Source organism: Pseudorasbora parva, chromosome 11, assembly GCF_024679245.1.
Source record: "Pseudorasbora parva isolate DD20220531a chromosome 11, ASM2467924v1, whole genome shotgun sequence".
Classification (NCBI taxonomy): domain Eukaryota; kingdom Metazoa; phylum Chordata; class Actinopteri; order Cypriniformes; family Gobionidae; genus Pseudorasbora; species Pseudorasbora parva.
In genome coordinates this window covers 42,772,152-43,060,509 of record NC_090182.1, presented here as the reverse complement: position 1 = coordinate 43,060,509, position 288,358 = coordinate 42,772,152, and the positions used below count along the sequence as shown (strand labels likewise).

The following is a 288,358-nucleotide window of genomic DNA, read 5'->3' as shown; positions in this document are numbered from 1 at the left end:
CCGACTCCTGAGATACCCTCACCTGATCAATTTTTGAAGGCGGCATACATGAATCCTTCACTGCCTTTGATATCCCACAATCCTGTGCTTTGCATTCAGTGACAGTTGAGCTCGGTAAAAAAGATGGCATCTGAAAGATGCGTTTTCTGGTCAGTTTGTTTGTAAAATAAATTTGTTTTTTGACTAATATTTTCCGCTTCTGATGTAATTTCTGAAAAATTACTAATGTAGTAATTAAATAATTGTTTAGTTCTCACCAAAGCTCGGCCTATTTTGCTGTAGATCATTGAACTGTTACACTGCCTTAGAGAAGTGTGTCCGAAATTAGTTTTGTGAGGTGCCTTCATGCACAAACGCTGCCTTACAATCCATTGTCTCATAAGGCAGCGAGGCAACGAGTCAGCTGTCTAGGTTTTCGGATGCAGCCAGTGATGATACGAAGCCTGGATTTCAAGTGATCAAGGGCTTAGGTAGTAGTGGGAACTCATGCAACGTAAGCAATGATGCACATCCGAGTGAAAGAGACAGGGCGAAGTTAGCGAGTGAAGGGCATAACAAAAGCTAACCGGAACGCAGCACAGGCCTACACAGATCCACACTTCGAAAATCTCTCGGAAATAGACCATCTGAGGAATTTTGAAATACTATGCTCTTAGACACACTTCGACTCCCTAATCTTACATAATTAGGATGGATGGTATGGACATTGAAACGCAGGGAAAGTGTTAATGACAGACTGGTAAAATAGGTAAAACCATGAAAGCATGAAAACCAAGACCTTGTAAATGGGCATAATAGATCCTCTTTAAGAAAAACAGTACACAAAAATGGAAAAATCATGTGAAAAAATCATGCTGACACTGCTGTGCAATGATTGGAATAATAGTTTTTCTTCCGTTTTTCACTGTTTCACCTGTGTTATCAACATTTTAAATACAGAGTAAAAACACAAAACAACTTGAAATGTTGGTCATTTTCTGACTGTTTATTAGACTGTTTCTGGAAACAATAAGTAGCAAAGTGGAGCAAATTTCATAGTACAATTCAAAAAAGATGTCTTAAGATAAAGACATAATTTTTTGTTATTTTGACATATGTTTCCCATAAGAGTAATACTCACAAACCTGGATCACAGGCAATGAGATGCATCATTACTTCCCTGCAGCAGCCGTCTCCAAACAAAACCATCATACCAGCCTACACCAAGCAGTGAGGTCACTCAAACTGACCGGCCTGTTTTATGAGTGTTGAAAAATAATCTAACGTCAGAATTATGACTTCATACTCTAAACTTTTCCAGTCCAGTCCTGCTGCACTGGGCCTGCCAGGATAAGTCAGAACATTTCTGCCACCGCACTCGTAAAGATCATGTTTACCGCAACACTCCACACAAGTAAGTGTACAGTTCATTAATTATACGAACACACATGCCCGCCGCTTAAGCATCCACAGAAGTAAATGTGTAAAAATGGAAAAGACAAAAATAACGACCCACTGAAATATTTGCTCAGGGTTGGCTGTATTTTGTAAGCAGCGGTCTAAAAGATCATAGCAGAGAGTTTGGATTAGATTCATAGCTGTGCTGTTCGCCAGTCACACCCATCAAGCTGGTACAATGCATTTATGTGAGAAAAGAAAGCTTTACACAAACACTATTCCTGCGACAAGGTGACAAACTATGTGTAGCATTAACGCAAACTACCATTTGTCATTTGATTTCCAGCCTGATGGTTTCTCTCGGTGGAGGGAACCTGAATTTAAAGTTAGAGAAAAAAGCACAGACTCTTTGCTCCATATGCGTCCCATGTTGCGTTTGGTTCGCCTACCTGTAAATCATCTGTCAGAATCTATACTTATCAACAGTGTGTCCAGCATGAAAAATGTATTAAGTTTGAGCATAGCAAAAGCATTCCACACTGATGTCGTTTCCATGAATTATAAAGCATACCAATTTAATGTGCTTTATTTTCCTACATGCCTTACTGTGCTGATTTAAAGCCCTCTCGTTTTTGCGCCCCTTTACGTGAGATTACTTCCCTCATGTTTTAATCTTTTATGGGCTAATTTCTGCAAAGAGCCGCAGTGCATAATATTCACTCTCTCACCTGGAATTATAAATGTCTAAACCTTTGGCTAGGTGGTTACCTCAGCCAGTATTGTTGCACATAAACTTACCACAGGCCACAGGATGGAGTGTGTGTTTTTTGTTTGTTTGACCATATCTCTAACACCCTGGTTTTTCCTGACAACAGATATGAGACAAAAGAGCTTTTTGCAATGGAGCACTAAAGACTTGTTCCTCCGTTGAAGGCGTATGGCTGTGCAGACTGCAGCGAGGCACGTTTCCTCTATCACCAAAGATAATCGGGGAGGGAAGGTGACTATCATCGCCAGTGTTCCAGCTCTTTCCTCTTCCTTTCCCTTTTCAGGATGTCAGCCCAGTTCCCCCTGGATGAACTACACAGGACTCGGCGTGACGGGGCCCGATCTCGATCCCGCCTCTGGATAACGCACTCGTTTGCGGTCAGATCTCCAGCACTGACAGGAGACGAGTCAACAAAAGGGCATTTCTTTGCGCAACACCTCTCACAATGATGGCTTTTCTCAATGACGACTGTTGCTAAAGCACATGCAGGAAAACACGCCTTTGAAGTGCTTGCAGGTGATGAGTGTAATCTACCTGCTTATGGAGGAGATTCACAGAAGAAGGGAAGATAAGTTCTGGGAGAGCCCCGCGACCAGCTGATAACACGCTCGGCTGTATGTTTTCTGGTGTTGCCATGCGTTCTCCTCTTTGATCCGCCATGGCCATTCATCTATGTTGTCGCTGCTGTTTACCCTGTTGCTATTGCTGCCAGTGTTGTTGTTGTGGCATTGGCACTGCATTTTAAGAGCTCTATAATGAGAAAGAGGGAATGCTTTGTAAGATTTTTCAAAGATTACCAGTTCTGGCATGAATCACTGCAGCATTTTATACTATATTCACAGAATCTAGGCCCCATTATGAGAGGTGTGAGGTCTTTGTTTTCTGTTATGGGGATAATAATACCTCCCTCCAAAATAATGAGGGAGTGCAATGCTAAGTCAAATGCCAGTGGGACAAGGTTTGGCTGGTTAGCGGGGTCCAATTAGGACTGCTGGTACTGGTAAATGTCATAACTACACTATTTGGTCATTCAAAATGTTTGTGTTTTCTGACTTTTTTTGCAAGTAGCATATTGCAGTGTTGATAAAAATAAAAAGGCGAAGTAATTGTTTATTTATGTTCTATCCACTATATTTTGAACATAAGTGTGTGTGCGGCCTTTTACAACTTTAAGGTGTGGGGCTTTCGGTGTCATCCAAAAACAGTCTATTATGCTACTTAATACACATACATACTTTTTTTTACATACAGGTGTTGGCCATATAATTAGAATATCATCAAAAAGTTGATTTATTTCTCTAATTCCATTCAAAAAGTGAAACTTGTATATTATATTCATTCATTACAATGATTACATTAGACTGATATATGTCAAATGTTTATTTCTTTTAATTTTGATTATTATAACAACTAAGGAAAATTGCAAATTCAGGATCTCACTTCTGACTTGACAGTTGTCCAAAAGACGACCATTGACACCTTGCACAAGGAAGGCAAGATACAAAAGGTCATTGCAAAAGAGGCTGGCTGTTCACAGAGCTCTATGTCCAAGCACACTAATAGAGAGGCAAAGGGAAGGAAAAGATGTGGTAGAAGTGTACACGCAATAGGAATAACCGCACCCTAGAGAGGATTGTGAAACAAAACCCATTCAAAAATGTGGTGCAGATTTACAAAGAGTGGACTGCAGGTGGAGTCAGTGCTTCAAGAATCACTACGCACAGACGCATGCAAGACATGGGTTTCAGCTGTCGCATTTCTTGTGTCAAGCTACTATTGAACCATCAGAAGTGTCTCGCCTGGGCTAAAGACAAAAAGACTGGACTTCTACTGAGTGGTCCAAAGTTATGTTCTCTGATGAAAGTAAATTTTGCAATCAAGATCCCAAAGTCTGGAGGAAGAGAGGAGAGGCACACAATCCACATTGTTGAGGTCCAGTGTAAAGTTTCCACAGTCAGTGATGGTTTGGGGTGCCATGTCATCTGCTGGTGTCGATCCACAGGGTTTTCTGAGGTCCAAGGTCAACGCAGCCATATGCCAGGAAGTTTTAGAGCAATTCATGCTTCCTGGTGCTGACCAACTTTATAGAGATACAGATTTAATTTTCCAACAGGACCTGGCACCTGCACACAGTGCCAAAGCAACCAGTACCTGGTTTAAAGACCATGGTATCCCTGTTCTTAATTGTCCAGCAAACTCACCTGACCTTAACCTCATAGAAAATCTATGGGGTATTGTGAAGAGGAAGATGCGATATGCTTTATGATAATATTCTAATTATATGACCAGTACCTGTACTATAGGGACGTGTGCATATTCATATACAGCAATGTATTAATAGCAGTGCGACATACTCATTGCGAAATCAACTCACAAATTACTAATTTGTAGTTGTCTGCATATTAAGCTGTAAGGAAAAATGTTTAAACATTCCAAAAATTACGCACTTCAGCTTTAATAAAAAGACCTCAGTATCTTTATTAGCCTGTTTTTTCAGATGTGCTTCTGAGGATCATAATGTTCAGCAGATGTACTCTGCTCATTTCTCCATTATATGGTCCAGCCCTCTGTGTTGTCTGATTTCTTATCTGTCTGAACCACCATCAGTCCTCTCAAGAAAAACACAACTCCTTCTCTCCCTAATTTAGATGTTTTCCAGACAACCTCGTAATGCTTTAGCACTAAATGCCTCCATCTCACCCAAGACCTCGATTTATTTAGACCAGCTAGTGACAGATGTGTGCAATCAAGCTGTTCAATATGATTTAAACAAAGTAAAAAAATTGAATGAAATAATGAAATAATGAAAAATAATGTGCGTGTTAAAGGGAAGGCAATTTTTTTCAAAAACTGATAGCAATCAATATAGAAGTTGTGTGTGTGTGTGTGTGTGTGTGTGTGTGTGTGTGTGTGTGTGTGTGTGTGTGTGTGTGTGTGTGTGTGTGTGTGTGTGTGTGTGTATATACAGTCTTGTTCAAAATAATAGCAGTGCAATGTGACTAACCAGAATAATCAAGGTTTTTCGTACATTTTTTTATTGCTACGTGGCAAACAAGTTACCAGTAGGTTCAGTAGATTCTCAGAAAACAAACAAGACCCAGCATTCATGATATGCACGCTCTTAAGGCTGTGCAATTGGGCAATTAGTTGAATTAGTTGAAAGGGGTGTGTTCAAAAAAATAGCAGTGTGGCATTCAATCACTGAGGTCATCAATTTTGTGAAGAAACAGGTGTGAATCAGGTGGCCCCTATTTAAGGATGAAGCCAACACTTGTTGAACATGCATTTGAAAGCTGAGGAAAATGGGTCGTTGAAGACATTGTTCAGAAGAACAGCGTACTTTGATTAAAAAGTTGATTAGAGAGGGGAAAACCTATAAAGAGGTGCAAAAAATGATAGGCTGTTCAGCTAAAATGATCTCCAATGCCTTAAAATGGAGAGCAAAACCAGAGAGACGTGGAAGAAAACGGAAGACAACCATCAAAATGGATAGAAGAATAACCAGAATGGCAAAGGCTCAGCCAATGATCACCTCCAGGATGATCAAAGACAGTCTGGAGTTACCTGTAAGTACTGTGACAGTTAGAAGACGTCTGTGTGAAGCTAATCTATTTTCAAGAATCCCCTCTGTTAAAAAAAAGGCATGTGCAGAAGAGGTTACAATTTGCCAAAGAACACATCAACTGGCCTAAAGAGAAATGGAGGAACATTTTGTGGACTGATGAGAGTAAAATTGTTCTTTTTGGGTCCAAGGGCCACAGGCAGTTTGTGAGACGACCCCCAAACTCTGAATTCAAGCCACAGTACACAGTGAAGACAGTGAAGCATGGAGGTGCAAGCATCATGATATGGGCATGTTTCTCCTACTATGGTGTTGGGCCTATTTATCGCATACCAGGGATCATGGATCAGTTTGCATATGTTAAAATACTTGAAGAGGTCATGTTGCCCTATGCTGAAGAGGACATGCCCTTGAAATGGTTGTTTCAACAAGACAATGACCCAAAACACACTAGTAAACGGGCAATGTCTTGGTTCCAAACCAACAAAATTAATGTTATGGAGTGGCCAGCCCAATCTCCAGACCTTAATCCAATTGAGAACTTGTGGGGTGATATCAAAAATGCTGTTTCTGAAGCAAAACCAAGAAATGTGAATGAATTGTGGAATGTTGTTAAAGAATCATGGAGTGGAATAACAGCTGAGAGGTGCCACAAGTTGGTTGACTCCATGCCACACAGATGTCAAGCAGTTTAAAAAAACTGTGGTCATACAACGTCTCAGGTTACGTATGTAACCCTAGTTCCCTGAGGGAACGAGACGCTGCGTCGAAACGCTGTGAGAACGCCTCTGCGTTAATGCGTCGTGAAGCGCCTGTAGAACCATTCCATCGGAAAAAAGATCGATCGTCGGCGTGATGACGTCATCGACCGGAAGCTATAAAACGTCCGTGAAAACAAACAGGAACTAACTTCTGATAAAGCCTGAAGTAAGTGATCACGGACACGCCGGGAGTATGGCAGAGCGACGCAGCGTCTCGTTCCCTCAGGGAACTAGGGTTACATACGTAACCTGAGACGTTCCCTTTCGGGGAACTCGAGCTGCGTCGAAACGCTGTGAGAACGCTTATACCCACATCGCCATAGGACCAAGTGTCTCGTATGTGTGAAACCGAAGCGCACACGGTTACGAGAGAACCTGTGCCCCTACTGTAGATGCCAGGTCTAGCTCGTAGAACCTGACGAAGGTAGAAGGAGACGACCATCCGGCCGCGTTACATATATCATGGAGGGAAGCCCCCGACAAAAGTGCTTTAGAAGCAGCCATACCCCTGGTAGAATGTGCCCGGACAGCCAAAGGAGATGGCTGCCCGGCAGCTTCATAAGCAAGTGAAATGGCCTCGGCCACCCACTTGCTCATCCTCTGCTTGGATACAGGAGCCCCCTTCTTAGGGGGTCCGAAGCAAACAAACAATTGTTCAGTTTTTCTCCACAGGGCAGCTCTGTGGACATAAGTATCCAGTGCCCTCACCGGACACAGCAGATTTAATCTTTCCTGGTCTGACGTCAAGAATGGAGGAGGACAGAAGGCTTGTAGAGTGATGGGGCCCCGTGGGCTCGTAGGAACCTTGGGGACATAACCCGGCCTGGGATGCAGAAATGCTTTCACCATCCCAGGCGCGAACTCTAGACATGAGGGCCCTACTGACAGGGACTGAATATCTCCTATCCTTTTAAGGGATGAAATGGCCAAAAGGAAAATAGTTTTCAGGGTGAGGAACTTATCCGAAACCTCCTCCAAAGGTTCGAACGGAGGTCCGGACAAGCCCCTCAAAACAATGGCCAAGTCCCATGCCGGGACCCTCGAGTGCATAACTGGCCTCAACCTTAATGTGCCACGAAGGAAGCGTGTAATTAGAGGGTGTCTTCCCAAAGACACTCCACTGCAAGGGACGTGGACAGCGCCCAAGGCCGCCACGTACACCTTAAGTGTGGAGGGGGTCAACCCTGCAGAGAACCTTTCCTGCAGGAACTCCAGCACTGTACCAACCGGGCAGTTAACTGGATCCCACTGGCGTTCTCTGCACCAAGCTGAGAAAAGTCTCCATTTCAAAGCGTACAGCTTCCTCGTGGACGGAGCTCTGGAGTGTAGGATGGTCTCTACGACCTCGGCCGAGAGACCCTCCTCTATGAGCCTAGCCCCCTCAGAGGCCAGGCCCACAGTTTCCACATCTCCGGGCGTGGGTGCAGGAATCTCCCGCCCGCCTGAGAGAGTAGATCCCTCCTGGTCGGAATCTCCATCGGAGAGCCTTCCAGGAGAGATATCAGGTCCGAAAACCACACTCGGGTCGGCCAGTTCGGGGCCACTAGGAGTACCTGGGCCCCGTCCCGGCGTACCCTCTCCAGAACTCCTGGAAGCAGAACAATCGGGGGGAAGGCGTACAGAGGCAGCCTCGGCCACTCCTGTACCATGGCATCCAGCCCCAGCGGAGCCGGGTGGGTCAGAGAAAACCACCGCGGGCAGTGAGAGTTCTCCGCCGAAGCGAACAGGTCTATCTCTGCTTTCCCATAAACCTTCCATAGGAGCTCCACCACCTCTGGGTGGAGTCTCCATTCCCCGGGCCTCGGCCCCTGTCTCGACAGGTTGTCTGCTTCCTGGTTTAGGGCCCCCGGGATATATACTGCCTTGATTGACAGCAATTTCCCTTGGGCCCACAGGAGGATCCGATGTGCCAATTTGTCCAACGGACGAGACCTCAGACCCCCCTGGTGATTTATATAGGCCACCACGGACGTGTTGTCTGTTCTGACTAGTACGTGGTGGCCCCTGAGGTCGGGCAGGAACTGTTTCAATGCAAGAAACACTGCGAGCATCTCTAGCCGATTTATGTGCCAGTGCCGCTGATGTTCCTGCCATAGACCCTGGGATGAGCGACCACTCATGGTCGCCCCCCAGCCCGTGAGGGAGGCGTCTGTCGTTAGCGCTACGCGACGAACATGAGCCCCCAACACGGGACCCTGAGATAAAAACCCCGGGTTTTTCCACATGACCAGAGCACGTAGGCATCGCCGCGTGACTTTGATCGTGCGGAGCGGATTTCCCCTCGGGGAGAACCCTTGTGTTTTGAGCCACCACTGCAGTGGCCTCATGTACAGTAGGCCAAGAGGTATCACGTTGGACGCTGCTGCCATGAGACCTAACAGTTTCTGGAACTGTTTCACAGTGACGGCTCGGCCTAGCTTCTGTTCTTTGGCGGCTGCCAGGATCGACGCTATGCGTGTTGGCGATAATTGCGCCCGCATAATTATCGAGTCCCAGTTCACACCTAGAAAAGTGGTTCTCTGAGCCGGAGAAAGCACACTCTTCTTGGCGTTCAGCCTCAACCCCAGCTTCGACATATGGGCGAGAACAGCATCTCGATGCTGAACCGCCATCTGCTCTGTATTCGCTAGAATCAGCCAGTCGTCGATGTAGTTCAGTATGCGGATGCCCTGAAGACGCAGCGGCGCCAGAGCTGCATCCACACACTTGGTGAACGTGCGGGGTGACAGTGCTAGACCGAAGGGAAGTACACGATATTGGTATGCCTCTCCCCCGAAGGCAAACCTCAGGAACTTCCTGTGATGTGGACGGATGGAGACATGAAAATACGCATCTTTGAGGTCTATGGTGACAAACCAATCCTCCGATCTGACCTGCGCTACAATCTGTCTGAGTGTAAGCATCTTGAATTTGAGCTTGGCCACCGAGCGATTCAATAGCCGCAGATCTAATATCGGGCGTAAGCCCCCATCCTTCTTCGGCACGATGAAGTAACGGCTGTAAAAGCCAGACTCCCTGCTGGGAGGGGAAACCCTCTCTATAGCCCCTTTTTGCAGGAGTGTCTCTACTTCCTGTGCCATTACCAGAGCCTGCTCCGGGCCCACCACTGTAGGTAGGACACCGCAGAAAGGAGGTGGCCGACTTCTGAATTGAATGGCATACCCCTTTTCTACTATCTGCAGGACCCACTGAGATATATTTGATAGACGTTTCCATTCGTCTAGAAAATCTACTAAGGGAACCAGCCTCTCGAGGCTGGCCTCTGGTGTATTTTGAGCAACAAGCACAGTGCCCTGAAGCGGCGGACCGGCAGGGAACAACTGACTTGACTGCTCGGGGACCCCCCGAAGGGGGTGCGGACCACCCTCGGGTGGCCCGCGGAGACCGACTGCGCCCCGGCATTGCGGCAGGGTTGGCAGCGCGGCCCCCCGAGGGTGCCGTAGGGAAACGGGTACCGTAGGCAGGGGTAAGCACCGTTTCCCCACGGGGGGAACCACCCTCAGCGTCCTGACGCTTCTGGCGTCAGGAACGCTTCGACGAAGCCTTCTTGGCGATCAGGACTGTCCGCAGATCAGCCCTGCCCCTCGAAGGCTTCGTCTGAGAGCGCCGCCCCTGGTCCCCGCGCTGAGGGGGAGCCCGAGCGGCGACGCTCTGCTTTTGTTGTGCCCTGTGAGCTGAGCTCGTACTCGGCTTGGGCTGCCTGATGTCAGCGGCAGCCCCAGGGACCTGGACTCGGAGAGGGAGAAACTGCTTCAGCGCCGCAGCTTGTTTCTTTGACTCCTGGAACCTCTCGGTGACAGTGTGTACTGCGTCACCGAAGAGGCCACCAGGAGACAGCGGCGCGTCGAGCAGAAAGCTCTTCTCCCTCTCTTTGATTTCGGTGGGGTTGAGCCATAAATGTCTCTCCGTAGCCACCAATGCTGCCATCGAGCGGCCAACACATCTGGCCGTCTCTTTGGTGGCCCGGAGAGTTATATCAGCTGCTGTTCTAAGCTCATTTATGACATCACCCCCCACTTCATCGCGTCCATCTAGGTCCCTAAGCAGGTCAGCCTGATAAGCCTGCATAATTGCCATGGTGTGAAGGCATGCAGCAGCCTGACCTGCCGCCGAGTACGCTTTGCCCACAAGCGCCGACGTTGTTTTCAATGGTCTGGTGGGCAAAGTCGGGGCCTTTAGGGACGATGCCGAGGAAGGCGAGAGATGGCTCGCAAGCGTCTCTTCTACCTTTGGCATCGCCCCATAACCGTAGTGTTTCAGCCCAATGATGTTACTATAGACCGTAGTCTGAGGGCTGAACACACGGTAAGATGCCGGTCTCCTCCATGATGTTGCCACCTCGGTGTGCAAATCATGAAAGAATGGCAGGCCCCGCCGCTGAGGTTCTGAAGCGCGAGCGGGCAGGAATCTTTCGTCTAATTTACTAGAACGTCTTTTTCCTGCCTCAGATCTTTCTACGGGCCAGTCGATGTTTAATCTGGCCACGGCTCGCGTTAGAACCTCAACGAGCTCATCACTCGCAGGGGACTGAAGTGGCGAATCTTCAGTCGCGATGCTCTCAACGTCCACCTCCTCGGAGCTGGATAGTTGGAGCACCGGCGGCTCTCTCGGGGGGGAAGAAACCGCAATGCGTGCTTCCAAGCCCCGAGAAGAACCGCTGGATGGAGCGGGTGAGGGCAGAGATAAGGCAGCGCCCGTCTCAAACCCCTCCGCAACATCCAATTGTGAACCCCACGACTGCAGCCTCCGCTCTGCCTCGGCAGCAGCGGGACCAGAGCCGCGGGGAACACGAGCCGAGGCACCCTCCTCGAAGAGTGCCCGGCGGGAGCGCAGCGTTCTCAGTGGCATACGCTCACAGTGCTCGCAAGCAGCCCCCTCGAGGGCTGCCTGGGCATGCTGCGCTCCCAAGCAGGCAACACAAAGAGAGTGTGTATCCCCACTCGTGATGTAGCGTGGGCAGGGATGAACACACCTCTTAAAGTTACTGCTTTCGCTCGCCATTTCTCTATCTATTTTATTTTCTCTTTTTTGTGAAATATATATGGAATATTTAACAAAGGGTGGAAAAACTCTTTCAATAGACAGACAAAAACACCAAATAGACAGACAGGTTCACACAGATCGCTTACTGAAGGCACAGAAGCTAGTTCCTGTTTGTTTTCACGGACGTTTTATAGCTTCCGGTCGATGACGTCATCACGCCGACGATCGATCTTTTTTCCGATGGAATGGTTCTACAGGCGCTTCACGACGCATTAACGCAGAGGCGTTCTCACAGCGTTTCGACGCAGCTCGAGTTCCCCGAAAGGGAACTAAATATTAGTTTAGTGATTCACAGGATTGCTAAATCCCAGAAAAAAAAAATGTTTGTACAAAATAGTTTTGAGTTTGTACAGTCAAAGGTAGACACTGCTATTTTTTTGAACACACCCCTTTCAACTAATTGCCCAATTGCACAGCCTTAAGAGCGTGCATATCATGAATGCTGGGTCTCATTTGTTTTCTGACAATCTACTGAACCTACTGGTAACTTGTTTGCCACGTAGCAATAAAAAATATACTAAAAACCTTGATTATTCTGGTTAGTCACATTGTACTGCTATTATTTTGAACAAGACTGTATATATATATATATATATATATATATATATATATATATATATATATATATATATATACATACATTTTTTTTTTTTTTTTTTTTTTTTTTTTCCTGTGGTAATCTCAGGACAAAATTGTTTTGATCCAATCATTGCATTCTTTTCAAATAAGTCCTACCTCCCTGTCAACATATATATTTTCATACCTCTGCACACTGCTCACACAGACATCACATGTAAACGTTTCTGCACGTTTCATGCGTTCATGCAATGCCATAACCGTAAGGGCAACCAGTTCTTCACGGAGCTCTTCTCGTCCTTAGACTCAGATTTATGTGTGTCTGTGTCAACACTATCAACTGCGAAATCTACCTGCAGCAGTCAGGTGGTACAAGAGCTCTGTAATTTGTTTATGTTCATTATTATTGTAATGCCATGTGCTTTAAGACATGAGGTTTTTTTAATGCCGTCTCTCATGACACTTTGAAGACTCTGCTATATGCGGTCATGTGTTTTGGAAGAGGCGTGGGTTTGGAGACACTGTAGGGAGGGTGGGTTCTCATGCTTTCAAAACTAGCCTCTCTGAAATTGCTACCCTACTGTATACCTCAAAGAAGGTTGTTGCGCTCTTCATAGAAAAGATTCTTTTTCTTTCAGGTGCGTAGAGCCAGAGAAGGATTTTACCTCATAGAAGAGGCGGAGATAGAGACAAGAAATTGCTGCAAAGGGAGGCGTTTTTGATTTTTGAACTTAAATCTTTATTTCCTGATGGCATGAATGAAGAACTTGAACTTTCTTGTTTCTTGTGATCCTCTACATTTAATGTTGTTTTCATCTCTTTGAATGTATATTTCATGTAGTCTGTGGTGGACATTGCTTTTCAGACTCTTCTATTGTGACACCTATGATTATTGATTGTGACCGGTGTTAATTGATGATTGTGATAATTGGATTAACCTGATGGCTTCTAATTGCCTTTTCCTTCTAGAAAAGGAGTGATTGTCTGTTGCATTTTGAGCACTGAGGATAGCAATCTGCTGAAACGTTTGCTCATGCTCCTCTGTTTTTAACGCACTTGCACTTTGCACGTTATCGCACTATGCAATTGAAAAAATAAAAATGATATAGTTTCTTAGACTTTTTAGTCTTTTTTGGATTCAGTGTGCGGTCAGCCATCTCTTCTGTTTTGCTTAAGTCTACCCTACTGTATACCAAATAAATTTAAATAATAAATGGATCCCATTCACAAGTCTGTGAGCTTCTATTTATGCTCCAATGCACAAGAAGTCATTCACACAAACTTTTTTTTACCATAAAAAGTGGTTTGTAGTAGTACCTTAAGTTACATATTTGTACTCTAAGGTACTAATATGCACATTTTAGGAGTACAAAGATGTCATTTTAAGGGCACTGCCCCAGTGACAAGCTGTTGTATCCCTAAAGGTACAATTTTAATACTTTTTTTCTCTGTGTGTAGCCAAATATAAAGTAGCGTTTTGCTAAATGTAATTAGGAAGCTACATAACTGAAAAAAATTTGGAGTGACATTTACTTTAAAAAAGCAAGGCAACTTTTTCCACAAAGAAAGTGCTTGTAATTTTTACTCAGCTATTTCTAAGTAATATTTACTTACTAGAACCACTTATTTTTTTTGTAAAATACACAAGTAAATTGCACTGGCAATACTCATCTATAGATAGTAACTTTGACTCAGATTACCATTGTATCCAATTATGTCACCATTGTTGAGATTCTTAGGCTGAATCTTGATATCTGTGTGTGAGTAAAGCTTGCAGGAGTTCAAAGTGCTTAGTGTACAATCTGTTATAAAATGTATTCAACTTTTCTGGTTAAAACTGTGCTGGATCTTTTCTAGAATAAAACAAGGTTAATAGTATATTGCTCATACTCAGTTATAAGTTCGGTGAATTAAGCCACTACACAATGATCATATTCTGATCATCAAGCGGCCAAAAGCATCTGATCGTGTTTTCTCTGCTTTTCTTGGCATAGCAAACTCAGTCTCAGCAGTGAGAGAAACACTAACATTAAAAAGTCATCAAACTGCCCAACTAAAGAAAACACTAATCACCATAATGGTGACATAAAAATACTCTATTAATTCTCAATAAGAGCTTATGTAGCTTTAGCTACCGTTATTGTGATTAAAACTTACGTTCAGTTAAAAGTCAAAACTTATTGAGAATAAGTCAGCCACAGAAAAGCACCATCCCAAAATGACCGTCTCGGCCACCAATGAACAAGTGGGATCTTTTTGTAAAAAAAAAACACCTGTGCGCATTTTAAAATGCACTTTGCTTTTTAGATTAAAATGTACTTAATATTTTTAGGTGAATGTGCTGTGACTATAAAACATTAAATATTATTTGTGAATATATGATAAAATTTACTCTTTTTTTTCTTAGTTAAGTTATTACATGAATAGACTGTGTAAATTTTAGTTAAGATATATAGTTCGAACTTAATCTTCATTTTACAATGTAATAATTACTTGAATTAATGTAATAGATTTTATCATACCACAAAGTCATTTTTTTCAGTGATCTGCTGTTGATCTTACATCATATCTGCCATATATTACTTGTCTGGCTATCACCAGACCAAGCTCAAGTTCAGAACACTGGTCTGGGGAGTCTGCTCTGTATTTTCTACGGCATAAGTGGTGTGATCAACCAGCATTATTCAAATGACTCTGTATGCAATTGGATAGTCCTTCAACCAATCAGACCAAGAGGCAACGACCCATCGCTTCTCTCTCTGTCATCATCTCTCTTCATCTCTCTGGTGGATAATCCAGTCTGTGATTGGTTTCCGCAAAAGTGTAATGTACACTTGAATGTACAGGTTTCCAGACTGAGTTGCAGGGCGAAATCAAATCTCCGGCAGATCAGGCTGGGTTTACCCAGTCTAATATATTACTTTAGTTTAAGGTATCTGCAGTTTAATATCACAAACATAATAATTCACTGTTGCGCTTACTTAAAGTTATGTTTTACCTGATCTAGCTGTTAAAAAATGATTATCAGAATGATTTTAAATTCATCTTATTTTGCCTGTATAAACATTACTAGTTCATAATCTTGTTCCAAGCTAGTGTCGGGCTTTTTAATCAACAGGCTATATGAAGTGTAATTTCTCAACCTGGTTTCCTCCGCAGTCAAATGAAAACTAGAATGATTTTTTTTCGAAACAGTTTGCAAATATTATGACAAGCACATAATGTTCCACCTTTAATTCCTAAAATATTCAGTAATCGGCTTTTGCTGCTATAACAATTGGTTTGAGTTTCATGCTTGAGTACGTGCCAAATGTAAATTTTGCTCTGGCATCCACAGAAATGATATGGCAATTATTTTTCCCACTCAGGAATCTTGGTAGTTATTCTAGCCATGGAATAGGAATCTCTGAGAAATGTAGCCACACAGGAAGATATGTTTCACGTCATATAAACTTCAGAAACATGTTATATTTTAACTTGATCAATCTCAGGAAAAGACTAAATGTTTAGAGGGGCTGCATTCCATAAAGTTCTCAAAAACCATTGAGAAACGATTATAGCCATAACAGCTTTCCGGTTTTTCTAACTGAGAAATATTCTGGTAATAAGCAATTCTTTAATAGCCGAGACTATTGCTGCCAGAAAAATAGCTTGCATTCTTTGAGTTATGCCAATCAATCATGTTTTATGTTTCAAGTCATTAATTAAATCCAGTCAATGTCCTCATTTAATCTGACAGATGTAATGATATCATAGAATGTAATTCTCTAGCCAACAAAAATCTCAGAGACAAACTCAAACCATGCTCTTATTGGAATTCCTGATGCGTTTTATTGCTTGATTAATTCTGATTGATTTATATCTATGTGTGACAAGTAATAACACATGCAATAAATCAAACCAAAATTTATACAGGAGTGGTGGAATTACGCAAAACCAAAATAGCTTTGTCGAGCTCCTTAACAAACCAAGGCTCCATTCCAGAGTGGTGTGAGAGATTGATGACCACGCTTTGGATGGGGGGTGTGTGGAGTTGGGGGCTTCAGAATGCTCAGAATTATTGGACTGCTGGGAAGGTGCTGAGGAAACAGATTGTGGCCCAATGGCAGACTCCGGGAGTCCGTGGCCTATAAAAGTGCTGACACGTCACTTTTTTCCACAGTGAAGTGAGCGAGGAGGAGCAGGGGGCTGGGTAAGGTGACATCCTGGTCTTCATGCATCCCTCCTGCAGTCTAGATTACTGCTTCCACAGTCTTTATCTTCATTTCACTTCTGCCCATTGTGATTTAAGGGAAGCACTTTCAGCAGAACTGAGCTGCCTTAACAAAACAGCTATATGGGAAATGGCAAGTGTCTGGGCATGACAGTGAAAGTGTTCTAGACTGTGGTGCCCCATGAGGTTGTGATTTATCCCTGAGCAAACAATGTTAGCGTCTGACTGCGTGCCTCAAAAATATCTGCTTGGTTGCCAGATTAGATGCCATAGGTAAATATCATTATTACAGTCCACAAGGGGGCAGCGTGCTCAAAAATACACACCAGTGATGCCAACATAGAGCGAATGAATAAATCTTTTTTTCAATGCCTTGGCTCAAATGGGGGTAATGTGTAAAGAGTTTCTGTACTGATTTTAGAATTATTTTAAAATAAGACAGACAGACAGACGATAAATGGATAGACTGATTGATAGATAGATGATGGATTGACAGACAGACAGACAGATGATAAATGGATAGATTGATATATAGATAGACAGACAGATATATAGATAGGCAGACAGACAGACAGATGATAAATGGATAGATTGATATATAGATAGACAGACAGATATATAGATAGGCAGACAGACAGACAGATGGATAAATATACAGAGAGAATGATAGACAGGCATACAGATAGATAGACAGATGAGACTGATTTTTACTGATAATTTGACCGTTTTCCCTGATTACCACTCTCTGCATTAAACATGAAACATGATGAGGCCATGGGACAGCATCGTAGAATACGGTAATAGGTAACATTTTAAATGTTACAATGAGACTGTTTCATGTTCTGGACAGTTTTCAGTGTTTATTTTACATTACAAGCATTGCCTTTGATGCATATAGCCCTTAACAACATGATTCTCTTGTTTATAACAAAGATCCATCTACACATTATGCCCATATTATAAGAATGCGGTGAGTAAAAATACAAGTAGTATAACGAAGTTAAAGTATGCTTTAATCACAGAGTTTCTACAGACTAAGGGTTCTTCTGAAATTCAAGCCCTGAAACATGAACAACGGCAAACAAATCACGGCCAAGGGATCACACACTAAGACAAATAAGCACTGTTTAGAAAATAGCAATTTGATCCAAAGATATTTGGAGGATCCAAAAATGACAAAATCATGTCAGCTACTCTTTAAGTGAATTTATAGCAATGGCTTTCATTGCAAGTCATGCTATATCATTATGTGGTTAGTGGTTACATTTATGCCTCCAAGCAACTGCGCAAACCCCATTCTGTTTAAACAAAAGCCTAATTTTCTCAGAATCTGCAGCTCTAGACCTGCTGCTTCCCTGAGATGAGCAACAGAAGAGGCCGCGGTTCAGGGGAGCAAAGTCTGAACAATGAAATTGTGTCTTACTGAGAGCCCTTAACATAAGCCACATTTCTTTGTCAATTCATCTCAGCGATGGCCGGTTCAGCACCTCCTGATTTTGGGATGAGGATCTTGGCACAGCTGTACAAAACAACAGCCTTAGGGTAACCCTGAATGACATGTTTTTCATATAAACTATTGAAACCTTTTTGGTTCCTCTCCACCTATTTTTTTTTTTTTGTCCAACACTAATCTCTCAGCTTTTGACAAGGTCCAGATGTTGCCTTTCAAGGTGCTGGAGTGAGATTCACTTTCTCTCTGCCTAATGAAATGTCTGATATCTGTTGAACAGGTCAGTGTGTCTCCATTGATTGTTTATTGCGAAAGGTTTCCACACATCACTGAAAGAAAACTAGCCATGCGTATATATATATATATATATATATATATATATATATATATATATATATATATATATATATATATATATATATATTTATATAACGCGCCGCGCTGCGTTCATGGACAGGCTCCATCTTGGAAAACAGTCTCGACGAATCGATCTACGAGCGCTCTGCTAAGTGAGATGGTCGATAGGAATTAAGTTTGTGAAATGAAATAACATGGACATTTTTATCTTTATTTATTTATTTTCTCTGTCACATTCAGTGCTTTCCTCCGAAAACAACGGACCATATGAGATTCATGTGATTCAAGTCACAGTTCATCACTTAGCAGGTCGCTCGTGGCTCGACTAGTCAAGACTGTTTTCCAAGATGGCTTCTGTCCATGAACGCGTAATGCACTGTGTTTATAAAGTATCTTCTTATTAAACAGTTTATACACATACAAAGTTCTCAATGCTTCGGTTTGCATGTAGGGACCCTCATTATGCTACTGTGTTAGTGTGAGGCTATTTTGAGCCTTGTTAGTGGTATTAACTAGCAATTTAATTTCACTACCCTGTGCCCCATAGACTAGTGTTATAAGCTAATCTGTTTTTAGAGATAAAACTCTTTACATTTGATTTTCATGAAAACGCATCCCAGAGAACGATCTACTCGGTAAACCATCTGTTAATTACCCCTAGGGTCATTACTCACTGGAGTTGTCCTTTAATTAGCCTACAAACTCGCCTGACCTTAACCCCATAGATTTTTGTGAAGAGGAAGTTGCGATATGCCAGATCCAACAATGCAGAAGAGCTGAAGGCCACTATCAAAGTAACCTTGACTCTCATAACACCTGAGCAGTGCCACAGACTGATCGACTCCATGCCACGCCGCATTGCTGCAGTAATTCAGGCAAAAGGAGCCCCAACTAAGTTTTGAGTGCTGTACATGCTTATACGTTTCATCATACTTTTCAGTTGGCCAACATTTCTAAAAATCGAGACCCATCGAGGCATCGAATCTACTAGACCCCTGAAGGTGTGCTGTGGTATCTGGCGCCAAGATGTTAGCAGCAGATTCTTTAAGTCATGTAAGATTTGAGGTGGGGTCTCCATGGATCGGACTTGTTTGCACAAAACACAGAAGCTCGATTGGATTAAGATCTGGGGAATTTGGAGCCCAAGTCAACACTTCAAACTCATTGTGCTCCTCAAACCATTCCTGAATAATTTTTCTTTGTGGCAGGGTGCATTATCCTGCTGAAAGAGCCACAGCCACCAGGGAATACCGTTTCCATGAAAGGGTGCACATGGTCTGCAATATGGCTTAGGTTGGTTGAGCTCACCCAGCATTTTATTTCAACCTAAAAGTCAGTTGCAGTAAGAGTTGTTAGCTATATATATGATTTTGGATGGAAGTGACAGCAACTGTAATTTATTATTTTGTGACATGTGTATACATCAGAGTCATAAGGCCAGTTCAGAACTTTATTTTGAACTTGCACATAAAAACCATGAAAGATCGGTAGTAACCTTGGTTAGTTTTTGTGTCAAGAGCCAAAAGATATGATGTCTACTTCATAAATAGTTTGACATGTATGGAAATGAATGGTTCAACTCACTCAGCACACTTTTGGAAATGTCCTGGGGGCTTAGGTCTTATCTTAAGATATGATAAGTTAATGTAGGATTTGTCACAATTTCGTATTACAGAAGCCAATCTTAACTTGATTTAGGATTCTTATCCTATCTTACAAAATCTCATTTTATATGTAGTTAGGAAATCTTAAACAGCTCAATCGAGTTTGGTAATCAACTCTCAGGTCTGTTACCAAGCAACCAACAACTCGCAAACTGCTTCTGAGGTAAACCTAAAATAAAAAAGGATGGCGTGCTTTTAATTCCAATGCGGAGGAAATTTATATTTTGATAATTTTGAAAAGTTAAAGTCTGTTTTATAAAACGCCTTTGAAAAAAAAAAAAAAGACAAGAAAACCTTCGATATTCGCAAATGTACTGTCTCTAAAGTTGCATCTGACATTGGTAAGTTATACACATTTCTTACTTGAATAGCATTTGAACGGAATGACGGTATCAAAACCAACTGTAAAGTGTTCGTCTATGTGTGAGCTATGATGCACACCTTTTACATAGTCCGTTCAAACGCTATTAAAGTAAGAAAATGTGTAGTATACCAATGTCGTATGTAACTTTAGAGACGGTCCTTAAATTTGTGAATACCAACGTCCAGCGACTTTATGCCACAGTGGACTGGTAGGCTAATGCTCCGTGATGGCTCATTAATGTTGGTCGCAATTTGTCAACCAACTGCAAAATCATGTGTCGTGGGAGTCTGTATAATATTTAACGTTACAATAATTTTATCATCAAAGCACAGCGCTAGCTGGGTCTTCCAAAAGTATCTCCACCATCACCTTGACGCGGATGGGCTACAACAGCAGAAGACCCCACCGGGTACCACTCATCTCCACTACAAATAGGAAAAAGATGCTACAATTTGCTCACCAAAATTGTACAGTTGAAGACTCAAATGTTGCCTGGTCTGATGAGTCTCGATTTCTGTTGAGACATTCAGATGGTAGAGTCAGAGTTTGGCGTAAACAGAATGAGAACATGGATCCATCATGCCTTGTTACCGCTGTGCAGGCTGGTGGTGGTGGTGTAATGGTGTGGGGGGATGTTTTCTTGGCACACTTTAGGCCCCTTAGTGCCAATTGGGTATCGTTTAAATGCCACGGCCTACCTGAGCATTGTTTCTGACCATGTCCATCCCTTTATGCCCACCATGTACCCATCCTCTGATGGCTACTTCCAGCAGGATAATGCAGCATGTCACAAAGCTCCCTGGATGTGCATTCCACAAATCTCTGTCAACTGCAAGATGCTATGCTATCAATATGTGCCAAAATTTGTAAAGAATGCTTTCAGCACCTTGTTGAATCAATGCCACGTAGAATTAAGGCAGTTCTGAAGGCGAAAGAGGGTCAAACACAGTATTAGTATGGTGCTCCTAATAATCCTTTAGGTGAGTGTGTGTATATATATAGTATTTATAAACGCAACTGTGTATTCCCTATTTGCTGGGAACATTGTTTTTCAGACATAATTACTGACTTGTATTAAGTTTTGCATTTGGATATATATTTAGACATCAAACTGTTTGTCAACGTTGAGACTGTTTCTTTAAAATAGCTTATTCATTTAAATGAAATAGCTTATTAATAGCTTATTAACGTGGCGCCCTGAACTTGACATAATTTTGAAAATCCTGCTTTTAGTTGATCATGATAACTGCCCATTGTCACAGCTGTAAACAAAACTGATTTATTTTTCCAAGATGGGTTTGGCATCATTGGCATCTTTGTTTCCAGGTTGACCAGAAATCTTGTAGAATTCAATAAAATGACGACTTTGAAACTCCCAATTGTTTCCCATTTTCTGTGCCTTATACATCAGAAATTTAGCCAATGGTTCTGCCGAGGCTGAGACTAGTTATCCGTTGACTTACACTGTAAACATACCTGGGAATGACTATGATGAATAAACAGCTTTCCCAGATAGAAATGTTGGGTGTACGGTTCAAAGTATGGCCCACTGGCTTGGTGTCTAAGGAAGAATATTAAAAAGGAAAAATAGAAGCAATAAAGTCTTAATAACTTTTGTAGAAAAATTATACAAATACATTGCAAATTAAACTGTATGGCAACAAAATAAACATTACTTAATTTATAAATATGACTATTACTGTATCATGGTACTTTTTTTACCCCTAACTTGTCTGTCTGTCGATCATTATTATTTTATTTCGTCAAATCGTCATATATTATTTATAAACTTAGAAAATGAAAAGAAAAATGTTATGTGAAATTTGGCTTAAAGCATGCAGCTATTTGCTGACTACAAGGAACTCATAAATTGGTGCATTCTTTTAATATCAAAATTAGCAAAAGGTCACTGGAGAAGAGAAACATTTCTCTGTGCTCTTGGCCATAAGCGTTGTGGCCTGTTTAATTGCGCGAGGAAGCAGCATGGGTTTGTTTTTAACGTTGCTACTTCCTAACTCAAACCAGTCCAGATCCATTGCCAAAAAGCCTTTTTGTTGGGTTGGTTATTGTCCTTTGGACCCAAAGAGCTGGCACTTCTGCATAGTAGAGGAAGGGAAGTCTTAAATGGTCCTCAGGAGCATCTTAAAAACATTTTATTGTCATTTTAGAGTGTGTGTTTTGCACTGCCAAATGTGTTTTGGCAAACTGTTTTCCTGCAACACTATTTGGCAGTAAAATGTGCAAAGGAATTATTTTTGGGCTGCTGTGAGTGCAAACAGCTAGGCGGGAGTTGTAGAGGAGAGAATATCGACTGCTTGAATTCTTGTTAAATAACAGTTAACAAATAAACCTGAACCCAAAGTAGCTTCTATTCTGAGCTCTTTTTAATTGTGAACAATTTCTTCAAAGGGCCCGGCAGATTAAAAGCCTGTTACTTAATGTATGCTTGTTAAATAATCGTTAAAAAAATGCATCCAATAGGAATGCTTGGATTTATCAGAAGCTGAAATTGCTTCCAGTCTCACTTGAAAACTGACTATTAGATTTAATGCTGGCCCCATGCGGAGGGGCTTTTGGGAAAGCTCAGCAGGTGTGTTGCTGATTATTATCTGACACCCCAGTTTTGGATAACAAGAATCATATACCATACACCGCTAGCTGTTTCAGCTAACACACTGCAAATACACATTTACTTTACAGATCTGCAATATGAAGCAGTTTAACATGGTTTTAGTCACAGATATTTGGCCTCTTAGTGGTTTGATATTTATCTGCACTGTAAACCCGAATAAGTTCAATAAGCTCAAATGTTTTAAGTTAAAAAATTGAAATTTGAAGTGCTCTGAACTTGAAATATCTAAGTAAGCTAATTCATATTTAACTTAAAAATATCATGCAATCGCAGTTTATCATAACAGAAATTATTCTAAGCTAGCATAACATTAAACATTACAAAATCTCCCACTTAACGTTAATCTTGAAAAAAACAAAAAAAACAAAACTGTAATATAACACTTATTTTTGGCATTTACTTTCCCTTCTTAGTGTAAGATAGAAATAGAAATCCCAGTCCACTTTTGTTAAAATTTAAGTTAGTCTAAATAAAACAAAATAAAAAAGTTCATTAAACTCAAAATAATGAAACAATTAATATTACTTAAAGGTGCAGTGTGAAGAATTTGTAAGGATCTATTGATAGCAATGCAATACAATATACCTATGTTTTCAGTGATATATAATGAACCGTTATGTTTTTATTTCCTTACAGTGAGTCATTTCTAGCTACATAAGTCTTGTTCAAAATAATAGCAGTACAATGTGACTAACCAGAATAATCAAGGTTTTTAGTATATTTTTTTATGCTACGTGGCAAACAAGTTACCAGTAGGTTCAGTAGATTCTCAGAAAACAAATGAGACCCAGCATTCATGATATGCACGCTCTTAAGGCTGTGCAATTGGGCAATTAGTTGAATTAGTTGAAAGGGGTGTGTTCAAAAAAATAGCAGTGTGGCATTCAATCACTGAGGTCATCAATTTTGTGAAGAAACAGGTGTGAATCAGGTGGCCCCTATTTAAGGATGAAGCCAACACTTGTTGAACATGCATTTGAAAGCTGAGGAAAATGGGTCGTTCAAGACATTGTTCAGAAGAACAGCGTACTTTGATTAAAAAGTTGATTAGAGAGGGGAAAACCTATAAAGAGGTGCAAAAAATGATAGGCTGTTCAGCTAAAATGATCTCCAATGCCTTAAAATGGAGAGCAAAACCAGAGAGACGTGGAAGAAAACGGAAGACAACCATCAAAATGGATAGAAGAATAACCAGAATGGCAAAGGCTCAGCCAATGATCACCTCCAGGATGATCAAAGACAGTCTGGAGTTACCTGTAAGTACTGTGACAGTTAGAAGACGTCTGTGTGAAGCTAATCTATTTTCAAGAATCCCCCGCAAAGTCCCTCTGTTAAAAAAAAGGCATGTGCAGAAGAGGTTACAATTTGCCAAAGAACACATCAACTCGCCTAAAGAGAAATGGAGGAACATTTTGTGGATGGATGAGAGTAAAATTGTTCTTTTTGGGTCCAAGGGCCACAGGCAGTTTGTGAGACGACCCCCAAACTCTGAATTCAAGCCACAGTACACAGTGAAGACAGTGAAGCATGGAGGTGCAAGCATCATGATATGGGCATGTTTCTCCTACTATGGTGTTGGGCCTATTTATCGCATACCAGGGATCATGGATCAGTTTGCATATGTTAAAATACTTGAAGAGGTCATGTTGCCCTATGCTGAAGAGGACATGCCCTTGAAACGGTTGTTTCAACAAGACAATGACCCAAAACACACTAGTAAACGGGCAAAGTCTTGGTTCCAAACCAACAAAATTAATGTTGTTACCACAAGTTGGTTGACTCCATGCCACACAGATGTCAAGCAGTTTTAAAAAACTGTGGTCATACAACTAAATATTAGTTTAGTGATTCACAGGATTGCTAAATCCCAGAAAAAAAAAATGTTTGTACAAAATAGTTTTGAGTTTGTACAGTCAAAGGTAGACACTGCTATTTTTTTGAACACACCCCTTTCAACTAATTCAACTAATTGCCCAATTGCACAGCCTTAAGAGCGTGCATATCATGAATGCTGGGTCTCATTTGTTTTCTGAGAATCTACTGAACCTACTGGTAACTTGTTTGCCACGTAGCAATAAAAAATATACTAAAAACCTTGATTATTCTGGTTAGTCACATTGTACTGCTATTATTTTGAACAAGACTGTACATGCGGGTCCCCTTACATTGAAAACGTTATTTTGTGCCATCATGTTTCTACAGTAGCCCTAAACGGACAAACTGCTCTACAGAGCACTTTAGCTACTCTCTACTCTCTCTGACAATGACATTTTTGTCCTGTGTCGGCTCCTGTAGCTTCTCTATTTGCTTGGATAGGGAGTGGTGAGAGGTGGGTGATTTGCATTTCACAACCTCACCACTAGATGCCGCTAAAATTCACACACTGCACCTTCAAAATGTGTCAGTTTTGAGATTTCAAAAGAAAAAGAAAGAATACTCATGCAGGTTAATTTGTTTGAATTAATTTGTATCTACTCATACAAATTTGGCTCTACTTAAACCAATGAATTATTTTGAGTGTGTGTTATATCTTTTTTTATAAAAAAGATTACTCATATTTAACTGTCAGACTGAGATCTGTCAACCACCACAACCGCACCAGCTGTTTTTATTTCTCTGTTGTCAATCTTTGGATAAGTTTAGCAGTAACACACAGTCAACTGCAACATGGTAGCAGCCTTTCATCCACAATGTAGTTTTTCTCACTTTGATATCTGGAAAAGAGTAGCGCAAGATGGATATCTCATCTCTGCGTGAGTGGTGGTGGTGGGGGGGGGGTCACGATGAGATATCATTCTTTTAGTTTTCTTTAGTTTGATGTCAGTGGGTTTCAGACTCTCACATCAATTGCACTGCCACTGAATGACTGTTTACAGATAGCAACAAACAAGATATTATCCTGCTCCCCACCCCCCGTGGATCCATCAGTAATAAAGTGGGTAGAATAGCCCTAAATGTACTTTATCTGTAACGCAGACCAGATGAATGAGGCGAAGCACTGTGCAGGGTTTAGTCTGATGGCTTTGGGACTAGTGATAAAGCCTGCTGTTTGAAGAAATGCTGAAATCAAATCCGTACCTCTTATCTGCAGTTCTCATTGCCTCTTTGATCAGACAGAAGGAGCAGTGGGACTGAATGCAAAGGTCTTCTCCCCAGGACCAATGTGTTCACATTCTCTAGCCCTCGGTATGGCTCTTGTACCCGGGCACTCCGAAGAGCGCTCGCCCGGTCCTAAACCACGTTAGGTACACTGGCATCCCCCTCTCTCAAACCCGATATTCACATCTGAAAGCAATTCTAGGCCTGTGTGTGGGGGCTGCCGGATTCCAGCAGGACCCCCTCACCGGCAGAAAGGAGGGAGGTAAAGCATTGGGAAAAACAGAGATGGCAATTAAACAATCGCTGGCCTTTTGATGGAATTCCCGGCGGAGTTAGTCAAAGCGGGATTAATCACGGGACTGATCCTGGTTATCCCACCACATATCTTTTTTACAAGCTTGTGCCATTTCCTTATTATTATTATTATCATGGGAAAGGAAATCTATGACAGGTCATGAAAATGGAAACATTATGAAGGTATAAATGGGTTTTTAACATCCCCATGTGTTAAAACTGAAGACATACAGTACCACTCGGATTATGATTTGATTAACTGGTTTGAAATGACTGTGCAAAGCATCCTAATTAAAATCTTAAAATGTTGTATAAAACTAGTATTAAAAGGCACCACAGAAAAACTCGCTGCTTAGCTTCAGTTATCAGCTTATGTCAAGCATTGTATTACAACTAGCAATTTACTTTACATTCTACCCAAGCTACTCTATAATTACATAGATTTATATTCAAAATGACTACTTTGCCTTTGTTAAATCAAGATAAATGCATTTTCTCTCTCTGTATCACACAAATTTTGCTAACTGTACATTTTAACATATAATTTTACCCCAACAGTTCCCTACTTAATGTAACTTCAGTGTGATCTTATAAACTTGGTCAAAGTTTCCTATTCTTCAAGTGCAGCATCATTTATCAACCTTTTAAGGTGGCGTGTGTATAATTGTCGGATGCGTTTTCGCTAACACGCAGACAGACATATGGCTGTGATCACGTGTGTGTGTGTGTTTCCTCCATGGCCTTATGCGGCTATGAGTCAGACAACAGCATTGATGTTTTATGGTACAGCTCACCCAGCCTTGGCAGGAGTAGAGACAGAGCGATACGCAGGATGAATGTTTTACATCATGTGTTTTACGGCCTCATTTGGAGACAACAGCTTGTACTGTGACCTCAAGAAAAACACCACTCCAGAGGCACCCCATCTTTAGAGAGCAGGAGGGAGAGAACATTTGAGAGAGAAGAAAGGAGGAGGCCCCAATAAAAGAACATCACACCTGGAGCTGAGACACCCGACACTAGCCTCGGTTTCCCCTGCCGGCAAGTTTGAGGTCCTCTCAGTGGCTAGACGTCTGCAGTAACTTGAAGCAGGTGGTGAGATGCAGTAGCCCAGCACTGGGACTCTTCACTGTCACGGAAAGAGACGGTTTCATTTGATAAAAGGGGCTGGAGATTAAAGGGACCTGAATGGACATCCTCCAATGGCAGGCCTTGATTTATGATGCCAGCAGGCGGAGGTGGCAGCATGACAAATAACCTGCAGAGGAATTGGAATGTCATTTCTCTTCTCGAGTCTGGATGCATTCAAAATAAGACGATATGCTCTCATATGTAAGACTGCAGAGATTGCTGCAAAGTTCACCTGCTCAACTTGTATTTTGTGCTTCATCCACAAAGAACCTGTGTGCATGCATGTGTGGATGTCTGAAGGTGTAAAAGACATTTAGGACATGGGATGAGTTAGTTGAGCGAGAGACATGGGAGGAGCGAGTCCTCTCATGAGGGAGCTCGGAGGCATATAAGGACGAGCGACACCAGTGAAGGACGTGAGAAGACCAGGCCTGGACTTTATGTTGTGTTTTGTTTATGTTTTGTCATGTGTATGCGGGCAGTTGTTCTTGAGGGGCTGTACTTTAGTTTTGTTTATTTATTAATTTAATTTATTTAAACGTTCCCTGGTTCCCGCCTCTCTCCTTCTTCTACAAACTGTGTTACATTGATGCCGAAGCCCGGAAGGAAGGAGGGACATGCTGTCGGAGAGCCCTTGCTGCTGAGGGAGATTGCGGTGCTAATGAGTCTTCTCTCATCCGCGCTGCTTGAGGTGATGGTTCTGGAACGAGTGAAGACCAGTGGGAGAGAGCCTGCTACCATCCTCCATGATGGGGAGGAGCAGGGAGCGCGGGACTTGCTGCCGACTGCCCTCAACTGGAGAAGCCACCGCTGGCCGCCAAGGGGCGGAGGAGGATCGAGCCATCCACCGAGCGTCCAGTCTCATCACATGGCATCGCAATGAAGAGCCTCACGGCTGGCTGAGGAATGAGCTGCAGTGTGTCCAGGACCCACTCCCTAGTCCTGTCGCTCTCTGTGTCTCTGTAGATCGGGCCCCTGGGGGGTAGGCGCTGTCTCGGGTGTGGCGAAACAGTCTAGCGAGAGATGTGGGAGGAGCGAGCCAGCCCGGTATGTGATTGAAGATGAGTGTCAGCTGCGAGGCACACCGGTTAGTCCTCTCCTGAGGCATATAAGGACGAATGACACTAGTGAAGGATGAGAGAGGACCAGGCCTGGACTTTATGTTTTGTTTACATTTTATTATGTGTGTGCGTGGCAGTCGTCCATTTTGTTTGATTGAAGTCTTTTAAATGTTTGCCGGTTCCAGCCTCCTTTTTCCCTTATCTACAAACTGTGTTAAAGGACATATTTCTATTATTCAAATCAGTTAAATGATTGTTAGGCTGCATTAACTAGGACAATGGGGACACTTCCTATAAAACCTGATGCACTTGTTTTCATCATAAGAATAATGGCATCTACTCTAATATTAGTCTTTCTGTTTATCCTGAGGTTAACTGTAGTCAGCCAGATCCTAGTCTCATGTAGCCAGACCTTCAGACTGATGGCAACCTGCATAGGACAAGGATGTTTGACTGACATGTAATGCAACCAGTCACAGTTCGTTTTGTTCTGCAACAATTTTAGGGGTTTGAAAATGTAAAGTCTAGAGTGACCCAACGTTCTGTTTTCAAGTCCTGTCCTGGCCATCCTGCCTGTTTGTTTAAAGTGATGAAAATGTCCTGTTTTTCATAATTTTCCATTGGGCCATGAAATCGACCGACAGTCGAATAGTAGTTGCAGCGTCGGTGCTCCTACCATGCGCATGATGCATTGGACTTGTGTTAGTGTGCAGACTCTATTGTCAGGTGTTTAGACAGAAGGATGCCATCAAACAAACAGTGAAAAACCCGCCCACCTACCCACCCACTAGTAATGCACTTATAGAAAGGAACGAAGAAGAGGCTGCGCACCGCAGAAAAAAAGGCAGAGATTGTGTATTTTTGGCAGAGTATAATTGGCAGAGATTTTTTTCTAGGCAGAACATTAAAGGACCCAACACACAAGGTTTGTGGACATCCTAGAATTCAACCAGATGACCAATTCTAAAATCCTGAAGTGTTTCCAGATAAGTGTGCCTTATGCATCAGACGTTCGGCTAACGGTCCGTGGGTGTGACGTCTAAAGGCTGAGACTAGCCGGATCTGGGCAGGATCCAGATCAGATGGTGGACCTGCGCATAGACACGACCACAACACTTCCCTGACGTGTCAGCAGAGATTGTGTATAGGCTCCCCCCTGTGAAGTCCTCATCGACACCACAGCCAGTGGAACAGATACTCAACAAATCATCTCTGGTGTGATGACTGAACTGGAACTGGACAAATATTCAGAATATTCCGATCCAATCTGACGTCTGACCTAAAATATTGCCTGAATCATAATCATACACTGTATGTTCACTATACAGAGAAGAACTGGCTTCCGACTGGCTCCATTTTGTCACCTGATGGAGTTTTTGTTCATTGCCACCATCAACTCTGTTGCCTTTGGCTTTTGGCTTACTTAGGGGACCCTAAATATTCAACTATATCACTGATCTGTCTGCATTGATACCATTGTATGAAAATTGAGCTGAGCTGGACAATGACGTCATTGTTTTCTCCAAAACAGCTGCACAGCCGAAACAAATTGTGTTGCATTATTTTATATTTTTATATTTCACTGTTATAATTGTAATGCTGTTTTAAAACAACATGTATTGTAAAAAACACTATTTAAATAAAGGTGCCTTGATGGGGCCAAGATTATTGCAGGTGCAGCACACTCTATCCCACCCAACATCACATGTTCAATATCAGTCCAGTCAGTTAAGTGTTTATCTTAAAGCTTACTTGACCGAATGCATTTGAGTCAGCTGAGCAGTCCACATGCAGATCTAATCATTCCCTGCAGTCTTGAATTTGGGACAAGGTCCCATTTGATGGTTTGATTTACTTGAGTTTCTGTATCACTCAAATATTTGTAATAGCTCCTTGAGCATGTGTATTAGGGGCCTCCTAACTCTTATGGGCTACAGCAAGACATCTGGCGGGTTGTGCCAGTTACATTCTTTCCAATCTGATAGAGGCTGTTATCGGCCTGAGATGGAGGTGCTGAGTAGGAGATGCGTGTTGGGCTTTACAGTAACATCAACACATTCCTGCTCACATTCCTCACGGCCAGTGAAAACACTGCCGGTCCGATAACAGAAAGGGCAATCAAAACAGCGATAAATCGTGCCGGATATAAAGAGCAGCAAACCAAAACGTAGAGGCTTCAAACAAATACTTTCCCTGGCAGCGCTAAATGCCTGTAATACCCTCGACTGGGACCATTTCAGCTTCACTGACTGTGTTTTTTTGTGTCTTTGTCTGTGCTCCCCAGATCGACCTGTTTCCAAACCCCAGATGTAAATGAGAAGACAGTACCTTATGTCTAAATTACTGATCAAGGAGTCAGGGTTTGACATTAGCACACACCAAATGCATGTGTATTTCAGCAGTGGCATGTAACACAGTCACTCCTACTTGGCACTTTGGTGGGTTGAATTTAATATGTAATGTATAATTTTTTTTCAATTCTAGTCTTTTAAAAAGACATCTGAAATAATAAACTAAGTGCAATGTATTATTGATTGTTGTCAAAATGTCGATACTGACATATCTGTAATGCTTCCAATATTAATTTCCTGCAGAATAGAGATACATGATACCAGCTAAACTTTCTCGCTCTCTCATCTATCCGACAGCGGGTTGACACACACACCTGCCTCCCCTCACTCAATTCAAATCAGATAGCTTTATACATTTTGTATAGCCAAAGAATTAAAACAACATTGAAAATGGTTTAGACCATCTGAACATGAATGACTCATAGCCCATCACTCATGCGTTTCTTTTGCTCTGGATAAATATTATTGGTATTACAGGGCTTGAATTTCTGTGTGGGATTGAGTGGAGTTTGGATTCTCTGCCCAAGCCCGAGCTCGGACCTGTCCCGAACCGACCCACGGGCCGGGCCGGGTCAGGCCGAGATTTTTCTGTCACTATCATTAGGCCAGGTTGGGCCGGGCCCTTGATCAAGCCTTAGTGGGTTTTTTTATCATTAATTTACTAGTCTAATTGGGTGGGCAGAAATATATGCTATAATCAGAAATGATATATATTTTTAGCAAAGTAAGAACTAATACTACATCTAAGAAACAAATGTGTAGGCTACAAAGTTGCACTAGTCAGGATTAATTTAAAAATGCGCGTTTAACTCACAGCTCGTGCAATGATGAAGCGCAGTATTCTGAACAGAAACGCATGAGCTGCTAGCGTGAACACTGCACTTTGCTTAAAGCTACACTGTGAAGCTTTTTTAGTTTATTCTTAGCTAAAACACTTAATTCTTTCAAATATATATGTGCTCATTAATGTATATTTACTTCTTTCAAGTAATAAAGTATTCTCGTAAGTTTATAATATGCCATTGAAAATACGGGGTTCGAATACCGGTCGCCATGTTGCCCCTCCAATTTGAAATTAGCCAAAGAGGGACATACCCGTATATTCAAGCTTCGCCTTTCGTGTTTTAACACTCGATGGCACCATGTCGAATGTGAAGAGAGGGATTGCTTGAGACTGCTATATGAAAACCTGAAAGCCTTTTTGAAAGTCTGGTGCTGATGGAGGATCGCACTTATTCTCAAGGATATGTATCAGAGTCGCCAAGAAAGCGGAAAAAAGAATTAAGACGGCAACGCAACAGGCAAATCAACAAGACAAAAGTGAATATTGGAGTGGTGCTCATGAGGAGCAACGATTTTAAAAAGGACGCCGACATTGCCTGGTTTCTTCTCGACAGGTAATCGGCCACCGTGAGGAGTTAAAACGAGATCGGAATTGAGAGGAACAGAAACTAATATTCACTGGATGGAACATTGCTTTTCTCGACTCCTCTCATCACTTCTGAGCATTTTTTTAAAGTTATATTTGTATTGCATAACAAGAACAACATACACATACAGAGGACAGTGTATTATTATCTATTATATTCATAATAGCATCAAAAGGAAACAAACGAAAGAAGAAAAAAAAACTATACAGGGGAAAACTTACAAACCATTCCAAAATGAAAAGGATTCAACAATTCAATGTAATTTCTTTAATTTTATTGGTGAGACAGTATTTACTGGGTAAACTCCAGACCTCTTTCCATTCAATCTAATTATACATTGAGGTGCAAAAAGTTTGCATTTTAGCAATAATAAGGTTCTACATAATTCTTTAATATAAAAGCTATAAAATTTTGTATCTACAATTTTTCACACCATTAATACTTAATTGATTAGTAGTATATACGGGGATAGACGGAAGATATTTAGGAGTTACAGGGATCTTATAATAATTAAGGAATTCGCAGTAAATAAAAAGACGCCTATTATTCTTAAATAACTGTCTGACCAAAATAATACCATTGTTGTACAAGTTTCTATAAAATAAAGATTTATTTTTAAACATAATATATTTGTTGTTCCAAATTACAGATGTGTGTGGAGAAAAGTTATGCTTGAAGATGAGCATCCATAAAAAAACTGTTTATTAAACGAAGAAAGCTTTATCAGAACATTGTTTACATCAGAATTACACCTAAACAAATTCTACCCCCCCCCCCCCCCCCCAGCTTATCAAACATGAACTCAGGGATGAGTTCCAAATTTTGCCTTTAGAGTTCATATAATTATTTATCCATTTGTTCTTAAATACACAATTAGCATTATTAAAGGCAAGTACATTTAGACCACCATCTTCAAATGGATTTAATAGAACTGTTTTTTGTTTTTGTTTTTTTGTGTGTAAATGTGGTCTGTTCTTCCAAATAAAAAAGAAATTGAACAAAACAGTATCCACCTCATTTATGACGTTGTGGAACGTCTAATGCAAGAGCTGATACACCAAGCGTGACAACCCTCTTCAGTTTTGAATAAAAATATTCTTCCTTGTGATGATAGATCTCTCATTAACCATGAGTTCAGTTTTTGTTTAATTTTCCTAAGAATTGGTGTAAAATTTTTGATCTTTAGAGATCTTTGATCTCTTTTAGACAAATCTTAATACCTAAATAATCTACCATTTCCTTTACTGGAAAAGTATGTCATTATGATAAAATGTTTTCAAAAGGAATCTTTTTTTTTTAAAATGTTAAAACATAAACCAGATGAAAAAATATGAAAGCATCCAATAGCTTTTTTTATTTCAGTGTCTTCCGCTAACTAAGAGTATTTTAACTCTTTCTCCAAAAGTCTAATATAACGAAATGTATCCCCTTTAATATGTATGGCCATGGTTTGGGTTACAAGTAAAAAAAAAAAACAGTGAAATGGGACAGCCTTGTCGTATACCTCTACTGATTTTAAACCTAAATGACGTTCCATATGCCATCTTAAAGGGGGGGGGGACACTCAGTTTCAGTCAATCTCATGTCAATCTCGAGTACCTATAGAGTAGTATTGCATCCTTCATATCTCCGAAAAGTCTTTAGTTTTATTATATTTATAAAAGAAATATGGGCTGTACCGAGTCTTTCCGGGAAAAAACGAGCGCCTGGAGGCGTATCGTGTGGGCGGAGCTTAAGAATGATGAGCGCACACAAAGCGGTGACGTCCTCAAGCGTGGAGGAACCCATGGCTATCGATCTCAGCTAATACAGATAATGATCCAGAATCATTCGGAGGCTGAAATAAATTGAACAGGAGAAATGGCAACAGCAGGACGTCCGTCTGTGGTTTGGACTGTATTTAGTGGCCTGTCAACATTTGTGTGTGTTTACTCGCAGTTTATGAGGACATGATTCGGTTTGTGGACTATTGTATGCGACTAAACCTTAGCAGTAGCAAGCAAAACGGTTTTGCACATCAGACTAGTGTAACGTTATACAGAGAACCAGTGCCGTTTCTAGGCATAGGCAAACTAGGCGGTCGCCTAGGGCGCCAACAGCTGGGGGGTGAGCCCCCGCCCCAACATGATTTTTTAGTTATTTCATATATATTTTATTATTAATATTTCGTACCTTTGCTATTTCGAGGCATTATGATTAGTTGCGATTATTGGAGTGAAGTCGCCATGGTGATAGTGGCGCTGCTATAATGAAATGAGATCATGTAGACTCTCGAGTCTGTGTTTCTCTCACTGTTTACGTGAATCACAGCATAGTTCGGCGCACACACACAAAATACCGGCAGTTCAATGGGGAACGCGCATAGCTTAAAGGGGCCACACTATATTCCTATTCCTACTCCTCCAGGTATGGTGTGGTAGCTAAACTAAGCATTTCATATTTGGCAGCTGTTTTAGGATTAAAATGTTAAACTACCGATAAAAATAATCAGGCAAACTAATAAACTTTTGTTTAATTTATAATGTGATTTAATGTGGTAATTAACTATACTGTCAATGTGAGAGGACAAGAAACATTAATGAATATGTTTTCTTCAGATAAAAAAATATTCTAACTATAAATTTATCCTATGTTTTTTTTGAATGCATTAGGAGGGGAAGAGACAGGGCAAAATAAAGAGTGATGGAGATGAGGAGAGAGCAGGAATTGACAAATAATTTACTGCCCACTGACTTAGTTTTAAAGCTATTTCTCATCATTTTTTTGGCTTTCAAATGTCTTAGAATGCTCATATGTAGATCAGAAAATTAAAAAAAAATATTGGGGGAGCATGCCCCCGAACCCCCCTAACTCTATGCTGTATATATATATTTACAACTGAAATGTTGATTTTTTTATTATATACAGAGGATATTTGTATTTAGTTATTGCTATTAAAAATGTGATGTTTAAGGAAAATAAGGTGGTGGGGGTGCTTGACAGGTATCAAACATTAGAAAGGGGTGCGTTTGTCAATAGTAAGCCCTGTTTCGACAGACTGGCACGCGTTTGGTCCAGCCATCCTTCTGTCAGACTAGCAGCACTCTGTATAAGCAACCTAGCATAACTCCTCAGAAATATAGTGCAATACTGTTTAGCATTGTTTACCAAACGTCTGGTTAGGACATACAAAATTACGGAAACCACTGACTCATTAAGAGTGGTAATAGTGTAGGGGTAAGACGCATATCAGAACATTTTGACGCAAATCGAGGTTTGAATCCGCATTTTGCCAAACTTGCTCTTCTCCCTTTTCCCATCACATATCAAATCGGAAAGGCATTTAATTTCAATAAAAAATAAGAAAATGTTAGAAAAGTGAAAATAAAGTATCTAACGTGTTTTCATAATAAGTGTCAGTTAGGGGTAGATGAAAAGACATGTAACTCATACACACATCTCAATTTTGAAATTTGGGTCATTGTGACTCATTTTGCTGGATCATGTCAGATATTAAAATTATCTAAATGACAGTTTTTCCCCATGTTATTGATGTCAAAATTGTGGCCATGAAGTGAAAATGCAGAATGGCTAGAAACTTTGGAAACCACTAGCCACAGTGGCTAGTGAGCAAAAAATAATGTCAAGCCCTGCAAGGAACTGTCCATGTGAATGGCCTTTACAGAACCACGTTGCCATAGAATCTAGAGCAGGAATGTTGGCTTCCTTGAGCACCAGTACCGAACTCGCTCAACCTCTTGAACTTTTTTTGAGATCTTTCACATGGTTACCATGCCTGCTGCTTTATTCATAATTAAGGGACCAATTTGTCATTGTTCAACAGATGCATTTTCATTCTGTGCAGACTTTCTATCCATTATCATGGAGAGGTCTTAAAGGAAAGCAGCAGGGCCATGTTTGAGCCCCCCTTCCCCTCCGCCCCATACTGGGCCACACCAGTAATGGGGATCATTGGGAATAGGTTCATGGAAGAAGAACGGAGGCTTATCATTGATCCACCGTCTACTCTCTCGTGCCACTCCCACTTCAAAGCCACATAATGAGAATCACCTGTGCTAGCCGGCCGGGAAGTCTTCAGTAAGATGTGTAGATTGAGATAAAGGAGAGGAAATACAGAGAAGCAGGAGCTTTAAATGAGCTCAGCTGTGATCAAGAAGCTTGTGAGATGCACAGTGAAAGCGCAGGAAGAGCAGGAAGACTCATTGGCTCAGTGGAGGTCTGGCTGAGACCTTGCAGAAAGCCCCCCTCACATTATATCAGCTTAGTTCAGACTCTCACTGAGTCCCTCTCGTTGGCCCCCTGCTCAGCCCCAGTCAGGGGTGTTTGCTATTAGCCATTGACCTCTATCCATTCACTCTTGCCGAGTCTCTGCTCCTGCCTTTAGATCTGCCACACTAATCAAAAGAAACTTGGCCTCTTAATCCCAGCGTTTTCTTTTCTTCAGACGTGTATTATGAGGTAGACCCTAAATAATGTGGGGGGTTTTAGGAAATTTATTGTAATAATAATACTAATATAATAATAGCACATGCATTCAATAGGATAAAAGTCACAGACATTCCTAACCTCAATTCAAAATATCAATAAACACCTAAGCTGATGGGAAATGGGGATTTACTTATGGACTTACATTTTTTTATTTGACATTCTAGAGGGAAAGAACATATGAATGTGAAAGAGAACCTTTCAGTACACGTCCTGTGTTGGGGCAAACTTTTCAAGCAGAGGTTGATCCTCATTCATCACTCAAATTGTTTGATTTTATTTTCCCTTTAATATTGATATTGAAGGTAATAAAATCTTTAAATTAATACAAATTATAATTCAAAGTTGTTGTACCTGGGAGTAGGTTGTAGACCCAGCCAAAAAATGTGGTGTTGTTTGTCTTTTAATGGCCATAATTTAGCCATAACTTTCCAGTCATCCTTTGAAGTATGTTTATTAATATAAATGTTACATTTATTACATTTCTGATAAGCTTAATACGCTATTATCTTGCTTATTACTTATAAAGCACTAAATGGTTTAGCTCCCCAGTAATAAAGCAAGTTCTCTTTCCATGCCTCCATAATTTTATTTATTTTTTTAAGTTCTTGGGGGTAAAATCTGTGTTTTTTTTTGTTTTGTTGTTTTTTTGGGGGTTCCCCTGCTAAAATTCACATTCCTGGGGCCAAATATGATATAATTGCAGTTGTTTCAACACAGGACATAAAAACAGCCCGCAGTTAGAGTGTAAAAGTAGCACAATTCCACAGGAAAACGGTGGACTTGGCAACACTAGATCACTTGTTTCTGCATTTTCTTCACATGTGTTTTAATCCAGAGATTATCTTATCTTTCAGAATATGCATATTAGTGCCCCCTACTGTATAACAGTGAAAACACAGAAAGATGCAACATTTCCCTCCATTCTGTCACTTGGAGCACCTTGCCACTTTCACCTCTGGCTTACTTAACAAAATTATTGATCTGAACTGAGCTGAACAATGACACCAGATTTCACCAGGGCTACTGTATAAATAAATTAACTAAATAAACGAATAAATTATTATTTTTACAACCCGAAATGAATCAATACTGAACTTAAGCTTGACAATGACACTATTTTCTTTGAGAGCAGCTGTACAGCTGAAACAAACTTTGTTGTATTATTTTCCTGTTATAAATGTGATACTGATTTAGAGAAAAAAAATCTGCATTGTAAAAAGCGATGTATAAATAAAGGTGACTTGACTACATACACATATACATTATATGTGATGCGACAAAGCATTTTTTCCCCCCATAAAAATGAATTGCCTGTGCTGTAAATGGTGCGATATCTGTACTGGCCTGTACATTCATTGCTTAAAATTTTGAAGTCAAACATATAATGAAGTCAAGAATTTTCCCAAAGTCATACAGTATAAAGCCACAAACATCCAATTCAACTCTGGCCATCTGACACGTTGCCACACCTTTTCTGTACAGCACCTATCAAAACTACTTCTACTAAACTTACACATAAACAGAGACTTTGCATAGTTGAGAAAATAAATTGATGGTTCACAATTAACCTCAAATATTTGAAGATCATTAGTCATCATGTCATTTTGTGGCAAGACTTTTTTTCAGAATTTTTATTCAAAATTTGTAAGTACGTTCTCTTGCTGTGCAGCTGTCTCTGGGTTTGTCACTGATTTATCATTTACAGGATTTGGAGTGATGGTGGACCCCAGAAATAGTCATTGCCTCTGACTCTATTTTATGAATTTATGGGCAGTATCGCATTTACAGACCACACTCACAGTGGTTGGGCCAAGTGCAATTAACATGACTGTAACCTTGACCAGGCTGCAACACTAAATCACTGATGTCATCATGTGGGGGATCCGGTATGTAATAGAAGATTGAGCTGTGATGGCCACGAGCTCCTGAGCAGTTAAAGAGTCATAAAATGTATTGTAGTTCTCTACAGTGTAAAAATATGTTGTTAGTTTTTACAGAAACATGTTAAAAGTAAGTTATATTATAATGTTGATAAAACTGTAAATGGTTTTACAACACATCATACATACATTTACTGTAAAATACTGTAAAATGAGTTTTTTTGCAAGAATAAACAGCAAAAATTGTAAAAGGTAATTTCTATAGAAGTCAATTCATGCCTTAAATATATGGTTCTCTGAGGTGTTTTATGTTTGGCTGTCTTAAATGGAGGAATAACAGTAGTGTGAGTGGTATATTCTTCTAAGCAAAATTCATGGCAATCATGCGTCCATCCTCAGAGTGCAGAGAGCAACGAATCAGGTAACTGAGCAGGTCCGTTTTACTTTAAGAAACTTACAACAATATAAATTCAATAATTAATATGTTAAATAAAAAAGGTGCAGTAATAACAAAGAAGATAAATTGAACAGATATCCAGACTGCAATCCCTGTGAGTGCAAGTTAACCACAGGGAACAAAACTAGAGGCCAGGATTCATTAAAAAATAGGTGGAGCTGTGGATGGTGGAGGGTGATAAAATATCTTGTAGACATGCAAAGAAAGGCAGTTAGGAGAATGAGGACATTAAAACATCTTTTATGTGTTTGTATTGTGCTGATAGATGTCTTAAACAGCCGTGTCTCCGATTATATTGCTAGGAAATCGACATCTTATATCTTTTAACTTGATATAAGACGTTATGTCATTGAATTCTAATGTCAGTATCTTATGGTTTACCTGCTATAAAGACAATCTTAGACCAGAATGAATTTCCATGCTGGTTTTATGCTGCTTGGCGTTGGTCACATTGGAGTACCAGTACAGCTGGTATAATTTCCCGTTTCTCAATATCCTTTTTTTGTATTCTTGAGGACAGTACTGCCCAAGTACAGTTCCAATTCAATGTTCACATCTAACCAAGTACAGTTCAAATCCCTGGATGTGTTCTTGATTTGCTCCTTTTATCGAGGATGCATCGAGAGGTGACTTGTGCAGACTTAAGACAACCAGGAATCCCAGAATGCATCTTGCACCAACCAGCAATCATCATGGCGTTTTGGCTGAGGGCAAAGTGAAGTTTATATATTTATTCATGTAACTTTACCGTTGTAGCCTACTAGAGTGCTGACTTTGTACATTTGACTGAATTGTTTGCTTTATTTCTTATTGTATAGCTTCTAATAAATTTTACTTTTACTTTTATAATGGCTATTGGTAATTAAAACTGACATTTAACAAAAAGAGACATGGTTGGGTTTTATGTCATATTTAATTTAAAGTGAAGATAATCAGAGTACATATGCACTTATTGCCTGAACCACACATTAATATGTTTCATATTTTACAAATGTAAATTAAAAGAGGCAGAGTTGTGTTTTATATTTCATTTTGTTATAAATATACATGCAGTGAAGATAATCAATGTACACGTTGCCTAAACCACATTTGCGAGGCTATTAATATGTTTACATATGTTACATATGTTTAAATGAGAACTAAAAGAGGCAGAGTGGTGTTTTATAACATATTTAATTTTTATTGTTGCCTAAAATATCCATACAGAGATAACCAGAGTATGTCAATGAGTGATGCTGAATTACTGGATTTGCGTCCTCCCATCCTTGGGAGTTTGTTCTCCTGAGCTGAATTTGGCAAGTCCAACCTGATCTCATGACACTTCATATGTATTTTACGAGGTGGCTTATTTGTACGAATTTGTATGACCTCAATCGAACGAATTTGTGAGATTTTTGCAAAATCATACCTATTTTACGATTGCCCGATTTCGTATGAACTTGTATGAATGACCTCATCCTAACCTCGCCCCTAAAACCTACCTGTACTGGGTTTTAGACAAATTGTACAAATTTGTACAAATTTCCACCTCTGAAAATATGAACTGGTCATGAGATAGCGTTGGCACGTCAGAACTACCAAGGACACAAGTCTGAACTTTGTGTAGCCTACATGGTATCACTACGCCTCAAGTTTGCTTGTTAAGCTTGTTAAGCACTAGCATTCAAACCACAAAACATGCTCGTTCACCATCCATATACATCAATGATACACTATCCTACTGTAGTTTGTCCTAGACAAGGAGCCGATCTGTCATTGATCACCACTGCTAACTGACCTGTTTGTGGTGCCTGTGTTTCTGTGGCCTCCCTAATAAGTGCGGTAGTCTAATTGCTGTGGTTTGTCAACAACTGAGAGTAGGCGGGCTAGTTTCACTCTTTAATATGTGTGTTATAGCTGTAGTCCTACACTCCTTCACTGACCCACTACACAGGCTAGCATAGCAGGTTCAGAGCAAAGTGCTTGGCAACATAGAGCCTTGCAATAGCAACTCCTGGAATTGTTTTCTATCCTGCATTTGAGGTCAATATGCAGCTGTGACTCTTTAGTATTACATGACCATGGACTTGAAACACTGTACTCGTCTAGTCAACACTTTGACCCGGACTATTGGAAGCATAACAACTCTGTCTGTCATAGTTTTCACTCATTTTTGTTGGAGCTTTTACATAATTGTGAGAACTTTTTTTTTTCATGTGCATGGCCGTAATCTACACAAATTATTTCTCCTCTCTTTGGAGTTTGCATTCAGTGAACATCCAACATCCAGTCACATTCATTACTCAAAGCCATGCTTTTGGGGATAGCTTAGTTATTAGAGCCACTTTGCAGAGAAGGTAGGACATTGTTATTTCAGTGTGACAGGTGGGCTTTACTCAAGGGGCTCTGGTCTCTGGAAGCTCCATATCCCTCTGTGGTTCTCCCATCAGTCTACAGAGAACCTGAGTGGAACTGGCAGTTCAAACAAGAAGAGAACAATTTTGTGCTGGCCCCTCTTTCAACTTGGACAAAGTGACATGTGGAAATGTGTTTGTAAGGCCTCCGTTTTTACTGTGACTATTTCCCTCTCTACTTTGAAAAAGGGATCAAAGACCACTGGAAGTTGGAAGTTAGTGCCCATGCTCCGACACATTGATCTGTAGTGCTTATACAGGTGCTGCTTGTTCAGACCTGGCCTGCAATATTTCCTGATCCCATTTCTTCCTTTCCCCCTATCATTCCCTGTCGTCACTTTATGCTAAATAGATGTGGCAGAAAGCTAGACAGACAGATGATAGGACATGCAGTTCATGGTTGTCATGTTTAAGATCTGGCCCTTCAAACCTAAGCCTGTTCCTAGCATCACTTGCCAATCCAAGTTAAACAAGACCAGTCCAAGAATTTTAAGATAATTTATTTTTATTATGAATCATCCCATCAGTTCCTAGTTGTTATTTATAGTCTCGCCTGGGGCAGGCATGGTAAGGCAGGGAGGATCCCCTCTCAAAGTGATGATACAAAGTGGTGATATAGTTCAAATCCAGCTATAATACATCCTGACAAGCTGAGGCTGCCGTTGATAATCACTTCCTTCACCTCACCGCCACATCCAGAATCCACACAACAAGTCCTCACTCGAGAAAGAAAAAGGCGGGGAGAGAGAGAGAGACCAAACCATTGCATTGGACCAAAGCAGTAGCAGCACACAGCTTACTGCACATATTCAGGCAGGTGGCATAAATTAATGAAATCAGTCCTGTAGATCACACCAACAATAATCAAAAGCATATAGCCCTTTCAGACCAATGGGGCTCCTTTTATAAGCCACACTTAAAGCACCAACAGCGAATTGGCACATTTAACATCCTATGAAATCCCGTCAAATTCCTGTTTCCACATATGCCTTGCAACACTAGTGCCATTGTTAAAGCGCTGCATTTGGTGGTAATCGCTGTCGAAGTTTCCACAGAAAGTTGCAAAAGCACTGTTCTCCTCATACAGTGTCCTGGAGTAGGCCAACTGATCTGGTTCAATCAGCTTCGAGACTCTTGCTTCAGTGGCGCACAATTGCGGTTTTATGGACTGGAGTCCTTGTCTAGTCATTTTAGTCGCCACACAGTGTTGCGTTTGCTCAGCTCAGCCCTTTTCTCTCATCTGTTTTCTCTCCCTTTGTACATTGGAGCCGCTGTAAACATAATATCAGGCTGATATAGCCAGAGCCTCTGTGCCCATGTGAGACGGCGGCCTGCTTGCTTGCTGAGGGATTGAGTTCCCACTGCCAGTTCAGTTCTAAACATTGTTTTCTTTGGGCCCGGTCCACTCAAGGCATTTCCAGCCAATTCAAAGTAAACAGCAACACAGCTGCTAAACTCTCCTGTCAATGAAAAAGTGGTTGGCATTCGACCTCCTCCTTCCAGGGTTCTCCTAATAATGCACGGCATTTCTAATTTTCTCATGTTGACAAAAGTCTGAGTGAGAAAAGGAGGTCATTGTTCAGCCTTGTTGAGTCTTTGTGTGACTTCACCCTCTCTTAACTGTGAGGCTTTCTTAACCAACCTCTCACTGCTACCAACAGAGACCCCTCAGCCCTCAGCCCTCAGCCCTGTAACCATTCTCTCACGAACAAAAATCACTTTTTCAAGTCGGGTTAATTAAAATGCTTTGCTGGGGATTTCAAATCTTGCTTTTTTTTCAATGGCTTGTCCTACACACCGCTTTTCTGTTCCCCCCAAAACTTTGTTTCTTTGATTTAAATTTGTGAAACCCCCTTGTGTTGCATTTGGCATCATTTTGGTTCCCTGAAAAACGAAACAAAAAAAGCCAGTGGGGGAAAAACCATGGGGCCAGCCAAGCAGGAAAGTGATAGTCTTAGCAAAAGGTTTGATAATTAATAACAATTTCTGGTCGGACGGAATTTCAAGGGAGAATAAAAAACAGACCATCAGACAATCATAGTGCTGTGAGAGATGGACGCTGGCCAGCAGAAGGTCCGATCTGTCGACCGCAGTCACATAAAGACCTAAGGCTGCAGTGTCTACAGTCCTGGCTGTGATGTCTACAAATAGCTCTCGGATGGCCAATCAGTAACGGTTGCTCCTAGCTAAAAAGTACAAGTTCAGTCCAAAATGTCCTAACGCCTCCCTACAGAGAGTCTGATGAATGCTGGTAGGACGTCACTATGTAAACAGCTCTTGAGTAGCAGGCTGGAGGAGGTGGAGGTCAGTGCATGTGGCCCACATATGCTGGACTCAATCAGGACGCTGATCTCAGAGGTTGGTGTTAATTACTGATTATTACTGAACCACAAATGCAGACCGGCCAGGACTGTTTGGCCGGGGAGAATCTTAATAATGAGTGACGGCTTTGCAGTATGTTTGAGACTGTCTATGAGGTCACAGTTGGAGATGTTAAGGTGAAAATTTGATTTTTGTTTTTTATGGGTGTTGCTTTTGGTTTCTGGTTTGATTAGATTAAAGGATGCTGAGATGAGTGAGAACATTAGACTCTTGCTAAGACGTCTACGCGAGTAGCCTATAATCATCCAGTCACAAAAAACCTTATGCCTCTGGATGGATATTGGTCTAGCCCCTGAGCGAGTCTCTGGGAACGGTCACGGGAGGAGTGTAAAGTTTATCAACTGCTCTGAGAGACTTGCATCTGACCACATGAACATTACTTCTCCATCTCCCTGTATGCAGATGAAATTCCGGCCGAAGGAAAAATCGAGGCAGAAGAGCCAGCAGCTGGCCGCTTCTCTCAGCTCTTTTGAGTATTCTGGTCCATGATAACTCCCTAGTAATTTGGATCATCAATCTTCCAGTCATACAGATGGAAAAAGTCTTACATTGTAGCGTCAGGGTTAGCCCCGCATATGGAACTGTTTATAGCCTAATCCTGATAGAGGCACGAGGAGCGGAAGGGCACCAGATAGATCCCACCTCCCACCCATCCAGTCCTCATCCCATTCTCTGAAAAAGATCAACCATATCAACCACTTCCACATTATAAAACCCTTCTTATTTTAGAACTTAGCCAATCTTAATTGTGCACTTCCTACCCCTGGAAAGAAAACACGTGGATGTTGTTGTTGGAGTTTCTCCATTCACTTTCATTCCCATTGTTTCTGGTCCATAATGAGTGGCATTACGTAGGGAGCACGTAGCTCTAACCATCGTTTTGCCTGCTAGGCGTGAGTAATTGAAAAGGAGAGTGAGAAATTCTGTAGGAATGTTTGTGTCCCAGGGCTCGACATCAAATGTTGCAAATTCTGACATCAGAGCCAGGTCAAAGATCAACTCGGTTTAAAAAAACACCTCAGGTTCGGCATAACCAATGATGTCTGCGGGGCTTTAGCAGTTCACATGGAATGTGAGCTTTTAGAATTACAAACAAATCATTCTACACACACTGTGGCGACATCTGGCCATAGTTTTCCCCATGTGTTTGTTTGCTGAAAACTGAAGGACCAAAAAAATCAAAAAGAGTGTATACACCACTAAAGCTCTTTTACCGTTCTGTGGATTAGCACACAACAAAGCTGAACATTTCTGGCTGCCTGTAACTCATGGGGGCCTAGGTCCTGACAGCGTGTGTGTCCGGGGGACCCCAGGCAGTTGTTCCTGGCAGGCCCCTGTCACAACTCTCCACCTCCTGATACTCTCCCCTCTCCGCCTCCCACGGCCCGCCTGCCCCTGTTCATACGAGCTAGGACAATGTGCATGTAATTAGCAGTTCTATGTGGCAGAAGCCGATGTCTTGCTGCCTCATGGGCACACGCAGAGTTGGCTCTGGAGGCTCGCACGCAGGAAGCTTAGGCCTCTGGTTGAAACGGCCACCGTACAGACAGCAGGATGCTACAGAGGGAGGCTGTCTTTCCAATTATCACCCAGCAGCAGTTCACAGAGGTGCCAGACAACAATGCAAACTGATGCTTGAGAGAAATAAGCAACTTCCCATTCGTGTTCCGTCTGCCAGTCACTTGTAGGAAGGAATTAAGATCCATAATATGGGTTAACGGTTGTTGGCTTGGATACAAACGGGACAAAAGTGGAAATCTGTGAGCCGTAAAGTACTTTTTGCTGCGGAATTAAATGTTTGACTGTTTTTCAGACATGTGTGAGCTAAAGGAAGGAAATTTCCACCCAGATGAGAAGATGAGATATCCTTCACTGCTCTTCTCGGTTACAAAGCTACAGAACAGGATGACAATGTAAAATGCATACAAACTGACAAAGAAAGAGTGAGAGAAAATCTACAGTATATGAGCTTTTCCCATTACCCCTCCCCCTCACCCAAGGCAAACAGATAGGCTGAGAGATTTACGTAATTGCTGAAAAGTTTGGATTTCTTTTTATGTTCAAGTGTTCCATTTAAAAGCAGTCTCATGTCTCATGGTATGCTAATGGCTTTTTTCCTCAGACAGGTCTTTGGCTAGCCCTTTCCCTTCCCTGCCAGAAGTGCTGGTCTACACCATCCATGCCAAGATTTTCCATAATCTGGCCACTCACTTTCCATTGGGTGCAATACATAAAATGGAAAGGTCAGTTTAATGTCAACTGTCCGGCCTTAACTCGCAAAACTTGTATCATTTTACAAATAAGATCCTTTGTTTTGACATTTATAGTGCATTTTTCATTGCTGTGTGTAGTTCAATGAAAACGCAGGTCAATTCAATTTGATGACTAACCTTTTAACTTGAACTTTTTTTTTCAGCGCAGCCAAGCAATGATTAAAATATAAGTCACAATCTATTTTCTTATTCACTTTGTCTTATTTGTAATGTCATGCGCTCCATTTTTGAAATGCATTACGACTGCGTATGTTTTTCTGAACATGTTCAGCCTAAGGGCAGCTGTTATTTTTCTCAAGCTCTCAAAGAGCACAAGCATCCAGTTCCTCACTCATGACCGCAGAGAATTAGAAAGAAAATGACATAATACTCTTCCTTAATGAAGACATACACGTAAGACAGAAATGCTTCTGCTGCCGCGTAGTCTGATCGTGCTCAAGTGTGCAACACGGCTGTTTGGGGGTCACTGTGTGGGTAAGAGTTTTTTACTCGTAGGTCTGACCCTAGAAGAGCTGATAGACAGCTCAGACACATGTAGAGTATTGCTCTCCATATCACGCTCATTCTCCACACTATTCCACAGGTGGAATCTCTCTGGACATTCCTCACTCCTGACGTGAACAAGCGAATAGAATAAAGCAGTCTGTAAATCTGGCACATCACCCTTATTGACACAAATCATAGATTTATGGACTCACGGCCATGTGTGTGTGCATTAAAGGAAGTGCAAAGCACATGTTTTGCAGCTTAACTTCACACAAGTACCTGCAGCCTTCCAGCAAACGCTTAAAGCTTCACTCAGTAATGTAATCCTTTAAATGCGGTGTCCAGAGTATTTGTTAAAAGTACTTGTATAAAGAATACTTGTTTAACACACAAATCAACTCGCATATGCCAGATTCATTTACCTAAATGAGTCCTCCTGAAAGCAAAGTGAGGTGCATTAACCGATCAAGACATCTGTCTTTTACTGACTGGAGGGAAATCTTTCTGTCTAGCATTCCTACTTTAATCTGTTATTAAAAGTACCGGTTACACTTTATTTTAAGGTGTTATTGTTACAGTGTAATTATATATAATTAATACTGAGTGATATTTATTAACAACATGCACTTGAATATAGGGTTAGGGTTTGGTTGAGAGTTAGTTGCATGCAATTATGCATAATTTAATAATAAGTACATGTAACTCATCTCAAATGAATGATAAACCATCCTTGAGCCAAAATAATCTCCATAACAATACTAAACTTCTCAATATGGTAAAACCAGTTTCTCATAGAGTGAGGAAGGAATTTAGATTTAGTAAGATGAAGTTTCTCACCAGATGGGGGCACTACGACTGCAAAATGGGCACCAAAATTCATGAAAAAAAGTCATGTAAAACTATCTCAAGAGTGACAGGACTCAAATTATCTGTATAAAAATCGATAAATTGTTGCATCTGAATATTTGCACGGCAGAGTTGAATACAGTGCAATTATTACCATTTTCTCAGTTAAAACAATTGTTTATTGGTTATGTATTTCCTAATTCATTATTATGTTATTTAATAATCACTTTACTAATGACTGTCCAGTAACGTTCCTGGGGGTGAATAGCCTACAGCCTTTTCGCAAAATAAAATCACATCTAGTTTTCATGTCATGATGTTTTGTGACGATTCCTCGCTTTGTCATTTCAGAATGTGGCTGAAAAGAGTTTCTTCTCTTGTCGAACCGCGTTTGCTTATTCATAACTTTGCGTTCTCCCCTCAAAGTTACCGAGCATTCGGTTTGGGCTGAGTTATTTGAAGCAGTCCCAACAACTTCTCGAGTCGAGACCCCAAATATCCCTGAATGACATCACGTAGATTAGCCAGTAGGGGTGTGGAGCGCAGAGTTTGGGGGCTGGAAATCAAATAGGTACGAGCTCCGCTGAAGTTCCTCAATCACTATCAATGAGGATTTGCATGCTGGACCTAAACAAAGCGGAATTGGTGAAGAACGAGAAGGAATCGCTTTGGACATTCTGAATGATTTTGCAGGCTTTTGATGGGCTTTTTCTAGTCAGCGATGTGCTCCTCTAACTTTTGATGCGCATCTGTATGTAGGCTATCAATGGTGTGGAGAGACAGATGCAACTTTACGTTTGAATGAGGAACGCTTTTTCTGATGTATTTCGAGAAGTTTTTAAAGTTGGAAGTGGAACTATAGTTCATCGTTGAGGTTTTCCCTTGTTTGTTATTTCTTTTTCTCGCGGGACTTAATTGCATGTGGACAAGACGCGGATACATTTTTTTTGTTGCATTGTTTTTGTTTTTTCATTTAGCCTACGCATTATTTTGTTTGCGTAGTTTTATAGTTTTTGTAATTTCCCCCTGTTGTTATTAAGCTGCTATCAGCCTCAGAGGATATATATGATGCGGTGGGTGAAGTATTGGGGGACAGTGGCTGTGCTGTGCGGGCTGCTGTGCTGTGCTGTCAATGGATGCCCGCATAAGTGCAGTTGTTCGGGCTCTCACGTGGATTGTCAGGGTCAAGGCTTCAGGACGGTGCCCAAGGGAATCCCGAGGAATGCCGAGAGGCTGTAAGTACGCCTGTTATCGCGTTATTTGAACACTGATAAAATAATGACAGCGGTGCGTATCTCTCTTCATAGATAAGTGATATTACTGTGAGCGGGAGATGTTTATTTTTATTTTTATACAGCTATTGTTGACTTGTAACATAGCCTATATAGTGTCCATTTTATATTGAATGTTTGACTAAAGACAATGTAGTATTTAACAAGCAAAAATTGCACGTTTTAAGCTATAGGTAAACCTACTTGACTTTAAGACCAGAAACAAACCTTTTACTAAACTGTTTCATTATTTCCTGATCAATTGTAACCAGTGCTCTAAAAAACAAATACATTTTTCAAGTTGCAAATAACATTTCATATGAAACTACTATATGAGTCTTTCACTTGCCGTTTCTTTGTAGCCTAGTTAATTGTGAAATTTATCAATTTCTGAGTGAAAGTTGTTTCTACACCAATTTTTTATTCATTTACGATGCTTTTTTAAAGCAACTGTGCAGACAAGGAATGTTAATTCAAGAATAAATGCATATATTATTTGTACTAGTTTTAAATATACAATTCAATAATTAATTAGTCCAGTTTAATAATAGGCCCTATTAGACATCATCTCTCAGAAGGACACACTGGAATGAAACGGCTCTGGTCATGTGACTTTCCACCAGCCATGACAAAAATTGCTCACATGAAATTAAGACAGTCTAAACTGTATTTATACTTGACAAATCAAACACATCAGTGACTCAACAGATCCTTAAGTTAATTACAGATAAAAGTTACCAGTATAGGATTTAATACACTGTATTTTGTGTAATATGGGGTCTATTATAAAATGTTTTTCTTTATAAGATGTGTGAAATTGATAAAACAAAATAACATGATACTTTTTATGCTATCTTTGCTCAGTTGCTCAGGCAGTTGGTATCTCTTTAAACACTGTTATTACAGTACAGTAGTCAAATAAGGTCCGTTTAGTTCTTAGAGTCGAGTTTATATTCAAAGCAGGGTCACATTTTTAGAAATATTTATTTTTAATATCAGTATAGCAATAATAGTATAACAGTATAATATCAGTATGGTATATAGGTACTTGGTGTCATGCCTTTTTTGTAGAGGATCTATGTCAATTTTAAGTACTGCTTTGTTTAAAATTTGCAATAATTTAATATGTCTTATAAATTGTCAAATGCATGAGTTCAGGGCTATGTTATGTATTGAGTTTGGAGTCGAGTAAAACTAATTTCATTAATTTGATTCAGATTGTTATAAATGAGGGTTGAGATATTAACTGCTCTTCATATGTGTCCACATCTGAATGTTGAACAGCACTGCAGCTGATTCTTTCATCCAGTATAATGAGTTTACACAAACATTAACATGATTAATGGCCATATGGTGCGAGTGTGTGTATGTATCTTGGCTGTATTAGTTAGGGGAAGTTGAGGAACCACAAGTCCATTGTGGGGCGCACTGCAGCTGAAGACCGACTCTCTTATGTGTTTAGATTACTTCTAACCACTGGCGATTTTCACTGTGAAAATATCTTTAATTTCCCTGTTTCCACCTGCTGCACTTCTGTCGTGATAAGCCATGACAGTTCTTTAAATATCATAACCGTCTGTTATAAAATCATTTTTTTCCTTCTGGATTTAGTAGGAAAGGGATCCAGTGTGTTCACTGGCCAGAGGTCTGGTTGAACCTCCCAACCTTTAACCTCTAAAGGGCTTTTCAGTGGAATTTTTCATGTGGAGAGAAAAATAAATAAGTGTCATGACCTGCGTTATATTGGATTTGTTTTAAAATATACCGTGTCAGGTTGAGTCTTGCTTAAACTAGAGACAGATGCAAGTCATTCATGGTGGGGAAAGTATTTGTTTAACGACTTTGCATATTCGTAAAGCACTGATTATTAATCAAACCCTGCCTGCATTAAGCTGTGGCATCTGTAACATAGCAGTTTTCAGCACTGCTCCGAGTCCAGGAGGACACGTCTCCTCGTCTACATGTCTCCTGGGTACGATTAACACGCCACCAGGTTTCCCAGAGCACCCCAGAGTGTTGATTTAACTGTAATGACTGCACCTCTGCCCTAAGCAATGCCTAGTTACCCACAATTCCAGAGGTCAGGCACATTTCCCTCTAATAAATGTGCATTTATTTGAGAGGCTTTTCTTTCTTTGACAGCTCGTATGATTTTGCACTCATTAGTAGCTCCTGTCGCAACTGTAATATCCCCTTTCAGTCACTCACGCACACTCTCTCTCACTCTTTCATCTCGCTTGCTTTAATTTGCACCAGTTACGCATACACTTTGTAGCATTTAATAGCAAATTCTCTCCGCTTGAGTCTTAGGCCCTCTCGCAGTTAACACTTCAGGAACAATGTGGCACTTTGTGGCTGGCGTATAGCGTGTTCGGTCTGCTGGATCAGGAGAGAGAATGGCAGCATTCCTTTCCTTTCCTCTCATCACACTCTGGGTCTCTTAACGAAGTTTCGGTGTGAAACCGCCAACTCCTGCTTTCCCAACTGGAAGCTCCACCCTAGATCGCATATCCGTTTATCAGCACTTGCTCATGCTGCATGTCAGTTTTCTATTATCGCAGAGAGTCAGTCAGCGGGATAGTGTGTGTGTTTGTTGTGTTGGTGTTGGAGCGAGTCAGGAGGTGGGTTTGTGGTCTCCGGTGCCCTGCTGACCTCAGTGGGCATATGAGGAGCATATGTGAAGTCTCTCGCTCAGTGAGCGTTCACACACTGCAGCCTGCCAGACAGCTGCTGGCACTGAATGTGGGCAAAGACTTCAGGGAACGATTCGCCACCCAACCTTCATGTTTTCATGTACGGAAAATATTTAATGTGCCTCGTTTCAGGCAGCGCATCAAAGCTTAACGCTGTCTTTGGTGAGTCTGGGAGCCAGCGGACCTCTTGTCACAAACGTCTCGAAGAGGTCACTCCGCATGTCAGGGACCCAGAAGTCTGTGAATCTTCCAAGCTTGTGTCATGGAAGGCTGGAGCTGATAATGTGCACGCCTCCGGGCCATTTCAGGTTTACGAGGGCTCTTGTTTTGTGGGCTTTGTCACCAAAGCAACACATCAAGGGCTTCGTTATTCTCATCAGCACATCTTGTTAGTTATGGCTTAGTGTAGCTAGAAGTGACAGTGTTTATCCTAAGCTAACAAATATGAATAAAACCGTGTGTGGTTTTATGATTTCGTTACTGTGATGCAAGTATCACAGACTCAAACATTGGGTTGCAGCTAGCAACCGGTAAACAAAAGAATCAAACCAGAATTTCTAAATGATTTGATCAGGATTTTACTAGGCTTTTAGTACGCAGAAAGAAAGCGGATGCGACTCTAATGAAGTGTTGGGGAGTAAAAGTAGTTATGCCATTAACTGGATTTTCAGAAGTGTGACAACTTTTGTAGTAATAAGCTCAGACAAATAGTGATGTAGTGTGACAAAACATTTTTTTTTTGTCGTCACATTGTGTTTTTCAGCTGTAATCAAATGTGCTGTGTTGTGTCTTAAAGTCTCCATAAAATCAAAATTGAACTTTTGTGGCTTTTAGTATAAATATGTTAGCCTTACTGTTAAGATAGTGCGCTCAAAAACAACGACAAAATTTGCATTTAGAAGATATAAGCTTTCAAAACGTACACTCTCACATCCGCCAATATGGATCAATAATTTTGATGACATCACTGCACTTCAGCTTCTCTTCAGATTTCCTGTCCAATCAAATGCTCTCTGGAATGAAAAGTGCCTTGTCCCTACATTATAAACAGACGCTGAATAGTAGTGGGAAGTTCAGATCAGTTTATGGACTCGGATCTTTGAATCTCGTTCAGCAAAATGAAATATTCTTTTTTTCAAGTCATTTAGTTCATTTCAGCAGAGTATAATTCAAATGTGATGTTAAATTCCCCAACACATCTAGTACTTATGCAAACAATGATCACATTTGGAATAAAACATAAATGATAAGTTAATGCAGCCATGGCCAAACTTTAAGAAATGATTCATTAATTGCTTAGCTGGGTGGTCAGGCTATGCAGTCTGTTAGTTCACCTCACCTCTGAAACCGAGTCCTTCTTTCTTTTGTCCTCTCACATTTAATCACGTCTGTTCCCTGGAAAGATTAGTAACGTTACACCTCTCCTGTCTATGGGTTTGAGTCGTCAGTTCTGTCATCAGTGTCTGATCTGGGCCGTGACAGCCCTCATAAGAAGTGTGTACAGTCCCGATAATCGAATTAATTAGTTCACGTCTCGAGTCTTCGACACGAGTCATCCGTTCACCGACTCACAGCCCTATAGTCTGAATGCAGAAGATCCGAAGCGATGGCTACCGGTGGCCTGTAGCGCATGCACGGTCAACACAAAATGAACGAATCGCTCTCTGAGACAACTCGCTGTTCCCGAGTCATATTTAAGATTAGTTCAAAAAGAACAAATCGTTCATTAAACGCATCAAAAACGCTAAAGCTGAGCTGAAATCAGTCACTTGTTCACACATTTACCTCATATTGGCTATATGATGAATGGCATAGTGCACTAAATAGGGTATAGGGAAAGTGTAAGTATGCTTTCCATTGGAGTGAAGTCTGGTTTCACGTTAGTGTCATGGCTCTAGAGACAAGATAGCACAAAGCGGTAGCCTGACAAGCCAGACCCACATCAAGATGTTTGGTCTGGAAACTCAACATAGACAGGGCTCAATCTGATGGGCGGGATAAATGGTTGTCTTTCAAACTCCCTCTGCACGCGATAGGATAGCGCTATACCAACCAGAGCAACGAAGGTGAAGCAGAGCTCGCTGACTGATTAAACATTCGCCGTATCCAGTCGGCTAAACTCTGAACACATCTTCCCTTTTTAAGAATGACTTCAGTGCCGTTCTTTGTTCTTTTCTCAGAGAAAAGCTTAACTGCAAGTCTTCCAGAGTCGCGGTCAAAGCTGATTCGAAAGACCGCCGTTCGCCAGTTTCTGTGTTTACTAGAAGCACGCAAACGCAACTCGGCCGTTGTCATTATGGCCCCGCCCGCCGACTCTATACACGACGTGATTGGGCCGTCCAGATTTTGAGGAACACAGCTCAGATGGGTATTGAGAGTTCCTAGACGACACTTGCGGGCAAATTAAATTTGCTGCCGCTAGGGTGCGTCTAGATTTCTAGGCTAACAAAGCGGATCATTATAAGGATATAAGTCGGCACAGACAAGAAAATTAACCAGATTCATTTTTAATTCTGCACAGAATGCTATATTTTAAAGCGAAATGGAGGATATTATGAGGATAAACGGTTAGAGGTTAGGTGGCTTTACTGAGCTATAGATTTCCGGAGGTCACGTGACCCAATCTGTTTATGACGCCATTTTGGCAGGCAGGAACAGCCGGAGCCAGCATGAGTTTCAAGGAACAGAGTTCACTGCACACTTTAATTCAAAACACATAGACTTGTACATAGCAAAACTTAGTGAATTAAACCTAACAGATCTCTATAAATCATCCGGGGTGCTTTTCACGTGTATCGATAAAGAAACGGTGTGGCGAGGTAGTCGAGTTGAGCGTGAGACGTGGAGGCAGCGAGTGAGATTGAGAATCAGTGTTACCTGCGAGGCACACCGGTCTCGAGTCTTATCATGTGGGAGCTCGGAGGCATATAAGGGCGAGCGACAGCAGTATAGGACGAGAGAAGACCAGGCCTGGACTTTATGTTTAATCATGTGTGTGGGTCGTCCGTGAGGGACTGCGCGTTACTTTCGTTTTGTTTATTTATTTGATTAAAGTTTTTTAAATGTTCACGCTTACATTTTAATAGAGAAACCATGTGAATAGATTAACATATGTTAGTAGTTAACACGAACCCGTCCAAAACAGAGCGCCACTGTGTGCATCTGTTCCATAGGTCCACGTTGTGCATGCCAAATAAAACCAGTCAGAACAATAAATGTCATTTCTTATTTTTTTTTGTTTCAGTATTTATTGATTGATTCTTAATTTAGTTTTAAATAGGCTTTCTGGATGTTATTTATATATAAAAGCACTTATGTTTTTAATTATTAAGTAGCCTATTGTATTTAATGGGAACTTATTTTTAACTCAAAATTTTCTCATTTGCTTTCCCCTGTCTGTTCTGACATCCTGGCGCACATTAGCTGTCCATCATGTTGAAATAGTAAGGTTTAAACAGTCTGGTTTTAAATTATTTTATAGATACCAATGCTACAGCCGCTCCGATTGCCTGCCAAAATGGCAGCGTACAGGCTGCGTGACATCAACTAGAGCTCTATACTTGGCTTTGGCCGAGCTGTGATGTGTGATATATGTCCAAAAGATATTCACACTCACAGTAGTTTGCTATATTTCATTTGTAGCTTGTAGTGTAGCTAACTAGCTTGACTGAAATTAAGCTATTTTAGCTTAGGAAGTAACGACTTCAAAGTAAATAGTCCCCTGCTTAGCATCAGTTACATTAGAAGAAAAACAGCAACCTTTTTCAGAGAAATTTATACAGGAAAAACCACTGAGCCAAATAAAGCCAAATAAATAAACCCATGGTGGCCTGGCACAGATACTTTTGTTCAATATGGGGACACTCGTTTTTGACTGCTCTTCCTGGCAATGACGTCTTTAGAAAGATGGTGGGTTGGGTGTGTGTGTGTGTGTGTGTGGGGGGGGGGGGTATCCTTGGTTACCCCTCGAGTCCAAGATGAGATTTGTGTTATTGATGACCCTTTTGTAGCCTGGCTGTCATATTGACTTTCACACAGAAGTGTTGAAGATGCCCTTGTCACCTCTCAGCCAAGCGTTACTCTAGTAATTTAAGAAGTCAGATACTGTGCAAAAACCCCAGGCCGTCTGCACTATTAGCTGTCAGTGTTTGAAAGTAAACCATTAAGGGGTAAACGCTCAAATAAGAAATATGAAATAATTCATTTTTGTCCGCTCTGCTTAGTGTGAAGTGAGAGTCCTTCAGTGGAGAAAGCATCCAGACATGGCCGTAATGAAAATATTTACTAAATGAAACTCTCCCTGAGATGGAAACTGTCAACGTTGCTCATAAACAACGAAAGACGCATTGGCTCCTATAGTTTCTCTGTCTTCATCCTGAAACTCCCGTGATGAGTTACAAAGCCAGTCTAACTCCCATCCAAATCCAGTCTGCCCTAACAATTAAACCAGACAGTTTTCAGTTTTTATCTCAAATGTCTTTTACCAAAGACAAGAAACAATCATCACTAGCCATGCTAGGTTATCACGAATGAGAGCTGACATTTTTCTTTGTGGTTTTGGTTAATAACATGCAGATATTTGCCAGTAAAAGAAAGCTGTATATGGAACCCTGTGACGATTTCAAGGAATATGGAGTTGTTCAGAGCTTTTGAGGTGGTAGTAATGTGTCAGGAGGTGCACTTTAGGAATTCTGGGACAGGACTACATGTGTCCAGGGGAGATGTTTGGTAGACACATGGCTGCTGACTGCATGGCTCATGGGATATGAAAGAGCGGCAATGCCCCATTTTATCTCGCAGAAGTGCAAACGGACAAGCGTTTTGCAGAACAACTTCCAGAGAAACTGGGAAAAGGAAAGGGCTCTGATATGGGAGAGTGAGGAGGAGGCAATGAGGCATCTATCTGTTTGAAATGCACAAAAATAATTACACGGTTACATGAAAGTTATTAAAATCTCCCTATCTAGCCTTTAGCATCTGCTTTATAATTTTTAGTGACACATGGATGCCTTAGTGAATTACCTCAGTGAAGGAGAAATGTTAATTAATACAGTCATTTAATGAAGAGATAATAGGTGGCAGAAATTACAGTGTTCTTCCATTGACAGTTATGACAGCAAACTTGATCATTCATATGCACAGGGCAAGCATAATCTCATGTCGTGCTTTATCTGTGCTTATCTCAGAGGCGTTTAGTTGTAATTAATCAATAGACATGAGAAACATCATTTGTCCTTATTGATGTATCGTCTATCTGTTCTGATTATAATAACTTGTGTATCTTATGAGGAGAATATTAATGTGTTAGTATTGTAAAGTTGGACTCAAGTAAATGAAAAAACAGCCATCTAAGGCTTCCAAACCAGAGGGTCCAAAAGGAAAAACTCATTTAAGATTCCAAACAGCGATGAGAAGCAGCTTTCAAGAGGAAATGGAGCATACCTATCAGCTTTTGAGGACTAGACTAGCGTGGCTTTGAGGAAAATAGCGGAAGATTACGACAGGAAACGCATTGAGAGGCAGGGTGTCGTATGGGAACGGAAAAAAACACACCAAAAAAACCTTTGTTTTCATGCACATTTCTCTGAAAGTCTTAGATGTCTTGGTCGTCTGATGTGTTGCAATTGCAGCAAGACACAGTCAAAATAACCTCCAGCCGAAATCGCAAAGATTCTTCTCTTTTTTTTTTCGGTGTCATTCTGAAAAGCAGAGTGGTCTGCCGGCTTATGACCGGACGAGTTGGGGTGAGTGGTCTAACGGCGTGTGTGGGTGGGGTTGGCCCCCGAGGGGCCGCATTGTTAGCGCAGAACACCTGCCGTTTGAATGGGCACCTTATCCCCTCAACAAATTAAAACAAACAATAGCCAGCAGGGGGCTGCCATATCTGTGAACTCCACCTTGTCAGTGTAACCGGAGGTTTGATTGAGTTTCTAGAGGAAGTAGGACTTTGTTAGCTCCCCAGGCTGTTAGCACATACTGTAAAAAAACTGACACGGTGAGGATTGAAGTGAAGGATAGAGAGAGGAGGAAATGTTATTAGTGAGTGGGATTACATTGCAAGCAGGTGAGAGGATATGAGATGAGAAAACTACAGAAGGGAGATTAGGACATGTGAATACAGAACGAGACTGGGAGAGTGGGAATTTGTGGGAACACTGTATGTATAGAATTATTGGGATTTTCATTAAGATTTTGGAGTTCAACTCGGAAACTTTGCATTATGTACAGACCATTAGGCAATTAAAAGGAATGGGGACTGTTCAAGCTTCATAAAGGCTGTTCACAAGCAGATAAAAACATCTGCCAAATGCGTACATGTATTATTTAGTGATAGTTTAGTCAAACATTATTCTTCCTGATGGAGTTTGTTATGCTTATTTTGTTTTGAGCAATTATGTGTTTTGTTTACACTTTAACAAAAGCCATAGGTCAGTGCAGTTAAAAATCCAAGTCAAACTGCCCAACTAAACACTGATCACCATAATGGTGACCAAACTTTTTCAATAAAACATCAAAATCTAAACCTGTTAATTCTCAATAAGAGCTTCTATAGATATCTTTCAGGTTTGGAACCAAACTCTGCAGGACTCAGCGGCTCACTAGGACCGAACTGAGGAAAACAATGGTATAGTTGAACCCTAAGGACCAATTGTGTACCTTTAAAGGTACAGTTATATGTTTTGTTCCCTAAGGAACAAAATTGTACCTCCACTGTACCTTTTTTTCTGAGAATGTACAACAAGGTTTCATTAGTTAAAGGGATAGTTCACCCAAAAATGAAAATGTGATGTTTATCTGCTTATCGCCAGGGTATCCAAGATGTAGGTGTGTTTGTTTCTTCAGTAGAACACAAATGAAGATTTTTAACTCCAGCCGTTGCTCGTATAATGCATGTCAATGGGGTGTATTTCTATGAGAGTAAAAAACACACAGACAGACATTTGAATCCATATTAAACACAGCGGCTCGTGGTGACACAGTGATGTCTTAAGACACGAAACGATCGGTTTGTGTGAGAAACCCAACAGTGTTTGTTATTTTTAACCTCATAGCAGGCGAATCTCATCTAGTATTCCCAACACCATGACTTTGCCAAAGAATGGTTTTGCCGCATGAAACCATTCTAATATTCTGATTTGATGCTAAATAAAGATTTCTTATTAGTATCAATGTTAAAACCTTCTCAGATTATTTAATGAATACAAAGTTCAGAAGAACAGCCTTTATCTGAAAAATAAATCTTTTGTAACATTATAAATGCATAAACGGTGATGTTTGCTCAATTCAGTATGTCCTTGCTGAATAAATATTAATCACTTTAAGAAAAGGAAAATCATACGGAAACTCTACCTAAAAAAATGATGACAATCATCAACCTTGTGAAGTGAAATAAGCTCTTTAGTCTACCACAGAACAAAAAATGATAAAAACAACAACAGGATTAAAAGTCTGCAAAGGGTAAAGCAATAATCTAACAGTAATCACATCATTTATTCATGCTGAAGTGCATGCTGGGAACTCTCAAACTCTTAACATGCTTAATTAGCAGTCGTTTAAACATCTCTAGGCCAGTATGGGAATATGTTTCTTTAACATTTTTGTTTGGTTTGATTCAGATCGTTCACATTTCTTTATGCTGAAAAGTGGGTGTGAAAGATTCAGTCACATTTGTTTTTTAAAGCGCCGAGGGCCTTGTTTCTGTGAGCTGCCTACCTAGACAGAATCATTTTTATATACACATTTGATGCCGCCATCTAGAAGAGGATCATGTTATGGAATCCAGGGTCTGTAAACGGCCGGTCCCCTGTAATATGTTTCCTATATGGCTCATATTAGTCTGCTTGATGTGCGTTTTGCGGTTCTGGGGAAATCTTTTGAAATCCAATATGCCTTTAAATCAGATTTATAAATGTTTATGTATATTACGAGAAACACACTGAGACGGCCTGATGTTAGTGTGTAAGTGTATGCGTGTGTCATTATATGTCACTGTATATTTCTCAACGTTAATCTTTTCAGCGTGGCGGAGCTCCAGTAAACAGCGCCCGCAGAGGAAGTCAGTTCATAGGCATGCATACTCATTTCAGGGAATGTATACAATTTTAGACGCGCTTGAAACAACTGATAAAATAACAGTCTGGGAAAAGTATAAGATATTGAGTAGAGTGGAAAAATACTTAGTTTGGTAATATATAATTCACTCAGATGCAAGAAGAGACGTTTTCCAAACAAAAATGTTTCCATGCAATCTGTCTCTCTCAAGCAGTTTATTCCCACATTTCACTCGCTTTGCTCACATGCAGAAAATATCATTCCTCTGCCGTTTATTTGAGCCTTTAGCTGGCTTTTTTGTATGGAAAGGAGAAAGAAGATGAATGTGTTGAAAGAAAAGAATTGCATTGTGTACAGTTATTGTACAGACGGAACAGAAAAGGGCAGGTGTGTACGGGAACGTGTATAGTCGAGGCGGTTCAACAGCAGCGTGCTGAAAGCGAGGGAATGCGAGGCGGAGTGGCAGAGCTGAAGTCGGTCTTTCAGACTCAGTAACCCGCAGCATGGCACTAATGCTCGCTGGCAGACGGCAGCTTTGAACAGCATCGCCCCGCGGGCATCTGCTGCGAGTCGGGCCGCCGAGGCACTGCCAGGGAGCCTCCGTATTTAAATTCTCTGCTTACTGAGACTAGAAAAAATGTGTTTGAAAAGCATAAGTGAAATGAAAAGCTTTTAACTTTTTTTCTCCATCCCCTCTCCCTTTCTTTTTTTCTCTTTCCAGGGATCTGGACAGGAATAACATCACCCGGATCACCAAAGTGGACTTCTCTGGCCTCAAGAACCTACGCGTGTTGTAAGATGTCACTCTGTATCTCTCGCTCTTACGCTTAATCCTTCCTTTAACTCCCAAGTGCCCCTCCTCTTCCGTGTTGTCTTTACAGTCGAAGCCATCAAAGGGTTCGAGGCTGAAAGCCGGGAGGATTACGGCACAAGTCATAATAAAACAAACTGACATTTAAGCTGAGTAAATCCGACACATTTAACATGACCCTTCGACTGAACCTCGCATGAAGTCATTGCCTTAGATGCGGTCAATCTTTAAACTTGTTCTTGAGTTGTGACTACGTATTCCATACCAGAAAGTGAACTTTTAACATAAAAAAATTGACGGACGGCTGCTTGGAGAGGCGCAGGGCAGTCGTGATCTAGCGATTTGGGTTCCTCTGGAGAAAGTGTTCTTGCAGCTTAATGACTGTAATCATGCATTTCTCCGTGCTGTTTTCTTCCTGAATGAGAGCCTGTAAGAAGAGAGGAATGGAGATAAAAATAAACAAGTGAAAAAAAGAGGAGTAAAATAAACGCCCAAGAGAGCAGTCATAAGCAGAAGCAGTGGCTGGCGGTTTAAGGTGGTTTGTGATTAACGGTCATTGCATGCACCGAGAGCAGCCTCTCCCTGGAGCTCAGCAGTGGCACCCCCTTGACTGTGACCCCCTCCGTCTGATGGCACGGGACAAGCCTCCAATCTCACCTGTGCACTCTCAATCTCACTCTTTTTCCCATGTGAAAGTGTTACTTAGTGCTATTATTTTCAAAAAAAGATTTTAAATGTACAGTACTGTGCAAAAGTCTTAGGCATGTTAGTATTTTCACCAACACAGTACACTGAAAAAAAAAAGGTTTTACTGCTTGTTCAAATTGCTTAATTAAAATGAGCTAAAGCAACACAGTTTTCTAAATATTTTGTCCTAAGCTAATTTGATTGTGTTAAATCCACTTAAATATAAATCAAATTGAAGTTTACTTAATCCGTTTGTGTTGTGTTACATGAATGATTTGTGTTGCATTAACTGAAACTGGGCGGTACTTGTTAGTGCCCAGCATGCTTTGCATATGGCTAAATCAAGAGAGAGTAAATGTTGTTATTTTATGCGTAAAAGTATTTTTTGAGCAAGATAAGAAAGTGGAGACTTGACTGTGTTTAATAGAGTTTAGAGTATTTAATTATGTTGGAATTATTAGAACAATTTAAATAACAGTGGGTTACCATTGTGGAGAATAGTGGAGCATTGCTGTGGACTAAAACACTAATGTCATTAAGGCTTCGCTGAAAGAGCTTTTAATGCTTAGCATTTAAGATGCTAAAGTGCGCTATTGCTAGCTAAACATTTGTCAACTAGTTAGTGCAGTATTGTAATTCAGATGTTTAACATTACAGTATATCAAATTGAAGTGGATGAATGACTATATGAAATTGAATGTGAATCACGACAGGGAGCCATATAAAAATAACTATTTAATTGAGTCACTTAAAATTTATTTATTCCATGATTTTGAAGTTACATGAACAAATTATGATTGACACAATTGATTCATATGGGACCGATGTACACAATTAAATCATGTAAATCCAACATACTTTTTTTTACTGTACAGTAAAAGATATAAATAACTTGCTTAAAACCTTCTTCTTCTTTTTGTGTGTGTGTGAAAATGCTAATGTGCCTAAGACTTTTGCACAATAATGTATTTTTCAAGATGATTTAAAGGAGTCATGAACGTTTTCTTTTTTTTTTAATACTGTTGCCTGTTCACCTTGTTTTCCTGCTGCTGTTCCCTTGTTAGTTACCATGGACACTTATTGGACACACTCTTGTTACCTCGTTACCTGGTTAAACTTGTTTGGTCCTGTGTATAAGTAGTTCTTGTGTCTGGCTTGTGTTTGTCAGTCATTGACTGCATTTCTGTTCATATATCTCTGGGTTTTCCCACCTTGTGTTTGCGGCTACCTGTGTTTTTGTCTAGTGGATTACTTTTTCATTAAACAAACACTGCTTTTGGATCCTCAGTCTTTCTGAGCAGTATGTGACAGAATGAATGACAAACACAAGTGAGACACAAGAACTACTTATACACAGGACCAAACAAGCTTAACCAGGGCTGCTTTCAGCCCCGGCAAAACGTTGCAAAATGTTTTTCAAACAGAAACGGTGCTGCGTTGAACACCCTGTTCTGAGGATGCAAGAGTTGCAACTATGGCAACTGAGAAGGCCATTATTTGTGTTCTTTTTGAAGAATTTCAAATCGGTATGCATGTTATCTTTTTTTTAATCTCCAGGTAATCAATTACACTTTTAATTATTTTATTTCTAGTTCTTACAATTTTTTTAATACCTTATATTCTTTCTCATTTTTATGTAAAACAATTATCATTTGTGTGAAATTTAGTATATAAATAAACTTGCCTCGCAATGAAGCTAAAAATATAAACAACTACAAAACTCATACAGCAAACATGTCTTCTAATATTTTCAATCGTTTGGTATACCAAGCTCCAGCGGACGCATTCGTAAATGACTTTATATATACCCATTTTGGACTCTATAATACCGCATGGTTTATATACATATTGCTGCTAAGTGGGCTGACATTTTTGACACAACCACCCAACACCACATATCATTTGAATGTTGTCTTTTGGTCTAAAAAGTCAAGTCGCCCCATCATGACCTTCATTTAGCCCAAAAATAGATGTTGAAAGTTGAGCTCTGTTTGGTCCGTCTGATTTTGTCCAAATTTAGCTCAAAAATAGATGTTGAATGTCAGAGGTGGACAGTAACTAAGCACATTTACTTGAGTACAGTACTTAAGTACACTTTTTGAGTATCTGTACTTTACTGGAGTATTATTTTTTCTGGAAACTTATGACTTTTACTTCACTACATTTGAAAGACAAATACCGTACTTTTTACTCCGCTACATTTCTATCTAGGTCATAAGTCGTTTCTGTTGCAGCTCTGAAAGTCGGTGGATGATTTTTTCCTTCTTTAAAAAGTTTTTTGTTGTGGTTGTTTCAGACAGTCTGTCAGGAATCACTCTTATAGTCATATACATTTCCCCAACTTTTTTTGAACACTGATCAGTTCATAGCAAAATAGAAGAAGACGGTTCTTAGGCTCAAGTGTGTGCACCCATAGCCATACTTTGAAAGTATGTTTCAGTTTAAAAAAAAAAAAATCAAGATTAGTTTAGTTGGGATACACTTGGTGCATTTCTTATAAAATATTAAAAATATAAACGTCTGGAAGAAAGAGAATGGTAAAGTTGTGAGAATATCAGATGTGTATCAGTGTATTGGATCCGTGCATTCGGCCTTAAAGTGACAGCAGCTTTGTAAAGAGCTTTGTAACTTATATACAAGTATTTAAATGAGTTTAAGTTAGTCGTATGGTAGTATGTCTGATGGAGCATCACTGAATGGCTTAAACCATGATGGCATAATGTGCATTTATACAAAAATAATAAAATAATGTGTTGGCATAAAAAAGAACATTTACTTTTGATACTTAAGTACTTTTGAAAACAAATACTTCTGTACTTTTACTTAAGTAAAAATCTGTTTTTACAACTTTCACTTGTAACGGAGTAATATTTGACCAGTAGTACTTTTACTTTTACTCAAGTAATAGAGTCGTGTACTTTGTCCACCTCTGTTGAATGTTGAGCATCCAAGAAGTGTCTATGGAAACTAACAAGGGAACAGCAGCAGGAAAACAAAAGGTGAACACGCAACAATGGAGACACAGACAGGGATCATGACAGTACTAAAACAAACATCACTTCTTTTTCTTCATCACACTACTTCTTACCAGTTTCTTGATTCTTTAATATACAACGGCGTGTCAAGGATAAATGTCTCAAACAATTGACTTCTTGAACAAGAAAATATGTAGGGAGGGACTTGAATTTGTCCATTATAGATAGTTGGATGGATGGATGGATGGATGGATGGATGGATGGATGGATGGATGGATGGATGGATGGATGGATGGATGGATGGATGGATGGATGGATGGATAGATAGATAGATAGATAGATAGATAGATAGATAGATAGATAGATAGATAGATAGATAGATAGATAGATAGATAGATAGATAGATAATTAAGTACTAAAATAAAAGATTGACCTTATCTTGAGTCAGATCGTTTCCATTGTAAAGTCCTCAGGGAAGCGCCATCTGCACTGACCTGGGTCCTGCCTACAAACCAGCGCTCAAGGCAAGAATAACAAAGACTATTTTCCAGCAATACCATGTGTCTTGCTTCACCCTTTCAATTGAGAGGTCTTTACTCTCCTTGTCAGCCCCTGTGAAAGCATAGGTGTTTTCCTGTGTCCCATATGTTTCTATGCAAAACTTCAAAACATTTCTATAAAGATGAGAAAGACAAAGAACAGAAAGAGGGAGAGATGCTGAAAAATGAAGAAAAAGAACTGTTATTATTCTTCAGCACACACCAAAACCCATCTGGTCAGGATCGAAAGGGATTACGTTTAATGCGAATACATAAACCACGGTGGGGTTGATCCCCCATTTGTAAGAATGAGCCAGATAGTTACTCAGACTTAGATTTATTTTAGACGCAGTCTATATGATATGTTTGTTTTCAGCGAATTCAATTATTACGAAGAAATCAATTTAGGCTTGCTTGTGTTTTTGGCCTCATCATGCTGGATCGTGCCTTAAAGCTGCGGTATTCATAAAAAGGCCTTTGCATAGCCAAGTGTCTCATCTCTTCCTGACAGAATGATATGACAAAACATGGATTATGGCTGTAAAAACAGTTGCGTGTCTAAACATTTGCTTTAAAAACATCATTCATAACCCCAGAAAGCGGAAGTCCACTTTAGAAGCACTTTAGGGTGTCTTTTGCTTCAGGATTGTCTCTCTTTTTGGAGGATTGCTTGTTTTATCCGGTGCCGAATATAATTTAGTGGCTGTGTGCGTTTCTATGCGTGTGCCTGCGCGTTCGTTCTAATTCAAAGAGACTTAAATATAAACAAGAAAAAGCCATGGAGATATGCTGTCTTTGTAATGCATCTGGAAAATTTTAAGGGCCCTGAAATATGACAAAGGCTTTAGAGTAGAGGACAGCTCTGAAAATACCCTCCGAAACGTCGTCACAAGCATGCTGGACACGAATGCAACCGCACACTTCATAAAATCAGAGACAAATCTGTTGTGGTTTTCATGAGAAAAAGCTTATCAGTCACTATTGTGACAAAGCGAAGTCATGAGGTCCTCTAGTCCTCTTTCAACTGTCATTTCAATCACTCAGGGAGGCTGATCAATGTCAGTTGAGGTTGAATCGCTGGACTTGATTGGATAATGAAGTTCTTTTTTTTTCCACAGACATCTGGAGAACAATCAAATAAGTGTGATCGAAAGAGGAGCATTTCAGGAACTCAGACAGCTTGAGAGAATGTAAGTAAAAAAATAGATGATTGAAGTCGCATGCTGTCATGATGCATATCCCACATGTTTCTGTGTGTGTGTTTTGGACAAAAGAATTTGTAGCTGTTTATGAGCAACACATTGACCTTGTCCGTTTTAATCTGAAACATCTTCACCAAAGCGAAAGGAACTTTGAGAATTTGGAGGTGACCTCCATAACTTTCCTTTTTAAGTCCAGTGGGTTTACGTGCCTGTTTGCCCCCTGACATCTGGAGCGCAGCCATTTGCTCTTTTCTGGTGAGAATCTTAACACTTCCCAGTGAAATTGACCATTGGGTCAGACCAAACATGCTAGCTATTACTGCAGTTGGACAAGGTCAAAGAATGTCTGGACTGCGGTTTGCCTGTGTTAGCATCCTTGAGTTTGTTTATGTGTGAATGTCTCAGTGCGTTTCATTCCTTGTAAATGTTTGCACGGTTCTGTCGTTGTTTAACCGAGTCTGTTGGCAGTTTCCGCCACGTGTTAGTTATGAACGTACATCAAAATCAGCAGCCATCACGAAGAGAACCCAAGTTTGTCACTCTGTTTACCACCTCTGAGGAATCTGTCTCAGGGGTGGTTTTGTGAGTCTGGTTTATCTTGGTCTTAAGATCTACATTCCTCAATGTATCACTCGTATTTGGAATTTCACAGCATTTAACTCAATGACCCACTCTCGGCGGCGAGACAGCCAGTGTGTCCACATGCATTCCCTCCATCTGACACTCTAGTGTGACTTTTTGTTTTTGTTGTTGTAACCCAGCAGACATATAAATAGCTTGACCCCCTAAACGAGAGCAAGTGCTTTGGAACTAATGATACAGAAACAGAAAGAAAAGAAAGCTTTCCATGTAGCATGTTGGGACTTTACATGGTGCTGGTTGAACAAGGGTCAAGTTTTGAAGTTACTCCTCCCCTTGTTCCCTCAAACCCACAGATCAAAGCATATGAACTAAGGTCAATGAACAATAAGAATATCCACACATCATTCGAAACACAAACCCCGATCGCTGGCCGACACGCTAACAAGGATGCTAAACATTCTCTAGTCTATAGTGTCACTTGCTGGCCTCTGCTACTCGTGCAATGCTACACTCTTATAAGAAAAGTTTCTATATAGAACCTTAAAAGGTTCTATCGGCACTACGTATTTGGAACCCATAAAAGATTCTATATAGAACCCTTTTTAAGTGCCAAAAGGGTTCTTTCTTGACATTATAGAACCTTTTTAGCATAAAAGGTTCTTTGGAGTTCAGTACACTTCATTAGGTTCATTGGGGGTCTATATACAACTTTTGAGGCAACGTGGGGGAGAGGACGCTGGCGTTGTCTGTTCGCCGCTTCTCCACCCACAACAAATCATGTTAATGTACTATTAGATTTACATTTTATTTTATTTCCTTATGTTTGTGACTAGTCTAACAGTCAGAGCTACAATTGGGACTGTTGCTGATTGCTGGCAGCCACTGAGAGGTCGTTGAGAGGTCGTTGTTCGTCGTTTCGCCGTTTTTAACCGCTTCTCTAATGTTTACGTTTGAATTGCTGCGGTTGGTTTCTGGTTTGGAGGAAATTTGATGTTTCTCGCCGCGGTGGTCTCCCTTGGGCTTGGGCTGCATGGTGGCTGAAATTTGCACCGGGCTAGCGTCATCCGGGCTCTCGTCGTCGGCGTCCGGCATGATGTTGGGATGTTCCGCTTCTCGGCTGCGCCGCTGTTCCGTCCTACATTGCGACCGTGGAGCGGCTTGGACATCTGCGCCGGCCCCGGTGTGTCCACAGAAGTGCCCGGAGGAATGTTCTGCCTCCTGCATGGTGCTGCAGCGATCCCCATCGTTTGAATCATCATGAAGAAGACCCATCATCTGGTTTTCAGCTGTCGTGCCTCGGCGATGTCATCGGGACACTGCCGCTGGGAGAAATCTGAAACATGGAGTGGACCACAGTGTGCTGCGGAGCTAACAGAGACTTCCACCATCAGCTGTTTTCTGTTCACCATCAGCTCTGTTTCTGTTCACCATCAGCTCTGTTTCTGTTCACCATCAGCTCTGTTTCTGTTCACCATCAGCTCTGTTTCTGTTCACCATCAGCTCTGTTTCTGTTCACCATCAGCTCTGTTTCTGTTCACCATCAGCTCTGTTTCTGTTCTGTTTTCTGTGTTGGTTGACTGTTTGTAGTATTCTATATTTTTACTTGTTATTCATTTTTTGTTGTTATTTCTCCCCCCCCCCCCCCTTTGTTGCACTTTGAGATTCTTCGGAATGAAAAGTGCATTATAGATAAAATCTATTATTATTATTATTATTATTATTATATACAACCATAGGGTTCTTTACTCAACTCCAAAGAATGTTTTATGCTCTTATGCACTTAAAGGGTTAGTTCACCCAAAAATGAAAATTATTTCATTAATTACTCACCCTCATGTCGTTGGAAACCCATAACACCTTTGTTCATCTTCGGAACACAAATGAAGATATTTTTGTTGAAGCTGATGGCTGAGAAAGGCTTCAGAAAGGCCTCCATTGGCATTTGGTATATTTCCACTGACCCATTTACAAGACCCATAAAATGGGTATTAGTGAGGCCAGCAGGGGGCACTCAGCCTGTGGTCTGTGTGGGTCCTAATGCCCCAGTATAGTGATGGGGACACTATACTGTCAATGAGCACCATCCTTCAGATGAGACGTTAAACCGAGGTCCCGAATCTCTGTGGATGTTAAAAGTCCCAGGATGTCCTTTGATAAAGAGTAGGGGTGTAACCCCGGCATCCTGGCCAAATGTGCCCATTGGCCCCTGTCCATCATGGCCTCCTAATGATCCCCATATCCTGATTGGCTTAATCACTCCTCTCCACCAATCAGCTGGTGTGCGGTGGGTGTTATGGCGCAAAATGGCTGCCGCCGCATCATCCAGGTGGTGCTGCACATTGGTGGTGGCTGAGGAGATTCCCCCCTTCTATATAAAGCGCTATATAAATGTAATTAATTATTATTATTATTATTATAAACGGCACTAAAGACGTCGTTACAAAGTCCATCTCACTACAGTGGCTGTACAATAATTTTTTATTGGGTAAAATAAACCCTTTTATGGGTTCTAAATACATAGCGCTTTTAAGTTCTATATAGAACCTTTTCTTCTAAGAGTGTAGAGTGGATGTCTGTTTATCATAGCAGATGCAAGACAATGCTTCATGAAAAATAATGACGATGAACGAACAACAAAGAAGAACAAAAAAGAACAAGCAAGAATTGGTTGTTAGTCGCCAGCAGCTCCAGACAAACAATGACACTCAACCCTTACGCAACAAAAATATATTTCTCAATATATTAGTTGACAATATATTTCTCAATATATTAGTTGACAATATATTTCATGTGTCTCCATATATTGTGAAATTTACATGGTAATATATCATATGATATATTATATAATAATATATTATATATGCAAGTCATATATTGCAATATATGGGACAATACTGCAATTATTGCCGTTTTCATATATTGATTAAATACATATCATTATACTATTCAATATATTGCTATGTATATTGAAATATATCCTACAATATATGAAATTATATATTGGAAGAGTCATTGTATATATATGTAAATATATATGTAAAAATATATGAGATAATATACCTCAATGTACTGGATAATATAATCAGATTTATATGGGAACATATGTCTTAAATATATTGATTTATATTACATAGTATATAATTATCATATATATTGTATACATGGTAAATATGAAATAATCTAATGTACACTGTCTGTCATATATTTTAAAATATAACAGATTAAAATATAATATAGAAATTAGGGCCGCGACTCGATTAAAAAACTTAATCTAATTAATTAGAGGCTTTGTAATTAATTAATCGCATTTTAATTGCATATAAATATTGGACCTGAGAACAATGAGAAGTAATTTTTCACATGTATTTTTAGTATACCATTGAATAATGACTGAATACATAAGCTTAATCAACAAAATATTGTTTATTTATTTCAGTCCAGCAGCAGTGCATGTTTGCCAGTTTAGCAAAAGCATTTTTGTGATATTTGAGGCTCAATGTGCTGCGGTGATACGCGAATTCCTTGTTGTATAGCTTGCTCACAACCATGCTCTTGACGACGCTTCCATTCTTTCGTTTTTTAAAACAAAATTTCCCATCCACGGGGCCAAGCAAAGCAGTCTCATCAGCTTCTTCGTTCCATAGCTTCGTTCATGTTCACATGGTTTGTTGTTGTCGTGACTCCGGAGCGCTAGTTGGTGTTCCAGTATAATTGGTCCGTCGAAACTCATTCATTGAAAAACGTTCCGCGGTGCAAAAATAAGTGTGGTAAAAAAATTTTTTTTTTTTTTTGCGTAATTAATTAACGCGTTAAAGTCACGTAATTAACGCGTTAAAGTCACGTAATTAATTAATCTTAATTAACGCGTTAAAGTCCCTGCCCTAATAGAAATATTTTCTAAATATAGAAAATATATTGAATGTCATGCACCATCATATTTTCTAAATATAGAAAATATATTGAATGTCATGGACCATCTGATTTGGGCTATTGTTAATCAACCTCTGTAAACATATGCAGGAGCTTGCTTAACTCACAAAAAATACTTTGTTTCAATAAACATACATGAAATAATTCAGTTTGTTTGTATATCAATGTATTTTAATATATGAATCAATATATAGCAATAGGTTGTCCATCCATATATTGCTATATATTTTTATATATATGAGGAAGTTTCTGATACATTGAAATATATTTTCTAATGTATTGCAATATAAATTCTAGTATATTGCAATATATTTTTGTTTCGTAAGGGAAAACACCCAAAAGGACTTACCGCGTAACACTTTTCTAATAAAGGTGGGGTCTAAAGCTCTTGCCTGGTCATAACCACTGATTTTCCAGTGATAATCCTCGAAGATTTTTCTTTTTTAATGTCTCTCAGCCATCTTTCTTTCTACAGTCTTTCTTTAAATCTTTCTCTTGCTCACTCTCTCTCCTCCCATATCATATGCCCCCTAATGCTGATTGGCTACACATTTGTTGTGGTGCTCGGTCCGACCAACTTTTCAACAGTGTTTTTGAAAATGTGCTTACTGTACCTTTAACTACATGTAGTTACTATAGAGTTACAGTTAGTGTTTGGTTTAGGTTTAGTTAAATAAAACAACATTGCAGTTTTAATGTATTTTAAAATAAATTAATAGACTTCCACTCCCAAATTTGTGTAGAACAATTGCAAAATTTCCATAAACGTCAAGCAGAATGGTGGTCATAGTGAATTTGTCTGTTTAGACCTTACTAAGTAAAAGCCAACTCTTCCCTTGTTCTTCTCGTCTACTTGAAGGCCACAGTAAGGAACCAAGTCACAGGTTGTAGTCGATTATCAAAAAAGTAATGTTCCTCCTCCACATACCTTTGGTTTGCTCCATGACCCTGCATCCTATCATCAAAACCCATACTCCCATGATAAGGGTCATCCTACCAAATCCCACAGTCCGTCTGGCCAGGCTCATGTGAGTGATAATAGCCTTTAAAGAGCACTACTGGAGATAACCTAGGCCATCTTCAGAGGAAGTATATTTTATTTCCCATCAGCTCCTGCACAGATGTGACTCCTGACCCCAGGATGTAGCTATTGGCCTGTCCTGATGTTGCTGATCCTGATAGCACTGCTGACCCCGCTTGTTTCTTTATTCAGAAAGATGGATTGGTCTGTCCGTGCGTCGTTTGTGTTTGCCTTGTTGTCTCATCCATCTAGGTATTCAGATGGCTGCATGTCGATGTGCAAGTCAAACAACCTTTCCATCTTTGTTCCCCTAGTTTTTTTTTTGCTCTCGGATAATCTAACTACACAAACACATACCAACTGATCTGTGCTGTGCATAAGGTCACTCTCACGGTGTCTAACGTTTCGTTTCTTCCCTCCTGATGTTTTGACCACACTAACTCTTGCCCTTCCCCTGTCCTCTCTTCCTCACAGCCGGCTGAACCGGAACCGGCTGCAGGTCCTGCCGGAGCTGCTGTTCCAATCCACACCCAAGTTGGGCCGCCTGTAAGTCATCGCTTCCCTTTGATATCCATGCCTGGAAAAGCTTGCGGTCAAACTTCCCACTGTTTGAATTTTGATCATTGTACTGGAAAGGATCTTGCTTAAATATTTGACTTTCCCAAACACTGTTTAAAGGATGCTGTCAGTGCAGGGATATTCTGTGTTATTCCTTCAGCCCATCCAGATGTGATTCTTTTAGATGGACCAGGGATCTGAGCCAAGCTTAATGTGACACAACCTCTCCCCGTGCTCTTGATGGAGAGGAGAAGGTGTGCTGGAGGGAATATTTTCCTTGGATAAACGACATTCTTTTTCTGAATATTTTCCTGGTCTGCTTTGAATCAGGGACATTTTTTGGCTTAGCATTCGAGGAATACTTCATTTACGAATTTACAATCGTCAATGAAACTAGAGCGATCAGGTCAGGTCCTTGCTGAAGCAAAGGTTAAGCTTTACAAGTGTTATTTTGAAGCCGATTGTGACACGGTAGTCACTCCAGAGCACCATTTAGTTCTGCGAGCAGCTTTGTGTTTCTAAAATGTTTCCATGAGGCAGCGAAGATTAGATTGGTTGGCCCTGATGCTGGCATTTGTTGCTTTTTATGTCATAGTTTCCCTGGTTTGAAATATAACTATACATGAGTGTCTTTGCTCGTCATTCACAAGCTACTACAATTTGTGATATACTGTATGACACATGGTTGGTCACAGCTGTCGGGAGTGCAAATCTTTTTTACAGCCAGGAACTCACAGAACATGCGTTTTATAGCTTGATATCAAATGCATTACGGGGAATAGCATCGGAAATTACAGTCTCATGTAAGAATGTGCCGTATTAATATTCTGAGTGACACCGACAAACTACCGGTAACTATTATTTTATAATCAATAATGGCTGATAACAATATTAAAATAAAGTTTTTCTACATAACAGTAAAATGTTTAAAATCTAAAATCAATAAATGGTACAAATGGCTTTAGGCATTACAACATTATAATGTACAGCATGAAAATTGATATTCATTTTGAAATTTAACAGGGCTATTATTACATTATTTTTAATGATTAACTGTAAGTGAACTTTAGATGACAACGTAAAAAATAGCAATGTACATAAAAATAGTACAAAATAGAGGAAATGAGCATTCATGAAAACATTAATGCATTAATGATATTACAAATGATCGTTTATTGATTTATTGTCAATATTTTTATCCACTGAGGAACTGTCAGTGGACTGAGGACATGTTCTTCTCCATTTTAAAGTACAGCATGTTTCTTCCTTCTTGTTTTAACATTTGCTAAATGTAAACTGGAGTACGCCTAATGAAGGTTGTCCAGGGCGGAGTGGTTTATGGCAGGGCTTGTAACCTTGCCTTGTCAGAGTTCGTTACGCTGGTTGACGTTAGTGCGATATGAACGGCCTCACCCGTAACCTTCCCATTAAAAACCTCAAGCCCGGCCAGCTGGGGAAAGCAAGCCGACCGTGTCGCACGCGGGAAGGGTTAGGCGGAGCGAGGCTGGGGCCGACCGTGGCCAGCGGGACTGGAAACACTGACAGGGGTCAGGGAAAGGTAAGGAGCAAGTTTTACCGCTGAGTAAGACTGAGGATGGAGTGGAATGAAATGGGAGCAGAGGGTGTTGCAAATAATGAATAATAAAGGAAAAAGAAAGGATGGTAAGCGTTGGCCGACTGAGACAGAGAGAGACCGGTTTGTGGGTCGTGGCGGAAAAGCCCTGCAGAGACGTGTGCGGTAACGACTGCCGGAGGCCATTTGTGGTCAGCACTCTCTGCAGCCTGGAAAGAAAAGCACCTCGTACTCCATGCAAACGTACTTACGCACTCTTTATCCGGGGGTTTGGTCAGGTTTCTAGATGTTCTCCCACCCTTGCCCTGTTCTTAGAAACGCTAGATCGTTCTGTCTAGCCGTTGAAACCGAATAATGAAAAGCAAATGACGAATTAGAAGGCAGTCCTGAACATGCCTGCTCCTATTTATTAACTGTGCAACTAAATGGGCCCCTATATTAACTTCAGTTCCTGTTCGGAGACGGGCCTCTGCGCTGGTAATGTAGGATATTTCGGTCAGTGATACCCATGAGACTCAGTCACTCCCTGCCATTACCCCAAGCTCAGGTTGCATGTGATTGGTGTATTAAGAGGAAAAGGAAAGCAGAATGCATCATCTTGTCTTATGTCCCCTTCCCCTCAGCCAATTTTAAACTTTCCCTCTTTAATCTTCCGGGTGCAATTATCCCGGCAGAGGGAGCAGGTAGTCAGCATGAAATGACCAATGAACAGCGGCGATGGCCTTTCATAACTACATTGATTGCTTGAGTCTCGAGTTTGCCTGATTGGAGTGTCGAGGTTGGATTTTACCCTCCCTAGTTTTTGCGTCACGAAGTACGTCTTTTGTTTCTCCCCTTTCCCTGACAAGTTTATGTTCCTTTTGAGCGTTTGTTTTCTTTTATTTATCAGAAACAAATTGCTCTCCCACACATTAAGTTTTCTCTCTGCCTGTTCAGCCCCAGTCCTGTTGGCCCGAAGCAGTGAAGTTCAGTGCAACAGATTGGGGGTGTAGGGGGTTAGGGGTTGGCCTTCTCAGCCTTATAAACACAAACCATCTTTCAGCTCCAGACTGATTCTCAAACATGACTCCAGAAGTCTGCAGCCTCTCTGAAGCCATTTAGCTCATCGGTCCCCTTAATGAGCTCTCCATAGCGCTGCAGAGTGTACTATGCTTGTAAAGTCTCGGCAGAGTTAAGTGATTGGTTGATGACTTATTTACCCTTGACTTTGCAGCTTTACTTTGGAATACCATTCTAAACCTATATTTTCTTGCTTTTGTGGATCACAAAAGGATCATTTTTAGTGCATGACTGCACTTTATAAAAAATGACGACTGATGTTTTTAAACCATTAAAAGTCAGTGAAACAGCATAAAGGTATTATAAAAGCAATTAATACTACAGATGCGCTCTATTCAAACTTGTGCAATTGAAATTCATTCACTAAAAATCTTCCTTTCCAGTGGGCTGTTAACTGTTAAGATCCAAAACGATTTTTTTCAAACTTGACTGAATGATCCAGATTTTTTTCAAGATCTGTAGAAAAAAGGTGTTCTTAAACCACTATTTGTCTAATGAACTAGGATGGAGAGCTTCATAATGTTCCTCCTCATAACTATTGTATATCTTCAGATGACTGGGAATATTGTGCATGATTCATATGAACTACTTTTACTATGCTCTTTTATCATTGTGGTGTTTGACAGTCGCAGCCATCCTTCATTATAATGACTGGCCAGGACGGACATGAGGGTGTGTAAATAATGACAGAATTTTCACTTTTGGGTGAACTATTCCTTGGAATATTTGGGGAAAAGCTATAATATAGACAAACAGTTGGGTTTTGCTGCTGTATAAATGGTGATTATCAAGTAATAATTTGGATAATGCTGTAACTATATGTCATTATATTGCTTTGTAAAGCAATGCAAGGTTTGTCTACCCACAATAGCTGGCTAATAATTCAACATGCCCCAAGCACGTAAACCATAGAGCTCTGGCTCAGAGCTTTCAGAAGTGGCCTACTGATTGTTTTCAGAGAAATGAACCCTCTCTGAATCCAGCCAAGCGTCTTCCAAAATAGGGCTGCGCTCAGCCGGTTTCAAAAAGCTAGACAGCTTTGTGATTTACTCCAAAGACATATTTAGATAAATACAAGCTACAAAGACTTTGGAGTCCTGACAGAAAGCCAACTATATACAGAAAGCTCAACGAAAAGCTTTTTTTTTTCTTCTTGAATTGTGCTGGCTTCTCAGGGTCGTGAGCTGATTGATGTACTGGGGGAAATTCACAGCTTGGACCTGGTAGTGGGATATGGGTGAGCTAACCCCCCAAAGGCAGATCAATCAGAGGAAGCTAATATTCTCCACTAAGTTCCTACCAGAGAAATGTTAATGACCTGCTGTGCTGTTCTTAGATGGAGCCCGTGACATTTGCCGGTAGCTTCTTAACCTTGTCAGCCTCGAGGAAAACACGTACATGTGGGTCAGACAAAAACCAAAGCGGACTTCATCCAGAGTCACTGCCCACGCAGCACTTTCTTTTCTGCTGACTGGAGGAATGAATAAATAAAGCTGTTTACACTGTTTTGCTGAAGGAATTAAGTTGCGTAGCCTAGTTTCGTAAAAATTCTACAGGAACTGAGAGAATGCCAGGTATTGAAAAAGTGAAATAAACAGTTAGACCAGGGGTCTCCAAACTCAATCCTGGAAGGCCGCTATCCTGCAGAGTTTTGCTCCAGGTCCAGTTAAACACACTTGAACCAGCTAATCAGTGTCTAACTAGGGCCTTGTAAGACACCGATTAGCTGGTTCAGGTGGGTTGATTTGGGATTGGAGGTAAACTCTCCGGTGGCCTGTTGCACAAAGCTGGTTACAGTTGTTACCCAGGTTAGTTCAAGATTAGTTTGAGCAAACTCTGTTTTTTTGGGCTCAAGAAGGTGGATTGGTTTTTATATGTGTTCATCACCATGGTAACTAGGACTGTCAAAATTGCTCAAAAATGACGTTCGAATATTCCCTCTAAAACAAACAACGAATATTCAAACTATTCGAACATCTGGTTGCCCATTTTGTCAATGGAATTACGTCAATAACAGGACAAATAATACAAAGAGACATAACTACTTGTATAGGTAGTCTATTTAAGTGTAGACATATTTGACAACATACTTACACAAAAAACAAGTAAATTAACTAATGGCCAAGAGCGCAGATCTCTCTCGCTCTCGCTCTCTCTCTCTCTCTCTCTCTCTCTCTCTCTCTCTCTCTCTCTCTCTCTCTCTCTCTCTCTCTCTCGCTCTCTCTCTCGCTCTCTCTCTCGCTCTCTCTCTCGCTCTCTCTCTCGCTCTCTCTCTCGCTCTCTCTCTCTCTCTCGCTCTCTCTCTCTCGCTCTCTCTCTCTCTCTCTCTCTCTCTCTCTCTCTCTCTCTCTCTCTCTCTCTCTCTCTCTCTCTCTCTCTCCCTCCCTCCCTCACGCTCTCTGCGGATAACGGTTTTCTGCAAGCAATTTAAGGTCGCGAGACTTGCGACTCTTGTCCCAAATATAGCAGGCTTCATTCAGTGATTGAAACAAATATTATTAATATTAATTGAAGTTTTACAGCATATTGAACGCTCCGAACGCGCTGTGCTGTGCTAAACATGGAGCTTTTCCTTGACATGAAACGGTAAATAATCAAACCAGTGAAAGCAGTGCATTTATCCTTTATTCATGCAATATCTCTTCAGTCAGTACAGTAGCCTATACTTTAGTGTTTCTGTTTAATGTTAAATAAAATGAGGCATGGTATGCTGACTGTATCTTGCATAGCTGGCATACAACTTCATCTCGCGGCTCAACAATTTTACCTCCTACCGACCAAAATCCAAAGTACTTCCAGACATGGCTTTTTAGATTTTGGAGTTAAAATCGTTTTCTCTCCTGCAGTCGAGTTGGGCTCTGCACTTTCTGCTATCTTCACTGCAAGACGAGTCAACTTTCAGCAGCGACTCCTGTGACCCGTCCCTGAACCCCCATTCGCGCACCCGCTCGCAAAGCAGACAGCCACACCTCTACTACCACAGTGTTTTTTTTCCCCGTTTTTTTTTTTTTTTTTTTTTTTTTTTTTTGAATATAAATTTTTACCTTTGAAATTTGTTTTTTAAAAACTATTCGAATTTAGAATATTCGTTGACAGCCCTAATGGTAACTGACACTACACAGCTAACCTGCTCTAGAGCAGGTTTTATTCTGGGTTAGAGATTGCAAACCCAAACTGGACCAATCAGCTGCAAGTAAAGATGCTATAATGCCACACCCCCTATATCTATCATTCGGAATTCAAGAAGTTTATAATGAGAGAACTTTCGAAATGAAATTGTGCATCTTTTGGTGCTAATTATTTATTGTATCACTTTGAATTCATATGTTCATATCAATTATATATTAATTGACAATTAGCCAAATAATAATATAAATATAATACATGCATTCATAATTCTTTTAAACAATGCGTATTCATTTGAGCTCTTTGTAAACCTATATTTATTAGGGATATTTCTGATATAGTCAGATATTCTTTCAGCTGCCTTCTCAAACTCTCGCCGCAGCAGCAGTGTTTATTCCTGCCTTGTAAACGCATTCATGGTCATTTTCAAAAGATCTCTCAATCATCAGAAGAGAAGTGAATAAAACGGACACTATGATTGGCTGTTTGCCGAACGTGTTACACTTTCAGGTGCACGCACTTCAGAGTTGATCGCTAACTCTGAATTAAACCTGGTTTGACAGAGAAAGTTTATACCGAGCTTTGAGAAATGGCTGAACTTGATCTAAACCAGGTTGGATTTATCTGGATTTGTCAACTTTAAACCTACTCTGAAACTCAGAGTTTGTTCAGCTAGCTTCATGCAACAGACCTCTGGACCAAGTTTGGAGACCCCTGATTTAGACGATTATTTAATTATTAAAGCTGACAAAAAGAAAAACCAACCTAAGCTAGTTTTCTAGTATTGGCTGGTTTAACAGGTCTCCCAGCCTGACCGGCGCTTGTAGTTCGGATCCACTTGGTTTGTTTGGTCCAGACCAAAAGATACAGAACCTAAAGACATTTGAGACTTATTGAACATCCAAAACAATGCTGTGTGCTGGGATAAATGAGCTTGTTGTGTGAGCTTAGCCTGTAAATGATGCTATTTTGACCAGCTGAGAACTCGTGACGAGCTCATATTGTGTAAAGGAGTCAAAGCAGGGGCAGGAATCCCTTCGTCATCGTCACACACACAAATGAAGATCTGTTGTGAGGAGAGGCATCTGTGATGGGCAACATCGTGGCTATAATGAGAAACCTGATACGCCTAAGCATTCTGCCCTTTTTTTGTCTTTGGTCTGTGTTTGTTCATATAACATTAAAACCACACCAGAGTTCTTTCGGAAGCGGACTGAGACTTATCTTTTCAGAGGTCTCAGTCCACTTGTTTGGTGAGTACCAGTGTTCAGATGGCAGCGCTCACACACGTTCAGCACTATAAGAGCTGGGTTCGCTTTAATTGTACCAAACATGCCAAGTGTAAAACATCCTAAAACAAGCCAGCAAAGTGGTCTGACCAGGCTGGGACCTGCTTAGGCTAGTTTAAGATGTTGTTCTCATCAGAAATGTGATTTGCATTTAAATTTAGCTCAGAAATGTGCCCTGTTACTGACATGAAAGATGTAACTGTCCAAATATGAAAGCACACAACTTCAGGATCAAATACATACCTGCCTATAAATTGCTACCAGTAAGTCAACTTTTTTTGAACTATTGAAAGATGTGAGCATGAATATCTTCTGTATGCAGATGTTCAGGTTCAGTCAGCAGACAGATTCTCTCCTACACCACAATGTGTAGTTTGCAGCTGTAGGCAAAATCTAAAAATCTGCTGGCAATATATTTTATTGGACAAGAGGTTTATATGTTTGTTGTGTGCACCGAAATATCCCATTACACGTGTAAGCAATTTAGCATCCAAATAAAGGAAAATATGCACGATGGGGGGAATGGTTAGTTAGTAAATTTAGATACAATTAAGGCCTCCGTTTTACATTGTTGGCACAAGATTATGTGAAATAAGTTTGTTTAGTTCCTCTGTGGTTTATAAAAAGTACAATCTGTGAAGACCATGCAAAATCCAGCGGCAGTTGTGAAACCGTAGAAATTTATGGTCAGATTGCTGAATCCGAGATGTAAAAAAGTCATTGCGTTTTCACCGAAGGCTTTTGAATTATAGTCTCGTTAGACATTTCCCACTTTCACAGCATGTTGTGGAATCAGATCCTCTCCCTGGACGCTGTTTGTGGATCTGGTGCTCTGGATGACAGGTTGACTCAGAGAAATAGTGGCCTGTGGGAACACAGTTTGCTGTATTTATGGGGGAGATGGGGCAGGTTTGTAGTGTGAGTAAATCTCCGGCGTGGTGTGGGGCCCACAGAGCCACCCAGTGTTCCTAAAGCTGCACTGCTGTGACTGTTGGCCTGATTCTGCTGTAGCGGAGAGCAGCCGTGTCACTCACACACGCCTCCATAGAGAGAATCACAGGTCACTATTGATTCATTTCGTTTTAGAAAAGCCCGATTGTTAAAAATTAACATATGTGCTGTTTCCTAATAGAAGTACCAGATGTTTTCAATATTGAGTATGATAAGATAAATTTGCTCTGCAGATTAGGTTTTGTATCGCTGTGCTCGTGTTCTAACTTCTTCGCTCTTCTCTGCAGTTTCATTGATTATCTGAGGCTGGATTCTCATAACTCTATTAATAAGCTTAGCTAGAGGCAGGGTTATTTATTATCATTATTTCGTTATTGATTTCACGTTACCCTGCGTAAATGATGTTGATAAAATGTCTTACATGGCCGCTGATGAAAGTAAGAGAAAATCCGCTGGGAAATTGTAATGACGATTGATTTAAAGCTCAGTAACATCTCAAATGCTCAGAGATAAATTAAAGTCAACATGAAATCACATTGTTTTTCATTTCCTTTCATTTTTTAATACATGCTCCTGATCTTTTAATCCTTAAATGCATTCATGTTTTCACCAGTCATTATTACAGTTCTGGCTCTGTGGTAAATCACTGAGCCATTTCAAGTTTGTCTGATGATTCTTTGTCTGAGTTTTCTTAGTGAAACATCAGTTCAGCATTGTGGAATAAAGGTGAATAACACTCATCAAAGATTTAAGCATTGTTGTGCAGTACACACCTCAGGTCGTAGCAACCCTATATAATAATAATAATAATAATAATTAGTTTGATTTATGTAGTGCTTTTCAAGGCACTCAAAGCACTTTATATTGAAGGGGGGAATCTTCTCAAACCACCACCAATGTGCAGCACCACCTGGATGATGCGACGGCAGCCATATTGCGCCAGACCGCTCACCACACACACCAGCTTATTGATGGAGACAGAGTGATGAAGCCAATCAGGAGAGGGGGATGATAAGGAGGCCATGATGGACAGAGGCCAATGGGCAAATATGGCCAGGATGCCGGGGTTACACCCCTACTCTTTATCGAAGGACATCCTGGGATTTTTAACGACCACAGAGAGTCAGGACCTCGGTTTAACGTCTCATCCGAAGGACGATGCTCTTTTGTCAGTATAATGTCACCATAACTATACTGGGGCGTTAGGACCCACACAGACCACAGGGTGAGCGCCCCCTGCTGGCCTCACTAACACCTCTACCAGCAGACAGCTGGTTTTCCCAGTTGGTCTCCCATCCAGGTACTGACCAGGCTCAGCCCTGCTTAGCTTCAGTAGGAAACCAGTCTTGGGGTACAGGGTGATATGGCAATATATAGTGTTTACAAAAAAGGAATTGGAAAGCATTCTTTTATAATCTGATATTTTTTGCTATATTGTTTATAATGAATTGTTTGACGAATACTTAGAAGGTCGATGTCTAACTTTGGAAAATGAATGAGGAGGAGGATGGTGAATGACGTCCCGGGTCACTCAAGTTCTGAGATAAACATTTAAAGGTTAATGCAGCTCTCATTGGTATGCTGTAAGTTAATTCAGCATTTAATTCAACGATATCTGATCTGGGCCACATCTGAAAGGAATTTCGTTTTCGGCTGACTTCACCAAGTCATCTTATTTTTTAACATAGCATTTCTGGTAGAGTTAAACTGCCAAGTAGAGGACTTATTCCAACATTTTCCAAATAATAGAGCAAAATGATTTGTTAATATAATTTCATGTTGACTTTATAAAATAGCTGCAGGCCAAAGTCCTTTCACATGCCGCTTTAAGATATTTTGCGACTCTTATGGAAATGGCAAAGGAAGAAATTCTGTTAAAATTCTCAATCTATGTTTTAGTTCACAAGGCCTATAATCGCTAACATGCAAAAAGTGAAATGCGTGCATCTTCTTGACGGTGATCTGCATTCTGGACTCAGCCAAGATGTGTCTCAGGAGAAAGAGTATCCTGCTCTACAGAAGCAGAGAGAGGGGAAAAGGCCTAATTCGTTGTGTTGATTGAGGGCGCCTATAATTTGGGAAATAGTTTGGGGCCATTATGTGTCGGGGTGTTTATCACAGGTGGTTCCCATGACGACCGGTTGAGACCGTAATTGGATTTAAATGGGCAGAACTGCTTGCACATGTTTGAAAGAGCATGAACGAATGCACTGCAGTGACCACACAATCCGAAGTTTCCTTCTTTAGCAGTGCAGCCTCCAAATGAACCTTCCTGGGTTTGAACCTAGCCTCTCCCTGAGTTTGAAAAATGAAAGAGCTGCTGCTCTATCATCGCTATAGTCCCATTAACATCACCCTGATGCAAACCAGCACACTTTGACTGTGTAGATGTAATCTGTTTGGTAAAGATCATAATGATACACCACATATTAAGAGCCCAGGGTTAGAGCTACATGATTGTGTGTGTGCGTGTGCGTGTGCGTGTGCGTGTGCGTGTGGGTGTGCGTGTGGGTGTGCGTGCGTGTGCGTGTGCGTGCGCGGGCGCGTGCGTGTGCGCGTGCGTGTGCGTGTGCGTGCGTGTGTGTGTGTGGGCATGTTTTTGTAACATATGAGGACACAAATATGTATAATGACATAGGTATGATACAGGTATTACAAGAAGAGGGTGAAATATGAGGACATTATTATTATTTTTATTATTACATTGGCCATGTCCCCACTTTTCAAAATGCGTATAAATCATACAGGATGAGTTTTTTAAAAATGCAGAATGTTTCCTGTGATGGCTAGGTTTAGGCGCAGGGGCAGTGTAAGGGGATAGAAAATACGGTTTGTACGGTATAAAAACCATTACGCCTATGGAATGTCCCCATATGTCACAAAAACAAACGTGTGTGTGTGTGTGTGTGTGTGTGCCAGTAACCATTTATACAGACCTAACACTTGCATGTGCTTGTTGAAAACTTTAAATGGTGTATATAACATTTTAATGTTTTAAAAATGTCTCAATATTGCATTTATTTGATTAAATTAGTAATATTGTGTAATAAAAATAAAAATAATTGTTTTCTCTTTAATTATACTATATAATATTATTGTAAAATATAGTTTATACCTGTGATGTAAAAGTTGAATTTTCAGCATCGTCACAGTCTTCAGTGTCACATGATCCTTCAGAAATCTTTCTAATATGCTGATTTCATGCTTAAGAAATGATCCCTTTTTTTTAAAGTTGTGCTCGTTCATTTTTTTGTGGAAATGTCGATACGTTTCTTTTAGCATTCTTTGATGAATAGAAAGTTCCCTAGTGAAAAAAAACAAATAGCAAAATGTAGTTAAAATGCACTAAGTATACTACAAATCTATTAACATATTTATTGACATATCACTTGAGACTTACTGATATTAATTTTTATTTTATTGCAAATTTCTTAATATTATGCCTAGCATTTGTTTTAATATCACTATTAGTAAGGATATTATGATCACTGTATAATATCAGTCTTTAAATGCAAGATATTTAAAGTGTTCCTAAAGTATACTCGCAATAGTGCAATTTTAGCACAATCAAATATGCTTATATTTGGACCTCAGCACTATTTCTGGTTAACTAAAGTTCATTAAGTACAAAATTAGTTGTTTAGCAGACTTCAAGTATATAATTTTAGTATACCAAAAGTACAAATGAAGGGTATTAGCATGAAACAAATGTATTTTTTCACTAGAGTTCAAAAGAACATCAATATTTATTTGATTTTTGTGGCAATAATTTAGATGTTTTTACTGTCACTTTTGATCGGTTTGATCGCATCTTGGTCAATCCATTATCAGAGCCATTAATTGTGTACATTAGACGTCATGGTTTTATTTAGGTTTAGAGTTTCCTCAGGGTTGTTAAACTGTTGAACCCATCTTGATACCCTTGTTATTGGAAGTATTAACCATGCCGCTTGTTTTTGCAAGTGTGAACATAGCACAAAACGAGTCCAAGGAATGTTTTCCGTACAGAAGTGTACATCTCAGAAATGAGTAAAACAACAAACAAAGCCCCATTAATGCAGCAGAGCTCATCCTGACTCGATTCCTCCCACTGGCAACAGTGCTGTTGCCCTTCACAAAAGGCAAGGCAAGAATTCTGACAGGCCAGCACTTTTTTTGCACCGCACTGCTGTGTTTACAAGAACATCTGAATCAACAGCAAGTCAAGCCTAGCTTCTGTGCTTGGTGCTTGCATAGAAGCACTTGTCTTGAGGATGTCAAGATGTTCGAAATCCCAACGAAATCGCTCTGGTCAAATGTCAGAGCTTTTTTTTTTTTTTTTGACATGCCTGAGATGGCACAAAACGGCACAGTCAGCATGGCAGATGTGCTAGTAGAAACTGAGCAGGGAGAACAACGATCCAGGGCAAGTTAGTCACCGTCTCGGCCATCCAGAACTGGATGTACGGCTTGCCCACACACACACACACGCAGACTCCGGGGCCGTTTTACAGTGAGAACGGCGTGCTAAACAAAACGCTCTGGTCAGTTTATGAGAGTGAAAGAAAGCTAACAGTTCGGGTTGACTTCCAGGCTGCCCTTCTTTTATTACGGACTCAATTGTCACTTAGCTAATTACAGCTTCTTTTTATGATCTGAGGCCACGCTCGCAGCCAGCCTCCTTCAGGCAACAATGGGAAGGTTTGTGGCGCACGGAGGACCTAAGTGAAAACAGACGCTTCTCCTCAACTTTCTCGTTATTGTTTTTCTCTTTTATCTTCCTGTGCGACTCCGCAAAGCGAGTTCAGATATTCAAACCTCCATTAGTCATTCTGGCCACCGCATTGTGAGGAGTTACTTGGCTGAACTTGAACGCCGAGCGGTTGGTCATTACGCACCCAAAACGCACACTTAGGCAGGCCGCTAGCTGAATATTCATGCCTCATTGCTATAGATACAACATACTTGGGAACTCTGCAACAGCATGTTTGGACATCAACTCTGGGAAATATGCTCAGATAAATTGTTACATTATGTTGTTTTTTCCCCCCCGCTCTGTCTCTGTTGGCTCAGTTTTACTCGGCACGCCAACATAAACTGGGCCCCAGAAGGAGTTCATCTTAGATTGCTGCGTGTATGCATTTGCATGTGCAGTTTGCTTTGTGTTGTTTCTGGCACAGGTTTGGATGATGCTTTTGAATGGGTGTGTATGAGATGAGCTGTAATGTTTATTCATAGCTTGACAGGTACTTGTCTAATAAAGAGAAGTGGCGAAGAGGGGAACTCCAGGATATGGAGGGGCCAGCAGTGTTGAATTGTGCCACCATTTATGATCTTAGACTGTATATTGTACCATGGCGATGATTTGAAGGAAAAGGGGAGGCTTGAAAAGTAAAATGTCCCCTACGAAGAAGTGTTAAGGTGCGGTCTCCTTAGTAAAATGTACATTAAATTTCATAGGCAAAATGGCCCATTGTCTATTGACTGTAGTGTAGCAATGCATGAAGCACAAGAAACGTTGTGTTGGTTATCATCATGCAGATTGTGAACGTGATGCAAAAGTTATGTTACACACTGTAAAAAAATTTGGTTGTTTTTTGTTGGTTTAACTTAAAAAAGTAAGTAACCTGGTTGCCTTAAAAGTTTGAGTTTATTGAAATTAAAAATTTGAGTTGATACAATGAAGGAAATTTGTTTAATAAATAGAAACTCAAAATATTTTTGTATCTGAACCACATAAAAAATGCGATAAATCATGAAAATAGCACTATTTGGCATGCTTCACTGCGTCATCAGAAATAAAACACACAATACCCAATATGCTTACAAAATCTTTTAATAATATTTTAATAAAGGTTGTCGAATCTCAAAAAATTGTCATTGTATTAACTCAAAATTTTAATTTCAATGAACTCAAAATTTTAAGGCAACCAGGTAACTTTTTTTCTAAATAATTTTTTACAGTGTAGGAAATCTTTTGCGCACATGTGAAATTATTGATCACATGGATTTTTAAAACATTACTGGATTTGGTTTGAGAAAAAATTGACAGCAAGACAAAGTAAATGCATCTTTTCAGACTGAAATGTCTGAATGAAGACGGAAAAAAACAACATATATATAAATAACATAAATGTAGTATTATAACAGTATCTGGACAAACTTACGCCAATGCACAAACGAATCTAAACAAAGTTATGTTCTAATCAGAATGTTTATCCGTAATCAAAGTTGTTCTGGAATCTTCTCCATCTGGTTACACCCAAAACCACTTTGCCAAATTAATATTCTGAACCTTTTTTGAGTTTGTATGTTTTTCCCATTAGCCCTTTATGATGAAGCCATTTTTTGGTCTGTATAAGTAATACATAAAATGTTTGAATATTTGATTTAAGTTCTCTCCAAATAAAATGCTGTTTTTGACAACTTAAATGAAATGCCCTTTGATCGATATATTTTCAGCCCTATGCCTACCCCTTCCCCTTGCCCCTTTAAACGGAGTGGTAAGGCGTAGGGCTGAATATATTCCCCTAAGAAATGGGACACCACTATTATACCCCGTTTCTTTTATTAGTGTTTTGTACCTGTTCCAGTATGAACAGCAGTGAAGTGCGTAGGCTATATTTAACAGAAATCAGGGCGAGAACATTTAACAAATGACAACCCTAACGTTTTTTTTCTGCTGGACTTTAGAAAACGGCGGTCATTTTCAGTTCAAAAACGTATGAGCTATTGAGCTATTTTCAGGCCTATGCCTTACCACTCCGTTTCAAGGGGCAAGAGGAAGGGGTAGGCATAGGGGTAGAGGTTGGGAATGGGCCTTAGTGTCCAAATCAGTCAAATCATGTAACGCCACTGTCATAAAATGCTGTCCACTGCGACATGATTTATTTTAAAAATAGTTATAAAAAGGGCATTAACCCGTAAAAGAGATTGAGCACCACTTTCTGTGTGCGTGCTGTGAGACAGAGTGGAATACAAATGAGCAAAGTATACATGGGGTTTCAGGTGTGTACCTAAATGGTCAAATATACACAAAATACGTCAAAATGTCCGTCTTGGCGAGTATTTACATAAAGAGAGTCAGTTATGTTAAGTGAATAAACAGTTGGGAAAGAGTCCATATGCACGTCATTATATTTGATCCATGCATTCGATCTTAAAGCCTAATGCAAATACCTGCTGCTCTCTGTCATTAATGTTAAACAAAAGACAAAAACAAAATCCCTCACTGCTATAACTGAATAACTTTAGTACACTGGAAAAAAGTGTGTTGGATTTACATGATTTAATTGTGTACATCGGTCCCACATGAATCAATTAAGATAATCAAAACTAATTTGTTCATGTAACTTCAACATCATGGAATTAATATAATTAACGCGATCCATTGAAGTAGTTTCAAATGGATTTTTTTTTTTTTGTGTGTGGCTCCCTGTCATGATTCAGGCATTTATAATCATATATTCATTCACCCACTTCAGTTTCATATATTTTAATGTTAAACATCTGAATTATAATACTGCACTAGCTAGTTGACAAACTTTTAGCTAGCAATAGCGCACATTAGCATGGTAAAGCATTAAAGCACTTTCAGTAAAGCCTTAATGACATTAGTGTTTTAGTCCAGAGGCTAAGCAAATGCTCCTCTCTTCTCCACAATGGTAATCCACTGTAATTTAATTTGTGGGCTAAATAATTAAATATGAAACTCTATTGAACACAATCAAGTCTCCCCCTTTCTCATCTTGCTCAAAAATACATAAAATGAAACTTTTACAAATAAAATAACAACATTTAGTCTCTCTTGATTTAGCCATATGCAAAGCATGCTGGGAACTAACAAGCCCCACCCAGTTTCAGTTAATGCAACACAAATCATTCATGTAACTTCAATTTGACTTATATTTAAGTGGATTTAACACAATCAAATTAAGTTAGGACAAAATTAATAGAAATTGTGTTGCTTTAGCTCATTTTAACTAAGCAATTTGAACAAGCAGTAAAAAAAAAAATTTCAGTGTAGTTTTAATAAGAATCAATGCATATTTAATTCATACAGGGAAGACTACGCAGTGTTTTAAAGTTTAACTCAGGGTTAAATGATCAACTGCTTGTTTAATGCAATACTGTTGTGCAAACAGATAAGTCCATAGGCTTGTTCCATTCTCGATGGTACATGTCAAAATTGCTAAGATGCGATTCAGATCGTCAACCGTGATAGTTTTTTATAAGATTGTGATATTTTGGGAGGATCGTCGACCCGTGATTCAATAATCAAATTATTACTGTAAAGTAACACCAAAGGCGTGCGAGAGAATGAGCTGTCCACCCAGCCTTCTCTAGTGACCTTCAGCAACACTGCAGATGTTGCCTAGAAAAACAAAACAGGAGTTTTTCTTCCTATGATCAGGACTCTGGAGGGAGATGTGTGTGATTCACTGCCTTCCTACACACTTTGGCTTACATACAATGCAAGACACACTATGAAGTGACAGCCACGTGCCCCAAGAGGGTCCGTAATCATAAGTAGATCATTATGCCATGTGTCACAGAAATGGCTAACTTTGCTTTGGAAGATGGAAATAACAGAGCCGGATAAGCCTGGGTCCCCATTAGCCTTGGGAATCTTTATCAACAGTGGCTTAGAGCAATATACAAACAACCTGAACAAGAAACACACAAATGTAATGAAAATAAATAGAGGCTGCATTGAAGTTGCCTTTTCCCACTGCTTCACCGGAAAAAAAAGAAAGAAGGAAGATTATGTTTCTTACAAAGACATTTATGTGAGCGTGCAGCATTGAGAAAAGATGACAGTGGTTTCCTCATGGAGCTGGAGAGAGAGATGCATGTGAAACACGACACACTGTGATCAGCGCCAGCGCCACGTCCAATAAACTATATGTCTTATTTACAAAGAGCATAAAAATGGCTTCATCCTGAAGTGGTAATGGGAAAAACACAAACACATGTTACAGAGGCGATTCTTTTGCACCCAAAGGGTGTGCTGGGGCGAGGGGATTTCGGAGTAACCAATGGGAGATGATGCCAGATTAACATGTATCTTGTTTGACTTGGGCACACACAACCACTTTACTTTCCCTTATTCTGTTTTCTCAATTTCATAACAAAATCTATTTACTTGCACGTATTAATCATGGAGAATGAAGCGTAATGCTAAGTGAAAACTGAGATCCCCAATTCCCAGAGTCTCGATGACAGTGTTGCAATGTTGTAAACCATAGAAAATAAAAGTAAGCGTTTTTTTCCCTTTTTTTCCGGCTGCAAACCACAGAAAAGTATCTGACTGTGGGCAGATTTTACACTTCTTTTTTAAGGACGATGTGTAGTCGTCATGTGACTTTACACTGAAGGTCAGCCGTCACTGTCCATTATTAAAGTGACTTGGAGAGAGGGACAGCATCAGAGTCTGGTTAGTTATGGACAATTCTCAGAAAAAAACTCATTTCATTTCAGGCTTCAAGTTAACAGTTATGATTATTCTGTTTTGGAACATGAAATTGGAAGTTCGAAATCATTGTAATCCGTAAAATCAAGATTTTTGGAGCATGTCTGTTTCATTACCACAATACGCAAAACTTCGGCCCAAAATCGGAGAATCTTCTAAAAAGCGAAGGACTTTTTAATAAAGAATTTCAGCATATTAGTAGAGGCTCTAAAACGAATTATAATTACTATTACAATATTTGATAATGCATGAAATAAATTAAATCAATGTTGTGGTAACAAACAAAAAGGTTTTATTTTCCAACTACTAATAGTCCAAATTTGAAACCTGAAGTTTTGAGGTAATAGCAAATTATTGGAAATTGTAATATTTATCTTTTACTTTTATCATACGCTTCCATTCAAAATGTTGTGATTTGTTGTTGTTTTTGAAAGAAGTTAATACTTTTTTTCCCAACAAGAACGCATTAAATTCATGAAAAGTTACAAAGTGCAGTTCTCTTGAACTTTCTATTCATCAAAGAATCCTGAAAATAACACAGTTTTCCACCAAAAAAATAAAAATAAATAATAATTATATATTTTCATCTTGATATGAAATCGCCATGCTCATTTCCATGATAATTATCCCAACAGTCAAGAATTTTCTCAAGGGCTCATTAAAAGAAAAGGGGCAAGCAAAACAAGAGTGACAAGTTGTGAATTGAGAAATTGTAGTATACGCCACAGATTACAGCCGCGTCGATCTTATCTCCCTGTTAAGACCCTCCCCACCCTGAGGAGTACATATGTCAGGCTTTTATTAGGTGTGTCCAAATGTTGATTAGCTGTTGGCTGAGGAGGCATTTGGGAGTTTTAGTGGGGCTGCTCTGTTGATAGGGTGTCCTTTGACTTAACATCATGTGTGTCACTAGGCTGATCCACCTACATATTTACAATGTGAGACAAGGAGGTAAATCTTAATGCTGTTAGTTCTTGACACCTCTATCTAAAAGCGCTAGCTATGGACGTGCCTTGAGTGCTTTGCAGTCATCTGGTGCAAGCGTGATGACCTCAGTGAGCATATTTTGCATTTTTCCCATTTTTTCCAAGTGATACATCAGCTCTTCACATTTAAACCCACGTGAGATTGATGAAGTTCCTTTTGTGGCCCTGACAGCAACTGAACACGAGGTGCTGCAGAGTCTCCAGGCGTCAAACCCTCATATGGTCATACTGTTTTATAAAAAGGTGTCTGGGCACTGTCATGTTGGTGGATGTGTGTGTGCGTGCGTGCGTGAAGACTTCTCCGAAAAATAAGGAGCCAGGAGAGCACCGTCCATGTGGCGTTAATGGTCCTTAGAGAGGGAACATGTCTAGGCCACAGGCTCAGTAATCACCACTGACCCTGACCGGCAAAGTGTTTTTCTTCATGTGGTTCAGCTGACCTCTTCTATCTGTACAGAAACAAATCTCAACGTCTCATTAGGCTTCATGAGTTTGTTTCTGTAAGGCTTTGTAATTGCGGGCGATTAGCACAAGCCGCGAGCCATTTGTGGATGTTCTGTGCTTCTAGACTAGGCCGGGCCTCGATGGAGCTTATCTCAACGCACGGCCGCGTAGTCTTCGCCATTTCCTGTGGCCCCGACAATTAACCCCCAAGATTCTCCACACGCTAATTGAGGCCATGTTCCACCTATAACGCTCTTTTAACAAAGCCTAATCAAGGCGCCTGAGAGACGGCGCTAATGCACGTACGTCTGATTCGCTTCCAGACTGGCTGGCCCACTTTTTAATATGACAGGAGAGAGTTATGGCTTCCAAAAGGAGGCCAGCGTGAAGTGGCAGACACTTTTTTTTATGACGTGTCAACGGAGCAGTTGACAGACCTGTGGTTTGAGGCTTCCATTCTCTCCCTTGAAAGTCAGACGTACATTTCTAATCCTGGATTACTTAATCCTGCTTATTTTCTATCTGTATTCCTGAGGGAAGTGTGCAGATAGGTCCGGTTTAGGGCTGCCAAAGCCACACTCGATGATCCCATCTCCTTCGCAGTGGCAGCCTCCTCCCGGAGGAACGCTGAATAGCAGGAATAACGAAGGGAGAAGCGAGGAGGGGGAAGAGCGTAATGTGGCATTGTGATAGCACGGCAGCGACAGCCACAGAGGCAGGAGGCATCCCTCTCCGTTGACTCACTGCAGTGGAAGCGACTATGGGCAGCTGCCAGGCGTCCTCGGGATAAACAAGTCAAATTACATGGTGTAATGCCTGGGTCTGTGAACATCTCTGAGCAAAGGCTCTCTGATTCTAATTATGACATTCATTAACGCCAGGATTCCTGGAACAAGGGCTTTAATCCTAACACAGCCCCCCAAAGCTGCTTTAATTCTGTGGGCTGGTCTGGAATGGGGAGCCCAGTCTTGGTAGACTTGTGTGGTTCCTGCAGAATCATTACTCTGTCAGTGACTTTGGTCATTAAATTACATTTAGAGACCTATAGAGAGATCTATATCTATATCTATACCTATATCTATATCTTCTCGGCCTGAATTGTATTGCTTATAGCAGTTTGAAATTGTGCTTTACAAAATGATGTTGTAGTGTTTTGCTAGTATGTAACATTTAAAAAGGATGTATTATTGTATTAAAAAGATTTTTTTTTATTACAGGAATTATTGTTCATTAGTTACCTTTACAAATAAACAACTTAAAATGTAAAATAAGCGATTTTCATGTATAATGAAAATTGCACTTTCACTTTACTTATAGCCATTAATGATGCATTTATAGAGGTTAGTAACTGTATTATTACTCACAATAAGCCTTTATAAGAACCCAACGCGACTATTAATAACAATATATTCACTCATTTGACAGAAATCTGAATAACTAAAGTCATTGTAACTTTAATATAATAACATTATAGAAATGATGGCTGCATCTTTATAAATACATTCATAGAACTATAGGACTGTATAATGAGCATATGCATTGAAAAGCTAATTCATGACTTATAAGTAATTATTAAAAACAATTGAACTATAACTGTTCTTATAATGCAGTATAGGTCTTATTGAGTCTTTATTAATCTATTTATAGAAAATAGTAATACTTCAAAATAAGTAAATAAATAGGGCTATAAGCATGGGCTTCATAGAAAGTGTAACCATTTTCCCTTGTGACTGACTGTATGCAATAAACAGTGAATTCAGTAACTAACAAGGGTTGTAAGTAGTGCTCTGAACAGTATGTCTTGTTCCCGCGTCTGTTTTTGAGTTAGTTGAATTAACTGTTCTAAATTTTCACAGACATTTTGCTCTTTAACAACCCTCATGTAATTACCCCCAATGTTCTGTGAATAAACCATTGTCTGGAACAAAAACAAAAACAGTTTCATAAATCTCGAGAGGATTTTTTTTTTCTATCACACCAAACTCAATCCCCTAAGAACCTCCCTTGGCTCCAGGATTGTCCCAAAGACAGTTGCTAAGGAAACACTGCTGAATGCTTGACATTGGCTCTGGTGGCAAATCTGTCACCTTGTTTTTTTGATGATTCACATGTTTGATGATTTGCTGTAACATTCCACTAGCAGACACGCGGCTCCAGGAAGATTCAGTGTGTGGCATTTGTTACCATCAGTAATGCACCATCTTTAAAGGAATGTTTTATAAATGGACTTGGGAAAAGAAAAAATTATGCAAATTTATTTCACCCTCATTTAATTTCAAATGTATGACTTCCATTCATGTTTCTGTGGAATGCAAAAAGAGGATTTTTGAAAAACACTGGTCTACTTTATATATATATATATATATATATATATATATATATATATATATATATATATATATATATATATATATAAATACTGAGTCTTTTTTATTCAGTTACAATGAAATCTGAAGTCTGAATGAAGTCTGAAGCTTACATGCTTCAGAGAGGACAAACATTCATCATAAAAGTGTCTTCAGAGTGGCATATAGATCTTCTGAAGCCTCCTGATTACTTTGTGTGAGGAGCAGACCAAACTACTACTACTGCATTGAGTCAGTGAACTGAGAACCAAGTAAGTATGATTCATGAACAAAGTATTCAGACAGTTTTGTGTGCTGCAACATCCGATTCATTGAAAAGATTTGCCTGAACGATTCACAAACATCTTAAATGTTGGTCTGTTCTATTCATAAAGCTTCAGGTGTATAGTACAGGACTACTATTATGATATTTGTGAACCATGCTGGAAAAATGTGTCACAATGAGCAAATAAAAAAAAAAGAGTTATTGTTATTTTCAAATTGTCTATTAAAAACCCTTCAAAATTATGTATGGCTTGTTTGAATCGGACAAAAAGCCGATAGAGTCGAAATAGTTAGCAAAGTTTTCTGAAGGTTCCAAAACATAATCACCTACCAACCATACCTAACACAAAATTTGGCACACTCCAAGTCCACACCAAATATCTATAGGAAAAATATATATTCCACTTTTTTCCATGAAACCACAATTGTTTGATTAACAATAATGAGACAGACAGACAATATATTAAGACCTGCTGTCCTGCATGGATCTAAAATAATGTTACACATCAGATGTTTTTCCCCAACAGTAAATCGAACGTTCACTTAAGACATAACGGATAATGCTTGCGTGAATACTTGCCAAGACAGATAATTTGAAGTAATGTAATTCTGTGTGTGTGTGTGTGTATATTGGGGTCGCGCTGTCTGAGGCGTCTGCGTCGAGTCTGTCAGTCAGCGCAAGTAAGACAAAGGACAAAGGAAAGGTACTCCTCCCAGAAAACATACAAATTAAAAAACTTTTAGATGTTTAATTGCTATTTAGAGCACTGGGGTCGCTAGATGAGGGCTTAATGAATACATTTTTGAGAGAACCTCAAAATCAAAATGTTTCACTTGTTTTGCCTGTCGCTCGAAATTATCCCGTGCACATTCCGACTCCTTCTGCCAGCACGGATCACATTTGTTACGTCACTTTGGATCTTGACAACTCTAGTCCTCATTCACATGTGTTATTAAATAATGTCCAGGTTATTCCTAAAACTTTCTCTACCATTGGGTCAGGAGGATATGTAGCACAGTTTTCATATTTGAGAAGCTTCAACATTTAGAACCAGTATTAGTTTATCTAGTCTGAAGTATTATTCTGTCATTTGTTTGAATGATTTAATACTTAGGGTGCGAAAGTTCAAGGAGTCTGTGCTCTGTTATTGTTACTTTGGATGTTTTCACAGCTTTGAAGGGAATACTTTACATATTGTCCCTAGAGGGTGTCCTGATAACGAGATAAAGCATGCCGCACAGCCGTTTGATTGGCATGCCTGTTTTCTCGATGTAAACGGTTAGCTCTTTAACTTAGCGCCGCCTGTTTTTGAAGTGGCAACCCTCCTTGCAGGCTGCACAGCCTCATTGCTATCAATTAGCCTTGAGAGTGTCCTGACCTGCAGTGTCCTCTCACACAAGACAGCATTTCACTTAAACACAATCCCATCAGAGCAGGAACAATTTCTCACTTTCAGAGCGCATTAGCTCACATAGACTGACTACAGCTATAAGTACTTATATCCGAGAATTATATTCTCTGATGCAGTAATTTGCTCACACGCACACACACACACACACACGCACACACACGCACACACACACACACACACACACACACATTAATCACCCGAAAAAATGCCCTGAGCTCCAGTAATAACCCAACGCCATCCTTAAGTAGCACAGCCCCGCTTCTCAATAAATGAGCCCGCTCAGTCCGGAAGAGCCTTTGACTGTGGAGATGAAAGGCTCTTTGGGGAGCCCGTATTAATGAAATTTGCTGAGTGAAAACTGAGCCGCCTGGCTGGGCCCCGCCAGACCCTCACCTGGTTACACTCGCTCCTGGCCCAAGGTCACGGAACTGGAGCCCTGACAACACTTCCTCCCATCCTCAGAGAAACAGCGCACACACATTCATGAACCCGTAATCCAGTGCCTGCCTTTCAATTAGACTGAAAAAAAAAAACTCTGACAAATGTTTTTTTATCTACTGTTTGATCTGATATTTTGGGCCTGAAATTATTCTTAAAGGTAGGCAACTGCAGAGAGGGTAACGATGGCAATTTAGCTTTGAAAGCATGAGATCCCATCATCCCTTAAGAGCGTTTTCAAAGCCTCGCCTCTTCCAAAACACATGAACGCACACAGCAGAGTCTGCGAAGCGGCATGAGAATATTTATTTCAAATATTATGGCTGACCAACCCCCACCCCCCACCCCACCCCGCATGAGTTTTTCAAGACGACCATTATTTAGAACATATCACTTTATTGTTTCCATGGTGACACATCATGGCCACAATAATGGCATATGACCGATAATCTGCACCCCCCCCCCCCCCTTATTAAAAATATTCTTAACATTTATTCACTATAGAATTAAATATTTGATATTCTTATTGTCAAATATGGGCAAGTGGATGTGTTTTGTTGTTTAAATAACTTTATAAAGATCACATTAGTTCAGCTATATGCGTGATTTTGTGCCGCATTTCAGAGAATCGGATCTGTTGGATTTACAACACATGAATTCATCCAGTTCTCCTGAAATACATGAAAGTGAGTGGCCGGTGAACTGAATAGACTGAACTTAGACTTAAAGTTACTTACACAATGTGATTCTGAATCAAAATTGAAAGGATTACGTTCCAGGCAGGTTTTTGAGCCCGTAAGTTAAGACTTTAAACCCCGACTCACGACTTTATAGCGTTCAGTCAAAGTCACGCCAAACTGCCTGAGCGCCAGGAATTGCGGTCGCTAGATGTAAACAAAGCATGCCGGACCGTACAGGGCTTAATGTTCATTTACAATCATTTCTGTCGCTAAAGGTGCTTACTCTTTGCTTATTTGAGGGAAACGGTGGATTAAAAAAGGCAAGAGAAGCTGTATACCTTTTATTTTACATTATTTGTATATTTGGACATGTATTTGGTATTAATTTATTCTTGCACTCAATTGACTGAAAATTAGCTAACACTAGAAAAGCTGCTGATAATGCCTAACATTTGCTGATAAATAAAGTTAAAGTAATAACATATTTTAATACACGATTTGGTTTTTAGTGTATGACTTCCATAAACAGCACATCTGTAGGGGCTGCCATTGTTGTTTTGGGCTATGTGGATGTCAGAACTCGTAACTGGGAGCACATCGATCTAGTACGAGTTCACGGGTCGGAAGTCACGGGTTTGACGGACGTTCCAGTGCACTTTCATGGTTGAAAAAACACGGGTTGCGGGTTACCTGGAACGCAGAATACTATTGCCGCTTGCATAAATCTGTATTTTACAAACTCTAAATGTATCGTTTTGCTGGTACTTATATGTATTTAAACTAAAATAAATATTATGCGATTGAAAACACTGAATAGTTGTTGTATATGACAAGCGGTGAGTGCGTCAGTCTCTGGAACAGCGATTTATTTCACCGTTTATATCGTTAACATTGAAACGTACAAGTCTGAGTATGTGAATAGCTCCAGGTAGAGCAGGTTACCATTACGATTACATGGCATGAACGCAGCATACGCTCATTGTTTTGGTTCAGAAGGAACTGTAAATGGCAGCTGGTGTTTATTTGTGGCACTCTGTGACTGTCTGTCTGCAACTCTGCATAGCCTTACAGATCGGGCTAATGACGTGTGATGTCTGAACGAGAGGAGTGTGCGGAGGTATGGAAATACACACTGTATGTTGATAGGCAAGTAGGACATCGATCTGAATGCAATGATTGGACAAAAATTTGGTCTTGATTCTTCCACAGAAGATATATGTACATGTTTTACTATTTAGACCACTTTTATTATTGATTGAAGTGTTTCTGAAACAAAATGCCTTCCCGATCTTTAGCATGCCACTCTTGAGTACTTGATTCTGAGTCAATCACAGCATTCTGGAGTCAAATATTTGTTCATGATTTACCAGCATTACTCTACATAGACCAAAAGCCTCGGCTTGGTTTAAGATGTCTCCCAGTCTGTCCAGTTTGTTGTATAGCTGGTTAGGTTTAGGTGTCCAGGTGGTATCCCTGCCTGAACAGCCCGACCAGGCTGAGAGACCAGATAAGACAAGCAGACCAGCTTGAGCTGGTGAAAGTTGTTTTTTTCTTCCTGGATAATAAATTAATATCAACTCAATTCAATATTTCACATCCATTTATTTATTAATTTAAGTATGTTTCTGTGTAGGCTAATAAGCAAGATAATGTACAGTTCACTGATCACAAAACAAACCCCTTCAGATGAAGGTCAGAGTTATATATTATGCTTTCATTACACATACTGTACATATTTTTTAGCTGGCTGATATTGCGCATCATGAACAAACGCTACATGTGAGTCTCACTCCGCAGTAGCAGTGTGATGCTGTAAAGGCAGTCATTGCATTTGGTTATAAATAAATCCTATAATCAGAAAGGCAGATTACCCTGGAAACCTAATTATCCAAATCACAGTTTGTTGTCGTGACAGTTGCTACAGTCGTTAAGCGGCGTACGGGACCAACTGCTGCAATGCTAATTTTGTTTATTTATTATTTATTCATTTAATGAGAGACGCAAAATACCCTGATCTGTTTTGAAACTCAGGCGGCTCCCTCTTCGTGCCATGCACAATTCATGAACGCTTTTTTCTACACTGAGACTCTAATGTGAGAGTTTTACCAAAAAGGTCAACGTACGCTTAGCATGTCCTCGTGCCGCTTGGCAGGGACTATTCTCAGTAGACCAGCAGTGCCTAATGTCATACAAATGTGTGCGAAATAATACACACTCCAAAGAGACTGCCAGGAAGGAAACTCGCTGCAGACTGTAGCAGTATGAGGTTAACTCTCACCCTTTGGTTGCTCTGAAGCACTACGTGTTAATAACTGTCAGCTGAGATCACAACACTGTTAGTGGTTTGTACCTCAAAAATCGGATTAGGTCACTAATACAGCACACATCCTGATAAGAGCTGCGTAGGTTTCTGAATGGCTAAATGGAAATTGTAAATAATTTAACGATTAGGATTCAGAATCCTCTTAATGATTCTGTTCTTGAATTATTCCATCAACAAATCTTTTAGTACTTTAGATGAAGAAAAATCTGATATGCAGAAATGCAGTTTTTATTAACATCCCTCAGTGATCTGTTGCCAAATGTTGAGATCAGTTATCATATCAGTTAGAAAATCAGAAATGTAATTTAATTCTTACAAATATGTTTACACATACGTTTTAGAGGTGTCAAACAGTTTGTTCTATAATTGGAACTGTACATTCAATCATTTATCCAGGAATCAAATTACAATTTTACTTTATTCTCTACTCACTAAAAAGAACCATCTCATGTGGGACATTCTTCAGGAATTGTACTACACTGGTTTTTGATTCACTAATAAGAATCGATTCATAATGGAGTGGTCACATTAGTGTAATTTGTGCACATTTTCACTGGCAAAGTTTTTTAAATGAGACTATTTAATTGACTATTGTCAATAGTGTAGAAATATATGAATAGCTGACACTAGAGGTTGTGTTACACTTTTTTACTGTCCGTCATTTAAAACCCCCCACAAAAATCATATTTTAATGACAATCAGAATTTAATTTGCTTTTGTTTTCCGTCAAATTTTCATTTTTAATCATGAACCTAAAGGACGAGCGTAAGGGCAAGATTATGAATTTGTTTATTTAGGAAGAGTATCGCTTTTCATGTTCAACAGCACAGAAAGGAAATTTATTTTTTTTGTCCGCAGTGACTGTGTCATCAAACTAATCAAGGGAGACTGATGCAGAGGCAGTTGTCATTAGATTTTGTGTCTTTGCCTTGGACAGACGGCTGCTGCGTCTGGAAAATGCTGCCTTCGGAGGACACATTTTAAAGTAGGAAGGCATCAAGGCACGTCTAAATCCAATGTTCGCTTTGCTTCCTGCCTCCTGAGAGACCTTCCTCTGATTGATTTTTGAAGGCAGCATAGATGTATCCCACAATCCTATGCATTCCATTCGGTGAGAGATGAGCTAGAAAAAGAAAGATGCCATCTGAAAGTTGTGGTTGCTGGTCAGTTCCAGAGGTGGACAAAGTACACAACTTCATTACTTGAGTAAAAATAACAGTACTATTGGTCAAATATTACTCTGTTATAAGTAAAAGTAAAAGTACAGAAGTCTTTGTTTTCAAGTACTTAAATAGTAAAAGTAAATTTCCTTTTTTATGTCAACGCATTAGTTTATTATCCTTATATAAATGCACATTATGCCATCATAGTTTAAGCCACTCAGTGATGCTCCATCTGACGTACTAGCATACGACTAACTTAAACTCATTTAAATATTTGTATATAAGTTACAAAGCTCTTTACAAAGCTGCTGTCACTTTAAGGCCGAATGCACAGATCCAATACACTGATACACATCTGATATTCTCCAACTGTTTACCTTCACTTAAGACATAATCAACTTTGTTTATGTGAATACTTGCCAAAATGAACATTTTGACATCCGTTTTCTTACATTTTGCTATAAACTATAAATCAATGTTCAAAAAATGCAGGGAAATCATTGAACTTCATGTGACCCTACAGAGTAATTCCTGAAAGGCTTTCTGCCACAACCCAAACACCTTTTAAAGAAGAAAAAAAAATGTAAGAAGAAAAGAAAAAACTGCTAAAAAAAATTCAGTCAACGATGGAAAATAGTCAGTAAACGTGAAAACTGGCTCACACAGAAGTCACTTTCAAACCAAGTTTCTTTTGGTCAACATGTCGAATTCGCATGACCGACTTAAAACCTTTGCAAAAATGTCCAATCGTGTGGATTCCTATTGAAATGACGGGATTTTGCCCATGAAAATTTTCCAAAGAACGATAAATGTGAAGGCCCCTTATGCGTAAATCCATACACTGGTTTTGCAAATCACGTTGAGTTTCTGCCTCAAAGTATACAAACCACATAATGTGCTTTATGTAGTCAGCAATTTAACCTAAAATGCATTAAGCGGTTTCTCTGGGTATGTTACTCAACACAGGGATGACAAAACATCTCTTCCTCCTCTCACTAGAAGCATGACCGTTCCGCCAAACTGCCTGACAAGCTGGCAGCGTTGAAAGCCAAGGGGGTCCCGGGAAATAGAAAACCAGGTGACAAACTCTGAGTCTCCTTTACCTCTCAGAGGTCCTTTGCTCAAAAGTAACAAAAAAAGTTTTTGAAACAGTGCAAGGAGGTGGATTTTTTCTAGGAGAGCGAGGCCCTGCGGGTCAGCCATGCGGAAAGGCTTGAGTGCTGTTTTAGGAGCGAGGTCAAGCACGGCTGGTGGGGGATTTGACAGGAAGTAAAATAGGAGCCCCATCAAGCTCTCTGCCTGATGTGACCTGTGGAGACATTTGTCTGCGAGTGTTAAGTAGAAAAAGAGGCTACCTGTGGGTGTATGTGAAAGAAGCCGCTTATTTTTGACTGCTTTATTCTAGGGCTCAGTGTAGTTTGGATGATGAGTCTTAATGTTGTGTGCTTATTGGGATAATACGTTAATTTCCCGTTAAACACCTCACAGAGGTGCGTCTAACAAAGGCATGGACACATTTCTTTCAGATAGTGTCTCGGGGTCCAAGAGAACCCAACCTATTCCCTGCAAGCCCATCTCCCCTGACATTTGTTTCCAATCAAAACTCCAATTCCCCTTTTTTCCAGTTCAAAAACCTGCAATAATAGAGTTAACCTTTGAGCCGTACTCCCCTCACTCTGAGGCAGTGGCTTAAAGCTGAACCATAGCCAACACCAGCCTCTGGTAACCAATTTACTCAGCTCTGAGTTATTGCTGTTGAAGGGCATTCCTCTGGTCTTCTGCTTTGCTTTGTACATATCTTTAACAGGTGACATTATTGTCCTCCAATTACACCTTATGAAACCAGAAACACAATTCCAGAGGTGTCACATAGACGGATGTGCTTTGTTAGATTTGGGCTACAGTTTCTGATTGAAGTTGATTTGAGTTCTTTTGAACTAATCGTTCTGGGAATTTCTTTTGCCTGGTACCACTTTGACACTTTCATTGTCAATTGATATAAAATGGGTCACAGAGAAATATATCTTTACGAGTGTGTTCACACTTGACATGTTTGGTTTGATTAAAACTTGCTCAGTTAGTGCGTTTCACTTGAACTTGTGTACGCTGCCACCTGAACCCTGGTGCGCACCAAACAAGCGGACTGAGACTCGATCCATTTCCAAACAAACTCTGGTGCGGTTTGAATGATATATGAACGCAACACAGAAAACAAAGATATGTAAACAGACCAAAAACAAAAGCATGAGACCCTAAAAAGGAGAGGATGCTCAAGCATATTGTTTTTTCTCTCTCTCGCCATAGTCATGATGTTGCCTTCACAGTGCGGTACAGGCATCAGAACCTCACAGAAGATCTTCATTTGTGTGTGTGACGGAGGGATTCCTGCCCCTGTTTTGACTCTTTTACACATTTTATGAGCTCGTCACAAGTTCTCAGCTGGTCAACATACCATCATTTGCAGGCTACGCACACTCAGCGAGCTCATTTATCCCAGCACGTCTCCCTATGCCTTTAGGTTCCGTGATAAACACGCCAATCTGAACACTAAGCTGACCAGGACAACATTTTTTTTTGGGTCCAAACCAAACAAACCAAATGAACTAAACTACAGGTGTGAACTTAAACACCCTAAGTTTTTTTTTCCCAACTAATCAGAACTTGATGCATGATTTAACTTGAGTGCAAATTCAATCAAGTGAAATCTAACATATTCGATTTCTCCTGGTAGATTTTCTCCAGGACTATAACTCCTTAATCTGATTCTCCATGGAGATGTTGTAAGCCAAAATTATATATTTTGTTGCTTCCAAATGCTGAAAAACTGAACATCACAGGACAAAGTGCCACAGCTTGTTTTCACAAATGCGTCTCCGCCAGAAAGGCCAGTCTTTCTTGAAAGAGCCGAATCTCATGTCGATTGTGTCCTTGTTTTGTTATTGAGCCTGAAGAACAGGGTCTTGTTTTGTTTTTGGCCTCTGAGGGCATGAGGTGGCAGCGGTCCAGAGAAGGACAAAGACCTGAGGCGCTAAACAAGGCTTGGTAGGAGGCCTGCCTCTCTCCTCCCCATTTCACAATCAGCGTGTGGGCTTCAGGGTGGCTGACAGCCCAGTAAGCTCTAGCCGCTGAAATATGGAGCCTTGTGGCTTTGAAGAGAGACAAAGTCCCCTGTCTGGAAGCTCCAGACAAGAACGCTGCGTGTTTACCACTAAGACACCACCGTCTGTCCTTGTTTGGCCCTTCTTGTGTGCACTTGAACCCTAAATTGCATATGAAACCGTGCAAATGGATTAAACCACGATTCATAGAAAGAACGCGAGTAGATTGGGTACTATATTACACCGACTACATGGCCATTATTTATTTAATCTCAGAGAACATGTATGTGAGTGGTGTGTGTACGTGTGCTGGCTGCTCCACTGGCCCACATAGAGAGTGTTAGTTAACCCGCTGCAGTCTGGGCTCTCCTCTCAGGCTTTAAACAGCTGTCTGTGTTTGCCAGCACATCCTCCTTGGCTCATTGCTGCTCCCCCGCTCTTGCTGTAATCACAGCTCTGCGCAGGGCTAAATGGAAGGGTTGGGAGAGAGCACGCAAGCCTGTGGTCCCTCGCTGGACTCCTCAGCTGGCCTTGTAATGCTCACTTAGTCCTGCAAGCTCCATATGCATCTAAACACAAACACAAGACCTGGCAGAGACACATTGTTAACCACACACACACACACACACACACACACACACACACACACACACACACACACACACACACACACACACACACACACACACACACACACACACACACACACACACACACTGAGAGTTCACAAGCACACATGGATTATTAAGTAAAATAAACATGATGTGTGTTTTGGATATAAATGTAATATTAATACATATGCATACCAAATCATATAGAGTTGACTTCATAACAATGACAAGGCTCCATAATTCATTACTGTATTTATTTGCAAAAATACACAGTAATAATGTGAAACATTATTAACATTTTAAATAATACTATATATATATATATATATATATATATACACTGTAAAAAAAATACCCGTAAAAAAACGGAAATATTCCGGCAGCTGGGGCGCCAGAAAAAAACTGTAAAATAACAGAAAATAACCAACACGTAAAAAAACGGAAATATTCCGGCAGCTGGGGCGCCAGAAAAAAACTGTAAAATAACAGAAAATAACCAACCCGTAAAAAAACGGAAATATTCCGGCAGCTGGGGCGCCAGAAAAAAACTGTAAAATAACAGAAAATAACCAACCCGTAAAAAAACGGAAATATTCCGGCAGCTGGGGCGCCAGAAAAAAACTGTAAAATAACAGAAAATAACCAACCCGTAAAAAAACGGAAATATTCCGGCAGCTGGGGCGCCAGAAAAAAACTGTAAAATAACAGAAAATAACCAACCCGTAAAAAAACGGAAATATTCCGGCAGCTGGGGCGCCAGAAAAAAACTGTAAAATAACAGAAAATAACCAACCCGTAAAAAAACGGAAATATTCCGGCAGCTGGGGCGCCAGAAAAAAACTGTAAAATAACAGAAAATAACCAACACGTAAAAAAACGGAAATATTCCGGCAGTTGGGGCGCCAGAAAAAAACTGTAAAATAAACAACACGTAAAATTACAGTAATTTTCCATAGTTCAAAATACAGGTTTTATCTGTCATTTATATGAGTTTCTATATTTAAACAAGAAAATTATGTAAAAAAAATAAGGATTACAAATTGTGGAAAATTATGTAAAAACTATGAAATTACCAATTAGATTGAACATTGCTACAACTCAAATAACCACCCTAGAGTGCAAAAGATTGTTTTTGTAGTTTTTATTTAAAAAATTGAACTTTAAAGTTGTTTTAAAATAGTAATGTGATCACAATATAGTTTGTTCATAATGACCACAATATACCTATATAAAAAGTTATATCATAACTGCAAAAATATAAAAAAAAACAAAGCAGCATACCAATAATAAAATTAGTTCATGACTTCAACACTTTAACAATATAACAATTAGTTCATAACTACAACAATACAATTTTTTTTATAATAACTGCAACAATGTAAGATATTGTACGATAGCAATTTGTTATACACATATATGGTGAAAAAGTGGATTTGTCTCATCAACAGATGAGTCATGAAAATAAAATAATTAAATCACGAAAACAAAGTCTGTAACACTCAAGAATTTCTCTATGGTAATAAAGAGAGATTTGACACGCTTACGAAAGTTTTTACTCCATCCATCCATAATCCACAATTTTGCTCATCAACGAAAGAACCTTTAGACTGACTGCCAGTTCCTTTCTTGACGTGTTCTTCTATCTCGACTTTTGATCCCGTCTCGGGGTTTATCTTGAAAAGGCATCTGTAAGAGAGAAAAGAAACCTCAGTAATAAATCATTGAGTGTATGTGAGGATGCGCGAGTCTAAGTGAGGATGCGCATGTGAGTGTATGTGAGGATGCGCGAGTCTAAGTGAGGATGCGCATGTGAGTGTATGTGAGGATGCGGGTGAGTGTATGTGAGGATGAGGGTGAGTGTATGTGAGGATGCGGGTGAGTGTATGTGAGGATGCGGGTGAGTGTATGTGAGGATGCGGGTGAGTGTATGTGAGGATGCGCATGAGTGTAAGTGAGGATGCGCGTGAGTGTAAGTGAGGATGCGCGTGAGTGTAAGTGAGGATGCGCGTGAGTGTAAGTGAGGATGCGCGAGTCTAAGTGAGGATGCGCGTGAGTCTAAGTGAGGATGCGCGTGAGTCTAAGTGAGGATGCGCGTGTGAGTCTAAGTGAGGATGCGCGTGTGAGTCTAAGTGAGGATGCGCGTGAGTGTAAGTGAGGATGCGCATGTGAGTGTGTGTGAGGATGCGCGTGAGTGTAAGTGAGGATGCGCGTGAGTGTAAGTGAGGATGCGCGTGAGTGTAAGTGAGGATGCGCGTGAGTCTAAGTGAGGATGCGCGTGAGTCTAAGTGAGGATGCGCGTGAGTCTAAGTGAGGATGCGCGCGTGAGTCTAAGTGAGGATGCGCGTGTGAGTCTAAGTGAGGATGCGCGTGTGAGTCTAAGTGAGGATGCGCGTGAGTCTAAGTGAGGATGCGCGTGAGTCTAAGTGAGGATGCGCGTGAGTCTAAGTGAGGATGCGCGTGAGTCTAAGTGAGGATGCGCGTGAGTCTAAGTGAGGATGCGCGTGTGAGTCTAAGTGAGGATGCGCGTGAGTCTAAGTGAGGACGCGCGTGAGTCTAAGTGAGGACGCGCGTGAGTCTAAGTGAGGATGCGCGTGTGAGTCTAAGTGAGGATGCGCGTGTGAGTCTAAGTGAGGATGCGCGTGTGAGTCTAAGTGAGGATGCGCGTGCGAGTCTAAGTGAGGATGCGCGTGCGAGTCTAAGTGAGAATGCGCGTGCGAGTCTAAGTGAGGATGCGCGTGAGTGTAAGTGAGGATGCGCGTGAGTGTAAGTGAGGATGCGCGTGAGTAAGTGAGGATGCGTATGAGTGTAAGTGAGGATGTGCGAGTCTAAGTGAGGATGCGCATGTAAGTGTTTGTGAGGATGCGCGAGTCTAAATGAGGATGCGCATGTGAGTGTATGTGAGGATGCGCGTGAGTGTAAGTGAGGATACGCGTGAGTGTAAGTGAGGATGCGCGTGAGTAAGTGAGGATGCGTATGAGTGTAAGTGAGGATGCGCGAGTCTAAGTGAGGATGCGCATGTGAGTGTATGTGAGGATGCGCGTATGAGTGTATGTGAGGATGCGTGAGTCTAAGTGAGGATGCGCATGTGAGTGTATGTGAGGATGCGGGTGAGTGTAAGTGAGGATGCGCGAGTCTAAGTGAGGATGCGCGTGAGTGTATGTGAGGATGCGCGAGTCTAAGTGAGGATGCGCATGTGAGTGTATGTGAGGATGCGGGTGAGTGTATGTGAGGATGCGCGTGAGTGTAAGTGAGGATGCGCGTGAGTTTAAGTGAGGATGCGCGTGAGTTTAAGTGAGGATGCGCGTGAGTGTAAGTGAGGATGCGTATGAGTGTAAGTGAGGATGCGCGAGTCTAAGTGAGGATGCGCATGTGAGTGTATGTGAAGATGCGCGAGTCTAAGTGAGGATGTTCGTGTGAGTGTATGTGAGGATGCACGTGAGTGTAAGTGAGGATGCGTATGAGTGTAAGTGAGGATGCGTATGAGTGTAAGTGAGGATGCGCGAATCTAAGTGAGGATGCGCGTGTGAGTGTATGTGAGGATGCGCGAGTCTAAGTGAGGATGCGCATGTGAGTATGTGAGGATGCGCGTGTGAGTGTATGTGAGGATGCGCTTGAGTGTAAGTGAGGATGCGCACGTGAGTCTAAGTGAGGATGCGCACGTGAGTCTAAGTGAGGATGCGCACGTGAGTCTAAGTGAGGATGCGCACGTGAGTCTAAGTGAGGATGCGCATGCGAGTCTAAGTGAGGATGCGCGTGAGTGTAAGTGAGGATGCGCGTGTGAGTGTAAGTGAGGATGCGCATGAGTGTAAGTGAGGATGCGCGTGAGTAAGTGAGGATGCGCGTGTGAGTGTATGTGAGGATGCGCGTGTGAGTGTATGTGAGGATGCGTATGAGTGTAAGTGAGGATGCGCGAGTCTAAGTGAGGATGGGCGTGTGAGTGTATGTGAGGATGCGCGTGTGAGTGTATGTGAGGATGCGTGTGAGTGTATGTGAGGATGCGTATGAGTGTAAGTGAGGATGCGCGAGTCTAAGTGAGGATGGGCGTGTGAGTGTATGTGAGGATGCGCGTGTGAGTGTATGTGAGGATGCGTGTGAGTGTATGTGAGGATGCGTATGAGTGTAAGTGAGGATGCGCGAGTGTAAGTGAGGATGCGCATGTGAGTGTATGTGAGGATGTGCGTGTGAGTGTATGTGAGGATGCGCGAGTCTAAGTGAGGATGCGCATGTGAGTCTAAGTGAGGATGCGCGTGAGTGTAAGTGAGGATGCGCGTGAGTAAGTGAGGATGCGCGTGTGAGTGTATGTGAGGATGCGCGTGTGAGTGTATGTGAGGATGCGTATGAGTGTAAGTGAGGATGCGCGAGTCTAAGTGAGGATGCGCGTGTGAGTGTATGTGAAGATGCGCGTGTGAGTGTATGTGAGGATGCGTATGAGTGTAAGTGAGGATGCGTATGAGTGTAAGTGAGGATGCGCGAGTCTAAGTGAGGATGCGCATGTGAGTCTAAGTGAGGATGCGCGTGAGTGTAAGCGGGGATGCGCGTGTGAGTGTATGTGAGGATGTGCGAGTCTAAGTGAGGATGCGCGTGTGAGTGTATATGAGGATGCGCGTGTGAGTGTAAGTGAGGATGCGCGAGTCTAAGTGAGGATGCGCGTGTGAGTGTATGTGAGGATGCGCGAGTCTAAGTGAGGATGCGCATGTGAGTGTATGTGAGGATGCGCGTGTGAGTGTATGTGAGGATGCGCTTGAGTGTATGTGAGGATGCGCTTGAGTGTATGTGAGGATGCGCGTGTGAGTGTATGTGAGGATGCGCTTGAGTGTAAGTGAGGATGCGCACGTGAGTCTAAGTGAGGATGCGCACGTGAGTCTAAGTGAGGATGCGCACGTGAGTCTAAGTGAGGATGCGCACGCGAGTCTAAGTGAGGATGCGCACGCGAGTCTAAGTGAGGATGCGCGTGAGTGTAAGTGAGGATGCGCACGCGAGTCTAAGTGAGGATGCGCACGCGAGTCTAAGTGAGGATGCGTATGAGTGTAAGTGAGGATGCGCGAGTGTAAGTGAGGATGCGCATGTGAGTGTATGTGAGGATGTGCGTGTGAGTGTATGTGAGGATGCGCGAGTCTAAGTGAGGATGCGCATGTGAGTCTAAGTGAGGATGCGCGTGAGTGTAAGTGAGGATGCGCGTGAGTAAGTGAGGATGCGCGTGAGTAAGTGAGGATGCGCGTGTGAGTGTATGTGAGGATGCGCGTGTGAGTGTATGTGAGGATGCGTATGAGTGTAAGTGAGGATGCGCGAGTCTAAGTGAGGATGCGCATGTGAGTGTATGTGAGGATGCGCGTGTGAGTGTATGTGAGGATGCGCGTAAGTGAGGATGCGCGTGAGTAAGTGAGGATGCGCGTGTGAGTGTATGTGAGGATGCGTATGAGTGTAAGTGAGGATGCGCGAGTCTAAGTGAGGATGCGCGCGTGAGTGTATGTGAAGATGCGCGTGTGAGTGTATGTGAGGATGCGTATGAGTGTAAGTGAGGATGCGCGAGTCTAAGTGAGGATGCGCATGTGAGTGTATGTGAGGATGCGCGAGTCTAAGTGAGGATGCGCGTGAGTGTAAGCGGGGATGCGCGTGAGTGTAAGTGAGGATGCGTGTAAGTGAGGATGCGCGTGAGTAAGTGAGGATGCGTATGAGTGTAAGTGAGGATGCGCGAGTCTAAGTGAGGATGCGCGTGTGAGTGTATATGAGGATGCGCGTGTGAGTGTATGTGAGGATGCGCGTGTGAGTGTTTGTGAGGATGCGCGTGTGAGTGTATGTGAGGATGCGCGTGTGAGTGTATGTGAGGATGCGCGTGTGAGTGTATGTGAGGATGCGCGTGTGAGTGTTTGTGAGGATGCGCGTGAGTGTATGTGAGGATGCGCGTGTGAGTGTATGTGAGGATGCGCGTGAGTGTAAGTGAGGATGCGCGTGAGTAAGTGAGGATGCGCGTGTGAGTGTATGTGAGGATGCGCGTGTGAGTGTATGTGAGGATGCGTATGAGTGTAAGTGAGGATGCGCGAGTCTAAGTGAGGATGCGCGTGTGAGTGTAAGTGAGGATGCGCGAGTCTAAGTGAGGATGCGCATGTGAGTGTATGTGAGGATGCGCGTGAGTGTAAGCGAGGATGCGCGTGAGTGTAAGTGAGGATGCGCGTAAGTGAGGATGCGCGTGAGTAAGTGAGGATGCGTATGAGTGTAAGTGAGGATGCGCGAGTCTAAGTGAGGATGCGCGTGTGAGTGTATATGAGGATGCGCGTGAGTGTAAGCGAGGATGCGCGTGAGTGTAAGTGAGGATGCGCGTGAGTAAGTGAGGATGCGCGTGAGTAAGTGAGGATGCGTATGAGTGTAAGTGAGGATGCGTGAGTGTAAGTGAGGATGCGCGTGTGAGTGTAAGTGAGGATGCGCGTGTGAGTGTATATGAGGATGCGCGTGTGAGTGTATGTGAGGATGCACGAGTGAGTGTATGTGAGGATGCGCGTGTGAGTGTTTGTGAGGATGCGCGTGAGTGTATGTGAGGATGCGCGTGTGAGTGTATGTGAGGATGCGCGTGTAAGTGTTTGTGAGGATGCGCGTGTGAGTGTATGTGAGGATGCGCGTGTGAGTGTATATGAGGGTACGCGTGTGAGTGTATGTGAGGATGCGCGTGAGTGTATATGAGGATGCGCGTGTGAGTGTTTGTGAGGATGCGCGTGTGAGTGTATGTGAGGATGCGCGTGTGAGTGTATTTGAGGATGCGCGTGTGAGTGTTTGTGAGGATGCGCGTGTGAGTGTATGTGAGGATACACGTGTGAGTGTATGTGAGGATGCGCGTGTGAGTGTATGTGAGGATGCGCGTGTGAGTGTATGTGAGGATGCGCGTGTGAGTGTATTTGAGGATGCGCGTGTGAGTGTTTGTGAGGATGCGCGTGTGAGTGTATATGAGGATACACGTGTGAGTGTATGTGAGGATGCGCGTGTGAGTGTATGTGAGGATGCGCGTGTGAGTGTATGTGAGGATGCGCGTGAGTGTATGTGAGGATGCGCGTGTGAGTGTTTGTGAGGATGCGCGTGTGAGTGTATGTGAGGATGCGCATGTGAGTGTTTGTGAGGATGCGCGTGTGAGTGTATGTGAGGATACGCGTGTGAGTGTATGTGAGGATGCGCGTGAGAGTGTATGTGAGGATGCGCGTGAGTGTATGTGAGGATGGGCGTGTGAGTGTATGTGAGGATACGCGTGTGAGTGTTTGTCAGGATGTGCGTGTTTGTGAGGATGCGCGTGTGAGTGTTTGTGAGGATACGCGTGTGAGTGTTTGTCAGGATGCGCGTGTTTGTGAGGATGCACGTGTGAGTGTAAGTGAGGATGCGGACCCTACAAATTCTTTACATATAAATGCAATGAATGTAAATTGTATAAATTAATACAATAAATGTATTATGACATCATAATTTCCCAAAAATTACTATATAGTACACCATGTACTCACCAGAAAGGGACATTCTATCAAGAATGCCACAGGCTGCATTTGAGTTGCTTGAAGGGCTATCAGACATCACTTAGACCTTAATAAAGCACATAATACAAGACTCATGTTGAGTAATATATTTTGCAAGAGTAATACACATCCGGTAAAATCATATAAACTAAGAATTGATTGCTTAATTGATTGCTTATTTTCTTATTAAGGGTTAGTTAATACAAAAATTCAGTCATTAATTATTCCTGAACACAAAGGAAGATATTTTAAGAATATTTGTAACCAAGCAGATCCATGCAGCCATAGTATTTTTTCAGAGACTTATTGATGAAGATGACTGCCTACGCGCTGTAATTTCTGAAGCATGACATGCAACATGCATATAAGTTAGGTAATGTGGCTCATTTCTGTGTAAGTGCTTGATGTTAACGTTACATAACCTTTTAGAGTTTTCACTGAAACACTACAACTTTTACAAGTGTAACGTTAATCTGCAAACATATTTACATGGTGCAACAACGATCACCTTTCTTCCTGATCTTGACTCTGGCAGCTCTCAACTTATCTGCAGGGAGAGACAAAAACAAGCGTGTAACGTTAAGTGTATGGGACATGTCGACGAAACAGCGAGATTTTTTCCGTTGACCGCTTTTTGTCAAATAATTTTTCCCTTAGGTGAAAAACTGCATTTTTGAGCTTAGACGACGTCTACAACTGACTACTTGTAAGTTATATAGTCGGATGTATGCGTCGTCTAAGCTTAAAAAATGCCGTTTTTCACCTGAGGTAAACTTATTGCCAAACAGCCGTCGACGGAAAAAAAAAAAAAAAATCGCCCTATTTCGTCGACGGCATTTTTGAGCTTTTAGACGACGGAAAAATAGCATTTGGTAACAAAATGCAACAGAAAGCTAAAACTAAAACTATAAAGTAAGTTAAGATACAAAAATAACGTTACACGGTACCATCACCTGAAGCCTTAACATTATAAAGTTTAAACATTATAAAGAATTTAAATCATTACGTTAACGGGCTGAGCCCAAGTTTAATATAAACACAGTCAACACGATTCAAAGCGGTAAAACATTTTTTTTTAAAATTAAAATACATGCACTTTACCTGTTTATTTGCGCCTCACATCATCCAAGATTGACGGGCCACGGCAAAGCTGAAGGTCAAGTGAATCCTGTCGCACGCGCAGTTGCCCCACTGTGTGCTTAGAAGGGAATGTATCCTTGCGCCAAGGCGGGAATTCCTTCGGTTCGAATATTTAAAATCTTTATGACTGTCATTTAAATATCATCGTACTTAAAGTAAGAAAGTGTTATTATATTATTTTATTTTACGATATTATGAAAATAAATGCGTAATAAAACACCAAACGCAGCAGACATAGGCTTACTTTTGACAAGCGGAACAAGATGTGATCAGTTGCAGTAGTGATGGAAGTCTGTTAACTTCAAAGACTGATTTACCCGATTTACCAGCTCTTTTACGCAAACACGAAATGACGTGCATACACACATTATTATATTATTAAATACTCTTATAATTATTTAAAAAGCAAATAATTAAACTAAAAGACAAATTCCATAAACCTTTTTTTTTCATTTCTATAAAAGGTAGGCTACATATATACTCATCTATTAATTAATGTTATGTAAATATACATTATTTTTGAATGTATTAAAATGTGTTTTATTAATTATAAAATATTATACAAATATTAAACTATATAATATAAAAATATTATTTCTGAAGTGTTGATACATTTGCATATGTAGGCCAATTCCAGTGTTTATGTGAAAAACTAAATATATAATTATATATATATATATATATATATATATATATATATATATATATATATATATATATATATATATATATATATTTCTATACATTAATTTCCTTTTTTCTATTTTTACAGAAAAAAATCTGTAAAATATAAATCAAACTTATGTAAAATACAGAAATTTCCTCTTAAAAAACGGAAATTTGATGTAATACCAAAATACAAGCAATTTCCGTAAATTTAATAGTCAAAATATAAATTACAGCAAATATCTGTAAAACAACAGGCATTTCACTGTATGAAAAAACAGGAAAATTCTGTAAAAAAAACAGACTATTACTGTAAAATTACGTTTTTTTACAGTATACATTAATTTCCTTTTTTCTATTTTTACAGAAAAAATCTGTAAAATATTAATCAAACTTATGTAAAAATACAGAAATGTCCTCTTAAAAAACGGAAATTTGATGTAATACCAAAATACAAGGAATTCCCGTAAATTTAATAGTCAGAATATAAATTACAGCAAATATCTGTAAAACAACAGGCATTTCAGTGTATAATGAAAAAACAGGAAAATTCTGTAAAAAAAAATACAGACTATTACCGTAAAATTACGTTTTTTTTTACAGTATACATTAATTTCCTGTTTTCTATTTTTACAGAAAAAATCTGTAAAATATTAATCAAACTTATGTAAAAATACAGAAATTTCCTCTTAAAAAACGGAAATTTGATGTAATACCAAAATACAAGGAATTCCCGTAAATTTAATAGTCAAAATATAGATTACAGCAAATATCTGTAAAACAACAGGCATTTCACTGTATAATGAAAAAACAGGAAAATTCTGTAAAAAAATACAGACTATTACCGTAAAATTACGTGTTTTTTTTACAGTGTATATATATATATATATATATATATATATATATATATATATATATATATATATATATATATATATATATATATATATATATATATATATATATATATATATATACATACATATACATATACATATACATATACATATACATATCCCAGACTGGTCTAATTTGGATAGATACTAAAATGTACAATATGGACATATCGGCAACATTTAAACATAGCATTATTATGTTTTAACGGCTACATTTTATATATTTACAAATCTTTCATATCATAAAGATATCTGTATAATTTCCCTTTTACCATTTTCTAGATAACTGTAAGATCCCTTAACCCTACTCCTAAATGTAAACATACCCATTTCATACAGAATATAAAAATAAATAAAAGTAATGATCAGAGATATGTAGGACCCACTTTATATTAGGTGGCCTGAATACATTTTCAAGTTAGTTATAATTAAACTGTTGACACTTCCCTTACACCTAACCCTACCGTTAAACTGACCCACACCACCACACCTGACCCTAACTCTACCCTTAAACAGACCCAGACCACCACACCTGACCCTAACTCTACCCTTAAACAGACCCAGACCACCACACCTGACCCTAACTCTACCCTTAAACTGACCCACACCACCACACCTGACCCTAACTCTACCCTTAAACTGACCCACACCACCACACCTGACCCTAACTCTACCCTTAAACTGACCCACACCACCACACCTGACCCTAACTCTACCCTTAAACTGACCCACACCACCACACCTGACCCTAACTCTACCGTTAAACTGACCCACACCACCACACCTGACCCTAACTCTACCCTTAAACAGACCCAGACCACCACACCTGACCCTAACTCTACCCTTAAACAGAACCAGACCACCACACCTGACCCTAACTCTACCCTTAAACTGACCCACACCACCACACCTGACCCTAACTCTACCCTTAAACTGACCCACACCACCACACCTGACCCTAACTCTACCCTTAAACTGACCCACACCACCACACCTGACCCTAACTCTACCCTTAAACTGACCCACACCACCACACCTGACCCTAACTCTACCCTTAAACAGAACCAGACCACCACACCTGACCCTAACTCTGCCCTTAAACTGACCCACACAACCACACCTGACCCTAACTCTACCCTTAAACTGACCCATACCACCACACCTGACCCTAACTCTACCCTTAAACTGACCCACACCACCACACCTGACCCTAACTCTACCCTTAAACTTGTCCACACCACCACACCTGACCCTAACTCTACCCTTAAACTGACCCACACCACCACACCTGACCCTAACTCTACCCTTAAACTGACCCACACCACCACACCTGTCCCTAACTCTACCCTTAAACTGACCCACACCACCACACCTGTCCATAACTCTACCCTTAATCTGACCCACAACACCACACCTGACCCTAACTCTACCCTTAAACTTGTCCACACCACCACCCCTGTCCCTAACTCTACCCTTAAACTTGTCCACACCACCACACCTGTCCCTAACTCTACCCTTAAACTGACCCACACCACCACACCGGACCCTTACTCTACCCTTAAACTGACCCACACCACCACACCTGACCCTAACTCTACCCTTAAACTGACCCACACCACCACACCTGACCCTAACTCTACCCTTAAACTGACCCACACCACCACACCTGTCCCTAACTCTACCCTTAAACTGACCCACACCACCACACCTGTCCATAACTCTACCCTTAATCTGACCCACAACACCACACCTGACCCTAACTCTACCCTTAAACAGACCCAGACCACCACACCTGACCCTAAATCTACCCTTAAACAGACCAAGACCACCACACCTGACCCGAACTCTACCCTTAAACTGACCCACACCACCACACCTGACCCTAACTCTACCCTAAAACTGACCCACACCACCACACCTGACCCTAACTCTACCCTTAAACTGACCCACACCACCACACCTGACCCTAACTCTACCCTTAAACTGACCCACACCACCACACCTGACCCTAACTCTACCCTTAAACTGACCCACACCACGACACCTGTCCCTAACTCTACCCTTAAACTTGTCCACACCACCACACCTGTCCCTAACTTTACCCTTAAACTGACCCACACCACCACACCTGACCCTAACTCTACCCTTAAACTTGTCCACACCACCACACCTGTCCCTAACTCTACCCTTAAACTTGTCCACACCACCACACCTGTCCCTAACTCTACCCTTAAACTGACCCACACCACCACACCTGACCCTAACTCTACCCTTAAACTGACCCAGACCACCACACCTGACCCTAACTCTACCCTTAAACTGACCCACACCACTACACCTGACCCTAACTCTACCCTTAAACTGACCCACACCACCACACCTGTCCCTAACTCTACCCTTAAACTGAGCCACACCACCACACCTGACCCTAACTCTACCCTTAAACTGACCCACACCACCACACCTGACCCTAACTCTACCCTTAAACTGAACCACACCACCACACCTGACCCTAACTCTACCCTTAAACTGACCCACACCACCACACCTGACCCTAACTCTACCCTTAAACTGACCCACACCACCACACCTGACCCTAACTCTACCCTTAAACTGACCCACACCACCACACCTGACCCTAACTCTACCCTTAAATTGACCCACACCACCACACCTGACCCTAACTCTACCCTTAAACTGACCCACACCACCACACCTGACCTTAACTCTACCCTTAAACTGACCCGCACCACCACACCTGACCCTAACTCTACCCTTAAACTGACCCGCACCAGCACACCTGACCCTAACTCTACCCTTAAACTGACCCACACCACCACACCTGACCCTAACTCTACCCTTAAACTGACCCACACCACCACATCTGACCCTAACTCTACCCTTAAACTGACCCACACCACCACACCTGACCCTAACTCTACCCTTAAACTGACCCACACCACCACAACTGTCCCTAACTCTACCCTTAAACTGACCCACACCACCACACCTGTCCCTAACTCTACCCTTAAACTGACCCACACCACCACACCTGACCCTAACTCTACCCTTAAACTGACCCACACCACCACACCTGTCCCTAACTCTACCCTTAAACTGACCCACACCACCACACCTGACCCTAACTCTACCCTTAAACTGACCCACACCACCACACCTGTCCCTAACTCTACCCTTAAACTGACCAACACCACCACACCTGTCCCTAACTCTACCCTTAAACTGACCCACACCACCACACCTGTCCCTAACTTTACCCTTAAACTGACCCACACCACCACACCTGACCCTAACTCTACCCTTAAACTGACCCACACCACCACACCTGTCCCTAACTCTTCCCCTAAACTGACCCACACCACCACACCTGACCCTAACTCTACCCTTAAACTGACCCACACCACCACACCTGTCCCTAACTCTACCCTTAATCTGACCCACACCACCACACCTGTCCCTAACTCTACCCTTAAACTGACCCACACCACCACACCTGACCCTAACTCTACCCTTAAACTGACCCACACCACCACACCTGACCCTAACTCTACCCTTAAACTGACCCACACCACCACACCTGTCCCTAACTCTACCCTTAAACTGACCCACACCACCACACCTGACCCTAACTCTATCCTTAAACTGACCCACACCACCACACCTGTCCCTAACTCTACCCTTAATCTGACCCACACCACCACACCTGACCCTAACTCTACCTTTAAACTGACCCACACCACCACACCTGACCCTGACTCTACCCTTAAACTGACCCACACCACCACACCTGACCCTAACTCTACCCTTAAACTGACCCACACCACCACACCTGACCCTAACTCTACCCTTAAACTGACCCACACCACCACACCTGACCCTAACCCTAACCCTAACCCTAACCCTAACCCACACCTGACCCTAACTTTACCCTTAAACTGACCCACACCACCACACCTGACCCTAACTCTACCCTTAAACTGACCCACACCACCACACCTGACCCTAACTCTACCCTTAAACTGACCCACACCACCACACCTGAGGTACAGTACAGAATTTAAGTTATTAATCCATGAAAATGTTAATCTTTTAATTGAGTTTCCCAATTTGTACATGATGCAATCTCTGAGGAAGCAGAGAAGAGCCAACGAGAGTTTAATATCACTGCCGTAAAACATGTTATAACAGTTTTTGAGGACACACATTTGGGAATTTTGATTCATAATAACAACTGCGGGATTTGATGTTTATGGTCGCTGCTGAGAATGGGGATGAAATCACAGCTAAAGGGCTGAATTTGGATCTAGTATATAGGAGTATAAAAAAAACAGTATAGGATAAAATTTCTTTTCTGTCACACAGCAAGCAAACTAAATATTACAAAATTGTTACGAAATTCATGTTAAGATTTAAGTGTCTTTTAACATTATGGAATCCTCCGAAATGAGTTTACAGCAAGTTATGAACAGTGAAATGCTATTATTTCTTATTAAGTAAACTGCATTTAATAAATGTGATTTATATGACAATTAAGTACAATAGAGTCAAAACATTAAAGCCATGTGTAACGCAGTTCGTAGATGGGAAGGAAGGAGGCGGGAACCGGCGAACGTTCAACATTTATTCAAAAGAAATAAACAAAACGAAAGTAAAACCGCGGGCAGCCCCTCACGGACGACTGCCCACAAACACATAAACAAAACATAACATAAAATCCAGGCCTGGTCCTCTCTCGTCTTCCGCAGCCCTTGTTCCTCCTTTTATGCTCCCGTCACATGGCCGCGAGAGACCGGTGTGCCACGCAGCTGGCCCTCGTCAACATTAATCACCGGCCCGCTCTCGCGGTCCCTCGCCCCGCTGCCTGTCACACCACACCATGATTTTAATATTCATGAATGCCTACAAATTTGTGTGTCTGTAAAGATTTTCATACGTAAATAATTTACATTAGTGTTGTCGTTTCAGTGTGTAAATAAATAAATGCACCTGTAGTAGAATTATACTTTATGTAAAAATACACATGTATTCTCGTGAGATGAATAGACAGTTTTAAAGTATTATTTAAAGTATAAATATTTTGTAACCCTATAAATGTATTTAGATTTACTTTTGCTCAGTTTAATGCATTATTGGTGAATGAAAGGATTGATTTCTTTAAAAAAACATTTTAATATTTGTCTTGATATATGTAGGCTATACATGCATATATGTGTACGTGTGTTTATTATTATCCTCTCTGTCTGCTCATTTCGAAGTAATTTCTTCGGATAGCTACTAGTGAAGGGGTTTGTGCAATATCTTCTCTTTGGTATATCTTTCTGACAGAGAGAGAAAACAGACAACAACCAAACAAGAGGAAAAAATGTAGTCAGAGTGATTGCTGAGTAGGTCTTAACTCGAAATCAATCCTTCCAGACATTAGTGATTACCAGAAAACACAGAGCGTTTATATAAAGGCACTTTGTGAGAGCAGAAATTGGTATAAATGAGTACATTACAGTGCATTACTCTGAAATCATCGCTAATGCACATTAACTGAATAGCGTAGTGTGTCAGAATGTGTTTGTGTGGAGAATGAGGTCTCTTGATTTTACTTAAGGAGCAGCAATCTAATTCTGTCTCTTTTTATGTGTCCATTTGGAAGAGACAAAGCGGTACCGGACTGTCACGTGTGCGCCATGAGCTGCCATGGTAACTTGGACAGGTTTGCTTGTGATTCACCCAGCTGGGTTTTAAATTGGTCAGTATGACTGCATCACCACCACCTGGTCCCAATCAGTGAAAACTATTAGCGAGTGGCCATCTGATGTCTTAGATAGTGCACGGCCATGGGATTTTAACAGATGCACTCATCCTACATGAGACAAAAATGGAAAACAATCCACTCCAGAGAATGGAAAGTGAGACGGTTTTGTTTTGGGATTTGATGAGGGTTATAAAACCAGCAGTTCTTACTTCCAAGCCCATTTCAGGAATGTTAATACCCATTTGGGTTTTACCTGGGTCCTACAGATCGTATGCTATGCTAAAGAGCATGAGAGATCAGCATGCGAGCACCTTTCATGCTGCGAGGGAGAGTTATTGGATCCTTACAAAGGCGTTCAATTTAACTTTGCCCTTAAAACCCTTTTGTTTGAACCCCTCCCATGCCAGTAGGGCGCTAGATACACAGCTTGAGAACAAATCCACACACAACAGCACAGCCCGCACATCTTTGCAGCTGTGTCCGCACTAAGAGCTGATTGGGACTTCTGTCTCCTCTACAGAGGGAAAACAAACTGCTTGTCCAACGACTGAGTGGCTTTTTTCTTTTTTCTTTTTCTTTTCTTGCTGCTTGTTTGTTTTTGGGCTCTGGGGCTGCAGAGGCCCTGGCAGGGCTGTTTGAGTTTTCCCAACTCTAATGAGTAGGAAAGGAGGCTGTTTCTGTGTAGAAGGAGATTTGTTCACCTTGCTGCTCAACCCCTGCTAAAATGTCCATTGTTCCTGTTTGCTCTGAAAGCACGGCACTCTCAATGGCTGGCGCTTTTCAATATGTGAGCAAACTTCCTCCAGCAAATGATTTTCCAGGGGCGGGAAAGAGTGACAGAGAGATCACGCACCCTTGTTTGCTGGGCCACCAAACTGTTAAGCCTCATTTGGTTGGGCATGTTTCAACAGTGGTTGTCATAAATAGTGATTGTTTTGGACCGGGGCAGCCCAGGTGCGTTCATTGTGCCGGTAGCCTTTGCGGTAAGAGCCTATTGTTCTGCACTATCGTTTTGCTTTCCACAAAAACATGTTGCTCAGTGCGGTTAGGTCACAAAAACGGAGCGGCTTGTGTTAGAGACTGTCACGAAGAGCTCATCTGACACATGATCTGTTCAGCTTGTAGTGCATTACTGTGCACTACACCCTCACTTTTATAGGTCCTAATGTGGGAAGGAAAATAAGGGCAGCCATCTTCAAGTTTCAGCAGTCATTTACTTTCACTCAGGTAGTCGCGTAACATGGAGGTCTTTAACAAGGTATTTAAGGATCTTTGCTGTGAACTGTTAAAAGCAGAGGTTGGTAGCCTTAGACAAGGGTAGGCATCGGCACAAGTGAAAATACCAGGTGAATATTGTGATTACAGTTTCACTTGTTCAAATTGTTTAAATTAGATATGTTTTAGTCAGGGTCCAAAATTTTGCAACTTAGGTTGCCCGCAGCACTGTTGCGCTATACACTGATCAGGCATAACATTATGTGTCCTAATTTTATGTTGGATTGCCCCTTTTGATGCAAATCAGTCCTGACCCGTCGAAGCATGGGCTCCACTAGACCCCTTAAGGTGTGCTGGTACCAAGATGTTAGCAGCAGATCCTTTAAGTCCTGTAATTTATGAGGTGGAGCCTCCATGGATCGGACTTGTTTGTTCAGCACATCCCACAGATGCTCGATTGGATTGAGATCTGGGGAATTTGGAGGCCAAGTCAACACCTCATACTTGTTTTTGAGCTCCACAAACAATTACTGAACCATTTTTGTTGCTGTGTATTCTGATACTTTTCTATCAGAACCAGCATTGACTTCTTGAGCCATTTGAGCTACAGTAGCTCGTCTGTTTTATCGGACCACACGGGCCAGCCTTCGTTCCCCACATGCATCACTGAGCCCTGGCCACCCATGACCAAGGTCTTGCTCCCTAATATATCCCCATGTTATTCAGTTCAACTGTCAGTGGTCATAATGTTATGCCGGATCAGTGTATGTCGAATGCTGCATAAAGTTATTTTTCTTACGCATCAAATCAGCATATTAGCATGATTACAAATAGATCATGTTACACATATAAGTAATAAATAATGAAAATATAGCCCATTAGGTCCAAACAACACATATACTGTATATTGATGATTCTTTATGTTAAGCCACTAAAGTAAAAACATGTGGGGAAAAAATCACTGTGGATCAGATAGATCCAGTTGGTTGTACTTAGTGGTTCGGTTGAGAAGCACAGTCTCACGACATTGCTGCAGCGGTGACGCACTTCTACAGTCCGCTTTTTACTGTTAAAACAGCACTTCGTAAAGAATACGTTATTTTAATATAGTACGGCACATAGATTTCCAAAAGAAATTAAAAATGGCACTTCATATCAGAAAGGTTGCCGACCCCTGGATTAAAGTTTTGTGTGAGTATTATATGTCTTAAAGACCAGATGAGAAAACCTGACAATGCGGTTTCTCTGTCCTGTAGCACATTGGATCATATTGAGCATATGCACCGTTGTGGAAAAAAGACTAAGCCAGGTCATGAGTAATGATCCAGGTTAACTAGCTGGTGCACCCCAGCCTACAAAGGCTAACAGTGGTTACTTAAAGGGATAGTTCACTTTGAAATTAAATTTTGATATGTTTTAGCTTACCTCATGGGTATCTGAGATGTAGGAGTATTTGTTTCCCCAGTAGTTTCAATTTTGATCATTTTAGGTCAAACCGTTCTTGTCTGTGCCTCACATAATGCAGGTCTATGGTCACCACCTCAAAGAGCATACACAGAGAAGTCCAAATGAAACAATCCCCCATCGTAAGTACACACTGATGGCCTAAGACACGAAACCAGCGATTTGTGTTAGGGCGAGGGCGCGCGTGCGTGTTTCCCGTGGTGTACAAGAGGTAAAAACGATATAAATACTGTTCGTTTTCTCACACAAACCGCTGGTTTCGTGTCTTAGGCCATCAGTGTGTATTTACGATGGGGGATTGTTTAATTTGGACTTCTCTGTGTATGCTCTTTGAGGTGGTGACCATAGACCTGCATTATGTGAGGCACAGACAAGAATGGTTTGACCTAAAATGATCAAAATTGAAACTACTGGGGAAACAAATACTCCTACATCTCAGATGCCCATGAGGTAAGCTAAAACATATCAAAATTTAATTTCAAAGTGAACTATCCCTTTAAAGCCATAAAGGGTTTAACGAAATGTAGTTAGATATTGATCTGGTCAGCATTTCTACATGACAAAGTTAAATTTGAAATGCATATCTTGGATTTAGAACAGGAATAGCTTTCAATATATACAGTATGTATGATCTTATTGATTGATAACTTGACTGTATATGGAGTCCAGACACCAAGAAGTTCCAAACTCATTCTGACAGACTTTCATGCTGTCGTGAGTCTGATAGACTTTGGGATCAATGGAGCTGGAGGATTTGGAGGTAGAGCTTGTGTCGACCCCAGTTCCTGTGTCCAGTGATGCATGGTGAAGGCAGCTGACCCCAGGTGCCCTGCAGGTGTGCTGGGGATGAGTTGACTGGAATGTGGCCTCACGCTGAGAGATTCCCATCAGCCCAGCATTCCTGAGACGGGGAGGGGACAAAGGGGCTCCTCTGTGATGGCAGACCTCGCTGAAGCCCCCGACTCACCTTGACTGACTGTAGATTATTGGCCTGTGTGCTGGAAGATACGTTTCAAGATGTTTCCAAAACAAATCAAGTGGAAACAGGTGTAGGTTTTCAGCGTGCAGTGTGTCATCTATGTCCAAATAGATTTTGCTATTTTGGAAGGAAGTTATGGTGCAAGAGAAAATGATTATATCTAAGGGGAGTGGAAACCTAATTTCTCAGCAAAGCTTTTGGTGCCGCAACTCTTCTAAAGAAACCATTTTAAACCAAATTCTTAAAGGCCCAGTGAAGGGGCCGAAATGCGCAGAATTATTCAATGTGTTGCCGTAAGTTCCACTGAAAGGAAGACAAGGCAGGACTTATTGAAAAAGCAAAACAGTGATCATCATGATGCTGAGGATGTGTAGTTTGAAAAGCATGTGATTTATGTTGGAGCATGGCACCGGTGTTATCTCTTCTACACATCATGAGCTGTTTCTAATGCAGGGTCTATCTAACCTTTCTCCTCCTAATCTCCTCCATATCGCTTTCAAATGTAGCACTTTGTGTAGAATTCAAAAGGGAGTGGATACAATTAAGGCTAACATATTCATACTAAAAGATGAAGATTTGTTTTTTATTTCATGGGAAATTTAAGGTAAATTTAAAAGGGGGTTTATGCCCAGTATAATTCTTGTAAATTCTCAAATATTTTCTTAAAAGAACTGGTGCGTCCTTATGATAAGTGTATTCTTATCAGTAGAAAGTATTTTTGAATGTATGTGTGTGAGATGTGCTTTAAAATGTATTTACTTGTAACATTTTAGGTAGCTTATATGGTAAGGTACTAGGAAATATATTAGTTGGAATATGTGCTGTAGTATTATAATGTAATAATATTAACTTTAAATGAAATAAATATTTAGCAACCCGGATCTATATCTAACACGGATGGGTCTCTGCCTGCCGCGATGATATAAAACTCTCCTAATATTAAAATAACGATTACAAAAGAACAAAATAAAGCATATTTTGTTTCATTTTGGAGCTTGGAAGGGTTCAGTTTGAGCAGATGTTTTATTCCATCATCGCTGTCCTCATCAGAGATCATTTCCCAGGACATTCAGCATCTGGCTTATAGTCATGATCTTAAACATATTCTCAAAACTATCATTTTCAACATCTTCAAAATCAATATTTTGATCTTTGACAGCTTCTCTGCCAGATCCACCATCAAGTGACAGTGACAGAGTAATATCTGACTGCATTCAGCACTTGCTCTTCAGTAAATATATGAGCCATTTTAAGTTTGGCAAGTTTGATAATACATCCTATTCTTTTGTTTTCTGTCAAACAGACATTTGGATCATGTGGATGTGGATCAGACATGGCCACCTTATTGAATAAAGGTCAATCACACTTCACACATCAAAGATTCCATTATTGTTGTGCCGAAAAAAAAAAAAAAAAATACTTACACTGTTACACACCTCGGGTCATTAGTGACCCTACACAATTTTTAGAAAAGACGGGGGGAAAAAAACAGGCATTATTTCATAATTTTATAATTTTTTTCTTGTTATATTGTTTATAATGAATTGATTGAGGAATATTTAGAAGGTTGATGTCTAGTTTTAAAAAATGTACAAGGAGGATGGTGGTGAATGACGTATGTGTTTAAGGTTTAAAATCATTCCACTCAAATGATTTTTGTTTTATTTATTTTTAAATAATTAAAAAAAGATAGTAGTAAAAAAGAGTTTTATTCTTAAGAATGTGTCGTGGATCCATCATCTGATAATAAGGTCAGTAGGTCATGAACCCATTTGATTTATGTATTAGTCTGTCCAGGTGTCCTCTTGCGCCTCTTGTGAATTATTGGCTGCAATGTTTCCAAAGAGAACATTTTCCCTCAAGAACATTCACTCTTCTCCTGAACCTTATGAGGCATATTAGATTAACTGCCACAATATCTCTGGCGTTGGATTAGCCTGTGACCTAATCTTCCACGGCCATTTTTCACTTCCTCTACTCCGTTCCCTCAAAGGTCAGAAGTCTTCAGCCCAGGGTTGAGCTTATCCGTGGGTGATCTGGTGCAGATCTGCATTGTAAATCCCTACTTCTACAAGTCTGATTTGCCAATAACAGAACAGAAATGATTCGAATGCTATTAGAATAAAGGTCACGTCTGTAACAGTGGCATATTTGCACTTGACTATTTCAGTTTGAATGGTTTGACTTCCAGTTGAACCGTGCTGTCCCTCATCTCTTTGTCTCGTACTTAAGCGCTGATGTATTGGAGGAAGCCTTGTAAAAATTAGCCCCGAGCAGTTAGATTACCTGCTGTGACACCAAAACTCCTCACCTCGAACAACAAAAGAGCTCAAAGGAATGCCAGCAATGTGGGTTATGCCACACTTTACAGCCTCTCTGCCTCAATTCCCCATTGTTGTGGAAAAAGCAGTGATGTAGTTGAAAGGAACGAAAACATCCACACATTCATTAAGTTAATGAATAAACCATCACATATTTGTGAAACACATTCACGATCATGAAGACGACCATAAATAATAAATAGACCTCATTCGGTCTCTCAAAGCAGATGTGGCGTCGTAAAACTGACAGTTTGACTGTGTAAAATATTTTTTTTTGCCTTCAGCAAGGGGGGCTGACAGATCAGTCACGAGAAACCGCACGGATTTCATTGCCAGATCGTCTTGTTTTGGTGGAAATCTAAACATTTACAATGAGAATGTATTTGTGTGAGGTATGTAAGAGATAACCGCATGATGTACATCCCTGCTTATTTCTCTGAGGAATTCATTTAAATATTAGCTTTGGGCAAAAACAAATAGGATTGTGGAGAGATAGGCCCCCTGTTGACTGCAGAGATGGGCGGCTCTGCAAAGACACAAATATTTTCGCCGATGGTTTATTTTCCTGTGAGAAAACAAACACTGTGTGGTGTTGCTACGGTGAATGGTTCTGAGTAAAGAGCGTTGGCACTCGAAGGAAACGGAACAAAAATGCGGCGAGTTTTTCATTACTTCAGGGGTGGGAGGACGAGCATGAGACTTGAATGGATCACTGCGTGAGCTTTTATGAATGTAACAGAAACACATAAATGTGTTGTAGAATTTTGTATTTGTAACGATAATATATATTTTTTAATTTTATTTTTAATTTATATCATACGCTGGTGTCACTGGGATTTGACTGTGCTCACAGTGGGGATATGGTTTGAACCTGTTACTTTAAACTTGTAAAATTGTCCAATTTTCTCTCTTATAATAATAATAATAATAATATGTATGTGTGTGTGTGTGTGTGTGTGTGTGTGTGTGTGTGTGTGTGTGTGTGTGTGTGTATATATATATATATATATATATATATATATAAACAATTTTTTTTTTTTATTAGATTTTTTTTACACAGAAAATGCAATCTGTAATAAAAATATGCCATCTGATTATAAAAAAAATCCTTCTTGTGAAATGTTTGAGTTTCAGCAAGAACCAATGAGGTTCATTCTCGTGTTACGCAGCACGTTTGAGCTTCAGCGAGAACCAATGAGGTTCATTCTCGTGTTACGCAGCACGTTTGAGTTTCAGCGAGAACCAATGAGATTCATTCTTGTGTTACGCAGCACGTTTGAGCTTCAGCGAGAACCAATGAGGTTCATTCTCGTGTTACGCAGCACGTTTGAGCTTCAGCGAGAACCAATGAGGTTCATTCTCGTGTTACACAGCACGTTTGAGTTTCAGCAAGAACCAATGAGGTTCATTCTCGTGTTACGCAGTAAGTTTGAGCTTCAGCGAGAACCAATGAGGTTCATTCTCGTGTTACGCAGCACGTTTGAGTTTCAGCGAGAACCAATGAGATTCATTCTTGTGTTACGCAGCACGTTTGAGCTTCAGCGAGAACCAATGAGGATCATTCTCGTGTTACGCAGTAAGTTTGAGCTTCAGCGAGAACCAATGAGGTTCATTCTCGTGTTACGCAGCACGCTTGAGCTTCAGCGAGAACCAATGAGATTCATTCTCGTGTTACGCAGCACGTTTGAGCTTCAGCGAGAACCAATGAGGTTCATTCTCGTGTTACGCAGCACGTTTGACCTTCAGCGAGAACCAATGAGGTTCATTCTCGTGTTACGCAGCACGTTTGAGTTTCAGCGAGAACCAATGAGGTTCATTCTCGTGTTACGCAGCACGTTTGAGTTTCAGCGAGAACCAATGAGGTTCATTCTCGTGTTACGCAGCACGTTTGAGCTTCAGTGAGAACCAATGAGATTCATTCTCGTGTTACGCAGCACGTTTGAGCTTCAGCGAGAACCAATGAGGTTCATTCTCGTGTTACGCAGCACGCTTGAGCTTCAGCGAGAACCAATGAGGTTCATTCTCGTGTTACGCAGCACGTTTGAGCTTCAGTGAGAACCAATGAGATTCATTCTCGTGTTACGCAGCACGTTTGAGCTTCAGCGAGAACCAATGAGGTTCATTCTCGTGTTACGCAGCACGTTTGAGCTTCAGTGAGAACCAATGAGATTCATTCTCGTGTTACGCAGCACGTTTGAGCTTCAGCAAGAACCAATGAGGTTCATTCTCGTGTTACGCAGCACGTTTGAGCTTCAGCAAGAACCAATGAGGTTCATTCTCGTGTTACGCAGCACGTTTGAGCTTCAGTGAGAACCAATGAGATTCATTCTCGTGTTACGCAGCACGTTTGAGCTTCAGCGAGAACCAATGAGGTTCATTCTCGTGTTACGCAGCACGTTTGAGCTTCAGCGAGAACCAATGAGGTTCATTCTCGTGTTACACAGCACGTTTGAGTTTCAGCAAGAACCAATGAGGTTCATTCTCGTGTTACGCAGTAAGTTTGAGCTTCAGCGAGAACCAATGAGGTTCATTCTCGTGTTACGCAGCACGTTTGAGTTTCAGCGAGAACCAATGAGATTCATTCTTGTGTTACGCAGCACGTTTGAGCTTCAGCGAGAACCAATGAGGTTCATTCTCGTGTTACGCAGCACGCTTGAGCTTCAGCGAGAACCAATGAGATTCATTCTCGTGTTACGCAGCACGTTTGAGCTTCAGCGAGAACCAATGAGGTTCATTCTCGTGTTACGCAGCACGTTTGACCTTCAGCGAGAACCAATGAGGTTCATTCTCGTGTTACGCAGCACGTTTGAGTTTCAGCGAGAACCAATGAGGTTCATTCTCGTGTTACGCAGCACGTTTGAGTTTCAGCGAGAACCAATGAGGTTCATTCTCGTGTTACGCAGCACGTTTGAGCTTCAGTGAGAACCAATGAGATTCATTCTCGTGTTAGGCAGCACGTTTGAGCTTCAGCGAGAACCAATGAGGTTCATTCTCGTGTTACGCAGCACGCTTGAGCTTCAGCGAGAACCAATGAGGTTCATTCTCGTGTTACGCAGCACGTTTGAGCTTCAGTGAGAACCAATGAGATTCATTCTCGTGTTACGCAGCACGTTTGAGCTTCAGCGAGAACCAATGAGGTTCATTCTCGTGTTACGCAGCACGTTTGAGCTTCAGTGAGAACCAATGAGATTCATTCTCGTGTTACGCAGCACGTTTGAGCTTCAGCAAGAACCAATGAGGTTCATTCTCGTGTTACGCAGCACGCTTGAGCTTCAGCGAGAACCAATGAGGTTCATTCTCGAGTTACGCAGCACGTTTGAGCTTCAGCGAGAACCAATGAGGTTCATTCTCGTGTTACGCAGCACGTTTGAGTTTCAGCGAGAACCAATGAGGTTCATTCTCGTGTTACGCAGCACGTTTGAGTTTCAGCGAGAACCAATGAGGTTCATTCTCGTGTTACGCAGCACGTTTGAGCTTCAGTGAGAACCAATGAGATTCATTCTCGTGTTACGCAGTACGTTTGAGCTTCAGTGAGAACCAATGAGATTCATTCTCAAGTTACGCAGCAAATTTCATCAAAAAGATCTTAATTTGTTTTCCAAAGACAAAAAAGTCTTATGGGTTTGGAACAACATGAGGGTGCAAATTTAATTTTTGGGTGTATTAAACCTTTAAATTTCTGCAAAAACCAGACGTCACGATAAATGCCTGACTATCATCAGTATTTGTTGTTACTCACCCTCGTTGTCTAGAATTGAATATTATATTTATTTTCTTGGTTAGTCTCAGATTTCTGCTGTAATGAGGTAGCAGTTGGGTGTCTGTGCTGGAAGGTTTTTCTCCGCTCTTGATGATCCTAGATGCACAGATGTAACTCCTTCACAGAAGTATGCTGGGCCATGGTCAAGTGGTCATATTTACTCCAAATCTGGAGAGAGCCAGAGTGAGTCACATCAAAAGCCTGGCATTATTGTCTATTCCAAATGTGCTTCCCTCTCTCAGGACACGAGCTGCAGGGTTTTCTACGGTCTCTTTCACAAACACAAGTGTGTATTCACATTGTATGTCTCAACAGATTGTCTTTTTCACGTGTTGGGCATGTTCCCACTGTACTTTAGTCATGGACGGACACACTACAAATACGTCACTTAATTACACCAGAGCTCTAAATCAGAGAGATGTGATAATATCTCCATCTGGAATAAATAAGTGATAAATACATGTGATAAATGTTTGATTTGCCCGGAATGACCTTTAAAGGGAGCCAATACGATGAGAAAAACACTGAGGAACTTCCACTTGTTGTTCTTCTGGAGGTTTGGTTTTAGGAGATGTTGAATTCCTGCTGTTACCCAGGGTTAGCAGTCAATCATTAGCTCGCTGTATTATCTTTGGGCTTTATTAAGGACATAAAGCATGTATGTGAGTGTCTGTCTTTTGAACTTCCCAATAGAGTGCAGATGTTCCTCAGATCTGTATGAATCGACTGCTATCTTCAGAGATAATATCTAAAGTTCTCGTAGGGATGCTGTAAAAGCCTCGAGTGTAAAACTTGGCTGATGCAAATACTTTTATTGTTTCCAGCATACTTTATTACTAGTAAAAGACAGCTGATTCAGTCAAAGGAGAATGCCAGAGGTTGTGTAGTTTGACAGCAGGCTGTGTTTTCCAGACAATGCATGTCTTCAAGCATTTAGTAAAGCTTTTTGATAGAATGATGTCTCCCAGGCTCATGCTGTATGGTTTTGTATAATCTAGTTTCCCTGTGATCTCCAGAGGCTTTGTGTGCACAAATGCATGTGTGTGAAGGATTGCTGGGATTGTTCTTTGTTTAGGTGTCAGCAAGCATACACTAGATCCTTTCCTATCAACACCTAGCTGATAACTTCTTTTCCACACCGATTACACTGACAGACCGGATGTGTTGGCCTTGATCCAGGGTCAGGAAATATAAGATATTGAATACCTCCATAGCCTCAAGCAAGCAATTTTAAGTTTAAAAGACGACTGATAGCCGTCCAAACACAGCCCTGACGTCTAGGCTAAATCAAGGCAAAATTTGGGCTGTCAATGAACATTTAATATACGTCTAACCGTAGCCCAAGAATAGACTAGTCATCTAGAACATGAACATGTCAAAGAAATGACACCACCTTGTAATCACTGTTGACTTTGCTAACATGATGGAATATCATACATCTCACAAGTTATTTTGGCAAAAACAACCACACTGGCTAGAAGTGTGTTACTCATAGCCAAAGTATATCGGGTCTATAGTTACCAGAGACTGTGAAATGACGAATATTGCTTGTTGGGTAGGAAAACGAAAAAAGATCAATTCAGCGCATAAGCATCAGTGCTATATGTTTAACATCACAGATTTGAAGAATGTGTGAGATTTATAATATATGAGTTTGGAATATTAATGTTTGTGCTGAGTTAATCTTTAAAGGTCCCATTCTTTGCGTGTTTTCGAAGCTTTGATTATGTATACAGTGTGCGATATAACATGAGTCCATGTTTCGCGTGTAAAAAAACACAGTATTTTTCACACAATTTACTAAAACGGCCTGATGATTTCCTTGTTCTATGAAGTCCCTCCTTCAGAAATACGTAACGAGTTCTGATTGGGCCAGCGCTTCCCGTGTTGTGATTGGACAGCAGCTTAGTGCACTTTGCCCGGAAAGGTCCTGCCTCTTACCATAACGGGGAGATGCAAGCGCTGAATGCGCGCTCTTCTCCACGTGGGAGAGCAACAAGACCACGCCCCCTATTTTGCGTGTTCTTGTGGGCGGAGGGTTAGTCAACAAACGGTTCTAGTGACGTCATTCCTGAAGGAAGTGCAGGGGTGTAGTCCAAACCGGTCGTTCGCTGTAGGCTTTGAAAGGGAACTTCTGTTAAATAAAATATCTCGCCTGGCATTGAACTTTGAGCTTTATAATTTTACAGGTATTATATATGCTCTAACAGCAACATTACACACTAACTAAAGTTTGAAAGACGGAATCGTGAAGAACAGGACCTTTAAGCAAATTTTAATCTTTAAGTAAATTTCAGGTCAAAATGAAAAGAGAGAAACAGGAAATGTTATTTATATATATATATATATAATATATTACTTCTGCTGTAGTAAAATCATTATGTATATTTTTATGTATTATAATATTTTATTATTAATCACATTTCACCCCATCATTTTGTTTTGGGGTGGACAGGGTAAAATGTAATTTAATGTATTATAAATGTATTATTATTATATGTATTATAATTTAAATATAAACAAAGTGTATTAAATATAAGAATACACAATAATATTTTGTATAATATTAGTTTTTTTGCTGTAATTTTGCTGATTTAATACAAATTTTATTTGATTTATATTAATTTATTTTATTTTTTGGTTTGAAATTGAATATGAACGTTTTCATGTTCATTCTATAATAACACTTGCATCAGTTCACAATGATCTGACATTGATTCTGGAGTTTCCTTTTGTTTTTCCAGCAGGTTCGTGTCTGTGTTAGAGCTCCGAGCATGAGATCAGGCTATAAGCAGAGATTAATTGGTTTCTCTGTTTTGATATCAGGTGTAAATCAGCTTCTTGGCTTAATGAGAACTGTTGAAACTGACACTTGACTGAAACAGGGAGATAATAGGGCAGGAGGAGCTTTGAAGCTGTGCTGACGGCTGCCTGACGAGCGCCTGTGAGTGAGCTGAGTGACCTTTGACCCCTCAGCCTAAACGCAGGCATAGCTGAGCGTCACCGGGCGACCTGTCGCTAGCGACCCCCTCTGGTATTTGCACCCATGAGAACATAGTTGGATACTAGAACAGTTTATTCTGATCAAACATTATGTAGCTGTAAATATTTTGTATAATGGCTTCTAAACTATACAATAGATCAACAAAAGAAGTCTATTTCTGCTGTAGTTTGTTCAGTGTGACGGAAAAGGCCATTTTAAAGCTCTGTTGCGAACTGCTTATCTGGCTGTTTTAGCTTTAGCATTACAGCTTTATGGGCTGATAAATTGTGTTCGTGCTGTCATCTGCCTCTGACACTCTTTCAGGCAGACAGATTATGAGATGTGTTGAAATTGTTTGACATTGCGGTGACACATACAGCTTTGATAGTTTGTGGATTCCGCCGCATACCAGCTGCCGACTGGCTGACAGTTAACAGCCATATCCCATCAGCGACCTCGGTTACATCCGTTCTCCTCATTTTGCCTCTGGAACAACAATTTACTACCATCCTCGTCAGTTTCTGCCGCTTACTTCTCCATGCGCCCGCCTCTTAGATGTTTGAGCGGACTTACAGCCAACTCGATTACAGCAGCAGAGGTTCTGTCCGTATCTGTGTGTCCGTGCGCCTCAGGGGTTTGGTGATCCCCCGTGTTTGAAAAGCAAACATGTTTTCAATGACAGCTAGGTTTAAATAATCAGGTTTCCAGATGCAGGGCAATGGGAAGTGCTTTTTTTCAAGGTTGTCTTCCCCCGTGCCGCCCAACACACCGCAGCTTAGTGTAGCCATCAAAACATGTCGTCATGTGTGGCTACATTTCCCTCTTAATTAGAATTGTAATGACCTTAATCAGTTGTTCTTGGAAGTATGTGGTTCCCTTGCTCTTCTCGGCTCCCATTAAATCCCTTCTAATCACTCCGGCCCAGCCTCTACATGGCTAATGCTTCCTGCATCTTTTATCTCCTAATAAGAAGATAAGAAATGGAAATTGATTCATCTCCTTTCACTGTGTGGAGTATTAAGCAGATTATTATTGCTGTGATAATTACTTGGCCGTGCCACTTGCCACTTTTATTCTGCATGGTGAGAGGGGTTTTAATAGATCGGTACCCGCTTTTTACCCCAGGCAGGCTTTAATGAGACTGAGACGAATCCCAAGAGCAATTTAATAAAAGATACTAGCAAATTTATTTTCCAGGTGTTTGTACAAGAAAAAAAGCTCTTTCCTCTGTTTTCTTAAAAAAAAAAAAGTATTTATTTGTAATTAAACACATTGGGCCCTATCTTGCACCCAGCGCAATTGACTTTGTACGCCGACGCATGTGTCATTCCTAATTTGCACCCGCGCAAAGCGCGCTTTTCCCTCCACAGAAGCACGTCGCTAAACTAGTGAATGAACTTGCGCTCCCTGGGCGGTTCAGCGCAAAAAAGGAGGCGTGTTCCGGCGCAAACGATCCCTGGTGCTATTTTGCTGTTGCATTAAACATTTGCGCCACTGACCAGAAAAAACCTAGTCTAAAGTCAGTGGCGCATAATGTATAGCGTGCACAACGCGCACACACTTTGCTCATGTAATCTACACAGATGCCCCATAACGAAACAAAAATATATTGCAATATATTACAGGAATATATAATATGTATAATACCACCAATATATTATTCAATGTATTTACAATATATTATAATATATTTTGATGTAATATATTGGTAAATATATTTTCCTTTCATAAGGGGCAACAGTTATTTTTGCAAATCATAAATTGTTACACTAAAAAAAATATTTTTTCTGCCACGAAGATGTGAAAAAATAGGCATAAATCTACCTTACAAATTATTCAGGCTAATTGTAGTAATTAAGGATCAGACCTGTTTGCCCAATAGTGGCAAGACATATATGTATATAAGGACATCTGACAAATTAATTTGTCCGTCAAGAACCAGGAAAAAAAAACGACTGAAAAACTGTTTAACCGACGCTATTTCTCCCATCCCCATACAACACAACTTCTCTGTCTTTCACTCCCTTACGAAAGGAAAATATATTTACCAATATATTACTTGAAATATATTTTAATATATTGTACATATATGGAATAATATATTGATGGTATTATAAAATGTATTATATATTCATGTAATATATTGCAAAATATACAAATGATTGCCGCTTTCAATATATTGCAATATATTGAAAAATATAAAAATTAATTCCCATATATGTGAATATATTGCCTAATGTATTGCATGAAAGTTTCTAATATACTGCAATATATTTTTGTTTCGTAAGGGCTGCTCTTACAAGAACGTGCGCCTGGTAAATACGCCATAATAATAGCGATCCATAATGGAACTTGCGCACCTGCTTTTAAAGGGAATGTTGGATGACGCTCTGATTGGTTTATTCCCGTTACGCCCAAACCACACCTATGAATAATGAAGCTACTTCAGACCAACCCATTTTAGATTTGCGCCGGACGCAAGAGCCATTTATCCCGCCGGGAAAATAGCAACAGCGCCGAGACCCGCCCACAAAGTTACTTCTGCTTCGCGCTTTGACACTTGCGTTTCAGATCGTTAAAATAGGGCCCAATGATCTTTAAAAAAAGGTCATTCATGAGAAAGGAAAAACACAAGCACGGCCTAAAATTCTTTTCACTTTCTCCCTGCTGCACTTACCATGGAAAGATATTGCAAAAATGAACAAAATCTGTGACCTGTTTTGACACATAAACTATGGTTGCTCAATTATGCGGTGTTTATTTCCATTGCTATAAACATTCCTGCTGTTTTGTGTGTATATGTGTGTGTGTGTGTGGTGGTGGGTGGGTGGGGGGGGGGTCAATCCCTCAAACCAGATTGAACATTTATATGTCTGCAAAGTTCATTTGTATCATACATATCAAATGGAGACAGTGTCCACCTTACTCAAAGTCCTGAAATCCCCTTTCAGCGAAGGGGAACGGAAGCACGTGGCTTAGCGTTTCATTCAGAGCAGTTGTGTGTGCAAGTAGGTGACGTGGAGTCCTAAACACCTTGTCCAGAAGCTCCCAGCATCACTCACATCGCAGCAGCTGCCGCTTGTTCACGCCGTGCTGTGGCTGAGTGTCTGACCTCCCTAAATCCTGCCCACGACGCCACATCTGAACAGCGGTCAGAAGAGATCTGGGATAAACCTCCAAGAGCGCTTGATTTGTTAGGTGTGAGAGCAAAGACAGAGACAGCCCATTTCCGTGAGCGATACAGAGCCCCATTCTCTGCTTTCACAGTACGGCTGGCCAGAAACGGTGCTGGCCTGAATGGCCCTCCGGTAAGCCTAGCGGGACCACTTTTTGTAAAATGAATATGTAATTCAAAATGTTCAACGGATGGTTCCATTTTTCTTTCTTTCAGTTTTTTTTCACTGCTTTGTTTTGTGAGGTTTTCTCTGGTTTGCTGACATTAGTCACTGTTCCAGGTCTGTTGCAAAACGTGCCAGGTTCGTGATGAAATATTTGTGTTGGGACTTTTTTTAATGTTGAAATGCGCTTGAGTGTGTATCAACGAATGAGAAACATATGGCCCCTAAAACGTAGTCGAAAACAAATGTTCGCTTTCAGCTGTCACTGGGTACCTACTTTTATGGGGTAATAATTTACAAAATAGTGGGAGCTGGGTGCTAATATCTGGCATTTCTTACTAAAATAACTCACCGTAGCACCTGAGGCAACAACGATGGAATTTAGGTGAAGTAGAAGACCACCCAGAGGTCACTCCCCACCTGTATGAAGGTAGTTTTGCTGGTCAGATCGCAGAGTACAGATCGGAGCCACTTTGTCTAGTCAAACACCTCCTCTGACCCCCTTTAATCGATCCGGACACAAACCCCACCGTGTTTCCTGCAATCCCATGCCACCTAATTCCATCCAGACAGGCTTGATTGAACGTGCCAAAGCAAGACTCCCGCAAACGGAGACTGCCGTTGATTGCTTCAAAGTGCGGTTGACCCTTGACCTCGAGGGTGAAGGTTTTAGATGCTCTTCCAGGAGGCATCTCATTCCCAGATCGGATTGATGAGCCACTTGTCAGTGTAGATGGGTCAGTCCTGAGCGCTCAGGGTTAAGGAAACTCACAGCTGCTCTGTTGTGGCCTTTGATCTGAAAGTGTTGCGTTAAAAGCCTGGCCTCGTCCGGGATCCTCTCTTATTCACACAACAGTAGGAGCTGTGGGAGGCCAGGGAGCTTCAGCCTCTTTGAATTTTATTAGCGCCTGTTTCAATGTTGCCATCAAGTCTGGGTGACGACATATGAAAGAAGGCACAAAAATATGAAAAATATGAGTGATGTTTACGACACTATTTGACGCATATGGTGGTGTTTACCGTCTGCATCTGTGTGGCGGACATCAAAAGCATAAGTATTACTTTGATTTTACGATTTTGGAATTGCCATAAAAGAGCTGTTCTTCCAAGCAGCTTGACTATCCAGAAAGGCTCAGATTATCTGCTCTCGTTCGTTTTTCTGGTTAAATTTATCATTTTCTCATTCAGTGAAATCTTTGACTCCCATTACTGAGAAGGTTAATCCAAAGGAAAGGACTTAATGCTTAACCAAACGCTTAGGTGTTGATTTTATGGGAAGCAGCTGCATTAGGATGTGTTGAAAGAAACCATACATACTATTTCTGTGGTGGTTGTGAAATTCTACTAGATGTGTATTTGAAGTGAATTGCATTTGAAATATTTGTCCTGCAGGATTTCTTAAGCATTATATTTGCACATTCATCAAACCCAATGTGTCAGTTGTCCTTTCCTCACCCAGAGCCCTTAACTGTTGTGTCTCACACAAGTCCATGGATTATATATGTGTGTAGATAGCTTTAGTGCATGAGAAGATCTTTGTTACCCCTTATTAGAAAACTTTAAGGCACCTCACACATATATAGTGAGTAACATGTGTTTGGGAACTCTGCCTAAAACAACACATTCCCAAACTCTGTGGTGCCCCAAGGGTCACGTTAAAGGGACTGTGATGAAGGGGGTAAACTAACGCCTCTGTTCACAGCTTTGTTACCTCACAATGTTCTGTATTTCACCCTCTAGAGCAGTTACAGTGCTTTTCACTAACTTTATCATTTGTCATCCTAACACTCAGGCAGAGAGACTTTTCACATGCTGCATTCCAATTCAGAGAGTAGGGGATATCTGTCAATTTTCACTTCTCTTGACAAAATATGATTAGTTATAGTTGAGACGTCAAAATTAAGTGAAACAGTACATGTCTGTTGTTCAATTGAGTCTGCTACCCTGGCTACTGTACAGACTTATCTCCCTGATCCGGTGCCCAGAGTGAGAAACTGAGAGCTCTGATCCCGCCTCATGCTTAATTGAGAGAGCTTGAAGGTTTGCTGGCCCTGTCACTTCTGATAACTCAAGCTGGCCAATCTCAGACTCTGCAGCCCTGCCCATCTCTCTTTCTCTACCTCAGGGGGTGTTTTTTGGTGTAGGCACACTCTGTAGGACCCATATATGGTCTCAGACAGCCGGGGTCCAGATGTTCCCTAGCTAAATGTGTATGGACGGGTCCTATCAATTGTATTTTTGATCGAGACTAGCATCCTCTATCTCTCCATACGCCTTTAATCTTCCCTATGATGCATGGCAAATTAATTCTATCTTCCTTCGCTGCACTTAAAAAAGTGCGAGCCTTGATTAGTCCAACTTCATGCTGAATTAGTCTGTAGGTAAACAGGTCTTGTTGGGCTGGACTGAATGGATATGTCGACTGCCGCTTTCTACCCGGATCCACCCTTACTGATTCTGCGACTGGGATCGTTTCAAAAGGACTGGAACTAATGCAGACCAGGTTGATCAGCAATTCATTTCTTGACTAAAAGAGACATACTTCAAGAACCATCAGAAAGTGATGTTTTTCTCTCTGCTTTATTTCAGACATAAAAGAAATTATCCAAATATTTCAAGGGGGTATTGAAAAGCAAAGCATTCATGCATTTTGATTGAGCAGGTGGTTCTCATTTCTTTTACAATACGGAACATCTGTGGACTAGGTTGAGGCACATTCAAACACCCTCCAAACTAATCCTCCACCAGCCCTCCTTCCCTCCCGCCAAGACCACCACCCTTTCGTTTAATCTCTGTTTTGCCTCTTGAACATAATCATGATTAAACAATAGCATGTGACGCATGGAATTAAAAAAGATAACAGATTCCGCCCGGACACATTGAGGTCTAATGGAAACATTGAGCAGTTTAGAAACAATGACGCCGATCGTTATGAACCTCTCAGTGGAAAAGCTCTACAAAGACTTTGATATGATAGGGTGGAGGCCCTGAGCTGTTTCCTTTGGAGGATTTGTCTTTTTTTTTTGCAGTGCCCTCTCACATTTTAATGAAGTTTTTCAATGTGCTACAAAGGAGTAAATCCTGCTTTGGTGGTCTGTCCAACCATGTCCAGTCGAGATTAGAAATAGTGTATCGCTAGATATCTGAGAGATAAAAAAAGAAAACTTGATGCATTTCGGTCAGTTTAGTATGCAATAGTTCGAAGAGCTGCACTGTGGGTTTGTAGATTTGCATATTGCAAATGGCTTAATTTAACCCTTCTTGGAATTATTTTGATGGCTTTGATGCAAACCTCGTCATTCACCAATCTCAATTGCTTCCCTTGTTGTTATTTGATTTAAATCACGCTATTGGCCTTCATGTTCACTATCCGCTACAATGCTTCCTGATTGGCCTGTCCATCTTAATGTAAGAGGGATCAAAAGAGAATGGCCCTCAGTGAGACCGGTTCTCTGCTTCCACTCTGTAAAGTGACGAATTCATAATTATTTATTACATACTTCATTTCCCAACCATAGTCATATTTCTGTGGTGCCGGGGAAGGCTGTATTACTAAAATATTAACATGTCGCCACGTCTAAGTTATTCTTTTGATGGTGATTAGGAGCAGGTGTCGGGGGAAACTTGACATAACGGAGAGCCTAACACTGTAGCTCTGAGTACTTGATGGAAGCCTGTTAAATTGATTTATGGGCTGGAGACCCCTATGTTTGCACAATACACACTCTCTTTACTATATAATATATATCAATGCAAACTGACAAGACATGACAAAGGCCTGGATGTATCAGCATAAAGGCCTCGATACTCACAGTGAAGTTATTTTTCTTTCTTCGCTTAAGGGTAAAAGGAAAATCGAAATATACGTGAGCAGTGTCATACTATTAGCGAACATCCCAATGCCGCCACTCTGCTGAGAGTGGTGTTTAGATGAATAATAAAATATGTAAATATGTGTTGTGCTTTTCTCTCGATTGCAAAATAAACAACAATTGTATCATTTCATTAGAAGTACAACTTCCTTTCTACTATAAAGCGGTGTGTCCACCTGTGTGTCCATATTTTTACTCGCAGACTTCTGACCTTTATGGACTGAGTAGTTCAGTGGTATGAACCATAGAAGGCGGAGCCTCAGCGCACACATACCTTATACATTATTGCCACGGATCAATGGTAGTCTGAAGGTGTAAACCAGAAAGTTCACTTTAGCAAACTCCCAAAACAACGTTCAAAGAAACTTAATTTTGATTCTGTTCAAAATGACATCAATCAATATGTTCTTTAATTTCGTTATTATATATCGGGGCCTTGACTCTACCTACTATTTAACATACTACTAGTTCACATAGTCTTAACTAACATCTGGGCAGGTTATTTAAACCTTTCAAGACTACAAAAATGAACCTTGATAACTATAGACTGCTTTGGCAGACAGGCCATTGAAATGCAGCAACCACCAGGCCTGGTGTTTAGGATTTTTTTCTGAGAGGTAATTATCAGTGGACTTTAAAAGCTTGGGCTTATTATTACTTTTCATCAGCTAACAAACTACTCCCTGCCAACCGCTCTACCGCCCGGCCCCTCCCTTCTGAAAGCCCTGAATCTGATTTATTAATTGCTAGATAGGCCTTGTGCAAACATCGAGTGGCTCCGAGTAAACAGCATTAAATTAATAACGGACTGTTCGTTCAAAACCTGCTATTACAAGCCCCTCACCTCTCATTGCATTCAGCTTCCTCTTGACTGAAACACTAGATTGCCGGTGCAAAACTCAGAACTGATTTACAGATCTGGTGAAGTTTCCCATATCCTGCTGTGTTTATAGCAGCCTTTGTGTGGTCAAAATACACCCCTGACATTCCCTTAAAGGAAGTAAGCAAACATCGATGTTTAAAGCACTAGATGGTGTCATTCGCATGTCACTCTCTTGAATTCGTCTGTCACTTCCTGTTCGCCCAATTCCTAGCTTTGGTTTTGAAGCCCAGAGAGACGTTCATCAAAACCAGTCTCCATCCACTGGCAATGTTTCCGGCAGCTGTCACAGGGGCTTTTCCAATTCCTCCTCTGTCACTTCCAGCTTTATGAAAACCTCTCGTTCTGGTCCGTAAGACAATCATGCAGCGATTTGTTACCTCTGATGAGTTCCCCAGTGGTAGAACAGTCCTAATCTTCAGTTCTCGTGCGCAAATCAGGCGCTGAACCCTGTTGCGAGAGTTCTAAACAAATGAAAAAACAAAACAATGTCAGGATGATATTAGCTCTGTGGGCTTGTGCTACTTTATCGTTGAGGCAACATATTATTGTGCTTGTTTGAGTAATCGCTGAATAATTTTTGCTTGATTGGGTGGCAAGACTTGAGTTGGCTCTGAAAAGTCATGGGGTGTATTTAGACTTTGGATGATGAACTGAAGGCACCTTTCTCTTATAAATGGATGTATTTACCTTTAGCACTGGCCTAATGAGCAGGAGGAGAGCCCAGAGATGTGCTGACGTCATCTCTAATTCAAACAGCATGGAAGGTAGGGAAAGCAGCCACACGCTCCTGAAGGGAGTTCAGTGAAAGTCTCAACAGGAGTTCAGTTCAGCGTGAGGAGCAGGAAACTCAAGCAATCTACGAAGTTGATTTGCACTTCACTGCTCAGATTTAACTAGAACTTTTACATCAATTGTACATATTCAGATAAATCCCCAGTTTCGCCATCAAAGGAATGTTTTTGACAAAAACATTCAAACCGACGCTCCACTTTTATTCAAAGACAAATAAATCGTTTGTGCAGTGAAGGCATGGAAATTTCCATTTGGGACAAAAAGCTGTGCTAATGAGGACCTCCATTTGTTTGCAACCATGTTTGCATAATTTACAGGTCATTAATACTGTACTATGAGCATCAGATTGTGCAGCAAATGTGTCTCTTTGATGATAGTATCTTGATAAAGTCTGGCCACTTTGGCTTGTTTGGAATGGAAATTTCAAATTATCATGTTTCAAATGCTTGTTTTCCTAGCAAATGGTTGTAGTCACCATATTGGTTAGTTTACAAATGCGTACATCTTGCTCCATATCAACCAATCTGGATGCAAGCTTGTAAATACAACATCCTCAATGTGGTTAGTGAACTTAACCGCCTTGTTTAATGGTCTCCGTGCGCAGACCGCTCACAGTGCTGTATGCCAAAGAGACAGTCCTTTCCTGCCAGTTCATCACATCCTTCCGGCATTAAAAAAGCGTGGCATTGGAGGTTTCAATGAACATAGTAGCATAGGAAAATATCCAGGAAGGAGAAGTCATCAACTAATGTGATTCATGTGCTAGACCTCCGAGTCTGCCTGCCTCTCCAGGCTCCAATTTGCTAAGAAACACGGTACTTCCGTTACTCTTTCACACTGAAATCAGACCGATCATAGCTTGTTTTTATCATCAGACTCCTTCAGATTCACAGACTTTGCCTTGCAACGTTGTGTACTGAAAGGACTAATGTATTCCTTTAATGAGCCTTGACTAGCGTGCTCCCATACTCCCAGGTGCTTATAGAGCACTTCGTTTGGATTGGACAGCATGTTTTGCTACTCGGTTTTCTGCCCCCTGGGGTGACTGCCACGAGCCGAGGAACGGTGCCAGACCTCCGACAGGTAGTCCTCTGAGAGAAGAGATTGAGACTTGGCGTCTGAGCCTTTTTGAAAAACAAGGGTTGGGGGAGGCTGCCGTAATCTCTAAACTTCTGTCAAATTTATAAAGATTACTTGAGTAAATCTAATCCAGGACCTCTGTGTCTTTAGTGGAGACAAGGGAAGGGTGCCAAGGTACATACTACACCACAGGCTGTTGCTCTATTGGCCACCCACTATCATGTCATGGGCTCCAGCAGATAGCTTATTGTAATCCAGTGCTCTAAAGACTACACAAATCCCTCCAGCCTCATCCAATTCTTTTGGATCAAAGTGCTTAAAGACCAACAATCCAATATCTCTGTCTTTTTTCCCCATCACCCTCCCCTTTGTTTTATTTAAAGGTGCCATGAACTGGCTTTTTTATTTTTTTATACTGTTGTCTGAGGTCAACTAATGGTGTTCGTGTGGTTTTTACATTCAAAAACATCATAACCAATAAGTAACAGGCGATTTTCTACACTGGCTTTGAGGCTCTCTCCTGAACGCTGGTTTTGATGGGCGTGCCGCACTGGAGACTTGGAAGTAAATGCCCACGGCTAGGATTGGATAAGATTTGCATATTTAATGAGCTTCGGCTCCTGTCATGTCTATGTCAGTTCAGTTCACATGAGGGAGGGGTTGTTTTGAAAGCGGCAACCGGAATGATTCAAGTATGTCTTTATCAAACAAACACAATGATTTATTTCTCATCCACCCCCGATTGATTGGACTGTTATTTTTGTATTATATAGCCCGCACGATCGTTTGATATAAGCGCAAACTGCGCACACACACACACATACACATACGTGCGCGCCCTTCAAATGTCAAGTCCAGAGAGAGTGAACAACAGAAAGGAATATAATGAGATTCATCGGCCTGCCCAGGACGTTAGGATTTGCGAGCCCTGGCCCATACATTTCTGAGTTCAGCGTGCTAAAGATAAGGTATGTTCTGTTAGACACGTACACATAGGCAAACTGATCTACTAGACAAGACATGCAAAACATTATTGGATAATTCTTATAACTGACATTTCTCTGGGCCAATCGGAATCTTAGCTCACTTGCGTCAGAATCTTGAAGCACACAGCGTCAACTGACTGAGCTCGCCATTGAATGAGACGCCTGGCTACCACGCGAGTCTGGCGGATGGAAGGAAGCAAGCTTAGTGTTCAATTCAAGCATGGCCGTAGATTACGGGGGGACCCCGTACTTTTAATAAAGTGTATTTTCATCCCCCCCACTCCCCACTTTTACTGGGTCTCCCCGATCCTAGTCGACCCACTCCAAGCAGGATTCGAACCGGCGTTACCTGCGCGAGGGCGGGCAAGTTAACAGGGACGCTAAAGACAGCTTTATCTACCTCGGTTGTTTGCGCTTCTTGAGGTCACGGGCAAGTGTATTTATACTTTGAGAAACCAATGTGAATATATCAAGATTTACATTCAGCGACAAAAAATAATCTATGCATGACCTGTCATTTTATTTGATTCTAATTATGAGGAGGGCGCTCTCACAGAAAGTCCAAAAGCGGATTCGTAGAAACTTTGTCACGCTAGAGCTGCAGCTGAAGGAAAACAATCGTTATGAGCTGAAACGTGACGACAACAATCAGATGATTGCGACAATATGCTTTATGTGTGTTTTTTAAGCCATCTCAATGTAGGCTATTTATTGACAATAAAGTAGGCCTAAGTTATATCCTATGAATAATGCAGTGCTAACTGACAGCTTTTAAAATGTTTATCTTCTCACCCAAGCTGCATTTATTTAATTAAAAATACAGTTAAAACAGTAATATTGTGAAATACCATTACAAATGAAAACAGCCTTTTTCTATGTGAATATAGTAAAGTGTAATTTATTCCTGTGATCAAAGCTGAATTTATCATCATTACTTCAGTCTTCAGTGTCACATGATCCTTCACTAATCACTCTCATATGAGAATTTTATAATCAAGAAACATTTTTGATTATTATCTGTGTTGAAAACAGTTGTGCTGCATAAAAATGTTGTGGAAACCATGATACATTTTATTTTTCTTTAATGAGAAAGTTCAATGGACAGCATTTATTAAATAAATTATTATCTTTTGTTATATTAAAAATATAACTTTAATCAATTTAATGTAGCCTATGTCCGATCAACAAAAGTATTAATTTCTCTCTTTTTTAATTTTACCACAAATGTTTGAATGGTATGGTGGTTTCCGCAAAATGAAGCAGCACCATGAGCAGCAAAACTGTTTTCAACACTTTAATAATCATAAATGTTTGTTGAGCATCAAATCCTAGTATGAGAATGATTAGTGACACTGAAGACTGGAGAAAAGATGATAAATTCAGCTTTGATCACAGAAATAAATGACACTTTACTATCTATTCACGTAGCGAACAGATGATGCACATCAGAATAATATTTCACTATTATTATTCACTTTTCTTTGACTAACAAGGATGTTTTAAGCTCTAAAACTTCTAGGATATTCTTATATTACCATGACCTTTTATATATGAAAAGCTCAAGGGAAAGTTGATATATATCAATCTATCCATCCGTCCGTCCGTCCGTCCATCCATCCATCCATCCATCCATCCATCCATCCATCCATCCATCCATCCATCCATCCATCCATCCATCCATCCATCCATCCATCCATCCATCCATCCATCCATCCATCCATCCATCCACAGATCTCTTTGTGTTCTGGAACCAAATAGCTTCACTGGATAATAGTATCCATTTTGTTTTGAATCGCATTGAGAATTCCTGCATTTGACATCAATATTATTTCCCATGCACCCTTCTCCTCACCTGTTAATCGGACCCTTTTCAGTCACATGCGTGTCTCTGGGTCAATGCGTATTCAAATGAGCTGTCAGCGTAAATCTTTCGGGACCATAGGCACAATGCCATTGAATTTCTATTCAGAATTTTGATTGTGAGTGAGCCAAGTGGCCACGGGGGAAGACTTGCAAATGTGTGCGCGCTTTCTCCCTTCCACTGTTCTGCATCTTCCAATCCTCAGCTTCCCACCTGCAACATCCAATCCCATAATATCACTATTTACACTGGGTGTGAAGCCAATCCAGTGCACACGTTTCAATTCATTACCCTACCTTGAACAAACAATAGTAGTGTGAGCATAGACAATGGCCCAAATCAGGCAACTTTAATTGGCTTCCGGCAGCTTGATTACCTGTCGCAGCTTAATTAACCCGCCTGCTGGATTGGGCAGATGTAATAGCTCACAGATGTTGCACAGGCCCCAGTTGACACCAAAGACTGTCCTTTCCTTGAAAGGAGAGCAAACATATGGTGAGGAGCTTCAGTTATATGAAGATATGCATTGTCAGTACAAGCCCTCTATAGACGATCAGCAGTTTTCCAAAGGGGAGCAGGGACTCATTTCAAGGCTATAAAAAGATGTAATTATTAAGGCATGATCCTGCTCCAGTGCGTTTGATGTGCTGGCAAGTCAAAAGTCGATTGTGACACATCAGAGGCCATGGAGGAGGTGTTGTCAGTGCCACAAGGCAGCCATGTTGTTGGTGTTATTGAAAACAAACTTGACTGAAACATGGCTTTTCGTCAGAGTCTGAGTAAAAGCAGAAACACTTTCCTGTGTTTCTTTGTGTTTGAGAACTATAACTCACACAGGACATTTTGACGAGCTGAACATAAAGCAGAGTCCGCCATATTGGGCTAGCTCGGTGTGGGATGCGTTTTAATATGCTGTGGTGTCAAATTACAAAGGATGAGCCATAGTGCTATGATTTATTTCACCTTACACCCTGTGCAGTTCAAACCATGTCCAAAAAAGGAGAAAGTTATAAAACATAATTTATTATTGGGCATGGCTTTCCCATCATCCTCCAGATTTTTCAGTAATCTTACTGTCAGGTGCTTTTTCCCCATAAGGAGGCTGATGCTTCACTTGTCTCAGCCAATTTATTAAGATCATACAAGTATAAAAAATCATAAAAAAAACAGTAGAAGCTCCTCAGAGAGCCTGTTAGCAAAGTCTCCTCTGGTCATGGTTCAGAGCTTCAGAGAACTCCAGCTAAAGTCCTTATGCTAAACCTCAGAAGAACCCCGCCAAGTACAATGACTCCGTCCGGACATCAGGGGGTTGTATCCTTCAGAACGTCAAAACACATTTGCAGAAGTAGATATCTGCATTTCTTTACCATTTCTAAACCTCACCAGTCTCTATAATTCACAGAAGAAGCCAAGGCAGTTGTAGTAGTCCACTGCTATTCTCATATGAAGTTTTTCAGATTTTCCAGTCGTCTTGTGCTCAGATTGGTCTTTTGCTCAACAATCTTCAATTAGTGTGTCTCTGGCAAAGCTCAAGAGCAAATGCTGGTGTTTCCCCTAACATTACAGAGCAATGTGATCTGGAAAAATGGTGAACTATTGTTACACTAGTACATTTTGTTAGTTTATCAGAGTGGAATTACTTGCAAATCTTCTAACCCAGGGGTTGAGAAGAGTCTGTGAATGAGGCCTGAAAAATGAAGACGATTGGCATATTGCTGATCTAGAGTGGCTAGGCTCGTTTCCACTCATAAAGAGCAGTGATGGAACTCATTTCCAACCCTGGTGTCCGATTGGCAGATCCCAAAGCATCCCGTTACACCGGATACGCATGGCGTGCACAATTGCAAATCCTCAGTCTTATTGTAATGACTAATCTTTGGGTCTAATTTGGCAGCGGCAAGCTTAGTGAGGATAATTGTTGATGAAATGTTATTTAGAACAGAAAGTTGTACATAACCCCCAGCCACTTGGTCGAGCTAAAAGGGGATTTTACAAACAATGGCTAAACAAAAGAACACAATGTTTGAGAACTGACCCGCAAAACATCTCAGTGTACTGCAGTGAGTAATTTTAAACAGAATGTGTGTGTAATGTGATAATGTAATGTTTGTTTTTTGTTTGTTATTATGAGGGTCAAAGACAATTAAAAGTGTCCATGAGAAAGAAAAAAGCTTGAAAAAGCTTGAAAAAGTGCAATTATGTATAATAGGTTGTTTTTCTTACACCTTTAAAACATTTGAGTGTGCACATCTTAATTACTTTCAATAAGTTTTTTAATTATTTTTCTTTATAATGATATCAGAACATTTGTATCATCCTGACATTTTTTTTTTTACTTTAAATAAATACATTTAATTCAAAAATTAAAAATGCAGTCAAGTCATTGCACGCATAAATTGGATTAATTTTCGTCATATATAACACAATGCTTTCCTGGCATTGATGAAATTTTCCAGCAATCCATGTTTTGACTGTTATATGAGAGTGGTCAGAGTACAGAATCTCCTGATCAAAACCAAGGTGAAGAAGAAGCAGAATCAAGTGATAGAAGCATTGCTTATGCACATGTAAATAATGAAATCATCAACATTAAACAGCATATAAATCAAAACTGCCTAACCTTACCAAATGAAATGTCGATTCAGGAAGAGGTAATGACCATGAAACTTCATCTATGTTTTGATTACCATTCTGAATCCGATCTTTACGTAGTCTTTGACAAAACCGCCATTTTCTCAGCTTCTGTTCTAAATAGTTTCTTTTTTAATGAAACTTATGGCAAAAAGCAGAAGATCTGTTTAGAAATGTATTCATCAGAATATTCTGGGGGCCATGGATGTTTAAAAACCCGGGTGGGGAAAGAGTTAAAAGGGAGGGATTGGCTAGCTATCATGCCATTCAAAGTGCATCACTTCCTATCTGTCAGTTGACATCATTTCCTCGCACTGCTCTTTCTGCATCTCTGCGTGTGGGACGGGGTCCTGCGGGAAGGTGTTGGACAGGTCAGGACGAGAAGCTCCGTTGGGAAACACCAGTACTGATGAGAACCAGGTGGCTTCAGACAAACATTTTCATCCTGCATGTCAAGGCCACCAGGGCACTCACTCAGGGCACAGGGTGCACATCTGGGAAATAAACTAAGCAGGATGGGGCATTTTAAGACATGAGATGTCTTGTGCTAGATCCTGAGTGAATGTGCTTTTCAGGATATTCGTATTGTCAGCAGATCGGATTTCACAAGAGCTGCATGAAACTTTAATATCTGCTCGATATCTAATTCTAAGTTAATCATGTGGGGGGGCAGGGAGTCTTACCACATGCAGTTGTTGCTGATCTGTTGGCACAAAACAATACTGCAATATCTGCAAGCTCACATTGTTTTTGCTGTTTCTTCCTGGAGCCAAAAAAATGAATGCGTCTCCTAAATCTGGGTAATATGGACCTCTAAAGCAGCAGCAAAGATGGAAAATAATACTGTAGACTAATACCACAGCAGTTAATTAAGCAAATGTGCTTGTGCAATACAGCCAAAGGCCTGCTGAAGCTACATGCTTAATGTTATACAGACCCAACGTGCCTCACAAAGCATGTTCAGAAAGGGCATATTTGGTTTGGTAATTGCTGAATACATCTTTGCAACATATTTGTGGCTCTCAAGCTGTCCTCCTTATTCCTTTCCCCCTTCCTTTACGTTTCTTTAAGCTGTGTTTCTTTAAAATGCATGGCAAATTACGCCCGGCTTGACATTGAAAACCGTCTCTCATGAATTTCATATTTTGTTGCAGATGCCTTTGCAAGCCAGACGATATTTTTTTCATCTCTTTTTGTTATAAGGCTTCAATCATTCCTGTTTAAGGACCTCTGAGAAATGCATATCCTCAGAACCAGCAGGCCGGGGATACTGCAGCTCTCCGTCATGCCCTTAGAAGCACACCGTGGATCCCTTTTTTATATTAAATGTTTAAAGTAAGGCATACTGATTGAATCAATATGAAATTGTCCAGTCACAGATGGTGGAGCTGATATTAAACTGGGCTGAACCTCCCCTAATCCAGTATGTATGTCCTTTTCTTTTCCCTTGTGAGAGTATTAAAAAGCATCTCCGCAGTAGATAAATCTGGCTGGCCACTTTCTTGTTCCTCATCGCCAACATATTGCTTGCCCTTTCAAAGCCACTCCACAAATTGGTCTTATAAGGTGAAACAGTGACATGAGTCTAAATGGCTGCAGATGCATGTTTAAGAGTGGTTAATATAAGTTGCTCTAAGTTCCCTATAAAGCCAGATTTTTATTTATTTTATTTCATTTCTTCTCATTTTGTCATTTCATTTCCTAATTATGACCTTTTTTCATACAATAGCAACTTCATTTCTTATTTTTAACATCTCAAAATGAACTTTTTATTGATTTATTTTTAAAGATAGAAACAAGCTACAACCCTAAATCATCCTTTTTGTTCAGAAATCAACAATTGCTAATTAAAAAATGTCTTGTTGGCGAACAATAGCCAGAAACAATCCCTTTTTAATATCCTTTGTCATAAAGGGGGCATTTTCATGGGCCCAGAGTTCAACAGAACACATCACAGAAGGCTTTCAAAATCACACATAATAAAGATGCTGCGAGCTGAGATGCAGCATTGCCAGAAGTGTTCGAAAAAGCTCTTTTCAGCCAGCCTGAGCTGAACACAGTTTTTGGATGACGTCTGACAAGAGCAACACTATTTTAGGCGTCTAATCCTTTTCTGGCCTTTTGAGCTGCGCTGAGCTCAGACTATGGCATCCTGTCAAGCGTTAGTATTATCATCTGCTCTGAGACACAATCAGCAGTGTTAGTTTTCACAGCGAGACTGATCCCATCACACACAGTGCCACAGTGTAGAAACGTAGATGCTTCGGACATACGGCTGGCAGATGTCTGGAGTCCAATCAGGTGTTGGGGTGTAATGTGCAGAAATTAGTGTTATGATAGTCTGCACTGTTGCTGCATGGTCATTAAAATACATTTATCCTGTGTGTAAATAAGGAATAGTGGGCATGTATTTGTTCTCAGTTTTAAGCCCTTTAATCTAAATAATACTTTAACACTATATATATATATATATATATATATATATATATATATATATATATATATATATATATATATATATATATATATATATATATATATATATATATATATAAGGTTGATGAAGGATAACAGATTTCAGAGTCTCTCACACCCACTGTCTTGTGCGTCAGCCTAACCACAGTGGCTGGGAGCTTTCCTGTACACTTCAAACAAGAACGTAGGAAAATGATCACAGGATGTGTTTATGTGTGTTACGCCGAGCAGCTGTGCTATACACAAATATCACCTATGGAAATAAAGGAGACAGTGGTTCCTTTTGGGATGACAAGGTCTGCTATTTAGACTGTAACTAAGTATGGTCCCTCCCTTTTAAGGGTAGTTTCTGCGAGTAGTTTCTCTGAAAAAGGTCAAGATTTGGTTTCGATAACTTATTTGAAATCAGGAACAAAAACGGGGGGTGGGAGCGAAGTGGCACCTTTGTGTAAGAAAAATATCTGTATTTAAAGCTTAATAGACTAAAATAGCTAACTTCCGGCACATCGGTTTATGATGAAAGAGTAACCCTTGAACCCTTGACGCATGCGTATTGACGAACGCAGAAGTGCAGAGGATAGAGCAAAACGTACTAGTGACGGGGTTAGTCTTTTAGCACAAGTCAACTCACGCATTACTGAACGTAGGAAGTTAGCTATTTTCGTCTATAAAGTTTTAAATATGGATATTTTTTCTTACACAAACGTGCCACTTCGCTTTTGGACTTAAAAAATGACCCATCGAGTCAATGCCATTATAATGCTTGGATTCATTTTATTTTATTTTATTTTATTTTATTTTATTTTATTTTATTTTATTTTATTTTATTTTATTTTATTTTATTTTATTTTATTTTATTTTATTTTATTTTATTTTATTTTATTTTATTTTATTTTAATTAAAAAAATAATAATAATAATAATTTTTTTTTATTATTCATCTAAAAGAAGAATGTCATATACACCTAGAATGACTTAACTCATGGGCTAATTTTCATTTTTGGGTAAACTAACCCAATTTAAGGTGTGGTAAGTGTTATTTCAAAACTGTTTTCCAAAAGTCCAATAACAAACGTGTAGCCAATCAGCAGCAAGGGGCGTGTCAGCGCTCCGTGCACGTCATTATTCAAAACACACAACACACATGACGGACATTAGCCTAGAACTAATATATGCTGACTTTTGCTTGAATATGCTCGTGTGTCATGTTCACTAGTTTGTCCATTTGTGATCGTATCATTGTTCACTTCAGTGATGATAAAGACCCGTCATTCCACACCGTATGGAGCATCTAAATCTCCTCACTGTCTGTTTCAAACCTCAGCTCACACAATGTCTCCGACAAGTAAGATAATATACTCCTAATATACTATGTTTGCTTCCTCTTTTCATGATCTATATAACCCTAATACGGTCATAAATGTAATATGCCGTTAGCTGGACTGTCGTGCTTCTGTATTATCGAGTTGTCAAGAGAACGGTTTGTGTTTTTGTGATCGCTATAACTCTCTAATCTTGTCATATTGTAATATGTCATCAGTTGACTGTTGTGCTTGTGTACTATCGAGTTGTTCACGAGAACAGTGATGGAAGGAATGACTTTTTCATTATATATTTGACCTGAAATAGTAACACACAGATTCTGCCATAGTTGTTGCATGGGTTACGTATGTGTGGGGTGGAGCTTTCAAAATAGGGGCGTGTTTGTTTTAGTGATTTGAAGTGTCATCAACGGTTACCAGAAAGCACTTACCCCACCTTTAAGACGGGACGTCAGCTGGCATATTGAGTGTTACAATTTCACTCATTCATTTTTATTTGAGTGTCTCTTTTCTCTCTCTGTGTCTCTGTTACGGTTAATTCATTAAAAGGATTTGAGATCGCATTTAATAAAGTTTTATTCTAAACAGTATTCTAGACCATTTGACGCTGCAGATTAATCAAGACCTCTGGATTTCATTAGAGATGTGCCATGGCATCCTTACCTGCAGGGTCTGAGCGAATGAGAAGTGGGCCCAGATCTGACTGCATGCTTAAACATGGCTTTAAAGCTCTCATGTGTTTCTTTGTGGGTGTCTTACTGCCCGAGGGAAGCTTATTGCACATTGTAAGCAGCTTTTGTTCGGTGAATCGGAGGAATTACGCAGAGTGCTCTGTCTTTCTGGCATTGTCCTGAGACCCTCGAATGGATGTGCTTGAGCGCCAGTTTAACCAGTTTAATTATGCTGAAGCGCTCTCGTCTAGACCCAAGGTCTGAGTTAGCACATAACTACAGGTCTCGATCAGCTCTCCGGTTGTCAGGGGCCAGAGATGACCCCCACTCCCTGATTTCACACCCTTGCATGGCTCACTAACCCCAGCTATTGATTCCCGGATGCCTGCAGTCCCTGCGGGTCAGGATCACAGATAGCTTCATGCTACACTAACCCCACCTTCCACCCCTGTTAAGTTGAACCAGCTTTTACTGTCCATTAAGAGAGATAGAAGTAGTTCGGATAAGAGCTGGGACTGCAACTGGGTCCAGACTACGTGCCTATAGGCAGGAGACAAGGGCGCCACCATCTCCACCAGATGCAACCACAGAACAACCTTCTAGCGGTCTGGAATGTAAACACCTTGACTGGTGTTTGCTGGGAGAAACAGGGGCTGAAAGAGAAAGCAAGTTCCTTTGTATTTGAAATGCAGCCACTGATTTTGTTGTGTGAGGTGTTTTGTTTCAGTCCCAGATACTGATAGCATCACTTGGAGCTGTTCCAGCTTAAATGCAGCCTTCCTTGCCTCAACCCTTTGCGGATCTTGAAATGTTGTGGGTGCACCCTCTCATTCTGCCACTTCTCTTTCCTCAACCCTTTAATGTGTCCAGAGAAAGACTAATGACCAGGCCTTTATGTACAATCGCCATCATTTACCAAAGTCATATCCACTGGGGATGCTGCCTCGTGGAATGCTGTGCTATTCTTACCGGTGTCATCCATCAAACGGCTTGGCAGCTTTTGGCTTATTGCTCTCCACATTACTCTGGGACTGCAGGGTCCCTGGGAAAGGCTAAATGACAGGAGCAGAAACTCTGACTAGGGCTTCAGGTCTCAGTGCTCATGGGGAAGCCCTCGGAATGTGGCGCTCTAATGGCTTAAGAGGCACTTTGCAGAGGTCTGACCGACTTTTGCTGGGCAGGTTAAGTGGAAGTGTCGCCACAGACCACTACTAGAGTGAGAGTACCGTTTAACACATTCACTTGAGCTCTGTGTTTTACTCACACAAACACACTCACACACACTCACGCACACATGCCTGAGCTCATTAAACTGTTTGGCCAGAGCTCCTAGCAGGGGTGCTTTCCTCTGCCCAGTGGCGCCGCAGACACAAAAAAACCCTGCTTTTGCATTCAAGCAGTCCTGGGCCAAAGCCCTGACCTGGCCGAGGTCACAGTACATCGAGTCAGCAGACTCCGCAGTGACCTGTGGGTAGTGTTAATCTTTACACAGCTTTTTGTTTTAGTCATAGTTGTTGTCATTTAATAAAACCATCCTTTAATTTAAAAAGGCAAGTTTACACTCATTAGTTGACAAGTGTTAAATTAAATTAAATATATAAAGAAATTTTGCTAGTGGGTGCAGTTAATTTATATAAGTGAGGATAGCAAAATAAAGTAAAATGTGACATATTATACCCAGCAATTCTTTATGCAGTTGACTTCCAGTGAAATGTATAAAAATTTGGGACAAAAAGGATCAGACACTTGACCTGACCATGTTTTGCTGAAGCTTTTCTTCTTTAATTGCCAATGTGAGCTTTTATACCACTGACTGAACACAATGAAGCATTGTTTGGTCATTGGTTGAGCTAAATTGGTGTTATCTAATTGTGTACTTAGATTGAACAGCTGATTGGTTGATTGTAATCCATTACAAACCTTTCTATCAAACTTATCTGACATTATCAAGATTAATTTGTTCTGACAGTTTAACTTGTCCTATTTTAATACCATTTTCTAAATTATAGTGAACAAATTGTGATAATATTGAAGGTGTCTGAATAAACGTTTGTGTGACTGTTCCTTCAAATTAAGAACTCATTCTCACGTCTTACTAATATGTATGCTAGTTAAATATACATTATTACTACATTATTTGTTCTTTATTTTTAATTGAGTTCAATCGTGGCCACAATGGAAGAAATTAGTACAATGTGTTAAAACGTTCTCACGTAAAGAGCATAATTACAATGTGATTTCGAGATTCTGATTAGCTCACTTGTATTTGTGTCATTTTTGTGCAGATGTTGTAATATTTTAAGTTGTCATATTACGTTTATAGCTGTAATGGGTAAACTCCTAACATTGGTGACTTATAATGACTTTTTTTATCATATTCTTTCTAGATTTTTTTTTATAACCAGGAAAATCAGTTTTTTTTTTTTTTTTTTCAGTCTGGATTAGAGCATCTGGAGATTCAGTTTGGTGTTCACACTGCACATACTATAAAAAATAATAATAATTAATTATAGCATTATTGCACTTTATGTAGCTCTTTTAAAATAAAATAATAAACTAAATAATAAATAAAGTGTGATAATACTATTATATTTTACAAACCTGATTTAAAAAAAAAGTTGCAAATTGTGAATAAAACCAGAATGGAATGATTTGGAAGTTTCAAATTTCAATATTTTATTCACAATACAATATCAAATATTTAAACTGAGAGAAGGGAAATTTTAAGGGAAAAATAAGTTGATTTTAAATTTCATGGCATCAACATATCTCAAAAAGTTGGGACAAGGCGATGTTTACCCCTGTGTGGCATTCCCTCTTCATTTTATAACAGTCTGCAAACGTTTGGGGACTGAGGAGACAAGTTGCTCAAGTTTAAGAATAGGAATGTTGTCCCATTCTTGTCTAATACAGGCTTCTAGTTGCTCAACTGTCTTAGGTCTTCTTTGTCGCATCTTCCTCTTTATGATGCGCCAAATGTTTTCTAGGGGTGAAAGATCTGGACTGCTGGCTGGCCATTTCAGTGCCCGGATCCTTCTTCTACACAGCCATGATGTTGTAATTGATGAAGTATGTGGTCTGGCACTGTCATGTTGAAAAATGCAAGATCTTTCCTGAAAGAGATGATGTCTAGATGGGAGCATATGTTGTTCTAGAACTTTCCGCATTGATGGTGCCTTTCCAGATGTGTAAGCTGGCCATGCCACACACACTCATGCAACCCCATACCATCAGAGATGCAGGCTTCTGAACTGAGCGCTGATAACAACTTGGGTTGTCCTTGTCCTCTTTAGTCCGGATGACGTTATCCAAATAAAGAACTTCAAATTTTGATTTGTCTGACCACAGAACAGTTTTCACTTTGCCACAGTCCATTTTAAATAAGCCTTGGCCCAGAGACAACGGCTGCACTTCTGGATCATGTTTAGATATGGCTTCTTTTTTGACCTGTAGAGTTTTAGAGGCAACGGCCAACGGCACGGTGGATTGTGTTCACCGACAATATTCCTGAGCCCATGTTGTGATTTCCATTACAGTAGCATTCCTGTATGTGACGCAGTGCCGTCTAAGGGCCCAAAGATCACGGGCATCCAGTATGGTTTTCCGGCCTTGACACTTACGCACAGAGATGGTTCCAGATTCTCTGAATCTTTGGATGATATTATGCACTGTAGATGATGATAACTTCAAACTCTTTTGCAATTCTCTTTGAAACTCCTTTCTGATATTGCTCCACTATTTTCCGCCGCAGCATTGGGGGAATTGGTGATCCTCTGCCCATCTTGACCTTTGAGAGATACTGCCACTCTGAGAGGCTCTTTTTATACCCAGTCATGTTGCCAATTGACCTAATAAGTTGCAAATTGGTCCTCCAGCTGTTCCTTATAGTTACATTTAACTTTTTCCGGCCTCTTATTGCTACCTGTCCTAACTTTTTTGGAATGTGTAGCTCAATGAGCCAAAATTTGGCATATTTCTAAATGTCTCTCTTTCAACATTGGGTGTTATTTATATTTTATTGTGAATAAAATATAAGTTTATGAGATTTGTAAATTATTGCATTCCTTTTTTATTTAGAATTTGTACACTTTTTTTGGAATTGGGTTTGTAAAATGTGCACCCCTATTCATCACATTGTTATTGCTTTAACCAGAGTTTCACAGACAAGGTTTAATCCTGACTTGATCTTACACATAGTGTTAGTAATTGTAGTATATTTATTTAGGATAGTATATATTATTCTCATATTTTCATAACACTGTGACATTTCAAAATAGTTTGATTAACATCATGATGCACCTTTTTTTCTTCATTATCATTGTCAAAAATAATAAAAAAATGCTCCACTTAATGACCCTTTTTGTCAGTACTGATTATTTTTAAGATTAACACTGCCCATGGGCAGAGTCATATGCTGCTTTTAGAAGACTCTATAAATCCTTTACCCGTTCCAGTAATGGGAAATCCCTTCACGGACGCAACCCTCAGCACCTGCACACTCCACCAAACTGCACCGCCCTCCTCTTGAAACCTGTTGCCCAGTGCCACGCTGCAGCTGTGCTGAGCCGACTGGACTTCTGCGGCCCAAAGGCACAGCTGGAGAGGTGGAATTTCAACTAACAGGGCACAGATTTATTTATTTCGATTTCCAGTAAAAGCCTTTTGTGATGTTTTGGTTGGCACCCCCAGCTCTCAGGTCTGTGTCCAGGCTTGATTACTCATCATCTGGAGAAGGAACCGACCTGTGGATGTCTATTCTAGGAGAAGCGTGTGGACAGACTGACGGGGTGTGTGATTGATGGGGTGGAGAGAGCTGGACAATGGAGGCGGTGGTAAGCTTGAGGTTTCATCTGTGGCCGGGAGGTGTTGAGAGACTCGGCACAACAGGATAATGGCTCCGCCACAGGCGGCTTCTGACCCCCCACGCCCACAGCCAACCCGTATTTTTCTTAGCTTGTTCTGCTCCATAAAATAATCGGCCCACTGTCAGGGTCTGTAATTTAGCTAATGTGTGGCTCAAGGGCAGAGTTGACCTCACAACAGCCATGGAAGCCGGATGTTAAATCCGTTTGGGCACAAAAGCGTGTATTTGGCATTATCGGTAGGGGAATTGTTGCATAAACAGTAGAAACTGTAAGTTTTCCACACATACTGCACCAGAAAAGTCTAGGTACTATGCATACTTTCGAACGCACACTCACACACACACACACACACGCACACAAATGTGTCAAACAGAAGGCACCTTAGAGCACAAATCATCCCAATCATTGGAGACCCACTGACTCTAATCTCGCTCCTAATGAGACAGGGCAGAATGGCTCAATTTTCCAATGGCCTGGAAAGCCTCCGAAAATGAGCCGAGTGTTTCCTTGGCACAGACTCTCATTATGTCTGTTTGGAGGGAGAGGAGAGAGAGCGAGAGGACAGTAATGTGAAAGAGCTACACTGCCTTCCAGGGACAGCCCAACAGCGAGCCTGTTAGCATGCTGGTATTTTAATCACATCCTGTCATGCTTCATTTCTCCTTGAATATAATGTCCCCAACAAAAAAACACACAAAAAAAACAGGCACACTTTTATAATTGATATGGCCGTAAGCATAAGGCAGCTATAATCAGCACATTGTCCACTTCAGCCATATTCAGACATGGCCTTATTAGTGCAGTCTGTGGCTATAGAGGAACACAAGGGCCGAGGGAAGTCTTTTCATCATAAACGGTCCAAACAAGCTGTCAGATATCAGGACGTCGCTTCTTAACGGAAGGAGCTCTGATTTGGGGAGCGGCGTCTAATAATGTTTGTATATTTTGGATTTTCCTTTTAAGCCCAGTGAACTGGTGACTTCTAAACAATTGAAAAGGCATCTTTGTGTTTTGGCAACTGGTTTGCATGGAGCACAAAGACTCAAGTTGATTTAATGGTCTGGAGGTTGTTTAATAAACCTCAACCTCATGCTGCAGAGTTTCTGCGGGACTGTTGCGCATTAGCCACAAAAGGAAAGCTTTGCTTTATGCCACTGCATGCTATAGGTCATGTCATACAAAGCACAAACAGACGTGGAGAGCGACACGCAGTCAACATCCATACGGTATGTGTGCTGATAATGAAAGGTCCTTTATTAATAAGTACCTAATTCATTTAGCATCATGTAATAACTGCTTCAAGTTCTGTTGCTTCAAATCCAGATCAATTCTGTGGAGGCTTCAGGTGCAGCATTAATGAAAACGACCAATGGCCCCAGTCAAATCCAGCAAGACAGAAGGGTCTTTGGGGAAGATTCACTCTTTTGAGGAATTAGCAGTGTTAATCCTTTGGTATGGTTAAATCTGCAGTCTCTGTGGCACCACTAGGAGTCATTACACATCAACTCCCGCCTTTTAGTTAGAACTTAGTTCTGTGAACAGATCAGGATTTACTATTCACATCCACTAATACCCTGCTACCACCACAGTAGGTTTTTGTAGTGTATGTTCCGTGATTTTTTTTATTTTTCACAGACCAGTTAAGAACAAACCTTGCGCCGCTGACAATTCTCAAGATTTGATTGGTCATGTCAATCCAGCCTGGTCTCATTGTTAATATGTTAATATTAATACGTAATTTTCAAAGACACAAAACATACTTTTTGTTTAGATAGATGCAAAAACGTGCAATATGGATCTGTTGGCAACATTCAAACGTAGTGTTATTACAGTTTACAGCTACAAAATTGAAATATTAACTTTCATATCATAAAGCTATCTGTATAGTTTCTCTTTTATCATTTTATACTGTAGATAAATGTAATATCCCTTAACCCTACTCTCAAACTTAAACATATCAATTTTTTACATAATATAAAAAGATTAAAATGTGATGGACAGAGATGTGTAGGAAAATGACGATTAAAAAGATATTTTGTGCTGCTAATTCTACTCCTAAACCTACGCATAACCATTTATTAAACTATGTACAGTTATGATGAAAAACATCAGACAGACAAGTTTAATCACAATTATTTATTTATTGCAAAAATTCCAAAATCAGTGTCAAAAGTCATCCCAATGACAATGTTTTGCAGTCTCTGGCGGTATATAATAGTGTTGTATGAAGTACAGAGCAGTATTTAAGTTATTAATCCATTAAAATGTGTCCGGCTTTATTCTGTGAAGGTTTGCATTTCCATATTTAAAATGTACATCGACTGAAATACGGCATGATGTAATCTGTGATGAAGTAGGCGAGGACCAATGAGCACTTGATATCACTTGCGTAAAACATGCTTTAACGATTATTGAGGACACAATATTTGAATATGAATTCATTATAACGATGGATAAAGGGCTAATTTTGGATCTGCGAGCGAATAAAATGTATAGATTTTGTGACTTTATGTTGTAATGGCTTTTGTGTCTCACAGCAAATAAACTAAATATGACAAAACGGTTAAACAATTATAGAAACGCTATTAATTTTAATATTCATAAACAAATAGGAATATGTACAAATTTGTATGCGAGCAAAGTTGTTAATTTATAACTAATTAGCATTTAGTTTGATGTTCTTGTATGTTGTGTTTTGTTGTTCAACTTGCTTGGTTCTTGGGTTTCAGTCCAAGCTAAACTTTTAACATTTTTTTTTTTCCCCTGAAAGAAATCATCTGACGAGATAATAACTACAAAATGGTTTTCACAGAACTTAGGGAAATGAGCAGCGATATTGGAGGGCGTTGTGAGAAGCTGTTTTGTACATCTGTCTGTCAGATGGCTGAGCTGTGAGAAGGTCTCCTTCACCCAGTTTCATCACATTGTGATTTAAAGGTGGATATTATTTACAGTGCAGACAACTCTCAGTCCGTTAAACCGGCTGATTTAAACCGACTCGCTCAGACCTTTGCACGCTCATGTGCAGTGGGGTCCATTTGTGAAAATGCTTCTTTTTTGAAAGTTTAATACAAAATGTTAATTGCATATTATATTACCACTATAACAATATGAGTGGAAAAAAAAGAAGAAAAATGTACATGAATTTAATGTACATGAAGGAGTCAATGTGGTCTCAGTATTTTGCTCCACTGACACACACACACACACTTGCATATACTCACATAGGATGTCAGTACTCGTTGATACAAAACCAATTCAATGATCACAATACCACTATCGGAGCAGCTGATGAAAGCTTATAGAAAGAACAGACACGTAGGCGTTTCGGGTGTTCAGCAGCTCATCAGTTCAGACATATCAAGAGAATTTATCATTCCGGTTTTGTCAAACATCCTTAAGTCTTGAGAGGACGTCTGAGATTTCTGTTCATCCTCAGAGCACAGAAGAATTCCCTGTTTTATCCTCTCGGATATCCAAGATAGCCTTCAGAAATGACTGAAAATAAATTGAGGGTTTATGGGTATTTTTAGGATACGGAGCTCATCAGAAGGCCGGAAGCAGTGCACCCTGCTGGGTTTGCATAAGGGAAGGAGTTCCTTAACACTAAGCAGATGGCCGAAATCCATATCTTGGAAAAGTGCAACCATGTGATAAGGATGAGGAGAGGAACAAGGGGGAGCTGGAAGGGTCATTTCAAAGTAGTGGTATTATAGGCGAAAGCTGGCATAATTGGCGCCTCGAGGAGATCCAGCATGATAAAGAGCACTGTGATCGGGTCTTCAGCATGGCAGCACACCTCTCAGCAGGAAAAAAAAAACATGGTGGAAACTATAATAATGCTCTTAAAGCGCCTATGACCGCAGTTAGCGTAGCGCGACAGGATTAAAGGATTCTGTGTTATTGTGATAAAGTTGGAGGCTAAGTGCATCAGGCAGAGCTCTGGTTTCGGGGCCCATTATGGGTGCGATTCCCTTACGGAGCTATCTTTAACCGATTAAGGGTGTCAAAAACATTTGAGCCAGGGAGATTTCAACGCTCCCATGGAGCCTCCCACATCTTGCAGCGATCTGCAGTTTTATTTGCGCTCCTGGCCTCTGTTATCTTGTACTGTATGTCCGTGTACATCAACCCGGGATAAAAGAGCTAGCAAAACCGAGGGTTAGAAACGCAAAAGATTGCCGTTTAAACAGCACCTATTGTTCCCATAAGAGTTTTAACCATCGGTGATGAGGAACACATGGCAGAGGGGCGGCACAGCGCAACTTACATGGATCAACTTCATTATTTCAGCCATGCAGCTTTAGCTCAAACAAGCGAATGTGTCTTTTCCTATGCTTACCTCACAGATTTATTAGCGAGCTAACCTATAATTTCCTATAAATATGTCCAGTCTTCTGAGGAAAAACAAGAGTCATTTTGGACTATTATGATTCTTGTAAGTCCTAATGGTTAGCATTGATGTTTGGGCAGGCTTATGCATTTCTGTTTGTCTCCAGCAACAAGAAAACGATCTCTCTCATTGACCACATCAATGAACCACCGCAGTGCATAATCCCTCCATACATCTTGTACGTTTCATTATCATTTCAAAGGTGTTTGAAAAATGACGCCTCCGGCCCAATCCCGCCGCCAAGTGGGAGCGTAGTTAAATGATCCGGCAACCTCAATTACCGCAGAGTTAAGCAGATGATATTGTAATTATTGGCTGCCAAACAAAATCCCACATGCACTCATGCGCAGGTTGGCTCGGCAGCAATAAGGCACCAACCGGGAGGGCAGAGAGCAGACCTGGAGAGTTTATTTATATCATCAGTTCAATTACCGCCGGTGAATCAGAGCCTCCATATAACGGTTAGCGTGGTCATAAGAAAACAAATGTCTTTATGCACGTGAATTAAAAACGAGAGACTCAAAGGAAAATGAGACGCTCTATAAAAACTATATGAAAACTCCAAGTTTTGTTCTGTTGTTTATAAGCATCAGCTGCTTCGCATTTCCTCCAATGATTGGCATGAGCCCATGAGTATCAGAAATTCAAAACAGACTCTCAGACTTTTGGGTGGAGCACTGGGAGACAATCGGAAAGAGGATTTCAATGTTTCGTTAACTTGCTGGAAAGTGTTCTTAACAATTTTGTGGTGTGAGAGCACTACAAAAACACGACCAACCAGATGATTTCTGATGATGTTTCTGACTGCCAGAGTGTCACATCCAGGGTCGTTTGTGCGATAGTGTGTCAATATATTGCTCCTTTGTTTTCACTCGACTGGGCTTTTTAAATTATTTCTTAATTTTCTATGTTACAATAATGTTTACAGACCTTTCCAGAATATTCTTAGGTGTGGATAGGAATTGTAAAGAACTGACACATCAGACGCGTGCGCACAAAGACGCCTCAGACAACGCGCAATCCCCATATACACACACGCAGAATGAATTACAGCACTTCAAAATATGTCTTGGTGAGTGTTCACGCAAACATTACCGGTTATGTCTTAAGTGAACGTTTGGTTAACTGTTGGTTAAAGATATCTGATGTGTAACATTATTTTAGACCCATGCGGTACTGTTGATCTTAAAGGGTTAGTTCACCCAAAAATGTAAATTCTGTCATTAATGACTCCCCCTAATGTCGTTACACATCCGTAAGACCTCCGTTCATCTTCAAGTTTAAGATATTTTATATTTAGTCCGAGAGCTTTTCTGTTCCTTCAATGAAAAAGTAGTCCATATGTGACATCAGTGGGTTAATTAGAATCTCTTGAAGCATCCAAAATACATTTTGGTCCAAAAGTAACAAAAACTACGACTTTATTCAGCATTGTCTTCTCTTCCGCGTTTGTTTTCAAACGTCAAATAAAGATTCAAACAGTCATGAATCAGTGTATCGATTCAGAATTCGGATCGCGAATGTCACGTGATTTCAGCAGTTTGGCACTTTGACATGCGATCCAAATCATGAATCAATAAGTTGATTCATAACCGCTTGAATCTTTATTTTAGGTTTGGAAACAAACGCTGAAGAGAAGACAATGCTGAATAAAGTCGTAGTTTTTGTTATTTGTGGACCAAAAAGTATTTTCGATGCTTCAAGAGATTCTAACTAACTAACTGATGTCACATACGGACTACTTTGATGATGTTTTTATTCCCTTTCTGGACATGGACAGTAAAGAGTGCATACACTTAGATACGCTGTCAGACTAAATATAAAATATCTTAAACTCTGTTCTGAAGATGAACGGAGGTCTTACGGATGTGGAGCGACATTAGGGTGAGTCATTACTGACAGAATTTTTATTTATGGGTGAACTAACCCTTTAATAACCTATAGGCTGTCTGTCTCATTAATGTTAAACAATTGTAGTATTATGGAGGGGGGTGGGTGGGGGGTTAAATATATATTTTTCCTATGGATATGTTTTTTGACTTGGTGTGTGCCAAATGTGGTGTTATTATCAGGGATTTTAAGGTATGGGTGCTAGGTGATTTTGTTTTGGAAACTTGGAATGATTTTTCTCAAAATTGACTTTGCTGACTTAAACAGACTCATTCATTTTTTTTGTCTGATTTCAGTAAATAGAGAAAATAACAATAGCTCAAAGTGCAATTCTACTGGGAAATCATGAGGTAATACAATCCAATAACTGGCCTTATATATATATAAAAAAAATAATACTGAACAAAAAGTGGTAACACATTTCTTTCATGTTTTTATGAAATACTATAACTATACATAGATAAAACCCAAAGGAATTCGTAAGTGCAAACCAGACAGTGGGGTTTTATGCGAACGCTTATTTTTAATTGTACAATTTTATTGATGTGGCAATATTATTAAAAACTTTGCCCAAGACTAACAATTTATTGTTTTGTTGGTGGTCTTGATGAAAGCGTTTGAATGTACTGTTGTTTTTGAGGGTTGCAAAAGCTTGCGATTTAAGAACAGGAAGAACTTTCAGTGGATTGGTTTAATTACATTCATCATTCAGATCAAGGGATAGGACAGTTAGATCATATTAGAGGTCATGTTTCATTCTATGTGAGATTGGTACTCTTTTTCTTATTGCGCAAGAGTACAGTAGCTATTGAGGTGGGGGGATTGGTCAAGCGATGGGAAATCACTATGCAGCTATGCAGGGATGTGGTTAAGGGACCAGAACGGGTGAGGAGGGAGGTGATGGGGGGACCCTCTATTTTCACTTTGGTCATCAAACATGGGTACGTTCTGGTTTCTGCCTGTCTGTCATTTCTGTAAATGCAAACAGATCCTTTTGGTTTCCAAAAAAGGACCATACAGCAATGCTGATTGCAGAAATCTGCAAGGATCCTCTCTTCAACAGTTAGTACTCTCAGATTGTATGGGGGTGTGTGGGCAGTTGTATGTGTGTGTGAGGTTTGGACTGCTGGGAGATTTGTCTTGGATGAAATTTAAATGAAATGAGGCGTTTTAATGACTTTGTTAGCAAAACTCTACAAAGCCATCTGGCAAAGGGCACCAGGCCCTGGAGGCAGTACTGAGGAGGTTTGTCCCACTGCCTCAGTGGAGATTCAGTGAAATGTCTAGACACTAAAATCTCTGTACTTGTACACTAAAGAAAACTTGTAAGGAGCTGGAACTTATGATCATCAATGTGGCAAATATTTTAATGTCTTGTTATCGTTATAGAGGAAGCAGATACGTCTTTTCATTTCATTTCATTATTTTTTTTTTTTTGTTGCTCTTTCATCATTTTCATTGACTGTATACAGTCATAGAGAAAAGCCAGGAAATTAATAATGGTAAGAGATGAAAATGTGATCAAAAACTTGCATAAGCACCACATCTCAGTATGTTGGAACATGTGTGCCATTTGGTCCAAATCCTCTGACCTAATTGGAAAATTCAAATTCAGACACATGTGGAAAGGAATGATTATAGTAGTTGTGTCAGTGAAGCGTTGTTAACCTCATGGCGGGTTACTAGTGAAGCAGGGACGTTCGTGGATGGCCAGGTGGGACCCTAGAGGTCTTCAGCTCGAAAAGCAAGCCTATGACCTGTGAAAACAGCAGGAGGGTGGATGCTGGTGTCGTGATCATGGATAACCTTGACTTTTGACTTTAGCCACCAGGAGTGCTGAGAGCAGGTCTAATTTTTCCAGCTGCTGCATAACCCAAATGACGCTTGAGGGGTCTGGCCAACGTGCTCAGAATTGAACCTGTGTGGTTTAGCATCGTCTGTTCCAGGGTTATTATAGGTCTGGAAGTTTTACTCATTCCATTTGTTTTTAAATTGTGTTTCCAATATTATTTAGAATATTTTTTTTGTCATATTAAAATTCTAAATTGTTTCTATATTTGGAAAAGTACAAATGTAGGTTTTTAATTAGTTTCAGCATTAGAATTAGGCTTCATCCCTCATAATATAGCAGTACACAATTTTTTTTTTTTTTTAAGAAAGCAGACAGACTGCTGCTTGTTTTCTAACTGTGTGTTTTGTTTTGTTTTTTGTTTCCGTTAGTTTAGTTTCGACTTTTTGATTTGACAATTTGTTTTTGATTTAGTTTAGTTTAGTTTAGTTTAGTTTAGTTTAGTTTAGTTTAGTTTAGTTTAGTTTAGTTTAGTTTAGTTTAGTTTAGTTTAGTTTAGTTTAGTTTCGTTTAGTTTCGTTTAATTTAATTTTGTTAGAGCCAGATTTAATCAAAAAGGCAAATTAGTGTGAGAGTGCAAATCCAAAAAAGAGCCGATGGGAGTAGAAAGTACTGCATGTGTTCTCCTGACGATGCACAAATGAAAGAACACAGACGCAGCCGGATCATTTCCATAATGACCAACGCAATCTACCAAGAGCAGCACAAATTATTGTCTGATTTAAGACATGTTTTTTTGAGCATTAGATAATGGTGCAAATACTCTCATCCCATAATAAAAGATACAAATGCATATGCGATATGGTCAGCCACAAAAAAAAATTCCTTTCATGTCTTTAGCAAATCCAGACATCATTTTATTGTGGTTTTTTTTTTTTTTTTTTACGCCAAAAGAGGGTTAGTAAATCTGGCCCTTAGTTTTATTTCAGTTGTTTATTTTATTGAAAATATTTTTCTCTCCTAGTTTTTGTCTTTGTCTTTTCATTCACGACAGCAACCTTCTGAATTTAACAGTCACTGCACAAACACTTCTCAATACACCTGGTCTTTGATCTCATGCGTGTGTTTCCATGAATAAAAACACAAGCATATGCCATTCACCCTAATGCACACACACATGCTCACATATTCCCCCTGCCCTTTCATTATACACACACACACAAACACTCCTCCCACCTCTGTCATTATTTATCCACATACACACACTCACAAACACACCACATTCCCCCAAGGTTCATTATTCAAATACAATAGCGGCCTTCTGCAGCTCGATTGCAGGTGAACAAGTCCATTCCCTCAGTGCTCACAGCTCAATTCCCTGAGCGGTGTAATCACTGGCCCTTGCTCCCACCTCTGTAAATGTCTGGCCCTAAAGCTATGATTAACTTAATTCCCATATTCGCTCACCGTGAGAAAGCTTATATAAAAGCGCACGCCCGTACCGGTCAAAGCAGCCCCCATCAGCGAGAAGTACCCACAGCATGACCAGATGTCCTTCAGAAAAATGAAACTGCTATAAAATGCAGTCGCTATACCGACGTGGGCCACGCTTTTGTGAACGCGGCAGCATTAGGGACACTTGTAGCGTTCCTAAGGTCCGTCCCAGTTGCTCAGTCCCCCTGCCCCGGAAAGCAGAATATGTAGGAGCTAATGGGGTCTAAGGAAGGTGGAAATGTGGCCTGAGGGGCTGCAGCCGGCGTGAGGGGCCCTGATTTATGATCCAGCACATAAAATGCTCAGTAATGCCACGCCACAGCTGAACTCAATTTCAGCCCGGGCCTGGGTGTTAACAAGGGTAGACAAGCTATTTAGCAGAGGTTTAACACCACCACGGGCTGTTGTTCTTACAGTAATCTGCATAGGCGATTGGAGAGTATCCCCGCGCCTCCGCTCGCACCTGGTCGAGATTGTCACGGGGCGCGTAAGTTCGAACGGGGGCAAAGTGTTAAAGTCATCGCCTCATTCAACGCTGAAACGAATCGACTCAACTTCCTCCTTAACCCTAAGCCCCACCAGCCAGCCCATGTGCGGACCCTCCGGGGGACCATATCTTTGACTCTGGAAAGGATGCTGATGTTTATTTAAATACGGCCTCATCAGTGGGCCTTAATAAATCAACCTGCCTTCATAATGTCATAATCAGTGAGATCATCCTGTGTAAAAAAAAAAAGATGGTGAAATTCGCCATCTATGGAACATTCCACCGGCCGAAACACAGCGGGGCTTGACTTACAGCCCTGGGGAGCCACACGCACTGATCAAACCGAATAACGGGGAAAATGAACCGCCGCGGTCAAATGTCATATTAACCAGCCATTGCGGATGGAAGGGCACGCGATGTGTGGCGACGCTGCACGTTACCTCATTGTGCCAACATATTATTCCCAGTAGGCACAACAAAGCATTCCTAACTCCGTGATTAGTTTATAGTCCGGCCATTTCCACTTCCCAAAGCATGAAACGAAGAGTTTTCATCAGTTGTTTTTCAACTCTAAATGACCATTTATTTTTCTCTGAATAATTAGAGCTCAATTTCTTGCTCATCAGAGCTGTAATGGAAGGAGGACGAGAGGAACTGGGCCTCGATGTCTGAGGCTCTGGCTGAGGCTCAAGATTCACAAGGGAAATAATCATCGCACAGCCTTATATTTGATCAACGCTAAAGGGCCCAAGGTTTCATGTGTAATTTCTTATGGTTTATACATTTAGCAGCTGGAAGGCTCATGGGTAGGATCTGACCATCCTTTAGACTTCACATTCTTGGCTCGCAGAGACACAGAAACCAAAGCCGACTGGTTATTGTTGGAATGTGTAGCATTGAAAAGCGATAGCATCAGCCCTTGAGTGACGCTTAGAAAACAAACAATTATTAATGAGCGACGGGTGATAGCGTGTCCCCGGGACTGGAAAGACAAGAGCTAGCAGCGGGTAAAAGAGGAAGCCGGCATGGCAGCACAGGAAATGTTCTGTTTGTAGAAAAGGTGTTTTATTAGGGGGTAGTAATGGCAAGACTCTTCAGGATAGCAGGAAGAGCACAGGGAATATGGCCAGTGCATTATAATTATCACTGATGCAGGACCCTCAAAGATTCACCTTAGGGCATTATCTAGCTCTAAAAGGTGCAGCCTTTGGAGGTAGAAATTTGTCCCTTTAAAGTGGTGGTGAAATGCTGTTTCATGCATAATGAGCTTTTTACACTGTTAAAGACTTGGATTCCCATCCTAAACATAGACAAAGTTTCAAAAACTAATGTTGGACGTTTGATGGAGTATTTCTGTGTCAAAAATACTCCTTCCGGTTTCTCACAAGTTTCGGAGAGTTTTTTCGAGTATGGGTCTACTTGACGTTAATAGAGCGGAAGGTCCTTGTATGGGCCGTACGGGCTCTTCTCTCGGTAAAGCGCGCGCGTGACTAGAGCGAGAGAGCAAATGCACGCCCGTAAACACTCGCTCAGCTGCAGATCCAGTGAACACTTCTGACGCACCGCGCTCCACTTTATTCCTATGGGTGACATCAAGCGACTTCAACGCTTCAGCACAGCATTCCGGGAAGGCAGCGCTGCATGTGAACCGATTTGAACGCAGAAATGACGGGAAGCTTCACAACATCGCTTCAGTCGCGTCGCAAATTGGATTTCCACGGTCACTGCTGTCACAGGACTTCACCAAATCATACCAAAGAAGTGTGTTTTTGACGGAGCAGTCCCAGCGATAAAGGTTCGGTCCTTCTTTGGAAGCAGCCGGTGAGTAAAACTGCTTCAAATGTCTGTGCTGTTTGCTATCGTCGCGTGAGTAAACATCAGTAAACGACACGATCGCGTGCTTCGTCATTCAAATGCGCTAACGGTTACTCCATTGTTGTTCTATGTATAACGTTACACTATTCTGATGTGCAAAACCGTTTTGCTTGCTACTGCTAATGTTTAGTCGCATACAATAGTCCATAAACCGAATCATGTCCTCATAAACTGCGAGTAAACACACACAAATGTTGACACTAAATACAGTCCATACCACAGAGACGGACGTCCTGCTGTTGCTGTTTCTCCTGTTCAATTTATTTCAGCCTCCAAATCTGATTCTGGATCGATAGCCATGAGTTTCTCCACACTTGCGAACGTCACCGCTTTGTGCGCATTCGTCATTCTTTAGCTCCGCCCACACGATACGCCTCCAGCCGCTCGGTTTTTTCCGGAAAGACTCGGTACAGCCTATATTTCTTTTATAAATATAATAAAACTAAAGACTTTTCGGAGATATGAAGGATGCAATACTACTCTATAGGTACTCAAGATTGACATGAGTTTGACTGAAACTGAGTGTTTCACCCCCCTTTAAGGGGGCTGCCCCACTAACACAATATTGTACATCTTTTTCACATGTCAAACTGCTGCTGCTTTTCTAACTGGTTGGTTATTGGCTTTAGAGATTCCTAAATAAAACCACACACCACTTCATTACATAATTCAGTTTTTATATCATCCTCATGTAAACTACAAAAAAACGTACATTTGTGAAAATGGTGACCAGTCTACACTGCAAAAAAGGCTCTTCTTATTTAGTAATTTTGTCTTATTTCTGGTCTAAATATCTAAAAATTCTTAAAATCAAGATGCATTTATAAGTAAAAGACATAAGATATTTTTTCTTGTTTTGTTGAAAATAAAATCAAAATGTAGTGACTTTAAGTTTCTGATTAAAATCTTGTTTCTTGTTTCCGTCCCAAACAGAAATAAGATTATTTTTTCCACCACATTGGCAGATCATTGAGCCTGTTTTAAGGAAAAACTCATTTCATTTTGATATATTTCTCCAAAAAAATAAATACAAATCTTATGTCATTTTACTTATCTAGTAAATGCATCTTGATTTAAGAATTTTTTAATATTTGGACTGGAAACAAGAAAAAAGTACTAAATAAGAAGAGCGTTTTTTGCAGTGTGTAGGCGCTTTACAAAGTGATTTGGCCAAATGCTGGCCTGGCATGAATGATACGGCATTTTGAGTCGCTTTGGTTGGTCCGTGTGAACGGGGATCGCTTTGACAGTGGTGTGGTAAAAATGCGAAGGAAAAACGTTTCTATCTTAGTTCATACTACATCGTTGTAGTGTAAACGTACCCTTAGGTTAGTTGCTTATAATTTTGCATAAATGACTATAGTAAGTACATGTAATGTGTGACTACATCACCTAACAGTACATGGCACAATTTATAGAGTCATATTTCAAGCTCAAACAGAGCCAGAGAATTCCATGACTAAGGGATTGGATTGGATTTGCTCGCGTAGGGTAGCAAAGGGTTCTGAATGTGGGTGAGGGAGGTGAAATGTTTGCTGTCGCAGAGCGGCCAGCTACGAGCATGTGTTGGCCGGCATGTGGCGGTGTGGCTGATTTGATTAGGAAGTCGGATAAACTGAGTTTCGACACTAATCTCAGGAAGCAGTTTACTCACAGCGGCCCGGGCGACTGAGACGGCTCGCTGTCCTCATAACGGCAACACTATTGACAAAAGACATTTCTGTCAGTCATTCTCCCGCTGTGCATTTGTCCTGCTGTGAATCAAATGAGGGGGTTGGTTCTTTTATGAAATGCCTGTGTGTTATAATGGCCCGTGGCGGTCTCGCGTGGGCATCACGGTGCAGGTGGCCAGTGATCTGCTCACTCCTGCTGGCTTCTTGTTTTTTAGCGGTCAGATAGTGAACAGAGCATTGGATCTTTGTTAATGGGAAAAATTGGTGGGAGACTGATGGGAAACGCGTTATGCTCATCCTCAACTGATAGGGCAAATGAAGCACAGACAGTTGAGTAACAATGTAAACTGTGAATAAAACTGGAGCTCCCTTTGAACGGCCCCATCTGCTTACCTCTCCGCCTCTTTAGTTGATTTCATGTCAGTGTGGTCAATTCCCATGTGGAAATTTCTGTTTGCGAAGCTGTTTTTGAAGGTTATCTTATATTTATCCCTGATTAAGTAGAGGTCAAGCATAATGGTTATTGACCAGCAGTATATTTGATTTCCCTTTATTTATTAGTTTGATTGATATTGGATATTTAAATGTTTATGCTCTTTTCCTTTGTTATACGTTAAGATGAGCTTTGCCATCTTCTTCCTCTCACTTTAATTGAATCTTTAAAAATACTGATAATTTAAAGAATTTTTTAGCAAATATCAAAAATCTTTTTTTCTTCTTTTTTTTAGTTAGACATTATTAAAATTCTATACTAGTTTGTCTATTTATTGGTTATTGACCATAGCATGAAAATACATCCCGAATTATAGGTATTGGACAGAATTTCAATCAGTGCATACTTCACTGATTTTTCACTGTGGTTAAGAAAACAGTTCCAGCGCTTCTCCCTGCAGATTCCAATGCCACTGTCTGGCTGAAACTTCAGTGTGTTAATGTAGTCACATCTGAGTTTGTGGATAAAGGTGGTGTCTTCCTGGGCACCAGACCTACGCGGCCTCCTACATCTCTCCACCAGAGATTCATTTATTGATTGGTTGGTTCAGCGGTGGAGAGAAGCCTGGGGGCTCCATCTTGTGGTCAGGGATGCATCTGCATCTTTGTTCTGTCTCTATCTGTCTGTCTGTCTGTCTGTCTGTCTGCCTGTCTGTCTGTCTGTCTGTATGTCACTATCTCTAGCCTTCCTCCCTTTTTCTCTGTCTTTTATTGTTCTGTCTCTCTTACACATATTCTCATGTTACCCTAAATAAGCCAAAGAGTAATAATAGAAAATGCAGTTTGGATAAGACAAATGTAACTCTGACATGATCTGTGTTTGTAATCAAACCTTAAAGGAGAAAAAAAACAAAATCTGGAAATGAATTTCTTTCCTAATATTTAACATTTAGCATGTTAACTAAGCACTTAAGTCATGATCTGGCTCTTTTCACCCACTTTGGTGATTATTCATAAATGGAAACGTTTGTTTATCTTTCTCTGCTGGGTGGCCATTGTTGGAAAGCAGAATAATATTTTATAACATGTTAAAAGAAACGCATGCTGATTGGGGCCCCGTGGGGCCCGGCCTCATACACTAACTCCAAGTTGTTCTCTTTACCTCTCTTCCTCTCTATGGACACAATTACACTTTTCTCAGGTTGGGTTACATGTTAATTAGCGTGCTATGACCTTCTTAGACTCATATGTTGAGTAATTACAGAACATGAATACCTATTTTGACAATGGTGCTCTGCTTTTTTTCCTTCACAGATCTGTGTCCAGATTTCTGTGAAACAGCAAGGTTTTTGCATGGTGCCCACGGTTTCCTGCTTGCCCCCGTAACCTCTCAAAATATTCCACCCTTTTCCACTTCCATGTTTCCCATTATTAGATTTAGAATAAAACCTCCTGGGCCCAATAGACTTAACAGCCCCCATTTATACCGCATAATCATTCAGTCCAGCCTGCAGCTACAATTGGCTGGGCACATGATTTGTAATGTTGTGTTATAGCATATGCGTATTCAGTGTATTTCTGTAATTTAATACTGCTGAATGTCATTCCTTCTATATATATTGACTCGGCCCTCAGTATGTCACAGGTGCGCGGTCACGCCTCATGATCAGGAGTCCCAGACCCACCAATCAGATGTAGGAATTAAACGGCAACGAGTTCTTGCATTCATCATCGCTTTTTGTGGACAATGCAGAGGATGGCAGGTTGAGGTTTGCCAGATATGGCCGACTAAACCAGTTTTGCCTCTAATTCCATTAGCTGGACATTAGCCATTTACCCACAGTAACTGGATTACTCTCATTTTAAAGAGCTTAGGGTTATTAGCTGGCCGAAAGCAAGCAGCCACCCCTGCTTTCTATTCGGCTTCCTATCTAATGCATTCTAAGAACCTGAAAAAAATATGATCTGATTCTGTTGAGCTTGTGGAGTTTAGATTTTAGTTTGTTTGCTGTGCTGTGTGGTTCTTGTCTTGATAGAACACTGTCTTGCCTGATTTACACTTTTGTTCTGAGTATTTTTACCCCAATGGATGTATGGGTGGATTGGCAGATAATTGGATTGATAGATAGGGCAGATGGATAAATGGATGGATATGGCATATGGGTGGATGGGGCAGACGGATGAATGGATGGATTTGTTTGTCACAGAACGGAAATGTATCTTTGACAGCGGTGACATACTAAATTCACATTACTACATAAAATCACATAACACACATTTACAGAACAATACAAAATCTACCAAAAAACAAACAAACAATTAGATACTGTTTTAAAGACAGAACTATTTTTTAAACACATTTCTTCTGGCCAAAGGAATTGTTTACGTCCAGACGGGAGCAATAAAGAAGAATGAAGCGGATGAGTATGATCTTTAAACATCGCAATTGCTATTTTTTTTTTTCATAAAACAAAATAAAGACGTGAAGTCGCTGTTGTTTATGTACAGTAATCTTATTAGCTTGATTAATTAGTTGTGAAAGTTTGTTCTTCTGTTTCTCTATCTGTGGATTGGATGGATGGATGGATGGATGGATGGATGGATGGATGGATGGATGGATGGATGGATGGATGGACGGATGGACGGATGATAAATGATGGATAGGGCAGATGGATGGATGGGAGATGGATAGATAGATAGATAGATAGATAGATAGATAGATAGATAGATAGATAGATAGATAGATAGATAGATAGATAGATAGATAGATAGATAGATAGATAGATAGATAGATAGATAGATAGATAGATAGATAGATGTGTAGGAGGTGTTATCTTTTACACACACACACACACACACACACACCTGTCTCTTCATCTCAAAGGACAGACTGTTTGGTAATGACACCGTCTCTTTTCATCCGTTCATCCTGAGAGTGACTTATATTTGGTCATTAAAGGCGCTGCTTTAGTGTGGAGTGTGTTTCTGTGCTCTCCGGTATTAATGCAGACACAATCCAAAAAAAGCTCTCAATGCCCCTTTACCACCAGCACCACCAAACCACCTGCATCGCTGGCTCTGGAGTTCATTGGACAGCATGGCTCCTGGTCTCCGTGGCAACTGCGACCCGCTGCAAGATGAATGGAAACTTCTGCCCGTAAACCCCCCAGAACCCCCCACCCCCCAGCCCCAGCCAATCTCCTAATCTCCTAGTTTTATTTATGAGTGCCGAGACGCCCCTCACCGTGGACGGAGCGCGACTCAGCTGCTGCCTCCAACCCACTCGCTTTAAAAGCTCTTAAATCCTATTGTCTGATTAGCAGCCTCATCCTTTCTTCAACATCTCCCCTTGTTTCGGACGGCTTTGCTCTCGAGTCTTTTGTGAGGGCTGTGGAAAGGACATGGCGGTGTCATTCTCTGTTCAAAAAGCCGTCCCATCTTGAAATCTGACATGCACTCTCCTCATATCCTATAACTGACGTTTTATTGCGACTATAAATGATCCTAAAAGCTTGTTGTACGTCTCCAGCTCGGTCCAGGGCAAGAAGACGCAGAAGAAAGAAAATTAAACCAAATGGCACACGAAGAATAAAAGTGAATTAACCAATAACAAATCACCCTCTGCGCCCAGCCTCTCCTCTTTTTTTCTTCACTAACTCATCTAAATTTGTTTGACATCTTTTGGGCCGGGAGCCAAAAAGGCTTTTAGAGCCATAAAGTGTATGGATCAGGATAAATCACATTAAGCGATCCAATTTAATTAAAGCATTGACAAAACATAATAGATACTAAGGCAGGGGGGGAAACCTTTTCTATTTATAATATCCATACGCGGACTCTCTTATGGAGGCAGCGGAGGAATGTAGAAGCTTTGGCAAAAAGCTTTAGACACCCAAGGGAGCATTTGAGCTCATTTTCTTTGATTTAGAAGCTGCCTTCACCTCCCTCCATAGTGACTCCAAAAGCAAGTAAGGACGGCGTAATGAAGCGAGCGCTGTCCCGGTTTAGCCTGCGTCAGCTCTTGGGATGATCAATAGTGAAATATTTTTATTCATAAAGCACCGAGTTAATTAAATCAAGGAGTCTTTGGGCTACATGTAAGACACTAAGCAAGGGCAGTCAAGCGACTGTAGAGGAATACAAAGCTGACGCTGCTGGATACTGATCAGTGAACAAGGGCTCTACGTTCACATCCTTCTGTCTTTCTCTTTCATTTCATGTCCATACCTGTCTCCTTCCAACAGGTCCGACTTTACTCACTAACTTACTGCTGTCACCGCAAGGGCTTTCAGATCAGGGTTTCACCATCCCGTACAAATCACAACGTTTATGGAAATCAAATCATAATAGATGACTATATCTCTTGACACTGTAGTCACTATTTAATCAGTTTAATATAATTTACATTAAAATAATTTTTTGGTGATATTTTAATAATCTCATTCCATTCAAATCCCTGAAACGTCTACATTGCACTGTACAGTAAATCTGATTGTCAGTGTCTGCACTCTTTTCATTATAATAGAACATTTTATTTTTATTATGTGTTGCTTACTATATTTTGAGTGTTATGCCAACTCCAAGGTAAGCGTTGCAACATTTGAAAAAAAGCTACATTTGTATAAATGAATACTGTTATTTATTGATTAAAAATAGCAATACAGACATTTATAAAGATATAAATAATATTTAAACATTCTATCAAAGAGTCCTGAGAAAAAGCATTTCATGGCTTCCAAAAAAATATGAAGGAGCACAACTGTTTTCAACATGGATAATAATAAAAAATGTTTCTTGAGAATTATGTCAGCATATTAGAATGATTTCTGAAGGATCATGTGACACTGACAACTGGAGTAATGGGGGGGGGGGGGGGGTATCAGGGAATCACAGTAATGATTCATATTTAAAGTAAACTATTTTTTTAATTTGTAATAATATTTCACAATATCACTGTCATTACTGTATTTCTGATTAAAGGCGGCTCCGGTGAGTAATGACCCTAGGGGTAATTAACAGATGGTTACCGAGTAGATCGTTCTCTGGGATGCGTTTTCATGAAAATCGAATGTAAAGAGTTTTATTTCTAAAAACAGATTAGCTTATAACACTAGTCTATGGGGCACCGGGTAGTGAAATTAAATCGCTAGTTAATACCACTAACAAGTCTCAAAATAGCCTCACACTAACACAGTAGCATAATGAGGGTCCCTACATGCAAACCGAAGCATTGAGAACTTTGTAAGAGTGCAAACAGTTTAATAAGAAGATACTTTATAAAGACGCATTCATGGACAGGCGCCATCTTGGAAAACAGTCTTGACTAGTCGAGCCACGAGCGCTGTGCTAAGTGATGAACTGTGACTTGGAATCTCATATGGTCCGTTGTTTCCGCAAGAAAACACTGAACGTGACAGAGAAAATAAATAAATACAAATAAAAATATCCGTCATTAGATTTCACAAACTTAATTCCTATCGACCAGCTCACTTAGCACAGCGCTCGTAGATCGATTGGTTGAGACTGTTTCAAGATGGCGCCTGTCCATGAACGCGTAATGCACTGTGTTTATAAAGTATCTTCTTATTAAACAGTTTGTACACATACAAAGTTCTCAATGCTTCGGTTTGCATGTAGGGACCCTCATTATGCTACCGTGTTAGTGTGAGGCTATTTTGAGCCTTGTTAGTGGTATTAACTAGCGATTTAATTTCACTTACCCTTTGCCCCATAGACTAGCGTTATAAGCTTATCTGTTTTTAGAGATAAAACTCTTTACATTCGATTTTCATGAAAACGCATCCCAGAGAACGATCTACTCGGTAAACCATCTGTTAATTACCCCTAGGGTCATTTCTCACCGGAGTTGTCCTTTAATAAATGCAGTATGGGCAATGACGACCCAAAAAAACAAACAAAAAACATAATTTAGTCCTTTTGTGCCGTACACGTATTTGAGAAAAATCCCTAACCCTGTGTATTATATTATCATAAGTCTTGTCTTATTATAATATCTTAAACATCAATAATAAGTTGATGGTTTTAAAGTGAAGCTGAAGGGTTCCTTAGTAATTCATGATATTATATTGTAGAACTACATTTATTACACATTTTTTAAAATTCATTTTGACAACTGTCAAAAAAACCTAAACAAAACAAAACCAAAACGGAACAGACTTGTCAACATATTCCATGTCAACTAATTCCACAAATAGAAAAATCCATGAATATAACCATTATTTTTCAGATTAATTGTGCAGTCCTTCTTCATACACGAATGCTTTATTTGATTTAACTGGCAGACGTGTATTAACCTTCACAACTGTTTGCCTCCATCATCCCGTATGCAGCGCTTCAGGCGAAACCTCCATCTAAAAATCAGTAATGTGTCTGAACGATCCGCCGCACTCTTTCACATTTGCAGCCAGCGTGTGATTCTCACTGGTTCTGTGCCACCTGCCAGAAGGTAATATTTACATCTACTCTATTCCGTTTAAGAGATGATTTCAGTGAAGAGACTGGAATAATAACTTTTAATAACTGAAGAGAAGAAGGAGATCTGCTGGCTGGTGCTTCGCGCAGAATGAGACGAGAGAGAGATGGAGCGAGCGGCCTGGGTCCAATGAAAAAGCTCCTGTGCTCAGTGTAATTAAGAACTACTGTCATCCTTAAGGCCAATTACACTATACAGTCTTTCAGGGCCAGAAATCCATAGTGTTTTAATTTGCCTCCATTTTTAAAAGTGGCCATAAAGCAAAGTGGAGACTCCAGCCGGCAGCGAGAGAGGGCCGCCCATCACGGCCATAACTGGAGCTGTAAAAGAGTGAAATACGAGGCTGCAACGGGGTCACTGTTTATTATGCACATTTCTATATATCTTTATCGAATAAGTGTTACACGAATTGCCGTTCCGGTGGGAAAAGAGCACGCTTTACAGTAGATGCAGCTTGTCATGTGCAACTGCCGCTCGAAAGGATATAGACTGAAGACGATCGGATTTCATAAAACAAAATGCTCATGGAGTGCCCGAGGGGGTCGTCTTCTTTCTCCTCGATTCTGGCTGTGTCTTTAATGAAAGAAATCAGAAATGTGCATCTCATAACCTGTGCAAACGGCGTCCGACCCGGGCAGCGTGCGGTCGTAACCTGTCAGTTCAGGGAGTCACAGTTACGGCCTGATTCCTCACGACACCGAGATGAAACACAAATACGCCTCCAGACTCTGAATCCTAAGGCCAAGGGTGTATTGTAATACTCTCCATATTCTTGTAGGGCTGGTTTCACTTCAGAACAGTCTTAACAGCTATTTGGATGTGACCTCTATAACACACACACATGCAGACGCACTTTTAACTGGTCATCCCTGAAGCGGTCGGGTCAGATGTAATATGACAGTGATGTGGTTGGCCCCAGTTATGAGTGCTAAATGAATAATGTAATGTAATATATCTGGCGAGAGTATAGCTGGAGGGTTTTAATAACCTTTCACCTTACTCTTTGTGATCAGGTGTGTATGCTTAGATCTGTGTGTGATCGCACGAGCATGTTCGGGGGGATCTGTCATTGCTGGCAGGACTTAACAGAAGCGCGTAGGAACCCACTGACAGGCATCAGGGCCTCTGCGAGAATCTCGGACTCTAGATTCAATTTGGCATGCAGATAACAGCCCTGCCAAGAGCAAGAGTGAAAGCAAGACAGCGCTTGATAGATAATGAGAGAGGCATGGGCATGGTGGGAGACGTATCAACGGTCCAGTCACCCAGCTGGGCTGTGGTTTGTGCATGATAAGCTAGATGGAACGAGACAGATGTCTGTTTTGACTTTATAAGGAAGAAAGATGGGAAGAAAAGCCCATGTGCTCTGGATCCGTGCATCATGAGAACCATTGAAATTAGACTTGTGTGAAATACTGTATCAACAAGCAGTCCTGTCCAGATCAGGATTAGATTTCTCCAAGGGCCGAGTTAGCCGAAACATAGTAAGTAGTTTGCTCTGTAATTTATACAAAGAGGAAAAAAACATTGCCATGTTTGATTTTAGAAGAGATTAACATCCCAGAGTACTGCGAAACACGAATTTACCTGATCTCCTCAGGGAAAACCAGTCCTGTCCGAGAGTGGGCCTCGTGTGTGACTGTGTGGGAGAGTAAGTGTACACTCATATTTGTCCATAATAACTTAAACCATTAAATTATTAGTTTTCACTTTCAAAAAAAATAAATAAAAGTGAATAACACAGATTATCTCTTCATTCCGGCACCTGTTAGTGGCTGGAATATATTAGGCAGCAAGTGAACAGTTTGTCCTCAAAGTTGATGCACTAGAAGCAGGAAAAATGGGCAAAAGTAAGGATTTGTTCGAGTTTGATGGTGTTCCGGACTCCTGTGTTTTTTTGTGCAGTTCTTGTGGGATGGTCAGGATCTATCAATAGAAGTTCAAGGAAAGAACAATGGTGAACCCGGGGACAGGGTCATTAAAATTGTTATTTATTTAAAATATATACATTTTAATTGTAACAAAAGCAAACATCTATTGCCTCTTGTCATTTTGATTTCTCTTCATCTTATAATTTCGAAAAAGTTGGGACTTTTTTAAATTTAAATAAAATGAAAACTAAAAGACTTTCAAATCACATGAGCCAATATTTTGTTCACAATAGAGCACAGATAACATAACAAATGTTTAAATGTAGAAATTGTACCCTTTTATCCACTAAATGAGCTAATTTCAAAATTGATGCCTGCTACAGGTCTCATAAAAGTTGGCACAGGGGTAACAAAGTGCTGAGCAAGAACATTTTGATTTGGGAGAACATCTAGCAACTAATGAATTGATATCAGGTCTGTAACTCAGGTCTGATTAGCTATAAAAGAGATGTCTTCGAGAGGCTTCGAGAGTCTCTCAGAAGTAAAGATGGGCAGAGGCTGTGAAAGAGTGTGTAAAAAAATTGTGGAATAATTTAAAAACAATCTTCCTCAACATCAAATTGCAAAGGCTTTGCAAATCTCATCTCCTACGGCACATAACATCATCAAACGAGTCAGAGAAACTGGAGAAATCTCTGTGTAAGGGATGCTCGTGGTCTTCAAGTCCTCAGAGGACACTACATTACTCATCGCCCTGATTGTGTCAATGACATTACTAAATGGGCCCAGGAATACTTCCAGAAACCACTGTTGGTAACATCGGCAGATGCCAACTAAAGCTCTATCATGCGAAGAGGATGCCATATGTGAACATGGTCCAGAATCGCTGTCGTGTCCTATGGGTCAGGGCTCATTTCGAATGGACTATTTCAAAGTGGAAGTGTTCTATAGTCAGGCGGGTCCGAATTCGACATTCTTGTAGGAAACCATGGACTCTGTGTCCTCCGGGCTAAAGAGGACGGAGACCTTCCAACGTGTTCATATGCTCCCCTCCAGATGACGTCTATTTCTGGGAAGGCTTTGTGTATTTCAGCAGGACAATGCAAAACCACACACTGCAGCTATTACAACAGCAGGGCTTCATCATAGAATAGTAGGTGTGGAACTGGCCTGATCTTTCACCTGTGGAGAACATTTGGTGCATAATTAAACAAAAAATACGTCAAAGATGACCACAGACTCTTCAGTAGTTGGAAACCTATATCAGGCAAGAATGGGACCAAATTCCAACGCTATGTTCAATTGTGAATAAAATATGTGATATAAAAATAGTTTTAATTGTATTCAAATTTAAAAAACATCCCAACATTTCCGGAATTCGGGTTGCAGTATTCTGCTCAGCAAAGTCATGTAATGGAAGTTATGGCTGATGATTTCTGTATTGTGTCATGAAAGAGTGAAGCAGATTTTTTGCATGTAAAAAGCTGCTGGGTTGACTTGACTTATCCATCAATATAAATGTATGAATTCAAGACAGGGTGTGGAAATCGGTGTAGCTTGGTGAATGGTAAAGGCCTATTAGGACCTGAAAAGCAAAATTGTTGTGGTAAGGAGGCAGACCTATACTCTTTACAGTGGAATGCACTGTTCTACGTGTCATTTCCATAAATCAGGGCCAACTCAAAACTGTTTAATTTCTGAATGCATTTATTTACATTTTTTAAAGTGTATTGCATGGATACGTTTTCAAGTTAACTGAGTTAAGACGCAAAAGAGAACTTATTTCTGCATTTGCACGCTGACTGACAGGCGTGAGCATGAGTGTGTGTACACAAAAACTCGTCTTAGTATCGGATTGATTGTATGAACAGGCAAGACTTAACAACACATGTGAATGATTGACTTTTGTGACAGTGCAGTATTGACCCAATCTGGCCAGTGGCAATTCCGTCAGCCATCCCGAGCATATTTCACTGCATCCCTGGACTCGGTTGGACTTAGTAAAGATAATCAGAATCTGTGAGTCCAAGTCTGTGAAAAGTTGAGTGAGTTCGAGTACCTCAACTCTAATAGATTCAGCATAAAATTTCATCAGTGTAGTTTAGGCCTGGTATAAAAGGTCTGTGGTTATATTTTCAGAGAGTGATTAAATGGCTGTACAGGCGAGCTTGTGCAGAAGGCCCTTATGGAGATGCCTGGACATATTTTATGTTAATTACTAACTGCATAAACATGCTCCCTCATTTAAAATGATGCAGATTCAAGACGAAGGGTAAGACGGATATGCTCCTGAGAAGGATACTGCGCATATGTGCACCTGAGAAGCTTGTGTGTGTCAGTAATAACCGAACGAGACCTTGTCTTGGCCATCCTGCGTTATTTGAGCTCCTACTGTGAAGTGATGTTTAAGTTTCCTCGACTTCCTTAGACAATCGCTCTTTTCCTTTGTGCTTTAAACAGAGCGAGAAAACAACAAAAGTAAAGCAATCAACCTTCTTGTAAAAGCGCACCATTCCATTTTTCAGTGAAGAGATAAGAGTGACATTCGTAAAGCGTGATAGGAATTGACCGACATACCCTCAATACATTTTACTGTGTTTGTAAGGCAGCGGCGTATTGATATTCCTCAAGCATTCTGCTTAGGACATACAACATGCTGTCTGGAAAATGGATGGATGGACTCTGCTTAGGATTTGTTCGAAAGTAGTAAACATCTGCTAAATGCAGCCCAAACTTTCAGACATTTCTTTGTTGTTAATTTCAACCAAAGGCATACCATCTGAATTCATAAGCAATGGTTAACGATTAAAGTTCGAAAATCACATTGTCAGAACACTGAGCGTTCGAAAATGTAACAGACATATATATTGAACTATTATTGGTCTTCTCTTCCTTGCACATATTTAACCATTTATAGTAGATTCCCATGTGTATCCGACTGAAACAAGGTGTGTGTGAGTGTCATGACGGCGACATTTCAAGTAGGAGCATTTCATTCTGTCTAACCTTTGTGTGAGATTCTGTGTGTTTGTGATCAAGTATCTATCTATTTGTGCGTGTGTGTGTGTGTGTGTGTGTGCGTGTGTGTGTGTGTGTAAAGATAGATCCTCCTTGCAGCTCGGCTCTCATATCCTTGCGTGTTGCTGAGCGTTTATCTGTAATATGTTTTGGCGTTGCCAGGTTGTCTGGACATGGGAGCCGTAATGGAATCAAAGGGAGATTTATGGCAGGCATCCTGACAGTCAGAGAGAACAGGGCCAAAGCCAAATTAAATTAATGAAATTTGCAAGCAGATTGCTAGAGGAGGGGGACCAATGCAGCTCTGTCCTTTAACAAACACTGCTTGGCTTATGTCTGGTTTCAATCTGTATCTTTAACTTGAACTTAAAGCATTAATCCAAGCTTCTGTTAAGATGGCCAATTTGACGCTAATGATAGCAGTGCATACCAGGACTGAGTTGAATTGATTATTATTTAAAAAAAAAAAAATTAAACACCAGTATTTATAGTACTATTTGCTAACAGGGTAAAAAAAAAAAAAAAAAGTCTAAGTCAATTTATTAAAAAGGTTATATTATCTGAATGCAAGACTTAATATGTTAGGCAATTTTGTTGATAATTAAATAAAACAAGACAAAATATAAATTGGGAAACGGATATTTACATTGCATGCAGTTAACTGACAAATAAAACTGCTTTTTAAATATTCTTTGGAGAGATTGTATTTTTGTCTAAAGTCACATATATTGTTTCATTATCCACGCGTAATTAATATAGTGTCAAAGCAGATGAAATATGTACATTGCTACATTCTCCCAGCCAGTATTATTCTCATATCTCATAAACTTATATTATCTCTTTATAGTTTCACGTAATTCTTCATTAGAACTCGTCTAATTCAACCCAAAGCCTGTGGGGCTGTGTGAGTTTCTCTCAGTCGCTCCTCGGTGAGAGCACTGCTGAGACCCATTGCGTTTCATAAGTGCCTTTATTTGCTACGATTTGCCTTTTTGTAGAAATAATGAAAAAGGTTCCACTGAGTAAACAAAGCAATAAAACATTTATTAGCAGTAGAAGTGCTGTAAAGTACTACGCAGCGCTCTCAGCTCGACGAGGACGGACGAGGCTGGTGCTTCGCCATTCATGAAGAATTAAAAATCCTAGCCAAAGAGAAGTTTCCTCTGTGCTCCTCACCATCTTTTAGACTGGTGTGATGACGGTATAAACAGCGGTCCTATTTTCCCACTCTGTGGCGTACGAATATGGGATGTTATGAGTTTTTACCCTGCAAATGTTTGTTCTCCTCTGTATACGCGCCGCAATGTTCGACATGAAGGATACACAAAGGAACATGCCAAGCCAGCTAAGAGCGCTGTAAAGAAACAAAGAAACGCAAGATTGCAGAACATGTCTAAAACCATCAAGAACAGTTAGATGAAATGCCATAGCCCCTTATTGCAAAGCATAACATAGTTATTAAGATTTTTGCCATAATAAAACTTGATTGGTTTGAGTTTTTAAAAAAAACACACACACACACACACACAAAGAGACGTATCCATTTCTGGCAGGGGGCTGAAGGAGCCCAATAACTACAGTTTTTAATGCTCCTAAGAGGAAATTGCTGGCAGTCCTGTACATGATACATCATTACATCCCACGTACGAGCTCTGGCAGAATTCCTCGCTGTGTTTGGATCCGCGCCTGATTGTTTATCAGTGAAATTGGTTGTAGCAAGGTCAGGTGGGTTAACCCACGTGGTGGTCTGTTCGTGTTATGTGTAGCAGGCATGACTCCAAAGCAGACGCTTTGATTAGCTGGGCAGATATTCCATATCTCATTTGTTTCCTTCTTCGCCAGTAATTGCATTCTGGTTTTCAAATTATGTTTGCCAGCATGAGTCTACAAACAAACAAGCTTAATAAAGTTAAGCACAACCATTGTGACATGTCAAAAATCATTTGGCTCATAAGCGAGCATTAAAAATGCCAGGCATTCATTTTGGTGTAGAGATGCTTTTGTCTTTTTGCTTTCTCGGGTTACTCAAAGTGCATATGATTGCTTCATTTTCTACAGGAATGAACCAAGGATCGCCGCTATGAGGCCTTTCATTACAAAGTACTGCTTTAGAAATGTTTTTCATTAGACCAACACACACAGAGACGGAGTGATAAAAGGCCAGACGAATAAAGGAGAATGTGACATTTATGGTCACTAGAACAATATGGCCTCAGACTTCAAAGCAGCGGCGTATCGTTCCAGAGGGGCGGCAGCAAACCGTCCGTCTTCCTCAAGATGCTTTTGCACCAAATGTGAAGTGGCTTCAAACAAATCCTAATATCTCTCTTTCTCTTTCTCATCTCTCTTTCTCTCCAGGGACCTGAGCGAGAATCAGATTCAGGCTATTCCTCGTAAGGCTTTCCGAGGGATCACCGCCGTCAAGAACCTGTAAGTGTTCCTCCCTCGTCTCAACTCGCAAACATTCGCCGCATGAATTTACGGGGGGGCAAATAAAGCATTTGGTAAACTCTCCTTTCCCCTGAAGCAGCCAAGGAGCCAAGGTGCGATACTCCACATCAGTACGTCAAAACGCAAACGAGACAGTCGTCCACTGAGTTTAACCAGTCTTGCATTTTATTCCAAAGAGAGATAACTGAAATGAAAGATAATAATCTCTTGGGCTGGAAGAAAAAAAATGTTCAAAAGCAATGTGCTAGGTGGCCTACATGTACGCCCCTCGAATCATTTGTCATAACAGTTAATAAGCTTAGCACTGATGAAAATTCAATTAATCAGTATGGTTCAATAAGATGGATATCTTCAGGATATTGCCAGTGAGTAATGTTCCACAGCCATTTGCAATTACAGTAATGGCTTCTGATAAATCTCTGCAACAGTTTCAGAAGCTGATCTCGCTACTGTGGTCTACACTCTTAAAAATTAAGTTTCCAAAAGGTTTTTTTTTACAGCAATGACTAGGGATGCACCCCAAGCCGAACACTATGGAGGACCTAAAGGGACATTTCAATTAGTCAATTGATAAAAAAAATATAAAACAATGAATCACAAATTTTTCTGTAATTAAACCTGATTGATCGCACACAAACATTAAAGTTCTTAATATATTTTTATATTGTAATAATTTCACAGTTAATCTTCAAATTAAAGGCTCAATATTTTGTTGACTTGTGTCCTTAACTTATCCCAAATGTTTCCAAGAACATTTAAATCCAGAGAAATAAGGACACGACCTGTGTGCTTGCGTCGCCTATCAAAATAAAACTAGAAATCGAGGGTAACGCGTTACCCTCGATTTCTAGTTTTATTTGGTAGAAACCATAGAAACACCAAAGACGCTTTAATATATTATTGGTGCGTCCCAATTCGCATACTATCCATCCTAAATAGTATTCAAAAATAGAATTAGTACGTTCAAAATCGTAGTATGTTGAAATGAGTATTCCAAAGATACCCTGATGGTCTCTTATTTCCGGTCAGAATTCAAAGTGCACTCTAACAGCTGATATTGCCCACAACCCATTGAGAGTTGGACGAGGATTTGATTAGTTTAGAGCTACAAACGCAGACAAAAGGTGTTAAAAAACTACGAACATGACGGATATGTGAGTCCGGCGATTAAGTAGAGAGGTTTAAAGGGGTAACTATCAGTATTTTACCTGATCAAATTATATTTATTCAGTGTTATCCACATTATTTTCCACTTGCAGCAGCATTGAGACCTTTTGTAATGATATGTTTGACCATTAACTTTTAAATGCACTATTACACTCACCTAAAGGATTATTAGGAACACCATACTAATACTGTGTTTGACCCCCTTTCCCCTTCAGAACTGCCTTAATTCTACGTGGCATTGATTCAACAAGGTGCTGAAAGCATTCTTTAGAAATGTTGGCCCATATTGATAGGAGAGCATCTTGCAGTTGATGGAGATTTGTGGGATGCACATCCAGGGCACGAAGCTCCCGTTCCACCACATCCCAAAGATGCTCTATTGGGTTGAGATCTGGTGACTGTGGGGGCCATTTTAGTTCAGTGAACTCATTGTCATGTTCAAGAAACCAATTTGAAATGATTTGAGCTTTGTGACATGGTGCATTATTCTGCTGGCAGTAGCCATCAGAGGATGGGTACATGGTGGTCAGAAAGGGATGGACATGGTCAGAAACAATGCTCAGGTAGGCCGTGGCATTTAAACGATGGCCAATTGGCACTAAGGGGCCTAAAGTGTGCCAAGAAAACATCCCCCACACCATTACACCACCACCACCCGCCTGCACAGTGGTAACAAGGCATGATGGATCCTTGTTTCATTCTGATTACGCCAAATTCTGACTCTACCGTGGTACCCGGTGGGGTCTTCTGCTGTTGTAGCCCATCCACCTCAAGGTTGTGTGTGTTGTGGCTTCACAAATGCTTTGCTGCATACCTCGTTTGTAACGAGAGGTTATTTCAGTCAAAGTTGGCATTCATGTAAACAGATCGGGTGCGGTGCAAAGTCAGTGTTTCAACTTCTCAAATTAATTATGAAACTTAAGCTTCCAAAGGCATGAACTGAAAACGTGCCAGACTGAACACGCGCTGAGAACTACTGCCGTGAGCGCGGACACGTTTACCTCAGCTCTCCTCACGAGAGCTCTTACCTCAGCTCATTCATCACGTGAATGTAATCTGACTCCTGTTAGTGCTTTGACACTACATCAGTGGCTAAATCACATTAGATTGAACAGACACGTTCAGTTTTTAATGGTAGTGTCTGTTATCTAACTGAACTGATCTTATGAAAATAAATGCGGTCGAGGTGGGAAAATGAAAGCTATCCAGTAATCTAGTAGCGGTGGCTTTGGGAGTGGCCTCATAGGGCAGTGAAGCATTTTGGGAATTGTGGTCTTTCATCCCCATGAGACAAAAATAAATGTTCTGTCTTTTCTCAGTCTAGAAAGCACCAAAATAGAAATGACTACTACATTAATGACCCAGTTTAGATACAGATTCATCTTCCCAGCGCTGAAGTACCCCTTTAAGACTGCTTACGAGGATACTCGATTTCAATATGTGGGGTATTGAAATCACTTTTGAATGCGTTCTCACTTTTTAAATTTTGCAATCATGTGCACTTGGTCTATATGGAGTGGCGGTACTGACCACACATTTCACAAGATGAGATATTTGTCAATGATGCTTAGGATCTATTGTACACCAAATCTTCTGACATCATCCTGTCACCTTTATTTTTATTTTTAGTAAAAGCATATTCAAAGCCCTACAAATCTGAAAACATCATCCAGTTTCCTGGTTTCAAACTTTAAGTACAGAGCAACCGCAGGGAGCTGGTAATCTCGAACACGCCTACAACAATAACCATTGCCTTCTGCAGCTATACTTCAAAGCCAGTCCCAGGAGCAGCATTCCGATAATTCGCTGTAATGAATGAAGGACACAGAGTTGAGGTCGTCATTAATGGGGCACTTTGGTTGTAGTCAGAGATCAGCTATGGTATGTGGCCGTAGCATTCGTGCGCATTCCCAGGCTCGAGCGCTCAGTGAAGTTCTGGCCGATTTTGTTGCATTATCTGATAGCGGCTTTGTTACAAAGACCATTTTCAGTCTTTCCCACCATGGGCTGAGAACCACGGGTCACGTCATGCTCTTTCTCTGAGAGGTGTAGAAATAGAGTTGGCTTTTCTTTGAAGATATAGTCATACAAGTATTTCATAGCCATAGTTCACTAGCAAGTGAATGAATAGTCATTTAACAGACTTTTTATCCAAAGCAGCTTACGGAACATTTACAAAGGGATTTATCAAAGGGATTTAACAGCACAAGTGTGATAGCTCATGGGATTGAACTCTCCATTAACTCCATACTGTATATTCAACCACCTTGCCACACCTCATCAGTATCATTTTCAGTGTTTCACTTTTATTCAGGGTGGTCTTTCGGATCACGGTGTTCCTGAGTGTCACTCATTGGTGCATGAATGTTGACTTCCACCCGCCCTGGTCAGATTGAGTTAACTGATTGTCAATACTAACGCTGACCTCATTGACCCCTGTCAAATGAGTTCCAGGCTGCAGGAGTGTCGTCAATCATCTACACAGGTCAATAGCTCTCTGCAGACACATGTAACAGATATGTAAAAAAATACAGCATATACAGTTCTGCTCATACGTTTAAATATGTACACCTTGCAGAATATGCAAGATGCTATTATAATAAACTTGTTATTTTTAGTCGGTCGTAAAAAAGCATAAAAGTGTTTTACATATAATCCACGAGATAAAATAACTGAATTTACACAAATTAACCAGTTCAAACGTTTGAATCTTTCTTGTTTTGTTTAAAGATCATATTTTTATAGCACTGCCCTTCGGAAGCTACCTTACACATTATGAAAACTTATGAGCAGAACTGTAATACAGATTATGTGAACAGATGACTAAATGTTAACTTTACTTATAAATCGGACACTAAAATATTCACATAATATAATATGTAACACTGTCATCTAACACCCACTAATGAATTAATCTTAATAATAATTTAGAGCAATAATACATTTAGTAATTGTAACACTGTTGAATGTAATCTTTAGCACATCTTAAACTGAATATATACATTTACCATGCGAATAATAATGTTGTTATGCCTAAATGCACATTTAAAACATTTTATTTTTTATGAATTTACACAAAATTGTATGCAGTTTTAATATCTGCCATTTATTGTTATCAACCAAAAAACTGTGTGGCAGTTGGGTGCATGATACATTCTGAGTATGTGTTAATACATTAGGATGCACTCTCAGGAAAAAATGAACAAAAGCTGTCACTGGGGCAGTACCTTTTCAAAAAGGGGTCATTGGTACCTTAAATTGGTATCTTTAAATTGGTATTGGTATCTTTTTAAAAGGTACCGCTCCAGTTACAGCTTTTGGACCTTTTTTTCTGAGAGTATGGCGAACACATATTCACTATTAACTATAACTTTTGTCTCAATAAACTCCTAATTTACTGCTTATTTATAGTAAGTACGGTAGTTGTGGGAGTACTTCAGCGCTGGTAAGATGAATCTGTATTTAAACTGGGTCATTACTGTAGTAGAAATGTGAAATTATTTTTTTTATTTGGTGTTTTCTAGACTAAGAAAAGACAGAAAATGTATTTTTGTCTCATGGGGATGAAAGACAACAATTCCCACAATGCTTCACTGCCCTGTGAGGCCACTCCCAAAGCCACCACTACTAGATTACTGAATCACTGATCACTATCCCACCGCGACCACGATCATCTTCATAAAATCAGTTCAGTTAGAGAACTCACTACAATTAAAAACTGAACGTGTGTGTTCAATATGTGATTTAGCCGCTGAGGGAGTCTTACAGCCACATGTCTTGACAGTCATGGATGAGCTCGTGATGAGAGCTGAGGTAAACGCGATGGCACTCGCGGCATAGATTCACAGGGCATGTTCGCATGTCTGGTGCGTTTTCAGTTCATGCCTTTGAAAGCTTAACTTTAATAGGAATTACTTTGAGAAGTTGAAAGACTTACTTTGCTCTGCTGGCCGCACCGTTTAAACATGAATGCCTGAGGCTGCAGCTGCAAGCTGAGCTGTGAGTGTGATCTCCATCCCCCACGCGCGAGTTGAAAACATGTGGAAATGGCTCCCTCTGCTGGCTGTAGTCTTTAGCCTCTGGCCAACAATTCTTCTGATGGCACAAATTGACGATATTTGCATCATGGGAGGAATTTTTCCAGAAATAAAATGCATAAATCTCTTGTCTCAGGGGGATATTAGGGGGGGAAGCACAATCATTTGAATATACTCCAGGGTTTCTACTGATACAAAGCCATATGCTAATCGCTGAAGTAACCCTTTAAGTTTAGGTATTAGGTAATAAGGGATGTAGAATAAGTTCATGCAGGATTAAGGCATATGTACTTTATAAGAACATATGAAAATCCAATATCCTAGTAACCTAATATGCTTGCTAATAAGCATAGTTAATAGTGAGATTTGAACCGAATATATATTATGTTGCATATAAATATAACATTATTTTTCCTAAAAAGTAGCAATGTAATGTTCAGTTCTATTTTATGGCCAATATTGTAAAGCATTATTTTAAAATGTAATATTCCCCAACTCAGCCTTACACACATACAGCATTTTTGTGAAGTGTGTTTTCCCCTGATGTTCTTACAGTGATGTCTATGATGTTAGACAGTGTTTGAGCGCTCATCACATCACTGTCATGTGCACCGTCACACTCTGATGGATGAATGATAGGTACAGGTAGGCAACACTCATTTTTTCAGGTAGGGCTTTTTAGAGAGAAAAAAAGGACTAACAAGGATTGAGGGAGAAGGATGGATTTGTACGTCAGCAGCATGTTTCTCTCCCACCGACCTGCCTCTGCAACGCGTGGCAAGGTGACTCTTGATTTAATTGCTGAAATCATCCAGCCCTCTGTTTTTTAACGGGAAGGAGGGGAAAAAATGGACAGGCAGCGTTCCAGGAATGAATTGATTTTCTCATATGCTTTTCTACCATAATGTCCTCTGTTTGAAAATGGCTATGCATGCTTTGAGGGTGGGTTGAATCTCTGTCTCTGATATTGTCCTTGCATCTCCACAGTTTTACAGTCTACAGCATGCTGGAATCAGCATCCGCCTTCAGCCAGCATCCTCCACCTTTTATAGAGGGGCCATCTGGAGAATATGGCCAATGGTTCCTCCAGCTAACGAGAGTCTATGTTGCATCTTATTAAACCAGACACAATATCTCCGAATGCCTTTATGGCTTTAGCCATGCCCTCCTACTGTTCACCAGACATGCTGCGCCAGTCATGTTAACCCAGAGAAGATTCTCTGGTCATATGCACAGCCAGTCCTTCGGCAAAAACATGCCTGATGAGCTCTATATCAACATGACGTGCTTGTGTCAGCGGGGTGTGGATCCCATCAGGACATTGGAATTGGCTTTCACACATTATTCCATTGAAATATGGTATTCATAGCAGATTGAGAGGGCACATTTAGGATGCACAATAATTCATTACCTGAAACCAAGGTATATTTTAGAAAACAATGTGTCCTATGCGGTAAACCGGCGTCAGATATGTGGACACTGATTTTTACCCCTTTCTGGGAGGCTCTCATCTGTGTGCTAATAAAAGCCTTTCTACTTCATGCTCCTGTGCCCAGAATGTCACTCTGACTGCGCGTGGGTTTGAATTATGGCCGAGAGGGCGAGGTTGCAGTCTCTGCCTGCTTTACAAGCTTCTGCGCCCAGCAGACGGGGCTCTGCAGATGGCAGATCTTTGCGTCTGATGTGCACCGCTGGTGCTGAAACACACCACACGCGGCCGGTGGACGATGCGGTGTGAATGAGACCGATCCCACCATAGCCAATCAGAAGTTTGCCAGCTCTGGGAATCTTTCTCAGGACACCCCGATCCAAACTGAGACTGCCCTTCTGTTCAGCTAGGACAAGAGTCTAGACAATATGAGACCAGCGAAATTTAGATAATGGACCAGATGAAATGACACAACGTGAGACCAGACAAAATGAGATGATAAGAGACCAATTTGAAACACACTACACATGATCAGGGCCCACCATAGCCATTCAGAGACCTCTAAACTCGGTCCTGGAGGGCCGCTGTCCTGCAGAGTTTAGCTCCAACCCCAATTAAACAAACCTGAACCAGCTAATCGATGTCTTACTAGAACCTTGTAAGACACTGATTAGCTGGTTTAGATGTTTAATTGGGGTTGGAGCTAAACTCTGCAGGACAGCGGCCCTCCAGGACCGAGTTTGGAGATCCCTGATAGCCAATCAAAAGTTTGCCAGCTCTGGGAATCACCTCCTCAGAAACCCCGACCCAAACTGAGACTGACCTTGTGTTTAGTTAGGACGAGAGATTAGACAATATGAGACCAGATGAAATGACACAATATGTAACCGTATGAAATTAGACAATATAAAACAACATTGAATAAACAATATAAGACACTATGAGATCAGATGAAATGAGACTAAATTAGACCTGATGAAATTAGACAATATGAGATCAGATTAAATGAAACAATATGAGACCATTTAAAACCATGTTAAATGAAACAACATGTAAAAATGTTAGTCTGGATGAAATTGGAGAATAAGAGACTAGATCAAATTAAATGTGATACTAAATTAAAAGAGACCATTTAAAACCTGATTAAATGAGACCAGATTAAATGAAATGATATGAAACCATATGAAATTAGACAATATAAAACCATATTAAATAAACAATATAAGGCACTATGAGAACAGACTAAATGAAACAATATGAGACAATGAGACCAGATGACATTTTACAATATGAGACCAGATTAAATTAAATTAAATTAGAGATAAATGAAAAAATATAAAACAATATAAGACACTATGAGACAAGATTAAATGAAACAATATGAGACCAGACAAAATAAGTAAATATGAGACCAGATATAATTCAACAATGAGACCTGATGAATTGAGATGACATAAAATTTCTAGTGACTGATCACATCTAAATTTTTCAGTTGGCCGAATTGAGTTTTTTCTTCAAATGGAGACCGTCTCAGGTTACGTATGTAACCCTAGTTCCCTGAGGGAACGAGACGCTGCGTCGAAACGCTGTGAGAACGCCTCTGCGTTAATGCGTCGTGAAGCGCCTGTAGAACCATTCCATCGGAAAAAAGATCGATCGTCGGCGTGATGACGTCATCGACCGGAAGCTATAAAACGTCCGTGAAAACAAACAGGAACTAACTTCTGATAAAGCCTGAAGTAAGTGATCACGGACACGCCGGGAGTATGGCAGAGCGACGCAGCGTCTCGTTCCCTCAGGGAACTAGGGTTACATACGTAACCTGAGACGTTCCCTTTCGGGGAACTCGAGCTGCGTCGAAACGCTGTGAGAACGCTTATACCCACATCGCCATAGGACCAAGTGTCTCGTATGTGTGAAACCGAAGCGCACACGGTTACGAGAGAACCTGTGCCCCTACTGTAGATGCCAGGTCTAGCTCGTAGAACCTGACGAAGGTAGAAGGAGACGACCATCCGGCCGCGTTACATATATCATGGAGGGAAGCCCCCGACAAAAGTGCTTTAGAAGCAGCCATACCCCTGGTAGAATGTGCCCGGACAGCCAAAGGAGATGGCTGCCCGGCAGCTTCATAAGCAAGTGAAATGGCCTCGGCCACCCACTTGCTCATCCTCTGCTTGGATACAGGAGCCCCCTTCTTAGGGGGTCCGAAGCAAACAAACAATTGTTCAGTTTTTCTCCACAGGGCAGCTCTGTGGACATAAGTATCCAGTGCCCTCACCGGACACAGCAGATTTAATCTTTCCTGGTCTGACGTCAAGAATGGAGGAGGACAGAAGGCTTGTAGAGTGATGGGGCCCCGTGGGCTCGTAGGAACCTTGGGGACATAACCCGGCCTGGGATGCAGAAATGCTTTCACCATCCCAGGCGCGAACTCTAGACATGAGGGCCCTACTGACAGGGACTGAATATCTCCTATCCTTTTAAGGGATGAAATGGCCAAAAGGAAAATAGTTTTCAGGGTGAGGAACTTATCCGAAACCTCCTCCAAAGGTTCGAACGGAGGTCCGGACAAGCCCCTCAAAACAATGGCCAAGTCCCATGCCGGGACCCTCGAGTGCATAACTGGCCTCAACCTTAATGTGCCACGAAGGAAGCGTGTAATTAGAGGGTGTCTTCCCAAAGACACTCCACTGCAAGGGACGTGGACAGCGCCCAAGGCCGCCACGTACACCTTAAGTGTGGAGGGGGTCAACCCTGCAGAGAACCTTTCCTGCAGGAACTCCAGCACTGTACCAACCGGGCAGTTAACTGGATCCCACTGGCGTTCTCTGCACCAAGCTGAGAAAAGTCTCCATTTCAAAGCGTACAGCTTCCTCGTGGACGGAGCTCTGGAGTGTAGGATGGTCTCTACGACCTCGGCCGAGAGACCCTCCTCTATGAGCCTAGCCCCCTCAGAGGCCAGGCCCACAGTTTCCACATCTCCGGGCGTGGGTGCAGGAATCTCCCGCCCGCCTGAGAGAGTAGATCCCTCCTGGTCGGAATCTCCATCGGAGAGCCTTCCAGGAGAGATATCAGGTCCGAAAACCATACTCGGGTCGGCCAGTTCGGGGCCACTAGGAGTACCTGGGCCCCGTCCCGGCGTACCCTCTCCAGAACTCCTGGAAGCAGAACAATCGGGGGGAAGGCGTACAGAGGCAGCCTCGGCCACTCCTGTACCATGGCATCCAGCCCCAGCGGAGCCGGATGGGTCAGAGAAAACCACCGCGGGCAGTGAGAGTTCTCCGCCGAAGCGAACAGGTCTATCTCTGCTTTCCCATAAACCTTCCATAGGAGCTCCACCACCTCTGGGTGGAGTCTCCATTCCCCGGGCCTCGGCCCCTGTCTCGACAGGTTGTCTGCTTCCTGGTTTAGGGCCCCCGGGATATATACTGCCTTGATTGACAGCAATTTCCCTTGGGCCCACAGGAGGATCCGATGTGCCAATTTGTCCAACGGACGAGACCTCAGACCCCCCTGGTGATTTATATAGGCCAACACGGACGTGTTGTCTGTTCTGACTAGTACGTGGTGGCCCCTGAGGTCGGGCAGGAACTGTTTCAATGCAAGAAACACTGCGAGCATCTCCAGCCGATTTATGTGCCAGTGCCGCTGATGTTCCTGCCATAGACCCTGGGATGAGCGACCACTCATGGTCGCCCCCCAGCCCGTGAGGGAGGCGTCTGTCGTTAGCGTTACGCGACGAACATGAGCCCCCAACACGGGACCCTGAGATAAAAACCCCGGGTTTTTCCACATGACCAGAGCACGTAGGCATCGCCGCGTGACTTTGATCGTGCGGAGCGGATTTCCCCTCGGGGAGAACCCTTGTGTTTTGAGCCACCACTGCAGTGGCCTCATGTACAGTAGGCCAAGAGGTATCACGTTGGACGCTGCTGCCATGAGACCTAACAGTTTCTGGAACTGTTTCACAGTGACGGCTCGGCCTAGCTTCTGTTCTTTGGCGGCTGCCAGGATCGACGCTATGCGTGTTGGCGATAATTGCGCCCGCATAATTATCGAGTCCCAGTTCACACCTAGAAAAGTGGTTCTCTGAGCCGGAGAAAGCACACTCTTCTTGGCGTTCAGCCTCAACCCCAGCTTCGACATATGGGCGAGAACAGCATCTCGATGCTGAACCGCCATCTGCTCTGTATTCGCTAGAATCAGCCAGTCGTCGATGTAGTTCAGTATGCGGATGCCCTGAAGACGCAGCGGCGCCAGAGCTGCATCCACACACTTGGTGAACGTGCGGGGTGACAGTGCTAGACCGAAGGGAAGTACACGATATTGGTATGCCTCTCCCCCGAAGGCAAACCTCAGGAACTTCCTGTGATGTGGACGGATGGAGACATGAAAATACGCATCTTTGAGGTCTATGGTGACAAACCAATCCTCCGATCTGACCTGCGCTACAATCTGTCTGAGTGTAAGCATCTTGAATTTGAGCTTGGCCACCGAGCGATTCAATAGCCGCAGATCTAATATCGGGCGTAAGCCCCCATCCTTCTTCGGCACGATGAAGTAACGGCTGTAAAAGCCAGACTCCCTGCTGGGAGGGGAAACCCTCTCTATAGCCCCTTTTTGCAGGAGTGTCTCTACTTCCTGTGCCATTACCAGAGCCTGCTCCGGGCCCACCACTGTAGGTAGGACACCGCAGAAAGGAGGTGGCCGACTTCTGAATTGAATGGCATACCCCTTTTCTACTATCTGCAGGACCCACTGAGATATATTTGATAGACGTTTCCATTCGTCTAGAAAATCTACTAAGGGAACCAGCCTCTCGAGGCTGGCCTCTGGTGTATTTTGAGCAACAAGCACAGTGCCCTGAAGCGGCGGACCGGCAGGGAACAACTGACTTGACTGCTCGGGGACCCCCCGAAGGGGGTGCGGACCACCCTCGGGTGGCCCGCGGAGACCGACTGCGCCCCGGCATTGCGGCAGGGTTGGCAGCGCGGCCCCCCGAGGGTGCCGTAGGGAAACGGGTACCGTAGGCAGGGGTAAGCACCGTTTCCCTACGGGGGGAACCACCCTCAGCGTCCTGACGCTTCTGGCGTCAGGAACGCTTCGACGAAGCCTTCTTGGCGATCAGGACTGTCCGCAGATCAGCCCTGCCCCTCGAAGGCTTCGTCTGAGAGCGCCGCCCCTGGTCCCCGCGCTGAGGGGGAGCCCGAGCGGCGACGCTCTGCTTTTGTTGTGCCCTGTGAGCTGAGCTCGTACTCGGCTTGGGCTGCCTGATGTCAGCGGCAGCCCCAGGGACCTGGACTCGGAGAGGGAGAAACTGCTTCAGCGCCGCAGCTTGTTTCTTTGACTCCTGGAACCTCTCGGTGACAGTGTGTACTGCGTCACCGAAGAGGCCACCAGGAGACAGCGGCGCGTCGAGCAGAAAGCTCTTCTCCCTCTCTTTGATTTCGGTGGGGTTGAGCCATAAATGTCTCTCCGTAGCCACCAATGCTGCCATCGAGCGGCCAACACATCTGGCCGTCTCTTTGGTGGCCCGGAGAGTTATATCAGCTGCTGTTCTAAGCTCATTTATGACATCACCCCCCACTTCATCGCGTCCATCTAGGTCCCTAAGCAGGTCAGCCTGATAAGCCTGCATAATTGCCATGGTGTGAAGGCATGCAGCAGCCTGACCTGCCGCCGAGTACGCTTTGCCCACCAGTGCCGACGTTGTTTTCAATGGTCTGGTGGGCAAAGTCGGGGCCTTTAGGGACGATGCCGAGGAAGGCGAGAGATGGCTCGCAAGCGTCTCTTCTACCTTTGGCATCGCCCCATAACCGTAGTGTTTCAGCCCAATGATGTTACTATAGACCGTAGTCTGAGGGCTGAACACACGGTAAGATGCCGGTCTCCTCCATGATGTTGCCACCTCGGTGTGCAAATCATGGAAGAATGGCAGGCCCCGCCGCTGAGGTTCTAAAGCGCGAGCGGGCAGGAATCTTTCGTCTAATTTACTAGAACGTCTCTTTCCTGCCTCAGATCTTTCTACGGGCCAGTCGATGTTTAATCTGGCCACGGCTCGCGTTAGAACCTCAACGAGCTCATCACTCGCAGGGGACTGAAGTGGCGAATCTTCAGTCGCGATGCTCTCAACGTCCACCTCCTCGGAGCTGGATAGTTGGAGCACCGGCGGCTCTCTCGGGGGGGAAGAAACCGCAATGCGTGCTTCCAAGCCCCGAGAAGAACCGCTGGATGGAGCGGGTGAGGGCAGAGATAAGGCAGCGCCCGTCTCAAACCCCTCCGCAACATCCAATTGTGAACCCCACGACTGCAGCCTCCGCTCTGCCTCGGCAGCAGCGGGACCAGAGCCGCGGGGAACACGAGCCGAGGCACCCTCCTCGAAGAGTGCCCGGCGGGAGCGCAGCGTTCTCAGTGGCATACGCTCACAGTGCTCGCAAGCAGCCCCCTCGAGGGCTGCCTGGGCATGCTGCGCTCCCAAGCAGGCAACACAAAGAGAGTGTGTATCCCCACTCGTGATGTAGCGTGGGCAGGGATGAACACACCTCTTAAAGTTACTGCTTTCGCTCGCCATTTCTCTATCTATTTTATTTTCTCTTTTTTGTAAAATATATATGGAATATTTAACAAAGGGTGGAAAAACTCTTTCAATAGACAGACAAAAACACCAAATAGACAGACAGGTTCACACAGATCGCTTACTGAAGGCACAGAAGCTAGTTCCTGTTTGTTTTCACGGACGTTTTATAGCTTCCGGTCGATGACGTCATCACGCCGACGATCGATCTTTTTTCCGATGGAATGGTTCTACAGGCGCTTCACGACGCATTAACGCAGAGGCGTTCTCACAGCGTTTCGACGCAGCTCGAGTTCCCCGAAAGGGAACTGATTTTTTTTACAGTGTATGAAACAATATGCGACCAAATTAAATGAGACAATATGAGACCAGAGAAAACGAGATGATATGAGACCAGATTAAATGAAAGAATATGAAACGGTGTAAGACCAGATGAAATTAGACAATTTAAAACCATATGAAGTAAACAATATAAGACACTATGAAACACAAAAAAATAAAATATGAAATGATCAAGTGAGACAATATTAGACAAGACAAAATAAGACCATATGAGAGCAGATGAAATGAGACGAGACAAAATGAGACAATATGAGCGGAGACTACATGAAACAATATGAGATTATGTGACCAAATGGAAACAAGACAATTTCAGAAAGACTGGAAAAGAGAAGGAGATAAAAGACAAAACAAGAGGAAAGACAAGAAGAACATTTATTTAAGTATTAAATTAATTAATTAAATAATTATATATATATATATATATATATATATATATATATATATATATATATATATATATATATATATATATATATATATATATATATTTATATAAGAAAAAATAATACAATTAAGATTAAATAAGACTGAAACATATGAATTGGGGTGAGGTGAAGTAAAACTAAATAAGATGAGATGTGAGGGAAAAGAGCAAGATAATGACGAGATTTTAAAAGGGCGAGAAGAGTCGAATAAGATGAAGTGAAGAAATGGGACAACATTGGAGGTGAAGAAGTGAGACGAGACTGAATGAGATGAGACCCAGTAGAGACAAGAAGATCAAAACCACACTTGATCTGTTGCCCATGAAAGGTCACGTACTGTATTTCTGTTACGACTACAGACCGCGTGTGTGATTCATATTCTGAAGCTGTGATCGAGCATCGTCCTGCTGTACTGACGGTCAGTTCTGAGTCATTTGCTGTGTTAGCTATCGAGCGTGAATGAAATACGGCCATGCGGCTGCTGGTTAGCATCACCGACTCTGACAGATTAATAGTCTAGTGAAGGGAAGGAAGACCCATATCTGTTTCTTTCTCCCGAGCTACAGATGGGACACTGCTAGGACGAGATCTCTAAAGTGCCAATACGGCTCATGACTGAGATGATTAAAGGCCAATGTAATTAGAGCAGGGAAATTAAAACTGGGACTTTCATTACCCACCACTACCATGTCCCACCTCTCCAAACAATCACCAAACACACGCATAACACACGCTCGCCTATGCGCATTCAAGACAGCTATTCACTCTTGACTATAGCGTTATCATTGTTAAAAGTCTCTTGCATAAAGTCACAATGACTTCCTCTAGAGATCAACTTCACATGTTCAGATAATACAGACAGAGCTCTGAAATCTGATTGGATGAGCTATGTTTGAATTCTATATATAATGTGCCAAGCATTCACAATATCACCTGCTGTTTGGCAGTACTTACCAATGGAATTGCCTATATTGTGATTATTATTAGTATTTTATTAAGAAATTACATGTTAAGAAATAGCTTTTTGTTTTTTAAGGGTTTCATTATTCTATGGTAGGAAAACCAGAAGGTTTCAATCAGTCACTGAGTATAAAAAAATTAGTCCATGGTACTTCAGGCAATATTAATGCTAAAAGCCATTCTTTTAAAGCGTTTCTCAAAAGATGTGCCTTGTGCTATAAACGACTGCTTACCATGAAATAATGACTTATAAAAAAAGTCTTTCTGCTGAGTTTTCCTCGGGCTGTACGCAAAAACAATCAGACCATCATTGTATCTTGATTTATGAACAAATTACAATAATGATCCGCTTCGTTTTAGTGTAGCCTAATTCTTAAACAGATGAGCCAATACTTTTAATGAATTGTTCAAAAAGTCGAGTAAGTGGTTTGAATTAGGTTGACAAATCCTTCACCGTATTGACTTGATCAGAGTGGTTAATGACTCAACATCTGTCTCGCTTAATAAACTAGTTATATTTTCAGTGTTCAAATGTTCTGTTTTATGTCCATATCATCATATCAAAATTAAAGGAAGTTTTGTGTCAGCATCATTACAGACTATAATGTGTCATTAGAAATATACATTTGCTTTAGGCTTTTTAGTTTTGTAAAAAAAAATAAAAAATAGGTATCCTATTAATGTGTGTACATATATAATTTACAGTATATAATATAATTGTTGTTGAAGCTGATGTTGTCATTTTATAAAAATCAATAAGCCCCAAGAGGCTGTGTGTTTCAGTCATTTCGCTACGATTAAGAGTTGTTGTAATGCATTCATAGTTTTATTCTTAAAGGTTTCTTAAGAATGAAAAAACAGACATAAGATACAAACATTTGACATTTTTGCATTTAAAGGTTATTTAATTTTCACAGTCATAGGTAATGGAATCCTCAATAAACTCATCTCCAATCCTTCCGTTATCCCTTTTTAATAATTGTTTAACCGACACGTCATCCTCAATAAACCCGTCTCCGGCGTAATGCCCCCGATCTTTCGAATATTCCGGTCTATTATGAATTCTGACCTGTTAGGTTGCCAGAATAATAATCATACACTGGTTGTTAATAGGCCAGAGGAGAACTGCCCCCCCCCCCCCCCCCGACTGAGCCTGGTTTCTCCCAAGGTTTATTTTTCTCCATCATGGCCTGATGGAGATTTGGTTCCTTGCCACTGTCGCCTTTGGCTTGGCTTGCTCAGTTGGCGACACTAAAATTTCAACTAAATAAATTGAATTAGTAAATTAACTATATCAACTATATCACTGATCTGCCCACATTGTCGCTATATGACGATTGAAATGAGCTGATAACAGAGAGCTCCTCAAGAGCGTCTGTACAGCCGAATCAAATGCAGTTGTATTATTTTCCTGTTTAACACCGTGAAGCTGCTTTGAAACAATTGGCATTGTAAAAGTGCTATATAAATAAAGGTGACTTGACTTTTCCTTGACTAATGCCTCTGTGGTGGGTGGATCCCATAGTCTGTCCCATCAGCAATTATGGAGACAGATGCATGTCTTTTAAAAAAGGGGGATGGAGCAAAAAAATCACCATAGATGCTTCGTTCTTCTTTATTACCCATCTCTAAAGACGCAAAGCCTGTCGTAGGTCAAATGTCACAGCAGCCCTGTTTGCTGAACAAATGACTTAAGAAAAGCGCTTAGATTCCTTGTTCTTTATTCAAGCCTCTTTCAAATCCATCTCTTTTAAGGATGCAGAGAGGGGTGGGGGGTGGATAGCAAAGTCTGCAAATTAAAGTAAAAGGAAAAGAGAAGCAAAAAGGAAGAAGTGCCCTTCGCGTCTGCTCGTCCAGCTCCGTGACCCAGGCTGATTTACGAACTCCTTCCTTTAATGAAATTGTTTCTTTGACAGAGCCGGTAAAAGCTTGTAATGGATTGGCTGCTCTAATGTAATGAAATTACTCCCATTCTGACTTTTAAAAAAAAAGAAGAAGAGGGGGGTAGACGAGTGGGCTGGGGGGAGAAAATGCAATTAATATTTACAGAGAACTGACAGACGGGGTGGGCTGTGCACTATAGCCAGCCTCCCATTCTCTCTCTTACCTCTCTTTGCCCCCACACTCTCAGCAGTGTGGCGAGAGAGAGAGGACGAGATAGGAGGAGGTTATAGCCAGACAGGCCACTTTTAGCCAGCTGGTCCTTTATCCCGACTGCGGTGAGGAGAGCAGAGTAGATATGAGATGCCCGTGTGTGTGTTAGTGTGTCTACCTCCCTCCCGCAGCCCCCACCTCTCCTCCTCCTCCTCCTTCCCTCCCTCCCTCTCTCCCCTCAGCCCCCACCCGCTCGTCTGCAGACCTGCCGCTGACTTCTGTCTCTCATCTGCAGGCAACTGGACAGCAACCACATCAGCTGCATCGAAGATGGAGCCTTCCGAGCCCTGCGCGATTTGGAGATACTGTGAGTCCCCCTCCCGCCTCCTCTGCGGGGTTCTCTTCTCTCTCCTCACCTCTGCTGTCCCTTCCTCTAACTCTGTCTGTGTGTTTCTTGATCGTTCTTGAAGGACAAACTGTGTTGCGTTGTGGACCTGTGGCGCATAGTCTGCTGTCACCCCGTCCGGTCCGACACCGCGGCGTCTAGCGTGCGATCGTCCATGCGACAGCCGAAGTTGCACGTTTGTCATTATGCAGCATCGTTGCCGCTTGAAAAAGTGTTCAGACTTTTCTGGGTGCACCTTACCTTACCTTAACTTAAAACCACTGCAGTGTTGTGCGTTCTCTGTCTAGAATTGCTTTTCCTACTTTAAACTGGGTGTTAGACTCACTTTGACGCTGAGATCTCTCTTCTGTTGCCTGCTGGGAAATCCCAGTCACCTTCATCGCTCACGTCCTTAATCTCAGAGCAGAGTTCATAGCATGCTTTGATAGCATAGCAGAGATTTGATGTGCTTGTGAGTGAGTTTATTGTTATTTCTTGAGTATCCCCTGGATTGTCCCAGAGAGGATGCGAGGCAGGAAGCGGGACATACAAGGGGGGTCTAACCGGCGCGTCTCCATCAAGCCAATTGGCAGGGCGCTAAGTGCCAACCTCATCCTCCAAATGAGCGCCGCTCACTGGGGACCCGGAGCCAAGCCACCCCCTCCATTAATTCCTGGCTCCAGAGGACTCGGCAGGCGGTTACATCATTGTTAGGCAGGTTTTCCGGCAGCGTTAGCAAGGTGTACAGGTGGCGATAGGGAGAATCAAAGAAGGGAAAAGAAGAGCATCTTTCTTGTCTCATGACCAGAGCAGAAAATGACCTTATAAAACAGGAGCTCGGAAGCAAGAAAGTGTGAGTAAGTCGGGAATCAATTTTCATTAATAAAACAGAACCTCCCTAGATTCTGCCAAAGACCTCTGGGACCCCGGCAAGCCAGGGAAAGCAGTGGTACATGAATACACATCACTTTCCTGCTGATTGAGCCATCTCTCCACCCCTCTGGAGAGGCTGCAACACACGGTTCTGCAAATGACACTGTATCACGGCTAAATAACCCCATGCGCCATAATCAAGCTCAACCTTAAACCTTACATCCATGTTTTCCAGTAGCAGATTCAACTTTCTGCTAACTGGCCATTACAGCTATGCTGTTGGGCCAGTTTGTAAGAAAATCACACCTCTGGGTAACTGATGGAAAAATTAAGGGATGTCTTGTGCTTCAGACACAGCGATTTAGCCGCTAGTGATAATGCTTTGAGTCTCAATGTGAGGATAATGATTTCCAGCAGTTTTTCTTATGGTTGATCTTTCTGAAAGGCAGCACAGCTGATGGAAATCCATGTCTTCTATCACCATGACTGTTAAAGAAATGTTTGTGTAAAGTAAAGTAAGGGCTTTTACTGGTAAAGCATCTTGTATATATTTAGGTTTGTGGTGAAGAAATGTCCAAGGGGTGTAGACTTCACATGTTCAAGCACTATTTTATATTCAGGGCAAGCATGTGTATTTTTTAAAGTAGATTAGTATAAAGTGAGATCTGTTGATATGAATGAAAGAATTGTTTAAATGTGATGTTAATGTGTGTTTTGCCATTCAGAACACACTTGAGGTGTAATTTAAGGGTCATATTAAATGCATTGTTTGAGAGAGAGGCCAACCGAATCTTTTAATCTCAATGATCGTTAAAGGCCTATTAAAATAGATGGTGCACTGCGACATAATTGAGAGATTTGAGCATACTTTCCCATCATTCGATGTTGGGTTTTGTGATCACTGTAGAATTCTGGTGGTCACTATAAACAGCGACTAAAAAATGGAAAAGCAGGGACCTATTTAAACACTTCCATCGGGTTTGGAGATGGTGATCATAGTGGAGATTACACAGAGCAGTTCGTGGCTAACCCTCCTCCACAACTAAATGACTGCCAGTGATTTAACGCCTGCCAAACTACACAGAATTAATGATCGGCCCTTTCTGCTGATGAATTGTAATTTATATTTAACATAACTGTGCTAATGACTGAACTAATGACTTCAAAGCTATCTCGGACATTTTCTCACATAGGATGTGACTTGCATCCCAATGAGCTGTAGGAAGTGCTGTAGGAAGCACATTGATGTGTTCACCATCTGCACAGCACCTAAACCTGCCTCATAAGAGGCACCCCCTTGATTATTTTCCATTACTTATGTATGGAAAATGCAATACTTGCGCTTGATCACTATACATATACACAAAATCAAGCCATTTTATCTTTACATTCTTGCTTTAAATGTATATGTGAGATGGACTGTGCGTTATAGGGTGTCCAGCTTATCTTTGTTTTATTAAATTCATGAAATTCAAATTGGTGCATAACTGAGAACAATGGCAGTTTTTCCCATTTCTAACTTCCACAGGCAAAACGAATCAAATTTTAAGTATAATATAAACGAGGTTCAATTTGGTGTTAGAATAACTGAATATTTTTCACGGGTATATGCCTCAAACTCAATTTTCATTTATACACTATATTCAAATATAAAGAACATATATATTTGGTTAAGTGAGTTCAAAAATTGTTAATGCGATTCCTTAGCCAAATAATGAATTCATGTGAAATGAAAAACTGTTTAGTTTGAATAAAGGCATGGTCTGAGTGTTAAAGAAACACTTTCTTATGATAAGGAGAACAAAAAACTAAAACTATAATTCAAAATATGTATATTCAGCATAAGTTATTCATAAAAATATTGAAGACTAAAGAAGGCATAAAGATTGTTCTAGTGGATATATTTTTCAGCAGGGTTACGGTGAGCATATTTTGTGTTAAGAACCCAATGAGAACGTCTCAGCATTTCAAATAGTGCTAAGTGCAAGACGCATGCGCTTTATGCTTGTTTTGGTCTTTAAACACTTGGCTCTTTTGTGGAATCCTTCGTAATATGTTATTATCGTCCTTCAGGGCTATTTTGTGAAATGTGGTTTAAATGTGAGAAGGGAATTTTTTAGTATTGTGAGAAAGAGCATTTTGGAAACTCCCCATATACCCCACTCAGTTTTGTCCACACACACGCAGCACTCTGACAAGCGCTGGAGCCTCTGCATATTTTATAACCACTTTTGTACAGAAAATTCTGGCTCTGAATCAAATGTCAAATCATGTGAATTTCTTTGCCCTGCTGTGTCATTTTTTATGAGCAGGAAAGTGCAGAGATGTTTCCGTGCCATCTCCTGAAGGTGACTTTCCTTCCCACCACGCATTGATGAGGCCCAAATTTTTTCGCATTACCACCGTCCTATCCTCCTGCCAAATGCTGACATTTGTCAATGTGTGCACGGCACATTTTTCTCGACAGCTTGGCAAAGACCTTGCTGGTCAAACTGAAGTGAGTTTAGCATGATAGCTTGAGCACCGTACCCCAAAGGGACGTCTTTGCAGCTCACCGGGCCCTGTCGATACATACCACTCTATACTATAGCCACGACAAAGGCATTTTCTCCCTTTAAATCCACAGATGTACTCCTAATCACGAGTGCTGTTTAATGAGGGTTTCACATTTTTATTTAAAGAGGCTAGCTTGTAGAACTATGGCATGCCACGTTGTCAGATTAAATGTTGATTGTGTAAGGGAACATGCACAGGCAAATTAATAATCCTGGGTACAAAATGGCATTTCTTCAGGCTCAAGAACTTGGAAATATGCTGATTTGTAGAGCCTGTTGCATTTCTGTGGTTACAGTGACGTCTCAGGATTGTTTTGGGGGGAGGCAAGTGGGCGTTAGATCGAAACCTAAATATATTACGAATGAAAAATCGTGTATTTCATATGGAAGGTTTGAGAAATATAATTTTCTTATGGTTAGGGCTTATGGTTTGGCAGTTTTCTACTTTCATAATGTCATTTTCTTAAAGCAAGACCTTTTGAATGTTCCTCTTGGCAACGATAACACTGAGCTTTGCTCTTTTTGGCCCCAGCCGCCCCTTATCCTAATCATTTCTAACCTCTGTGCTCCCGTAAAAAACATTAGCTCTTTTTAGATTTAACAAATGTCCTCTAGCCGGTGCAGTTGGTCCCACTTTGGGAACTCGGGACAGCAGATTCCCTTGAATCAGATATTCCATGCATCTTTAATTTCCAACATGGGTTGGCCTCCCCCTGGACAAATCAGTCTTACTTCTGCAAGGCCTGATTGAAAGGTTGTCTTTAGTCAATAGATGAGTCTTTATGTGACAGACAACAGGCAGGCGGTGGGAGAAAGGGCAAGCTGATGGCTAAATGAGAGGATGGATTAGGGGAGTGGAGGGGGAGAGAGCTGTCATTAGCTCACAAACAGCACATTCAAGCACAGGAAATTGCCTTGCCACCAGACATGGCCCTATTGCGTTATCTTCGTGTGGTCTACGCCTCAGCTCAGGGAGATGGGGAGGGGGCAGGCTGGAAATCGTGCGTTTCAGCAGTCGGACCCTTGCGCACAATTAATCATACGCTCCTGGATGGCCGGAGAGAGGAGGGAGGCCAGTGGAACAGCTTAGATTCAATCTGTCCTCATTTGTGCTATAATAGCCTCATCAATGGCAAGGGAATCGTGACGGTTTTCGGCGTAGTACCTGTTATTTTCACCTCTCCTCCCATCTTCAGCTTTATCGAGGGATGGAGAGCTCTTTCTCTCCTTTCAGAGGAGGCAAAGGGTAGGTTTATGCATATTACAAATGCTAAGAACTACTTTTTTTTAATAAGCCTACACTTGGACACAAACCACATGGATGGGATTATGAGCAGAGATCATGTTGTTTCTCTGTTTATCCTCACTGGGTTTATTTGAATTAGCGGAATAACATCTGATTGCGGCTTTGCTGTAGCTGAACGTAGCGATGCTAAGCTAAACAATGGCAAAAATTTCCATCCTACACAGATGAATTCCATCACACTGCAACAAGCGGAGCCTAAGCGCTCACAATGAAATCACGCTCCATCTGGAGGCACTTTACTCATTTGTTTTGACTCGAGGGCCCGACGCAGGGATGCCCTGTAAATGGTTGCTCGGATGGACCCTTGCATTGCAAACTCACAATTGTGCTGCAGTAGCCACAATAGTTTCCCATGGAACCATGACAACATCACAGACCTGTTGGCTCACATCTAGTTTTCGAGAGAGTAAGTGACCGATGTACGTATATAGACAAGGTGGTGTATTCCCTACTCTATACACTTTCCAATGGTAGCCACTCTTCAAATGCACTCAATTTCACAGCACATGGAAGAAAGTCATCTATCACATTTACGTTATTAGCACTTTTTCTTAAGAATGCGATTTAGAATAAGCATCAGTTACCAGGACAGATACTTTCTGAAAAGTACACAGGGAGAGCATTGTATTCCCCTAAGCCTGTCATGTCAAATAACACGGATCTTTGCTTTCTGGTTTCTCAGGAAAAGTCAGATTCCTGAAGCACTTTAGTTATTTCCCTGCAGCCCCTCGCATCCACCAAAACAACATCTCTCTTACTTTCTAATTTCAAAATGTCCTGGCGCTGAAAATGCTGCTGTCTTTTAGGAGTGAAGTATCCAGAGGCCCTCTCGAAGTCCCTCTAATGAAGGCCCGAAGAAAGCCTAAGAGCACTTAAGACCTCACTGTTGAGCTTTTTGCAACTGTGGGAAAGCTTTCTCGACATTGAAAAGAGAAGTAAAAAGAAAACGTGCCCCTCTGAGACGGTCTGAAGACTAAGCGTTGTGAGCAATTAACAGCTGCCTGGTTCTATTGACGCCTGCATCAATAGAGCTTTAAATAAAATCATAAAGTTACACAGTCAAGCTGTGGAGTTTGGCATTTGTCAGATCCTATATTGATTTCATTTAATTTCAGCTTGAATGCACTTTCTCAGGAGTCGCTGTGGATGCGGTCCATCCCCCTGCAGCACGTTTATTTTGCTTAACACATTTTTGATTTATGGTCAACCACAAGGAGACACAGGCGGAATGACTTAATTTTGCTGGCGAAGAAGACAAAGGAATTTTAAAGACTCAAGGTGATCTTCAATTATCACAAGTGGCTTTAGCAAGAGTCGCTCATGCTGCGCTGGTATTTGCTGAGATCCCACGCTGCAGCAGTGGGCGGCCCTCTGCAGTGCAGAGGGCTGGATATAGGGAAGACTGACAGTCTTGTGTAAGACAGCATTTCTACAACGGGCTCTACTTTAAGGCTATTGTTTCTTGTAGCAAAGCCTAACTCGAGTCAGAGATATCCATATTAACAGGTACTGAGACACAGAGGGTCATCGCTCTGGGGCATGGAATTTGTCAAGATTAAGCCCACATAACGTTACAGTGATGGCTAGTCCAGCTCCAGCTTTTTCAAATTACGATTGCATGAATGAAATCTATATGAGATTATTTTTACTCAGGGTTTCTAATCCTGGAAACCGGATGGCTGAAATATGAATGAGCAAGCGAGCACTACCGCAGCAAGCACAAGCTGTTCGGGGCTCTCTGTGAAACAGTCCTTCTTCAGTTTTCAGTCTTGTCTTCATTTCGAAGATGCTCACTGAAGAAAGTGAAGGCTTCACAGATAGGAGTGAGTCCTTCCTGAGCAAGTTGCATTTTCACTTGTTGATGGTTTGGTATTGTAGGCTTTTACCAGGGCGTTCCTCCCATGGGCTTGCCCAGAGCTTCTTCTATTTACATCTCGATAGAGCAGCAGAGAACAGCAATGAAACGTCTGAGCCACAGCGGCCTTGACAAGAGGATCGCTTTCTGGTGCGGATTTGGTCAACTCCTCGCGAGGGTGATTCCCTCACCCTGTGTGTAATTTGTGTGGTATTTCATGTGTCTATGTGTAGAATAACAATAATTTTCCATTCCATTTAGTTAGTTTTCTTCTTTCCTTTACTCATAATAAAGTGTTCCACCATAGATCTGAGCCAAAATCAATATTCAGATATCATTTAAAGTCCCACAAGAATGTTATGTTTTAGAGGGATTAGTTTTCCTCTGATTTGTGCAGTTTTATAGTACCTACTTTCAAGAAACAGACCCGGGCTGGGAAATTTCCATTGGTCGGAATTGTAAATCTGATCGCTCACATGGTAATGTAAAGGGCTTGTTTGTTTACCAGAGTGTTTAGACTGAACTTTCTGGCCTTGAATTAAAAGCGAGAGCAGCAGTTGGTCTGATCAGTCAATAGGCATTGATATTAAAACCAAAATCATTGGGAGTATTTGGGTTCCCGTAGCTCAAACAGTTGAGCTTGGCGCTAGCAAATAGGTCATCATGGGTTCAATTTCCAGGGAATGCATGAATTTATATATACTGTGTGTGTGTTTTAAAGTATAACATAAATGCAGTGTAAATCACTTCAGATAAAGAGTCTGCCAAATGCATAAATGTAAATGTTTATCATGGATTCACTTTTAGAGAATTCACTCCAGAATTGGCTGTCATTAAACCTTTCATTAGAAGGAACACTCAGACCCCAAACCCGAGTTGTAAACTGAGTTGGCATAGTCGGCTGGATTCAGCAGTTTCTCCTCACCAAGCAGGAACCATTAAAATCCTAAATTGAGAAATTCCAGACCGTTTTCCAAGAGGTGGAGGTACAGGAGGCTGTGTGTTCTGCATGTGCGTGATAGGTTTGGAGGTTATGATGTGGGATGGATTGATTACAAGATTAGGTCAGCTAAGTAGTGCTAATCACAACTGTGGCTGGTATGACAGGAAACAGAGAGGTCTGCCGTCCATAATTACAAGTGTGCATATCATCGATGATATCATTCTTTTGCAGACCATTACACGCTTGTGTGAACACACACTACTCACGGTGCGACTTTCTTATTTTTAAAATGTATCTAGCAAATACCCGTTTCATTTTTTACTCGAAGTCACATGATCTGGTCTTTATTTCCTGGTGTTGACGAGTCACTCCCCAGTATTTTCTAACATTTGTTCTCTCTCTTTTTCTTTCCAGCACTCTCAACAACAACAACATCACCCTCATCCCACTGTCAAGCTTCAACCACATGCCCAAGCTGCGGACACTGTGAGTACTGAGAAGCGCTTCATGGTATTACAACTAATGCTACGCAGTCAGACATTTGTATACTGTATTAGCCTACTGCGTTTAGTGTCGTTAATATTAAATCTTAACCCTTTTTTGGGGATTTGCTGCTTGACTGGAGCCCCTTTTCCAGGCTCTGTGGTGACGCCATGCCAGTTATCAGAGCCCTGGTCTGTTTGCGTAGCAGACATTGTCTTGGTTGAACATGTTGAGATGGCTGTCTTACACAGATGCCTGTGTTGCACTGTCCGACCCAAACCACAGTTGATATAAATAATTACACAGCCCCCAAATCTCACATGAATCATTCCCTGCTGTGGCTGACCTACGATATTAACGCGACTCAGAGATGCTTTTGTTGTTATTCGAGTGTGGTCTTTCTTGTCAGAAATTTGGGTCTTGTAGAGAGATAAATAATGAAATATGTCAGGAGTAAACACTAGTTTCATTTTGGGGAATCTCTGTCTGAAATACGAGGCTTTAGGGTTATTATGACCCTGATGCACATGTTCGGTGCTTCCTCCTTCGATCAGTCATTTCTTTTTCTATCTATATCCCCTCTTTCCGTCATGGCCGCCGAGCGTCCTCCCTGGAGTCATCCATAGCTCGAGCTCCACAGCCGAGCAGTCTGGCCTCCCTCCCATCAGTCAGCCCATCAGACAGGCCAGCCCCCACATGCGGGATTGAATTTGCTGATGCTCGGATGGCCAGGCGCGTTGCTCCCTGGGCAGTATTGAATTATCCACAGCGAGGCTTTGGTTGCTACCCAGTTCCTTTGGATTGAATTTTCTGTCTCTAATATCCCTGATATATCTGTATTGAATTTGTTGCTCGTAAAAACAACTTATTAAATCAAATGTTTAGAGATGTTGGTAATCCATTTAGTCAGGATGGTGGTTTGGCTCCAGGTTTCTGATCAAATAGTCCAGTTCACCCCCCCCCCCCCCCCCCAACCCTTTTCACCTCTCCTTCTACAGACGTACTATCTTTGTGCATTCAATTAGATCAAATGATATCACCGCATGATGCTTGCCATTCAATAACTCAGACAAATGAAAAGCACTCCCACCGCTAGGCAAGTAGTCATTTTCTGTATATCACGGTCGATAGGGTGTGTGCACGTGGAGCTGCCCCATTGTGCCCGTCCTCGGCTCATCCCATGCGCAGCTGAGGCAGCCGAGGCTCCTTCTCCCAGTGTCATCCATCTTTGTAATCCCACTCATCTGTAATTAATCCGCAAAGACAGGGGGCCAGATACTGGATTTGTAATGGGAAAAGCTCTATTAAAACCGTCGCCCCCATGCTGAAATTGTCAATGAGCAGGTTTTTGTCCTCCTAACTGGATTCAGCCTGTTATTTCATTTACAGACAGTGGTGAACGATATAGCTGCACCTTTTGATTTGCTGACACCACTTTTTCTTTGAACTGTGTCTCTCGTCCCCTTCGTGTAATGGCCCTTGAGAGATTTATATTAAGATGTGAAAGATGTTATTGGGAATTGTGCCATATTGTTGAAGACCTTGATGAAACGAGGGCGAATGCTCTGGGGATTTGCGAGTGGTTTATTGTGGTCTCGGTGGTGATGTTACTATCATCTGGACAATAGAATGTCCCATTCTCACTTGAGTTGACACTTTAATTCTGATGTGTCTGCATTGCCGAAACTTTATTGAGATTCTCCCCATGGATACTTACTCGATCTCAGCGGCTATTTCCTTCCTCTTTTGCATTTAAATGCCGCATCACAGATGGAATATGACATGAAGTGTGTGGTAAACATTCCTCGTCTGATCTTGTCTTCAAATAGCTATTTCCCGACATTTCACTGAGATCATCCACTCCAGCATCCATGTTAGACATACAAACCTCCTCTGACCTTTATTCGATACTGTCTCACTATCTGTCCCTCATTATTCTCTCTCTCTCTCTCTCTCTCTCTCTCTCTCTCTCTCTCTCTCTCTCTCTCTCTCTCTCTCTCTCTCTCTCTAGTCGCCTGCACTCCAACAGCCTGCACTGCGACTGCCACCTGTCCTGGCTCTCTGATTGGCTGCGGCAGAGAAGGGGGCTGGCCCCTTTCACACAATGCATGGCCCCCGCCCATATGAGAGGTCTCAATGTCCCTGATGTCCAAAAGAGAGAATTTGTGTGCACAGGTATGGCACAGTATTTACTTTCTCTTTTCAGAATGTGCTTCTTTTGTCTCCTAACTCTGTCAGTTTCCATGTCTGTCTAGGTAAATCTTACAACTACAAAAAAAGAAAATAAATTGCATTATTATTATTAGGCCTATCGATTTAATATGTTAATTTGATTAATTAATAACGGTAAAAAATATTGTGTTAAAATTATTAACGCATTCAACGCACTTGCCCCGCCCAATACCTACTCAGGTCATCTGACATTTCATACAGTTGATTGATGATGAATATGATGCAGGGTAATAGCTCACTGCATGATGGGTGTGATGGACGCAATTATCCTAAAATTCAAGATATGGTGGCATAATATGATATAGATGCTCAATTTGGATTTCAAAAAGCTATAAAGGCAAAGCAACTGTTCATCTCAGAGCAACACACAGCTGTGTTTCATTTCTGAATTCACGTTTTGAAACAAAACGGGTGAACCAATGATTCAATGGACCATTCATAAAGAGAAGCATCTACTTCACTCCTGAATTACTTTTTATTTCAAATAAAGAGTTTATGTTAAAAAACAACTTTACTCAACCTTGGGGTCCAAAAGTGTAATAAATTATGTGGAATCTAATAAAATATTCCTTTCTTAATCTACTTTTTGTAATGTTTATTTGATACTTTACATAATAATGACTTTAAATTATCTTTTGGTGGTCATTTCTCAACCAAATATGATATGTGATTAATTAATTGCCACATCATGCAACTAATTAGATTAAATATTTAATTGTTTGACAGTCCTAATTATTATATTTATATCATTATAAACTCTATTGATCATATTTTAAAATAAAATAAATACTGCTTTTAGGGCCATATTTTTTCCTGTTTTCATTGTTATATTATTTACTATATTGTTTGATGTTAATAACTTAACACAAATGTTCACCAATTCCCTAAATTCTCACCCTTCTGCAAAAAAAATACGTCTAATTCAGTATAGCAAAACAATAATGAAAACATTATAGTTGTATGTTTTATTTCTGACAGTTATAGATGGTATATATTTGTCATAATAACAAAGATACTTTTAGTTTAAATAAATAGTCTTATAGTCTTTAAATGGGGGGTTCATTTTCTTCACAAACAAAATAAATAATAATAATTAATGTGTGAATATTTTCTCTTTAATACAATTAAACACTGAGCGTCTGTGTTGTTTTATAAAGCCATTCCATGTATTCTGTATCTTAATGGACCTTTGGGTTTCATTGGTAAAAAAGTTCACGTTCTGCTCTCTTTAATTAAGCCCCCTTCTCCTCCCCCTCTGATTAATCAACTGATGAATATACTCTAACACAAACACAAAAAACGCTGCAAGAAAAAGCGTTTCTTAATTAAGCTGCAAACAATGAAACAACAGGGGGGCCTGTTCTTACTGATTATGTACTGTATTAAAAGCTATTTTCACCCGTCTTGAATCATGCTGAACTAATGCTAAATTTCATAGTGCTGAATGGAAGCTACATGACAGTTGTAACTACTATCAGAGAGCATGTGTTTCTGTTCATATTTGACTCAAAATGGTGTTAATGTACCGTATGATCTCCTTTTTGCTTTCTTGTGTCATTAAACCGTGTTGTCTTTAGTCGATTTTCCTCCTGATATGTTATTTTTCCATCTTTTCCTCTGCCCCAGGTCCTACTCAGACGGAGCCAAGGTCATGCGCTCCCCAGGCGTCCGTCTGCCCTGCCGCTTGCACCTGCAACAACAACATTATAGACTGCCGTAGAAAAGGCCTGACGGAGATTCCTGCCAACCTGCCCGAAGGAATTGTGGAAATGTATGGATTCCACTCCTAAAAATCATTTCCCTTCACTCTTTGTGTAAAATCTGCCAGTGTGATAAGTACTTACCGCTGGTATTGTCTGTGCAGTGATCTGCCTTCTTCCTCCTGTCATATAACAAAGGCCATTAGCAGTGCGGTGTAGCTGCCTCATTAGCGGGTGCGTTAACGCTGTGCCGCAGTTGCGGATAGATCTTGCTCAATGCTACTGGAGGTCTACCAGCCTGTCTGCTGGGTTTAGGCAATTAGATAGCCAGTCGAGGATCAAAATGAGGCAAGTTATACTGAGGCCGATCTAATGTCCAGGAAAGCCGAGTGTCTTATCAGCAGATTCAAGCAGTGCTCAACCAAGGTTGTCTGTGATATGATGTGAAACGGCACACTTTTTAAAATACTAAGTATATACTTCAGAAATACTCTTATAGCAAGACTTTTGTAGTTGATACCAATATCCATGACATTTCACATCAGCAAAAGCGTATATGCTAATTAGCACACCCACTTATTAGCTGTTACAAGTTACTATTAAAGTAAACAGTGAGTGGTTTTCTCTCTTTCTTGTTGATAGGTCAACAATTATCAAACTGTTTTACATTACATTTACATGAATGCCTCATAAAGATGTGCATTTTAATCAAGACCTCGAATTTAGTTGATTCTCTGTACTGCCAATACTGTAGAAAGATATACAGTCTTAAAATGTCGCGCTTCCCAGTTGCGAATGTTCATTTTTACCCCATTTACAAGGATATTCTCTAAACCCCTAGTTGTTTTTGGAAGTCTTTGATTTGGGGCTTTTTATGTGATTTGGTTGCATTTTATTAGAAAAAAAGTTTTTAAAAAAAATTAAGCAGCTATTAGATTAATGACCAATTTTTCTGCCTATTCACTTTTTATATGACCTTTGCAGCATTGTGCTGTCCATGTTAGCTTGTGTAATGTTAATGTCAGCATATTAATCTTAGCTTTCTGAGTACAATCAAATTAATGTAATTCATACACCACTGTCATTTAAATCATCTGACCTTGTTTATGTCCTAGCTACTTCTGTATTAAGTGTCCTTTAAATACAAGAGAACGTTCAAAAGAGGTTTTGCGGTATCCTCCAAAAAACAAGGACGTTTGGGTCGTGCATGAGAAATTTGCAAGGCCGACATTTCCATTGTGCCAATAGGCTAGGACGTTGTGTTTAATGGTCGTGTAGTGATGTGGCAGTACGCTCACACACATGCACACTTTTTTTTACGTACTTTGGCTGTCTTGCCTCAGGCTGATTGAATGTTCTCGTGCTTTGGAGAACGTCCATATCGTCTTGGTCAGGGTATTTGGTATCCATATTGATTCAGAGATCCTTGTTTGCACTAAAAGACAGGTAGGTAATTGCCCTGATATGTGCTGTTCCTCGCCGTTGTTGTTATGTCAATAGTGTATGACCTTTGCATAATAAATGGATATGCAGGCTAGGACACATTAGCCAAATCCATGGCCAAAAACAAATCGGGCTAATGAAATGATGTATAACCTGGAGCATGCGGTAGAGCTGCGCTTATTTCTCAGGGACTTGTTTTCGGTGCACTCTTATCCCAGTCAGCCAAAACACAAATTGAACACTTAATGTACAGGCTGCCATAAAGCATTTATAGATGGCTTTCTCTGTAGACCTCCTGATGGAGCATTAAGCACCAGCAAGACTCTCAAAAATGAAAGGTTCTTCACTGTAATACTCTTATGAGCACTTAAGCTTCAACAAAACACCCCGTCTTATGAAAAACACATTTTCACTGAATGGGGTTCACTGTGGTTCTAGGTGATTTAAAATAATAAAAGCACAAATTATAACTAGGAAGTAAATACTTTTATTCAAAATAAACATGCATTATGTTCTTCAGATCGGCGTAATAGTTTCATTTAGTATATAGATAGTTACATAAAGAACTAAAGAACAAAAGGTTTTTGGGTTTTAAATGTAACATTTAATTTTAAAAAGTGGGCTTGCTTTCAGACTCTGAGAAATAGATTATCAACAGATCTGTGTTGAGGGGAATGAATGCAACATTAACATGTACATTTGTGTAACACCTACAGGAATATTACATTGCTTTCTTTTCTGTGCTGCACCATATTTGTTTTTGTAATTTTATTGTGTACAATTACTAGTGTAATGGAAAAGTCAGTGTTGTATAACAAAACATATCCATCTGTTCCTGTGTAGCCGTCTGGAGCAGAACATGATCAAGAGCATCCCAGCAGGAGCGTTCTCTGCATACAAGAAACTAAAGAGAATGTAAGATCTTCCTCACACAAATACAAATTTCTGTCATGAACCTCTAGATGTTACATCCTGATACTCAGCCTGCAAGCAATCACATCATTCTCTCTAGGGCATGTTTGGGTTGGTTTCGGCTGTATCGGTAGCCAATGAGCTCGCTGCTCAACCTTCAAATATTTGGTCAGCACTTAGAAACCCTCCACCTTCCCCAGCTCCACCTGTATAGATCAGAGCATAAAAATAACAAAAAAAACACAGATGGGAGTAAAAGTTTTGTGCGTGATCTATGGACGACGTGGAAATTAGATAACTAGGGCTGAGACTTTAACGCGTTAATTAAGATGAATTAATTACGGGACTTTAACGCGTTAATTAATTACGCAAAAAAATAAATAACATAATTTTAACCACACTTATTTTTGCTCCGCGGAACGTTTTTCAACGGACAGTTTCGACGGACCGATTATACTGGAACACCAATTAGCGCTCCGGAGTCACGACAACAATAAACCATAGTGAACATGAACGGAGAAGCTGATGAGACCGCTCTGCTTGGCCCGTGGATGGGAAATTTTGTTTTAAAAAACGAAAAAATGGAAGCGTCGACAAGAGCATGGTTGTGTGCAAGCTATACAACAAGGAATTTGTGTATCACCGCAGCACATCGAGCCTCAAATATCACAAATATGCTTTTGCTAAACTTAATGGCAAACATTGCACTGGTCTGCAGGACTGAAATAAAGAAACAATATTTTGTTGATTAAGCTTATGTATTCAGTCATTATTCAATGGTATACTAAAAATCAATGTGAAAAATTACTTCTCATTGTTCTCAGGTCAAATATTTATATGCAATTAAAATGCGATTAATTTCGATTAATTAATTAACAAAGCCTCTAATTAATTAGATTCGAGTCCCGCCCCTATAAATAACACAAACACAGCTGATCATTTCGATAATGACCAAAACAATCTACCAGGAGTGGTGCAATTTAGTGTGTTTTCTGTAAAAATGTTCTGGTAAATAATTGCACAGAGACCAGTAAATTGACTAGCACAAACCTTAGTAAATCCCCTTGCATGAGTCATTTAAATACTATGCTTCAATACATTTTGTCTGAAAAGGAAAAACTAATGCAAAGACGCAAAAATTTGCAATGCAAAAATATCTCTCATGCCTAGTAAATCTAGTAAATCTAGTAAATCTTACAAAATATTTTATGTCAAATAAATGCTGTGCTTATGAAGGTCATCAAATAAAATCTTGTAAATTAGTGTATCATAGTTTCCAAACATTTTAAGCAGCTCTTTTCAACACTAATCAGCAACAAATCAGCAAATTAGAATGATTTCTGAAGGATCATGTGACACTGAAGATGGCACTTCTCCAGCATTGAAAGAGTTATGAACTATAAACTCACAAGAATAAACTATATTTTAAATTATATTCCAATGAACAAAAATAGTTATTTTAAATTGTACATTTTCATGTACCTACTGTATGATTAAATAAATACAGCCTTGGTAAAGACTTGGTAAAGCACTAAAATCAGCTAAAGATTTCTTCTTCTTTTTTTGACAGATCTAGAGATTTACACACTTTGTCTTTTTATTATTTTTCACCCTGTGAATGAACTCTATACTTGCTGCAAGTGATCTCCTGTCAGCCACTTAGAAAAAAAACAGTAGAAGTGTTCATAACATGCACAGCAGATTCTAGAGGGATGTCACCCTGCTCAAGAAAATCTATATTTTAGACACAAGATATTTAATGAGAACTTCTCACCTATGCTTTGGCAGTGATATCTTGACACGAAGGGCTCAGTATTTTGAGGTATATATTTAAACAGATCTGGGTCTCATGGGAGAAAAACACCTGAGAAAAATATATATTTTGTGAAGAGTTTTTGACAACCACTTCTCTTGGAATCACTGAAGTTAATTTCTACCCCAAGAACCCACAATAAAGAAACACTGATGTCTAGTATACATGACAGAAGACAAGCTATAATGTACATCCAGCCGGTTGTTATCGCAGAATAAATCCTGATAGGGTGATCCGGACCCAGACATGAAGCGACCTTATTTCACAACATAAATAATAATAGGGATAAAAGGTTCATCTTTTATTCATTTAAATACTGTGTAATAGGAATTGTAATAATAGTTATCTTATAATAGTTATATATATTTTTTTCTTCACAAAATGGAGTCCGCGTTACCGGTTGACATGATTAAATAACTGTACATGAAATATTGATTAGATTTTTTACATTTTATTAGCTCACCTAACGAAAAAAAAAAAAAAAAAGTTCCTAGGAAGCATAAAGCGCCAACTTTAGTTACCCAGATCAGCGAATAGCATACCACTGGATGGAGCGATTGACCAATCAGAATCAAGTATTCCACAGATCCGTGTTAAAAATCATCACCCTCATGTCATTGTAAAAATTAATAAATGGTCCACACAACTACATTTTTCTACATTGTTCTTTGTGAAACAGTTATCATTTGTTAGTCAAACCTGATCTAAAGTCAATAGCGCAGTATTTCTAGTGCTATTTAAAGGGTGGGTGCACTCTGCTTATTACACACACAGGGATGCGCAGCAGCACACAAACATTTTAAAATACTAAAAATAAAAAGATTCCTCTCTGGAGAAGTCTTTCCGCTCAAAAAATTCCACCGTGTAAATAGTGAATCCGCCATGGTGCAAGCTCAACTGGCTTTTAAAGGGAATGGGAGATGACACTGATTTGACGTTACGCCCAAAACACACCCATGACTCATTAAGAGAATAGGGACATCCCTTTTAGACCATGCAGCAACCACCGCTCTGTCGTTAAACTAGCAAAAGTGGATTCGGACACGCCCTAAGTGCACTTGTGCCATGAGCTTCAGACCATCCACTCAGATCGTTAAAATATGACGCTAAATGCTAATGATGGCCACCAGATAGTGTCTTGTGTTCTTTTCCCCTCAGTATCGAGTTTGCTGGGTATATATAGAGTATCGACGTCCTGTCAGACAAATGTGCAAAATATCCCTTTGTTGGTCTAACAGTCAGCTAACTGTATTATCTCTGTTTTTTGTGTGTTTTATGTTATTACAGAGACCTGAGCAAGAATCAGATATCCGAGATTGCGGAAGATGCGTTTAGTGGCCTGCGCTCGCTCACTTCACTGTAAGTGGTTCTCACACAAAATGACACAACATATTAAGATTCATACACCTGAGCTGCATAGCAATGCATTTACAAAGATAATAGGCGTGTGTAAATGTAGAGAGTCAGGTGAAAGGACAGGTGTCGAATAAATCAGCTGACAGGAGGCTGACAGAACGGAGACGAGACAGCCCACTGTCTGCCTGTGTGTGTGTCTTTCACCGTGTTGGTGTGTGTATGTGTGTACTGACATCTGCAGCAGCGTGAACACATGGGAGGACTTTCATTTAAATCACCCCAACAAGTCAGAAAGAGACAGAAGACTCGGTGTGCGCATATTAATTTGGTCAGCTCTATTTCCCAGCGTCCGGCCCACACAGCTGTACACGAGACAGAGCTCATTTACACATGCCGTGTGATTAAAGAGACGCCAAGGGGTGGAAGATGTGCTGCAGTCTCTTAGGGAATAGGAATAAAGCAAAGAGGATGCACAAGATGTCATAAACACACAACCACGCATTTGCTGGGAAATAGTGTCGAAGAAATAGTTCAGCCAAAAGTGAACGTCGTTGAACTCATTCTTTGTTCTATGACACACAAAATGCAATTACTTTGAACGGAAACTGACGCCTTCAAACTTCAAAAGGACACAAAACATTATAAATTATCATAAAAATAGTCTTTATGATTCATGCTTTGTTTCAGGAACAGAACGAAATTGGCTGAAGACGTTCACATGGCATGTTGATAAGAGAAGCATTATGTGATTTTTATTTTTTATTTTTTATGATTTAACAATTGAAGATATTAATCAGATATTTTCAGTGGTTGGACTTTTTATGATTTTGCCTCCTTTTTAAAAAACATAAAAGCCCCTTTAAGAGAGACACACACACGCTTGATGAGTTCCACATGGGTTACACATATTGAGACGTTATGGGTTGATTCATTGTTTTCTATTTGCCCTGTATCTGTGTTTGTCTTCAGGGTCCTGTACGGGAATAAAATCGCAGAGATCCCAAAGGGACTGTTTGATGGCCTGGTCTCCCTCCAACTGCTGTGAGTGCTGCATTTGTGACTAAATAACCTTCAATGTCAAGAAGACAATATCTTCTGTGTGTGTGTGTGTGCGTGTGCGTGTGCGTGTGCGTGTGCGTGCGCGTGCGCGTGCGCGTGTGCGCGTGTGTGGTCCTGGTAAACCCTATGTTATGGGGAGGATAGTAATACTAGTAATTTTTGACCTTGTGGGGTCTTTTTTTTTTTTGTCGGTCCCCATGAAGAACACAATGAATGTTTCATACGAAATTATGTTTTTAGAAAATGTACAAATGCAGAAAATTTCTAAATAAAAAAATAATTATGTCTATGGAGTATCCCCATATGACATGTTTGTGTTTTTTTTTTTTTTTTTGGGGGGGGGGGGGGGTAATATACACTCACCTAAAGGATTATTAGGAACACCATACTAATACTGTGTTTGACCCTCTTTCGCCTTCAGAACTGCCTTAATTCTACGTGGCATTGATTCAACAAGGTGCTGAAAGCATTCTTTAGATATGTTGGCCCATATTGATAGGATAGCATCTTGCAGTTCATGGAGATTTGTGGGATGCACATCCAGGGCACGAAGCTCCCGTTCCACCACATCCCAAAGATGCTCTATTGGGTTGAGATCTGGTGACTGTGGGGGCCATTTTAGTTCAGTGAACTCATTGTCATGTTCAAGAAACCAATTTGAAATGATTCGAGCTTTGTGACATGGTTCATTATCCTGCTGGAAGTAGCCATCAGAGGATGGGTACATGGTGGTCATAAAGGGATGGACATGGTCAGAAACAATGCTCAGGTAGGCCGTGGCCATTTAAACGATGCCCAATAGGCACTTAGGGGCCTAAAGTGAGCCAAGAAAACATCCCCCACACCGTTACACCACCACCACCAGTCTGCACAGTGGTAACAAGGCATGATGGATCCATGTTCTCATTCTGTTTACGGCAAAAAAACAGTCTTTAACTGTGCAATTTTGATGAGCTTGTGTAAATTATAGCCTCTTTTTCCTATTTGTAGTGGAGATGAGTGGTACCCGGTGGGGTCTTCTGCTGTTGTAGTCCATCCGCCTCAAGGTTGTGTGTGTTGTGGCTTCACAAATGCTTTGCTGCATACCTTGATTGTAACGAGTGGTTATTTCAGTCAAAGTTGCTCTTCTATCAGCTTGAAATAGCTTAAATCACCTTTCTTTCCCATTCTGACATTCAGTTTGGAGTTCAGGAGATTGTCTTGACCAGGACCACACCCCTAAACGCATTGAACCAACTGCCATGTGATTGGTTGATTAGATAATTGCATTAATGAGAAATTGAACAGGTGTTTCTAATAATCCTTTAGGTGAGTGTACATCAAGGATGCATTAAATTCAGCATATTAGAGTTATTTCTAATATGCTATTAAATATATAATGTTATATATATATATATATATATATATATATATATATATATATATATATATATATATATATATATATATATATATATATATATATATATATATATATATATATATATATATATTATGCGCTTGGTGTACATAAGTCACTTAATATTTTACCAACACCAAACTTTTGATCAGTAGTGTACTTAAAATCATATATATTTTTATCATAGATAATCTTTTTACTGTATAAGGTATAAGGTATTATTGACAGAGAAATAATACAGGATAGTAATATTTTCTTATTCCATCGTGCTTTACGATGCGTTTAGAGAAGAATTTGGACTCATTGGTTTATAGGAGGTTGAACATTTTTCCCCTTTTCCTCATAAAAGAAGGTAAAGCGCTAAAAGAAGAGAGGAGAGCATGTTCTGTTTTAGCTGAAAAGAGCATCAAGTTTTATTCTCACTTCCTCATGGGGGAACACTCACGACATCATTAGTATGTAAATTGGACTTGATTGCTAAACATGTCCCTCACACCTACTTATATTTGTGTAGACATGGAAACATTGCTCAGACGTAATTTCCACATTTAATAGTCCAAATTGAGGTGAATCTGTCGGCTCTAATGGGCCTGTTACAGCTTATTCTAATGATTTGGGGAAATTCTGATGACTTCTGCTTTTCCTAACATACACACTGCTGCCGCAGGCACAAACATAAGCTCACATCACCTGTTATTATGCTTCTAAAACACTATAGATTTACTGAAGCGGCCCGACCCATGTTTTCACCGTCAACTGCCATAATGACACAAATTATCTGTGTTTTTAGCAATTAGAGTTCTTCATTCGTAATGGATTTTCTTAATAAGACCCTTTCAAAGAAACACCTCAGGGCATTCCAACAATTTCACTAGGCTATTTGGGTGTTTCTGTGTTTCTTTCTGTTATATATGCTTTTATTCAAGCTTTTTTAATTTTCTTGTTCTTTTTTTTGTGATACTCAAACTAATTAGTTCACCCTGTGAGTAGACTAACGATGCATGCCTTTGCTCCCAGACAAAACCTCATTACAATGGCTTTCAGTAATTAAGCACACGACTGCGTTAGTCAATTGTCAGGCAGCCTGAACAGGAAAGATGCGAAGGCGGCTGGAAGTCGGGGAGGAGTGCGTGACATGACAGGAGCGATTGGTGCAACTCCAGCAATTCATCGACAACACATTCACTGCAGCTTTGTTCAAATTTGTGATCTGTGAACCAAGTAAATTGCAGCTATAGATTTGAATCGGTTTCTGAGACTTACAAGTCACACAGCTTTGAGTGAATGTTATCCCTGTTTGCGGCACAGTGAAATCAACGCACTGCTCAACTGATGCAGGGCAGATTGCCGAATTTACTGTAACTATCATGCTCTCCGCTAGAGGCTCTAAAGCAAAACATAAAACCATGCGGAGAGAGCAGCACTCGATGAGGCAAAGTGAAAATAAAAAGTCCTTATTGTTTCTCAAGTCTATTACCCATAGGGAACATGCACTTAGACCCGTTGCACTTAGACTGAGGGTTTAATACGGTGACTGAGGAGTACACAACGCAGTAAATGATCATCAGTAATCAAGAACAGCATACATAACACATCGGCAAGATTACAGCAACTCAACTATTTGCTTTTTTTTGTTTGTTTGTTTGTTTTGCTTTTTGTTTTGCTTTCATTTACATTGTTTTTGTTTTGTTTCTTGTTTTGTTTTATTTAGCTTTTTTTGCTTTCACTTTTCTTTTCTATAGACTCTTTGATCTTTTGTTTGGCTTTTTTATTTTGTTGTGTTCTTTGCTTTGTTTGATTTTTTTATGCTTTTTGTTCTTTTGTTTTCTTATTTGCTTTGCTTTGATTTTGACTGGTTTGTTTTGCTTTTTATTTCTTGTTTTATATATATTAAATTCAATTTATATGTGCACTTAATTTTTTATTTTATGAATTCAGTCAGTATTCATTTCACTATATTTGTGGGGGTTTTGTTTTGACATTTAAACAATATGTGCACTGTAGCCTACTGTATATTGCACATAGTGAAAATTTAAACATAAACTTATGTTAAATTTAAACATAAGTGTTATAGCAGAGCTTAATACAAAAAAACTAAACAAAAAATTTACTTGATATATCAGAGTTAAAGGTTTAGTTCACCCAAAAATTACATTTTTTCATTAATTACTCACCCTCATATTCGGCACATAAATTAAGATATTTTGATATTTAGCTCTCTGACCCCTCCATAGACAGCCACGGAATTGCAACTTTCATGGCCCAGAAAGGTAGTAAAGTCATGGTCAAAATAGTCCATGTGACTCCATTGGATCAGCCTTAATGACTTTATTCAGCAATATCAACTCTTCCATGCGATTCTCCTATGCAACGCATGCATGTTATCATAGGATCGTGCTCGGCCAATATTGAGCTGACATTTTGCCGTAAAAACCCAGAAGTGCAGTACTTAGTGAAAATCCCAACAAAGTGAATAGATAAGAGTGTGACAGGGAAGAGAAGAGATTGTTGAATAATTTTTGTTTGTTTTTGCTCACAAAAAGTATTATCGTCGCTTCATAACATTAAAGGGTTAGTTCACTCAAAAATGGAAATTCTGTCAATAATTACTCACCCTAATGTCATTCGACACCCGTCAGACCTCCGTTCATCTTCGGAACATAAATGAAGATATTAGTGTTGAAATCCGATGGCTCAGAAAGGCCTTCATTGACACCGATGTCATTTCCTCTCTCAAGACCCATAAAGGCACTAAAGACGTCGTTACAAAGCCCATCTCACTACAGCGGATCTACAATCATTTTATGAAGCCAAGAGAATAGTTTTTGTGTGCAAAAAATTAGTTTTAAATTTATTCTTGTATTCTGTCTGTGCCTCTGACGGGAACTCACAAAGCACCATAATGCATGCACAAGAATGTGACGTAGAGCCGGCTGAAGAGAGGAACTTTTTTACAAGCAGAGGAAGACGAGCCGTGCTTGTAAAAAAGTTCCTCGCTTCCACCGGCTTTACGTCACATTCTCGCGCATGCATCGTGGTGCTTCGTGAATTCACATCAGAGGCCAACACAGAAGACAAGAATTAAGTTGAATAAAGTTATTTAGATTATTTTTTTTGTACAAAAGCTATTCTCTTGGCTTCATAAAATGATTGTAGAGCCGCTGTAGTGAGATGGGCTTTGTAACGACGTCTTTAGTGCCTTTATGGGTCTTGAGAGAGGAAATGACATCGGTGTCAATGAAGGCCTTTCTGAGCCATCGGATTTCAAGACTAATATCTTCATTTGTGTTCCGAAGATGAACAAAGGTCTTACGGGTGTCGAACGACGTGTGTAAGTAATTAATGACAGAATTTTCATTTTTTTTGTGAACTAAACCCTTTAAGGTTTACCCACTGGAGTCACATGGACTATTGTAACAATGTCTTTACTTCCTTTCTGGTCCTTGAAAATGTCCATTCCATTGGTGTCTATGGAGGATTTAATAAAAAAAATATCTTCATTTGTGTTCTGAAGATGAATTCATGTCTTACAGGTTTATTTTTGGGTGATCTTCAAACCCTTTAAAGTGTGTTTGCTTTATACTGATATGAAAACTTCTGTTTACACTTCCAGTCTGCTGAATGCCAATAAGATCAACTGTCTTCGGGTGAACACTTTTAAAGACCTGCAGAGCCTTAACCTGCTGTCCCTCTACGACAACAAGCTTCAGACCATCAGCAAAGGCCTGTTCACCCCTCTGCGTGCCATCAAAACACTGTGAGTTAACACACACGCACGCACGCACGCACGCACACACACACACACACACACACAAACCCTCCATCCTTCACACCCACACTCAGTCCAAGAGACTCCAGTCTCTAAGCAACTGTTGAGCGGGACAGCCTTCACCCCGCAATTAATTAGCTCCAAGTAGATAGCAAAACAACAACACCATCAACAACAGCAAGATAAATGTGAACTAAACAAATGAAAACCTTACACTGAAAATAACAGTTCGTGTTTATGAATGCATAGCGATCTTATTGTTATCACAGGATATTACTGTTTGATTGGACAGACTCCCTCGACTCTAATTAAGCACTTTGAGTTATTGTTATGTTCGCCCTCCACAGCCACCTCGCTCAGAATCCCTTCATGTGTGACTGTCATCTGAAGTGGCTGGCCGACTACCTGTTTGACAATCCGATTGAGACCAGCGGAGCTCGGTGCAGCCACCCGCGCCGCCTCGCCAACAAACGCATCAGCCAGGTCAAGGGGAAGAAGTTCCGCTGCACAGGTAGAGTTACACACGTGCACTGTTCAGGGGATTCGGTACACTGTAAAAAAGTTAACAACATATGTTTTTACATATGTTTAACTCACTCGCAGGAACGCGCACAGAGTAATGGCCGAGCTCAGTGTTTTGTCTGAATAATAACGTTATTTTTTTGCAAAAACATATAGTATACCATCTGAACACTTTTTCCTATGGCGCGCATCTCACCCTATCATTGTTTGATGATTTTGTATAATTTTCATAATGTTTTAGCCTGGTCACGTGCAGGGCTATTTTTAAAATTTCTGAGTTCTGAAAAAGATAGTAGGATATTGGCTACTGGAACAACAGCAGGGTGAGTAAAAGATGGCTTTATTTTAATTTCAGGGTGAACTATCCCTTTAATGTAATTTAAGTTGAAATAATTTAAACATCTAAGCTGGTTGTACTTAGAAACTTAAATGTAACTTTTTTTTTACAGTTTATTTTGTGCTAAAAACAATATACAACTGTACTGTCAGACTTATGGGGTGTTCACACCAGACGCAAATGAAGCGAATAAATCACGTTTTTCACGCAAAGTTGGACGCGTGAACATTTTGAATTAATTTGCTTCATTCGCACGTGAAATTTACTACACAACATGGAAGGGGCTTCTGCCGGGCAGCGGCAGTCATCAGAAGTAGCTGAGTTAAGGCTGCTCTCGCTGGGGTTAATGAGCGCTGAGCTGAGCTCCTGGATCTCACACCTCCGAAAACGCCAGATCAAATTTTCAAATAAGCGCTCTCTCAATAAATAAACCACATAATTTAACTTTAAACAACTACATTCTCACCTGAAACTGTTAAAACTACATTTTGTGACACTGTAACAGTAGTATTTTTTTAATTACTCTAACCTCGGGTTTCCCATCCATCATTTCTCCACATGACAGCAACAAGCAGGCTCCTGATTGGTTAACACGCTGCGAATATCTGCCAAAGTGCAGATTTTTCAACTTGCAGGATTTGCGCATCAAACGCTCAATTTGCGTCATTCGCTCCGTGTCATTTGCGTGAATCGCGTAATTCACGCCCACTCATTCGCGAGAGTCACGCCGCAAATGTCTATTCGCGTCTTTACATTGCCTGGTTGGCTGATCAATACACTAACACTTTAAAAGAAGTCTCTCATCACATATTTGATTGAAAATAGTGTATGTAATAGTTATATTGTTTTAATTTAAAAAAACGATTTTTACAGTTTAAAATATATTTTAAAATGTAATGTATGTCTTTAGTGTCACATGATCCTTCAGAAATTATTCTGATATGCTGATTATATGCTCAAGAAACACTTATTATCAATGTGGAAATGATTGTGCTGTCTAAGGTTTCTGTGGTAACTCTAAAGCATTTTTTAGGAGTCTTTGATGAGTAGAAAGTACAAAACAGAAGCATTCATTTGAAATAGATTTTTTCATAACCATATAAAAGTATTTACAGTCATTTTGTATTCATTTAGAAGGCACAGCACATAATGTTTATAAAACCAGTCATACAGTAACCAAAAAGCTGGTTTAAGTTTAGTGAAAGGTGGAAAATGACCCACTAAATGATTGCTTTTGATCCACGATACCTCGACAAACATTATAAGAGTATTGCTTATTCTGAAAGTCAGTCCATGAAGTGAATTCAGCCGCTGCCGCCCCCGTCTCACCCACAGTGAGTCCACTAGTCTCATACACAGTGACTTGTTGATCGCTTGGAATTCTGGTCCACCAATAGCTGCTCACATACTTCACACTGAGACTCCTCACGTTCAACCACGTCCCTTTCCTTTTCTTATGTGTATGTGTGTATGTGTGTATGTGTGTGTGGCATACTCTGGCCTGGAGCAGTTCTTCTCACACACTGCCAGGTTTCAGAGTGCTAATAGGACAATGCTGGCTCTTCTGAACCAGAATGAAGATGCCTTGTTAGAAGATGCTTTACGAGACGGAACTGGCCCCCACACGCAGCCGAAAGCAGGGGCCCCTGAGGGAAATGATTTGGTGGGAGAAGTGCAGCCGCTGTTTGCTTTGATATTAAGCCACAGGTTTTTCTCATTAAAGTTCTGTCGGTATAACAACACAATAACAAGTGCAACACCAGGCCCCTAGTGTGTGTTTCCACAGGCGTTACAAGTGTTTGCACATGAAAATCTGTGTTTTATGTGGGTGTACGTGTGGTGGCAGAGGGCTTTGCTCAACTCCTTTCTCCTTTGTGATGTCTTTATGTGTTTGTCTCTGTAGTCCCTGTCTGTCTGTCTCTCTGTCTGTCTGTCTTTTCGGGCCTTGTATTCCTAGTGGGCTAATGTCCCAGTGACCGCGCTGGGACGAGGGAAAGGGGCCGACTCGCCCGCCCGCCCGCCCGTGTGCATGGTGGCCCAGAGTTCTGGGCGGCTTCCTGGCTGCTGTGTCCTGGCTGCTCCCTCCTCCTCCTCCTCCTCCCCGCCTCTCCGTCCCGCTCCGCTCCTCCACTCTGGCCTCTGGTGCAGCTGTCTCTTGTGCTTGATCTAACCATGTGCCGCCGCCTACACAAGCCTCACATGGTTCCGTCAAGCACCAGGGACCGCTGGACACACTCGCACACAGCATGGCATTCTGGGATATGTGCGGTGGCAGCTCTCTTTGCCACCACGAGGAGCGAAGGTGGCGTTCTGTAACCCGGGAACAACGGATCGCTTGTGAAGAGCTCTAGCTATGTTCTCCGTCTGCATCTCAAAGGGCGTTTTTAAGTTCGCTCTTGTGGACTTTGGGCTTTGGCTAGAAGCATCAGGGCAGCCGAACAGAGATGGTGGGAATAAGATAAACAGTGGCAGGCGAGTGATGGCTGATGGGAAGCAGACTTATCGCAGGCGGCCAGAACCTTGTGTGTTTTCCTGTCGAAACACTTCTTAGCGCCAGACCTCCAATGCCCGACCTCTTGCTCAATGACGGCGTTATCTTCAAAGAAATACAGACGATGAGGTCGCGTTGGCAAACAAGTGCCTGTGCCTGTTTGTGGTGGACGTATTTGTGGGTGTAAAGAACAAGGTCTAATGTGAAATCGAAAGATTTATTCCTGTTTATTGTGTGAGTGAATCTCATGCAAACATGTCCAGTTCATTGTTCAGGTCAAGTCTTATTATTTGAAATCTGAACTGTATTTACATGATATGTACACATTTGCATATATTTTATATGCAAGAATATGTAATACATTTTTTGTAAGTCCAATTATTTGAACAGTATTAGGTTTTTTTGTATATAAATATTTGCATGCAGTATATACATTTGCATATTTAAAATGTTGGTCACACTGTATGTTACATTTTTTTTTTTAATATAAATATTACTCATTATTGTATTAGATTTTCAACATTTTATTTTGGGATTTTTTCTTCATTCCTGTTGCATTAGTTCTTTTTATATAAATATTTGCTTATGTACAAATGTATGCAAATTATTTTAGGGTTAAAATTATTTTAAAGGTTAAAAAGTAATTATTAAGACAGAGAAGATCATTTGCCCAAATTTCACATTACTGTAATACAGTTTTATCTATGTTTTTCTCTTTTCCTATTATTTTAAAATTTGAACTGTATTACAGATTTTTTAAATTGTTTATTGTTGTACTATACAATTGACTTAAATCAGTATAAAATCAGTACACCAAAAACCATGATGTATATAAATATTGAACCTTTTTTAAATTTCTTTTACATTGCAATATGTGAATGTGATTAAATGTTGGGAAAATAATACCAGTGCAAAATTTTCCTGCACTTCTTTTTGTTATTTTTATGTGATCTGGACGTGTGATTGAGATTTAGCCGTGTTTGAGGAGTGGAATAAGCTGTTTGAACGTCCGTCTTTCTCTCTTTGTGTCTTCTGTGTTTTTTAGGTGCGGAGGACTATCGCAGTCGTCTCAGTGGCGAGTGTTTCCAGGACCTTGTTTGTCCCGAGCGTTGTCGGTGTGAAGGGACGGTGGTGGACTGCTCGAACCTCAAACTCACCAAAATACCCCCTCACCTGCCTGAGCACACCACTGACCTGTAAGAGACACACATTTCAGCACACAAACACATCTAGCGACCCCATCAATCATTCTCGACAACATTCGTCATTTACAATCTCACCTCGCTAATTCTTTCGTTGCCCCTCTGTCCCAGAGGCCTCCTCCTTCTCTCTTGTCCTCCGATCACGGGGTCTCGTCCCCGGCTGAGTTGTGCTGAATGAATGTCCGAGGCCTCTCCCAGGCTATTAACCACTCAACTGCGTTTTCCCTTGGCAGAGCTAGTCCGGGTGACAATGCGTTTGTCCTTGTGTTCATGTGTAGAGGACACATCAGGGTTTTCCCTCTGCAGTCCCATCAACTCGAGTCATCTGTCACACTCTCTCTTTCTCTCTCGCTCTCTCTGTCTTTCTGCGGCTCAGTGACTACAGCTTGCACCCGCTAGCACAGCTGCTTATTTATAGAGCTCTTGCGGGAATGCTTGCAACCAGGAACCAGCACTTTATGTCTGATGTGCTTTCCCATGGCAGGCCCCGCCAGGGAAACCAGCCCTAGGGGAAAGCAAAAAGACAGCCATGGTGCATTTGCTAGACTCTACTCTCACTAATATTTGGAAAGTCTCTCTCAACCTAGTCTAGTTTTTTGCACTTGTCTGTCTGTGTTTGGAATGGGAGTCTAGCGTACTATACTGCTGAATGCATACCGTGCAGTATCGTACCGTGCAATCTACTTTATCATTGTTTATTTATATCCCTGATCATTTTCATACTCTAGATTTGGTGCGTTCAAGTCCTCCAGTGAAGTTCGTATTTATAAGCTGGGATGCCGTAATTATGTCAGCTGCATCCAAATCACATTTGTCAGTGCATAATGGTGATGTACCTTTCCTATATAAAATTAATTTTAAACTCTAAATTTACCTTTTCATGAATAAAGAATGCCCGTCGGGTTTGTTTTTGCCGTTTTTCAGCAAATATCAGCCCATTTTGCTGTAAATTATATTGTTATATATTATATTGCAATAGTACAATGCTATGGGATTTTGCACATGCAACTTTGTATTGTACATGGGGGAAAAACAGTTATTTAGTACAGATGATGCATTAATTGCGTCCAAGTGTACCGCACACAATTTTAGTATGTTCTTATTACACGGCTCTGTGAAATACTTGATTCTGATTGGTCAATTGCGCATTCCAGCGGTATGTTATTTCTAGATAACAACCGCTCATCCGGTTACTATAAGTTATCTTGAATGGTACTACTTCTATGCTTAACGCTGGTGCCATCTTGTGGCTGTTAAATACTTAAAATGTAAATGTAAGCCTTGCACCCTTTGCAGCCAATCGCACGCCCCTGTTTGAGCTCCACCTCCATTGTTAGCCACTGGCATATGGGATAAACGTGGAGCGGCGGAGTCAAACGCCTTCCCTAAACTTTGAAGAGCTCCGCCCATGTGAGAATCAGCCAGTTGATTCACGAACGCATCGATTCTAATCAGAAGGCTCTATTAACCCATCGGAGTCGTGTGGAGCACGTTATTTGGCGGACAGCTGCATGTCTTATGGACTTCAAAAACAGCTAACGTTACAACTAAGTTACTGCTTGGATTAACGTTAGCCTGGACTTTTTAAATATAACTCCGATTTTATTTGTCTGAAAGAAGAATGTCATATACACCTATAATGACTTGAGGGTGAGTAAATCAGGCTTGGTTTCATTTTTGGGTGAATTCTGGGATATTTTGGCCTTGTTTTTCTCTACAGTGGAAGAAAGTGGAGACACGGCGTCCATCTTTGATTGCGTCCAACTTTTTTTCTCACTGACACATCCCCACCTTGGAATCTCAGGGCTTGTCGAAAATATTGAGGTTCCCAGACATAATTACAACTTTGTGGTGACATACATGTCCATTCATCTCATAAATACTTGCCAACATTAGCCTAGAAATCTAGACGCACCCTAGCGGCAGCAAATTTAATTTGCCCGCAAGTGTGATCTAGCAACTCTCAATTCCTATCTGAGCTGTATTCCTCAGAATCTGGACGGCCCAATCACATCGTGTAGGTAGGCTATAGAGTCGGCGGGCGGGGCCATAATGACGACGGCCGAGTTGCGTTTGCGTGCTTCTAGTAACAAAGTCATCTAGTAAACACAGAAACTGGCGAACGGCGGTCTGTCGAATCAGCTCTGCCCGCGCCTCCGGAAGACTTAGAGTTAAGCTTGCCTCTGAGAAAAGAACAAAGAGCGGCACTGAAGTCATTCTTAAAAAGGGAAGATGTGTTCGGAGTTTAGCCGACCGGATACAGCGAATGTTTAATCAGTCAGCGAGCTCCCCTTCACCGTCGTTGCTCCGGTTGGTGTAGCGCTATCCTATCGCGTGCAGAGGGAGTTTGAAAGACAACCGTTTATCCGCCCCTCAGATTGAGCCCTGTCTATGGTGAGTTTCCAGACCAAACATCTTGATGTGGGTCTGGCTTGTCAGGCTATGCCAACATGACTTGAATGCACCAATTTAGGCAGATGTGTAACATCTTCATTGCACTACATTAATAGAGAAAACTTAAGAATTTATCTTCATATAAATTCCAAGCAGTGTTGTTTAACACATAATCAAGTAGTAATAATGGTAATTCGGTTCTTTCCTTCTTTTTTCTTTTTTTTAAGGATCCCTCCAGCGCTTGCCACCCCTAGTACAGAGTTGAATGCCTTTCCAAAATACGCCATCTGTTTCTCTTTCTCTGTCATAGTCTTTTCCTGTCTTCATTTATCTGCATAGCCCATTAGCCCGTCTTCCAAATCCACTGTTATTATTTGCAAAAGCGTCTGAGTATGTCCTTCATATTGATATCACTGGTGATGAGGGGCAGATGAATGTGTATGAGAGTCACATATCCAGCGCGCACACCGGAGAGAGCGATACTGATTTTTCATTACGATGACATCACAGTCCTGATTATACACCGGCTCCCACATAAGAGACTTGAAGACTGAAACAGAGACAGTGTCTGAATGATAATTGCTTTCAGCTCTTTAGTCTCCATCTCACTCCTACATGCTCCAGTCAGGTTTACTTGTGCTTTTTTTGTGAGACTTTATCTTATTATTATTATACCTTGTGAGGACTATTACTGTTGAACTATTAACCTCTGTTTCTCGATCTCTCTCTACTCCAGACGGCTGAACGACAATGAAATCCCCACCCTAGAGGCTTCAGGAGCCTTCAAGAAGCTCCCAAACCTGCGCAAGATGTACGAACGGGTTTATTTCTCCTCTTTGTTTGAAGGGTTTTGCTGCTGTATGACATTGCCGTATTTGGGAAATTAAGCTTTGTATGCAGTGAATGCAATGGACATTAGGATAAGGAAAGCTTCTGGAATATTCCAACCTAATGGGCAAAAGCATGCAGTGATTTACTGTCAGACAGTATTTGCAGCTCACTCCAAAATTGGAAAAAGCAGTATTCGCTCAGGAAGAGGACCGGTGATTTATCATGCATGAAATTGCTCACTATCTAGCACAGTTATAAATTGGGCAGATCTAAAAGACGACCTTACATTTTACTGTAGCACAGTTTAAAATTAAGCTGTGAATCATCATAAACGTGTGTTTAGGGTACAACCACAACCTATTTATATGGTGAAACAAAGAAATTTGCAGTGTACAATTGCAACCTGTGCATTTTGCTATTTGTCAAAATGATAAATAGAGCATTCGAGACACATTAAAAGAAGTGCTTGTGCGTCAGAGCACATGGGAGTTGACGTTTTCTTGAATTCCGTCCTTACAGAAACTTGAGTAATAATAAACTCCGGGACATCCGCGAGGGGGCGTTTGATGGGGCCGGAGGCGTTTTGGAGCTGCTGTTGACCGGAAACAAGCTGCAGTCGGTCAGCGGACGGATGTTCAAGGGTTTGAGCGGCCTCAAAACACTGTGAGTATCTCCACCGTTTCAACGTTCAAGCACATTTTTCAAAAACTAACCCTGCTTCTCCTGTTATCTTGCACATTAAGCCGCGTTCACATTCATATATTCACACAAAATCTGAATATAAATGCTCAAACACTAGTTACGGCATTGGAAATGCGCTTTAAGGAATTGCTCTTATAGGCTTATTTAGAAACACATTTTCAAGAAAAATGTCCAGCTCTCTGTGATCTTCGGGTCTAATCAAGATGTTGACCGCATGAAGCTATTCTAAGAAACTAACGGGCACAGACATAATCTATGCTGCTGTGCTATCGGGAACAAAGATGCTAATACAACGCATATTCTGAAACCTGGTGGTTAGAAAAAGCCTTCCTAAGGTCTGCTGCCGCTCTAATTAGCTTAATTGGAGAGAGTGGAGTGCATAGGAGCAAATGAATGGAATCATGGTCCTGCAATATTGGATTTAGTGGCTTTCAAATCTCAGGAGTATGTGTCCAAATTGAGTTTGCCCGTCTCAGATCCCTGTTTGTCAGAGTTTAATGCCAAATTTGCTGCTTTCAGGTTTTCATCACGGCAGACTCTGGTTTGCATTAAGCCCGTTTGTGCTGCTGAAGGCCTTTAGGAGACCCTGATTGTTTTGGGCGTCTCACCCCTCCCCAACCACACACACACACACACACACACACAAACTCATCTTATCTTGTGTCAAGCAGGGAGCTGCCTCAGCGGGCCACGTCTGCTGCACAGACAGAATCTCAGAGAGCAGACGCACATGGTTACAGCACAGGCCGCGCTCCAAGATCATCCTCACACGCAGACGCGTTTACCTGGCAGTCTCACCGGCCAGAAAGCCATGGACTAAACCTGAGACTTATGCTGTCTAAATAAAGCTGATTATAGCATGCACTAACCCAAAGTCTACACCTAAAACAAAAGTGTTCAACAAAATATGCTATGATGTAAGATAATCAGTGCTGTCAAACGATTAATCGCGATTAATCGCAGTCAAAATAAAGGTTTCTGTTGACAAAATATGCGTGTACAATTATTCAAATACACACACATACATGTATATATTTGCTTGTATATACATTACATTTATTTATATCATTTATATTCTATTTATGTATAAATATTTTATATATAAATATAAAAAAATCTTAAATAAATAGGCATGTGTGTGTATTTGTATATACATAATAATTATACACAGTAAGGCAAGGCAAGGCAAGTTTATTTGTATAGCACATTTCTTATCCAATGGCAATTCAAAGTGCTTTACATAGAAATGTATTAAAATAGTAGTAACATATGCATGAGGAAAAAGAATACCATGTGTACGAATTAAAAATGAAAGATAATTAAAAAATAAAATAAAATAAAATAAAATAAAATAAAATAAAATAAAATAAAATAAAATAAAATAAAATAAAATAAAATAAAATAAAATAAAATAAAATAAAATAAAATAGTCCGATACACAATAGTGGTCTGAAATCAAAATAAAACATCCTTCAGTTTACAGCCTACATACTGTACATGTGCCATCTTAATTAGAACACCTCTTGTTCATTTCTTTCTCAAACATGTTCATAACATCCATTTCAATCACTATTCCCTGAATTTTACTCAGGAACCTTCTTGTTAAACCCATTTTCACTCATCATACCTTTCCACACATTTCCACTCAAAGATGGAACATTTTTTGGATGGATTAATTTCTGGTCAAGATCTTATTGACAAAATGCAGGCAAAACCTCACCCAAACACACATAATGCTATATACAGTACCATCCGATTCCCTTCTTGTAATCTCTCAATGAGCAAGTCACTGCCAGTCCATCATCACGACACACATTAGATTCCTGTGTCTGTATGCAGCTACTTTCCTCCTTTATACCGGTGTGTATGTGTACCCACCCACTGCATGCATGCCACGTCATCTCAAAATAATGTTTCCAAATCAAAATGTCAGCAATCATACCATAAAACCACCAATGACAATGCATTACAGAAGCTATAGTCTCATAAACTCTATGGTCCTCCCTCCCTGTGAATGTGCTGCTGTCTGTCAAGGTCAATGTGATCCATCCTGCCTCTGTGTTCCCATCAGGATGCTGAGGAGTAATCAGATCAGCTGTGTGGATAACGCCACCTTCACTGGCCTGAGCTCGGTTCGCCTGCTTTCCCTCTACGATAACCGGATCTCCACTATCGCCCCTGGAGCTTTCAACACCCTGCATTCCCTCTCCACCATGTGAGTCCTCCACCCTCACACACACATTCCTCTCTGTGTCATGGGTTCACTCTATCAGTTATGCATCCATAGTCAACTGAATTCTGTGCTAAAGAAAAAAAGATTGAAATAATAATACATAAGAATTGGGAATTTAAAGCGAAACTATCTCGACTGCCTGGAACTATTCGTTGAAGTTGCTGTGTCCGTACCAAACCCACAAATGAGTTCATTCAAAAATTCAGAAAGGCGCAGGAAATCAAACACAGTCTATCGGGTCACGCACCACCACCAATCAAGTGCCTATTATATCTTCATATGCAAAGCGGATGAGGATGTGGTACGAGCAAAGAATTCTTATTGTTTGCAGATGTGTTTTCAAAATTATGAGGTTATGTTTTCTTGTCTCGGTTGAAAACTGTTGTTCTTGAACCTCAGATGAGAACATTTTGGCTTGCCCCCCAGGGCAGGGTGAATTATTCAGAAATGGCTAAAAAGGAAAATTGCTCTGCTGTCTAAAAATGGACTCAAATTTTGTGCAATGAAGCTGTGCATACAAAGGCAAACGTAAGAAATGAATTCTTCTGCCATCTCATTTTTGCTTTTGATTGTATGCTGGGGGAAAAAACTGGGAACAGCTGGAGAAAATGAAGTGCGGTACATTTTTAATACAGATTAATATCTGCATAGCTTTTTGCAGGGGATGTAAACAAAAGAACTGCTAAACAAAAAAATCGACTCTAGTGTGTCACAGCCCTGAGGGAATGACAAGAAAGAGAAAGATCAACGGGGAAAACCGAAAGAGATCTCACAGATGTTCATAGATAAACAGATGCTGTTAAGCATTCAAAATAACTTCTGGTGGAATCATAATTTAGAAAAGAAAATGGAAATGATGACTGCCAACACAGCGAGCATCTGTAACCATTTGAATTATGATATCAGGCTGTATTCCGGGCACACATTACAACATGCAACAATACACATGGTTCTCTTTTCATTCTGTGAACCCTGCCTACTGAACGAAATATGTGAGCAGATTCTGAGCAGACTCTCAGACTGTTCTGATTTGCATTGGGTGCCATTCCTTCCATTCTGTCCATCTAATCAAGTTTAGCATGCATTGACAACAGAAAGAACTTACACAGTGAAGTCATCCAATCAGTGTAACGTACATCTTTTTTGTCAAAGCCACGAACAACTTGAACATCTCAGACCGTTCAAGTGATTTTTGTAGATTACTACTATAGCACAGCGTTTTGTTCCTTTCCTTTCCTTTCCTTTCCTTTCCTTTCCTTTCCTTTCCTTTCCTTTCCTTTCCTTTCCTTTCCTTTCCTTTCCTTTCCTTTCCTTTCCTTTCCTTTCCTTTCCTTTCCTTTCCTTTCCTTTCCTTTCCTTTCCTTTCCTTTCCTTTCCTTTCCTTTCCTTTCCTTTCCTTTCCTTTCCTTTCCTTTCCTTTCCTTTCCTTTCCTTTCCTTTCCTTTCCTTTCCTTTCCTTTCCTTTCCCTTTCCTTTCCTTTTACTTTCCTTTCCTTTCCTTTCCTTTCCTTTCCTTTCCTTTCCTTTCCTTTCCTTTCCTTTCCTTTCCTTTCCTTTCCGTCATCCATCCATCCATCCATCCATCCATCCATCCATCCATCCATCCATCCATCCATCCATCCAATCAGTGGAACGAACATATTTCAAAACTGTGTACAAAACTGTCAAAGCCACGAACAACTTTATTTAAAGTCTTTAAAGGAAGTGTACGTAAGATTGTGGCCAAAACTGGTACTGCAATCAATTTCATATGGCTGTAGAGCGGTGTATCCCTCTCCCCCTCCCCCTGACTCGAGGTTGCCAGATTGGCTGCAGGATCAGCAGGAACGTTTGTAGATCTGCAGCTGTGGTAACTAGAGCAGATCTGGCAACCCGGATGCAGAAACACTACTGACTTCGTGATTGGTCGATAGGTGGAGGGCGGAGCTTCAGGCCTAAACTCAACATGTCAACATCAACATCAGTTGAGGGCTGCAACAACAACTTTTAAATGACAATATCCTGACCGGACTACTGTTGTCAGGGATATAAGTATTTGAAATGAACATGATTTCTTAATGTCTAGTGACATATCAGGGCCATTTTATGATGAATTGAAATACATTTCTTACATACAGTTCCTTTAAATATAATGCATTATACAAGTATTTGTAATTCATTAATTATGCCTTATAATGCACCTTATTGAATACCTTTATTTTTCATCTCTTTTTGCTTTGCCAGCTCTCTAATTACCCAGCGGCTGACACAGTCATGTCCATTTCAGCACAGGGCAGCTAAAAATATCCAGAGAGAGAGAGAGAGAGAGAGAGAGAGAGAGAGAGAGTAAGAGTATGGCCTCCCAAGCTATTCTCTTCCCACAGTAGTGCAGCAGGCATGTTGGGCACACTTCCCTCCTTTTTCTCTCTCACTCCATCATTCATCCCTCCACCTCTGCCAAAATTAGAGCAGAGCAGGAGATTGTTTCCGGTAGGAGAGTTTGCAGGGCTGAAGCGAGCAGTCAAGACAGAGGTTACTTTTGTGTGCTCACATTTGTGATTATCACAGTAAAAATAGCTGTGTTTTGCCAGCTATATCCCATTTATTAAATTTAGCAGGATAAGTAGTCTCTAATGTCTAGTTTGTGATATCATTCCAAAAGCAGACGTCTTCCTCGGTTTCTCTCTCTCAACCTGTTTTGTTTTTTTGCCCCCCTCATGTACAGAGAGTGATGTAGGAATAATTAAAGGTAAACACATCGCTGGTGAGGGATATCGGGTAGTGTTAACATGAGCCCACCGCCTTAAGCTGCAAAGCATATACTGGCAAAGCGACGGAAGGTCAGCACACTCGATTAATTTATCCCGCAGGCTGTGGTGTAGCAGACACTCTCAGCTACTCTATTTTCTACTGTATTAAAGAGTTCCTCTGTGCCTGTACTAGCGCTGCTGCTCCTGCCTGTGTGTTTCAGCAATGCATCAGTTAGACGGCCGTCTGAATGGGCCATCAACCGGTTCCCTGGTGGGCCTTCTAGAGACATTGCTGGTGATGCTTTCAACTCAAGGCTACAGTTTTATGATTTTAGCCTGTGTGCCACCACCTGAACTTTCAGAACTCAGTAAGGATGCATGAAAAATGGGTCAATAAGTTGATTCTGAAGCCTCCGACCCAGCGGGCCCAATAGCCATTGGTTGATGGATCTTTCTGTACCCAAAATGTGTCTGTGTCTTATTCTGAGCCTTCATCTTAGTTCTTCAAAGCATTTTGTTTTTAGTGGCTTCTCCAACTGAACATTTTCTAGTGACTGGTCACATCTAATTTTTTTAGTTGGCCAAATTGAATTTCAGTGAATGAAATTGTATCAAATCACTGACATTCAATTTGGCCAACTGAAAAATGTAGATGTGACCAGTCACTAGAAAATGTTCAATTGGAGAGGCCTGAAATTGTTTACAGTGTATTATAGCGGCGTAAGAACGTGAACAAATGCAAAAGTTGCTATCAAACACTGTCAGCATTGCAGGTCGCATCGCAGTTGTGTAATTGTATAGCTATTTAAATGCAAATTCACCCATGCAGTTCTCCTGCTGTGTTGAATGGGCTGAAGTTTGATTGTTTATGTGATAATTTAACCCTGCTGATTGCTTTCCATTGTAATTATATAGTAATGAGGTTTGTGTTTTCTTTCTGTTTGTGTACAGTAACCTGCTGTCTAATCCCTACGTGTGTGACTGTCACTTAGCCTGGCTGGGACTGTGGCTTAAGAAGACCAGGGTGGTTAGTGGCAACCCACGCTGCCAGAAACCTGCTTTCCTGAAGGAGATCCCTATACAGGATGTAGCCATGCCCGATTTCTCCTGTGACGGTATAACTCTTTTTTTTAGGTCACTTCCTCATGCACAAATGTGCTGCTTGCTCTGTTGGTGGATCAGTAATGCCTGCATCAAAGAGTGTATTAAATAAATCATCTACAAGAAGTTGTGCATTACAGTGTTTTTACCATAGTAAAGGGAACATGGATAGCTTGACTCCTTTAACTCTTTCTCCGCCATTTTCCGTGTTTTCACTTTTATGTGATGGGGGGAGGGGGGTGCTATTACGCTGTACTTACGAGTACAGAATCTCTGAATCAAAACACAGGAGAATCAAAAGCAATAGCATATGTTTTCAGATGCATATGTAAAATAATGTGATCATCAACATCAATCAAAACTGCCTAATAAATGATATGTCGACCCAGGATGAGGTATAGGACTCTGAAGCTTTGGGGGTGTTGATGGAATCGATCTTCTCCATCTGTGTTTGATCATCGTTCTGAATCTGATCTGGGTGTAGTTTTCTCAGCTTTTTTACTCAATGGAGGCCAATATCAAAAATGTTGCTTTTTTAATAAAATTTACCCAGCATGATATAAAACTGGATTTATTTTGTTTAAAAGCAGAGGCTATGTTCTTCCATTTGATATATTACAATATGTTCAGATATTTTCAGATATTTGTTCAGATATTTATGAACAAGATACATCTCTGAACAAGATACATGTTCAGATATTTTGCAACAAAATATTCTGGGGCCCAATAAAAAAAATATTTTAAAAATATATATTTTAAAAATGCAGGCGGTGGCTGGCATTTTTTTTTAAAATGCTGGTGGAGAAAGAGTTAACTGTGGTACAGTCACCGTAAACATAGCCTGATGTGGTCATACTCAATTCTAGTCAGAATATGAGTCTGAAACTGCTTCATTGGGCTGTGCTTATGGGGTGTGTTTCAACCGAACCGGGAAAGACATCCATTGGATAGACCTACAACCAATCAGAGCAACGAAGCGATACATTGTCAAATGTCAACAGAGTTCAACTGCACTGTGTTGCCAAGTCCGTGTTTTTTTCCTCGTGGGTTCTTTTCTATGTCCGCGGGTTGAAGCGACTATTATGTGATATATAGACCCATGAGTGCAAATTTTAGCAGGCAACCTTGCCAAAATAACACACATTTTACCCCCCAAACGCCATTTTTCCCCCGGAGAACCCCCCGAGAAGCTATTGTTTTTGGCTAGTAGTTGGCGGGTTTTGTTGTAAAAACTTGGCAACCCTGTCTGCACACGCGCTGAAATCAGGCTGGAATACACGATCTTTGCCGGTGTTGTAAAAAAATAAAATAATTTAATGATACACAGAGTACTTACCCAACATGATCATCCTTTCTGAGAGAAATTGTGAAGGTGAATGCAGATACAAACAAGCTCTCCGTTTAAGATTTGAAAAAAAATAATCCAAGCCCCTTTGATGACGTGATGATTACGTTACTGTTGATCATCTGTCCGTCATCGTCTAAAGCCCGCCCTGATGATTTCATTGGTCCGAACAGTTTCTGTTCGGGGATAATTACTCCTCTATGGAGCGAGGCCAGACCGAACTGCCCGAACTGAAAAATGTGTGGGCGGGGGTAAATTCGGCTGGCATCTAGGCTACCGTAAACAGGGTCCAAAAAGGGTTTTACAAACACTTGCTAATGATGAGTTATTTATTATCATTAAAGGTGGGGTAAGTGTTATTTCAAAACCGTTTTACAAAATGGACTTGGGCAGAGTCCAATAACAAACGTGTAGCCAATCAGCAGTAAGGGGTGTGTATACTAATGACGGTGAGACGAGAACGCTCAGTGCACGTCATTATGCAAAACACATGACACACATGACGGACATTAGCTTAGAACTGATATATGCTGGCTTTTGCTTGGATATGGTCGTGTGTCATGTTCGCTTGTTTCCACACAGCATCTAAATCTCCTCACTGTGTGCTTCAAGCATCAGCTCACAAAATTTGTCCGATTCACTTTTTCATTGAATATTCGACCTGGATTAGTTACACACAGATTCTGCCATAGTCGTTGCCTGGGTTACGTATGTGTGGGGCAGAGCTATCAAAATAGGGGCGAGACCCTTTTGGGGGTAGGGGTGTATTTGTTTTGGTGATCTAAAATAACAACAACGGTTACCAGAAAGTGTTTACCCCACCTTTAACTCTTTCCCTGCCAAACACAGAATTTTCCATGTCTCCGGGTTTTCACTAGTAGACAATATGGGCGCTATTACACAACTTCTGAATGAGTTCAGAATCTCCTGATCAAAACACAGATGAAGAAGACGCAAAAACAAAAACAAAAAAACAAACAAGCAATTGTATATAATATAATAGTCATAAATATTTTTTTTTAATTATATCTTTACATATATATGATTTATGTATAAATTGTATAAATATAAAGTTCATTACTCTGTAACTTTAGATTTTATTATACTTATACTATATATATATATATATATATATATATATATATATATATATATATATATATATAGAGAGAGAGAGAGAGAGAGAGAGAGAGAGAGAGAGGGAGAGAGGGAGAGAGAGGGAGAGTGAAGTTAATTATCCTCTGAAAGAGTTGTATAATTTTTTTTCATACATTGATGCAATCAGATTTGTTTTAATATAAATGCAAATATCTATGCTTCAATGTCTCCATTTTTACAATGTTGATTCTCTTTTATACTCTTCAACTCCTCTGTGTCTGCACTTCCCCGTTAAGGGGTTATAGACACCCTTTTAAGCAGTTCCTCATGAACCAGAGGCACATTGTCAGGACATTGAATAAGGGTTTGCAAACCTCAGCTACTATTTGCTCAGTAGCCTGTGCCATCCACACCACATCCATCTCCAGTTCCCATGAAATCACGCTGCTTAGATCAGGCCTCTGAATCAGCTCCTTCCAGACACCATTCCAGACCGAGGCTTGCTCTATGCTCCATCTCCTCGGATTTCCCACACCTTCATCCCCCTCTCCCTGCTTCCCAGCGTCAGGGTAAATCACACCCGGCAAACTTCCCACAAGGCCGAACCAAAAGGGCACCACGAGGACAAATTAAATGCTGAGCGTGGAGGCCTAAACATTATCTTCTACCGCTCTGGTTTTTATAGGGAAGAACTCGTGTACATAAAGACGAGGGAAAACAGAACCTCTCGAGACTGATATAAAGTTTAATGGAGAAAAAGAAACTGCGGTTTGGCTTCTGTCTGTACGGGGTCCTGTATTTCAAAAGTCCTCCTAGTCAAAGTTAGGGTGTTGTGGGTAGAAGCAGCTCTTTTGCTGCTCCAGGACTTCAGGGTATATTGTGTTAAGAGAGCCTGCTCAGCTGTAGACAGCTGAGCACTTTGAAATAAAGAGGTTCAAAATGAGAGAACTCGCCCTGGCTCGAGGTCCATTAGTTAGAAGAGGCTGTCTGTCAGGGCTCATGTGTTGTTATTCCGTTCATTTCTTCTTCCTTGTGCAGAGCGCCGTCACTTCAGCTCCAAAAACTCACCACCACAGCATCTAGCTATTTTAGTGCTCTGCAATTACAGTTAGAGCTAAATTGATTTACGGGAATATATTTTTGCTTGTTTGAAGTAGTCCAGTCATTGTAAAACAAGCCCCCTTGGCTCCTCTGAGTTTGCAGGCACGTCCAGGTCCAGCGTTCCCCTATCCAGACTCGGTCTGCGAGTTATTCTTGGAGCATATCTCAGTCTCCATTACCTCCCATTAATGGCTTAATTCACTGTTTCTTTTTAATCTGCAGAGTAATTCAGCATTTTACAGATAGCATCTTACAGAGCTTGGATGAAAGCAGCTCGGGAGGAGGCAACAAGTATTGCTTGCAGGAAATGTGGAGCAAACGAGGCCAAAAGCAATATTTAGCTGGCAATTTTAAACTCCCGTGCACTGTATCACTTATTATGAGCAAGCGTGCGCTGTAAAAACGATACCCATGTTTGGAGAACACTGGAGAAAGGGCTATTTTCAGAGAAGGTGCAATGCAATTCGGTGCACACAGCACCTGTGCTTTCATCCATTCTCCCTTTTTTTTTTCTCCGTCCTCCATTACTCCCTTTTAAAGAATTGATGAGTTTCTATATTAGACCTGTTAGCAACACATATTACATTTTTCTCTTGCATGATGTAAAAGAGCATAAAATATGCATGTCTTTCTCTCTCAGGTATGGAAGAGAATGTCTGTCTGCCGTCGGCCCCTCGCTGTCCGGATTCCTGCACATGTTCGGACACAGTGGTGCGCTGTAGTAACCGAGGGCTGCGTTCCCTGCCTAAGGGCGTCCCTAAAGATACAACCGAACTGTGAGTTTCTACTTCTAATCCCTATATTTATATCTTAATCACTTTAGGACAGAACATGGGCTGGTGGATTTTGTTTTCACAAAGGTCAAGCAATGTCACATCCAGTTTTCTTTTTCTGCTTGGTCACTAAAATTGTAACAATTGGTTTAGTTACAAGAGTTAAAATTTGGCTCAGATTAAACTGTGTAAGGTTGGGAGTGTTTAAAAAGATGAGACGTACGACGGTTATAAAGTGACTAATGAAGTGTATTTACAATGTTCACATGAAACTTAAAAGAATAGTTCACCCAAAAATTAAAATGCGGTGTTTATTTCTTCAGTAGAACACAAATGAACACATCTAGTATTCCCAACGTCATTAATTCCATTGAGTAAGGTCAAAAACTTGGCGCGATCATATAAATATATTCCTCATTAGTGTCTGCACGGATCGCTCGAATGAGACATCTATGTAAATATATGTCTATGATCACACCAGATTTTTGACCTTACTCAACAGAAGTTATGTGAATGTATTACAAGTACATTCTGGGCCATATCTTGCACCCAGCGCAATTGACTTTGTACGCCGACGCATGTGTCATTCCTATTTTGCACCCGCGCAAAGAGCACTTTTCCCTCCACAGAAGCACGTCGCTAAACTAGTGAATGAACTTGCGCTCCCTGGGCGGTTCAGCGCAAAAAAGGAGGCGTGTTCCGGCGCAAACGATCCCTGGTGCTATTTTGCTGTTCCATTAAACAATTGCGCCACTGACCAGAAAAAACCTAGTCTAAAGTCAGGGGCGCGTTGCGCGTTGTTCATTATGCTATTTTAAGGGCGCATGCTTGACCATAATGTATAGCGTGCACAATGCGCACACACTTTGCTCATGTAATCTACACAGATGCAACAGTTATTTTTGCAAATCATAAATTGTTACACTAAAAAAATATTAACACATAAGATGACTGAAATCATTGTGGTGTGCCACGAAGATGTGAAAAAATAGGCATAAATCTAGCTTTCAAATTATTCAGGCTAATTGTAGTAATAAGGATCAGACCTGTTTGCCCAATAGTGGAAAAACATATATGTATATAAGGACATCTGACAAATTGGTTTGTCCGTCAAGAACCAGGAAAAAAAAAATCGACTGAAAAACTGAAAAAACTGTTCAACCGACGCCTGTTTAACCGACGCTATTTTGGGTGGGTTTCTCCCATTCCCATACAACACTCTTACAAGAACATCAGTCTCCTCGGCTGTCCCTTACGAAAGGAAAATATATTTACCAATATATTATTTTGAAATATAATATATTGTAAATACATGGAATAATATATTGATGGTATTATAGCCTACAATATATATATTCCTATTGCAAAATATACAAATGATTGCCGCTTTCATATATTGTAATATATTGGAGAATATAAATATTAAATCCCATATATGTGAATATATTGCCTAATGTATTACATGATATTTTCCAATATACTGCAATACATTTTTGTTTCGGTAGGGGTGAACCGCTCCTGGCGTGCGGCTGGTAAATATGCCATAATAATAGCAATCCATAATGGAACTTGCGCACCTGCTTTTAAAGGGAATGTTGGATGACGCTCTGATTGGTTTATTCACGTTACGCCCAAACCACATCTATGAATAATGAAGCTACTTCAGACCAACCCATTTTAGATTTGCGCCGGGCGCAAGAGCCATTTATTCCGCCGGGAAAATAGCAACAGCGCCGAGACCCGCCCACAAAGTTACTTGCGCTTCACGCTTTGACACTTGCGTTTCAGATCGTTAAAATAGGGCCCTCTGTCTTTTAAGAGGTATGTCATGGACACAGAGCTAATATATCATGGCTTTGTAGACTATATCACAAAACCCTAGGTTTCAAACAGTCATTAGATTTATTGACATCTTTGACAGTGGCGGGTATTGACCTTTATTACCCAAGTCTTCATGTAAATCAGCCAGCCATGAGTTATACTGTTTCTGAAACATAACCATTTTTAGAGAATAAAAAAGCCCATGTCACGTCACGCGCTGGCCATGATCCAGCTCAGACTGTACGAGTGTAAATGTGTCCGTCTTAATCTAATAGACCGAGAAGAGAAGAGAAGAGAAGAGAAGAGAAGAGAAGAGAAGAGAAGAGAAGAGAAGAGAAGAGAAGAGAAGAGAAGAGAAGAGAAGAGAAGAGAAGAGAAGAGAAGAGAAGAGAAGAGAAGAGAAGAGAAGAGAAGAGAAGAGAAGAGAAGAGAAGAGTTTTTTCACAGAACTGCTGACAAAACAGATTGCATGAGAGAGATAGATGGAGAGACGGGGAAGCAATAGAACTAGACGTCAATGACAAAGAAAAGAAAAGAAATCACAAGATATTAAACAAGCAACAAATAGAGACTGATTTCACAAGTGTTTTTTAATACTGAGCATAACGAAACAGAAACATCTTGTTTTGTTGTTGTTTAAGCTGAAGGACTGTAATTGTTCTTGTCTCGTACTGGAAGACTTCAGAAGGGTTTTCCTCGTCTCCTGTGTTGTAGTTTTGTAGACGGTTCTCTTGTTCACTAACAGAGCCCATTATCAGTCCCTATCAAAGCCCCATCTGTCATCTTTCAGTGGCCAGGTCTGCTGGGCTCAGCTGAGAATGGCCTTTTAGCACGTCAACAAGTGGCAAAATAAGGATAAAGAGCAAATTTTGTAGATAAGCGGTACAAGCAGCTCCACTTCGGGCCGATCTTTAGCTCCGATCTGAAATGTAAACAGATAGGCAGCTCACTGTAATTTCTCTGCTTTCAGAGACACTTTGTGGTCTTTTTTTCAGATTTAAAATTGATTTATAAGCATGAAATTAAATTTAGTTTTGCTTTGTAAACTTGTCCGTTAACAGGATGTTTCTTACCGTTTCAGATACTTGGAAGGAAACCTCCTCACATCCGTACCCAAAGAGCTTCCTAATCTGAAACAACTGACACTGCTGTATGAACTTCTCCTCTTTTTATTGAATGTATTCATTTGGCCCACACATTTATACAAAGGGGCCTACTGTGCAATGCATGTATTCATTCGTATGTATGTTCAAAGCATTCCCATTTATATTTCCGAAGCTGCCGGAATTTTAGGAAATATAAGGCACCTCATATTACAAATACAACAAATATGGCGTTAGCATGTGAAAGCTGTGACTTGCCATATAGTTTGCAGTGAAATAACATTCCCAGAAGTCTGCGTGATACATCACATACCAGTATTATTATATTTAATTTAAATGAATAGGTTTCTGCTCATTTTTGTTGTCAGTCATGTGCATTAGGGTGTTTTGTGTTACATTTTAGGGTGGGGTAGGGGATAGGTTTGTGGTTAGGATTTATTGAACTATTTTAGAGTCATGCTTGCTTACCTGATGGTGTTTTGTCTTATGTATGACCATCTATATACGATCATTGGCCATATATATATATATATATTAAAAATCAATATCTGGTAGGCAGCCACAACTGTCAGTTCTTTAGCAAAAAATGACAGAAAATACAGTTTAGTTTGTATGCTTTAGTATGTTTTAGGCCCTTTTTTATAACCTTTATTTAACCAGGTTAGAGATTAAATGTCTTTTCTAAGAGTAAACTGGCCAGGATTGTGGAGGTATGTTGTAGACTTAGTTCTGAGGGTGTGTAATTGAATCTGCTGTGTGTTTGTGTGTGTTTCCTCTGCAGAGACCTCAGTAATAACAGCATCAGTCTTCTTGCCCCTCTCACCTTCAGCAACATGACGCAGCTCGCCACCCTGTAAGTTAACACCCTTAATCCCACAATCAAACACAGTGTCTACGGCGACATATGTGTTTGTCAGTGACTAAAACATTCTGGAAGAAATGTTGACGTTAAATGACTGTTTTGTCTCTCCATCTAACTCATATTCTCTCACTTTCTCTGCAGTATCCTGAGTTATAATCAAATCCGCTGTGTCCCGGTCCATGCCTTTGATGGCTTGCGTTCTCTCCGCCTGCTGTAAGACTCCCTTTTGTTTTTTACCTGATGAACCAGCGATCTGCTGCACAGTCACATCAATCTCTCTTTCTCACAGACACACACACACACAATGCACCACATCAACTCCCCATGCACCACAACACCTCTCTGAGATCCCAATAACCTGCCTTATGAACTTAACTTCAGGAGATTAGTGCCTGAACAAAGCAGCTTTAGAAAAACACGTTCACAGCATCAGCAAATTCTAAAGGAACAAAGCAATACATTTTAAGAGCACCTTTAAGTCCTGTGGGTTTTTTCTTTTAAAACTTACAGGTTTTAACTTTTTTCATATTAAAGTTTTTTTTTAAATGTCTTGGAAACTGTTTACCACACCTTTATTATGTTTTGCAACGTTAAACTTATCCCAGATATTAACTATGGAATATTAATTATTTCTATGATAATTTTTAAAGTATAAAAAGAGTCAAATAAACATCATTAATTTCAATATTTATTATGTGAAAATAACACTAACTGTCAAAAGTTTGGGATTTTAATTTTTTTTGGAAACCCTGCTGCTTTTTAAAGCATCCTTTGATAAATAGAAGTTTCAAAAGAACAACGTTTATTTGAAATAGACATATTTTGTAACATATTAATGTCTTTTCAAGATAAATTCAGGTAAATATCAAAATAATTAGTCAGACTTTAGATTAGGGTCTGATTATCACTATTAACTTAGACTTTTACCTCAATAAACTGTTCATTAATAGTTAATAAGATATTTGTTAGGTTGTGGAATGTGTAGGATTAAGGGATGTGAAATATGGTCAGAATAAAGCATTAATATGTGTCTATAAGTATTAATAAACAGCCAGTATTTTAGTAATATGCATGCTAATTGCCAATTAGTTAATAGTGAGAATTAAATTCTAAACTAAAGTGTTACCAAATATTTTATTGAGATGTTTTAGTTAAGTTTATCTTATGTAAAATGTGGTACTGTGCATGTGTATTTATGATGCATAAAATGTTAGATGTGAAATTAGTAAGGCAAAATCTGACAACATTTCTACCACAGATTTAATAATGATTTGAGATGTGGTGGAAATGACATTTGTTGATAGCAGGCGTACAAGTGTATATGAAAATGACAGTTGTCCTGTATATTCACTCTTGCAATATATTAGTAGACAAATAAACAAACCATAGTAATAAACACACTATAGTGTTGCCGTAGCTGAAGAAACAACCTTCAATGTCTCTTAGCGTTAAACTGGAGGGTGTTCTTTGTGGCTCTGGGCAGGATAGGCTATCAACACCCCTTGTGCACAGATATGTTAAACAGACCAAAGGACGCCCACCTTATTCCGGCCGGCCTCTTCGTGTTTAGTCTGCCAGGCAGTCATCATTGTCACTTTTTAATTTCCCAGAATGCCCCAGGGCCATTGCTGACTTGGCCTCATGGGTCCTTAGCTGTCCAATCGTGCTCTCAGGTTGCAGTGTGAGTGTGTATGTGTGGGCTGAGCGCCCTGTAATAAAACAGGAGAAATTATTAAACAGAACTGACACAGCATACAATGAAATCTCAATGCAAATATGCCGTTCCCACTGGTGTCTCACAAAAACGCCAGAGGTTTTCTATAATCCACGCTAAATGCCTTGAATGACTGCCCCTTTCTTTCTTTCTTTCTTTATCTCTCCTCTGTCTTTCTTTCATCATTTATAGTGTGGAAAACAATGAAACCAACTCCCAGAGCTCGATGCTTTTTTTTTTCATTTTATGTTCATTCTTCTCTTTCAGAACCCTCCACGGAAATGACCTTTCAACTATTCCGGAGGGAGCCTTCAGCCACTTGACATCTCTGTCTCATCTGTAAGTGTGTGTGTGTGTGTGTGTGTGTGTGTGTGTGTGTGTGTGTGTGTGTGTGTGTGTGTGTGTGTGTGTGTGTGTGTTGTGTGTGTGTGTGTGTGTGTGTGTGTGTGTGTGTGTGTGTGTGTGTGTGTGTGTGTGTGTGTGTGTGTGTGTGTGTGTGTGTGTGTGTGTGTGTGTGTGTGTGTGTGTGTGTGTGTGTGTGTGTGTGTGTGTGTCTGTGTTGGGTGTGCCAGTGTGTGAACATTCTCTCTCTGCCTCTATTAATGATGGACTCCCAGTTTCAACCTTAGAGACCAGCTCAGGTCTTTAGACTCAATGTAAGTTTTACCTCATTACCGGGCGCAACCTAGAGAGAGTGCAGCCTTGTGCTCCGCTCTCGGAGACACAGTCCCACAGGAAATCTTTGTAAATTTTATTACACCTAAAAGGCATCTATTATGAAGGCTTATGGCCGTGTTGTTTTTTTCCTCTCCAGCTGTAGTTCCTGTTGCTGGTTTGGAGTGGGGCTACTGTAGCTCCTTGTTTCCTCATTGAAAAGAACTGTCAGGAAAAAAAAAAACTCCATTGAGGAATAAAGACCTTGTTGAATTGAAGGAAGTGCAATTGGGATGTCTATAGTAAATGAAGATGTCGGCTTTGTAATGTGCTGTAGTGTAGTATGATGCATTCAAGTCATGCTGTGCTGTAAAAAAATGTATTTACGATTTGAACGTACATGAATGTCACCACAAAATCATAATTATGGATAAAAGTATATTATAAAAGTAATCCACATGGCTCCGGGGGGTTAATAAAAGCCTTCTGAAGCGAATCGGTGGGTTTTTATAAAAAAATAAAAATAAGAAAAATCTTATTTAAAACTTTTTAAAGTAGAATATTTAGCTTCCGGCAGACAACTTTATTTACACTTTTTATGTTACACTTTCTTTGTCAACTTACAAAAGTTGTTCAAAAACGCTTACGCTATGTTCGACAAGATCTGTCGCACCAGGTACGCTTTTTTCCGTAAGTTGAATAAGGAAGGCGCTCCGGAAGAAGTTATATATTTGACTCTAACGTGTTCAACGTGGATATTTTTCCAACACAAACCCATCGATTTGCTTCAAAAGGCCTTTATTAACCCGTGTGGAGTACTTTTATAATGGATGGATGGACTTTTTTGGGCATCAAATTGTGGGCTGCCATTATACAGCTTGGATTAACCAGGACAAGTTTTTTATTTATTTTATTTTTTATAAAATTCAGATTGTATATGTCTGACAGAAGAATGTCATACACACCTAGAATGGGTTAAGGGTGAGTAAATCATGGGGTAATTTTCATGTTTGGGTGAACTATGTTCACTATTGTTTTTTAATTAAGAGAGAGTACAATGCCATCTTGCTCTGACAAAAGTGACTTGAGTTCAGCTCCAGCCTCAGTCAAACACACCTGAGCCAGCTAATCCAGGTGTTCAGGGTTACTTGAAAATTACATGCAGGTGTGTTGGAGCAGAGATGGAACTGAAGTCTAAAGGAAGGTAACTCCAGGAGCAGGGTCCATTGCACTTCCAGACCAACAAATCAGACTGCTATTCCTTTCAAACAAAGTTCAACAGTCATTTCTTCTCATGCAGGGCTTTAGGTGCGAACCCCCTATACTGTGACTGCGAGCTGCGCTGGCTGTCTCAGTGGGTGAAGGCTGGGTTTAAAGAGCCTGGCATCGCCCGCTGCACTGGGCCACCCGACATGGCGGACCGACTGTTGCTTACCACCCCCCTCAATCGCTTCCAGTGCAAGGGTGAGTCTCTTTCTTCTCTTCTGTTGGTTATTCTGCCCCAGACACATCAAGCCATGGTGCTAGCATGGGAAAAGCATATTCAAATTTTGTCTGTGTCATCTCCTGATCCAATTCCATCTTCTCTCTCCCTAAATAATATTCCGTGCCCTTCTCTGTTTTTTCTAATAAAAAATCTCCAAAAAAGTAAAGCTCTAAAAAGAAATTGTGAGAGGATGCTGATTTGCAATGAGGAGTAAGAAAATTGAAGATGGGTGTTATCCAATCAGAATTGATTAAATCACGAGAATGGAGTGAGGGGAAGGCAAAAGGGTTGAAAAGCAAGATGGGATGTTATCAAAAAAGAAAGTAATTTCGGAGCTTTTTTGTTATCATGAACTAAAACTATTATAAATTGTTATTTTTCTTTTTTGAAGTAAAGCTAAAACAAAATAAAATATAAATATTAAAGGGAAACCTTAAACGTGAAAATTAGATATGTTTCTCTTGTGGCTAAAGTACTAAAGTAACTCAAATTAAAACTGAAATAATTACAGTTAAATATAAAGATATATTATAAAAAACTAAGAACAAAATCTCATTATTAAAATGATTAGCATTTAAACTAGAATTAAAATATGAAATGAAAATATAAGCTAGTTCGCTAATGAATACTAAAATAGTATATTAATAATACTAAAATATAGTCTTACATTTTGACAAAAGATCACATTTTTTCTAGAAATTACATGCACAGATAATTGTTTCACTGGCAAGTAAAGGGTCAGCTCATTTTTCATGTTGACCTTAACGTCATCTCCATTCCCTTTTATATCTCGTTCTCATAATTTTCTTCTCTTCCACATTTATTCTTCACATTTTGCGTTGTGTGCCTTTCAGGGCCAGCAGATTTGAATCTGATGTCCAAGTGCGCCCCCTGTCTGGCGGCTCCCTGTCAGAACAACGGCACATGTGTGAGTGATATCTCAGGCTCCTACCACTGCACCTGCCCTTTTAGCTACAAGGTGAGTGACCAGCCGACGGCCCGCATGCTAGTGGCTTTCCTGTCCTCCTGTAGACGTGTACAGAATATACAGTATAATCTTTTGAGTTATGTGCATCATTACATGCAAGAGAGCCTCATCATCCATCTTCCCAAGCTTAACCTACTGTATCTGAATTTCTTGATTAGTTCCTATTGTACTCAGGCAGCCGTTTGCGAGGCGATGTTTGTGTAGCAGACTAATGCTCAGCAGGCACCGTGTGACCTTGGGGGTGAAGTCTCGGCTATTGGCAAACGCACTGCAAGAGATGTGAAGAATGGGAGCTGCTTTTCCAAGGCAATTTATTTAGAGACAAGAAGCTAGGAGAAATGATAAATGTGACCGGGGCGCACAAAAATGCAAATGTTATGGCATCAAGCAGATCACTTCCACGATTGCTTTTATAAACGTACCATAGTACACATGAACCAAATTTTAGATCAACTTTTCAAAACCACTTGAACAGCTTCGCAAAACCAAATGAAGAAAAGTCTGACATCAAACAGACTCTGTTTCACCCAAAAAGTACTGTGTGTGTGTGTGTGTGTGTGTGTGTGTGTGTGCGTGCGCGCGTGCGTGCGTGCGTGCGTGCGTGCGTGCGTGTGTGTGTGTCCTGACTGCAGTGTGAAATCATTACCCTTTTGTTTGGTTATGGGATTCCTGTCAGTGTTGTTCTGTTGAAGGAACAGATAAGAGCTTAACCCTTCGCCCTCTACAAGACAGAACCAATGGTCCTGTCTTTTAATTAAAACCGCAGCTCCCAAGGTCAGTTGCCAGGTGTGCGTCTGTCCTCGAAGTAGGTGAAGATTAATTAGAATGTTTAAGAGTACTGAATTAAATTAAACGTGGGAGAAAGAATGAGAAAAAACAGAGGGACTGATAGAGAGACAAAACAGAGGCACATGGGCCCTTTGAGGAGAGCAGAGGAAACAGGCATATCAGTGGCAAAAGCCTTTGTCTGAAATTGAAATGGAGAATGTTAGTCACAGAGTTACAGCCCCGGTGTGTAAAGGGATCAGGGCACAACATTCATCTTCCATAAACCATGATATTAAACTAAACCTGGCTCTGGGCTTGGATATAGAACTAGTAAACAAATAAGATTTATATATTTTCAGAAGAAACCGTGAGTGGTGCTTATCACTACAATGCTACTAGTAGGTGATTGCTAGGCTATGCAGTTGCTAATATGTTCTAAATGTTTATGCTAATTTGCTATGTGGTTGCTAGGGTGTTCTGGGTGGTAGTTTACTATTTAGGGTTAAGGGATTAGAACAGATTCCTAATTATAAGTATGAGCAACAGTAATAACCATAGCAGGCACCGCTAATCATTGCTCTTAATGTCCAGTCTTTAACCCTGTTTGAATGGTAAATTGCAGTTTATATTGAAGTTGACATTTTACTCAGAACTCATTATGTTCTATTGTAGATGATACTTTTACTCATTTCTCCTCCTCACCTTTGAATGTAGCCATCTCTTCTCCACAGGATCTAAGGGTTATACACGTTAAAACAAGAGCTCTTTCTTTCCTAATCTATGCCTATTAAGAAAGAAGTACAAACATTACAAATCACAACATTTGTCCTTCCATTTTCTTCAGGGTCGTAACTGTGAGATTCCCATTAACGCCTGCATCAGCCTGCCGTGTATTAATGGAGGCACGTGCCATCTCACACCTGGATTAGACGGGCACTACAGGTACTTCAAGAACTGTGCAAATTATTTTTTGATATGTTGAGTTATGGTGCTTTTACTGGCAACATATAGCTCTGAATGTAGCCTGCACAGTGTTTCCACTATCGCTACGAATACAAGTGTCAAAAGGATGTAAATAAGATTTCAAAACTGAAATAATTAAATTGTTGAAATGCACATCTGGACAAAATCTGAACATTAAAAATTCAAAGTTTGTAATACCCCTGGATATTTGAAAGAAGCAAGAGACAGGCAGATTGTTGTAATGACACAATATATGTCCCCCGTGTCCTATAAATCACCCAGCAGCTTTGGTAATGTATTAGGCAATTTTTGTAGGGCAGCCGCTTCACATCCAGCAGAAAACAAAATTGCACAACGACTTTACAAAAAATAGCCAGCAAATGAGCCCAGAGATTTGTGTGTTTTTATGTGTCTGTGGGTGGAATAGTTGAGATTCTGGCGTAGCCCCCGAGAGCTGGCAGCCAGAGGGCAGGGACTGGGTGGAAGGGTACAAAGGGGCGTGGGTTGTGCTGAACGCTGAGATAAGTTTTACTGCTATTGCTCAACCAGTCACCATGGAGGTGGAGGTTTATCAAACACTGAGCCTCTCCACTGATGGATCAAAACCTACAAGACTTATGGAAAGCAACAGAAAGACAACACAGCAGAGAAAAATAGAGATATTAAGGGCTGCTTGGGATGTCAGCAGGTGATGTTGTCGAGACTAGCTCATTTGAGTTTGAGTCAAGACCGAGACCAGAAGAGGGTTGAGTTTGAGTCAAGACCGAGACCAGAAGAGGGTTGAGGTTAAATCAAGAACGAGACCAGAAGAGAGTTGAGTTTGAGTCAAGGCCGAGACCAAAAGAGGGTTGAGTCTAAATCAAGACCGAGACCAGAAGAGAGTTGAGTTTGAGTCAAGGCCGAGACCAGAAGAGGGTGGTTTTTGAGTCAAGACCGAGACCAGAAGAGGGTTTAGTTTGAGTCAAGACCGAGACCAGAAGAGGGTTGAGTTTGAGTCAAGACCGAGACCAGAAGAGGGTTGAGTCTAAATCAAGACCGAGACCAGAAGAGGGTTTAGTTTGAGTCAAGACTGAGACAAGAAGAGGGTGGTGTTTGAGTCAAGACCGAGACCAGAAGAGGGTTTAGTTTGAGTCAAGACCGAGACCAGAAGAGGGTTGAGTTTGAGTCAAGACCGAGACCAGAAGAGGGTTGAGTCTAAATCAAGACCGAGACCAGAAGAGGGTTGAGTCTAAATCAAGACCGAGACCAGAAGAGGGTTTAGTTTGAGTCAAGCTCGAGACAAGAAGAGGGTTGAGTCTAAATCAAGACGAGACCAGAAGAGGGTTTAGTTTGAGTCAAGACCGAGACCAGAAGAGGGTTGAGTTTGAGTCAAGACTGAGACCAGAAGAGGGTTTAGTTTGAGTCAAGACCGAGACCAGAAGAGGGTTGAGTCTAAATCAAGACCGAGACCAGAAGAGGGTTTAGTTTGAGTCAAGACCAAGACCAGAAGAGGGTTGAGTTTGTTTCAAGACTGAGACCAGAAGAGGGTTTAGTTTGTTTCAAGACCAAGACCAGAAGAGGGTTTAGTTTGAGTCAAGACCGAGACCAGAAGAGGGTTTAGTTTGTTTCAAGACCAAGACCAGAAGAGGGTTGAGTTTGAGTCAAGACTGAGACCAGAAGAGGGTTTAGTTTGAGTCAAGACCGAGACCAGAAGAGGGTTGAGTCTAAATCAAGACCGAGACCAGAAGAGGGTTTAGTTTGAGTCAAGACCAAGACCAGAAGAGGGTTGAGTTTGTTTCAAGACCAAGACCAGAAGAGGGTTTAGTTTGAGTCAAGACCGAGACCAGAAGAGGGTTGAGTTTGAGTCAAGACTGAGACCAGAAGAGGGTTTAGTTTGAGTCAAGACCGAGACCAGAAGAGGGTTGAGTCTAAATCAAGACTGAGACCAGAAGAGGGTTGAGTTTGAGTCAAGCCCGAGACCAGAAGAGGGTTGAGTTTGAGTCAAGCCCGAGACCAGAAGAGGGTTGAGTTTGATTCAAGACTGAGACCAGAAGAGGGTTGAGTTTGATTCAAGACTGAGACCAGAAGAGGGTTGAGTTTGAGTCAAGACCGAGACCAGAAGAGGGTTGAGTTTGAGTCAAGACCGAGACCAGAAGAGGGTTGAGTTTGATTCAAGACTGAGACCAGAAGAGGGTTGAGTTTGATTCAAGACCGAGACCAGAAGAGGGTTTAGTTTGAGTCAAGATCTTTATCTTAAAAGAACAACAGTTCTTCCATTTTTGATGGAACGCAAAAGGAGACATCTTTTAATCGAAGAAAGCTGATCTATATAACTCATATGCTATATTCCTTCTGAATAAGCCATACAATAGCTTTGTTAACATTTCCTCCATAGCTATCATGGTGCATTTAAGCTATGTCTCATTTGTCGCCCACATATGTCATTGAGGCTACTTCATTTCAGTAAACTGACCACTACATTCCAAAGTCATTAAGAAATGACAATTTATGCTTCACTAGGAATAATGGTCACTTTTATAATGGTTACTGTTCTGAAATAAGACAGGACGTTTGCGGCCGACAAATGTGATCTCTGGAGCATGCAGCCTTTTAAACGAGACACAGCTTTAGGGATCATGATATGATATCAATGATACATGAATAGCAAAAAATGACACTGTTGTGGCTGCAGGACTGAATAAAATAAGTCTGGCAGTATCAGGGTGTCATCCAACAGAGCTAAATCACTGAAACCCATGTGTCTTCTTTTGTTCTAACATTTGAAGTATTGATCATTGTCTTGTGCCTTACCATTCCTGTAGCTGTGTGTGTCCACCTGGGTACGAGGGCCAGCAGTGTGAGCTGAATCCTGATGACTGTGAAGACAATGACTGTGAGAATAACTCTACCTGTGTGGATGGCATCAACAACTACACCTGTCTCTGCCCTCCTAACTACAAAGGTACCAGCTCAACCTCATTAAAATGCATTCAGAGTGTCTCAGACTCTTTGATGCAATTTTCTTAGTTGTATTACCCTATTTTTCTGTCTCGGTTGTGCCGCAAATGAGGCCATTTCACTGTTCAGACTGTGCCAAGTGCATTTATATCCTCCAGCCACAACTAAAGTGGCTAAGAAAACATTAGGAAACCAAAATAATATACATGTTAAGACTGGTAGAGGGCAGTTTCACTAAACAAACCAGCTTTTGACAGAAATTCTGACTCAGTGGATTTCGAGTTCAGCTGTTGTTGAAACGGTCTGTTCATTTTTCATTTCTGATCTGCCAAGTGCTGAGCAGTGGCACCACTGAGCTTGTCCTCTCTTCTTTTCTGCCCTCCGCTCTTTTCCTTCCTCAAAATAGGAAGTGCAACTGCTCCAAACAGGCCCTGTCATTATAACGGCATTCCTCTTTGCCACCTCCCTTGGAGCGGGTACAGTTGGTGTAGAGAGTGTGTGTACTTGCTGCGGTACAAGCCTGGCCACATCCATGAGCTTGTAGGGCACACACAGCTGTCTGCTTAAAAGGCACAGCCTTAAACTGAGTTTTAAAAATGCTATTTCTCAGAGGTTGAGAAATCTTCATGGAGTTCTTAGTTAAGGTTCATGTAAGTATCAACTTTGGCTCAGAGGTTTCTCCTGAAAGTCCTAGGAGAAGTTAAATAAGATGCAGTAATTCTAAAGGAGATATGTGGGATTTTTAAGGTATTTGCCATTTGTCCATTTGCTCTCAGAAACAACATAGATATTTGAATAAAAATCAGCCGCTCGTCAGAGAATATATTTTTATTAGTTTCATATAAAAAAGATTCAGTTATGTGGGTGAAATGGAAGTGGAGAGTTGGGTATTTAATTTACAGATTGTTTTCTCTCCTTGTTTTAATATTATGCCAGTTTTAGAGTTATACTGGGACTTGCAACACCTTTCAAAAGTTTGGGGTTAGGGGAAAAGGGAAAAAAAAGTACTTTTTTTCTCAACATGGATGCATTGAATGAAGTGACAGTAAATACGTGTATACAATAATGTAACAAAACATGTCAAATAAATACTGTTCTTTTCTTTTGAACTTTTTACTCATCAAAACATTTTGGAAAAAAAACACTATCACAGTTTCCACATAAGTAGCACAACATTGATAATAATACAAAATGTTTCTTGAGCAGCACCTGAGCATATAATGGGATCATAAGGCTCTAATGAATATGAAAGTCAGCTTTGATGTCATGAGAATAAATTACATGTAATACTAATTGTATTTTACTGTATTATTTAATCAAATAAATGTACTTAAATCGTACAGACCCCAAACTTTTGAACAGTTTGCAGACAGAAAGACATTTTTTCCCCTGAACCAGGCAAGGCAACATAGTTTCAACCTTCGTTTAATGCCTAATCTTCACACTTTTAAGGTCAAGTCTCTTAAACACTTCTCCGTTGTTATTGTATTTCTGTCTCTGTATCCGTTTTAACAGCTGTTGTAAATTGTACTGAAGATTGTCCTGCATTAACGTCAGTCAGTACTAGTCTTACCACCAACATTCAGATTTGATTTAAATCTCTACCGCCTGAGCTCTTTGCCAGATTCCAGCTTGTGAGGTGCATGCAGGAAGCATAGGCAATTGTGTGTGAACTGTGGACACCGACTGCACTGATTCCCTGAAGAACACACACAGTTGCTGCAGAAAGGGTCTAGAGGAAATTGGCCTGGCAGCAGACCACCTAAACCCTGTCTCGAGGGCCAGAGCACAGAGAGGGTACATCTGTTCTTGAGCGGCTGCTGTGCCATGCAGCCAGCAACACCAACGCAACTGTCCTGGACAGGAAATGCTAGGAATCTGGGTGAATGAGGGCAGGGATATGGACTTTGGATCAGAGTTCGTACGGCCTGTTGCAAAGCCGGACGTCCTGTGGCAGGTGGACAGGAACAGGGAATGTATTGAAGGTTCTGGTTGGCGGTGATTTAGTGCCTTTGATTGGACCCTGCTGAGCTGAGTGCTCTAGAAAGACTTTGCCATCACACAAAGATGTGTTTTCAGTCGAGCCTGGTGGAGAAAAGCCTCACAGTCTAAATGCTGGCAGATGGTGTGACGGGCGAAAACACCTCGAGGAGGGTCATGTCACGCATGCTGGATGTTCAGTCAAAGAGCCTCTTGAGCCACACAACTGTGAGCTTTGCGCAGTAGAGGCCTTGAGCGTTTTAGCATGTGATAAAATCCGGGCAACTGTTAGAGTGATTTGTTTCTTTTCTTTGTGTGTCTCTCAGGTGATCTGTGTGAGGAGGTGGTTGACCCCTGTCTGCCTGGTTTTGACCTCTGCCAACATGACTCCAAGTGTGTTCCCCTCAGTAAGGGCTACAGGTGAGTGTGTGAGCTCCTCTGGGAAATGGAGCAATGGGGGAACTTCACAGGAAAGACATGACCTGCCTGTGATGTTCAGCCGTTTGTAGCCACAAGTATTATTTAAAGGGTTAGGTTCACTCAAAAATGAAATTTATGTCAGTAATGACTCACCCTAATGTCGTTCCACACCCTTAAGACCTCCGTTCATCTTCAGAACACAGTTTAAGATATTTAATATTTAGTCCGAGAGTGTAAGAAAGTGTATGCACACTATACTGGGGCGGCAGTGGCTCAGTGGTTCATGTAGATTGTCTACAAATTGAAAGGTTGGTGGTTCGATCCCCGGTTCCACCTGACCAAGTGTCGAGGTGTCCTTGAGCAAGACACCTAACCCCAGCTGCTCCCGACGAGCTAGATGGCGCCTTACATGGCTGAAATCGCCGTCGGTGTATGAATGGGTGAATGTGAGGCAAAAATGTAAAGCGCTTTGGATGGCCATAGGGTCTGTTAAAAGCGCTATATAAATGCAGTCCATCTATATTGTCCATGTCCAGAAAGGGAATAAAAACATCATCAAAGTAGTCCATATGTGACATCAGTGGGTTAATTAGAATCTCTTGAAGCATCAAAAATACATTTTGGTCCAAAAATAACAAAAACTATGACTTTATTCAGCATTGTCTTCTCGTCTGTGTTTGTTTTCAATTCGCAAACAACGATTCGAACAGTTATGAATCAGCGTATTGATTCATGAATCGCCAAACTGCTAGCCTAGAAATCTAGACGCACCCTAGGGGCAGCAAATCTAATTTGCCGCGAGTGTCGTCTAGCAACTCTCAATACACTTGTGAGCTGTAAACACCAAACTCTGGTCGGGCCAATCACATTGTGTATGGAGTCGGTGGGCGGGGCTTAACATAATGACAGACCGAGTTGCGCTTGCGTGCTTCTAGTAAACACAGAAGCTGGAAACGGCGGTCTTTCGAATCAGCTTTGACCATGACTCTGGAAGACTTGGAGTTAAGCTTTTCTCTGAGAAAAGAACAAAGAGCGGCACTGAAGTCATTCTTAAAAAGGGAAGATGTGTTCTGAGTTTTGCCGACCGGATACGGCGAAAGTTTAATCTGTCAGCGAGCTCTGCTCCACCTTCGTTGCTCTGGTTGGTTGTAGCGCTATCCAATTGCGTGCAGAGGAAGCTTGTTTATCCGTTTATCCGTGCAGAGGGATTGTTTATCCATTGTTTATCCGTGCAGAATGAGTACGTTTATCCCGCCCCTCAGATTGAGCCCTGTCAATGGTGAGTTTCCAGACCAAGCATCTTGATGTGGGTCTGGCTTGTCAGGCTACCAAACTGCTGAAATCACGTGACATTGGCGATCCGAATCGTGAATCAATACGCTGATTCATACCCGTTTGAATCTTTATTTGAGGATTGAAAACAAACACGGAAGAGAAGACAATGCTGAATAAAGTCGTAGTTTTTGTTATTTTTGGACCAAAATGTATTTTCGATGCTTCAAGAGATTCTAATTAACCCATTGATGTCACATATGGACTACTTTGATGATCTTTTTATTCCCTTTCTGGACATGGACAGTAAAGAGTGCATACACTTTCACTGAAGGTACAGAAAAGCTCTCGGAATTAGTATAAAATATCTTAAACTGTGTTGTGAAGATGAACGGAGGTCTAACGGCTGTCGAACGACATTAGGGTGAGTCATTAATGACATCAATTTCTTTTTGTGTGGACTTTTGAAAATAAAATATTATTTGCAAATACTTTAAATTGATTACTTCATTAGTCTACAACAATTAGACCTAGAATTTAGCGTTCTTATTTATGTATTCTCTTAAATGCCTTTTAATCATTTAATTATTCAATTCCATGGTATTTAACTCCCCTAGTGCCTGAGCTGCCTCTTTTGCTAGCGATCTTTAGCCTCTAAACTGTTGTTATTTTATTTTCCAGGTGTGAATGTTTGCCAGGCTATGTTGGCCAGCAGTGCGAGCAGGATTACAACGACTGTCTGGAGAACAAATGCCAGCATGGGGCAGAGTGTGTTGACGCCATCAATGGATACACGTGTGTGTGCAGGGAGGGGTTCAGGTGAGACGTGCATTGTTCACACTCAGGTGTGTTTACTTTGCCTATGTAAAGGACACACCATAGACGTCTGTCATTTGCTAAGCTAAGTATAACTACTAATAAGTTCTGAGAATAATTTAAAAAAAATCTCTAAAGGAAAAATATTTTTTTTACTAATGAGAACCATTTTGGTCATTTCATTGACTTTTTCTGTCTGAATAATAATGATAATAATAATAAGTATTATTATTTTTAAAAATAATAATAATACATTAATATATTAAATATAATTATACATTTAATATTTCAAATTTAACATAGTATTTATTATATAATTTATATTATATAATATCACATTGTAAATATTATTTATTTGTTTTTCTTTCCTTTTTTTAAGCATTTTTTAATATTATTCAGATATAAAAACAATAGCCAAATACTGACCCTGCCATTTTTAGCGTTACACAAACAAGCTATTTAAACTTCTTGTTTTCCTTTTTGCAGTTGTGTCCACAAAAGTATAATTAGCTTGTAAACTGCATACACACATGTACACTCATGTACAAAACATGTACATGCGTGAGAGAAAGATACACATTTACAAACACATTCCTTTCTGATAACTAGGATACTTGCACACCTGTATTCATTATGGTTATGAAAGTCTTGATAAATGGTACAAACACACACATACACACACACACACACACACACACACACACACACACACACACACACACACACACACACACACACACAGCTCCTAGCTTCTGTTGGTGCTTTGTTATATGCTAGTGTATCATTAAATCTGAGATGCACAGAAGATGAATGTCCATATGCCTAATTATAACACTAGCATGTGTGTGGCAGAACAATATCTCACTCCCCAGCATCCTTCACTCCACCACAGCCAGTAATTAAGGGCCTGATGGTGTCTTGAGCCCAGCATTAATCTGGCTTACCACCCATCCTGACACATCACTTTATCAATATTCTAACACCATCTTCTTCGCTTGTGAGAATTAGATTTAAGAAATAAAGAAAGTTCCATTAAAAGTGCTTAAAAATGTGCTTTTTTTAAAAATACAGGTTATAAACTTACAAATATGATTTATTCCATACTTTTGATGCCTTACACATCTCTCCCTCTCTCTTTCCTTAGCGGGTTGTTCTGTGAGAATCATCCACCGATGGTATTGCTCCAAAAGACAAGTCCATGTGATCAATCTGACTGTCAAAACGGAGCCCAGTGTCTGGTCGTGGAGGGAGAGCCCGCGTGCCGTTGTCTACCTGGCTTCTTCGGCATCAAGTGCCATAAAATGGTCACGGTGCACTTCCTCGGCAAAGATACTTATGCAGAGCTCTCCGGCGCCAAAATCCGACCGCCCATGCACATATCCCTCCAGGTACACCTGTGTAACCACTTCCTGTAATGCTTCACAATAGGTCACAGATCGGTTTCTGTAATATAGACTTCACATACAGTATCACTAGCCTCAGGACAGTCAGCATATCACCCAAACCCACATCTGCAGCCACGAGAAGCAATCTGACGTCTATTCTAGTTCTTTTATTTTCATCCTTTGGCCTCTCTGACATTATGCGAATGTCCCCTCGTGTCCAGCTGCGTGAATAATTCCTCTCCTGAGGACATTATGGTAATAGAGGTTGAGCTGGGCTGTTATCTGTTGCAATCAGGGGCACTGCGTAACCGCTAGATCTGCTACAAATGAGCCTATCTTCTCACTGTCGGGAGGGAGGGCACACTGATGTTAATTAAAGTAGGAGAAATTAAAAAGGGCTCAGTAGATGTTTATCTCCTTGTGGACACCAGCATCTCTCACTTTCAGTATCTCTTAACACATTTGCATATCGAGTGGCCTTCGAGAGGGAAGTAATAGTGCATTAGGAGTACTGTTGTTGTCTGAATTTTTCGCAAGAAAACATGAACAATGAGCTTTTAAAATCAAACATATGTATAGACTCCTTCACACTAAGTTCTAAATGTAATATTGTTGTTACATTGTTTGTTTATTGAGCAGCTGGGGTAATTTTTCAGGAATTTTGTAGGAATTTGCATAGGCGATTTTAAAATGAATTAATTACTTCTTAACATTAATAATGCAAATTGTGTGAAGGAATCCAAATACCATGTGCACAAAGCCTATATTAACAAAAACATTTTAATTTTCCTCAGAATTTTTTGCAGGCTATTGTATTTTATTGCATGAATGTTTAGTATAATTTACCTTTACCAATTTAATTTACCTTTAACTCTTTCCCTGGCAACCACCCCCGGCATTATTATAATTTTATTTTATTATTATCAAGACTTGAAAGTTCCCCTAAAAAAGTAATATTTAAAAAATAAAAGCTGACAAAATTAAAATTTTTCAGGCTAGAATGTGCATATGCAATGCTTTTATCACTTGTTTCTGCTCCATTCTTGATCTGGGGTTCTGTACTCTTTTAGAAGATGTGTAATAGCACCCCCTACCATATAACAGTGAAAACACGGAAAGCTGAAAAATGATGTCCATGGTGGGGAGGCGGTGTCTCATATAAATATACATACAGAGTTAAATATTAAATTAAAAATAGTGACACAACTTTTAGTCCAGTAAGACATCATTGTGTGGATTCAGTATTTTGGAGTCATTAATTCCAGCAAGCAATTTTAAGTCTAATAGCCGTCCAAACACAGCCCTGACGTCTAGGCTAAAACAAGACAATATTTGGTCTGTCAGTGAAATTTTAATAGACGTCTAACCATAGCCCAAGAATAGACTAGTCATCTAGAACATGTCAAAAGAAAGGAAACCAAACACCTTGTAATCACTGTTGACTTTGCTTACATGATGGAATATCATACATCTAGTTTTTTTTGGCAAAAACGACATGCAACCAAATTCAGGGTTATTTTGGCTAGAAGTGTGTTACTCATAGCCGGACTATATTGGGTCTATAGTTAACAGAGACAGTGAAATGACAGCTATTGCTTGCTGGGATATAACAAAGTCATTAAGTCAAATCTAAGAGAATGACATAATTTTATGTTTGGCCTTGATGTGAAATATGTCAGAATATGTTACACTTTGGCTCTGTTCAGTCATGTCAGGGCCCTAAAAGGCAACACGCTGAGGCCGGGCACTTGGGAGCTGCAAATATAGAAAAGCAATCAAATTAGGTTGCTTTTTTATTTCCAGCGTTCTTAGTAAAACTGTGCTAAACAGCGTTAATGACTCGGTCCTCCTGTGACATATCCACTGACAGAAACGGAATACAGGGACACATTAACTGCTCATATGCCTCCAGGCTATGAGTAACAGCAGTCCAGTCGATCTCAACTGATGTGTAGAGAGACTTTCACACTCCATAAGCCATCAGCTGCTCTTTTCTTTCCTCCCGTCCTACTGCTTGTATATAAACGTGAGCTGTTTTCCATCACAGCTTGCTCGCAGGCGTATCGTTGGATGCCCTTGACTAAACACGGAGTTAAGTGCCAGTTCTACGGCGGTTCACTCTCGATGTGTATGTCGTGTTGAAATAGTGTGCTTATCGCGTGCTCTTGATTGTTTTGTACATCCCTCTTTTATGCTTCCACCTCAATCTTCAAAAGTCTTCCTGCCGTTCTCCTTCACTGATCTTTTGCTGTCTATTTCCAATTTTCTCCCTCTCTGTCTTTGTAGGTGGCCACAGATAAGGACAATGGCATTCTGTTGTATAAAGAGGACCATGACCCACTCGCCCTAGAGCTGTACCAGGGACACATTCGTTTGATCTATGATGTTGCCAAGTACCCCCCAACCACAGTCTACAGGTGAGGAGACAGCATACACACACACACACACACTCTCTCTCTCTCTCTCTAGGCAATATTCTAAGGCATCCTACACTCTCATAAATTGTGTGCGATAACTGTACCTTTAGGGGAACAATACATTTAGGGCCAGTACCCTCAAAGGAAAAAACTTTGTACTTTATTTACCCTTAAAAGGTTCATAATAGTACCTTTTAGGTGTACAAAGTTGTTACTTTAAGGGTACATCTATAATGTACGATCTGTAGTTCTCACATAAGCCCTGAATCTAGGGGTGTAACAATATACTCACGATTCACAATACTGAACTCATGATACGATACTATCGCAATACTTTAAATCAAAATACTGTAAAGCAGAGGGTTATGTTATTAATATTACTTCTAATAGTAATGTAGCAAGTTAACAAACAATGTGCTATTGATTACAATGCTAAATTTGGTATGGATTTGGGGGGTGGACTTGAACAGGCTTGGTCTTGGTCCCCAATGGACAGGGCAATGGTGACATCAGAATAAAATATTCATGATTATGAACCTGAAAATACTTCACTTATAGGTTTGAAATGATGTGGAGGGAGTACATGATGATGACAGAATTAAATTTTTTGGGTGAATTATATTTTATAAATAGGCAACAGTACAAGATTCTTGTGAATTATATCGTTTGCATCACCGATGCATATACAGGGAGTGCAGAATTATTAGGCAAATTAGTATTTTGACCACATCATCCTCGTTATGCATGTTGTCTTACTCCAAGCTGTATAGGCTGGAAAGCCTACTACCAATTAAGCATATTAGGTGATGTGCATCTCTGTAATGAGAAGGGGTGTGGTCTAATGACATCAACACCCTATATCAGGTGTGCATAATTATTAGGCAACTTCCTTTCCTTTGGCAAAATGGGTCAAAAGAAGGAGTTGACAGGCTCAGAAAAGTCAAAAATAGTGAGATATATTGCAGAGGGATGCAGCAGTCTTAAAATAGCCAAGCTTCTGATGCGTAATCATCGAACAATCAAGCGTTTCAGTCAAAATAGTCAACAGGGTCGCAAGAAGCGTGTGGAAAGACCAAGGCGCAAAATAACTGCCTGTGAACTGAGAAAAGTCAAGCGTGCAGCTGCCAAGATGCCACTTGCCACCAGTTTGGCCATATTTCAGAGCTGCAACATCACTGAAGTGCCCAAAAGCACAAGGTGTGCAATACTCAGAGACATGGCCAAGGTTTTATGGACTGATGAAATGAGAGTGAGTCTTGATGGGCCAGATGGATGGGCCTGTGGCTGGATTGGTAAAGGGCAGAGAGCTCCAGTCCGACTCAGACGCCAGCTAGGTGGAGGTGGAGTACTGGTTTGGGCTGGTGTCATCAAAGATGAGCTTGTGGGGCCTTTTCGGGTTGAGGATGGAGTCAAGCTCAACTCCCAGTCCTACTTCCAGTTTCTGGAAGACACCTTCTTCAAGCAGTGGTACAGGAAGAAGTCTGCATCCTTCAAGAAAAACATGATTTTCATGCAGGACAATGCTCCATCACAAGTACGATGCTGCGTCCAAGTACTCCACAGCGTGGCTGGCAAGGAAGGGTATAAAAGAAGAAAATCTAATGATATGGCCTCCTTGTTCACCTGATCTGAACCCCATTGAGAACCTGTGGTCCATCATCAAATGTGCGATTTACAAGGAGGGAAAACAGTACACCTCTCTGAACAGTGTCTGGGAGGCTGTGGTTGCTGCTGCACGCAATGTTGATGGTGAACAGATCAAAACACTGACAGAATCCATGGATGGCAGGCTTTTGAGTGTCCTTGCAAAGAAAGGTGGCTATATTGGTCACTGATTTGTTTTTGTTTGGTTTTTGAATGTCAGAAATGTATATTTGTGAGTGTTGAGATGTTATATTGGTTTCACTGGTAAAAATAAATAATTGAAAAGTTGCCTAATAATTATGCACAGTAATAGTCACCTGCACACACAGATATCCCCCTAAAATAGCTAAAACTAAAAACTAAATCTTCCAAAAATATTCAGCTTTGATATTAATGAGTTTTTTGTGTTCATTGAGAACATGGTTGTTGTTCAATAATAAAATGAATCCTCAAAAATACAACTTGCCTAATAATTCTGCACTCCATGTAGTCACGTTTAATAATTTTGATATTACCATAATCTAAACGGACATTTACCACTTTAAATGATTTCCTCACACACACACACATTCGTCTTCCATAAAAACGACTGAGTTTCAAAGAAGGCACCCTACTCTCACTCAGAATAGTTCAAGGTGAAAAGGCGTCTTTGTGGGTCTCTCTGTTCTCAGGGAGGTTTAATCCCTGTAAGCTCATGGCACATCATAAAACCATATAGGAGCCCCGGGTTTGCATGACTGCTTGAATCTGCCTCAGGCGAGAGCTTGCTTCTCTGGCGGTTTCCCATGTGAACGCGTCTATGCTGCAGCCGCCATGATTTCGATGCTCATTGGAGCCCCCATAAACACAGAGCTCTTAGCCCTCACCTTCTGCCCTTTCAGCAGACAACCGGCTTGTTGAGTCTGGCGCAGATGGTGCCTGACTCCGGCCTGTTAGGTCACTGCGGATGTCATTAAGCTCGCACAGGCTTTTTAATGGGTTTCGAGAGCCAAGATTCAAGCTTTTAAATCCAGTCTACACACAAACAATGACAGCCTACAGTTTCAAAGCATTTCTAGATAAAAATCGGCCTCCATATCTATGTCTGTTAAGAATGGGTATGTGCCATGAATCAGGGTCTCCTGCATCTTTTTAATTTACGTCTGCAGAAGTGTGAACATTTGTGACTGGCAGATGTTTTAGCAGGCAGTATACGTGAACAGAGGTGAGCTGGGTGCTCAGGCCCTGCCTGCATACTTGATGATTTTGTATTGATCCAGTGCCTCTCGTTCCTGCTGCATAGGGCCACTCTTCAATTCTGTCAGCAGCAAGCGCTGAATCGATTGCTGTATGAAGGAGTCTCAGCATGGAAAATAACATTTCAACCAGATTCCTTGTCTTTGCAGACTGAGGATGCACATAATTAAAACTAGAATCGGCAGAATTAACTGCATGTCTTTAGAGGACTTTTATTGTTGCTGACATTTTAAGAGGAAAATAAGGAGGAGGAACAGACCGAAACCTGCATCTCCCATATGAGCATCATAGCTCAAAATGTTTGGAGCAGGGGAGCTAACCATTAAATTATGACTCCAGCAACATAGCTTTATGTTAAGGCCTTGCCATTGCAAAAAATTGATTTTAAGTTGTCAAAGCCCTTTAAGGTAAGTTAGTTAATTATACAGCCATCTTGAAATGTACCAGTCAGCACTTTCTGTGCAGGCAATTGACATACGAGCACATATATCCGCACATATATTTGCGTTACCCTCGGTTTTATTTAGCAGAAGCGCTTTACTCTTAGCAGTGTGAACAAGTTTCACAGCAGATGCCGACTGAATGCACAGAGTAACGTCGTTACATAATTTTAAACACACTTAAATGTATCTGATATGATAAACAGAGCTGTATTACCTTATACTTATGACCGGAAATAGTGTGGGCGCCCAGTGACTGTGTCCCGTCCCGTCATAATAAAAGTCCCGTTTCTCGTGAGGCGTGTGATTGTGTAACAATTGCTCCAGCGGCCATGCTCAGCTCCACAACACTCGGTCCTGCTCTGCTTCATACTACAGTAACGTTAATAACCGCATACATAAACATGATTTCTGCCCGAGTCCTATTTTCCACCGGCTGTGAGGTGAAGACCATGTCCCAAGATGCTGCGCTCACACTTGGCGTCATCAAACTACACCTTTGTTTTGAATAGGCGCCCTCTAGCAGACAGAAAGTTGCATTGTGAACCTTTAAGCAGTGACAACAAGATAGACAACGCTGAGCTTAGGTCAATCGGTAACTTCTGCAAGGGGCAGAGGACATGTCAGCAATGTATCCGACCATCCGATTGCTGGTTGGGAGAGGTTTATTGATTCTCGTTTTCCCTTTAACACTGCACAACATACGACAAAAAAGAAATTCGACTCAAAAAAGAGTCGACGAGTCAGAATTTGGCTGGATGTAGGAAAGAGGTTGAATAATCCTCATTTCTAAAAAACATTGGAGTATTCCTTTAATGTGTCATATCACATGTACTATCTGCTAGACTAGGACTCCATTGTGTACTTAAACAGTTAAATTAGAACACAGAGGTCTTTAAAATTAAGTACATTTTGATGCCAGGCTTTTTGTAGACCATTAGACCCTACTAAATCTAAGATGTATCATGGCACCCTCAGTTAATCATAGATCCATGTTCACCCTTTAATTATCTTGTTTTCCCCAAGAGACATTATAATGTGTGGCTTTGGCATGTCTGCACCCCATTGTCTTGGGGTAAAGAACAAAGTTCACATGTAAGGCGAGGAAGTGGAAGGAGAGAAATTATACTTCCAACTTAATTTAACTGATTTGGCCATGGCACTGCACACCCCAGCCTGGCAAACATGCTCCTGAGGTCTCCATGTCATAGTTAGTGCTAACCATGTGGAACCAGAGCTAACAGAGCTCCTGAAGAGCCAGCTGCTCAATTTGTAACCCGTCCTACGCCACAATGCTTGGACGTGGGTGCTGCGTTTGGGCAGCTCCCTTGCTTTGGTTTTCCCACCATGGAAGCTGCAGTTTTGAGGCTGTGGTTTGAGCATTCCTGAACCTAGTCTGGTTCAGTGGCTCTCTGCGGGTGCTTGACTTCAAATGTGGAACTGGGTCATAAAGACTCTGTGGGGCGAAGATCAGAGGGGAAAACTTGCAAGATTCCCACATCATCTACAGGTCTCACTGCAGCTCTTCTTACACCTTGTCCCTGCTGAACTTAAGCGAGAGAAGGGATCCCTGACAGGAAAAACAAGGAACTATGATGAGGAAAATGGAAAAGGTGAGAAGGAAAGGGACGTTCTGGGTGGTGGGAAAGAAGACAGATCAGACCCCAGAGAGATGAAGAGAAACTGAGAGCCAATGAAGAGTGAAGGACACTTATCTCTGCAATGTGATCCTACCTCGACGGAAGGTGTGGGTGAGGGGAGGGGAGGGAAGGAGAGACTAAAATATGCACTGGGGAGGAGAGCGAAGGAGGCTCTTAACTAGCAGTAATGCCTCATTACCATGAGATGAATGCTTAGGTCCATGCAGCGTGTTAATGCGCTGCCCTTTACTAAATGTCATGCTGATCTGAGTATTAGTTTAAGCAGCGACGTGGGCAGTTCCTCAGCAAAAACGGCGGTTTGTTGAAACATCGCAGGAAATTGAATGAGAATGTTAGAATTGCAGTGCTCCCTACCCCCAGCTCCTCAGCGTGGGCTCGCCATCCTGCACCACACCTAACCACAGCTCTAAAAGCGGCTAATGTTTGGCATGTCAACTGGGTTTAACGCTGAACAGTGCTAGGATGAATGGGGAAGGGTCAGAGTATGTTTTTAAGGTCTGTTTTCATTTCACCCGAGATTAGCACTAAGTTCCTGTGTGAATGGAGGGAAAGTAGTGGTAATTCAGCCTGAGTAAAATGAGTGAGTAAGATGTTTCCTTGGGTTGGCAAAGACCAGATGGTTGTGGTGTTGTAAGAACGACTTGGCTATGATAGCAGAAAGCATAGTCAACGCTGAGGGAGGCTAATGCTAACTGTCCACACAAAGATTTAGTGCAGGCCTGCTTATACTTCCCTGTTAGCTATAGCATTAGCGTACATCGTTTACATTTACGCATTTAGCTGAAACTTTTTTTATAAAAAATACTTGCGTTGCATTCAAGGTACAGATTTGATCTGTTCTTGCATTCTCTGAGAACCGTGGCTTCGCTAGTGCCATGCTTTACTGTTTGAGCTTTAAAGAAGGCTACATTATTTTCATCTGAAGGATGAGACTCTTGTCCTTTGCTACTTACAAACGATTTGATGTTAGCGGTTTATTTCAATCCATCTGTAAAGCAAAGCTAGTTGGTTACACCCCATGACATCTTAAACGCTACATAATCTTGTTTAACAATTCACTTTCCAAAAAGGCGTAATTGACTTTACATCTGCAGTCTGTTACTCTTAGCTAGTGTAAGCAAATGATAGCGCAGCGTAATTGAATCTGGAAAATGTAAATGTCTACAGGTTTGCTGATCTAGATAACTCTCCAAGATGAAGGAGTCGGTAATAGTTCCTAACATTGTGTATGTGTCATTTATAATGCGGTTTTGCTCAAGGAAAAATAGAGTATTTTATTTTCAGCTGACAGGAAATTGACTTCCCCTCATGTGAGAGGGGTGACATGAGGTTGCTGAAATCTTCCACGGGTTTCTGTTTGTTTTTATTGAGTTCCATAATGGGCTGCTTGAAGCTAATATGCAGGCTAGCCGCACATCAAAGACACTCCACCTTCTCAACCCCCCATTCTAAAAATATTATGGCCTCAGGATATTTTCTGTCTGTCAGAATATGAACAAAAGGCCAATAGTTGCGACCTCTTTGCTACATCTCGAGGAGTTGGTTTATAGTGCCCCCTAGTGGTGTTAGACCTTCACTGCACACATTCAAGAACATTTTTTGTTCCAAATGAAGGCTTCTGTCTCCCGTAGTGAGATTTATGTTCTGATTAAGTCTGTTTTCATTCTTGTAATAGAACCTTCCTCTTTGTACCATAACATTCCCACTCTCACCACCTTTTCCACAAAATACTCTTCCGATTTACTTCCCAGCCAGCATGTAGGCCCTCAGACCGACTTAACGAAAGACGGCTGTCAAAACCAGAGACAGCGGATGAAAATGTCCTTATATTATGAAAAAGTCGTTCCTCTCTGGTGGTACTGTTGTATCAAATAGACAGGCTTGAGATGTTTGGGGGGGGTCTCAGCCAGCAGACAGTAGTGTTTGTTGCGAAAGCCTATTTTGAAACAGGAATTGAATTATGGGCCTGTAATGCAAACCACACGTGTGCCTGTGTTGGGTCTTTGTTCAGCCAAGACCTCCGTGAACCGTACCCCCCCCTATATCTGGGGACACTGATCTGTATCCGCACCTATGGCCTCAGCATTTCAGCAATGGAAAATTGCATTGCAAGCCAGCGCAAATAGTTGCCTTCCCACAAAGCAACAATTAGTTCATTTTAATGCTAGCCTTTGTTCACTTAATGTATTTGCTGGCAATGCTCTGTTGTTTTAGGTTGTTTTTCAATTTAGTATATATATATATATATATATATATATATATATATATATATATATATATATATATATATATATATATATATATATATATATATATATATATATATATATATATATATATATTAAACATAGATACCAATAAATGTTTCATCCATTAATTCATTCATTCAGTTGTACCCCCAAAGACAGAAAAAGAGGAAAACCTTGTTTAAGGCTGAGGGGAGATTAAGATATACTGTACTCACCACAATATCATTTCTTTCACCCCCTTCTCCTCTCTCTGTTGGTCTCTGGGTCTCTTTGCCAAACCACTGTCTCTAGCTGTCTGTAACTGCTTGTGCTCCATCCAGCAATAACTACTACAATACAGAACCAGGGTTTCTTCAGCCTGAGAAGAATGATCTGGAGTTAGTTCAGATGATAGTGATGAGTTCATAACCTTAAAGCTCACCTTTAAACAAAACACAATCTTACAAGTCAGCAGAATCTGGGCCAAACAGCATACTACAGTCTCTGCAACGTCAGAAACTAAGGAAGAAACAGGCAAAAGTCCTCCAGCTGTGCCGGTCAGAGCATGCTGTCATGGTCTATAAGATGTTTCATGGAGGTTTCATGGAACCGGGGAACAAACGGCTCTCTTCAATGGTTTAAAAATGACCGTGTGAAAGAGAATCGCTCTCTGGAGTTCACGCAGTCACAGTGCCAAACTCAGCAGGATGTGATTTGAGCGCGCTAACTCAAAGAAAGAGTGAACTCATGGCCAACACAAGCTCTCCTTTTCCCACAACATAAGCTCTCCCCGTGCCAGTGCCAAAATCACTGGAAATACACCTGACGGAGTGTAATGTGGAAACCATAGCATTTCAGACAGTGGGGAGATATTCTGAATAGCATATGCAGCCGTTGCATTTGGACATGATACGGTCGGTTAAAGCTGTCTTTAAGGCTCTAGCATTTTGTGTATCCTAAATACACACATTTAAATAATATTTTGGCAAAATTTTGCAAAATATAAGCTTGATGGGAATTGACGCAACAAAAAAAAAATCACTTATAATATTAAATAATATTATTTTTATATTACTATATTTATATTTTTATATTACCATTCCATGTGTACTTTTTGCTAACACTGTCTCCCTGGTTTAAAAACAAAAACAAAAGCAAAACTGAAATCACTGTTGCAAAATCAGTAATCATAGTAGAAATGCAAATGAGGGACAGTAGTAATTTGCTTATATCAGTTAATTTATCATAAATACAAATAATGATCATCACAAACAATTAATTGGTTTAAGTAGAGCCAATTTACATTATGCATATTTGGAACTTTCTTTTTCTTTTGAGTTCTCAAAACTGACACATATAAAGTCATCTGAATTGTTTCATTGTTTTATTTTTTGAGCTTTTTTTATTTAGACTAAATTAAATGTAACATAAACTGTGGGATATCTATTTCCCAGCATGCTTTGCCATGACACACAAAAGGGACAGTAATTGCCCATATTAGATGTTATATTGGTGTGTGTGTGTGCGTGTGCGTGTGCGTGTGCGTGTGCGTGTGCGTGTGTGTCTGTGTGTGTACCTAATTAACATTAAGCGGGAGATAGTGTGTTTAGATGAATTTCTGTTATGTTGGGTATTGGAGGGGGGGGGGGGTCTAATTTGGGAACCGATATATGTTAAATATATTAAAAGTGCTATGCTTGTCAAGTTTCTAAATTTGAGATTACATGATATTTAAGATACATTATGAACATATGAATATTTTAAGTTCAGAGCAATTAAAATGTACGATTACAAAATAAAAATTACAAAGTTCTGCTTACTTAACATTTAAATGTATTAACTTAAATTTTAAATTTGGGCAACTGATTTTTTATTTTTTTATTTTAGTTTTGCCAACGTATTCGGGTTTACCTTGTAATTATGCATTTGTCAATATAATACATTTCTATATTAATATATTATAAATATAACAGATGTATATATTTGTCTGTCTTCTGCTTTCTCGAAGTGTGGAGTCTGTGAACGATGGTCTTTTCCACATGGTGGAGGTGCTGATCCAGAATCAGACCCTGAGTTTGGTGGTGGATAAAGGGGCACCAAAAAGCCTGGGCAAACTGCCCCGGCCTCCTGCTGTGGACCACAACACACAACTCTACATAGGTGGTAAGTTTCATAGTGGCTTTTTTTGACTCACACCAAATAATTCAATACATAATGATTGTAATGAATCAGTCCCTCTCTATTTATATTGTATGTGTGTGTGTGTGTGTGTGTATGAGTGTCCTAATATTTGCTTGTTGTTCATATTTTAGGTGTTCCCTCTCTGATTGACACGGCAGGCCTGCGACCTGGTCCAGACCGTCCCTTCCAGTCCTTTAACGGCTGCATTCATGACGTACGGCTCAATGGGGAACTCCAAGACCTCAGCGGTGGACAGGCAGGGGTAGAGGGCATCCTGCCGGGCTGTCACTCCTGCGCCGTTTGTGCTCAGGGGGGCTGCAGACAGAGAGGAGAGGCAGGGGTGACCTGCGAGTGTCCCACCGGCCACAGCGGCCCACTGTGCGAACAGACGACCTCCCAGAGTCCCTGTCAGAGCAGCAGGTACAAAAACACACATGTACACAAACACTCACCGTTGCGCTTGTATCAGACCGTAATACCCTCTCTCTTCCTGCGCAGGTGTGTGCATGGTGTGTGTGTGCCTAAAGGCTCCTCATACAGCTGCTCGTGTGCAGATGGATACTCTGGTCAGTACTGTGACAGACGGGAGGAGTCCGCGGTATGCAAGGGCCAGCAGTGTGTGCACGGAGAGTGCAGAACGACAGAGAGCGGAGAGGCGGTTTGCCACTGCCAGCCTGGGTACAGCGGGCCGACCTGTGAAACCGGTGAGACTTAGCACTGCCGAGTTTAAAAGCTTTAAATAGGTGTATTTATTAGTTATACCCATAGGTTTAAATCGCGCTGTGGGGGGCGATTTAAACCCCACCCCACCCCATACCTCGTATTGCTTATTAATGCTTTATGAATGATGACTTCACTATTTACTAATGCTTAAAGGAACACTCCACCATTTTTACAAATAGGGCTTATTCAACTTCTTTCCTACATTTAGATTATGTGGGCAAATGCATTTTTGTCTCAGTGTATGCATTGTTTTAGTTTGGTAGGGTTGCCGCTAGCTTAGCTTAGCATAATGAATTGGATCCTATGTTGCCAGATAGCATGTCCCGAGTGAAAGTGATCCAAAAAAAACCCCACCTAATTACTTCTTGTGGCCTGCGTATTCACAGCGAATACAAATAGCGATGCAGATTAAGACTAGGCGATCTCCTAGGCAGATATTGACTTGGGACTATATATGTATGGGTGTGATCTGTGATCTTATGGGTTTCACATGGGAATTTATTGGTTTCACATGTGATCACATGGGAATTTATGGGTTTCACATGTGATCTTATGGGTTTCACATGTGATCACATGGGAATTTATGGGTTTCACGTGATCTTATGGGTTTCACATGTGATCACATGGAAATGTATGGGTTTCACATGTGATCACATGGGAATTTAGGGGTTTCACGTGATCTTATGGGTTTCACATGTGATCACATGGGAATGTATGGGTTTCACATGTGATCACATGGGAATGTATGGGTTTCACATGTGATCACATGGGAATTTATGGGTTTCACATGTGATCACATGGGAATTTATGGGTTTCACATGTGATCACATGGGAATTTATGGGTTTCACATGTGATCTCATAGGTTTCACATGTGATATTATGGGTTTCACATGTGATCTCATGGGTTTCACATGTGATCTCATGGGTTTCACATGTGATCTCATGGGTTTCACATGTAATCACATGTGAATTTATGGGTTTCACATGTGATCTTATGGGTTTCACATGTGATCTCATAGGTTTCACATGAGATATTATGGGTTTCACATGTGATATTATGGGTTTCACATGTGATCTCATGGGTTTCACATGGGAATTTTATGTGTTTCACATGTGATCACATGTTCCAAAAGCACACATTTCCCATGTAAAACACATGTGATCCACATATTTCACATGTGCTTTTAACATGTTAAATTCCACATGTGCATGTGTTCACATGTGATCCACATGTGCTTCTAACATGTTTTTACATGTTAAATTTCACATGTGAAAATTCACATGTACATTTGGTCACATGTGGCCACATGTGTTTTTGCACATGTGAAGTTTATGTGTTTTTTTTGTAAGGGTATATTATGGGGAATTACAGGCGAAGCAGCGATATCACGGCTCTCATCCTCATGTCCTCCGGCTGTTGAGCGATCACGATGTGTTGCGTGATATCTCTAAGCCCAAGTAGCAGTGCTTCGCCTGTGCTTCCGCATAATATGGTCCAAAGTTAGTCGTTGTGAATACGCAGGCCACAAGAAGTAGTAAGGTGTGGGTGTGTGTTGGGTCACTTTAACTTGGGACATGCTAGCTGGCAACACAGGATTCCATTCATTATGCTAAACTTAGCTAGCGGCAACCCCGCCAAATTAAAATAATGCATGCACTGAGACAAAAAGGCATTTGCCCACCTATCTAAATGTAGGAAAGAAGTTGAATAAGCCCTATTTCTAAAAACGGTGGAGCGTTCCTTTTACTAATGATTCATAGCATGCCGTTATTATAAAGTGTTTCCAAAATGCCAATAATATTTCACAATATAACTATATTTACTGTATTTTAGAACAAAATAAATGCAGCCTTGGTGAGCATAAGAGACCCCAGACTTTCAAAAATATGCAGTTAAATGCACAATCCAGAAGAGGGAAGAACAAGTCAACGTCTGACTAGAAAGTCCTTATGTTTATTAACAAACGACATAAATGCTTTATCTGATGGCCTGTGCTCTGCCCCCTCCTCCACACAGAGCTGACGTGCCAAGGAGAGATGGTTCGCGAGCTGCTCAAGCGGCACATGGGTCATAAAAACTGCACCTCCACTACTAAAATCCCCCGGGTGGAGTGTCCTCACGCCTGCCACTCGGGCCTGTGCTGCGCCCCCATCAAGAGCCGGAGACGGAAGGTCAGCTTCAAGTGCTCCGACGGATCGTCCTTTTCCGAAGAGATCGAGACCGCCGTGGAGTGCGGCTGCACGAAGTGCCCATTGTAATAATAGAGCAGAAGATGGAGCGGAAAAGAAAATATATTGTAAAATAAACAAAACACAAATAGAACTTATTTTTATTAAGGGATGTTTTTTTTAAAAGGAAGAGACTGTTTTTATGATGTTGCTTATATGTGTCAGATGAAAAGTAATTTTTGTATCGTCAAACAAAAACACAGATTAACATTCCTGAAAATATATGAATTATATGTATAAATCTATATAAATGTACAACCTAACCTTAAGAATTAATTTGGTCTGTGTATTGCATGTCTATTGTGAAGTGTGAGCGCGGAGAGACTTTTTGTTGGAGGAGCAGAGTGCGACAGGGCTGAAATAGCCAATCCGGGGAGGACTGTCTAGACTCTATCACAGGAAATGGTGAGCCAACTTCCTGTGCTCTGGTGGCAAAAAAAAGGAACTGCTTCCTAACGGACCTCAGAGAACTCACCGGCAGTTTTCAAGGACAGAGCTTCCATTGGGATGGGCTGATATATTGTACTTTGGGTGTTTTTTGTTTTTTGTGTGTGTGTGTGTGTGTGTGTGTGCTTTGTCCTTCAGAGAGAGATCAAGATGTGGAAAGCTCAACGGTGTGGCTCTGGTTTACAAGCTGCAACTCATCGGAGTGAATTGTTTGCATGACTGCATGGAAAAGTTAAATGTGAACTTGTGACATGCTGCGGTCAGGCAGTAAAGCTATTGTGGTAACTATGATAGTTACCTGCTCTAAACCTGTTTTACTTGTACAGTTAAAGCTGCAGTCCGTAACTTTTTGCAGTCTAGTGGTTAATAAACAGAACTTCATGCATTTTGCGGAAGAACATTGCAGCCGGAGTTACTTCTCTCTGTTTATGTCTATGGCGGATCACGCAGGGACTGTGCTCCTCCGCAGCGGTACCTACCAGTCTGGCCTGAAATAGTCCCAATATAAACACTGATTATAAGTGTACCATAATGATTCAGGGTAAGACAAAAACATGGTTTGGAAAATGGATTCATGTTGTACATTCTCATATCATTTTTGTAAATCTTGAACACAAAAAAAGTTACGGACAGCAGCTTTAAACTCCACGTGCATTTCAATTGTCGCCGCATCGGCAGGTGACACAGGTTTATCTCTGGTGCGAAGCACTTCATACTGACGTAGTATTCCGTCATAACCGTCCTTTACTAAAATATTAAATGCAAATATATTACACCCATTACTACTGTATTGTTTCATGTGTACCATTTTTGTTTGTTTGCTTAAGTTTTCAGATTTCTTACTCAGAGAGCGAGGTCTATAGATTTTCCAAAGGAAAAGTTAAGCAGTGTTAATGAATATTCAGCCTCGTTCTGTCTCACGCCCGTTCGTCACATGCTGTTGAATAAAGGTACAAGCAAATTTAGGAATATACAGTGAACAATGTACATGAGCTTGTGCAAGAAGTGTCACGTTAGCACCACTTATCAGAAGACTGGTGGTTATACGGTGCATTTTCTAATATTGTTTTGTTAAATATGAGTTAGAGAGTGATGATTAACTTACAGTGAATGTTGAATTAAACTTGTAATGAAATACAGGGTTGGACTGGACTTTTTGTGATTCTTTGTGTGTGTGTGTGTGTGTGTTGTGTTATGTTATGTTAATGGGGGCTCTGGCCTGACATCAGCCCAGTGTTTGTCGTTTCTGAAGCTGTAAGAAATATCACAACAACGCTTATATTGGCTGACTGATTATCCTTGAAGAAGAAAAAAACTATCCGGCCAATATTGCCGTTAGGAAGTCTATGTATTTAGGTCATTCTAAAAGGTTTTTGTATATTTAATCTTCCATTACGATGATTGAGAATGTAAATGGACAGCATTTTTGGTCTGTGAAATTTAGCTCCAAGAGGGCCACAGTCCAGCAGAGTTTAGTTCCAACCCTACACCAACACACTGTAGTTTTTAAATAAACCTGAAGCTTGATCCGCTGGAGCAGGTGTAGTTAAATGGGTTTAAAGATCAACTCTGCAGGGCTGTGGTCCTCAAGGAACTGAGTTTCACACCCCTGGTTTTACCACCCGCTCTGGCATGAGAAGTTGTACTTAAGAGTTTTGTCCACTAGATGGAGGTATACACCAATTTGCTGTGAGTCTGAATGTCAGTCTGGCTGGTTATTGAGGGCCTTGGTGCCTGTTGATCATTTTGGTTGAGGTTAGGAGGATTTGGTCATCACTAATCTGGACACAAAGGAAGACTCGGATTACAGCCGTTCTCTTGTTCCATAGTGCTGTTTAATTTCCAATTTTGCCAGTGAATTTTGATATTGATATGTTTTTCCTGCAGTATGTAGACCACAAAACCTGTGTGACCTGTTGTCTTTAAATAACTCCATTCTGATCTTTTGCATTCAGCCAGTTTTTGTTTTTGTTCACTCTTCTTTGCCTTAGTGGTATGCTTTACATTAACACCTTGTATTGATATCGGTGCATTTAGTTTCATATCTCATGCTGCATGGTCCGATCAGCCTTTTATTTTCTTACTGTTTGTAAAATGAAAGTAATGGCAAAAAAAATGTGGAGAATAGGCTACTATGGAATTTTTTTCCCAATTCTAGCAGGGACCTGTGTTCACATACAGTGTTGGGCAAGCTACTTGGAAAATGTAGTGAGCTAAGCTACCAGTTACTCTACATTAAATTAAGCTTCACTACACTGATGCTAACCCCCTGCGAAATGTAGCAAGCTAAGCTACAGCAACTTGAAAAAAGTAGTTTACTACATCTAAGCTACTTTTTATTTATTTTATTTTATATTGAACTCACTTCATTCATATCAATGATATTTCAGTGATCAATAAAAGTCAAGCATATAGACACACATTTTTTTTAAGTTATTCAAAAGCTGTCGGAAATCAGTTCGGCAACAAAAACATGTGATCCATAATATTAACAAAACCAGGGGCCTATTGCACAAAACTAGGATAAGGGATTAAGCCGGGATATCTTGATGATCTTGTCATTTTTATGCAAAATTTAGTACACAGCTGTCATGTAAACATACCCTGAAGGCAAACTCACACCAAGAACGATAATGATAATGAAAGATAACTGTATATTAGTGGATTAATTGAGCCAGGATCACCAAAATATCCCAGCTTCATCCCTTATCCTAGTATTGTGCAGTAGGCCCCTGGTGTCGAGAGAGTGTGTGTGTGTGTGTGTGTGTGTGTATATGTTCAGCTGTATGTGTATGATATGCATACACAACTGTGTGTTTGCTTTTATGCTCGATTTAGACTTGGGCACTTTTGCAGGACAAACTGTAAGTTAATTTACAACTCAACTTGTACAAAAAAAGTCCAGTCCAGAAAGTACAGTAGCAAAATAATTAAGACCTGCTCCAAACAGTACCAACATGGCAAAAAACAAAACAGCCTGTGTGTGTGTGTGTGTGTGTGTGTGTGTGTGTGTGTGTGTGTGTGTGTGTGTGTGTGTGTGTGTGTGTGTGTGTGTGTGTGTGTGTGTGTGTGTCTCCCACACACATGAAACAAGTTTCGTTCATTCATTCATATCAAGAGGTGGCCAGGCTGGACCCCGATACTTTTAACAAGAGGTTTTTATTCAAGAGACACAATAGATTTTAAAACTTTGTCTTTTCTCTTTTGTCACCGCGCGGATGATGCGCGTGCAACAGCGAATTGAGCGCTAGGAAAAAAAAACGTAAACTAGATAGTGCGAATGTGCACGCGCCTATCCCGTTTTAACGCGCTCACTGCCAAATGAGTAGCCTACTTTGAAAGGCTCACGCGCGCATCTGTGCACGTCTGCGCGAGGCAGAAAGGAACGTAGAAAGTGAAGTGTATCCGCGTTCTTATCAGTTGTGTTTCCAATTTTAGCTTGATCCTCAGAAATGCTTGGGAAAATGTAACGTTACCTTGTGTGGACGCTACCGCTCTACTTGATCAACAGAACAGCTTCGCTACTGAAAAGCTATTTTATTGAGAAAACAGCGACGCTACCACCGCGCTACTGAAAAATGTAGTTAAGCTAGTAGCGTCACTACTTGTAACGACGCTACTGCCCAACACTGTTCACATAGCTCTTGTCTCGACCGGGCCAGGACTAGCCAGGCATCTGGATGTGGATGTGTACAATCCAAGCCTGCAGTCTCCCTTTCATTTACTGAAGCTTTCGCGCCTCGATCGCCCCCCGGTGACCGGTCCCAGTATAGCCGCCCCTCTGTGTTTTCTAATGGAAGCGAGGCAAACTAAATAATAAAATTACACTTCAAAAATGTTTCCCCAAAGTTAGTTTATGTCACTGAAGGCAGTTATCATCACGATGATTTCATTTCAGGTGTTCGTTTTAAAAATAAGTTTACTTTGAGTTAGTTATTTGATGCTATAAAAACGGGGGTGTGACGTCATGATTGACAGCTGAGACTGACGGCTTCTCTGAGTGAAGTTGTCACTGAGGCACTAACGGACTTTTTTCGGAATTTTTGGGAGCAGATTAGAGCTTTAGCTTTAATTTCTACATTTCCATAACTGTTTATTTCACACCAACATTATTAATTGTTCTGCATCTGCGAGAGTGTGGGCGGGCTTTTGATATCGCGACTGTACTTCCTGCTCTACTTCCTGCGCTCTACTGCGCAACTCCGGTCCCGAAATCGCTACTGCGCAGACTCGGTCCCAAGATGTCCGCGCCGTGCAAGGCCGCCTGAAAGCTTCAAATCTGCCAAGCGGAAACGGATGATGTCGAGACGTCCATATTTTTTTACGGTCTATGGTACAATCCACTGGGCAAATCTGCGAGAGGATTTGTTTCAGCGTTAGCGTTCTAAACGGCCATTTCATTAGGCCGTGGTTCGGGAGCCTCAAATCTAAGATGGTCCTGAAGCTGGAACTAGTAAGTAACAGCTGTAATAGATAGACTCATTTTGAAGTCTATGGCCCCGTCCACACAAAGCCAGAGCTTTCCCAATCCGATCTTTTTTTTTGTCCTCACGAGATTACCGAAACCAACTAAAAACAATGTAGTTGGTATGCCAGGCCAGTGTGTGGCACTGTAATTCTCCCACAGAAATACACTAAAAACGGAGAAGAAGAGTTGTGGCTAGAAGGGGTATAGCAGTGGTCGGAGGTGAGGCAAAATTTCACAATAAAATAACAATAAATACATGTGCTACTTAACAGATGTGTTTTATTAATGCCTACACCTACCCCAACCCAAAACACACCCTTACAATAATGTAGATGTGGTAATTAATTGACGCGATATTGATGTGCGCATGCCCAGTGCCCATAGTTGTATCCCTTAACTCTTTCACCGTGCTGGACATAGTGTGATGACATCATCGTTTCAGAAAATATACGGATTCGCTGTACACACGAAAACGGAATATGGCTGTTTTTAGATTTATCCACTTTGGGACCCGGTTTCAAAAAATATCGGATTCATGCTTCCAAAACGCTAGATCCATGTGGACGAAACGCTGATACGGTACAAAATGTATACGTATAGAGCTAAACATGTCTCCGTGTGGACGGGGCCTATGAGGTGGCGAGGAGCTTGCACACTCTCTGTGGGGTGGACCTAGCATTTGCCACAAACACAACACCTGGAACTGAAGAGGGGGTTTGGAGGAACACATGGTTGCTTGGGAGAACCTATAGCCTTCTCCTCTTCATACCTGATACAACAGGACTGCTTCGGCTGCCACACAGGGCCCAGCACTATCTTATGGGCTTAAGAAACATCCTCTCATTTTCAACTGAAAATTATAGCAGTATCTGGATCTTAAAGCAGCTGCTTTAAGTACAGTGCATCGCATCCTCGGGAACTGCAAAACATTTGCCAGTTTTTGCTGTGAGATGTTGCCCCACTCTGCCACCATGGCACACTTCTGGGGGTGCATATTTCCTTTCCATTAAATATCTGTAAATCTTATTTTAATTGTACAAATTATCTTTAAAATACAGTATCCTGAAGAAGGATTTATGTGGTTTGGGCTTGTACATGGTGGTGGTTGGCAGGTGCAGCTTCAAGCATTCCGTGTTGTATAGTAGTGGCTGTCTTGACGGCATGGCATTTATCGATCTTGTTTTATTGGTCCTGCAGCTACTGCTTGTTTAGACATTTTAATTTTCATTATTTAAACCAATGGATCTACCAGACCATGAGGTAAACAATGTAGACCTGTTGTTTGGTGTGCTTGTTTTGTTTAGCTTTACTTTAAAGGTGGGGTAAGTCTTATTTCAAAACCGTTTTAGAAAAAGGACACAGGCCGAGTGGAATAACAAACTTGTAGCCAATCAGCAGGTAAGGGGCGTGTCTATGGTGAGACGAGCGCTGGCTCTCGCTCTGTGCACGTCATTATTCAAAACACACGAGTCACACATGACGGACATTAGCCGAGAACTAGTCTAATATATGCTGCTTGACTATGCTCGTGTGTGATGTTCGCTTGTTAGTCCATTTGCGATCGTATTCAGTGATGATAAAGACCCGTTCATTTCCACACCGTATGGAGCATCTAAATCTACTCACTGTGTGCTTCAAGCATCAGCTCACTCAATGTCTCCGACAAGTAAGATACTATACTCCTAATATATGTTTGCTTACTCTTTTCATGATCTATATAACCCTTATCCAGTCATAATTGTAATATGTCGTTAGCTGGACTGTCATGCTTGTGTTCTATAGAGTTGTTCATGAGAACAGTTTGATCGTTATCTCTAATCTTGTCATAATTGTAATATGACCATTCCTTACGGAGCATGCAACACAGCTTCTTGTCCAAGCCCTGGTAATTTCTAGACTTGACTATTGCAATGCGCTCCTGGCTGGACTTCCATCTTGTGCAATCAAACCGCTGCAAATGATCCAGAACGCTGCAGCACGTCTTGTATTCAATGAGCCCAAAAGGGCTCATGTCACACCTCTATTCATCTCTCTGCATTGGCTACCACTCGCTGCCCGGATCAAATTCAAAGCTCTGACTCTTGCTTATGGATCTTCCACAAGCGCAGCACCCGCATACTTCGACTCACTCCTACGCGTCTACACACCCACCAGAAGCCTTCGCTCAGCTAATGAGCGAAGGCTTGTGGTACCATCACAGAGAGGCATGAAATCCCTCTCTCGAACTTTTTCTTTCATTGTTCCGGGTTGGTGGAACGATCTTCCGTCCTCCATACGCACAACAGAATCACTCACTTCGTTCAAAAGACAGGTAAAAACTCATCTCTTCCATGAACACTTAATCTTACATTAAAAAAAAAAAAAAAAAAAAAAATTCTTTCCCCCTCTATTTCTCCTTTCTTCTTTCCTTTTCTGGTCTTTGCTACTCTGAGCAGTGTACAAATCTTAGTATTTAGGGCACTTTTTGTGTTTCGTTGCCTCTTCTTGACGGATCGCTTCCTGCTCTCCTGAGTTGTAAGTCGCTTTGGATAAAAGCGTCTGCTAAATGCATAAATGTAAATGTAAATATATCGTTAGTTGGACCGTCGGCTCGTTCTATAGAGTTGTTAATGAGAACAGTTTGTGATTTTGTGATCGCTATGACTCTAATCTTGTCATAATTGTAATATGTCGTTAGCTTAACTGTGTGCTTGTGTACTGCTTACTGTTGTTCATGAGAACGGTTTGTGTGTGTTTTTGTGATTGCTGTTACTCTAATCTTGTCAATTGTAATATGTTCGTTAGTTGGACTGTCTTGCTCGTGTACTATCGAGTTGTTCACAAGAACGGTTTGTGTTTTTGTGATAGAAGTGATGACTTTTTCATTGTATATTTGACCTGGATTAGAGATTCTGCCATAGCCGTTGTGTGGGGCGGCGCTATCAAAATAGGGGTGAGAGACCCTTTTGGGAGTAGGGGCATGTTTGTTTTGGTGATTTGAAATACCAACAACGGTTACCAGATATCACTTATCCCACCTTTAATATTTCATAAAGTGCCTTGAGTAATGGCTTAAAGTACAATATAAAGAAAACTCATTGTAACATAGTGTCACGCCTCTGCCTGGTTCTGCACCTCCAACGCGGTCCTCTTTTCCAGAAGGCAATCACCTGTCCCTCATCACCATGTCAATTATGGGCCGCATATATACTCATCCCCTATATTCTTTCTGTCTTGTCTCGTTAGAGTATGACCTACATGCTTAGCCTGTTTTCTTCTTCATCTCATAAAGGAATTGTTGCATTGTGTTTTGTTATTGTGGACTGAGCTATTATTGCGTTCTACCTACCTTCGTCATTGTTTTGTTCTCCAGTGAATATTCTTCTTCTGAAATAAAGGCACATTCACTGCAACTCACCGCCTGATGTCAACCTGGCAGAGTTATAGATCAACAGTTATAGATCAAATCCAAACTTACCATTCATATTTTTGTGGAATACTGTATTTATTATACTAAATATTTTATTTCTCCACATCAATCACATAGCAGAACAGAACCGTATTTCTGTATTGTAAATTATCATCAATTAGGTTCTTGAACTGTTATGTGAATTGTGTCTGTCATTTAGATGTGTGGAGAACACAATAAACTTCCATGCAAAGTGCTGGTTTCTTTAACAGCAGTCTGTGTGATGAGTAGTGCATGATTCAAAGCCAAACCCTTTAATGTGTGTAATGAACATGAAAAGGCATTTTATTATGAGGGTTATTCATGTAATGTGGCATATTTACTTTTCAATGTGTAATTTATGGCTTATTAAAGTGATGTAATAAAATCTTTAACTATTTAAAATTGACCAATGGTATAGGATGATGCATAATTACACTAGACTTCATTTGATGTTGAGTTTCTGTAGCTCAAATGCTAAAGTATGACTAGCTAGGGCAAGGTCATGAGTTTGATTCCCAGGGAAGATATGATCTGATAAAACATATAGCTTGAATGCAATTTGCAGTTTTCTCCATAAATCCTCCTAAAATTGTAATGACCCTGAATTGAATTCAAATGACTTAAGGGTGAAGTTATAACCTCTGTTCTCTGGAGATGCAAAGGCCTGATGGTACACCTCAGAAAGACTATAAGGTTTAAATATGTACACTATTGCCAAAAGTTTTGGGAGGTCTGCCTTTACATACAACTTTAATGTTTAGGTGTAATATGGAGTTGGCCCACCCTTTTCACCTATAACAGCTTAAACTCTTCTGGGAAGGCTTTCCACAAGTTTTTGACCATTCTTCTAGAAGCGCATTTGTGAGGTCAGGCACTGATATGGATGTGAAGGCCTGGCTTGCATGTCTCTGCTCTAATTCATCCCAAAGGTGTTCAGTCAGGTTGAGGTCAGGACTCTGTGCTGGCAAGTCAAATTCCTCCACACTCACTCATGTCTTTATGGACCTTGCTTTGTGCACTGGTGAACAGTCATGTTGGAACAGGAAGGAGCCATCACCAAACTGTTCCCACAAAGTTGGAAGCATGAAATTGTCCAAAATGTCTTGTTATGGTAAAGCATTAAGGGTGCGTTCACACTTGTAGTTCGGTTAGTTTGGTTGGTTTGGTCCGGACCAAAAAACAAAAACAAAACAGTCCTGGTCCGCTTAGCGTTTACACTGGCATTTTTAACAGCGAACCTAAAGTTACTGAACCAAAGGCATAGGGAGACACTCACAACCTGATTGGTCGGCTTATATAACATAGGAGCTCGCTTACCGAACATTCAAAACAATGCTGTTTGCTGGATTTAACGCCATCATTTTATGCCTGTACATATGGCATTATTTTTACCAGCTGAGAACTCATGAAGAGCTCATGAAATGTTCAAAACATTCAAAACAATGCTGTGTGCTGGATTAAACGCGGTAATTTTATGCGCGTGGTATTATTTTTACCCGCTGAGAACTCATGAAGAGCTCATAAAATGTTCAAAACATTCAAAACAGCAGCAGGATTTCCTCCGTTGTATGCAGAAAAGAGACGGCCGTTCTGTCATCTGTACCTGCTAATAATAGGCAGCACGGGTCATTTGATGAGAAGAACCAGGTTTGCTTTTTGTGTGTTTTTTCTAGCATTTTCGAAACATGCTTGTCTGACCAAATATTGATGAGGCACCTCCTCGTTGCTCCATGTTTGTCCTCTAACATTAACGTTACTCATTTTGGATACACTGATCTTTCCGCATCTTCAAATCAGCTGGTTATGCGTCGCATCTTGTGACATTACGTCCGGTTTTTGGTCCGTTTACATGTCTTTGATCCGTGTTGTGTTCCTATATCAATCGAACCGCACCT

At 40.8% G+C, this 288,358-nt stretch overlaps 1 protein-coding gene across 1 annotated transcript; it reads left to right on the top strand.

The window, feature by feature from the left end:
• The first annotated feature begins 47,925 nt into the window (after positions 1–47,925).
• On the top strand, positions 47,926–279,704 carry slit3 (slit homolog 3 (Drosophila)). Its single transcript, XM_067458018.1, has 36 exons — positions 47,926–48,574; positions 60,077–60,148; positions 65,486–65,557; positions 71,577–71,648; positions 184,124–184,195; positions 201,543–201,614; positions 209,579–209,650; positions 211,659–211,822; positions 213,506–213,650; positions 215,866–215,937; positions 219,035–219,106; positions 220,073–220,144; positions 225,175–225,318; positions 225,678–225,841; positions 229,726–229,876; positions 233,013–233,087; positions 233,627–233,770; positions 235,881–236,024; positions 239,723–239,886; positions 244,057–244,192; positions 247,092–247,160; positions 247,895–247,966; positions 248,117–248,188; positions 249,957–250,028; positions 251,644–251,807; positions 252,684–252,808; positions 254,430–254,527; positions 257,350–257,489; positions 259,792–259,885; positions 261,839–261,976; positions 263,118–263,361; positions 265,645–265,775; positions 274,993–275,147; positions 275,297–275,585; positions 275,664–275,869; positions 277,907–279,704. The coding sequence occupies exons 1-36, from the start codon at positions 48,405–48,407 to the stop codon at positions 278,146–278,148; spliced, it is 4,560 nt and encodes a 1,519-aa protein (XP_067314119.1). The 5' UTR covers positions 47,926–48,404; the 3' UTR covers positions 278,149–279,704.
• Positions 279,705–288,358: the final 8,654 nt, after the last annotated feature.

Excerpts from the sequence above, each read along its gene's own strand:
- slit3 (XM_067458018.1), top strand. The coding sequence starts at position 48,405 with ATGATGCGGTGGGTGAAGTATTGGGGGACAGTGGCTGTGCTGTGCGGG. Across the intron at positions 48,575-60,076 it reads CCGAGGAATGCCGAGAGGCT|GGATCTGGACAGGAATAACA; the intron begins GTAAGTACGCCT and ends TTCTCTTTCCAG. Across the intron at positions 250,029-251,643 it reads TTGACATCTCTGTCTCATCT|GGCTTTAGGTGCGAACCCCC; the intron begins GTAAGTGTGTGT and ends CTTCTCATGCAG.